This window comes from Notolepis coatsorum (genome assembly GCF_963971535.1).
Source record: "Notolepis coatsorum genome assembly, chromosome: 9".
NCBI classification, from domain to species: domain Eukaryota; kingdom Metazoa; phylum Chordata; class Actinopteri; order Aulopiformes; family Paralepididae; genus Notolepis; species Notolepis coatsorum.
The window spans coordinates 143,918,419-144,206,776 of record NC_140173.1 but is presented as its reverse complement, the minus strand read 5'-3'; the positions used below and the strand labels follow the sequence as shown (position 1 = coordinate 144,206,776).

The 288,358-nt window shown below is 43.0% G+C and overlaps 7 protein-coding genes across 7 annotated transcripts in view; 2 read left to right on the top strand and 5 right to left on the bottom strand.

The window, feature by feature from the left end:
* Nucleotides 1-28,794, bottom strand: part of kcnh1a (potassium voltage-gated channel, subfamily H (eag-related), member 1a) — a gene marked incomplete at both ends in the record, with an annotated part of 161,846 nt that extends 133,052 nt beyond the window's left edge. Inside the window, 3 exon segments of the mRNA XM_084321540.1 lie at nt 28,720-28,750; nt 28,752-28,775; nt 28,777-28,794. Of these exon segments, the coding sequence (XP_084177666.1) occupies nt 28,720-28,750; nt 28,752-28,775; nt 28,777-28,794 (73 nt within the window).
* A 5,192-nt stretch (nt 28,795-33,986) lies between these two features.
* On the bottom strand, nt 33,987-37,958 carry LOC311234314 (E3 ubiquitin-protein ligase TRIM39-like). The gene is made up of 2 exons (XM_084321453.1): nt 37,836-37,958; nt 33,987-36,125 (listed from the first exon to the last, which is right to left on the bottom strand). Exon 2 carries the CDS (start codon nt 36,121-36,123, stop codon nt 34,558-34,560), a length of 1,566 nt encoding a protein of 521 aa, XP_084177579.1. The 5' UTR covers nt 36,124-36,125; nt 37,836-37,958; the 3' UTR covers nt 33,987-34,557.
* A 5,970-nt stretch (nt 37,959-43,928) lies between these two features.
* On the bottom strand, nt 43,929-71,103 carry mrpl57 (mitochondrial ribosomal protein L57). The gene is made up of 2 exons (XM_084321414.1): nt 70,963-71,103; nt 43,929-44,413 (listed from the first exon to the last, which is right to left on the bottom strand). Exon 2 carries the CDS (start codon nt 44,387-44,389, stop codon nt 44,078-44,080), a length of 312 nt encoding a protein of 103 aa, XP_084177540.1. The 5' UTR covers nt 44,390-44,413; nt 70,963-71,103; the 3' UTR covers nt 43,929-44,077.
* A 2,400-nt stretch (nt 71,104-73,503) lies between these two features.
* On the top strand, nt 73,504-99,517 carry LOC311234518 (cytochrome P450 3A30-like). Its single transcript, XM_084321752.1, has 13 exons — nt 73,504-73,641; nt 73,773-73,869; nt 76,079-76,131; nt 77,006-77,105; nt 79,299-79,418; nt 79,934-80,016; nt 81,967-82,109; nt 83,003-83,127; nt 86,248-86,329; nt 89,295-89,455; nt 93,604-93,830; nt 95,210-95,372; nt 99,296-99,517. The coding sequence occupies exons 1-13, from the start codon at nt 73,583-73,585 to the stop codon at nt 99,434-99,436; spliced, it is 1,554 nt and encodes a 517-aa protein (XP_084177878.1). The 5' UTR covers nt 73,504-73,582; the 3' UTR covers nt 99,437-99,517.
* A 6,252-nt stretch (nt 99,518-105,769) lies between these two features.
* On the bottom strand, nt 105,770-137,525 carry LOC311234794 (solute carrier family 22 member 7-like; the record flags this gene model as incomplete). The annotated part of the gene is made up of 10 exons (XM_084322038.1): nt 105,770-105,821; nt 107,863-108,069; nt 108,574-108,682; nt 109,454-109,668; nt 112,280-112,432; nt 117,690-117,858; nt 119,461-119,612; nt 121,056-121,159; nt 136,780-137,183; nt 137,516-137,525. 10 exons carry the CDS (start codon nt 137,523-137,525, stop codon nt 105,770-105,772), a joined length of 1,575 nt encoding a protein of 524 aa, XP_084178164.1.
* Nucleotides 137,526-139,495: 1,970 nt separating this feature from the next.
* On the top strand, nt 139,496-196,651 carry fbxo9 (F-box protein 9). Its single transcript, XM_084321499.1, has 13 exons — nt 139,496-139,651; nt 142,580-142,654; nt 145,327-145,458; nt 147,527-147,584; nt 148,316-148,418; nt 163,599-163,729; nt 170,997-171,111; nt 177,401-177,519; nt 179,636-179,726; nt 183,375-183,470; nt 189,403-189,496; nt 194,477-194,634; nt 195,477-196,651. Exons 1-13 carry the CDS (start codon nt 139,646-139,648, stop codon nt 195,583-195,585), a joined length of 1,287 nt encoding a protein of 428 aa, XP_084177625.1. The 5' UTR covers nt 139,496-139,645; the 3' UTR covers nt 195,586-196,651.
* A 10,991-nt stretch (nt 196,652-207,642) lies between these two features.
* Nucleotides 207,643-273,508, bottom strand: elovl5 (ELOVL fatty acid elongase 5). Its single transcript, XM_084322098.1, has 8 exons — nt 273,354-273,508; nt 265,143-265,207; nt 263,354-263,541; nt 248,954-249,031; nt 240,337-240,508; nt 233,839-233,963; nt 231,824-231,961; nt 207,643-213,746 (listed from the first exon to the last, which is right to left on the bottom strand). Exons 2-8 carry the CDS (start codon nt 265,198-265,200, stop codon nt 213,609-213,611), a joined length of 897 nt encoding a protein of 298 aa, XP_084178224.1. The 5' UTR covers nt 265,201-265,207; nt 273,354-273,508; the 3' UTR covers nt 207,643-213,608.
* Between the last annotated feature and the right edge of the window lie 14,850 nt (nt 273,509-288,358).

Below are 288,358 nucleotides of genomic sequence, written 5' to 3'. Positions count from 1 at the left end.
ATGTCTTCTGACCTACAGCCCACCTCTCATGATGTCTTCTGACCTACAGCCCACCTCTCATGATGTCTTCTGACCTACAGCCCACCTCTCACGATGTCTTCTGACCCACAGCTCACCTCTCATGATGTCTTCTGACCTACAGCCCACCTCTCACGATGTCTTCTGACCCACAGCCCACCTCTCATGATGTCTTCTGACCTACAGCCCACCTCTCACGATGTCTTCTGGCCTACAGCCCACCTCTCACGATGTCTTCTGACCTACAGCCCACCTCTCATGATGTCTTCTGACCTACAGCCCACCTCTCACGATGTCTTCTGACCTACAGCCCACCTCTCATGATGTCTTCTGACCTACAGCCCACCTCTCACGATGTCTTCTGACCCGTCCTTCCATATTGAAAGGTGTGGGCAGGGGCGGACCTTCCTACAGGCGATATAGGCGGTCGCCTAGAGCGCCACCCAGAGGGGGGCGCAAAAAAAAAAAAAAAATTCTCTGTGCAGTTTTGGCGCCCCGCTCTATATCTGCAACCATTATTTTTACATAAAGAAAATTCTAACATAAGGGAAAATGAGCCAAAAATCTAAAACGGTCGGTCGGTCTGAGCCTCAGCTTTAGGTGTTCACAGTCAGAACATGCTAGAGCGCTGTGCATTGATGGGTATCGGTCAAGTGTTTATAGAATTGAGCGTTGAGGAAAGAAAGACTAACGTTAGAGAACTATGAAGAGGCAAAAGCCATAAAAAAAGAAATTACAAAAAAAAGAAAAAAATACAAAAAAAAGAAAAAATTACAAAAAAATTAAAAATCTCGCCTAGGGCGCCAAATGTGCTAGGTCCGCCCCTGGGTGTGGGCAGCCCAGCTTAGATCATTCCTAACCAATCCCATTAGCAAAGCATCTCACGTAGCCTAATCCACGAGCACTGTGTGGGTGTTCATGTTAACACGCAGTATAATTGTCAGTTGATAACGATGATAGCCGATTGCTTTAATTAAAAGTTAATTTCCCATTCTGACTGAAGCCTGCCGGTACCAGTGTTCCATCGTGGTTTACTGTAATATTCTCTTTGAAAATAAAGCTTTTGAACACAACTTAAAAAAATATATAAAACAAAATACTCAAAACTTTATTACCAACTTTATTACCAATTATTGATCAGGATTTGACTGAAGTGAGGTGAGCTACAGTACTGCAGGACCAGACCCATGAAACTCTGAACTTCAAAATGAAAGGTGTAAAGAGTGAGAAAGAGTGAGAAGCGACCCGGAGCACCTTGGAGAGCTGAATCCAGGCCAAACCACCACAAGACACAGCTAGAGGATCTGAACACGTTGGATCATCCTTCCGATCGGAGCTAGGGCTGCCGCGATGATCAAATAATTGCGCGATCACATTGTACTTTAGGTCTGCCAGTACTAGATTGTTACGAGGTAGAGGGGAAAAGTAGAACCCAATATGCGGAATGATAGGAGAGCACCGAAACTGCAGAATGACTGGTGAATGGAGGAAACGGAGACGGCAGAGTTCGTGTAGATAATGACTCTTTACTGAGGTTCACCAAGCACTACACGAAACAGACAATAACAACACAGCCTTGCTGGTACGATAACAAAAAGACTAGAGCACAAACAAACGAAAGTAAAAAAGACTAGAGCACAAACAAACGAAAGTAAATGGCGCAAACAAACTGACATAAGAACAATAAACTGGAGAACGTAAAACAAACAGGCAAAAACAAACACTACACTTACTAGACAACCAAGGGGGAGCAACGACGTGGGCAGGAAACAGGTAACAGGAGGAAATGACGCCACGACGAGGAGAGAGAGAAACACACATATATACCCACACTAATTAACATTGGCAACACCTGGCCAGGCCAGTCTAACACAACATTTAACCAACTAAACACAAGCAAGATTACAACAACACCAGACAGGAGAGAACATCACACCAGGGAAGGGAATGACAACAATGACAGCACACACCACAAAATCACAATAATCATACTATTAATTATATGAATAACATTAGTCAATATGTTTAATGTGCTAGCCTGCACCATCTGCTGGTGACCACTAGAGGGTGGTATGAGACCATTGAAAGGAGGTAGAGAGTGTCCAGTGTTATTGTTCTCCTTAACCCCACAGGACCTGGGATCGTTACACTAGAGATTAAGATCAATCTGTGTGTTAACCCATTCACTACCACACTACAGAAGTTTAACCCTTTCACCGCCACACTACAGAAGTTTAACCCTTTCACTGCCACACTACAGAAGTTTAACCCTTTCACTACCACACTACAGAAGGTTAACCTTTCACTACCACACTACAAAGGGTTAACCGTTCACTACCACACTACAGAAGGTTAACCTTTCACTACCACACTACAGAAGGTTAACCTTTCACTACCACACTACAAAGGGTTAACGCTTTCACTACCACACTACAGAAGGTTAACCCTTTCACTGCCACACTACAGAATGTTAACCCTTTCACTACCACACTACAGAAGGTTAACCTTTCACTACCACACTACAAAGGGTTAACGCTTTCACTACCACACTACAGAAGGTTAACCCTTTCACTGCCACACTACAGAATGTTAACCCTTTCACTACCACACTACAGAAGGTTAACCTTTCACTACCACACTACAGAAGGTTAACCTTTCACTACCACACTACAGATGGTTAACGCTTTCACTACCACACTACAGAAGGTTAACCCTTTCACTGCCACACTACAGAATGTTACCCCTTTTACTACCACACTACAGACGGTTAACCTTTCATTACCACACTACAGACGGTTAACCTTTCACTACCACACTACAGACGGTTAACCTTTCACTACCACACTACAGACGGTTAACCTTTCACTACCACACTACAGACGGTTAACCTTTCACTACCACACTACAGACGGTTAACCTTTCACTACCACACTACAGACGGTTAACCTTCTGTAGTGTAGTGTGGTAGTGAAAGGTTGACCTTCTATAGTGTGTGGTAGTGAAAGGTTAACCTTCTGTAGTGTGGTAGTGAAAGGTTAACCGTCTGTAGTGTGGTAGTGAAAGGTTCTGTATCGTATCGCTCTCGCTCGGCATCGCTCTCTGCACTATCTCGCATACGTGCACGCGCACTGAATAAAGACCACAATGTACCTTTAATCCCAATATTCGTCTGACCACACCCCTATCAGCTTACCCATATAAGCAGGGGTGGGGCCACCCACTCTCCTCCTTCTCGCTTCCACCACAAGGAAGAAGTGCCTCGGTAGATCCCCACACTTGACACCATGATGGAAGAAAGGTTTAGGAGCAGCTTTGGGAAACAAGGATACGTTGACATCATATCTTTATTTTCTCTCTCACTATTTTCGAGAAAATACGGCGATATTGTCTTCGTACTGGAGTGTCTGGAAGATGATGATCATTCTAAAAACCCTCCACCGGTTTTCGTATTGGGAGCACGCCGCTGCATGCTTCTCAACTGCAGTTCCTTGCTGTGTTTGTTGGGGTGAAACCTGTCAGGCCACAGCTGAACTGTCGGACATGCCGCTGTTGTGAGAAGCGGTGCGTTCCAGGTTGGGTGAGTAGTGTTTGCTGGCGGGCTCCACTTGTCTGTTAGTGCTATGGGGGCTACTTGACAAAGTTTATGGAAACCGGCCCCAGGCTAGGGTCCTTTGTTCAGCCACCTAGGCGACAGAAGGCCTTGGTCTGAAGACCATTATAGTTTTAACTAGTGGGCCGCGACCATTGACACTGGTGATCCCTGTGTGTTCTGGACGAGTGGATTCTCTCTGTCACCGTGTTAAGGCCCCATCTTTCATATCCAAATGAGAGTATTCCTTCACGAGGGGATATGTGCATGTAATGTGCGATAGCGGCAGATTCATGTTCAAAGTCAGCTACACAGGCCAGTTGGTACTGTGCTGATTCCGTCGGATGTGGTAAAGTCACCGTTGTGAAGCGGTGTTGACATCTTGTTTTCTCTTTTCTCTTAAAAAGTGAGGAGAGGTTCAGAACGGCGGCCTGTCTGGGTGAGTGTTATGTCATTGTTTACATGTTCATGGCTTACGGTTAGCCAGTCAGCTGTTAACTGCTGCGTTAGCCTGCTGGATCGCTGCATGGCCTGCTTAGGGCCTACTATTAGCCAGTCAGCTGTTAGCTGCGGGGCTAGCATGTCGTGGTCGCTAGGTAACGTTAGCTTGCTGCTATGGCCATGGCCTGGCGCGGGGTAGCTTAGCTTCTCGCGCGCCGCCGTGAGCTCGCTTCTGATCGCGTGCGTCGTTAGATCGGCGTCTCGCGAGCAGAAGCAGTAGCACCCGAACGGTTGGAGCGGCCGTTAGCTTGATGCTAGTCTGTTGAACGTGCTTTGATTTTAACATGTTTTACACTCTTGACCACGACGTCATCCTTGACAGGGGATGTTTTCGTCGACCCTGCCCTGAGCCAGGACGGCGAGGTTGCATCAACAGGGGACTGTAGTGCGGGTTGGGGCGGTGACGCTGCCCAGTTCGGACAACACAGGAGCGGCTGTGTTTCCTACGGTGTCTGTGACTGCACTTCGCTGATCTGCGTTCCGGGTAGGAACGGGGTTGACCAGACCTCATAACACGTCTTCTGGTTTTACTTTGCTAAATGTATTGTGAATAACGGTGTTTTTCCCAAAACGTGTGTTGCTACAATGCATTTAGGATACGTTGCGGGTTATGTGTGAGCTGTTTTTGTCACTGGCAGTTAGCTTCTCCGTGCAAACGGGATGTAATGATCTGGTTGTTGTGTGAGAAACACGGCCGTGTACTCACAACTAAGGTAACTAACCTATGACGCTATGCTTGGTGACAAGTGAGTAAAAGAATGTTCTTTCTCAGACTGTAATGACAATGAACAGTGTGTTCACACATTAACAGGTTTTCCTGTTTTAACTGGCCGTATTGAGGGTAAAATAGGAGGATTGTGTTTCCCCCCCGGTTCCCTGGGGACTTTTTCATCCTCCTATCAGACATGTTGTGCATTAATTGTGTCTTTTGTGTGGTAGGGATACGATGTAACTCTTAGCTTGATTGCTGAGGTTGTGCTAAATCTGCTGGAGAAACTTATTTCCTAAAGGGAAATTGGTTTGGTTGCTGTCATGTGTGCTTAGCAAGGCCTGTGGTCGATACTAATCAAGAATGATGTATTCTCTCATTGTGAAAAAAACGGCGTTCCTCTGTTGAGTGTTTTTGCCATTTTTTGTAGGTGATGATGGGTTGTGTGTGTCATGTGACCTACAACTGGGTTGTACTGGCCACAGAAGCACATGTGTATGTTGGACCGGGGTTCTTAGAGCCCTCTCTATTCTGTGTGTTTCCTTAGTAAAAATCAGATAGCAGGTTAGCTCATGCGCTGTGTGGAGCTGTGAAACGCTTCATAGAGCTGACTATGACTGTGTCATATTCTCTTTTTGTCGTTACATCGTATCATGGGTGTGGGGTCGTAAAGGGGTGAACTGGTAACCTTTCCTCTCCCCATTGTTCTGTCGGTCAGGGGTACACCCCCTGTCCTTCAAGGTTCCCGTCACGTGGCGGTTCGGCACGTTACGGGGGGGGGGGGGGGGGGGGGGGGGGGGGAGTTCCTGGTCCCACGGCCTGGTATATTGGGCGTGTGCACCGCAGGAATTCCCCCGCCATAGAGTACGTCACCGTGCGCGTCTCTGTTGGTAGGACTTCCGTGTGCTGTTCAGGTCCATGTGATGGATCTGTTTTCAGGGGGGGTGGTCAGGGCTCCTCCTCACCAAGCGCCTATTCAGGCCTTCTGTGAGTTCGGACTCCTTCTTCCATGTGAGGAAGCCTCCATCAGAGTACAGAGCCTTCCTCCTCAGATTGTCAAAGTGAGTGGACCCTCTAGAAGGGTCCTTTTCTATTGTATGTATATTCGATTCAATTCGTTTATTGAGTGTGTATGGGTTCAGTGCCTCTTCCCCGGAGGCCCTAAAACCAGTTTTTTACATGGCTCAAGGTGCAATATATTCTTTTCAATCTGTACAGCTCGCGTGGGAAGTCTCTCTGGGGATCCCCGTCTCTTTCCTATGGGAGGGTGGTGGGATGTAAAAATGTGAACATTTTTTACCCCGGCTGTGTAGACTGGGATACATACTGTTGATGCTTCCTTCTTTCTATTCCAGAAGTGTTGGAGTTAGGGAGTGTCACACCCCTCTTGTCGTTCCCCTGGGCGCCTTGGGGATTCAATGACAGGTCTAAATAGCCTGTTCATTGATGGGGGTGTGTCCCGACGCACGTATAGTGCTAGCTCGCTGTAAACAGGCGATTGACTGGCACGCCTTGGTTGCTTGTGGTTGAAACAGCGTTTTTATAAAGCAACTGAGATGGGGGTTTTTCCTCTTCCGACGACCACATCCCATGACCTGGGTGGGTTGTCGACGGATTCTCGTTCATGTCTGGGGGATGATGACGGGATGGATCTGAACATATGTGGTGGGGTCTCACGCCCTTGGGGTGGGCCACCAGGCGCGGTTCGTCCGAACGTCTGGGTGGCGCCTTCTTTTCATGTTAAGATCAACACGCATATCTGCCCTTCTCCTGGAGTAGGCATGTCGGCGTGGTTAGGGCACGGGACTGGTTCTGGTCACGCTGGTCCAGATCAGTTGAACCCGTTGTCCGCCGGGGATGCAGATCTGCTGTTCTGGTACCCTGAGGGACTTGGGCTTTTTTCAGGGGGAAAAATGCCAGGTCGGTCTGGGTGTCACAGGGTTAAGCGCTATGGAGACCCTGGTTGGGTATGTTTTTACTCAGCACTGTCGTCATGGCTTACAGCCATGCCATTCTGTACGCGCTCGATCTCGTCGGATCTCGGCCGCTACACAGGTTGGTCCTGGTTAGTACTTGGTTGGGAGACCGCCGGGGAATACCAGGTACGGTGTGCTTAGGGGCTGGTTCTCCATAATTTTTTCGCTCCTCTCTCACGCATGGCGAAGAGGGGCCTGTGGGGGTGGTTTTTTTGACCTCCTCTGGTGACCCTGTGCTTCCCGTACCGCCAGGCCCGGTCCGAAGTGATGTTTGCGACCCGTAGGCCTGGGTTAACCCTTTTTGGAAACTGAAACACTTGTACTGCGGTATAGCCGGTGTATACCCGCAGGTGTGTTTTGGAGTTTTTTCTTGAGGGGTTATAGGAACAACCACCGCATTGGGTAACACCGAGGTGGTTGATTCCCTGGTGTGTTGGAGCAGTGTCAACTCCCGGGTTCACCGTTTGAGGGTGCCCCTGCACGTTCATGACGTCTGCCAATCGTGTCAGCCTTCTCTGCCTCGACCCCTCTGGGTGGGGGTTTTTAAATGGAGGCTTGGTCATGCAACACCGCCAGCTTACGCTCCTTCCGCCGGGGCGGCTGTGTTCAGCTGTCCCCTCTGGCGCCTGTCTCGTCCGCAGTCTCCAGGCTAGGGTTAACAGCCTGTTGCCTGGTTTTTCCCCGGTGCGCTGCCTGCTTCCGTTGGTTAACCTTTTTTGTGTGCTTACGGCCATGCTGACTGCCTGTTCTGCAGGGTCAGTGTGCCAGGCGGTGTACTATTGGGGGGACAGGGCCCGCTCGGCTTACGGCCATACCAACCTGAACACGCCCGATCTCGTCCGATCTCGGAAGCTAAGCAGGTTCTGGCCTGGTTAGTACTTGGATGGGATTCCGCCTGGGAATACCAGGTGCAGTAACTGAGGGGCCTTTGTCCGAATATGCTGGCGATGTGGGGGGCGGGGCACTACGTGCCCACCTGGTGGGGTCTTGATGCTGGCATCATGGACTTCTCCGGGCCCCCATTCTAGGGAGTCCAGTCCTTTTGGTGGGTCTGGGTCTTCCTTCGTGCTCCGCTGCTACGGCCTTGCCACGGGGTTGGGTTTGCCCTTGACCCCGTGATTCTGGGGGCAGTAACGAGGTTGTTCCTCCGTTCGTTCCCGGGTGGCATGCGGGTTGTGCGTGTGTGTAGTCGTGGGGTCAAGCCACGGTCTGCTCACCCTGTGCGTTGAGTTGCTTGAGTGCCTCTTTGCACGGTCGGGTCCGTCGCCCTCCCGTGAAGCCCCTAATAGGGGGGGTGCCCGCCATTAGGGTGGGTCGGGGGGGCTCGGCCCTCCCTGTTCTGATGGTTTGTGGGGGGCTGTCAGCGGGGTGTATTTGTCGGCCGTTGGCTCTCGCTCGGCCTCCCTTGTGCAGAGAGCGATGCCGAGCGAGAGCGATACGATACAGAACGTTAGGTTATGACTATAACCAAGTTCTGTTAGTATAGCGACGCTCGGCATCCGACGCCGCTGCAGCCTTTGACCTCGCCTTGTGGCGAAAGCTTGGGAAGGAGGAGAGTGGGTGGCCCCACCCCTGCTTATATGGGTAAGCTGATAGGGGTGTGGTCAGACGAATATTGGGATTAAAGGTACATTGTGGTCTTTATTCAGTGCGCGTGCACGTATGCGAGATAGTGCAGAGAGCGATGCCGAGCGTCGCTATACTAACAGAACTTGGTTATAGTCATAACCTAACGTTAACCTTCTGTAGTGTGGTAGTGAAAGGGTTAAATAGCCTAAATCCCTATGCTTGGCAGGTGGCAGAGAGGTTGGATGCTGGGTTTGGTTTGTGTTCAAAGCCTCTGAAGTTTACAAATGCTCGTTCGCATCCCGATGTCGTCAAGTGCAGCACAGTGAGGAACGGGGCAGACTTGAGCCGAATGAGACAATTAAATCGGTGATCGCAATTATTTGTCCGACAATAAGGAATTGTCGCAATCGCAGCAGCCCTAATTGGAGCACAAGAAAACACTGTGACATGATGAGTAAAAGCTTGTGTTGACTATTGACGCAAACACCACAAACACTATGAGCTGTTCCATGCCAACCTGTTGTTTTACACTGGTCAGAATCATGTGATCTGAGCACATGCACCTAAATCAGCCATGTGATTTCTTAATTCACTCTAAAATAAATGCATTTAAAGGTATCCAAAGGAGTTTTTGACCACTAGTTGATGACATTGGTGCTATAGAGCACAGTAGGAGAAGAGGGGCCCCTGAAAATTGTGTATCACAACACAATTCTTCCTGGGTCATCACAACGACATTGCAGTAGAACACAAGCACAGGTTTGCAATAGCTGCTACCTTCTTGTGATAGGCCACTCCCGTTGCCACGCCCTCTTTTTGTCAATTGGCATGAACACACACACACACACACACACACACTAGGGCTGTCAACTAATATTCTATATTCAAATTAATAATTAAATTGTTAAGAAAAAACATACATTTGGTTGTAAAAATTGATATTCAAATTGTGTAAATTGTGTTTTATAAAAGAAATTCAAACAGCCCCGGCGGTCTCCCTCTCGACTTCTCGCGTGTGTCTGAACACGCTGCATGACGGACAGGAGAGATGTGACCAGTGGCGGCCGCCACTGGGGGGCGCTAGGGCGCCGCCCCCCCTTCAGGCCCTGCCTGGTTAGAACAAGAAAAGGTATCTTTTTGTTTTTTGTTTTATAGCCCTATAAATAATATAAACATGTTTAAAATGAATAATATTTACTCATTTTAAGTATGTTTGTATTTCCAATGCACAATATAACGTTATTATCGCAATTAAAAAACACTCGTTTTCCAGAGCAGGAAGTGACATCACGTTTTTTTAATTTTTTTAATTTTTTCGTATTTCTCGGCCCAGGCTATACGCGATAGCGCTCTGAGTGCGCGTCACAGTTTGATCGCTGTATCCGTCACAGCCAATCAGTGCATAACGCGTTGTGCGTTGAAATATGACTATTCTGTTGGAATCCGGGCGCGATTTGAAGCGGTCTAGCCAGTAGCGTCAAGAATATCTGTAGCCGCATTTCGCGGAGACGCTCTCTGATTGGCCGACGCCAGTATTTTTTTCCGTGGCAGAATTTCACAGAGACGATCTCTGATTGGCCGAATCCAATTTCTAATGTTCCAATTCTAGCTTCTAGCTTCCTAGGTTGGTTCCTAGGTTGGTCTAGGTTGTTTGTCTTAGAGCGTGCCGTGACTGCAAGTTCTTTAGACTGTTAAGCTTAGGCACTCTTTCAAAGTTGGTTAAGGTTAGAGTTTGTCTTAGAGCATGGCGATAGAACGCCAGGTAGTTTGTCACGTTTATCAAGCTCTCCTGCCCTGGACGTTTCAACTAAACAGTGAGTCTCTCTCTCTCTCTCTCTCTCTCTCTCTCTCTCTCTCTCTCTCTCTCTCTCTCTCTCTCTCTCTCTCTCTCTCTCTCTCTCTCTCTCTCTCTCTCTCTCTCTCTCTCTCTCTCTCTCTCTCTCTCTCTCTCTCTCTCTGTGCTTAACGTTAACGTTTGTAAATAGTTTTTTTTAGGAGCAGTACTGTTAGGCTACTGCTGGCCATTCATGAAGCGAGACATTGCTGATTGTTTATTTATTTTATAACACAAGACTATGACTACCAACTGCCTAGCCAGCAGTGTATCAATCTTGGATGCAATAATAACGTTACTTACCACACTGACTATGTCGATGGCTCATTGATTTAACTACTGCAGCTCTCTCGGATTGAAAATCCGTGGATTATGGCTTGTTCAATATCGTCTATGTTTGAATGAATGAATGAGAACTTTATTAACAGATTGCAGAATGGGTACAATACAGTACGGCTCAATACACACAATTGTTAAGGGGATGCAGACCAGAGAAAGACGTTTGTCTTGTTTACATCAGGGTCCCAGATTTTCGATTCATATTGATAGTTTAATAGCTAGCCTTGGCTCGTTTAACAATATGCAAAATATGTGTACAGCCCTGTACTCATACTGAAGTTATTCTTGGTATATAATAGGTCTGATTGTGTAACGAATCGATTCCACGTCGCGCTGTGTGTGAGAGAGAGAAGGAGAGAGGGAGAGATCTGCCTGTGTTTGGAGACGGGCAAGGTTTTGTTTCTAACTTTTCTATTTATATTGTGTTTCAAGTTGTGAATTAGAGTCTAGACTATACTTTATTTGACTGGTTGTGTGTTGTTGTAGTAACAGCTGAGCGACTCGTTCATAAGAGCCGATTCATTGCCGTGAGCGTGAGTCGAATCGCTCACGTCTTGCCATGAGTCTTGCGTGGTACAGTACTGTACTGTACATGTTTGCAAAATATTTGGTATAGCGCCCCTAGTGGCGAAGTACCCACCGGCCGCCACTGGATGTGACAGCTATATCATGGGATATCACTACGCCCCACTGTGCACCTTACGTTCACACTAATACAACAAATTGTCTATTGGCTCAGCAACATGGCATTCGTGTGACATCATGTCCGGAATCAACCAGGAAATAGCTCATGGCTAATAGTTGTTGTCGTTGTCGCAAATTGATAATAATCACAAGATACATTCAGTGCTGGGCCCTATTCCCCGTACCTGGTTCAACTAGGTCGATCAAGAGTCCCATTATCCAGATTCAATTAACCCGATGTTTGAAGCCGGGATTTTCCTGTTCCTCGAAGGTGGATTCAGTGTCGTTAACTCGAACCAGACTTGAGACCCAGGATAAGTGCGCGCGGCCGCTTCAGTTGAAAAGCCAGCCAGTATCGATAGCAGAAATCCTGATTTTCTAACGGCATTGATTGATTAATTGATTTAAAACTTTATTAACAGATTGCAGTACGGCTCAATAGCCTCGCCGACAAGTTAAATGCATAATCTATAGGCTAATTTTAAGTCCCTCATTACCCCAATCAATCAGATTATATTTCTTTAAACTTGCCTGCTGGCAGTAGGTTTATGGAATGGATAATCAAATGAGATCTTGCTAGCGAAAATAATTAGTTCAACTGTTATACAGAATAAGGATACGGCTCTCTTACCCATTGATTGATGTATGGTGGATGTTTTACTTATCTGCACTGTGGTGTGACGGTTTGTCGTTTTGACTTTCATGCAGACGACCGGGGTTCGAATCCCACTTCTTCTAGTCTTTTTCTTCTTTTTGCAATGTAGGAATAATTCAATTTGGTGCACGTTGAGAGCTATATAAAGAATGACATCCTCAATGCATGTAGATTTATAATATTTTAACTTAAAACTAGGCTACTTTTGCGTATAATCATTAATATTATATTCCAAAAAAGTTCTATTGGAACCGCGGGGTCTCAAACTCAGGTCGCCCGCTTGCCAGGAGCGAACACTGGCCGTTGCACCACTGTGCCAGACGGGATATATCCATTGTGTATCCATCAATGCACAAGAGACCCGTGTTTCGAATATTTTTCTTTTGAATGAAGTTTTATCTCTTTATTCTCAAATGCATTAATGTGACGTCAACGGCTCATTCAATTTCTCAAATCCGTCAAACAGCGCATCTCATCAGACATTTTAATCCCAGTTACAATATCACAATAACGTGTGAGTGATGATACAATTCAACAATCCTCAGAGTCCTCGTAATTCATAATCCACAAAAACCACAATCCACGCATAGACACTTCAATTTTATGCTTGAATGAAACACAATCCGGGCGCTCCGTTAAGCAAATCTACAGCGGAGAATATATGAAACTAATCAGAGCCAAACGGCCGATAGGTTTCATTCATTAAAAATATCCCCGCGGGATTCACATTTGCAATGCGCCGTTATTAAAATAACCACATGCAGCGTGTATCGCACTCCGAGCGCCGTATATGACGTGCATTATTTTATTTAGGACAAAGTAAATCTATAGGCTGAATATGATTTATTATCAGCATTTAGTTCTATTATTATACATTTCAAAAGCCCCCTCTAGGAAAACGAAGCACAGAAACATAATTCAGAATGGTATAATGCAGATCTAGACTGTGAGAATCATTTCAGGAAGCGAGCTGGCATTCCTTTGCGGGGGCGTGGCCATGGTTCATCCAGCTAACTGAACTTAAGCCTGCTCTCGACCAGGCTCAAACTTTTTGATCTGTTGTCATGGTGATTTAGACAATCGAGCGTCGGGGAACAGAAAGGTCCGGCTTAAGTCAGGCTATGCTGGAAATTATCCGGCTAACTCAGTTAGCCAGGTACGGGGAACGGGGCCCTGGATCTAACTAAATGGATTTATGCAAAGTTCAAGACCGGACCACAAAGCTTCTGGAAGGGTTAAAGAATGACACGCCACGGCGCTTCCAATTCGTACGCCGATGGTCTACCGGCAGCTGAACCAGTTAGCGTTAAGTCAGCTAAGTTACATGTATCTTTTTGTGTGCTAACGCTAGCATTTTGAGAGTTATAGCATCAAGAATTTAAGTACCCTAACTCTTCCGTTTTTAATAGCACTTTATTGTAAATCATCCCTCAGGGCCAAACGACGTTGTTTAGTCCCATTTCTAGGAATTGTGTGCCTTAATTGTATTTAAACAAAACATGAAACAAGTATATACAGTAGGCTACTGTAGGCTTACTGAACAGATATTGAATAAGTAATTGACAGAAGCATCATACGGATCCCCAATGTTTTGATTACTATTTCACGTTTCAAAAAATATATTGTTTGTTTATCACGCCTTTTTCGGAGATGCGCTGCTATGTATAAATGTCCGTTCTCTATACCGTGAACTTTCATTAATTTGATCTTGCTCCGAGATACAGACCCTTCTGAGAGATTGAGATTATACATTATTCTATTTGTTTTTTTGATCCACTTTTTCTCCCATTTTCTATATTTTCTCCCATCCCAATTTCGTATCATCCAATTCAACCCTCCCCTGTCACGGACGCTGTTTCTTGCCTCCCACAAGCCGGCTGCAATGTGGACTAAGTCATACATAGCACAAGTCCCCTCCGGTACTTGAGGTAACAGCAGTCGTATCTTTTCACCTGCGCAGCTCGATCTGTCAGTGGCGAGGAGTAACGCGTGGGAGGCTCACGCTGCCCCCGACACTTCCTGATTCTACTGCGCAGGCGCACCAACCGACCTGTAGGAGTCGCTGTCCACAACGCCCGATCCCCACCCATCAGTTTCCCACCCCCTAATACGGCCAATGTGTATTAGTACGGACGACCAGCTAAACTGAAAGCAAAAGCTCTCCAGCATTTCGTGGCGAGCGCCTTGCCCACTACACCACGTAGCCGCCCTACATTATTCTATTTGTATGCTGGTGTAGGTATGTTGATATTTATTTTGTTTAAAATAAATGAGCTATAGGGCGCTCCAGTAGCACACCACATAGAGCGCTGAGTCGCGAAGCGGTCGTCCCGGGCTCGTTTTCCCAGTCCCGGCGACCATTTGCCGCATGTCTTCCCTACCTCTCCTCCCGTTCTCCCTCTCTCCCTCTATCGGTCCTGCATGGCCAGAAAAAGCTGAACATGCTATAAATAAAAGTAAAAAAAGAAAATGACCTATAGCCTACTAGTTATGTCTCCCGTTGTATTGGTTTGCCCTCCTGTGGACATAATGCGCAACAATAGATATTAGAATGGTTCAAACTAGGGATGTCCGATATTATCGGCCTACCGATATTATCGGCCGATATCGGCATTAAAATGTCAGTATCGTTTTTTCTTTTTTTTTTTTTTTTTTTTTTACATCTATAACCGTTATTTAACCAGGCAAGCAAGTAAGAACAAATTCAGATTTTATTTATTGTCAAAGTATGCATAATGTTGTGTTAATTCCACAACAAGAGATATGTAATGTTAATTACCTGAAATTATGCAATTTGTTGGGGGGAAACCCTGCATATATCGGTATCGGTTGATATCGGTATCGGAAATTAAGAGTTGGACAATATCGGTATATCGGTAAAAAAGCCAATATCGAGCATCCCTAGTTCAAACCTGTGTTTCTTTTTTTGAAGGAATATTCTGATGTCATTTTTGGCCAATTTTGACAGCCCTAACACACACACACACACACACACACACACACACACACACACACACACACACACACACACACACACACACACACACACACACACACACACACACACACACACACACACACACACACACACACACACACACACACACACACACACACACACACACACACACACACACACACACACACACACACACACACACACACACACACACACACACACACACACACACACACACACACACACACACACACACACACACACACACACACACACACACACACACACACACACACACACACACACACACACACACACACACACACACACACACACACACACACACACACACACACACACACACACACACACACACACACACACACACACACACACACACACACACACACACACACACACACACACACACACACACACACACACACACACACACACACACACACACACACACACACACACACACACACACACACACACACACACACACACACACACACACACACACACACACACACACACACACACACACACACACACACACACACACACACACACACACACACACACACACACACACACACACACACACACACACACACACACACACACACACACACACACACACACACACACACACACACACACACACACACACACACACACACACACACACACACACACACACACACACACACACACACACACACACACACACACACACACACACACACACACACACACACACACACACACACACACACACACACACACACACACACACACACACACACACACACACACACACACACACACACACACACACACACACACACACACACACACACACACACACACACACACACACACACACACACACACACACACACACACACACACACACACACACACACACACACACACACACACACACACACACACACACACACACACACACACACACACACACACACACACACACACACACACACACACACACACACACACACACACACACACACACACACACACACACACACACACACACACACACACACACACACACACACACACACACACACACACACACACACACACACACACACACACACACACACACACACACACACACACACACACACACACACACACACACACACACACACACACACACACACACACACACACACAAGCCCACTCAATGCCCAATTTCAGCCTCCTGGGGGCGAAACCTGTGGCCGCTAGAGAGAGGGGGAATCCTCTGTGGATCAACTGGACAACCATCTGACAGAGTGACCTATAGAGCTGCTAGCCACAGCTAAATAGAGTGCACTGGAGGAGGCACGTACTGTATACACTGTCTATTGTATGCTAATTTCATGCTTATTTTATGCCTCATTTTTATGTCTGCACTTCATGCATTGCTCATTTTACGCCTATGTCTTTTTTACAGCTGTGAAGCACTTTGAGCTGCAATTCGTGCATGAAAGGGCTATACAAATAAAGTTGTATTATTATTATTATTATTATTATTATTATTATTATTATTATTATTATTATTATTATTATACATGCCCTTATGCTTCGAATTGATTGGTCTATAATATACAATTGGGGGACCCTGATGGAAACAAGACAAATGTCTTTCTCAGGTCTGCATCCCCTTAACACTTTCAGCGCCACGCCTGGTTTTCCGTTTTACCGCTTGAATGCCACCATCGGGGCCAATGTTAACGTTAATATCGCCTAATCTATGTTTTAAATTATGGCTATGTGTCTAACCTGCCCATCGCATTATCAAAGACTATTTTCCAGTCAGTGCTGTGAAGGCAGATTGTTTTTTTATCGCGTCGTTGCCGTTTCAGAGCAGTTAGAAAAGCCCCCGTTTTGATATAAAAAACAGCTCAGTCTGGAGCATTCTATGAAAATCGTCTTTTAGTGGAATATTCCACAACGTTGATATTCGTCGGCCTTTTTATGAATCGTTTTCAAATAAACGCTAGATGATCAATATTATACGTGCACGCACGCACATTACGGCCGCGCACTGACAATCGCTCCGTTGATTTCCTCACTGACTTTTACAGTGAAACCGAAAGAAGACATTTCACAAAACAGCTTATAACTTCATCAAACTTACTCTGATTATCCTACCACTGATAACATAGAGTCCTTACCTGACATCAGATGGTATCCAACTGGTATATTCCAATTCCTGATCACCATTCGAAAAAATCGATACGTGTATGGATCCAACGCGATACAGTAGAACTCCATGATCCGCGGGGATCTGAGGCTCCAGAATGAACTCTAGTAACCCCGGCTGGATCAGTGAACTGGAAAATGTGGAGTACCGGATTTTTTTCCCCATTCATTTTCATTGAGTCCATTCCAAAATCACTTATGTCATCTGGGAGACGACAGGGGGCGCTTTTTTCCACAGTGATCGCCGGCGCCCCTCGGCTATACTCGGGTAGGCTCGGGTGATGCAATAATTTTTCAGATAAAAAAAAAAAAAAAAAAACATGCATGCAACCACCTATAAAAAAACCAGAGAAATCTCGTGAGTGGCACTCAAAGTGTTAACAATTGTGTGTATTGAGCCGTACTGTATCGTACCCATTCTGCAATCTGTTAAATAAAGTTTTCATTCATTCATTCACAATCTTCCTCGAAATCTAACAAGCTAACTGTCTGTCAATCAAAGGAGGTCAGGCGCGCTAACACGTTCGCTGAAACCGAAAGTGAAACTTAACACAGAGGGGCTATAAACTGTCAACAATAGAAAACGGTCTATTTGGGTGGAAATGTGAATAGAAACAAAAGCGAGCTGTTTACAAGAAAAACTCTGTTGGATACCTTTATAATCTAAAACGTGTCACCTGAGATGTTGCTTTTTAAATCAACAGAATTTGGTATAGAACATGCATCGATACACTATGAAGATGGGAATAATAAACACGGGGGAAAACATAACACTCCAAACTACCGTTGCCGGGTGAAAGCCTCATATCTCCACCAAGTCAACTTGTCATGATGTAAGGAAAACTTTCATGACAACCTTTTGAAATCTAATGGCTTTTGGAGCAGATTTCACGGCCCATAGGCTCACGAAACATCAAAGACCATGTCAACTTTCAATTTGTGTACAAAACATAAAAAAACACAACGAACATGACAAAACACTAAAAGTTACCAGGTTTTCACACGACAACAGCACTGTACTTTATAGTACCTGTCTGTTTATGTGACAACGTCCAAACTGAAAGGTTTCCAAAAACAAGATTTAAAAAAAAGTTAACATATCACATTATATTATCACATTTACCTCGGTAACAGATTACAACAAAGGAAACCATAATTTATCTTTCTAAACACCAGCACACAAATACCACATTCGCCATCATGTCTCTGTCAACATGTTTATGATGTTTGTCCGTCAACATGTTTGTCTTTCAGTTGAAATAAAAACACTGTCTATGCACTGGAAGAATGCATTTATCTAACGATTTGTGTTTACCGATACGCTAAAGGCAAAGTGAGGTCAGCAAGAGATTCATAATGTCAGTATCAGGGGCGGGGCTAGGGGGTGGCTACTTGGGCTCAAGCCCCGAATGTTTTCTGAAAAGCCCTGAATCTATTTTTAAAAAAAAAGAGAGAGTATAAGTATAAGTATAATTTTTTTTTTTTTTTTTTTTTGGACAATTCATCATTGTTACATGAAAATATGTTTGCACCAGATTTAGCAGAAGCTAATTTCCATCTGTAGTCTATCCAGCGGCTAACTGTATTTGAGTGAGTTAAGTCTTGGTGTTATGGTAGACTCAGACCTAAGCTTTAAATCACAATCAACAAGTTGACAAAAACTTAATTCTTCCACCTTAGAAACATAGCTAAAGTACGGCCATTTATAAATCAAAAGGACGCTGAAAACCAGATCCATGCCTTTACCTCAAGCCGACTCGACTACTGTAATGCACTCCTTACCGGCCTCCCGAAAAAATACGATGATAACTATTTTATTGCAATGCACTATTGCATTATTTTATTCTATTTTACTAACTATTTTATTGCACTGCACTATTTTACTTTGTATCAGTGATAATCAAACCGTAAACAAAGACGCATATTAACACTTTCAAGGTGGTGGTATAAGTAAAAAATTGTGGTGTCGAAAGGCACCTATCTGGGCTAAGCCCCGGATCTCCTACAATCCTAAATCCGCCTCTGGTCAGTATCGGTACATTTTCTGTACATCGCCCAGCCCTGGAGACAAATATCATTGAGTTTTATTGAAACAACAAAGTGACACCTGCTGGGGACCGTACTCACTCAGTGTTTTGAACAGCAGACTGAGAGGACAATCGAGTAGTGCTGTCTTTCGTAGGATCACACCAACACGTAACCACCCATCTTTACCAAATGTATGTCTTGATTAGGGCTGACCCCTATTAATCGATTAGTCGACTAATCGGTCGAAAGGGGCCGTAGTCGACTGGCCAACCTCTTAGTCGAATATAATAAAAAAAAAAAAAAAAAGAGGCCTAGAAGCGTGGCTAACGCTAATGGCACACATACCAGAGGCTAACTGCCTACGAAAACAGGCACAGAGGCACTGAAAGAGGATTTCACCCATCTAATGAACACACTAGACTAGACAAATATCAAGATGTATCCATCAGTGGACCAATTGCATGCTTTTGCAGAGGACAAGAAGCCTTCAGTCGACTCCTTCAGACATTAAGCACCCCCACAGCCCAAATGGAATGAAAAAAAATAAAAATAAAAAAATATATATATTTTTCTTTTTCTTTTTTTAAGTCGACCAATAGTCGACTAACGGCAAATTTTGGCCAATCCTAGTCGACCATCCAAATCCTTAGTCGGGGACAGCCCTAGTCTTGATAAATTGGGATCTTATGCCACAAACTATTTCTGTTATTGAGAAAATTTGATTGAGCGTATAAACCAATGACACACCTTATGTATACTAATCTGCACCTTTGATTACACTGCTTACTTTCTCATGTGCTTATATTACGAGTAAATTATATTGTTTACTGATTATTTTAACTTTTTCTACTGTACTATAATTGTATTGCCTATATTTATGTCTTTCTACTATTACCCTGTCCATACCTGTACCTCCCCTCCCCCCTCCCCCATGTTGCTATGATGCCTGAATTTCCCCAAGGGATTCTATAAAGGATATATATTTTTTTTATCCACTTTTTCTCCCCATTTTCAATTTTTCTCCCATCCCAACTTCCCTCCCCTGTCTTGAACGTTGCTAGACACTGGTCGGCTGTAGTGAGGATAGAAGCCTTGCATCACGTGTCCCCTCCGGTACACGAGGAGGCAGCCTGTCGCATCTTTTCACAGCAGCAGCTCGAACTCTCAGTTTGCGAGGAGTAACGCATGGGAGGCTCACGCTGCCCCCGATACTTCCTGTTTCCGCCGCACCGGCGTCACCCAACCGACCTGTAGGAGTCGCTGTCCACAACGTCCAATCCCCACCCACCGGCTTTCCCACCCTCTAACACTGCCAATTGTGTTAGTATGACGGCCGGCCAAGCCGGTAGCAACGCAGAGAGCTGGGCTCGATACCAGCATATCCTGCGTTAGTGGCGAGCGCCTTGCCCACTGCGCCACTCAGCCGCCCTGTCTTATCTTATCTTACATTGAGAGTGTGAACCAATGACACATTGAGAGTGTGACCTAATGACACATTGAGTGTAAACTAATGACACATACAGGGCTAGATCCACAAAGAATGGATTGCACGGTGCTAATTGCACCCTTACTTACAATTCATTATGAATTGAAAATGACGGACCCTGATGTAAACTAGACGAAAGTCTTTCTCTGGTCTGCGTCCCCTTAACAATTGTGTGTATTGAGCCGTACTGTATTGTACCCATTCTGCAATCTGTTAATACAATTTCCATTCAATCAATCACCGCGCAGGTGATTGATTGATTGAATGAAAACGTACCCATTCACTCACACCGACGGCGGAGGCGACCATTTTTATTTTTTATTTATCCTTTATTTATCCAGGAATGTGAATGTGACCATGCAAGGTGCCCACCTGCTTATCGGGAGCAATTAGGGGTTAAGTGTCTTTGCTCAAGGACACTTCGACACGCTGCCCGAGAGGAGCCGGAATCGAACCGGGAACCTTCTGATTACCAGACGACCGCTCTACCTCCTGAGCCACTGTCACCCCCAATGATTAGAGTGTGGCCCGACTGACTTTGCATTCGTTTTGTGTTTAACTAGCCATAGCTGCAGGTATCCGGTATGAAGAACAGAGCAGAGAAAAGACTCTACCCATCAACAAGTAGGAAATAGAGTCAGGGGTCAAAAACCCGTTTTACCCTTAAACACACCACACTCAGGAGGAAGGCGTTGCGGTTAAAGCCGCTCGGGCCGAGAGATCACTGGTTCGAGACCTGGGTGGTGTTCATCCCCAGCCAAAGTGCAGGGCTGTACTCAGACACTCAAACAGGGGATAAGGTAGAAGAGGCTTATAGGCTTGCGGTAGCCAAGCTGAGGAGGCAGGGGTCCTGCTGAGGGGCCGGGTGGGGTGGGGTATATAAGGGTCATTAGGCTGATAGGTGAGTAAACTCTAAACACCCAGACAGAGATGTGGATACTCTGTATAAACCCTTGGCTGCTCTATGGGCCTCTCAGTGTTTTATCCCCAGACAGCACAGTGTAATAGGAGCTCACTGCTTTGCGTATCCCCCCTGAGACACACACACACATAACCGCTACATGTAGGCAATTCACCAGAAGGGCTCAGAGTGCAGGGTCAGCCGTGTGTGACACCGCTAGCACATACACAGTGCTGGGGAAGCATAGTTTTTACAAGCTATCAATTACTTAACATATGGGAAATCATCATCCTCGTTTTACGTCCTTTTTTCCCCACTACAGTGAGGTTGGACGGGGCGCTGACTCCCCGCCACTGGGCACGGTTTTGTGCCATGTCTTCATGTATCTCCAGATCCCTCATATAATTTCCCACACATCCCCTCCATGTCTGTGTCGGTCTCCCTCTCGACCTCTGCCCATCCACAATCATCTCCTCCACCCCTCTCAACATCCCCCCCCCCCTCCTCCGATCTTCTCACATGTCCAAACCACCTGAGACGTCCATTTCTCACCTTGAAATCAATTTCCCTGACCCCACAGATCTCATCCACCTCGGCACTGGTCCTCCCGTCCTGCCATCTGACTCCCGCCACATACCTCAACATCTTCCGATCACAGCTCCTTAACACCACCATCACTCTTTTTTATTTTATTTTTTTCTTATCTTTTTCCCCCTTCTTTTTTCCGTTTTTCTCCCCTCCCAATGTTAGTCCTTATGCCAATTCCCAATCCCCTTCCTGGTCATTGCACACTCTACCCCCTACCGTCGGTCTGGGAGGGCGGAGACTATCACATGCTTCCTCCGACACATGTGTACCCAACCCACCACATCTTTTCACCTGGCAGCATGGACTCTCACTGGGAGAGTGTAACGTGTGGAAGGTCACACTACCTCCCTCCAGATCCTTCCCTCGCTGTGCAGGCGCCCCAACCGAACTGTAGGAGTCGCTGTTTACAACGACCCGGATCCACCCACCGGCTTCCCTCCCGCTGACTCTGCCAATTGAGCCAGTATGACGGCCGGCCAAGCCGGAGGCAACGCTGACAGCCGGATTCGATACCAGTGTCTCTCGCGTTGGTGACGAGCGCTAAGTCCGCTGCGCCACCCAGCCGCCCCTCACCATCACCCTTTTTGTCATTGCCCACGTTTCTGAACCATACAGGAGAACTGATCTCACACATGCTTCATATAGCCTATCCCTCCTATGATATTTTGTCCCGGGAGAGTGGGGTCTTGTATGTTGAGGGGTCGTTGTGCGTGGGGTGCTTGGTGACATGGGAGGTAGCGGGCTTGGCTTGGTGGGGGGGGGGGGGGAGTACCACCCCTCGCTCCTCTACTGAGCCTGGCCCAATTAAATTCAAGGGACCCGTGTCGCTGAGTGCTCGGCCCCGCGTGGGACGGACCTGGGATGTGGGGGAGCCCTGTTTCTAGGGGTGGATGGCGGGAGGGGGAGGGTCCCTCTTATGGGGGTCTGGGGGTCTGAACGCAGCCGTATTACAGTAATTCAAGGGGCCCATGTCTGTATACTGTTGTGTTATTGATGTTATTGTAGGTATTGTCTACGTGTTGTATGTCTGTAAATGTAAATACAAATGTAAGTAAAAAAGAATTAAATAAAAAAAATGGCAACTAAGACATTAAATTGTTTTAAACAGTTGTGAAAACAACGTTATATGGCTTTAATTCATTCAAATATACACTCCGTACACACAGGCCTAAGCTGGAGAGGCCTGAGGGCACACTGGCAGGAGCATCTGATCTGACCAGGGCTCGACAGAGAGAGAGAGAGAGAGAGAGAGAGAGAGAGAGAGAGAGAGAGGTCCCCACACCTCCCTAAAACAAGCCAGAGTCACACCGCTCATAAAAAAAACCAACCCTGAACCCCACCGTCATAGGCAACTATCGTCCTGTCTCTCTTCTCTCCTTCCTTTCTAAAACACTTGAACGTGCTGTATCCAACCAACTCACTGCTTATCTCTTACAGAATGACCTCCTAGACCCGGCTTCCGGACTGGCCACTCCACAGAAACGGCCCTCATTGCGGTCACAGAGGCACTTCACCTAGCAAAAGCGAAAGGCCTCTCCTCTGTCCTGATTCTCCTAGATCTATCTGCAGCCTTCGACACAGTCAACCATCAGATCCTCCTTGCGGCCCTCGCAGGAATTTGGAGTGGCTGGCTCTGCGGTGACATGGCTGACATCATACCTCAATGACCGCTCCTACCAAGTGTCATGGAGAGGGACCCTGTCGGCCACCCGCCCCCTGCGGACGGGGGTCCCCCAGGGCTCGGTCCTAGGACCCCTTCTCTTCTCCCTCTACACTAAATCACTGGGTAACATTATCACGTCGCATGGCTTCTCGTATCATTGTTATGCCGATGATACTCAACTCTTCCTCTCCTTCCCTCCCTCAGATATCCACGTCTCTGAGCGGATCTCGGCCTGTCTGTCTGACATCTCTGCCTGGATGACGACCAACCACCTCAAACTGAACCTAAGCAAAACAGAATTGCTCCACCTGCCGGCCAAATCCTCCCCCCTGACCGACCTTTCCATCACAGTCGAGAATGCAGCTGTGACCGTGTCCCCGACCGCCAAGAACCTTGGTGTTGTCCTCGACGACCAGTTGAACTTCTCTGCTCACATTGCAGTGACAACCAGAACCTGCAGATTCCTCCTGAGCAACGTCAGAAGGATCCGCCCCTTCCTGACAAAAGAAGCCACCCAACTCCTCATCCAATCAACAGTCATCTCCCGCCTCGACTACTGCAACGCACTGCTTGCTGGCCCGGCCACTGCCACCAAGCCTCTTCAACTCATTCAGAACGCAGCGGCTCGCCTGATCTCAAACCTACCGAAGTCGGCCCATGTCACCCCACTTCTTAGGGACCTGCACTGGCTCCCCATTGCTGCACGAATCTGCTTCAAGGCCCTCGACCTGGCATACCGTGCGGCAAAGGGAACCGCTCCTGCCTACATCCGGGCAATGGTCTCTAACTACACACCCTCAAGACCCCTATGCTCTACATCTTCTGGCCGCCTCAGACCTACTCCTATCCGAGCTCCGGGAGGGTCATCAAAGAGAGGTCGCCTATTCTCAGTCCTTGCCCCACAATGGTGGAATGAACTACTGTACCCCACCCCAGTTAGGACAGCCGAAACCCGTCCAATCTTTCGCCGTCGACTAAAGACGCACTTCTTCAACAATTATCTGAAATAATAAAAATAATAATAATAAAATAAAGAAAATAAAGAAAAATTCAAATCTAACCCTAACTAACCTTACTGTCATGCACTTATTATGTTATTTGATACTATCTTGTCTAGCACAGTCTCTGGAGCGTAACAGTAAGAAGCATTTTGTATGAAAGTATTCTGTACTTCTGTATGACAACTATTAAAGAACTTGAACTTGAACTTGAACTTGACTTGTCCTAATAAACTAACCTACACTGTAGCACTCAACACTTTGATGAACATTGTTACTCAGCTGATAGAGTTGTGCCCTTCCTGATGACTTGTCGTACTTTGGATAAAAGCGTCAGCTAAATGACTAAATGTAAATGTAAATGTAAATGTAAATTAAGAGGTAAAGTGCCAGACAGCACAGAAAAACACACCCAAAAAGGTTGATCCCAAGTTGCCCACCTATTATTTCTACCAGCCCACCCTAATAGGGAGGTGTAGTCTGACGTCACTGGTTGTTCCACCCGTATAGGGATTTATCATTGGGAAAATGGATTATCGGCTATTGTAACAATTCTGCCGCATGAACATTGGCAAGCTTTCCATTTTTGCACAAAATTAGTTCCCTTCTACCACTAACATGATTGTTTAAGCATTTTTGGTTGAAACAAAGGTAGTTATAAGGTTTTTAATTTGTCGTAAAAAAAAACTACACTTACCAGTAGGCAGCCTGTTGTTCAGTACACACTACTAGACGCTACTAGACGCTATTGGTCTGTTAGGCTGTTGCCGTTACGGGCAGCTGATAGTACCAAGCTAGCTAGCTAACGTTAACGTTACCCTGCTAACGTTAGCATTATGTCTACTGTCGTGAACCATTTTAAATCCTAGGTCTGTGACTAGTAGGCAGGAGGCTACGCTGTGGTGACGTCAGCCAGCAGCGCCAAAATAGCAGTGTAGTTTCCCAGCGAACGAAAACATAAACGTTGTTATTTTGCTACCTTTATGATTAATTGTGAATATTTTCATGTTGAGCTATAGATTGTGGATAAATACGCACAGAAAGGTACACCATGCCAACGTTAATGCTTTATTTATCTAAAACAAGCGATTTAGAAATGGTCAATGGGGAAATACATTGCATTCCACAGAGGGTGGAACAGGAAAAAACGAAAATGACATAACCACTACACCTCCCTATAGGGAGGTGTAAGTCTGACGTCACTGGTTGTTCCACCCGTATAGGGATTTATCATTGGGAAAAATGGATTATCGGCTATTGTAAACAATTCTGCCGCATGAACATTGGCAAGCTTTCCATTTTTGCACAAAATTTGTTCCCTTCTAACACTAACATTATTGCATTTTTTATTGAAATAAAAATTCAGTGATTTTTTTTTAATGATTAATTGCATATATTTTCATGTTGAGGCTATAGATTGTGGATGAATAAGCACAGAAAGGTACACCATGCCAATGTTAATGCTTGGACCGTTTGGGAACGATTTAGGGCAGAGCTCAATGTGGACAAAATATTATTGTAGAAATGTTTTGCTATGAAAACATATCAATATTACTTGTTATGCCTAGTCTGAAGCTTAGAATCTCTGTTTCCTTTTCAGCTTCAGACTCCTTCGGGAGCGTATTGTGGGAATACATTTACCTGATATGTGTAACACTATGGCGTCACACTGTCTCCTATATTGGATATCACAGTGATTCATAATCTCCTTGTATTATCTGGACCTATAGACGAGTGAAACACATTTGCCCTTCTGAAATCTCACTTTGACATTAATTTTATAAATAAATAAATAGATAAATACATTTTAAAAGTGCCCATATTGCAGTATTTGTCCCACGAGGATGCAGTCTTCATAATAATGGATATTGCATTCTTTCATACTGCAATCGATATGAATTTGACATCATTCGGCCCTGTATTAGTTTCTGTGAACATGATCTAATTGAACAAAAAACTGTAATCTGCACTGTCATCAAGAGGCACAGCCTGAAGCTGGTCCATTTACAAAACAAATTTGAAATAAATGCTTGGGTGTAAAAATGTTAAAGTAAAATAAATTGAAAAACAAAACCTTGTGAATAATGAGTCGTCCTCCCTGTTCATTATCAGAGGCGCAGTTGTAGGCTATGATGATATCAGAGTACAGTCTCAGCTCTCACGTTTCTGCACTTTGACAGAGATTATTTTCCTTGTCACATACCATCCCTGTACTCTTCTCCTCTCTCTCTCTCGTCTCTCTCTCTCTCTTCTCTCGTCTCTCTCTGTCTCTCTCTCTCTCTCTCTCTCTCTCTCTCTCTCTCTCTCTCCTCTCTCTCTCTCTCTCTTCTCGTCTCTCTCGCTCTCTCTCTCGTCTCTCTCTCGTCCTCTCTCTCTCCTCTCTCTCTCTCGTCTCTCTCTCTCTCTCTCTCTCTCTCGTCTCTCTCTCTCTCGCTCTCCTCTGCTCTCTCTCTCTCCTCTCTCTCTCTCTCTCTCTCTCTCTCTCTCTGAGATAGAGAGATACAGCGTTTACAACTTAAATCCCTGCATGGCCTGCGTGTGGTTTGTGGCAACTCTCCCAAAATAAAGTGACATTTACTTCCAGTAGTTCAAAATGCAACACACTGCTGTTCACACATCATCTATTTAAAATACAACACACTGGCTGTCCTGGTAAAACACATCATCTATTTAAAATACAACACACTGCTGTCCAACTAACATATTATCATCTATTAAAATACAAGAATACTGGTGTCCTGCACATCATCTGTTAAAATACAAGACACACCTGTTAAAATACAAGACACTGCTGTCCATATTAAAATACAAGACACCAGCTGTCTTCACTGGAAACCATATAGGCCTACTACAATTTGAATTGAGTATAGCCATGAGAGGCTATAGTCTTTAGAACAAATATTGAATTAATGTTAATGATTTTTTATAATATATAAAGTATAATTAGCGAAGTCATATGACATTTTCATAAAAATCCTGTTCCAGTCTCTGCACAACAAAGGCTATTGCTTGGCTTCAAAAATCAAATCAAGTGAGAAATGTTTAATTTCCAACTGCATCATGCACCCTGCATGCCCTGCAGCATGAGGGACATTGGTTATCCAGACATTATTATTAGCATATGTCTTTGTTGTATACTTTCACATGACCGCAGGGCGCCGTCTTATTATTATAATATGTTTCAAACGATCGTTCCTCCCCCTCCTGATCCCTGTTTAGGCAGACGAACAGAGCTGTGGTTGATTGAAGGCTTCGTTCCCCACGCGAATGCACCACAGTGAGAATGAAAACACACCCGCGGAAATGTTGCTGCTGGTTTAAAAACTTCCACCGCGAAAACACGAGGACGTGGCGCCGCCACTGACTTAGCAGGGAGCGTCCCGTCTGTCTGTCACGGTTTACATCCCATCATCACCTTATTAGACACCGTGCACCCTCAGCTCAGTCCAGCCACAGCCAGCCACTGTGCCCACATTTATTATAAATGCAAAGCATGTATGTATTCCAAATCAAAACATAAATCATCTAAAAGTTTGAAATGTAAATGCAATGTAATATTTTTTTTTTTTGCCATATTTTTTTTTTATTTCATTTTTGGATGAAAGGCACAGGTGATACAGGCATACAAATGCACATACAACATAATTTAAATTATTTGCCCGCAACTACAACTGCAATGTAATATTATAATATGACAAATATTATAATAATATTACAAAGATTATTATTATACAATAATAATATATAACAATGTAATGTTATGATATGATATTAAAGCTGGCGTTCTCGGGGGGGGGGGCTACTGTCTGTAACTACTCTTTGTGACGTGCAAGAATAAGAAATGTCCACATTAATTAATAAATGTTGTTTTGGGGGGGGGGGGGCTATTTTTAACCCCATCATAACTGATTGGGCTGCATAAAAAGGCTGTCGTTTGTTTGCAAGCTGGACGTGCAGAGACTATAGAGGAGTTGTCCAGACTGAGACTCCAGTCCTTACCGTTGGATCGTCTGACAATGTTCTCCAAGAAAGGTGTTCTGAGGGGCCACAAGTCCCTCTGCGTCCCGCGGCCATCCTTGCCTCTTCTTCACTCGGTCCTCCGTAGGGTGGGATGAGGTAAATGTTACCACTAAGTCGGTGATGACCATCATCCACAGGGCTATCATCCCAGACCAGGTCTTCTTCATGGTCCCCCCTCTCTCTCTGAGACGTGCCACCGCTGCTCGGAAAAGGGACTTGCCTGCCCGGACCACCAGGTAGAAGACGACAGTGTGTTGGCGCCCCCTGTGCTGTGCATCTCCCGGGGAGAGGAGGAGAGCGACGCGCCAGCTGACTGGGATGGAGAAGGAGGGGTTGTTGTCGGTCTGGAAGCGTTTGACTGAACTTGAGAAGCGCTCTTGGTTGGAGCTCCATCTGCTGGGAGTGCTGCTGCAACGCTACATAGAGAGTCCTCATTTGGTGCTATCGATATTTTTGCTCTCTCCCCACCGTGTGTATATTTCTCTCCCACCCACCCCCTCCTATAATGTACAGTCCCCCTCCCATCATATGTATATACTCTGTCAGGATCTATGGGTAACAGTGTAGGGGCAGGTACAATACGAGTTTTCTTCTTCCTGTTCCTTTCGGTCATGGAATTTAGTGGATCATATTAAGTGAACTATATGTACTGAAGACACTGTTGGACTGTAACAATTCCATGTATGAATGATAATAATAATAATAATAAAAAAATTGCAATGCTGTTTAAAAAAAAATATATTATGTTCTTGTGAATAAGTGCATGTGTAGCAATGTATGGGTACATGAATGTGGTATGGTAGTGAGTGTATGTGTACACTAATGTATGTATGGTAGTGTGTGTATGGGTACACTAATGTATGTATGTTAGTGTGTGTATGGGCTAGGGCTGACCTTCGATTTTTTTTGGCAATCGAAGCTTCGGGGCCGAGCTTCGATTTTAATTCGAAGCTTCGAATTAAAAAAATTTAATAAATTTTTTTTTATATATAATTTTTTTTTTTTTTTTATCTTATGTTGTGGGACTTGTACAGCACTTTGGTAAACTTTGTTGTTTTTAAATGTGCTCTATAAATAGAGTGGATTGGATTAATGAATTAAGTAGCCCCTTTCGTGACTGTGACGCAGCCAACACGGCTGTGTGATTTAATTCAAGGTGGATCGCTGTTGTCATTTGAACAACTTCAGATTTCATGGGAACTACCAATCCCCCAAATCAAGAATGTTTAAGATGAATGAAGTAAGATTTTGATTATTTGAAATATGGCCTGTGTAGACTATAACTATGCACAGAATTATGTCAGTCTACAAGGTCCGGATTCTACATGGTCCGGCAATGTAGACCTTGTAGACTCCACTACAGACCAATTATCAGTGAATGTTCATGCATTTTTAAGAAGGGCTACTTCCACAAAAAAACAAAGAACTCACCAAAACATCTCAGTAGCACCTTATCTAAATGTTCTATTTCATATATGGAGATTCATATTTATTTATGTATTGCATGCATTTCTACATTTTATTTCCTATTTTGTTTATTCATCCCAGTATCTTTCTTTCTTATGTGTGGAATTCTACAAGGCATTTACATTCACATTTACATTTAGTCATTTAGCTGACACTTTTATCCAAAGCGACTTACAAGTTCTGTACGACAGGTCATCAGGAAGGGCACAACTCTATCAGCTGAGTAACAATATTCATCAAAGTGTTGCGTGTTACAGTGTAGGTTAGTTTATTAGGACAAGTGCATGACAGTAAGGTTAGTTAGGGTTAGATTTATTTTATTTTATTTTATTTTATTTCAGATAATGGTTGAAGAAGTGCGTCTTTAGTCGACGGCAAAAGATTGGATGGGATTCGGCTGTCCTAACTGGGGTGGGTAGTTCATTCCACCATTGTGGGGCAAGGACTGAGAATAGGCGTGTAGGTGGTGTATGTGTTTGAGGATGATATCCTTCAAACAGGCAATAGTGATGATATAATTTGGGCAGTGCTGAGCTGGGTTCCTTTCCTCCAGTGTATTTGTCCCCCGGCCCCACCCAATGGCCCCATGCACACACACACACACAAAGTAAAAATAAAAATAAAAAAATTTGAAAAAAAAAGATATATATATTTTTTTTTAACTTTGATTTTTTTTTAATGTTCGAAGCTTGTGCCATCGAACGAAGCTTCGAAGTATTTAAGACAGCCCTAATGGGTACACTAATGTATGTATGTTAGTGTGTGTATGGGTACACTAATGTATGTATGTTAGTGTGTGTATGGGTACACTAATGTATGTATGGTAGTGAGTGTATGTGTACACTAATGTATGTATGGTAGTGAGTGTATGTGTACACTAATGTATGTATGTTAGTGAGTGTATGTGTACACTAATGTATGTATGTTAGTGTGTGTACGGGTACACTAATGTATGTATGGTAGTGAGTGTATGTGTACACTAATGTATGTATGGTAGTGAGTGTATGTGTACACTAATGTATGTATGGTAGTGAGTGTATGTGTACACTAATGTATGTATGTTAGTGAGTGTATGTGTACACTAATGTATGTATGTTAGTGAGTGTATGTGTACACTAATGTATGTATGTTAGTGTGTGTATGGGTACACTAATGTATGTATGTTAGTGTGTGTATGGGTACACTAATGTATGTATTGTATGGTAGTGTGTGTATGGGTACACTAATGTATGTATGGTAGTGTGTGTATGGGTACACTAATGTATGTATGGTAGTGTGTGTATGGGTACACTAATGTATGTATGGTAGTGTGTGTATGGGTACACTAATGTATGTATGTGTGGTAGTGAGTGTGTATGGGTACACTAATGTATGTATGTTAGTGTGTGTATGGGTACATGGAATGTGTTGTGTGGTAGTGTGTGTATAATTTGTTAGGTGCTGCATAAACACTTTTCGTTGTACTGTGTTACAGTGCAACGACAATAAAGCTTTCTACTTCTACTCTACTACACAGGGAATGGCACCCCTAACCACAGGGAATGGCACCCCTAACCACAGGGAATGGCACCCCTAACCACAGGGAATGGCACGCCTAACCACAGGGAATGGAACCCCTAACCACAGGGAATGGAGGCAGCCATCTTTATGCACTTTGTCCATCAGTAGTTTGAGCTCAGAGCTTCTAGAGAATCAGATTCAGTATCAGTTAGTATAATGAACGTGGTTTGTAAGGTTCTGATTCTGACATATTAGGAGCCATTCTTTAATGTTGCTTTAGAGATGAATTACTTTAATTCTTAAACAATCAAACATCCAACTATCACCAAACATAAGAGAACATGAATAGAAACATTTTAAGAAAAGGGTCACAAAAAAAAGAAGATCACCATATACTGAAAACACAAAATTAGGTATATAAAGATAATTGGTCCTGTTGAATGTGGTGTGGTAGTGAGTGTGGGTACACTGGTACATTAATAATAATGCAGGACCTGTTGCAGAGGTCTTTATTCGGCATGCAACGACACTCAATGTTTTAGTGGTACACACAGCGGTTAGTTTTTTTAGCACACACACCGGAACACACACACATGCATTGTCTCTTTAGAATCGCCGATGCGATTCGTCTCTGCGATTAATCCATCCCGTCGTCCTTCCCCCCCAAGGGCAGCCGGGAGCAGACAGGCGTCAACGTGAGCCGCGCCAGGGGACCAATCCAAGTGCTCCTGTCCGTCTTCGTCAAGGACGCCACAGCGTTAGCGATCTGTTGTTGTGCATGTTTTTCCATTGGGTTTATCTTATCGGGGGGGAAACCCTTGCGAGCACGGGGAGAACATGCAAACTCCACACAGAAAGGCCTGGGAGATACCCCACCTGGGTACCTGGCATCATGGAAACCTGGTCCCAAGCGGGAATCGAACCCTGGACCTTCTTGCTGTGAGGCGACAGTGTTAACCACTACACCACCGTGCCGCAGTATGTATGTAGCACCTCTAGCTCCCTGACCTCCTCCTCCTCCTCCACACCCCTACCTGTCACTTCAGGTCTGCTGACACCAACCCCTTACTTCCCATCAGGACCAAGCTCCAGACCTGGGGCAACAGGGCCTTTGCAGCAGCTGCCCCCTCCCTCTGGAATGCCCTCCCCTCACATCAGCAACACCCTACCGTCCTTTAAATCAGCCTAAAAAACAAACCCTGCCAACACCCTACAGAACAAAATCAGTCTCCCTTCCACTGTCTGTGGAGCAGCTCCAGACTTTATACCTGATGACGTCACAAGTTGAGTCTTACTTCTCTGGTTTCTGGCTTTGGGGGAGAGTAGCACATGTTCACAAATATTGATTGAACTTTCCTAGAAATAACATATTGGAATTCTTGATTTGGGTGACGTTCCCCTATCAATCACCTGTTCCCAAACAATGTGATGTATGTAAATACTTCACCTTCAAAGCCCTCAACAACCTGCCACCTCTACCTCTCTGACCTCCTCCTCCATCACCTCTACCTCTCTGACCTCCTCCTCCACCTCCTCTACCTCTCTGACCTCCTCCTCCATCACCTCTACCTCTCTGACCTCCTGCTCCACCTCCTCTACCTCTCTGACCTCCTCCTCCACCTCTCTGACCTCCTCCTCCACCTCCTCTACCTCTCTGACCTCCTCCTCTACCTCTCTGACCTCCTCCTCCTCTACCTCTCTGACCTCCTCCTCCACCTCCTCTACCTCTCTGACCTCCTCCTACACCTCCTCTACCTCTCTGACCTCCTCCTACACCTCCTCTACCTCTCTGACCTCCTCCACCTCCTCCACCTCTCTGACCTCCTCCTACACCTCCTCTAAGTTAGCAGCCTAAAAAACCAACTGCCAACACCCTACTGTTCTTTCAATCAACCTAAAAACCACCTGCCAACACCCTACTGTTCTTTTTTTTTTATCCACTTTTTCTCCCACTTTTTCTATATTTTTCTCCCATCCCAATTTCGTATCATCCAATTCAACCCTCCCGTGTCACGAACGCCGTTTCTTGCCTCCCACAAGCCGGCTGCAATGTGGACTAAGTCATACATAGCACAAGTCCCCTCCAGTACTTGAGGTAACAGCAGTCGCATCTTTTCACCTGCGCAGCTCGATCTCTCAGTGGCGAGGAGTAACGCGTGGGAGGCTCACGCTGCCCCCGACACTTCCTGATTCTACTGCACAGGCGCACCAACCGACCTGTAGGAGTCACTGTCCACAACGCCCGATCCCCACCCTTCAGTTTCCCTCCCCGTAATACGGCCAATGTGTATTACTGTGGACGACCAGCTAAACTGAAAGCAAATGTGGAGCGCTGGGCTCGAACAGGCGAGCCCAGCGTCTCCAGATTTTGTGGCGAGCGCCTTGCCCACTACGCCACGTAGCCGCCCACCCTACTGTTCTTTAAATCAACCTCAAAACCCACCTGCCAACACCCTACTGTTCTTTAAATCAGCCTCAAATCGACATTTTCACAAATTTTGCTTTTGACCCAGTTGTATTATCCCATTCTGTAAAGCGTCTTTGAGCACTGTGAAAAGCACAAATCGAATGTATTATTAATAATCATATCAATATTATTATTATTAATGCTATTGTTGATGTTATTATTAATATAGATATTATTATTAATAATAATACACACATATTCATAGATTATTAATAATCATAATAATAATAATAATAATCATGTTACCACCCCCTATCTTCACTTCCTCTTTCTCTCCTACTGCTTCCTCCCCTGTCTTTCATTGTCCAGGTCATACAGTCCAACATACACCATACTCCTCTCACTCCGCCGCCAACCATCTGCCTTGTTGTCAAATCACTGCTTCAGTCGGTCTGACTGACTCGGCGGAGGGTCAGCGGCTTCCCGTCTCCCGTCCAGAAGAACGGATACAGTTTCTCATAGAATGGGCAGCGACTGAAGCTGTAGATGTTGGCTCCAGTGTCTGCGTTGTAAAAGGAGACATCTCTGGCCTCATAATCCACAAACACCCCTAGTGTCTGAAGCGTCTCTGTCAGGGAGAGGGTGACATCAGGGTCAGCATGAGCTTTATACACACCTCTGTACAATATCACAGACCAGACCCCATTGTCAGGATTCAACTGGACGGTGCTCTTCTTCCTGTTAATGGACTCTGTGGCGACGCCTATCATCCAGGAGGCGTTTCCCGTCACCTCGACCTCATAGTAAAATCTCCCAGAGACGAACCCTTCCTTCCCCAGGACACACGGCTTGTACTCAAATCTTTTGGGATTACAGGAGAGAGCCTGTTGGGCGTCTCCCCATCTCACTTGTCTGCGGTCCTCAGAGAGAAGGAGTCGAGGATGAGCAGTGTCCGGGTCCAGAGACACGTCCACAGCATACTGTCTCACTGTGATCACTCCCATCTCCTCTAGCGTCTCAGAGAGCGTCTTCTGCATATTTTCCACAGCTCTCCTCACGGCCTCCATGGGGCCTCGGTCAAACTGGAGCTTCCTTCCAGGCAAGGTCTGGGTTGTTGTGGGGAGGGTGCAGAGGGCTGCAGAGCTCTCGAGGAGGTGGAGTTGGTCCTCGGTGTGCGAGAGTATCTTCAGCTCTGAGCTCCTGCTCAGTAACATGTTGATCTCCTCCTCGAGCTCTTTGATGATTTCTTCAGCCTGTTTCTCTAAAGCCTTCTGGGTCTTTTCAGCTGCCTTAATGATTTCAGATGTGCTTCTCTCACCAAGGTCGACAGAGTTCCTGATCTTCTGAACCCTCTGCTGTCGCTCCCGGATCATGTGTTGTACTTGTAACTCTGTGTTTCCCAGTTCTACCTTCCTCTCTTCACACTCGTCCTCAATGGGTACAGTCGTGTGGGTCTTGTGGTCGGATAAAGTGCACAGTAAACACACGCACATCTTGTCGTTCTTACAGAACAGTTCCAGAGGCCTTTTGTGCTTCTTACAGGCCCTGTCCTCCAGGTTCTCCACAGGATCAATCAGGTTGTGTCTCTTGAAGGAAGCCAGGATCTGGTGAGGCTGCAGGTGGCTCTCACAGAAAGAGGCCAGACACACCAGGCAGGACTTCAGAGCCTTGACCCCTTTCTCAGTACAAACATCACAAGGAACATCTCCAGACTCAACAAGATGACTTCGCTCCGGAGGCTTGGTTTCATCTTCAACTGAAGCCAGTTTATTAACCTGAGCGGCCATTTCAGAGATTAAAGTGTTGACTTTGAGATCCGGTCGCCTCTCGAAGGCATTCTTACACATGGGACACAGGCAGCGGTCACTGCTATCCCAGTAGCGCGTGATACAGGTCTTACAGAAGTTGTGTCCACAGGGGATGGTGACCGGGTCAGTGAACACATCTAGACAGATGGAACACTGGAACTGATCCTCTGACAGACTGGAACTGAGACTGGAACTGGCCATAACTGTGAACAAAGAAAAACTAATTATAAATACAGTATAGCTGCCAGCAACCATTCACTGTGTCCAAACACATATGGCTCTATTTTAGTGAAGCGCAAGGCATGCGCTGGCTGTTTGGGCCCAAGGTAACATGGTGGTTCGAAGGGAACAGCTTTTCTGTAAGTGTTATTTGTGAATGTGTGAAGACTGTCTGTATTACACACAGAGGGAACTGTCTGACCACTTTCAAACTAAGTACAGAATAAAAAATACTTCCAAATAAACTTTCATGATTATGAATATGTAGGCTACATGTCAAAAGGGCAATACATTTTGTTAATGTAATCTACTTGCACATATGTATGTTATATAGCCTAGTACTATTCTTACTGGATTAAACATTAAAGTAAATCCTTCAACTGAATGCAGCCTTTTAATCGTATAATCACAACAAGCTATTTCACTTTTACACTTGTGGTTATTGAATCCGTGCATGGATCATCAGCATCGTGAAAACATCATGGAAATCATCATCTATGAGCACAATACACTAGAAGAGAGAGGCACTTGTGAGGACAGTGACTACAATAAATACCTCTCGTTCTAGTGGAAATCTGATTGAGAGTAGTAGGCCTATATTGATTGATTGTTTGAAAACTTTATTAACAGATTGCAGAATGGGTACAATACAAAATAACTGCTAAGAGGATGCAGACCAGAAAAACCATGACACTCCCCTGACTAAAAGTATAATGGGGCTCTATGGAGAAACCATGACACTCCCCTGACTAAAAGTATAATGGGGCTCTATGGAGAAACCATGACACTCCCCTGACTAAAAGTATAATGGGGCTCTATGGAGAAACCATGACACTCCCCTGACTAAAAGTATAATGGGGCTCTATGGAGAAACCATGACACACTCCCCTGACTAAAAGTATAATGGGGCTCTATGGAGAAACCATGACACACTCCCCTGACTAAAAGTATAATGGGGCTCTATGGAGAAACCATGACACTCCCCTGACTAAAAGTATAATGGGGCTCTATGGAGAAACCATGACGCTTTCTGACTAAAAGTTGTTTCAAACGAAAACGGCTGGATGCCATTTTGCCAAACCAGCATGGCTGTGAGAGTCTTTAAGCGTTTACATATCTAGCTTTGGCATGGATTGATTGTTTAGGGATAAACCGGATGAACAAAAATTAGGGATTTCAATAGGTGTAGGGTCTATATGGAACACATACAGGAAAACACATGATCTATTCATTCATAAATGGATGACGTGGCTTAATATTGGATGTCTTTGTCCTCGGTGGAAGTTATTCCTATATACCAGGCACATGTTGTTCTGATTGGCCATAATGACGTCAAGCACCACTCCCTGTAATCATGTCTCCCTCCTGCTCCATAATGACGTCAGGCACCACTCCCTGTAATCATGTCTCCCTCCTGCTCCAGCCCCACAGAGGCGCTTGTCTCACCAAATAGTTACAATAAGTTGGACACAGTGCAAATAAAGTTAAACGTAAACTTATGAGGTCAAAATGAACAAGAATACACTCATTCCTGCTAGTATGGTACCATCAAAGTGTATGCCATTAAATATAATATAATGGACAGAGGTTTGGTTTGGGTGTGTAACGTGTGTTACTGTAAATTCGTGTAAAAACCGATTCTATTCTTATGACATTTTTGTATTTCCTTCTTATTAAAATCAAATCCTACTCACCTTTAAATTGCTCTATTGTTCACACGTGTAAACAGGCCCCTGGACAGTTTGGTGAAACTCTCTTTGTAAAGATTTCTGCTGCGTGTTCCTGGAACTTCCTGCCGTTCAGCTTGTTCGCTTTCATTTCTGCAAAGTGACGTCACTAAGCCCCGCCCTCCCCACAGTTGTTTGCCCAATGATTGGAGTATTCACAGAACCCGCCCCTAAAATAACTTAAAGGTTCAGTTCAATGAAAAGCGTATTTTTCAACCTTGTTGCATATTTTAACAGAAGGTATGTTGATGTAAAATTACCCAAAATGTTAGACCTGCTGTTGTTGTGAAAATGATAACTAAAACCCTTTAATCTCTATCCCCCTGTGCAGTTTAAACAAGAGTTATATTATATATATATATGAATGAATATATATATATATATGCTGTTTAAACAGTTAGAAGTTAAATGCAGTTTAAACAGTTAAATGGTGCTTTTTATATAGCGCTTTTATCTGAAGAACAGTATACTGTATATTTGCATATCGTATATGTCACAAATGTATCAGTACTAAATACCTGTATGTCCCTATGCCATATGTCATGTTGTGTAGGTATGTCATAAATGTCACTATGAATTGAAAATGGGGGACCCTGATGTAAACAAGACAAACGTCTTTCTCTGGTCTGCATCCCCTTAACAATTGTGTGTATTGAGCCGTACTGTATTGTACCCATTCTGCAATCTGTTAATAAAGTTTTCATTCATTCATTCATTCATTCATTCACCATACATCAGGCTACAAACCGATGAGAAATTGGAACTGTAGCCTGCTCCTTGGATTTTGTAATGTAAGCCCCCCCCCCCCAACCCAAAGTGTGTAATCTCAGTACAGTATAGGCTAAAAGTACATGGTAGTAAGCTATGATGGTATCACATACGTATTTTCAGTTTTACCATGGTATCACGGATAACCAAGTTACATAAATAATACCAAGGAAATACCATGACGATAGTAACCAAAAATTGGACTGTGGTGAGACAGGACACTAATGATCAACAACACCATTGCAGCCATTATTGCTTATTTGCATACTTACTAGCAAATAAGGATAGATAGGGATCCAAACATCAGAGCCATACCTTTGAAGGGATGTACATGTAGAATGTATTCTAATCATGTTACTGCGGTTGAGTGGTTCTCATCTTAAGGTACCTCACTAAACAGGACAGAATCCATCTTGCACCATCTCCATGCTTTTTTTTTACCTGCTACAAATACCAAGTACGTTTCCTTGCAATTCTAAAACCAACACATATCTTCAACTAATATTCTTACTTACTTACTTACTTACTTACTTACTTACTTACTTACTTACTTACTTACACCTGCTACCCCTTCTGGGGCACATAGGCCGTCAACAAGTGATCTACGGGCATCTCTGTCTTGAGCCGTTCTCTCCAGTTGGTTCCAGGTCATCTTCATGGTCTTGGTGTCTGCATCCAGGTCTCTGCGCCAGGTGTTTCCTGGGCGACCCCTTTTCTTTTTGTGAATTTTATATTGTATTTTGTATTTGTCTGTTTCTTTATTCTGTAAAGCACTTTTGTGCAACTTTGGTTTATTTTAAATGTGCTATATAAATAAAGGTGACCTTGACCTTGATCCTCCACTCAAATGGTAACCTTGCATTACACCTGCACCAACGAGTGTTGTTATATGTGAACAATTTGGGGTTATTCATAATTCATAATAATCCATAATATTCTTACAGTAATACATATTAAAGTGGATAATTAATCAAGTAACAAGACGTGAAAATTATGAATAACCCCAAATTGTTCACATATAACAATACTCGTTGGTGCAGGTGTAATGCAAGGTTACCATTTGAGTGGAGGATTAAGGTCATAAGGTCAAGGTCACCTTTATTTATATAGCACATTTAAAATAAACCAAAGTTGCACAAAAGTGCTTTACAGTATAAAGAAACAGACAAATACAAAATACAATATAAAATGCACAAATCAATGCAATACAATAAATAGTCACAACAAGACCAGGGATGTATGGCTTAACAAGCCTCAAAAAGCCAATAAAAACAAGCGAGGGTCTGGACAGACCGAATTTGTAGTGGCAGACTATTCCACAACTTGGGGGGCAGCCACCACAAAAGCTTGGTCGCCTTTAGGCTTTAGCATAGACCTTGGGACATCTAAAAGTACCTCATTTGATGATCTCAGTGCTCTAATTAAAGGGGAACTTCGCCCAAAAAAAAAACAATACCGATTTATTTTTGCAGATCCAACAACGCTGAACAGTTTTGCACACTCATTTCGTTTGAGTTATTGAGAGAAAATCTGTTTGAATATGGCCACCAGTGATGGCATCAGGGACACTGAATCCTTGTGGTTAATTATAGCTTAATGAAATGATAAGGTAGCAGTCTCTACAAGACAAGGTGTTGCTATTTATTCCATCTAAATCCTTCCAAGGACCCTGTGTCCCCGATGACATCACTGATAACAATATTGAAACTCGTTTACTCTCAATAACTGTCCAAACTAAATTAACATGTTTTTAGATGCGTATGAGATTGTATGCAAAATAAATCAGCATCGCTTTTGGGTGAAGTGCCCCTTTAATATTGTGTGAATTGAGATAAACATTTAGCTTTTTTTGCGTTTTGTGTCCAACATTGATTGGAAATATACACACATTAATTTTTCACTTTCTCTTGCATCGTTACGCAGTCATTTTCCTGTCTTCCCCCAAGTGGATACTGAGCCTATTTTGGGAAATATTAGCTGGAGAGGGGGGGGGGGGGGGGGGGGGGGGGGTGCTGCAGGGAAGCTAACCGTTAGCGCTAACAAAAGTATCAGAGGAACGCCTCCTAGAAGAGTCTGTCATGGTTGTCGATAGCCATCTGGAAGAGACCCATTGACGGATGCCCCGTCTTCTTAACCGTTTCTTAACATGTTGTGTTTACATGGATGACAATTATTTACTATTTGGTATTCTGTGTCTCAAATTGGTGTAGGGCTGTCCCCGACTAAGGATTTGGATGGTCGACTATGATTGGCCAAAATTTGCCGTTAGTCGACTATTGGTCGACTAAAAAAAGAAAAAGTATAATATATTAAAAAAATATATATCATTCCATTTGGGCTGTGGGGGGTGCTTAATGTCTGAAGGAGTCGACTGAAGGCTTCTTGTCCTCTGCAAAAGCATGCAATTGGTCCACTGATGGATACATCTTGATATTTGTCTAGTCTAGTGTGTTCATTAGATGGGTGAAATCCTCTTTCAGTGCCTCTGTGCCTGTTTTCGTAGGCAGTTAGCCTCTGGTATGCGTGCCATTAGCGTTAGCCACGCTTCTAGGCCTCTTTTCTTTTGGAAAGAATGATAAAAAAATTATAATTTTTTATTTTTTATTATTATATTCGACTAAGAGGTTGGCCAGTCGACTACGGCTCCTTTCGACCGATTAGTCGACTAATCGACTAATAGGGGTCAGCCCTAAATTGGTGTAAAAATCCCATGTTCTAAATGAAACCCGAGTAAGCTACTTTAGGATCTAGCTAATGTACCAATATTAGGATACTAAGGCGTATTATATTATACAACTTACCCCTTTCTATGAAAGCCCAGTGGCTTCTTCATGTAAGCTATAAGCATCCGAGGATCCTGGCATTCGTGACTTCAGTAGTGACTGGAGCTAAGACACTATTATTGTCTCTTCTCGCGAGTCCAGTGGGCCGAGTACTGTAGAATTGCTCGACATGCAGTACACACCTAAACAAACCTGATCAGATACAGCCGGCCCCAGAAGGTCGTCCTCCAGTCAACCAGAACGGGTGAGCCCGTCGGGAGTAGATCCTCTCTGAGGGATGAGTTTACTCCCAAGGCGGGGGTTTGTGTACCATGCAGTCAACTGCAACATGGGGTTTCTTTCTATCCTTGGTTTTCAGTCAACCGTGTTGTTTTTGTTGGATGAATAACAAACATTAAAAGTGATATTTCCGATTTTTTTGGAAACCCCTCATCCTTCTTACTTACGGGTGATAATGGTCGATGTATTTATTTATTTTAATGTTGATGGTGGAGTCCTTTCTCAGCACAATTCATGCCGGTCCTCGTAACTATAGCTCCGGACAGATTAGATGGTTTGTGCCCTCATTTAAGCCGGTATATGAGGAACAGGGCGGCATGGATTGCGCTGAGGAAGGACTCTACCAATCAACATTATTAATTAATTCACCTAAGAAATAGGGTTAGGGTTCCAAAAATCTTAACTATCCCTTTAAAAGATTCATTGCAACAACAAAAATATATTCTAATGTTAGCATTTTCTATTAGAAATTCAGACGCATGATCTGTGAAACTAATCGATCGTCCATTCCTCACTTTTTCAAATTTCGCATCCATCTATTTCCAGGGGGATATATATATATATATTTTTTTTTTCTTTCTCCCATCCCAATGTTAGTCGTTATGCCAATTCCCAATCCCCTTCCTGGTCGTTGCGCACCTACCCCCTACAGTAGTCTGGGAGAGTGGAGGCTATCACATGCTTCCTCCGACACATGTGTACCCAGCAGCGCAGACTCTCACTGAGAGAGTGTAACGTGTGGAAGGATCACACTACCTCTCCTAGATCCTTCCCTCGCTGAGCAGGCGCCCCGACCGAACTGTAGGAGTCGCCGTTTACAACGACCAGGAGTCCAGGACCCACCCACCGGCTTTCCCACCCTCTAACACTGCCAATTGTGTTAGTATGACGGCCGGCCAAGCCGAAAGCAACGCAGAGAGCTGGGCTCGATACCAGTGTCTCCTGTGTTGGTGACGAGCGCCTTGCCCGCTGCGCCACCCAGCCGCCTTCCAGTGTAATGTAATGTAATGTAACACTGTAATGTTAGAACCCCCGATTCAACAAACTTCACTTCAAACAGTAATCATACCGCATATTTAATTTGTTATTACTGCATATATATATATAATATAATACATATTTGTATGAATATACTTGCATATAACTCCTCTATATAACTCAGAATCTACCTACATTTAGTTTAAAAAGAATGAACATGATTCTTATTTTCTGTCTTTGAATTAAAAAAGAAAATGCTATGACCAATGAAATAGATGTAATCTTTTTGTTATTAGGATTATGGATTGCTTCTTGATTATGTATGTTTATGTTTGTGTATGTCTGTCTTGGACCCCAGGAAGACTATAGCTCGACGTCAAGGCATCCAGCTAATGGGGATCCTTTTAATAAACAATATATACTTACTTATACACCTGCATATAACCCATAGCTCTGTATGATAGCATGTACAATCTGATTAGCACTACACTCCATAGTACTCATTTGTATATTTTGTACCCAGTTTAATCACCTGTACATTGTATATTGCTGTAGCACTTTACTGCTACAATTGCACTCTGGTTGGATGCTAAACTTATTTTCGTTGTACTGTACTTGTACTGTATAATGACAATCCATTTAAATCTAATCTAATCTAATTTCCAAAATGTTTGAATTGAACGCTTGTATTGCAAAAGAGAGGGAAGGAACTATGCATCAGGTTAATATCCTATGTCTTGTATTTATTCAAAGCAACTTGGTGTTAGTCTAGAGAACTCTAGATAACTCCATGAAGTCCACTAGTGACGTTGCTTAAAAGTCCTCCTGTTTCTGTTTTGTATCACAGTGGGCATCTTGGTTTACTCTAGCTCATCCAGATAATATAGATGGAACAGGGTAAATCTGTATTTTGCTACGATGCCCCTCTAGCTCATGGAATGAACTCCAACAGTCCTTAAATCTCGATTCTCCCCTCTGTTGCAGAGTTTAAACCCTTGATCTCCAACCTTTGTCAATCAAGTTGTAGATGTTTTAATTGATTCGTTATCCTTACTTATGTCTCGCCTTATTGTTATGATTTCATAAACTGTGATTTTATGCCTTTTTTTTGCTTATTTCTGCATGTACACGTGACATGACTGTAAACGAGGGACACCTCAGTTGCCTTTTGAGTTTAAATAAAGGTTTGAAATGGAAATTAAATGAACCATTTCACCAGATGACAAACAAAAAAAGGCCCAACACGCATCAATCTACCTTCAAAATAACAGTTTGTTTAATACACGTTACATATTCATATAACGACACAGGAATTAAATTGTGCCAAAAAAGGCAGTCGTGTCAAAAAGTCCTTTAAATAAAAGAAAAGAAAAAGAAAAACAGCATTTGACGCCGCCGTCGTTAACTGGACCAGGTCTTGGTGGTGTTGAGGTGGCTCAGGTGTTCCGTGACATACTTGTGTTCGGGGAACTTGACAAACTGGGCCTTCTTGATGTTGACCCAGGCCTGGGCCCGGCGCTCGGCGGCGTGGCCGAACTCCTGGTCTCGCGTCATGTACGGCCGGCTGATCCAGTACTCGTTCTCCGCCTCGCGGTCCAGGCGCTTCAGCGTGTTGCGGTTCATCTGCCAGGTGACGGCCCGCGGCCGGCGGTACTTCCCGATCCACTGCTTCCCCGGGATGCCTTTCCGCAGCAGCACCAGCGTGAGGAACATGACAGCACCCCCTGCTGGTTATCCCTGGAATGTCACACCAAAAACGACACAAGTGAGAAATAGTAATGCTCATCAGTATTGTTCTTTTCACATGCGTGTGTGTGTGTGTGTGTGTGTGTGCGTGTGCTCAGCATATCTTGCCAAGTAAAAGACAGAGGTGGATGAAAATTGGCAGACAGACTGACAGCAGGCCAGGGACCCGACTCCTGGAATATCTTTTAAATCGGTCAATGACAAGTATTTTATTTGAATGAATTCCCATCATCATCCATTCAAATAGATATTCAGTATAAAGTTACACCTTTTGAACACAAGAGGGCGATACCACACAGGCGTATATGTGTTATATCATATTACATTTAATGGTATACTGTCTACGGACCATGGCAGGGGTTCCAAATGTCATTATTTTTGTTTACTTTTTTTTAACTTAACACCCACTGTCCTTTTTAGAACCAAATGTGCCCCTGCTGGCCTGGGATTGAATTCTGCTAGAAGCTTCTCTCCAGTCTAATTTAGTTAATTTGTACAGTAGATACAATAATACACAGTAAAAATAAATAAAAGTGGTGTTAACTGTGCAGCAGAGGAAATAAGCCCAGAGGGCATCATTAACACATTGACTGCCAGACCCGAGATATCTCGGGTTAACTCGCCATGCGTTGGGCGCCAGACCAGAGATATCTCGGGTTTTGGTCGTTTTTTCTTTTATTCAATATTTGTATTATTGTATTATTCATCCACTGACCTCGGTGTTACCATAGGAAATTATTCGGAGATTGCCAAAGTGCAATACCGGCCGCATCCTGCTAGGTGGCAGTGTCGCCCACCCTTTGAAACCTTATATCTCACCACCTCCGGGCGCTGAATTTAGACGGAGCGGAGTAAATCGCTTCATCCGATCCGACCACTTCGAAACGCATCTAGCACACTCGATCCATAAGTTGTGCCAAATTATGTCCGGGACCAGATATCGCGATCAGACAATTGGAATATTCTTTTTGGAATAACCCCGATCAAAGGTAAGGATTATCTGACATCAATTTCAGCTTGATCCAACAATGTTTTCATATCGATCCAGCTGATCAGCGTGTGTGATGTTCAAAACGAATGCCATTACTGGCCATCAAAGCATAAAAAAATGTGATTTGGAAATAGTAGCGTGTCCAGGCAAGAAACGCCAACGCTTATAGCAGAATTCACGTAGTGCCCTATAACTCAGTTTTTCAGGAATTATCCCGGACTACAACCACCCCCAGTGTCTCCCTGACGCCTGAATACTTTAGACAACAAATGTTTGTTTCCGCGTCTCTGATTGGCCAGGTCATTTCTGGTCATGTGACATGTACGCCCAATCGTGGGACCGCAAGTTTCTACACTGGTTAAGCTTAGGCGCTCTTTCGAAGTTGGTTAAGGTTAGAGTTTGTCTTAGAGCAGGGCGATAGAACGCCTGCCCTGATTCCGACGGTTAAGCTTAGGCGATCTTTCGAAGTTGGTTAAGGTTAGAGTTTGTCTTAGAGCGTGGCGATAGAACGCCAGGTAGTTTGCAGGCTGTTAGACCCGGAAATAGGCGCAGAACTTGCTGTCCCACGATTGGTGCACATGTCACATGACCTGGCCAATCAGAGCGCAAAACTTGAACGCGGAAACAAACATTTGTTGTCGAAAGTATTCACGCCTCCCTGACTCCCTCTCATTATGTAATCAGGATCGAGAAATACCGCCGGCCGCGGCCCGTGGTGCTGCATGTCTTCTCATTTGACCGCTGTCGTGTGTCTGCTTGGCTGTTTCGGAGGGTTCACATGCCTTCGAGCAACATTGTACTTATTTTATGCCTATTCTTATGTCTGCAATTTATGCATTGTTTTTTTATTCCGTCAACTATATGCCGATTTTATGCCCATGTTTATTTTATACCAATTGCTGTAGGGCACTCTGGACTGCGGTGTCCATGTATGAAAAGTGCTATATATTTATTATTATTATATCGTAAAAAAATGTATGCATCGACATGCCTGTAAGTCTCGATGACATTGAAAATGTCCTTTGTCCTTTTCGAGAATAAATAAAGGTTTGAATACGCTGCCCATTCTCCTAAAAGATTATAAAGTCCAGGAGCCCTAGATTACAATGATTTGAAAATATTTTGCTACATATAATGTATCAACAATTTTATAAAACTTAAGAGTCTGTGGAACATGGTTGTTAAATTCCTTACCAAGAAAGTAGTCTATATTTAATTGACATTTATTTTCAAGCACCCCTTTTCTTCCTTGTGCAGGACATGCCTGGTTTGGTGGGTGTAGTACACACCAAATATTTTATTAGTAATTTATTTTCCTGCCCGATTACCCCACTAAAAAAAAAAACATTTACAAACTGAGCACTGGCAGTACATATTAATTTGGTAGACTGTGTTCCTGGCTCCTCACTCGAATTGATGAATCAAAAGCTAATTCATCCCATTGTGACATCATTGAGGGGAATCAATTCTGGACAGCCAGAGTACCTATGTAATCTGTCCTCAGCGCCTGAGTGGTTAGGTTACTACTAGTATTCAGACCGTAAAACCATACAAAGACGAGGCAAAACCCGCTGCTGTCATCTTGCATGAAACAGGATGGAAAACGACCTTGATCTTTACGCTTCAGCGACTTTGATCTTTACGCTTCAGCGACCTTGATCTTTACGCTTCAGCTTCAACGACCTTGATCTTTACGCTTCAGTGACCTTGATCTTTACGCTTCAGCTTCAACGACCTTGATCTTTACGCTTCAGCTTCAACGACCTTGATCTTTACGCTTCAGCTTCAGCGACCTTGATCTTTACGCTTCAGCTTCAACGACCTTGATCTTTACGCTTCAGCTTCAGCGACCTTGATCTTTACGTTTCAGCTTCAGCGACCTTGATCTATACGCTTCAGCTTCAGCGACCTTGATCTTCACGCTTCAGCGACTTTGATCTTTACGCTTCAGCTTCAACGACCTTGATCTTTACGCTTCAGCTTCAACGACCTTGATCTTTACGCTTCAGACCACAATGAGGTCCCTCCGCCTTTTCTCCTCCGGAAGCCCCCGGAACTCAGGAGAGAGGGCCACAATCTTCCCTGCCTTCGCCCTCTTCACAGGCAGGGGGGAAACAAGGCCAGGACGCGTGTAGCTTTATGCCAAGCAAGCAGTGCAAAAATTTACCGTAGTGGCATGCAGTAATGCGCCTTTCATTTTCGCGGAAATAGGCTGTCTATTGCCATTCTCTTTGACAAACTCTAACCTTAACCAGCTCCTTAACAGCGCCTAAACTTAACCGTTCTAACCTTAACCAACTCCGAAACAATGCCTAACCTTAACCTTAACCATAGAAATTATATTGCCATTCTCTTTGACAAACTCTAACCTTAACCAGCTCCTTAACAGCGCCTAAACTTAACCGTTCTAACCTTAACCAACTCCGAAACAATGCCTAACCTTAATCGGCGAAAGAATACACGTTAAAAAAAAATCACGTTAAAAAATATTTTCGATGGGATTCGAACTCGCCAGCAAACAAGCCATAGGATCCACAGCCATGTGTCCTTGCCAATTGAGCTATTTGTTGGATACTGAATAAGGGGCGGTGACTTATATATATTGAGCTCCGCTCGTGTCGCATGCGCGGGCACCTCGCGCGAGCACGCCGGCGCACGCACGCACCTGAGCGAGCACGCCGCCGCCGGTGCACGCACGGTAGCATTTGTCTGAAAAGAAGGGCGCTTTACCGCACTAGCGTGCGGTGACGAATGCGGAAGCATTTTTGCACTGCTTGCTTGGCATTAACGTACAGGCGGCCAGGACAGATGATCCCTCTCCCCCCCCCCCCCCCCAGAGCGGGAGTAGTAGGGCCAGGGAGAGAGGTGTACTGTACCCATTCTGCAATATGTTAGTTTTAAATCAATCAATCAATAGCATTTTAGCATTTTTATGAAACTACTGTATATATGTATGTCTCTAAATGTTTTGATGAATTGAAAATGGAGGACCCTTATGTAAAAAAGCCGAAAGTCTTTTTCTGGTCTTCAGCCTCCTGTACTGTATTGTACCCATTCTGCAACCTTTTAATAAAGTTTTCATTCATTCATTCTGACGGAAACATAATCATTTTGATTGACAGTCGAGTCTGCCAATTACGTCACACCGCTTGCCCCCGCCCTGCTGTTCTTAGCACCAATCGGCAAGCGCTATTAGTTTGACTTCCTGAATGTCCTCTGTGCTGAACAACAACAAAGCTACTAACGTTAGCTCCCCGCGGCCATCGAGTAGGAGACCAGTGCTCCACAGGATGACTAAATGAGGCATAATGATTTTACTACAACGAATGTTATAATAAAAGCCTTTCCATACATCTGTCTGATTGAAAACTTTATTAACAGACCGCAGAATGGGCATATCTCAGCACGGGCTGAGATATGAACGAGTAACGTGTGGACAGATTGACGCAACACAATCCTCTTGGTCAAAACATCACGATATCCACGATACGTTGAAAAAGTGTATCGTTAATGAACTGTACCCGATATTTATATAATATCGTGAAATATCGCCCAGCCCTAGGAGAGAGGTCTCCCTCTCGAGAGCGGAGTAGTAGTAGGGCCAGGGAGAGAGGTCTCCCTCTCGAGAGCGGAGTAGTAGGGCCAGGGAGAGAGGTCTCCCTCTCGAGAGCGGGAGTAGTAGTAGGGCCAGGGAGAGAGGTCTCCCTCTCGAGAGCGGGAGTAGTAGTAGGGCCAGGGAGAGAGGTCTCCCTCTCGAGAGCGGGAGTAGTAGTAGGGCCAGGGAGAGAGGTCTCCCTCTCGAGAGCAGAGTAGTAGTAGTAGGGTCAGGGAGAGAGGTCTCCCTCTCGAGAGCAGGAGTAGTAGTAGGGCCAGGGAGAGAGGTCTCCCTCTCGAGAGCGGAGTAGTAGTAGGGCCAGGGAGAGAGGTCTCCCTCTCGAGAGCAGAGTAGTAGTAGTAGGGCCAGGGAGAGAGGTCTCCCTCTCGAGAGCAGAGTAGTAGTAGTAGGGCCAGGGAGAGAGGTCTCCCTCTCGAGAGCAGAGTAGTAGTAGGGCCAGGGAGAGAGGTCTCCCTCTCGAGAGCAGAGTAGTAGTAGGGCCAGGGAGAGAGGTCTCCCTCTCGAGAGCGGGAGTAGTAGTAGGGCCAGGGAGAGAGGTCTCCCTCTCGAGAGTGGAGTAGTAGTAGGGCCAGGGAGAGAGGTCTCCCTCTCGAGAGCGGGAGTAGTAGTAGGGCCAGGGAGAGAGGTCTCCCTCTCGAGAGCGGGAGTAGTAGTAGGGCCAGGGAGAGAGGTCTCCCTCTCAAGAGCGGGAGTAGTAGTAGGGCCAGGGAGAGAGGTCTCCCTCTCGAGAGCGGAGTAGTAGTAGGGCCAGGGAGAGAGGTCTCCCTCTCGAGAGCGGAGTAGTAGTAGGGCCAGGGAGAGAGGTCTCCCTCTCGAGAGCGGGAGTAGTAGTAGGGCCAGGGAGAGAGGTCTCCCTCTCGAGAGTGGAGTAGTAGTAGGGCCAGGGAGAGAGGTCTCCCTCTCGAGAGCAGAGTAGTAGTAGTAGGGCCAGGGAGAGAGGTCTCCCTCTCGAGAGCAGAGTAGTAGTAGGGCCAGGGAGAGAGGTCTCCCTCTCGAGAGCGGGAGTAGTAGTAGGGCCAGGGAGAGAGGTCTCCCTCTCGAGAGCGGGAGTAGTAGTAGGGCCAGGGAGAGAGGTCTCCCTCTCGAGAGCGGGAGTAGTAGTAGGGCCAGGGAGAGCGGTCTCCCTCTCGAGAGTGGAGTAGTAGTAGGGTCAGGGAGAGCGGTCTCCCTCTCGAGAGTGGAGTAGTAGTAGGGCCAGGGAGAGAGTAGGGCTGGGCGATATGGCCTAAATATGATATCACGATATTTTCTGACCTTTCGGCGATACACATCACGATGTTTTTCTTTTTTACCCCAAACAATTCATTATGAGGCTTACCAAGACAGTATTTGAGTTTGCAAGCTAACATTAAAGACAAAATAAAATACCCATGCATTTAGCATTTTTATATTATATATTAGATTTAGATTATTAGATTATATATTGCATATATTTAGCAATGAGATATTATATGATTTAGATATGAAATATGATGAATTGAAAATGGGGGACCCTGATGTAAACAAGACTAAAGTCTTTCTCTGGTCTGCATCCCCTTAACAATTGTATGTATTGAGCTGTACTGTACCCATTCTGCAATATGTTAAAGTTTTAAATCAATCAATCAATAGCATTTTAGCATTTTTATGAAACTACTGTATATATGTATGTCTCTAAATGTTTTGATGAATTGAAAATGGAGGACCCTTATGTAAAAAAGCCGAAAGTCTTTTTCTGGTCTTCAGCCTCCTGTACTGTATTGTACCCATTCTGCAACCTTTTAATAAAGTTTTCATTCATTCATTCTGACGGAAACATAATCATTTTGATTGACAGTCGAGTCTGCCAATTACGTCACACCGCTTGCCCCCGCCCTGCTGTTCTTAGCACCAATCGGCAAGCGCTATTAGTTTGACTTCCTGAATGTCCTCTGTGCTGAACAACAACAAAGCTACTAACGTTAGCTCCCCGCGGCCGTCGAGTAGGAGACCAGTGCTCCACAGGATGACTAAATGAGGCATAATGATTTTACTACAACGAATGTTATAATAAAAGCCTTTCCATACATCTGTCTGATTGAAAACTTTATTAACAGACCGCAGAATGGGCATATCTCAGCACGGGCTGAGATATGAACGAGTAACGTGTGGACAGATTGACGCGACACAATCCTCTTGGGCAAAACATCACGATATCCACGATACGTTGAAAAAGTGTATCGTTAATGAACTGTACCCGATATTTATATAATATCGTCATATCGCCCAGCCCTAGGAGAGAGGTCTCCCTCTCGAGAGCGGGAGTAGTAGGGCCAGGGAGAGAGGTCTCCCTCTCGAGAGCGGGAGTAGTAGTAGGGCCAGGGAGAGAGGTCTCCCTCTCGAGAGCGGAGTAGTAGTAGGGCCAGGGAGAGAGGTCTCCCTCTCGAGAGCGGGAGTAGTAGTAGGGCCAGGGAGAGAGGTCTCCCTCTCGAGAGCGGGAGTAGTAGTAGGGCCAGGGAGAGAGGTCTCCCTCTCGAGAGCGGGAGTAGTAGTAGGGCCAGGGAGAGAGGTCTCCCTCTCGAGAGCGGAGTAGTAGTAGGGCCAGGGAGAGAGGTCTCCCTCTCAAGAGCGGAGTAGTAGTAGGGCCAGGGAGAGAGGTCTCCCTCTCGAGAGCGGGAGTAGTAGTAGTAGGGTCAGGGAGAGAGGTCTCCCTCTCGAGAGCAGAGTAGTAGTAAGGCCAGGGAGAGAGGTCTCCCTCTCGAGAGCGGGAGTAGTAGTAGGGCCAGGGAGAGAGGTCTCCCTCTCGAGAGCGGAGTAGTAGGGTCAGGGAGAGAGGTCTCCCTCTCGAGAGCGGGAGTAGTAGTAGGGTCAGGGAGAGAGGTCTCCCTCTCGAGAGCGGGAGTAGTAGTAGGGTCAGGGAGAGAGGTCTCCCTCTCGAGAGCGGGAGTAGTAGTAGGGCCAGGGAGAGAGGTCTCCCTCTCGAGAGCGGAGTAGTAGTAGGGCCAGGGAGAGAGGTCTCCCTCTCGAGAGCGGAGTAGTAGTAGGGCCAGGGAGAGAGGTCTCCCTCTCGAGAGCGGGAGTAGTAGTAGGGCCAGGGAGAGAGGTCTCCCTCTTGAGAGCGGGAGTAGTAGTAGGGCCAGGGAGAGAGGTCTCCCTCTCGAGAGCGAGAGTAGTAGTAGGGCCAGGGAGAGAGGTCTCCCTCTCGAGAGCGGGAGTAGTAGTAGGGCCAGGGAGAGAGGTCTTCCTCTCGAGAGCGGGAGTAGTAGTAGGGCCAGGGAGAGAGGTCTCCCTCTCGAGAGCGGAGTAGTAGTAGGGCCAGGGAGAGAGGTCTCCCTCTCGAGAGCGGGAGTAGTAGTAAGGCCAGGGAGAGAGGTCTCCCTCTCGAGAGCAGGAGTAGTAGTAGGGCCAGGGAGAGAGGTCTCCCTCTCGAGAGCGAGAGTAGTAGTAGGGCCAGGGAGAGAGGTCTCCCTCTCGAGAGCGAGAGTAGTAGTAAGGCCAGGGAGAGAGGTCTCCCTCTCGAGAGCGGGAGTAGTAGTAGGGCCAGGGAGAGAGGTCTCCCTCTCGAGAGTGGGAGTAGTAGTAGGGCCAGGGAGAGAGGTCTCCCTCTCGAGAGCGGGAGTAGTAGTAGGGCCAGGGAGAGAGGTCTCGCTCTCAAGAGCGGAGTAGTAGTAGGGCCAGGGAGAGAGGTCTCCCTCTCGAGAGCGGGAGTAGTAGTAGGGCCAGGGAGAGAGGTCTCCCTCTCCCCGCCGGGGACATTGATGATCACGTCGAGTAGGTAAGTCGGCCCTTGGTTGCCACATTATTTCCAACTGGACCGTGGCTACAGATTGAAGCACGTCTTGAACGAGCGAGGGATCCCCTTCCCAGCGGGAGACCGGAGGGAGCGACTCTTTAAGTCATATCTGACATCATGATCCAGACAAAAGAGCGTTGCCCCTCGCCCACAGCCAACCGAGTCTCAGGTGGCACAATCTAGCCCCTCATTCCTCTGGTTTCTGTTTAACCTGACGACACAGTGGTGGTGGGCCTGATCTCTGCCAACGACGAGAGGGCCTACCTGGAAGAGGTCAAGGTCCTGGCGGGATGGTGCCAGGAAAACAGCCTCTCCCTGAACGTCAGCAAAACAAAGGAGATGATTGTGGACTTCAGGAGGTCGGGGGTCAAGGACTACAGCCCCCTCAGCATCGACGGGGCACCGGTTGAGAGAGTCAACAGCTTTAAGTACCTCGGAGCCTACATATCCGAGGACTTGACATGGACCACACACATTGACAGTGTTGTGAAGAAGGCACGACAACGCCTCTACTTCCTCAGGCGCCTAAGGAAGTTCCAAGTCAGTCAGAAGATCCTTAAGAACTTCTACTCATGTACAATAGAGAGCATCTTGACCGGCAACATCACCTCCTGGTTTGGGAATAGCACTGCACAAGACCGAAGCAGACTACAAAGAGTGACACGTTCAGCCGAACGCACAATTGGAGGGGGGCTCCCCACCCTCCAGAACATTTACAACAAGTGTTGCAAGGGCAAGGCTAAGAGAATCATTAAAGACTCCAGTCACCCGAACAACTGCCTCTTTGAACTGCTGCGGTCAGGCAAGCGATACCGGAGTCTCAAGGCGAGCACAGAAAGACTCAGAAGAAGCTTCTATCCCCAGGCCATCAGGCTGCTAAACGAACAATGAATGAACACTACACAACAACAACCACCAAACGCACATAGCACACACATCCACACGCACACACTCACTTTAAACAAACACACTGTAGCACCCACTCCACACACTTTATAGCACACACCCACTTTAAACAAACACACTGTAGCACCCACTCCCCACACTTTATATTTATTGATGAAGGATTGCACTACAACTCGTACACCTTACTGTAAATTGTACCTAAATTGTACCTCATCCCATTTCTGCTTTGCACTAGATAGTACTGTACATTAGTACACTGCATAGTATTGTATATTATATGGTAACTCAGAACATTGTACATATGTCTATACCGAACACTGTGACCTCATTTTCTTCTTCTAAATTACATGCTATACTATGTTATTTGATACTATCTTGTCTAGCACAGTCTCTGGAGCGTAACAGTAAGAAGCATTTTGTATGAAAGTATTCTGTACTTCTGTATGACAACTATTAAAGAAACTTGAAACTTGAAAGAAACTTGAAACTTAACCCTCCACTTTTCCTCCTCCCTCTGGTTTGTGTTTAACCCCTCGACTTCCTCCACTTTTCCTCCTCCCTCTGGTTTGCGTTTAACCCCTCAACTTCCTCCACTTTACCTCCTCCCTCTGGTTCCGTGTTTAACCCCTCGACTTCCTCCACTTTTCCTCATCCCTCTGGTTTGTGTTTAACCCCTCGACTTCCTCCACTTTTCCTCCTCCCTCTGGTTCCGCGTTTAACCCCTCGACTTCCTCCACTTTTCATCCTCCCTCTGGTTCCGCGTTTAACCCCTCGACTTCCTCCACTTTTCATCCTCCCTCTGGTTCCGTGTTTAACCCCTCGACTTCCTCCACTTTTCCTCCTGCCTCTGGTTCCGCGTTTAACCCCTCGACTTCCTCCACTTTTCATCCTCCCTCTGGTTCGTGTTTAACCCCTCGACTTCCTCCACTTTTTCTCCCCTCTCTGGTTCCGCGTTTAACCCCTCGACTTCCTCCACTTTTCATCCTCCCTCTGGTTCCGCGGTTAACCCCTCGACTTCCTCCACTTTTCCTCCTCCCTCTGGTTCCATGTTTAACCCCTCGACTTCCTCCACTTTTCCTCCTCCCTCTGGTTCCGTGTTTAACCCCTCGACTTCCTCCACTTTTCATCCTCCCTCTGGTTTGTGTTTAACCCCTCGACTTCCTCCACTTTTTCTCCCCTCTCTGGTTCCGTGTTTAACCCCTCGACTTCCTCCACTTTCCCTCCTCCCTCTGGTTCCGCGGTTAACCCCTCGACTTCCTCCCTCCACTTTTCCTTCTCCCCTTTCACTTTCCTTGAGCCCAAGTGGCTAATGTTCCCCCTCCTCCTCAGCTGTTCCACCTCAAACAGAAACTCCGGTCTTCACGGCTGCTCTCTCTTCTCCACCTCCTTTCTTTCCACTCTTGGCTGCACCAGGTCCAGTGCCCCTAAACGGAGATGAGCCTCGCAGGTGAGGATTTCCACTCATCTCTCCTCCTCTGTCACTATGCTCCTGCTGAGCCGCCATGCCAGAAACACAGCTCCACACACACCCTCCCTCTCTCCTGCCAGAACTCACACCGCTGCATTTTCACATCAAACATCACATGTTCAGTTTCCCCCGCCGGCGCCTCGGAGCTGTACGATTACCCCCCTGTTGTGGCAGGAAGGGCAGTGTGGCACACTTCTATAAATACCACCTGGCATTCTCTGCCCAAAAGCTGCTTCTTGGCTCACGCACTGGAACAGGCTTCTGTACGTGGGGGGGGGGGGGGGGGGGGGGCGGGCGGTGGACGGGTCTCCCTGCTGCACCATCACTCTCGTGTCGTTTTTTCACAAGACTGTCGCCGGCTCCAGGTGGCGTTCAGCGGTGCCAGGTGGACCGGAGAGGGAGACACCGTCGTCTTCAACAGGGGATGGGGAGCGTACTGTAGAGGTGCACGTGTCGTGCACACACGCAAAACAGTCAAAAGGCTTCTCGTCTACCCCTATTATTGTGTCTTCTCTAGAACTCAAACCGGAATCACACCCAGACAGAGTTTCTCAATTACCTCGTAGAAAAATAGGGTTTCAATTCAGATATTGTCATCATGCCAAGCACGGCGTTCGTAGCTGACCTGCTGAGCCAGAAGCGGTTGACTCCCTTCTACAAAAAGAAGATGATCAGACTTTTAACTTACACCCCCCCCAGATGCCTATTTGGTCGCATTTTGCGACCTAATCTTGGAGTCAGTGCGACCCGAAATTATAACTAGGCGCACCAGTGCGCCTTCCAAATAAATCCCTGCTTCTTTTCCCCCGCACCGTTTCTATGTGCAATGCGTCTAACATGCTTTGCATCCTCGTCATTCCTGTATGCCCGCGTTGCGGTAAAAACCTAAACTAACTAACTAAGCTCCCAGGCACAGAGAAAACAGCGGAGTGTAGCGCCGAAGAATGAGAGTCTGAGGTGAAGTGTCGAACGATAATGCTAAGCATTTATTCAACATTCAAGAAACCAAAACAACACCGTTTGCCTACTATCCACCTGGAACTGGTTTGCCGAAAGGGAGGTGACACTCTCAAATGTCCGTGCAGATCCCTTAACCCCAACCCATAGTTCCATGGGTGAATTATTGAACTACGACCTGTGCCAGTGGGTCTTGGACTTCCTGACAGGAAGACCCCAGGTAGGGCTGGGCAATATGGCCTAAATATGATATCACGATATTTTCTGACCTTTCGGCGATACACGATACGCATCACGATGTTTTTCTTTTTTTCCCCCAAACAATTCATTATGAGGCTTACCAAGACAGTATTTGAGTTTGCAAGCTAACATTAAAGACAAAATAAAATACCCATGCATTTAGCATTTTTATATTATATATTAGATTTAGATTATTGGATTATTAGATTATATATTGCATATATTTAGCAATGAGATATATGATTTAGATACGAAATATGATGAATTGAAAATGGGGGACCCTGATGTAAACCAGACGAAAGTCTTTCTCTGGTCTGCATCCTCCAGTCCACTGTTGACTGTTGTTGTATTGAGCTGTACTGTATTGTACCTATGCTGCAATCTGTTAATAACGTTTATATTCATTCAGTCGGCAAACAGAATCATTTTGATTGACAGTCGCGTCTGCCAATTACGTCACATCGCTTGCACCCGCCCTGCTGTTCTTAGCACCAATCGGCAAGCGCGTATTAATTTTTTACTTCCGCTATTGGAGAGCTCAATGAAAACAACAATGGCAGCGGTAGCTCGCCGCGGCCGACTTTTACCTTTTAGCTCTGCAGAATGACTAACGACTGGAGGCATAATGATTTTACTGCAACGGATGTTATAATAAAAGCATTTCCATACATCGGTCTGATTGAAAACGTTATTAACAGACCGCAGAATGGGCACAACGGAGTCAGCACGGGCTGAGATATGAACGGCTAATGCTTGCTATATCTAGGTCGACCTCGGTCGTTGCTATGTAAATACGCTGATGTTATTGAAAGTGTAACTATATAACGTCAATGCCACAAAACGAATGCCTTTGTTATCATAAGTAGTAACTTTTGATGCAGTAGTGTGTGTGTGAGGCGGCGCTGTTCAAAAGTGTCAACGTGTGACGCAACACAAGCCTCTTGGGCAAAACATCACGATATCCACGATACGTTTAAAAAGTGTATCGTTAATGAACTGTACCCGATATTTATATAATATCGTCATATCGCCCAGCCCTAACCCCAGGTGGTGAGAGCAGGCAACTGCACCTCCTCATCCATCACTCTCAACACAGGTGCCCCCCAGGGCTGTGTTCTGAGCCCCCTCCTCTACTCGCTGTACACACATGACTGTGTGGCACAGCGGAACCGCAACACAATCAAGTTTGCTGACGACACAGTTGTGGTGGGCCTGATCTCTGCAAACGACGAGAGGGCCTACCTGGGAGAGGTAGAGAACCTGGCCCTGTGGTGCCGGGAGAACAGCCTCTCCCTGAACATCAGCAAAACGAAAGAGTGGACTTTAGGAGGTCGGGCCAGAGAGAGTGAACAGTTTTAAGTACCTCGGAGTACACATATCCGAGGACTTGACATGGACCACACACATGAAGTGTAGTGAAGAAGGCATGGCAGCGCCTCTACTTCCTTAGGCGCCTAAGGAAGTTCAAAGTGAGTCCGAAGATCCTTAAGAACTTCTACTCATGCACAATTGAGAGCATCCTGACTGGTAACATCACCTCCTGGTTTGGGAATAGCACCGCACACGACCGCAGCAGACTACAGAGAGTGGCCCGTTCAGAACGCACAATTGGAGGTGGGCTTCCCACTAGGGGTGGACGGTATGGTCTAAAATTTATATCACGGTATAATTTGAAGCATAGACGGTAACGGTATATATCACGGTATCAGTGTTTCCGTTAGAATAATTTTTTTTGCCTGATAGGCAGGCTATATAAAGAATGACATCCTCAAGGCATGTAGATTTATAATATTTTAACTTAAAACTAGGCTACTTTTGCGTATAAAGTCATTATATTCCAAATAAAATGAGTCCCGAGTCCGTGCTGCTCCCATTGCAAACAGCGGGGCTGGATGCTGGATTTTGGTAGAAGCATAATGTAGCAAGTTGAACGTGATACAATGCTATGCACCAACCAATGACAGCGATGATGGAAAAAAGGATGATTTCTACAACAGACTACAGAGCATCCTGGAACAACAAAAAGGAAAAGACATCAGCATTCTCATGGGAGACTTCAATGCAAAGATTGGCGGAGACAACACAGGCTTCGAAAAAGTGATGGGAAAGCATGGCCTAGGAGAAATGAATGAGAATGGAGAGAGATTTGTGGACACCTGTGCCCTGAACAACCTGGTTGTCGGAGGAAGCGTCTTCCCACATAAGAGAATCCACAAGGCAACCTGGGTATCACCGGATGGAGTGACCGAGAACCAGATAGACCACTTCTGCATAACCAGCAAGTTCAGGAGATCACTACAAGACCTACGAGTAAGGCGAGGAGCAGACATAGCATCAGACCACCACCTACTAAGCGCTACGCTCAAGTTGAAACTGAAGAAACACTGGATGGAAACAACATCAAAGAAACAGATATTCAATGTCCACCTCTTAAAAGACACACAGATAAGAGAAGTGTTCACACTGAAGCTGAAGAATAGATATCAAGCCTTGCAAGATCTAAGCAGTGACGAAGGAGACCAGCAATACCAATGGGAAAAGATAAGGGAAACTCTCACAACAACATGTAAGGAAGTGATAGGAATAAAGAAGAGACACCATAAAGAGTGGATATCAGCAGAAACACTACGCAACATAGAAGAAAGGAGACAGAAAAAGGCAGAAGTTAACAACAGCAGAACAAGGGCAACCAAGGCAAAAGCGCAAAGAGAGTACACTCAGGCAAACAGAAAGGTCAAAAGAAATGCCAAGAAGGACAAGCGAAACTACATCGACAACCTGGCTAAAGAAGCAGAAGAGGCAGCAGCAAAAGGAAACATGAAGGAACTGTATGACACCACCAAGAAACTGTCCGGAAAGTTCAGCAGACCAGAACGACCAATCAAAAACAAGGAAGGAAAGACCATCACAAGACTGGACCAACAGCAAGAGGGATGGGCAGAGTATTTTGAAGAACTACTGAATAGACCGGCACCACCTAACCCCCCGGACATTCAACCTGCGGAGACTGACAGTCATCAACTGTGAAAAGCCCAGCAAGCAGGAAATCCAACAGGCCATTGCACAACTAAAGAATAGTAAGGCAGCAGGACCAGACAACATCCCTGCAGAGGCACTGAAGGCAGACATAGACACCTCGGTAGAGATGCTACACCCTCTGTTTGAGAAGATCTGGGAGAAAGAGGAAGGGCCAACAGATTGGAAAGAAGGCTACTTGGTCAAAATACCTAAGAAAGGAGACCTCAGCCAATGCCACAACTACAGAGGAATCATGCTTTTATCAGTGCCAGGAAAAATCTTCAACAGAATCCTCCTCGAACGAATAAAGAAAGCGGTGGATCCGCAGCTAAGAGACCAGCAGGCAGGCTTCCGGCCCAATAGATCATGTGTGGACCAGATTGCAACCCTCCGAATCATAGTCGAGCAATCATTGGAATGGAACTCTCCACTATACATCAACTTCGTAGACTATGAGAAGGCATTTGACAGCCTCCACAGAAACACCCTCTGGAAACTGCTTCGACACTACGGCATACCAGAAAAGCTTGTCAACATCATGAGGAACTCCTATGAAGGTATGACCTGCAGAGTCATACACAGCGGACAGCTCACACGAAGCTTCCAAGTGAAGACCGGAGTAAGGCAAGGTGGTATCCTGTCCCCTTTCCTCTTCCTCCTGGCCATCGACTGGATATTGAAGACCACAACAGCACAGAGGAGAAACGGGATCCAGTGGACACTCACAACACAACTGGACGACCTAGACTTCGCAGACGACCTTGCCCTACTATCCCACAGTCGACAACAGATGCAGGAGAAGACTAACATACTGGCAGACACCTCAACACAACTAGGCCTCAACATCCACCAAGGAAAGACCAAAATACTCAAGATCAACACAAACAACAAAGACCCAGTAAACCTGGAGGGAACAGCACTTGAGGAAGTAGAATCCTTCACCTACCTAGGTAGCATCATAGATAAGAAGGGTGGCACGGAGGCAGATGTCAGAGCAAGAATCAGCAAGGCAAGGGCCTCATACATCCAACTAAAGAACATCTGGAGCTCCAAGGTTATCAGTCAGCAGACAAAGATCAGACTATTCAAATCCAACATCAAGCCAGTACTCTTATACGGATCAGAGACGTGGAGGACAACCAAGATCACAATGACTAGAGTGCAGTCATTCATCAACAGATGCCTGAGGCGGATCCTGAACATCCACTGGCCAGATACCATCAGCAACAATGATCTCTGGCAGAGAACGGGCGAACAACCAGTGGAAGAACAAATCAAGAGAATAAAGTGGGGATGGATCGGCCACACACTACGCAAACCAAACACCAGCACCACCAGACAGGCCCTTAGATGGAACCAGGCCTGTACACTGCGATGATATGATCGCGAATTGCCCCTTTAATTGGCCGTTGCGATTGGTAAATATTATCTGGGGGCGGGCTTGCGAGTAGTGCTTTCAAGCCTTGCATTCGCATTTCACTCCTAAATTATCCAAGGCGTGTGATGACGCCACTCACGCGAGCTGTCAGTGCGACACAATGTCGTGGTGCTATGAAAGAATCTGTCGGCAATGAATGAACTTACTGCGATCACCGATAGCCTGAGTGAAAAAAAAGATTTGCGTGTGGAGTGAATCTGGGTCACGCTATATACTTGGTACTTGTAGTCTATCGTGCGATTAAAGACCATGTCCCTATCTGCGTAGTCTATACATCCAACACCAAATCCCATAATTCCTAGCAAAACTAAACTGAATGTGGCCTCTCTTCCTTTCAATATGGACTATTGCATCGCCAAAGAAGCACCTCATTTCAATACATTTAAGATACAAATTTTGCTCTGCAAGAACAACGGAGTGGATATCAGTCCATCTTATGACAACCACGTCCGATGTGGAGAGATGATAAGATGATGATGATTGACGTGATGATGTGATGATTGATTGACGGGGACACGGACACTTCTAACGTTCAGGTTCAGCCATGCATTAGGTGAGTAGTAGTAGTAGCCCACTATTAGGACATGAAATACTGTCTACTTAAATTTATAAAATATCAACCTATCTATCTATCTAATAATGAGACAATATGCAAATAAGATAATACTAATAATTGTCACGGTGTCCCCGTATATGAAATGAAAGTGGCTTGCAACTTTACTGGCTGTCACAAACTGTTTATTTCTCGTTTAGCATATTACATTCCACTTCTATAAACAATCAAAGTCCTACCGTAAGAGCCTCATACGGGTCAATTAAACCTTTTTGATTAGTCTTTCCTTCGAGCTAAGTTGGACTGAACATTTCACTGTCAAAAGCGCAAATGTAAATAAGGTTGCGTCGCAACACGGTTTTCAAAATAAAGGTCACATATACAAATACCTCTCAATTCTTACTAAAAAAAGTCCCGGATATACATAAACATTAATTGGCATAGATCTCTATAAACGGCCCAACACATTGATCACTTTAGGCACACACTGAAACCAGTAACATCACAAATATGAAGCAGGTAATTACCCATACAAATAATAAACCTTTCATGGGGTTATTTACAATAATAATTCATTTGATTTCTAAAGCACTTTTCATTGTGAAACAAATGTATGCAGAGTTTCTTGTCCTCCTGATTAATGCAATGGTGTGTGTGTGTTGTGGTGATCTCATTCAAGGAGCACTACACAAGCGCGCACACACACACACACAGTTTGTTGTTTTTGTTCTATTAGTGATTTACACACTTTCTCGGTTGGTTCATTATAAAAGATACAAACCTGAAAACAAACGCACTTAAATGTTAAATAAAAGGACCACAGTAATGAGGCAGGAGGAACATATTTTTTTAATAATGGTAAAATTGTTATTTAAAAATTTGCCCCTAAAAAATATTTTTGCCCCTAGTGAAAAAGCTTAGCGTACAGCCCTGGATGGAACCCCCAAGGCAAAAGGAAGAGAGGCCGGCCCAAGAACACCTGGCGCAGGGACTTGGAGACAGACATCACACGGAGCGGACTGACATGGAAACAGCTGGAAAGCAAAGCACAGGACAGAGGACCCTGGCGAACTGTTGTCGACGGCCTATGCTCCCCCAAAAGGAGCGATAGGCGTAAGTAAGTAAGTATATGTAGCTGCAGAGCCGCAGAGCCAGTGGCGTTTTCAGGTCTGGTCACAGCTTTCAGCCGTTGGGAGGGGGGGCGCTGTTTAGCGGGCCTGTGACCAGACCTGAAAGCGCCGCTGGCTCTGCGGCTCTGCAGCTGCATGCTATTCGCAAATCCACTGCTGCAGCCGTCCTCCCGCTGCAGCCGTCGTTATCATAACACTACACGCATATCATAATGTTTACAGCAAACTAAACTGTAGTTGATCACCAGGTATGTTTTATTAACGTAGAATAATTCATATAAGAAAAACGATAGGGACATCTCTTACCTTTCTCCACTGGTTAAAAATGCCAGGAACTGACATTGAAACTTGCTGTGCGCCGCAGTGATATGTGTTTATTATGAAATGACAATTGCGTGTTGACACGCCCACTGCGCGAAGCCTCCTAAATAACTTTTTCCAGTTTGCACATATCTATTATCCATGACTAATTCTATCTATTTTTAGGGGCAAATGCGATTGAAATAGTCGCGCTGTGGTTACATGACATCATTGCTATTTTAGAGCTGCTCTACCGGTTACACGGTATAGTCAAAATCCATACCGTAGAGCAAATTAATACCGTTTATACCGTATACCGTTTATACCGTCCACCCCTACTTCCCACTCTCTCCAGGACATTTATAACAAGCGTTGCAGGGCCAAGGCTAAGAGAATAACCAAAGACTCTAGTCACCCAAACAACTGCCTCTTTGAACTGCTGCGGTCAGGCAGGCGCTACCAGAGTCTCATGGCCAGTACAGAGAGACTCAGAAGGGGCTTCTATCCACAGGGCCCAGGAGTTCAACACTTTTAATCCCGTATCTGATCCGATCAGATTTTTTAATCCTTTGTGATCCAGGATCAGACAACTCTGACAGATTTTGTCCGGGTATTTCAAAGCAATCCAGGATAGGATCACCCTGATCCAGATTCAGACTTTTCAAGATTACCAGATCCTGAATATCAGCGCTTTAATCCTACCGATCTCCATCTAGTGGCTATGAAAAAGAATACAAGGACGACAAGAGACCACATTGCAGAGACATCTATAATGTCTAATTGTATTGATAAATACATAAAATCATAATGGAATTGTAATTCAAAAGAATACTCCCACTAGGGTAACAACAAAAAAACATTCATTCAAAGGCAGCTGATCATCCAGGCGTGCTTTGAGGAGCTGAATTCTAAGTGAGGTTCCAGTTTGCTGAAGGTACAACTACAGATGGTGGACTTTTTCTTTTTTGAAGATATTTTTTAAATTACATTTGTGATTGACAATCTTTGTTGTGATACTTTTATGAGCATAAACATTTATGTCATCAACATTTGGTTGAAAACAAAATAGGCCACCACAAATGTGACCAAAAAATAAAAAAATAAATGTATTTACCATGAAGGCAAAATAATTTGTATTATTTCAGTTAACAAACTTTGCCATCTTATTTATATTGAAACATATTTTTTTATAAATTGTATAGTACATTTTGCTCTGGTAATCCACTGGAAATCCACCCCTCTGGTGGGATCAAGATAATCCAGTTTTTTGGGATCAAACTGATCCCAATCCTGTGTAGGGGTGGGACGATACATCGATCCAGATCGATACATCGATGTAATTATCAACGATCGAATCGGATCGATGCAATGTAATAAGATCGATTCATATCGATACTCTTATTTTGAAAATCCTGTGGTGAGTCTCATATCCGCCCAAGAACAACAGCAGTAGCTCCGTGTGTGTAGACGTTACAGCATAGCATTCTCCCTTTCTGTGTGTGTGTGTGTGCGCGCGTCTTTGGAAAGACCAGATGAGGTCAGAGGAGTTTGATGTTTAAATGTTATTTAAACATAAACAATATAATACATAATAAATGTAGGCCTATACATGATCATGCAACATCAACAAATTGTTGTAGGAACGGTTTGGGAGAGGGAGGTAGGGAGGGGTTTTAGGTTGTGAGTTTTGAGTTCCAAAAAATGGAGCTTAAAGTTTAAAGCTCAATATATCAAAACGTGGCACTTTACAGTGAACAGGAGGTCTATTTGTATTAAAAACAATAGATTGATTTTCCTTTAAATGTCTGGAAGAGCTCAAAAATACAAATGTCAAATGATATTTTCGTTAACGTTTTTTAGTTGATCTAAATGTTACTGATTGTGTTAAATGGGCATATGATATCATCTCATATCGATTGCAGGCACCTGAATCTAATCGAATCGTATTGTATCGTGAGAGACTTTGGTGATATCGGCAAATATCGTATCGTTGTCCAAAGAATCGATATCGTATCGTATCATGATGAAACTGGTGATTCCCATCCCTAATCCTGTGTTGTCGGTTTGAACTACCCGTTTTGAAGATTTGATCCAGATTAAAGCTTGGATTTGATTTCCTGATCTGATCGGATATAAAAGTGATCCTAATCCTGTTTTTTGGTTTTCATTCAACTAGCCAAAATCCAAATCTGATCCAATCGGATGGGGATTAAAAGTGTTGAACTCCTGGGCCCAGGCCATCAGGATGCTCAATGACAATGACACTATGTAACAACCCATCATCTACACTCATTGCACACACATCCACATGCACACACTCACTTTTAAACAAACACTCACCTTAGCCAAACGTTACAGTATATTAAAAACAAATAGGATAGTTGATGATAAACATTTAACTTCATTAGCAGAAATATTCTAAAATCATTAACTATAAAGCCAGTCCCCCTTTCTGTGTGCGTGCGTGTGTGTGTGTGTGTGTGTACGCTCACGTCCCATCTCTTTGATATTTGGAAAGACCAAATGAGGTCAGAGGAGTTTGATAGTATTTACTGAGGATGGCCAGATAATGATATTTAATCATAAAAAATACATAATACATACAGGGCTTGACAACATTAACATTTTGGCTCACCAGCCACTGTGGCTAGTGGTTTTCCAAAGTCACTAGCCATTTTCACCAGCCAAAAATCACAGACACACACTCTATCCAAATATCCAGTTTGTTTTTATAGTGTAAAGTTTGGCTACTTGAGACAGACTGTCATTACGCGTGACACAAGTAAGCACGCACTGCATTGAGAGAGAGAGAGACTCTTCACTACGACTCTACCGCCAAAGTGGCAGGTAAAAGTGACGGAGTTACACGCCACTGCCGAATTCTACCCGCATTTGACGGGTGTTAATGTCAAGCCCTGCATGTATACATTGATTGATTGAATTGATTGAAAACTTTATTAACAGATTGCAGAATGGGTACAGTACAGTACAGCTCAATATACACACAATTGTTAAGGGGATGCAGACCAGAGAAAGACTTTCGTCTTGTTTACATCAGGGTCCGGGTCCCCCATTTTCAATTCATGATCATGCAACATAAAGAAAATGGTTGTAGGAACGGTTTGGGAGAGGGGAGGGAGGGGTTTTCGGTTGTGATAACAATGTTGAAATTGAGAAGTTTAGACTCAGTTTAGTTTTACAGAGAGAGCAAAGTACCAGAAAAAGGGTACCATTTTCCAGGCTCCATTTCCCGAGCAGCGCGGCCGGTGGTGATCTAATAAAAATGTTAAAGGAACTGAGACTAATTAAGTGTGGATTTAAAATAATATCCACTCAGATCCACTAAAGGAATATCTCACCCTGTATCGTACTTGGCAGAAAATAACTTGCTGGCCCAACATTCTCCACACGCACCCTTCAAACTAGTGGAATCCATCCGATAGATTACAGTAATTGCCGCTCCATTTGTCTCGCTCTCTCTCTACACTGTCGATTTAAGTGGTGCACCTAACTTTTGTACTGGTGCGCCTAAGATGTTCAGGAGTTCACCAGTGCTCCTAGTGGAAAAGGTTAGTCTGGAGCCCTGCCCCTTTCAGCACCTTCAGAATAAACCCCATAGGGGTGGTGACCGGCAGCGGACCCAGACCCGACCCCAGCACCTCCATATTCTGACCCTGATCTTCCTGTGAACCACCCACTGCACCCTCTCATTTTACAGTCCCACCAGCTCATACTCCAAAGGATTAGTACCCAGTACCCTCCAGTAGTACTGGACAGGGTGGCAGTCATTCAAAAATGACGTCGACCACCGCTCTCTCCCAACATCTTCTAGCCGAGACGCCCTAACAGAATGAGGGCTGGTCGTTTCATGCCCGCAGGTTTGTGTGCATTGCGCGTTGACACGGCCACTAGTACGCAAAACTATTACTCACACACTGTGCTCCTAAATGATTTTTTCCGGTTCGCACAAATCTATTTTTAGGGGGCAAATGCGAGTGAAATGCTTGCACTGTGTAGAGCCCTGGGCAGGGGACTACACAGCAGCTAATAACGGTCTAGCCCCGAATCCATAATCAAACACATAGGAAGATGCCTCATTCGAGGCGTATAAGTTATAACATGTACATACGAACCGATCTGGACCACATCTGCAGCGCCCAAAGCACACGCCATACACCCAAACAGACATCATGGCTCCTAACATAACTCATCAAGCATCACCACCACCCTCAGGGTGCGCCAGCCACGACGGGCTGAAGGGGCTTCTCGGGCAGGTGGCACCGGCAGGGCGGATCAGCCAACCATACCTCGAAGATGTCGGGGCTGATGCCACTCTGCCGTAAACATGACAAACCAGCCTTCATATCATCATCATCCTCGACAGCTTCATTCTTTCAAGACATATCAATACCTGCTCAGATTTCTGTGTATATACAACATGCTGCCAGAGCTAAAGGTGTCAAGTTACCACATACTGGACCATGATAAGTTCCACCTATTAGAGACACATCACACATGTAACTCAGATTTCAGATTATACCTCTTTGTGAAGACAATGCACGGTGGTTTTTGAAGGCTAAAAAACACTGGATTCGAAAGCGTAGCCATTCAGGGAATTATGGCCTGTACTACTATAGGCCTACTAGTAGCCGGGGTGGGCGATATGACGATATTAAATAAATATCGGGGTACAGTAAAGTTCATTAACATATAAACGTATATCGTGGACATCGCGATTATTTTTTTTGCATAAACCCTCACGTCAAGTTTCTAAGCCGCCGCGGCTGAGATGAGACTTACTTTGGCGCAGCTCTCTCGTCTCTTCCTCTCACAGACAGACACACACACACACTCGCCCTTATGTCACGTACATCGTACACGCACGCACGCACACACACACACACCCAGAGAGGCGGTGCCACAAGTTTGCAATTGTTTGGAGGATACGAGAGCGTGAGCGAAGAGAGTTTAGAGAGTTGAAGATGACATCACGACGCCCTCGCTATGACGACCAGCTACACTGATGGGGGGACGGGGGGGACGGGGGTAGATAGTGACAGAGTCGAGTAGATAGTGGGGCACCATGCAGACCGTGGAAAACCGGCATAAGAGAAAATACTTCATAATGTTTCATGAAATTAAAAAGTAAATATATATTTAATAGACAGGATGCACACACACATTTACAGTGTTTTGTTTACCAGTAGGATGTTATAACATTGCTGATAATAAAAATTATTATTTTCTCACAGTAGTGTGTGTGTGTGTGTGTGTTGGCTAAAGTGGATAGAAAACACAGTACTGTGCAAAAGGCTTAGGCACCCAAGAGTTTTTATATAAATTGTCTTAGATGTAAAAAAAAAAAAAAAAAAAAAAAAAATGTATTAGTGTGTCAGTAGACTACTCTTTTAGATTTTTAGAAGCTTTTAATTTAATTATTTTTGAAAGCATCTTTATGGTTTAATGCAGACATATGTTGCAGGGACTATTATAATCATCATGTTGGCGTGACTGTATGCATCAAAGGGTTAAATCAAGCATTGTTAAGTGCTTTAGAGGAAATGTCAAAATATCGTGATATATATTGTGTATCATGACAGGCTGTACCGAATGCTTTATTTTTTTTTGTGTCTATTCAATCTGTTTAAACCAATGGGGGTTTTCTTCACAGTTGCAGTTAAAGATTAGGCTACACTAATATTATAATATAAGACGTCACCATCACTTTCATACCAACCGTGCCCTTATTGGATTATTTATGTTGATGAAACTGATGAGTTATATTCATTAAAGAAAGTTGATTTAATAAGAAAAAGACTAATTTAATCAGATTAATCACGTTATTCAAATTGAGGATTTAGTTAAAAAAAAAAAAAAAAAAAGTTGAAGTAATTTATTTTTTAATAGACATTCAAAGCTTCGTTCGAATACTTCAATCGAAGCTTTGAATGTTAAAAAATGACATTCGGTACAGCCCTAACCAAAAAATATAATTTAGAGGCCATATTGTCCAGCCCTATCTACTAGTCAACTTCATGCCAGCAGACTTACAATGTTTAAATAGGGTCTGTGTTTAAAAATAAAGGTTTGCTTTATAGAAAATAGACCTATCTGTAACATAGGAATCAGAGTATATTCTTCAATTGTTTATACATGGACATCTATAAATATATTTTGTCAGGTACCATTTTTACAGTTGGGTACCATAGGCCAAGATGTAGACCTCAGATTCAGATTATTTTATTGTCACAGCTTTTTTTAAATGTACATAGATTCAGAAAAACGTGAGATGCTTGTTTTACCCGGCTGCTCAACCATAGATTTGTAAACATAATACACAACGTAGCCTATATCTATACAAACTATAAACGAAATAAGATATACATATCTATAAACTAAAGCTGCAACTGGCGTTGGAAACTCTGATTAAGAGACAGAGTTTCTAAAAAAGAGAGTATACATTTGAGGGGGAAGAAACTGTACATTGGAGGGGGTTGGGTAGGTGGGGTGGGTTGGGAAACTGTAGATTGGAGGGGGTTGTGTTTGGACATTTACAGGGGCCAGTTTCGAATTGCAGCCTCACGTAGGTGCTCTTTGAGAGCGGTTTTGAAGGTGGGTAGTGATTCACATTCCTTTACAGCTGTGGGTAGGGCGTTCCACATTGATGTGGCATAATTGCAAACCGTGTTTAGTCCCTTGTTTAAGCCGAATCTGCCGGGTTTAACATGATTTGTGGAGCTCCCTCTGGTGTTGTGATCGTGGTATTCACTGACCTTTGGGAAGTATTTTGACATGTACATGGGTACCTTAGTGGTGTTGTAGTGTATCTTGTAGACCAGGCCCATTGCAAGTTGCTGTACTCTGTCGTCTACTCTAAGCCATCCTAGGTTGTCAACATGGGCAGGGGTGAGTTTTAGGAGTGAGGTTAAGTTAAGCAGTAGTCTGACCAGTTTGTTTTGTGATGTTTGTTTGTAGAGCCTTTGAGGTGCTTTGGTACCATGAGGCAGTCGTAGTACCCTTGATTGATTGATTGATTGATTGATTGATTGAAAAAAAAAATTATTAACAGATTGCAGGTACAATACCAGTACAGCTCAATACACACAATTGTTAAGGGGATGCAGACCAGAGAAAGACTTTAGTCTTGTTTACATCAGGGTCCCCCATTTTCAATTCATCACATATATGACATACATCCATGACATACAGATAGACAGTACTGCTACATCTAGACATTTATGACATACCAGATCTACAAATACAGTACTGTTTGTGATACAAAAAGAGTCTAAAAAAGAGAGTATATACATTTTGACGAAGAAACTGTACATTGGAGGAGGTTGGGTGGTGCTCCTGTTAGAGTTTGATTGATTGATTGAAAACTTTATTAACAGATTGCAGAATGGGTACAATACAGTACAGCTCAATACACACAATTGTTAAGGGGATGCAGACCAGAGAAAGACTTTCGTCTTGTTTACATCAGGGTCCCCCAGTCTTCAGGGTTAGGGTCAGAGTCTTCAGGGTATTCTTGTTTACCGGAGGAGATCTTGTTTGTTGGTTGACTTTTTTTATTACATTGGATGCCATTTTGTCACAGGAAAGATGTGCCTGTGCCTGTAATAAGTGTGCAGTTGTGTGGTGTGAAAGTCACTGTTATGGTGCTTTTGCTTAAGACATTATATACTCATATTATACCTTTGAAAGCACCATTCACAAGCATAGTACTTTGACATTCGATTCGATTTTTCTTAATAGTCATGATCATACCATGTCCAATTCAAATCCTAAGCAGAATGCTAAGTAAATACAGTGCCAGATAAGCCTTTGCAAAGATCATTTCAGTCAGTCGTCTGGTATGTCATACATGTATAGATGTAGCAGTACTGTCTATCTGTATGTCATGTATGTCATATATGTCCTGATGAATTGAAAATGGGGGACCCTGATGTAAACAAGACGAAAGTCTTTCTCTGGTCTGCATCCCCTTAACAATTGTGTGTATTGAGCTGTACTGTACAGCACCCATTCTGAATCTGTTCATAAAGTTTTCAATCAATCAATCAATCAAGTCTTAGCTATGTTAGCTACAATGCAGCTAGCTAGCTGTCCAAGGCGTGTTATTATGGTAGCATTTGGCATGGCGTGGTGATCGACCCTACTGATTCTTACCTCACTAAAATGATAATAAATCGGGTGTTTCTTCTGCCTCGGTCTGAACTCCGTTACAACAATGGGAAGCGCTGGAAAACGTGAGCAAAGTCAAGTCAGGAGGGTCATGTACAAGGCGGAAGAGACCCTTCGGCGCTAAACCAATCAGAGAGCGTCTTCGCAAACATAAGCTACTGAAAACGAGAAGGGTCAAATAGTAAGCGATCTTCTTCTTATTTGGCAGCTTACATCCATAGTGTTGCACTACTGCCACCTTCTGGAGCTTTTCAATTACTGCATCGGCCAGATGTCAGATTCTTCCCAGTATTATGTAGTCCTCAGTGTTGTTCTTACTAGAAAGGCGTTCAGTTCTTTGTTGCTATTTGCTGTATATAATTGCATTTCTATGTTCTTTGCAAACAAACTGAGACTTCTTTTTATAATTTCCCTACAGTTTCACAGTGGCAGGCTGTGCTCCAATCATAAGCAATCTTCAGCTGGAGCCTTGTCAGGGTCTCTCTTGATGGCAGCTGATTGATTGATTGATTGATTGATTGATTGATTGATTGATTGATTGATTGATTGATTGATTGATTGATTGAAAACGTTATTAACAGATTGCAGAATGGGTACAGTACAGTACAGCTCAATACACACAATTGTTAAAGGGATGCAAACCAGAGAAAGACTTTCGTCTTGTCCCCCATTGGGTCCCCCATTTTCAATTCATAATGACATTTATGACATACATACAAATATAATCTAATCTAATCATGACATTTATGACATGTAATGACATACAGATACAGTATCTCTGGTCTGCATCCCCTTAACAATTGTGTGTATTGAGCCGTACTGTATTGTACTCATTCTGCAATCTGTTAATAAAATTGTCAATCAATCAATCAATCAATCAATCAATCAATACAGCTGGATGCGCTTGGACCAGTTGTAACAGTTGTCACTTAACACCTGTACATTGTATATTACTATTGCACTTTACTGTTGCATTTGCACTCTGGTTAGATGCCAAACTTATTTTCGTTGTACTGTATTTGTGCTGTGTAATGACAATACATTTGAATCTAATCTAATCTAATCTACAGAGGAAAATAAATGTAATACCAAATGTTAGCCTCCACGCCCAGTGCCAAACACTACAGTAACCAATGAAAAGCACTGAGGACGTGCGACGTCACGAAAAAGTAGGCCGGTATCATGTAAACCAGACAGCATTGTGGGTATTTGAGCCACGCGACTGTTAGATGTTTGATTGATTAAAAACTGTATTAACAGATTGCAGAATGGGTACAATACAGTACGGCTCAATACACACAACTGCTAAGAGGATGCAGACCAGAGAAATACTTTCGTCTTGTTTACAAATGTGTTCTCCGTGACCCAGGTTCCTAAGCTCGCCGTACTGATAGTGGGCTAAGTTCGTTTCCTCGGCAAGACTATACTTTCAGGGATCATTTCTATAGTTCTCGACTTGTGAAGTGTGTTTCTAAAGTGTGTGTCTCGCTAATCACGATGATGAGACGCGATACTCCTTCCTGAGCGTGAAGCGGGCAGAGAGACGTGAATTTATTCACATGCTCTCTGCCTTTGATGACCGTTCTTTGTCTCCTCTGGGGACTTTGAGGGGAGGAGTATGAACAGAGTGGTTATTCTTAATAATGTAGAAAATAAAACAATAATAAGTAATTAATTGACCTATTATGTGTTAGTGGTGGTGGCCAAATGAAGCACTGTGAACCACTTCACCAAATGTATTGAACATAGATCCATTAGTTCAAAGGTTCGATTCAGTGCCCTCTGGTGGCGAAATAGAAGACTGCAAAACAAACATGTTGATGTAATGTTTTGCAAAGCAATGTTTTGAACATGTGTGTAGTGTGTGTGTGTATATATTGTTATGCGCTAACACTTAATTGATCATAACAATAACAGGTGTTCCCAATGGCAAATCCTTCCCCCTCCCCCTCACAGGTGCCAGCCATCACCCCCACAGAGTAGAATAAAGAGGCTGGCATGCAGCACATCTCTCTCTTATCTACACGTTACATTTTTGTTAAGCAGCCTTTTTTTTCTTTAGTTTCTACTAGGTTTTTACTTCACACATTCATATTTCACAATACGTGCAATCTTTGCGGTAATCTTATTTCTTTATTTCAGATCCCCATTAGTCACTGCCTCAGCACATTACAAACATACAAATTAAACAAGAATAATCAATAAAACAACATAAAAACAAATATCAATAAAACACCAATAAAATATACAAACAATTATAGAACATTAAACCGATCAAAATCAGACATACAAACAAATATGTATGCAAAATCTTCTAATATAGAACAATAACAAATATACAAACATATATACGAACAAATCAAATATCAATAAAACAAATATCAATCATCTATTCGGGCTGTATCGATTGCTGTGAATTGGGGGCGTTTCACTGACCATGTTTGGGCATTATGGAGGTGGGACAAAACGCCCGGCGCTCAAGACCATTCCTTCTCTTATAATAAGTTTCCTTGCATCATTCATGGTCTGAGTGACGTCGAAATAAGTCGCTTGACCTGCTTATTAATGTTCTTGGTGTATAATCCGGTATTTTATTTAAATCAGAATGATTTTCTCGGCAACAACATGGGCTCTCATCGTTCTCCTTTCAACTCTTCTAATATTGTAAGTGGCCTATTTTCTTTCTCCTGTTTTGCCAGGAAGTCTCGTCTCGCAGTCTTGTATTATTGTAGCAACATTACACAACACTTCTTAATAATGGCAATTCCCTCTTTGTGTGTAATAACCTTATACAGGTATAGTGTGTGGCCTCATCGCCTTTTCAAAAAGCTTGGAATACCAGGACCAACACCCCTCCCTTTCGTTGGAACAATACATCGCATGTTTATCCAAGTAAGAGAGATATTAAACAGCATCTTCAGTTTCTCATGACGACGTAATACCTGATTATAAACGAGTGGACTCCAATGTCTTCTTGTTGTTTATTGCGGCTAAACATTACTTATGCAATAAACCGAGTGGACATTGGAGCGCCCTGCAAGTGTTAGAGCTGTTGATCTGTTTATTCTCATGATTTCCTCATCTTTTCAGCACCTAATGATTTATAAGAAGGAAAAATACTCATTTAGGCTATTATTTAAACTTTATTTAAATAGCACTTTCGGAACAGTGTTAGAACGGGCACGTTAATTAAAGTACAACAATAAAGAATAATAAAAAAAAGTTTTAATGACAAAATAAGTTATAAATAAATTATATGTAATGGATGGTATTGTGAAGCGCAGTCACGAAGGGCTGGGGTGAGTCGCGGTGCTATGGGTTAAACTCACTCTCATCCTCAAAAGACGCATAGACAAGCGGCTAGGTGGTGCAGTGGGCAAGGCGCTCACCACCAATGCAGGAGACGCTGGGTTCGAGCCCAGCTCTCCGCATTGCTATCAGCTTGGCTGGTCGTTCATACTAATACAATTGGCAGTATTGGGAAGCTGGGGGAAGTGGGAAGCTGATGGGTGGGGATCGGACGTTGTGGACAGCGACTCCTACAGGTCGGTTGGTGCGCCTGCGCAGCAGAATCAGGAAGTATCGGGGGCAGCGTGAGCCTCCCACGCAGACCCTCGACGCTGAGAGATCGCGCTGTGCAGGTGAAAAGATGCGACGGCTGCTTCCTCGAGTACCGGAGGGGACACGTGATGCAAGGCTTCGTCCACATTGCAGCCGGCTTGTGGGAGGCATGGCCTAACAGCGTTCGAGACAGGGGAGGGTAGAATTGGACGATACGAAATTGGGATGGGAGAAAAATAGAAAATGGGAGAAAAAGTAGATAAAAAAAAAAAGACGCATAGACACGTTACAAAGAAGTGAATTCACCTGTTGGTATAGCGGTCTGTGTTGTTGCACACAGCGTGGGAGACCCGTGTTCGAAACTCCCTCTGGGCATCGGAGTTTGAGGTGACATTGTCATGACCAGGGATGCAGTGCTCATGCCACCCGGTATACCACGCCATTCCACCACTTTTCTGAGCAGAAGCACGCGCGTGCACACAAAAATGCGTTCACAACTTTCACTCGACTCGTTGTGCCGTGCGCCAAGTACCGGTACTCACCTGACTACTTGTCTTTGCATAACAATAGCATAACAAAGAAAAGAGAAGAGCAAAACCAAAATACAAGCCCTGTACCAATTGGTGGGGGGTTGCTTGAGCTGTGGAACCTCTCAGTGTGACAAATGGTCCCGACTGGAAGGATGAGACATTTCTGAAGTTGTGCTTCAGAAGGAAACTGTCCTTCTGTAAACTGTAAGTTACATTTTTAATTTAGTTTGTATTTACTTTTCTAGTTTAAGTTAATTCAATTAAAGAAATTGTAACTACTTACAATTACATTTAAAACATTGTTTGTTTTTCAACCATATCTGTTGAGTCGACAATATTTATATATTGAATGCTATTCCATCCTGCTACCTTTTTCCAGCTTCTCTATTTCAAGGCAATATTAACAAAAACTAAACAAAAACTAGTAATTTCCTATACAAACATGTTTCCTACTATTTAATGCGCACGCGAGGGGACATTTATGGGCATGCGCGTGCGTGCACGTGCTGTCATTAAAACACCGTCCACCACTTATGATATCACCACTGCATCACTGGTCACGACCGTTACGTAACCGAGAGATTTTTGACCTGTGACCTATAGCACAGGCAGCCGCACTAACCAGCTGAGCTAAGGGGTCCGCCCCGTTAGCAGGTGCTGGTTGACTGCGACCGACTAATCCATAGTGTACATATATATATATATATAAGCATGTTTGTAATTATTCATATTGTTATTGTTTTTAAAAAGAGATGGACAAATTGACAGATTTGACCAGGAGTTCCAAGGCATTGCATTCCAAAGGTTGTGGCTCTTGATTTCTCATGATACTCCCACATGTGCTGCATAATAAAGTAAAGTGTCCATGGTTCTTTATTTGCATAAGCAGGTTGCATGGCCCCCGGGCCCATGACACCCATTCAGAACCTAATGTATAGGCAAAGTTGAAAGTTATTATAACTTCTACCTCTAATCTTTGATACTTTTCTCCTCCTGTACAATGTCTCTAGAGTTTCATTGACTTCGATTTGCATTGCTATCGCAAGTATGGCAGTATCTGGGGGTAAGTTGTTGCATCATCATTTAGGTCAACTGTCAACGATGCTCAAAGGAACACACCAACGTGATGGGAAACACACTCACTGTACCGTCTCCTCCAGAGTCCGACAAGAGGACAGATACCAATTTCCTCTCTGTGTTCAGTAGAAAGCTATCCGGCTGCAAGCTATAGGCTAGCATAGCACAAATGAATGGAAGCGGATAGGGACCATTAGCCTATAGCTTAAAATTCAGGGAGAGGTGTTTTTGGTCAAGAGCTACAGTATAGGCTAGCTGGTTCGTATCTGCTCCCATGAATTTATGCTAAGCTAGGCTAGCCCGCAGCCGGATTGCTTTCTACTGAGAGGAAATTGGTATCCATCTTATTATTGTCTGACTGTGGAGAAGTTTACCATTTTACCATAATGTCGGTGTGTCCCTTAAAGTAATTTAAGACTAGATTCCATGGCCTCACAACAAGATCGAGATCATGTCTGTTGTTTTCTTTCATTTACATTTAGCTGACACTTAAAGTTCTGTACAACAGGTCAGCAGGAAGGGTACAACTCTTTCAGCTGAGTAACAATGTTCGTCAGTGTTGAAACTTGGGTGCTACAATCTAGTCATAGTAGTAAAGACATATTAGCATAGTAGGTTGTAATATAGGCAAGGGAGATTATTTAGCGGCAAAGTGCATGATCGTAAAAGACTAAGAAGGTTAGACTTTTACATTTTGAATTTTTTTATTTCAGATATTGACTGAAGAAGTGTGTCCTTTCAGCCACACAACCTTTAATTTGAATGGATTCATAAAATGTATTAACTTTCAATTATGGTTACACACCCCACATCATTTTATAAACAATAATTGATACTATGATATGATTGTGTTTTTTTAGGTTGTATGAGGGACGGAGGCCATTTTTAATGGTGGCAGACCCTGAGATGATCAAAGCCATCCTGGTGAAGGAGTGCTACTCGGTGTTCACCAACCGCAGGGTGAGAGGACGGCCGCTACGTTCACTAGTTGTTATTAGGGATGTCCGATATTATCGGCCGATATCGGCATTAAAATGTTGGAATGTCGTAAAATATCGGTATCGTTTTTTTTTTTTTTTTTTTTTTTTACATTTCTATAACCTTTATTTACCCAGAAAGTAAGAACAAATTCTGATTTTATTTATTGTCAAAAGTATGCATAATGTTGTGTTAATTCCACAACAAGAGATATGTAATGTTAATTACCTGAAATTATTCCATTTTTTGGGGGGGGGGGGGGAACCCTGCATATATCGGTATCGGTTGATATCGGTTGATATCGGTATCGGAAATTAAGAGTTGGACAATATCAGTATATCGTTATCGTTCAAAAAGCCAATATCGAGCATCCCTAGTTGTTATCGATCTGTGCATCACGGGGGGGAGGGGGGGGGGGGCAGAAAAGCGCTATCGTATTTGTAATCCATATTAGATCAGTGGAGCAGTTTCTTTAATAGTTGTCATACAGAAGTACAGAATACTTTTATACAAAATGCTTCTTACTGTTACGCTCCAGAGACTGTGCAAGACAAGATAAGTATGAAATAAAATAACATAGTATAGCATGTAAATTAGAAGTAAAAAATGAGGTCACAGTGTTCAGTATAGACATATGTACAAGTAATGTTACAGTTATACATTTGCTAGCGATCTACACAGCAGCACAGCTTACTATGCAACCGGTGAAACGCTCAATCTCATCCAGACGTTTTTCCTTTGAAATTAAGGTTTTGTCAGATTCTCCACCGCAGGGGTTGTGTATCGGCTCGCCAGTCAAATAGGTCAGATTCACTGCACACTTGTTCACGGCTCCCAATGTGTGATCATCTATGACCGGTACGAAGCAGCAGCGTGTTCCGCACTGTGTTTCTCTATTGGGCCAGTCCGCCTCGGTTTTCAGTACAGTGGTTTGCGGAGACTCTGTACCCTAACTGTAACAGAGAGGGGGAAGGATGGTCAGTCAATAGCACTACTGACTCCAGTAGTTATCACCAAAACAACCAGCCAGCTATGTCAATGTGGACCAGTCTGGAGCAAGCGATACGGTTCCTGGCCGCGTGTATATTTTCCCCAACGGAGTTTCACTTCCGCGTTCGGTTTGCGCAATCTGATTGGCCACTGATGTTTTTTTCAGCGCCAATCGCGTTACTCCTAACAATCGCGCCAGCAGGCTGTTACCCTAACCTTAACCAACTAACCCTAACCCTAACCTTAACCGTAACCCTAACCTTAACCAACTAACCCTAACCCTAACCTTAACCCTCGAAAGAGAGCAACTTCGAAAGAGTTGCCAAGCTTAACCAGTTTGTTAGGAGTAACGCAATTGGGAGAAAAAAAAATTGAGAGAAACGTCAGTGGCCAATCAGATCGCGCAAACCGAACGCGGAAGTGAAACTCCGTTGGGGAAAATATACAGGCTTCCTGGCCGCGTCTGCCAGGTTTAGCATAGATCAACCTTAAAGTTGCTATAGATAACATTCAGCCACTAGATGACTAGATGAACCTTAAATGTGCTATAGATAACATTCAGCCACTAGATGACTAGATGAACCTTAAAGTTGCTATAGATAACATTCAGCCACTAGATGACTAGATGAACCTTAAATGTGCTATAGATAACATTCAGCCACTAGATGACTAGATGAACCTTAAATGTGCTATAGATAACATTCAGCCACTAGATGACTAGATGAACCTTAAATGTGCTATAGATAACATTCAGCCACTAGATGACTAGATGAACCTTAAATGTGCTATAGATAACATTCAGCCACTAGATGACTAGATGAACCTTAAATGTGCTATAGATAACATTCAGCCACTAGATGATGCAGAAGAGCACCAGCATGTCATTTATCCAATCAGGTGCGTTCCACGTGGAAAAATGGAAAGTAGGGAGGGGATACATGCACGCAACATGTAAACGTAACATTCATTTTGGACCTGCAAAGAAATTTAAATGATACATTCATTAATCAAATCTTTGTTGGGGGGGGGGGGGGGGGGCAATACTTCTATTCCTTTGTAACACCTGTATAACGGGATGTATTATTTATTATAAAAACTAAATATATAGCACCTTTAACTGTGTGGGTCCTTACAGGTTGAATACTCCTTTTTGAAACGTTCTTTTAATTGTACTAATGTTCACAGGAGCCTATGGAAGCCATTACAGGGCAGATGGGCGATGCAATCACTAACGTGAAGGATGCAAAGTGGAAAAGGATACGGAGCTCTATATCTCCAAGCTTCACAAGCGGGAAGCTGAAACAGGTACCGTAATTTTCGCACTATAAGCCGCACCTGAATATAAGCCGCAGCAGCTAAATTGAATGATGTGTACATATATAAGCCGCACTGGACTATAAGCCGCAGGTGTTTTAATGTTTATATATGTAATTAGCATTGGGACACAATAACAAATAACAAAAATTAACTCATTTACAAGTTGTATTAAGTTTAGCAAATAAGGGAACAGATAAATAACATTTCAATGCAGTCAAAAAAGCAATATTTCGATTTTTACATTTTCGGGTTTGGTCACGTCGAGTCACATATAAGCTGCACCGTTATATAAGCCGCAGGGTCGAAAAATGGGGGAAAAAGGCGCGGCTTATAGTCCGAAAATTACGGCTTGCCACCCCAGATTGTTTGGTTAACACACATTATGTTTCCTTTGAGGGAATTTGAGAGACGGATTTGTTCTTATTCTTGGAAACCACTGATTTATGTGATTTACTGCTGCTTAAAAAAATAAATATATATATATGTCCTTTTTTCTCTTAAAGATCTTTCCCATTGTAGAGCGCTATGCGGACAGACTCATCAAGACCCTGGATAAAAGAGAGGATGAATCTGTAGACGTTAAACAGTACGTTTTCAATTTTCCACATGACATGTCCGTATGGTTTTACATGGCCAATCGGTTGTGTGATTGTGTGCCAACGTGCAAAAATCAATAGCTTACTGTGGGCCATGACTACTTCTCCTCAGTTTCCAATGAAATTGTGAGATGAACAAATATGGGCAGGGTAATAGTAGAAGACATACATATAGGCAATAGAATTATAGTGGAGTAGAAATGTTAAAATAAGCAGTGTAAACAATATAGTTAACTCTGAATATAAGCAAACAAGTAGGCAGTGTAATCAAAGGTGCAGATGAGGGTGTGTAATATTAGTTATAATTATACGTTACAATGACTATGGTCAATAACACTTAGAAACTGAATATATACTATGATGAGTAAGTAAGGTATACAGTATACACAGTGCAGTAGGGCTGTCCCCGACTAAGGATTTGGATGGTCGACTATGATTGGCCAAAATTTGCCGTTAGTCGACTATTGGCAAAAAAAAGTTTTAATATTTTTTTATTTAAAAAAAATAAGAAATGTATCATTCCATTTGGGCTGTGGGGGGTGCTTAATGTCTGAAGGAGTCGACTGACTGAAGGCTTCTTGTCCTCTGCAAAAGCATGCAATTGGTCCACTGATGGATACATCTTGATATTTGTCTAGTCTAGTGTGTTCATTAGATGGTGAAATCCTCTTTCAGTGCCTCTGTGCCTGTTTTTGTAGGCAGTTAGCCTCTGGTATGTGTGCCATTAGCGTTAGCCACGCTTCTAGGCCTCGTTTCTTTTGGAAAGAATGATACAAAAAAATAAATTATAAATATATATATATATATATATATTTTTTTGTATTGGACTAAGAGGTTGGCAGTCGACTACGGCTCCTTTCGACCGATTAGTCGACTAATCGACTAATAGGGGTCAGCCCTACAGTGCAGTATACATAAGGTACCCTAACTGGCATGATATACGTCATAATAATACGTTATTCGTTGGCGTTCGTACAGTTTAGGCGAGAGTCAGACACACTTAGTGATCAAACATTCCTTGTAGTTCTCGAGTTCTGCCGCCGTTAATTCTACTCTATAAAAGAAGGAAGGGTCGTCACGTCGTCACGTTATAACGCGTGAACGCACATTGGTGCCAAGTGTGGGAACTTTCAGTTTCGGCCGACATTGAATTAAATGGCATCGCCATTGTTTATGACCGTTTATGAACAGGTTATATTTATATTACCTTGGATGTTAGAATCATCAGCAATTTGTTGCATTGTTAACTAGCTAACGTTTGATATATCGGTTGATGTATATTTCCTCAGATAGCTGGTATATTTTGAATTTTAATACAGGCTTCAATAGAACTGACATCAACGTCTGGCACCTGTGGTGGATTATGATTTTATCAATTATGTCGTAGACGGATCTTCTGATCAAAATTGGTTTAATAGTAGTAAAACAATTAATACAAAGTACATGTAGGTTAAATGAGCTTGGCTAAGAGGAGTGCTCTCATCGTCGCCACCTAGGGGACTCACTGAGAAGGAGAAGGAGACAATGAGCTTATAGGGGTGGGGGCCGTGAACTAAGCTATTGTTTGGGGCAACCATAAGGATTCCTCGACATGACCCTTCCTTCTTCTATTGTTTCCTTGTGTGAAATCAGGAAAAAAAAATTACCACCCTGAATTTTTGTCAATAACAAAAGGTATACCACAGGGTTACATTTAGTCTTATGTTAAACGTGAAATTCAAGACAGTCCGAGACGACACAGACAATGGCAAGATACAATATATTTAAAACTTAGGTTCAAATGTGTTTTTAAAGTTAGTTTTTTCTTCTTCTCCTGATCAGAAAGTGGGCGAGCAGAAGTACAAGTTTGTTTGAACGAGAGGGGGGGCGCAGCGGCCGCTTCACTCGCTTCATCACTCGGGACGCACCGGAAAATTCACTTTGTTTTCTCTTTGTTTTAGATTCCTGGCACCCTACAGTTTAGACGTTGTGACCAGCGTGTCTTTCAGTGTCGACACGGACTCCATAAATAATCCGGATGACCCCATTATCGTTCATATGAAGAAGCTTATGAACTTCAAGATATGGCCATTCTTTCTACTGAGTACGTATACTTTCTTCTTCCGTGTGACCGTGTCAACTTAAGGGAACACGCCAGCGATATGGGAAACGCACCGACCGTGTTCTCTAGAGTCAGACAAGAAGAGAGATGCCAATTACCTCTCTGAGTTCAGTATAAAGCTATCCGGCTGCAAGCTAGCCTAGTTTAGCACAAATGAATGGAAGCGGTACTTATCCGCTCCATTAATTTGTGCTAAGCTAGGTTAGCTTGCAGCCGGATAGCTTTCTACTGAACGCACAAAGAGGAAATTGGTGTCTATCTTATTTTTTTTTGGTTTTTTTATCTACTTTTTCTCCCCATTTTAAATTTTTCTCCCATCCCAATTTCGTATTATCCAATTCTACCCTCCCCTGTCTCGAACGTTGTTAGACCATGCCTCCCACTGGTTGGCTGCAATGTGGACAAAGCCTTGCATCACGTGTCCCCTCCGGTACACGAGGAGGCAGCCGTCGCATCTTTTCACCTGCACAGCGCGATCTCTCAGTGGCAAGGAGTAACACGTGGGAGGCTCACGCTGCCCCCGATACTTCCTGATTCTGCTGTACAGGCGCACCAACCGACCTGTAGGAGTCGCTGTCCACAACGTCCGATCCCCACCCACCGGCTTTCCCGCCCCCTAATACTGCCAATTGTATTAGTATGAACGACCAGCCAAGCCGGAAGCAATGCCGAGAGCTGGGCTCGAACCCAGCATCTCCTGCGTTAGTGGCGAGCGCCTTGCCCACTGCGCCACTTAGCCGCCCTGGTGTCTATCTTCTTGTCTGACTCCGGAGAAGACGGTGAAGCACATTTACCATAATGTTGGCGTGTTCCTTTAAAAAAAATATATATATATATATCTTTTCATGTATATTTTTTCTCTTTCTCCCTTTCAGTGGTTTTCCCCATCTGTTCCCGTCTGTTGAAGCTGTTGAAAATTGAATTGATGGATAAAGGCAGTGTGGAGTTCTTCTATGATATCATCAAGAGGTTTAAAGACCAGCACCACACAGAGAAATCTGTAAGCCTTTCACTTTCCATTCATTACAATTGCAGAGCAAAGCAGTTGGTAAACTGCAAAACCTTTGTATCTTTTTCTCCCATCCCCCAATTTGAGTCGTTATGCCAATTCCCTTCTTGGTCGTTGCGCTGCCCTACTGTCGGTCTGGGGAGGGTGTGTAGGTGGTCTCCTCCAATACATGTGCAGTCACCAGCTGCTTCTTTTCACCTGACAGCGAGGACAGGCGCCCCAACCGGCCAGTAGGTGTCGCTATTGCTACAGCCAGGACACATACCCCACCGGTTTCCCACCCGCAAACACTGCCAATTGTGTTCGTAGGGACAACTGACCAAGCCGGAGGTACCGCTGACAGCTGGATTAGAATCCAGAGTATCTGTGGTTGTAGGCGAGTGCTTATGCCGCGTTCACGTTACGTGGGAAGAAGCGGAAGAACCAGAGGACATCTCGTTGCTACAACATAGGAAGCCTTCACGCATTGACTCGATGAAACGCCCACATCCATACTTCCGCAATTCGTGACGCGAAGTGGGAGATATAAGGGTCTATAAAAAAATCCCATATGTCCTAGTAGGAATTACCACTAGGAGGCTGACGTGAATGGTTTTTCCCAGTCGGAAGCTGGTTCTTCCGCTTCTTCCCACGTAACGTGAACGCGGCATTAGACCTCTATGCTACCCAGCCGCACCCAGATCTGTGTTTTTATTGAGATTAGTGATGTGACGTTCACAAACGATCAGATCTTTTTGAACAGCTCTCTGGTACATACTTGATGGGAGCTGTTATAATTGTGTCATTCACTTCACCAGCGCTCTCTCAATTCAAGTGCAAAACACTGAATTTATTTTAATCCAACATTGCAACCATTGCAACAAGCAACGATTCATTTACAATCTCATTTCCCCTTCTGCCTTCTATAACACAATAAGGATATAAGAGGTCCTTTTTTTTTACTGTAAGAACGAATCAAGAACGTTTTCGGGGACAGGGTTTGGTCGAGGACAGATGACCTCAGCGACATCTTGTCACCTTAAAATAGGCCTGTAGTTTTATTCAAACTTTGGTGGAGGCTTATTATCACACTCATGTTGGATAATCATACATTTTAATGATTTGAGGCTTGGCTTCCAGGGGCTTTCAGTATCTAAGTTTGAATCTGAACCATATCTTATCCTATCATTAGATTTTGATTTAAGACTGATAAACAAAGTATTTTTTTTTAGTAGTATATACCCTAAACGGCTCTTTTGGAAGCAATGGAGGGGGGAAAAGTCATTCTCATCACTAATCGAGAGCTGTGTCCAAGCAGCTGTGTCTTTTTGTCTGTCCCAAATATTTCAAAAAGTTTGTTTTGCCACGACACAGTGCTTGATACTAACATGGCATTTGCCACAAAATGATAGCAGCCCATTCTTGCTTAAAATATGTAAATAAAGTACTAATTGACCACAGGAATCTTTTTTACATGATGTACATTATGTTATAAAAGTTATATATTTGGAAAATAAAAACGTAAGTTTAAAAAAAAAAATTATATATTTACATATTGTATCGACAATGTACAACGTGTACGTGTTACAAATAAGTACATAATTCAAATAATGTAAACTGAGCTTTTACCTTGACACTACCACTACACACTTTTTTGACGACTTCACCAAAACCATAACCCTAACCTTAACCACACAGATACCTTAATTAGACTAACCGTTAAGCGAACATTAAAACTAACCACAACCGTTAACCTAACCCTTATTAAAACATAACCTTAACCCTAAACACAACCGTTAAGCTAACCTTAAAACGAACCATAACTGTTAACCTAACCCTTACTATAACATAACTGTAACCATATCCGATAAGCTAACCTTAAAACTAACCCTAACCATAACCGTTAATATAACCCTTTATTAAAACCTAACTTTATACCATAACCGTTAAGCTAACCTTAAAAGCAACCTTAACCCTAACCATAATGATAACAAGGGTATGTGTGGGTAGTGTAGTGGTGATAAATCTCACCTTCTACCACAGTGACTGTTCGATCCCTGGTTGTGGAGTTTCTTTTCTTAGTTTTGGTTAACCGTCCCTGCTGGTACTACACCTTTACCACACCTCATACCTGCGTGTCCTTTCTCCTTTGATACGTACAAAATATATGTATCGCTACAGAAATACGTTATTATTTGACGTGGTCATTGCGTACCCATTGTACTTTTTCTCATGAGAATGTGTTAATGATAGGTATTGGTATCCTGCAGCATCACAGCAAATATTACACCAATTGGCCAGATGGTGGCGCTATTATAACATTAAGACATCATAGCATACACCTTTTCAATAGCCATCATTTTTACACTCTAAGTCCGATTGATACGAGACTTCCTACACATGTCCACCTATCATTATTATACTTTGCCATTGAGACGCCCCATGTAAATACACCATATTGGATTTTCACAGAGAGGATTTAGAACTTTTGGAAAATCACCTTTTCCCCTGCTAAGCCGTATGACTTCCACACCCAAACGTATAAACATAGGAAGCGTCTTGTCACTTGTGAACAGTTTGTCAGATTTGGACCAAACTTAGACACCCTTATTTGGTCCATGATGAGGAAGAGATGTGCAAAGTTTTGTGTCATGTCGGCCACATGGTGACTCTAGACACAAAGATCACACGAATGGAGATGTGTCACACTATTAGTGTACTGTACCAATCCCTCACAACAAATGTCCCACCAATTGGCCAGAAGGTGGTGCTATAATCAAAGGTCAAAATGTACCATTATGCTTTGCCTCTGCTTGTTGTAACATGCATTGATGTTCTTCACAAATCCATCCCTTTAACACCGGACAAACTTCGTTGTCAGCTGACTCGCGGGCCTCTCGTCTGATGTAGGCAAAACCCTTGAATGCCGTTTTTTTAATCCTCTGAAGCCATGGTTCCTTGAAAAACCTTAGCTTTTCTGGAACGTCAACGTCCCGTTTCTCCCCACACTCCATTCCACAGAGCCAACGTATACAACATTTTGGACGGAAATGTTCTATAGAACCTTTATGGGTTGAGGATTATGCACTCTTTGGGGAACTGAGGTTTTGGGCATTCTTTTTTGTTTTCTAGAGTCAAGTGGACTTCCTGCAGCTGATGATGCAGAACCAGATACCAGACACAGACATACAGAACGGCAAAGAGCCAAGTAAAGGTATGGTTTGATCATCTCTTAGCAGTGTTGTCAGTCATTCACCTACTGTAGGCCTGAGTAACTGTAAAGGGTTAATTAATGCTTCTGTTGCCTACCTATCTCAAACCCTGCCCTCTTTTCTTGATCCTCCAATCACAACTGTCGCTTACCTCGGACAAACTTTGGTCACTCGAGAAGGACCCAGCAAAAAAAATTTCACATCAAACTAGTGTACTGGCTGTGTAACAATGACCCAAACGAGTTGACATGCAAGTTTGTTGTTTTATCATTGTTTCAACTTCAGGAGTGAGACAAGATAATAATAATGATGGCTAATCTAATGGGGAAGTTATTTGTCCGAATTTGGGTTGGATGAAAGGCTAATTTTGTGTCAAGTTACAACAGTCGGCCCTGCTCCGGTCGCCCCGATGGTTAGCTCGATGGTCAGCTCGATGGTTAGCCCGATGGTTAGATACTCCACAAACGAAACCAATAAAACAAAGGCGATTTAAAGGGGGAGCTCACTAATCTGTCCAAAAAGACTAACAGAAACCAGAGAGCCTGAACCACAATGCTCCACTCCAGCCTGTTCAGCAGGGAGGGAATCTGGGGGAGAGGGCGTGAAGCTCAGCGCGCATTACACTCTGCCAGTGAAACTCCTTGCTGTCAGGTGGAAATAAAACGGCTGGAGACTCCACATGTATCAGAGGAGGCATGTGGTAGTCTACACCCTCCCCAGAACGACTGTAGGACAGCATGTGGTACTGTAGTCTACACCCTCCCCAGAACGACGGTAGGGCAGCATGTGGTAGTCTACACCCTCCCCAGACTGACAGTAGGGCAGCATGTGGTAGTCGACACCCTCCCCAGAACGACAGTAGGGCAGCATGTGCTGTGGTAGTCTACACCCTCCCCAGACTGACAGTAGGGCAGCATGTGGTAGTCTACACCCTCCCCAGAACGACAGTAGGACAGCATGTGGTAGTCTACACCCTCCCCAGACCGACAGTAGGGCAGCATGTAGTAGTCTACACCCTCCCCAGAACGACAGTAGGGCAGCATGTGGTAGTCTACACACCCTCCCCAGAATGACAGTAGGGCAGCATGTAGTAGTCTACACCCTCCCCAGAATGACAGTAGGGCAGCATGTAGTAGTTTACACCCTCCCCAGAATGACAGTAGGGCAGCATGTGGTAGTCTACACCCTTCCCAGAACGACTGTAGGACAGCATGTGGTACAGGGGCGGAGCTAGGGGGTGGCTACCTGGGCTCAAGCCCCGGATGTATTCTGAAAAGCCCCGAATCTATTTAAAAATAAAATTTTTTTTTTTTTTTTTTTTTACAATTCATCATTGTTACATGAAAATATGTTTGCACCAGATTTAGCAGAAGCTAATTTCCATCTGTGGTCTATCCAGCTGCTAACTGTATTTGAGTGAGTTAAGTCTTGGTGTTATGGTAGACTCAGACCTAAGCTTTAAATCACAATCAACAAGTTGACAAAAACTTAATTCTTCCACCTTAGAAACATAGCTAAAGTACGGCCATTTATAAATCAAAAGGACGCTGAAAACCAGATCTATGCCTTTATCTCAAGCCAACTCGACTACTGTAATGCACTCCTTACCGGCCTCCCGAAAAAATACGATGATAACTATTTTATTGCAATGCACTATTGCATTATTTTATTCTATTTGACTAACTATTTTATTGCACTGCACTATTTTACTTTGTATCAGTGAATCATAGACGCCTGGCCATAAGAGCATTCGGAGCATCTCTGCTCTCCCACTATTGAACTTGGGGGAGCAAAGGTATGATCTTGCTCCACCACTTTTTGATTATATGAAAAATATGATATATCCCCCCCCCAATATATAAATCTAACCATAACTACGTTATGGTTAACTGAGTTTTATAGTGAAAAGAGCAGCTTTATTGGTCAAGATTGAAGGCTCTATATTGCAGGAAATTGCACGTACAGGTTCATTAAATTCAAAAAAAATCTGTTGTGGAGGGGGTTGTGCCGGACCCCCTCCAAACCACCCCTTGCCTGCCCAAAAACTAAAAAAAAAAAAATACAAAAAAATAAAATTTAAAAAAATATTAAAAGAAAAAGAAAAAAAAGGGGGGGGCCCATCTGGGCTAAGCCCCGGATCTCCTACAATCCTAAATCCGCCCCTGATGTGGTAGTCTACACCCTCGCCAGAACGACTGTAGGGAAGCATGTGGTAGTCTACACCCTCTCCGTCTCCATTTTCTATGCCTCTTGATTGGGCTCTGATTGTGCTCACCTGTCCCGTGCGCGTCTGACACAGGTGCGCTGCATTGGGGTTGACGCACTCTGCCCGGCCGGGAGTCTCCTCGGATCTCCTGATATGGGCATATGGCCCAGTACCTTGGCCGATACGTAGCGGCCTTCTATTACCATGCCAGCCGGTCTGCCACAACGTCTAGGGATCCACAATGAGTTTCCAATTTTATTTCCAATAATATTTTTTATATATTTTTTTTTAATCTTTTCCCCCCTCCTTTTTCCTCCGTTTTTCTCCCATCCCAATGTTAGTCGTTATGCCAATTCCCAATCCCCTTCCTGGTCGCTGCGCACCTACCCCCTACGGTCGGTCTGGGAGAGTGGAGGCTATCACGTGCTTCCTCCAACACACGTCTAGCCAATCAACCGCTTCTTTTCACCTGGCAGCGCGGACTCTCACTGAGAGGGTGTAACGTGTGGAAGGGTCACACTATCCCCCTTAGATCCTTTGCACGCTGAGCAGGCGCCCCGACCGAACTGTAGGAGTCGCTGTTTTACAACGACCCGGACCCACCCCGCCAGCTTTCCAACCCCTAACACTGCCAATTGTGTTAGTATGAACGACCAGCCAAGCTGGTAGCAACGAGCGTCTCCTGCGTTGGTGGCGAGCGCATTGCCCACTACTACACCACCTAGCCGCCCCCATTTCACTCTCTTTTCTATGTATTGCAGGTTTGACTGAACATGAGATCCTCTCCCAGGCCTTCATCTTCATCTTCGGAGGCTACGAGACGACCAGCGTCACTCTGACGTACATGCTGTACAACCTGGCCACCAACCCTGACGCGTTGAGCACCTTACAGGAGGAGATCGATGCCGTCCTTCCAAGAGATGTAACAGTTCACTCTAAATGCAATTTCTTTTGCATTTACAAGTGCTTTCAGATCTTTTTCACGTGAAAATACTGATACCGTATGAAACTAGCTTGCCATGCTAGCTTATGGAAGGGGGCTAAATAATGCTCCAAGGCTACATTTTAGCGAGGGAAAAACTGCCATAGCCATTTTCAAAGGGGTCCCTTGGCCTCTCACCTCAAGATATCTGGATGAGGGCGGCTAAGTGGCGCAGTGGGCAAGGCGCTCGCCACTAGTGCAGGAGATGCTGGGTTCGAGCCCAGCTCTCGGCATTGCTACCAGCTTGGCTGGTCGTTCATACTAACACAATCGGCAGTGTTAGGGGGTGGGAAGCTGGTGGGTGGGGATCGGACGTTGTGGACAGCGACTCCTACAGGTCGGTTGGTGCGCCTGCGCAGCAGAATCAGGAAGCGACGGGGACAGCGTGTCCCTCCCACGCAGACCCTCGCCGCTGAGAGATCGCGCTGTGCAGGTGAAAAGATGCGACGGCTGCCTCCTCGTGTACCGGAGGGGACACGTGATGCAAGGCTTCGTCCACATTGCAGCCGGCTTGTGGGAGGCATGGCCTAACAGCGTTCGAGACAGGGGAGGGTAGAATTGGACGATACGAAATTGGGATAGGAGAAAAATAGAAAATGGGAGAAAAAGTAGATACAAAAAAAAGATATCTGGATGAAAACGGGTTCTATGGGTAGCCACGAGTCTCCCCTTTACATACATGCCCACCGTATGGTAATCCTGTGGAATAATCCTGTTATTTTGGCCTATTCTAAAAAATATATTATTTGACCATTTCTGCATACTGGGGTCTGAATTGCATAAATTGGATATTACTGGAAATCGGAGACTCTTTAGTTGTGTGTGATGATGTTAGTCCCCATAGTGATGATGTTAGTCCCCATAGTGATGATGTTAGTCCCCATAGTGATGATGTTAGTCCCCATAGTGATGATGTTAGTCCCCATAGTGATGATGTTAGTCCCCATAGTGATGATGTTATAGTAGCCATTTCAATTGTTTTTTTATATATATATAAAATTACCTATTGTGACCTCTAGGATAACCACAGCCTTATCAAACTTTACAACCACAAACTAGAGACCTAGGTTTGATTGATTGATTGATTGATTGATTGATTGATTGATTGATTGATTGAAAACGTTATTAACAGATTGCAGAATGGGTACAATACAGTACGGCTTGTTGTGGAATATTTAAAATGAGCCATAACAGTAAGCTGTAGGAATTTCAGATCGAGTCAGTTTGTATAAAAATATAGAACATAGTTTATTTCTGCCTCCATAGCCATAGAAGAGGTGATCAGTTTATCATCAGAGACACATGTTGTACACACAAAGCTTCTGACCACAAAGTGACAAAGAGCTCTGGTCAGGACGTACATTAATACATAACTGAAATGACGTACATTAGACACCAGATATGACAGAAATATGCCCTAGTGAGAGAAATGAATAACAAAAGACGGGTCTAGGCTTATGTTATGTCTTTCACACTAGAACAAGAGTAAAGGCCATGTCATATCTCCTCAACCTTGGTCGTTGTTAAAGAGACACTGTCAGGGGGCGGTCAGGTGGCGTAACGGAGATTGCGTTCGTCACCAACCCCGGAGACGCTGGATTCGCCTGTTCGAATCCAGCTCACAGCTCCGGGGTTGTCACCAGCTTGGCTGGCCGTTCACACTAATACAATTGGCTGTATTAGAGGGTGGGAGAAGCTGGCGGGGTGGGTCCGGGTCATTGTAAACAGCGACTCCTACAGTTCGGTCGGGGCGCCTGCTAAGCGCGGATAGGATCTAAGTGGGATAGTGTGATCCTTCCACACGCTACGCCCTCTCAGTGAGAATCCGCGCTGCCAGGTGAAAAGAAGCGGTTGATTGGCTAGACGTGTGTCGGAGGAAGCACGTGATAGCCTCCACTCTCCCAGACCGACTGTGGGGGGTAAGTGCGCAGCGACCAGGAAGGGGATTGGGAATTGGCATAACGACTAACATTGGGATGGGAGAAAATCGGAGGAAAAAGGAGGGGTAAAAAGATAAAAAATAAAATAAAAAAAAAGACACTGTCAGACTGTAGCCTAGTGTCTGGGCTGTAGCTAGTTTACTAGTTGACCTATATTAAACTAGTCAAGCTGTACAGAGATTTAACACTGGATGGATGGTGTTACGAACTGGCTCAAGCTCGCAACAAGAATAGGGAGACCACAGGCACAATTTAAGAAATAACAAAGAATTTATTATCAGTAATTTAAAGGAGCAGCCAGTATATGAGTATCAGTGTGTCAGCAGTGTGTGGATGAGTGTATGTGCAGCATGAGTGTGTCGGTGTAAAAGCAAAGAAAAGCAACCAAAACAAATGAACCAAAAGTAACAGCCAGATGACCAAAGAACCAAATAATCAACAAACAGCAACCAGACAAACAAAGAACCAAAAACAAAATGGGGAGTTCTCCAGAGATCAGAGGCAGCCTCTCTCTGATGCCCAGGTGTGCCCCAATTAGCTGACGAGCCTCGCCCAGCTGGAAGACAACACAGTGTGGGGGAGGGTCGTCACAATGGATTGGACATAGATAACATTTCCCCAACAGGCTCAATACACACAATTGTTAAGGGGATGCAGACCAGAGAAAGACTTTTGTCTTGTTTACATCAGGGTCCCCCATTTTCAATTCCTCATGACATTTATGACATACACGACATACAGATATACAGTACTGTTACATCCAGACATTTATGACATACAAGATATACAAGGTCACTCGGGGTATGCATGGCTTTCCTAGGTTTATCAACCATAAGGGGGTGGGGTTCCTGAGAACAGAAGTGCTCACCATCAAATTGCAGAGAAATTACCAAAATGTCAAAGGTTTTTGATACCAAATCACAGCATGCATTTGTCTATGGTGTTCCTCAATGTCTTGGTGTCTTGATGTGGTATTTTGGAGGGATTTCTGATTCTGACCATGTTTATAAATTCTTGAGTAGTAAGAAATGCTTACATTTCACACCAAATCTGTGTATCAAATGGTATCAACTAAGAAATTGCAACTTATAAGTAAAAATGTTGAATATGAATGAAAATAAACAGTAGACACAAAGGTGCAGATGAGGGTCTGTATATCAATCATAATCATAATAGACACATGGGAATGACCATCATAGACGTTGATCATAATGTTCTAAACAGAATTTATGACGTTACATAGAGTGCTCAAATGCTCATTTCAAATCAATGTTCAAATGAATCCTCAGGTTCCCAGCTTTCAAATGATGTATCCCACTTACTGTTGACCTGCTATCGCCTCCTAAAGACTCCCCCCAAAAAAAAAAAAAAGACAAAACATTTTCTATGAGGTTACTGACCCCTGTCACTCATTCCACTGGCAGTTAGAAAGTCCTGTGTTCCAACCACCACTGAATCTCAAATAAGGAAGAAACGGTGTCTTCTGGGTAGAAAACGGTGGAGTTTCCTCATTTTGCTTCTAATGGCGCGGTAGCGGTGGGAACCTGTTGGCTGTACCTACACTACAGTACTGTGTAGTGCACACTCTTAACGCTAGCTTTAATCTCTTTGGTTGAAACCTGTACTACTGACCCAGGTCCGAACCGCGAGTGCTATGCTTTCCAACATGAAAGATAGGGGATCATCCCTATGTTCCCCGGGGTCCTATGTTCCCCGGGTCCTATGTTCCCCGATTGATTGATTAATTGATTGAAAATTGTATTAATTTTTATTATTTTATTAATTGTTAATGTCCGCCTTGTTTCGAACTGGTTAAGCTTAGGCCCTCTTTCGAAGTTGGTTAAGGTTAGAGTTTGGAATCAGGGCTGGTGGTCTAAAATTTTCAATCAATCAATCAATCAATCAATCGGGGAACATAGGACCCGGGGAACATCGGACCCGGGGAACATAGACATGCTCCCAAAGATAGCAGCAGCAGCACGACTAGTCGAGCTAAACCAAAGGTGTGCACTCGATTTAGGGACTAATTAAGAATGACCCTCTAGTATTCGGTCAGATGTTTTTCTTCCTGCAGGTGTCGGACAGGTCTTTTCTAAAAGCTACTGTATGTTTCGTCTGTGATGTTTTTCCTCGCCTTTTGGATTTTAGGCTCCCATTAAATTTGAGGATTTGATGAGTCTCCAGTACCTGGACCAGGTCATCAACGAGTCCATGCGCTTGATCCCCACCGGGCCTCGGCTCGAGAGGGTCTGCAAGAAGACGGTCGAGCTCAACGGAGTCACTATTCCTGGGGGGGCCTTGGTGGGCATCCCTGTGCACCTGCTGCACAAAGACCCAAAGTACTGGAGCAACCCTGAGCTCTTCAAACCAGAAAGGTATCCAAGGCCACGTGCCATTGGTCATTTTCCCTCCTTACACTTTCCCTCGGCACTTGGTAGTATGTGGCACCGTGCGCACACAACTTCCACACAATGCACACACACTCACTTTAAACATTAACCCCCGTAAACATGTATTCACGTTAGACGCTTTGCAAAAGTTTAACTTGAACTTGAACTCGAACGTGACTCGCGAGTGGCAGAGCAGGAACGAGGGGGGAGCAGGGGGGATTGGAATGGAATGCACTTGCCCTTATGTATAGACAGCAGGGATATCTAAAGTAATTGAGTCATTGATTTTCATCTAGGATTATTATAATTATCTTGATGTTTTTTTTTTTTTTTACTTACACTTGTACAGTATATGGCGGCACGGTGGTGTCGTATAGATGTATTGAGCTGTACTGTACTGTACCCATTCTGCAATCTGTTAATAAACTTTTCAATCAATCAATCAAATTGCAGAATGGGTACAGTACAGTACAGCTCAATACATACAATTGTTAAGGGGATGCAGACCAGAGAAAGACTTTCGTCTTGTTTACATCAGGGTCCCCCATTTTCAATTCATCATAACATATATGACATACATGACATACAGATAGACAGTACTGCTACATCTATACATTTATGACATATCAGATTTGCAAATACAGTACTGTTTGTGATACAAAAGTGTCCAGAAAAGGAGTGTATATACATTTGGCGTAGAAACTGTACATTGGAGGAGGTTGGATGGGTGGGGTGGGGTTGGGTGGGTTGGGTGAGGGCTGTACATTGGAGGTGGGGGGGGGGGGGGGGGTTGGGTAGGGGACACACACACATTTTACACTGTACATTGGAATACTGACAAAGCCTTACTTGGTCATTTACTGTACAACTAGGTTAGGACATTTGTAGGGGCCAGTTTCGAATTGCAGTCTCACGTAGGTGTTTTTTGAGAGTGTTCTCTCTCTCTCTCTCTCTCTCTCTCTCTCTCTCTCTCTCTCTCTCTCTCTCTCTCTCTCTCTCTCTCTCTCTCTCTTTTCTCTTTCTCTTTCTCTCTCTCTCACTCTCAGAACGCAGTGCGCGCTTACTTGCGTTGCGCGTCTCACTCTCTCACTCTCTGTCTCAAGTAGCCAAACTTTACACTATAAAAAACGAACTGGATATTTGGAGTGTGTGTGTGTGTGTGTGTGTGTGTGTGTGTGTGTGTGTGTGTGTGTGTGTGTGGCGTGCGTGTGCTTGCGTGCGTGTGTGTGCGTGCGTGTGTGTAATTTTTGGCTGGTGAAAATGCTGAGTGGCTAGTGACTTTGGAAAACCACTATAGCCACAGTGGCTGGCGAGCCAAAAAGTGAATGGCAAGCCCTGTACGTGTGTCTGTTCTGTCCGTCCAGGTTCAGCAAGGAGAACAGGGACGAGATAAACCCATATGTGTACATGCCGTTCGGACTCGGCCCGCGCAACTGTGTTGGATTGCGCTTCGCTCTGCTGGTGATGAAGATGGTGGTCGTACGTCTGCTGCAGAGCTATGACCTGGAGACCTGCAAGGAGACCATGGTAAGACCAGCAATACACACATATACACACAAACACACACATATACACACACATATATACTCTCTTAGCTGTCCATCGTGTCCGATGATACATAAACACACAAACACAAACACACACAAATATACACACATACACAGAAATACACACACACATATACACACAATTACACACATTATATACACACAAACACAGACATATACACACAAATACACACATATATACACACAAACACACACATATACACACACATAATATATACTCTCTTAGCTGTCCATCGTGTCCGATGATGACGCTTGCTACATAAACACACACACATACACACACACTCAAACACACAAATATACACACATACACAGAAATACACACACACAAATACACACATTATATACACACAAACACACACATATACACACAAATACACACATATATACACACGAACACACACATTTACACATATACACACACATACACACACACATACATACACACAAACACACACGTATGCATACAAATACACACGTTTACATGTAAACACACATACACTCACATACACACATATACTATACAAATACACACATTTACACGTAAACACACACAAACACACACATATACACACACACACAAACACACATATACACACACAGAATGAGATGAGAAACTTAGCCTTGCTTCACTCGCATGAATTTGACCATTTCATTTGAACGATACACTTCTGTGAAAACTTTTGATAAAAAAAAACTGAAGCATAATCGACATTTACAAAAAAGTCGACCATTTCTAAATGTAACCCGTATTTACAGAGCTACTGAATATTCATATAGCAGCATATTTTATATTTGTTATCATGGATGATCAATACGGCAGGTTCATTTCACACTTGAGTTTAAATGTTTTCAACTGGAGCGAAAGCCTCTCTGGCTCAAGTCAGCGTTAAAGGAACACGGCAACATCCGGCTGCAAGCTCGCCTAGCTCTTGGCCAAAAACACCTCCTGGGCCCTCATTCATCAATGTGGACGTAGAACATGTTCTATTTCCACACGTAAGCACGGAATGTAGAACTAGTGTACGCACAGGGAAGTCGGGATTCATCACACGGTGCGTACGCAGGCTCTATGCTCCTCCGTGTTGATGAATACCACTTTGTTCTACCGTCAATGCTCGTGCATGATTATCCATATATGGTGAAAATGAGGAAACACCCCCCATGGGATGTGAAATAATGGACGGACCCGAGCGGAACTCTGAGAAACTCCACGAAGATTGTTCACTGCTGTCGAACCAAGAAGACACTATCGCGTATTATGGGATAAATAAAAGGCGGACTTGTAAACGGTGATGTCAGATATCAGCGGCTCCCTAAGACCATTGCTGCAATTCTGCCTGGACAGCTCAAAATACTAATAAAGACCGTTCGTTGACCACTGTTTGGCGTTGGTTGTGTGTCATTATAACCGTGCTGTAATATGAATGCCTTTATTAGTTGTGTTCGATTGGCTATATGATTTTTAGAGGCATCTATTTTGTTGTCGGCTAATAAAGACCGCGCTGGAATATGACTGCCTTTTCCCGTGTTGTTTGATTAATACCCAGGGATTAAAGTTCTCCTCAATTTTATTCCAAATCGCGATGGATCTCCCGTCAATTTCCTACCTGCTGCATATGATTTCTAGAGGCATACTACAATCTATTTTGATGTCAGTATTGGGTAGCCTATATAAACAATAATAGAGAGCATATACAAGAACAATGAATCTCACTGCATGTATGATGTAGCCTGCCTTTCAATACATGAACTTGAATTCCATCATGTTTGTGTGCGGGACTCACAAGGCTGTTGTCACAATGGGTGGTACCGGTACAGTAATAATTACAGTCCACACAATATCACGATCCATGCCATAGCCTATGTTCTATTAGGACATGATCTGTGACGACAAATGTTCTAGAATGTTTGAAGATATCATACTCTGACAGCATGCCTATGATCAACAAAAACGCGAACTTGAATCCCATCATATACATAGTCTGTCCACTATCTGGTGTCATTGCAATGCGTTTTCTATTCTTTCTTATACAGTAAAAAGGGGGAAGAACACTATATTCATATGACTTGTATTCTGCTTACAGCTTCGAAATTCCACTTGTTTCGTTTAACGTAAAGCCTTTTAAATATAATCAAGACGTTCCCGTGTTTCTGCGGTCTGCGCAAAATAATAACGAGTTGAGCTTTATGATTTATGATGAATTTAAAATGGGGGACCCTGATGTAAACAAGACGAAAGTTGGTCTGCATCCCCAATTAACAATTGTATGTACTGAGCTGTACTGTACTGTACCCATTCTGCAATCTGTTAATAAACTTTCCAATCAATCAATCAATCAAGCTACGCGGAGCGCAGTCAGTCAGTAGCCTACACCCCGTATATTCCGATAACGCTATATAAACCATGCTGCATTCATTCTGAGAGAAAGATCTATTATTCCAAATGCTATTTATAGGGTTTTGACCATAATTACACTACTGTTGCTATTTTACAATGAACTATAATGAACTACGGTTCGTACAGAACATGCCAGTGTTATTATGCACAGAAGTTCATTTCCTTGTTGTAATAATATATTCTACCACTGGGCGCCAGGTACGCCTGGTCTGACCTGTGCGTAGATGTAAGCACGGAGTCAAGTTCAAATCGAAATTGATGAATCCCACTCTTTGCTTAGAAATGATCGTACGCACAGGGTAAGCACAGATCTGTGCGTAGAACACGTTGATGAATGAGGGCCCTGGAGTTTAAGCTAGGCTAGTGGTCTAAATATGGCTCTAAATATGCCTTAAGGTCGGATCATAGACTGAGTCTCTCATTACAAGACGCTGGTATTGAACAAGTGAAGGAGGCCAAATTGTTGGGTGTAACTATTGACGAGGCACTACTTTGGTCTACTCAGATTAATAACATGGTTACCAGGATGAGTAGAAACATCTCCATAATAAGAAGAAATGCTTGCCTCCTAACGAATACAACAATTAAAATGGTAGTACAATCTTTAGTCTTGTCCCATCTTGACTACTTCCCAGCCATTTGGTCTAGCACGTCACAGCAAGAGCTTAGTAAACTCCAGCTCACTCAAAATAGAGCTGCCCGACTCACTCTTCACTGCTCTATAAGGAATAGTGTGAAGGGAATGCATGCTGGACTGTCATGGATGAGGGTGGACGAGAGACTAGCATGCAGTTTGATTCGGTTTTTAAAGAACATTTGTACCTTAGGTAAACCCACTCAATTGTATTCTATGCTTTTATCCACCAATGATAGACATGACCATAATACCAGACATGCTTCAAGTAGTCGCTTCACCCTACCTCTGCCTAGAACCAACGCTCTAAAGAAAACTGCAATGTATAGAGCCATAACATACTGGAATAGGATCCCATTACATATCATACGGACGGAAAACAAGGACAGTTTCAAAAATAAACTTAAAGGAGCCATAATCCGGAAGGAAATCAATATATGACATGCGTGAGTGTAGCTGCAGCCATGTTATCTGAAATTTACACTGAATGTTTCATATTTGTACGTGTATATCTGTGAGGACCGCAGGAAGAATAGTCAACATGTTGACGATGACTAAATGGGGATCCTAATAAACATAAACATAAACATAGTGGTCCGTATTCGCTTCCATTAATTTGTGCTAAGCTAGGCTAGCTTGCAGCCGGATAGATTTCGACTGAAATTTGTATCTTATTTCCTCGTCTGACTCTGGCGAATATACTGTCGGCGTGTTCCTTCAACGCTGCGTCCCTCATACTTCACCTGCCTTGTTCCAGTTCACATTGCATGCCTCTAAGTTTCTCTTGGCATTATGTCTGAATGCACAGTTATACCAGTGGGTTTTGTATTTCCTTTCCATCCTTTAGATTCCCTTGGAGTTTAGTTTTATGTTCGCGCCCACGCAGCCAATCAAACTGAAGTTTGTTCCAAGAAAACAGTTACTGAGGAGCAGTGTTGGAGGAAACCACTCTTCAACTACAGTTGACCAACTATCAACTGTGTCATGAGAGTGGCGCGAGAGGTAGACGGGTTGTGATTGTTGGGATTGAGTAACCGTGAGAGGAGTAATAAAGCGTCTTGTTAAAGAACCAACTGTTCCGTTGTCTGTTAGTATCCACGATATTACAAACTGTACTGTATTTGCCAACTATTAACCCATGTACTGTATTTGCAGTTGTAAAGTCAATCCTAATCACTTGGAGTGTCAATTAGATACATCACCAGAAAGTACTCGACCTCTACTGTCTTTAACTATGAACAAACACAACACTTTAGATAATTAAGTACTTAACCTCTACTGTCTTTAACTATGAATGATTACAACACTCCATAACTTACCATCTTTAGATAATAAAGTACTTAACCTCTACTGTCTTTAACTATGAACGAACACAACACTAACTTACCATCTTTATATAATAAAGTACTTAACCTCTACTGTCTTTAACTATGAACGAACACAGCACCCTAACTTACCATCTTTATATAATAAAGTACTCAACCTCAACTGTCTTTAACTATGAACAAACACAACACTCCTTAACTTTCCATTTGTATTGAATAAAGTACTCAACCTCTACCGTCTTTAACTATGAACGAACATAACACTAACCTACCATCTTCAGATAATAAAGTACTCAACCTCTTCTGTCTTTGTCAGTGCGTGGGACAGAATGTTATCAAACAGGGCTCTGTGGCCTAATGTGGATGTGGTCCTCAATGACATCACAAAGTTTTGGAACCCCTGGTTTTGTCATGAATGACACAATTATTAAATTGAGTGGAACTTTGCTTGAAGTACCTTTCATCAGAAAGTTGTTGGGGCAGTAAATATAGTATGATTAAAGGAAAGCACTGGAGTACAAGTAAATATAGTATGATTAAAGCAACGCATTGGAGTACAAGTAAATATAGATTTAGATATTATTGTCACAGCTTTTTTAAATGTACATACATTCAGAAAAACTTGAGATGCTTGTTTTTCCCGGTACCACAACCTAGTAGATTTGTAAACATAATACACAACGTATATCTATACAAACTATAACTATAAGCTATAGCTATAACTATAAACTAAATAAGCTATAAATATACTATAAAACTATCCTTCAAAGTGTGCAATAGACTGCTGCAGTCGTTCTACCAGTCTGTAGTGGCCAGCATCCTCTTCTGCCAAGCTGGTCAAACTAGAGGTGGTGGCAGAGAGGGGGATGAGAAGGAAGCTGGCTGCGTGTATATTTTCCCCAACGGAGTTGCACTTCCGCGTTCGATTTGCGCGATCTGATTGGCCACTGATGTTTTTTTCAGCGCCAATCGCGTTACTCCTAACAAACTGGTTAAGCTTGGCGACTCTTTCGAAGTTGGTTAAGGTTAGGGTTAGGGTTAGGCTAACAGCCTGCTGGCGCGATTGTTAGGAGTAACGCGATTGGCGCTGGAAAAAAACGTCAGTGGCCAATCAGATCGCGCAAACCGGACGCGGAAGTGCAACTCCGTTAGGGAAAATAGACACGCAAGCTGGCTGCTATCCTGGAGAATCCCTCCCACTCCCTCTACGATGAGCCAGTCAAGATGAGAAGCACGTTCAGTCACTGACTCATACCCCCCCCGGAGTCGGACACTCAACTAACCGCCTCGGCTAGTCCTTCATACCAGCGGCCATCAGGCTCCACAACAGTGGGCAGGGACCGCTGCCAGACATCCAACTACTAGGAACTTCCATCACCGAGACTCACACCTAAATGGACAACGTGTATAACATATGAAGTATATCACGCCATACGTACCTTATGCATACTGCACCTGTGTATACTGTATACTTACTTAATCACAGCATATATTTAGATTATAGCGTCTATTGTAACTATATTTATTGTAATGCAAATAGAACTGAGAGGGCATACATACCCTCATCTGCACAATGACTTATTTACACTGCCTACTTGCGCATAATGCGCATACTCAGTTCATTATATTGTGAAGTATAATAGAATAGCCACGTCTAGGAAGGAGAGGGTAGGGCGTGTTTTATGGGGTTGCTATATGTTTTTATTATGATGCTCTATGTTTTTATTATGATGCTCTGTTTTATTATGATGCTCTATGTTTTATGATGTCTGTCCATGTCCAAAATCAGGGACCATGATGGAAATAAGTGCTTGCACTTTCTCATGTTTTTATCCCTTGGATGCTGTCTTTTACTCCACAATAAAAATCAATCAATCAATATCGTTTACACTGACTATTTTTATATTTATTTTTACTTCCCCACTGTACTATAATTTTATGACCTGTATCATGTATTCTACTATCACCAGGTACCTGTACCTCCCCCATGCTGCTATTTCTCAATGCCTGAAGGGGATCGATAAAGGAATATCTTATCTTATAAACTAAACATAATTCTATACAAACTATACAATAAAAGGTATATGTAAGTGCTTGTGTGGTATGTAAGTCACTTAACCCTTTCACTGCCACACTACCAAACGGTTAACCCTTTCATTGCGACAATACAAAAGGTTAACCCTTTCACTACCACACTACAGAAGGTTAACCCTTTACTATCACACTACAGACGGTTAACCGACGGAAAGTTTGGTAGTGAAATGGTTAAGGTGCTTTATAGTATATAGTATGATTCAAGGGGACATATTATGGAAAATGGGGTTTGGTCTAGTATGTTATGTAGTAGTAGTAATGTTATTTAGTTACTGAGGGATAAATATATATGTACTCCTTGTCGCTTGGCCAGGGTTTGAAGTCGTCATATTACCAAGCCTAAACAAATTGTTCGGAATTATTGCCGTTGGTGACACAAGCAATGAATTGGCTTTGATCGATCAGTGTTTTTTGCAGCCAGGAACACTGCTTACCTAATCATGAACTGCCTAGTTTCTAAAAGCTGATCAAGAACCATTCCAGTGAGCCAGCATGCACAATACCAGGGCCCTAAATAGAACATAAAAGTTATTAATATTATAAAATCAGATAGCTCAAAAAAGCCATGGTATAATGATTACATTCTTGCCTGGAAAAATATTAAAACTATAATAATGGTCCTGTGTTATATGTTAAAACAGCGTTCAGCCTATAGTCGGCATAATATATTATCTGCCCGACTGAAAAAAATAATCCCAGCTAGTTGTTAGTGTGTTTGTTTTGCATTGCAACCACCTTGCAGTGCAGGCAGCCAAGAGGGTCTCTTTCTTTTTTTTTATTGAAGTGTGTCTTACTTTCATATTGCCTACTGGTAACCGTTTTTATAAAAGCAATAGCTCACTTCAGGCTGTGGTATATGGTTATTATATCACAGCTAAGGGGCTGTCAAGCGCAGATATAATGTATTCGGCGACCCCCAAAAGAATTCATGTTTGTGTTTGCTGCATGACTATGTTGCAATGTGTGTTACGAATAAAAACGTCTTCAAGTCCAGTTTAATCGTAATCTAATCTTAAAGATACTTCTGCCTTAAGATCAGTAGCATGACTCAGGGATAGTTTAAATGGTAAATGGCTGCTTTTTTATATAGCGCTTTTATCCAAAGCGCTTTACAATTTGTTACTCACATTTACCCATTCACTCACACATTCACACACCGACGGCGGAGGCAACCATGCTAGGTGCCAACCTGCTCATCGGGAGCAATTAGGGGTTAAGTATCTTGCTCAAGGACACATCGACACGCTGCCCGGGAGGAGCAGGAATAGAACCGAGAACCTCCGGATTGCCAGACGACTGCTCTACCTCCCCACTCTACTCCTCTACTCCTCTACTGTCGCCCCAGAGATTAAGAATTCAGACACTTGTTGACTATGCTCATTTAGAAATGCAAAAATACTTGACTGGACTCGAGATTTACGGACTGCACTGTATGTCTGTTAGTTTAGTATTCAAAGATGGCCTTGAATGGGGACTCCGCTGAATGTGATGTTCATTGGGAATTAACGAGGTGAACATCAGTGATAGAGGAAAAAAACAAACATTAACGGTAAATAGTATGATATTGATAACCTTGGTGTGTACCTAATGCTGTATAATACAGGGGATCTGCTTAAATGCACAGTTATTACAGCTATTCCCACAGCATAGCTTATTGAAGATGTTTCTATCCAAATCATGTAGGCTTAATTAATATAAATATTATTAGGGCCTTAACCCTTTCACTGCCACACTACCAAATGGTTAACCCCTTTCACTGCGACAATACACAGAAGGTTAACCCTTTCACTGTCACACAACAACAAGTTAACCCTTTCACTGCCACACTACAGAAGATTAACCCTTTACTATCACACTACCGACGGTTACCGGTTAGTAAAGGGTTAACCTTCTGTAGTGTGGCAGTGAAAGGGTTAAGTCAGAGGAATGTTATGGCGAGGACCAAGTCTCTTCTCTGTCAGCTGTCTCCAGTTACGTAATCAGCTACGGTAGAACAAAAGTTACAGGCCGAAGGTCGAGTCAAGTTAGGCGCCAAAGGGGAGGTGGGTGTTGAAACAGATGGAACCTTGAGCGGTGATATCGGGACAAAATTGGCACTTTGGTATCCAGCTCGGAGTTGAGAGGATCCACTGCTCAGCTTAAAGGAACACGCCAACTTTTGGGAAATTCGCTTATTTGCCATCTACCCTGGAGTTAGACAAGCAGATACATACCATTTTCTTCTCTGTGCATGCATTAGGCTTAGGGAACAGCCGCTCTGTTAGCCTAGCTTAGTGTCATTCACTGGAAGTAGGTGTGCCAGTGTAGCCTAGTTCACTACAGTCACGAAATACACTCCAAAACATTCCTGTAAACATGTTGTGACCTGTGTATTTACCACGTGGAGAAAAAAAAATCATTTTCGTTTTCTAAGCAGATAATATACTCTGAACTATTTTTTGCCGAATCACTGCTGCCTGGGCGCAGTGATTTCATCACCTCAAAAGCCCAGTTTTTCCAAAAACAACAGGGCTTTGGAGGTGATGAAATCACTGCGCCCAGGCAGCAGTGGTTTGGCAAAAAATAGTTCAGAGTATATAGGCCTATCTGCTTAGAAAACGAAAATGTCAAATATTTTTATTTTATTTCTCCACGTGGTATGCAGGATGGATGACTCAATATCTTTTTTTTTTATTGTTTTCCAGAAAATTACAAACTCTCAAATACCATTAAGAATACCTACACAACTACTTTTTTGTCATTGTTGGGACAGATACTGGCGTATAAGTGACAGTGCTAGACTGTGTTATAAAAGAACATAAACATCTATTTTGATTTCATGGGGCCTTTAAGTATATTGTAACCATTTCCCATCTATGTCAGTAAACCTGAGTTACCAAAGAACACCGGAGCATGTGTGTCGTGTATCGTATCGCTCTCACCAAATCAAAGAATTTTTTTTTGCAAATGTGTTGGTCTCACATTATCCGATGCTGCTTGTGGAACATTGTGTCTAGTTTCAAACCATATTACCATTCCTTAAAGGACCAAAAAAGCTTTTATTTTTAAAGTTATTTTCTACCGATTCACCACACTGCCATTGACTTCCAGTGACAGTGGCTCAGGAGATAGAGCGGTCGTCTGGTAATTAGAAGGTTCCTGGTTCGATTCCCACTCCTCCCGGGCAGCGCGTCGAAGTGTCCTTGAACAAAAAAATACTTAACCCCTAACTGCTCCCGATGAGCAGGTTGGCACCTTGCATGGTCGCCTCCACCATCTGTGTGTGAAGGTGTGAGTGAATGGGGAGAATATGAGGAACAAATTGTAAAGCACTTTAGATAAAAGCGCTATATAAATGCACCATTTACCATTCATGATGATACTGCAGATGTAAATGTAAACCAATTGTTTTTATTAAAAAAATCAAGGATAATGAAATTACATCACAATTAGGGATGTCCGATATTATCGGCCGACCGATATTATCGGCCGATATCGGCAGTAAAATGTGATATCGGAAAATATCGGTATCGGTTTAAAAAATAATTAAAACAATAACAATATTGCATACAGTGAAATTATTAGTTACCTGAAATTATTCCGTTTTTTTGGGGGGGAAACCCTGCATATATCGGTATCGGTTGATATCGGTTGATATCGGTATCGGAAATTAAGAGTTGGACAATATCGGAATATCGGTATCGGTAAAAAAGCCAATATCGAGCATCCCTAATCACAATTAAATGATCTATTCAACATGTTGTTTGGCCTCAACAGAATAAACAAAAGCCCTCAAATGCAATAAATAACAGCTGAGAATTATGTCCAAGATCAAGGTATCTTCTGTCTTTTCCCCCTTTGTCCTGCAGGAGAGGGTCACTTGCGTCCTCCCTCTTTGGTTACTGCGACACTCTGTATCAGATTCACTCTCCTGCCTCCAGCGTGTGCAGAACGCTGCAGCCAGGCTTCTTCTGTCTGGGTTCAACAATATAGGGAACAAGTTACACATGTTACCTGTTACCTGTTACTGCACAATGTTGTTTTCTTCTTTTGATTCTATTATATGTACCACTGTATTGCACATCGTTGTGGGCAAGACCACCCGCATTTCATTGTATACCTGTATGCCGTGACAATTAAAACTCTTGACTTGACTTGACATGTTCTGAAATCTCTCCATTGGCTTCCTGTGCGCTATAGAATTTTATTTAGAGGAAATGTGAAACATGCAAACGTTCAAACGCACACACACTAATAAGCATTGGAGGCTTTTAACCAGGGCCGGATTGGGGAAATTGTTTACCCTTTAATGCCAGTGTTTGTGATGGCATCACAAATTATTGTTAAAAAAAAAACAGGCTAGCATATGTCAATGATTAGCAACAACACTGATTTTGATGGGTTTATTTGTTTTTTTGTAATGTCAGATTGAAAAAAATACTCACACAAAATTGTCCTCTTCAAAAACGCCATACAAATATTATATGTTGAAATAATTGTATCACCTTTTCTTTCATAAATCTTTTATTCAACTTCAGCCCTGATCATAACCACCACATATTAAATTCATTTTATAATTCTAACCCTTTAAATGCCAGTGTGTGTAATGGGAGAGAGAGAGAGAGAGAGAGAGAGAGAGAGAGAGAGAGAGAGAGAGAGAGAGAGAGAGAGAGAGCTCCAACTTAGAGTTTAGACTGCGTTACCGATCTGTTCCAGTGATCTCCTGGTTGTTCCCCACCTAGGTTATCTATCGCGGTGCTGCAACTAGAAACATACATTCTGGAAATCATCTTGCGGCTGTTCGCCACCCCTCTAAGGGTCGCAACCCCCACTTTGGGAGCCACTTGTCTAGTGTACAGGCTCGATGGTACAGGCTCGCTCATTACAGGCACAGAAACAGCCCATTGAGAACAGGACTGAAACAGAGAGGTATAGAGGCTGCTAGAATGAGAACAGGACTGAAACAGAGAGGTATAGAGGCTGCTAGAATGAGAACAGGACTGAAACAGAGAGGTATAGAGGCTGCTAGAATGAGAACAGGACTGAAACAGAGAGGTATAGAGGCTGCTAGAATGAGAACAGGACTGAAACAGAGAGGTATAGAGGCTGCTAGAATGAGAACAGGTCTGAAACAGAGAGGTATAGAGGCTGCTAGAATGAGAACAGGACTGAAACAGAGAGGTATAGAGGCTGCTAGAATGAGAACAGGACTGAAACAAAGAGGTATAGAGGCTGCTAGAATGAGAACAGGACTGAAACAGAGAGGTATAGTGGCTGCTAGAATGAGAACAGGACTGAAACAGAGAGGTATAGAGGCTGCTAGAATGAGAACAGGACTGAAACAGAGAGGTATAGAGGCTGCTATAATGAGAACAGGACTGAAACAGAGAGGTATAGAGGCTGCTAGAATGAGAACAGGTCTGAAACAGAGAGGTATAGAGGCTGCTAGAATGAGAACAGGACTGAAACAGAGAGGTATAGAGGCTGCTAGAATGAGAACAGGACTGAAACAAAGAGGTATAGAGGCTGCTAGAATGAGAACAGGACTGAAACAGAGAGGTATAGTGGCTGCTAGAATGAGAACAGGACTGAAACAGAGAAGTATAGTGGCTGCTAGAATGAGAACAGGTCTGAAACAGAGAGGTATAGAGGCTGCTAGAATGAGAACAGTACTGAAACAGAGAGGTATAGAGGCTGATAGAATGAGAACAGGACTGAAACAGAGAGGTATAGAGGCTGCTAGAATGAGAACAGGACTGAAACAGAGAAGTATAGTGGCTGCTAGAATGAGAACAGGACTGAAACAGAGAGGTATAGAGGCTGATAGAATGAGAACATAGGACTGAAACAGAGGGGTATAGTGGCTGCTAGAATGCATAATCTGCAAAAAAAAACATTAAAAGACATGTACACTGTATTAACTTGGTGAAGAGGACTAAAACGTGCTTTGCATCTATGACACTATAGTGTATGTCTAACCAGGCAAGCCATGTGCTGTTTTTGATTCAATCATTACCTTGGTTTCTCAATGTCCTCAATGGTCTCTCGCAGCGGCGTGTTGAGTGTCTCTGGGAGGAGCAAAGCCACCAGGCCTGACGTAATGGCAACAGAGCAGATGATGATCTCGGGTAGGTGTCTCCACACTTCATCCAAAAGAAGAATTAGCGGTGCTATTGCCACACCAATACGAGCCATGACACTGGCGTAGCCCACACCGTTTTGCCTGATAAGATAGGTGGAGAAAATTAAGTACTTGTGCAGTGAAAAAACCGACATTTAATGAAAAGTTGTTCTGATATTGCATCTATTGGTCATACTCTTTAGCCTAGTCAAAGCTAATATTTAGCATTAGTTTAAATCAACTGCAGTACTACTGTCAGGGTAAATGGTGCATTTATATAACAGCTTTTATCCAAAGCGCTTTACAATTGGTTCCTCACATTTTACACATTCACACACCGATGGCGGAGGCGACCAATGCAAGGTGCCGACCTGCTCATCGGGAGCAGTTAGGGGTTAAGTGTCTTGCTCAAGGACACTTCGATACGATGCCCGGGAGGAGCTGGAATCTAACCGGGTACCTCTGGATTACCAGACAACTGCACTACCTCCCGAGCCAATGTCGCCCCATCAGGGGATCCTTTACTGAGAGCAAAACCTTGATGATAAATGATTGATGACAAACATATAATGTGACATAGAGAAAACACTCCATATTGTGACAGACCTTACAACTGTGGGGAAGAGCTCTGTTGTGTAGAGGAATACAGTCGTGAAGGAGGCCTCCGACAGCCCTTTTCCAAGCACAGCCACAATAGTACGAACGAGCCAGAAGTCTGAGAACAGTTAGAGAATTTCTTTGAGTCAAATTCACAAATAACAATCTGTATAGTCAAAGTCACAAATAACAATAATGTAAGTCACACCTCCAATTGTTAAACATTTAAGAATAAAAACATGTTTTTGAGTGGAGGGGATCTTTAAGAATAGCATTCATATAGAAGATGGTGGGGATGTCATGCATACTAACACATAAATGCACACAATGTGAAGGAGCATCTTTTTTAAATAATTTTTTTTATTTATTTTTGGGCTTTTCTGTATTTTTCACCCATCCCAATTTAGTCGTTATGCCAATTCCCTTCCTGGTCGTTGCGCGCATTTCCCGAATTGTCGGTCTGGGGAGGGTGTAGAACTACCACATGCCTCCTCCGGCTCTGATACATGTGGAGTCGCCAGCCGCTTCTTTTCACCCGACAGCAAGGAGTTTCACTGGGGGAACGTAATGCATGTGGAGGTTCACGCTACTTCCCCCAGATCCCCTCCCTGCTGAACAGGCGCCCCGACCGACCGACCAGTAGGAGTCGCAGTTTACAACGACCAGGATACATACCCCACCGGCGGCTTCCCACCCGCTAACACTGCCAATTGTGTTCGTAGGAACGACTGACCAAGCTGGATTCGACTGGATTCGATCCCAGAGTCTCTGTGGTGGTTGGCGAGAGCTTAGTCCACTGTGCTACCCAGCCGCCCCGTGATGGAGCATCTTATTGAAAGGTGGTAGCAATGGCATATTTAGTATAGAAATACATTTATGTAATAATAACCTTTGGGAACAAAGATGTTTATAAAAACGCAGGTTCCCGTGAGTAGCAGGGTGCCTGCTTGGCACTTTCTCCGTCCAATGATATTGAGCAAGAAATAGATTGTAATCTTAGCCGGCAGTTCGATCACAGCGTAGATGAAGTGGGTGAGGTAGATGTTCAGACCAAACCCAGTTATGTTTAGGCTAATCCCGTAGTATGTAGAGGCAACTCCATACCTGGAAAACAAGGAATTTGTAATTAACACCTTATCATGTGATTGTAGCTTGCATCTCTTTCTTTTGGTTCATAGTTCTCTTGTGACCCAGAGAATTCTAGTCCATAAATAACTCAAGACTATGAGATACATTGTGACATTTCAGTCCTCGTGATGACATGTCTCCCAGTTGAAAAGTGACTGTCAAATATAGATTGTCACTACAGTGCAAGGTAACATTAAAGGAACACGCCAGTAGAAAGCTATCTGGCTGCAAGAGGAAATTGGTATACCTTCTTGTCTGACTCTGGAGAAGATGGTAAGTGCATTTCCCATAATGTTGGTGCCTTCATGCATGAATTATGACAACCTTAGTCAGGATCCCCCCCCCATGTGTTTTCATTAGTCTTGGGGCATGAAAAACAAGATTTTAACTTTAAAAAAAATTCATATTTTTTAATACAATATATATATACCGAATTAAAGCCCTATATGTTCCCTGTCGATTGACGTCTCAGGCCACAAAACCCGTTCAGCGGTTCTCGAGTTACATGCTGATATGTGAGGCGTGCACCGAAGTACACAGCAGACTTTTTATTTGTTCAAATACCACTCCCGACTCCCGACGCTCTAGCTCCGTCAATCATTTGGCGATCTTGAAGATTATTGGATAGGGTTGTAACCAATGAGTGTGGCTTTCCAATGCTACCCCACATGGGGATGAGCGAATCAGAGATCTAGGTAAAAGTCACAAGCGCAAACAGGAAGAGACATTTCTGCCGAATGCATTGGAGTCAATGAGGAAATAGTTTTCTGCAGAGCTTTTTTTTCTCTTTTTACCAAAATCGCTCCTAATCACTCATTTCTGAATGGATTTTTATGAAATCTGGACATGTACTACACAAGACCTCAGGGTGTTTTTTCAGCCATACCAATATTTTGGGAAATATACTTTTGGATATTGCAACTACTACGGAAAAACGTGAGTAACAAGTTTTTCTACATCTCAAGTTCACACCTATGATACTCTATTTCATTCGCACTAAAAGTGAATCTTCTTTATTGTATCAAACACTTCAGAATGTTATCTTTCAGAAGAGACCAGGTTCATGCATGTGCTATAAGTATAAAGTATAGTATTTTGGTTTGCAAGAAAAGTATACAGTCCTCAAGTTCAAGTAAAAAAATTGCCACTTTTGGGGGGCGCCAGTTAAGAGGTTAAAACCAATCAAGAAAATTATATAAAATGAAAGGTCCATTGTGATTCACATATTTACAACAGACAACAGTATACACAGGGGTTGGGGGGGGGAAACACTGTACAACTGTACAAGAAAAACTGTACATTGGAATATTGACAAAACCATACTAGGTAATTTACTGTACATTGGAGGGGGTTGGGTTAGGACATTTACAGGGGCCAGTTTCGAATTGCAGTCTCCCGTAGGTGTTCCTTGAGAGTGGTTTTGAAAGTGGGTAGTGATTCACATTCCTTTACAGCTGTGGGTAGGGTGTTCCACATTGATGTGGCATAATTGCTAAACGTGTTTAGTCCCTTGTTTGAGCCGAATCTGGGTTTAACATGATTTGTGGAGCTCCCTCTGGTGTTGTGATCGTGGTATTCACTGACCTTTGGGAAGTATTTTGACATGTACATGGGTACCTTGGTCGTGTAGTGTATCTTGTAGCTAACGTTAGCTGCTCATGCTAACTAAGCTAAGCTAACCCTGATCAGAGGCAGAGAAAACAGCAGAGTTCCATTAGTGGGAAAGGGGGGGGGGGGGGTTCTGCTACACTGCCACAAGATGTAAATAACATTGCACTAGTGTCTACTGTAGTGGATTATGTGCAGCTATGCCATCAAAACTCATGCATATTCAAGAGATGGCTTTTGAATAACGATCTACTGTAGTATCATCTATGCGTGAAAGGGTTAAAGGAACACTCCAACATTTTGGGAAATTATTATCTTATTTGCCATCTACCCTGGAGTTAGACAAGAAGATACATACCTTTTTCTTCTCTGTGTGCTTGCAGTAGGAGTAGGAAGACGCGCACCGTTAGCCTAGCTTAGCACCAGTCACTGGAAGTAGGTTCCTCCATTAGCCTAGTTCCCAACGTCTTCCTACTCCTACTGCATGCACAGAGAGGAAAAAGGTGTGTATCTTCTTGTCTAACTCCAGGGTTCCCAAAATGTTGGAGTGTTAAGATACATACCTTTTTCTTCTCTGTGCATGCAGTAGGAGTAGGAAGACACGCACCGTTAGCCTAGCTTAGCGTCAGTCACTGGAAGTAATAATGCATTTTATTTATAAGGCGCCTTTCAAGACATTCAAGGTCGCCGTACAACAATTTAAAAAACAGTTCATTAACAATCACAATACATTTAAAAAATAAAATAAAATCAGACATACGCCTGCCTAAACAGGTTCCTCCACATGTAGGTTCCTCCATTAGCCTAGTTCCCAACGTCTTCCTATTCCTACTGCATGCACAGAGAAGAAAAGGGTATGTATCTTCTTGTCTAACTCCAGGGTAGATGACAAATAAGCTAATTTCCCAAAATGTTGGAGTGTTCCTTTAAAGCCCAGCTATTTACTATCATGATAAAAATAAATAGGGGGGCTACTCACCATACAATGCCTGTCAATAGACTTAACCGTCTAATTTTGGGGGTCCTGAATAGGTCAAGGTAAGTGTAGTTCTTCTTCTGGTCTTCAGAGTTCTTCAGATTAGTGAGGGTCTGTAGATTGGTAGAGAAAGCAGGGTTATCTCTGTGGTTGTACCTCAAATGATGGCCAAAACCACAAGAGGCTATAAATTCAATACAGCACATGGCAGAAACAGCTAACAAGGTTGAACCTTACAAACGTTGCATTCAACCTGTCACAATGATCATAGAAAGCTACCATAGACAATATTAACTACTTTGGAGTTTCTTTGGAGGTTTTTGGCAGCTTGCTTGCTAGGTGGACCCCTTCAGATAAAGAACCATAATATGTCTGTTTTTACATTTCTCAGACCACCCACCATGCCTATTAGAAGTTGTCAAGTCGACCCACATCACTTAGAGTGAGAGTGTGATACATGAGTGTGATACATCACTTAGAGTGAGAGTGTGAAACATCACTTAGAGTGAGTGTGATACATGAGTGTGATACATGAGTGTGAGTGTGATACATCACTTAGAGTGAGTGTGATACATGAGTGAGACTATGTTTGACTCAGCACTTCTGGTAAATCATAAAAATACTATAGTCAGGACGGATGGGTGGCGCAGCGGTCTAAGCGCTCGTCACCAACGCGCGAGACACCGGTATCGAATCCGGCTGTCAGCGTTGCCTCCGGCTTGGGCCGGCCGTCATACTGACTCAATTGGCAGAGTCAGCGGGAGGGGAGTCGATGGGTGGTAATCTGGTCGTTGTAAACAGCGACTCCTACAGGTCGGTCAGGGCGCCTACACAGCAAGGACAGGAGATGTCGAGGGTAGTGTGAGCCTCCCACACGTTACACCTTGCCAATGAGAGTCCGTGCTGGCAGGTGAAAAGAAGTGGCTGGCTGACTCTGCATGTATCGGAGGGGACATGCGATAGATTCTTCAACCCTGAATTAAGTTATCTTTCCTCAAACACATCCTGTCCCCGAAAACATCCCTGATTCGTTCTTACAGAAAAGAGAAAAATGCTTATATCCTTATTGCGTTATAGAAGGCAGAAGGGGTCATACGTGACATGTTATTGTACCGGTTATGAATTTACTAGATTCTAGGGCTGTCCCCGACTAAGGATTTGGATGGTCGACTAGGATTGGCCAAAATTTGCTGTTAGTCGACTATTGGTCGACTTAAAAAAAAAGAAAAAAAAAAGTATAATATATATATATATTTATTTTTTATTTTTTTATCATTCCATTTGGGCTGTGGGGGTGCTTAATGTCTGAAGGAGTCGACTGAAGGCTTCTTGTCCTCTGCAAAAGCATGCACAATTGGTCCACTGATGGATACATCTTGATATGTATGACTGCGTGGCACAGCGGAACAACAACACAATCATCAAATTTGCTGATGACACAGTGGTGGGCCTGATCTCTGCCAACGACGAGAGGGCCTACCTGGAAGAGGTAGAGAATCTGTCACAGTGGTGTCAGGAGAACTGCCTCTCCCTGAACGTCAGCAAAACAAAAGAGATGATTGTGGACTTCAGGAGGTCGGGGGTCAAGGACTACAGCCCCCTCAGCATCGACGGGGCACAGTTTCAAGTACCTCGGAGCCCACATATCCGAGGACTTGACATGGACCACACACATTGACAGTGTTGTGAAGAAGGCACGACAACGCCTCTACTTCCTCAGTCGCCTAAGGAAGTTCCAAGTCAGTCAGAAGATCCTTAGGAACTTCTACTCATGTACAATAGAGAGCATCCTGACTGGCAACATCACCTCCTGGTTTGGGAATAGCACTGCACAAGACCGTAGCAGACTACAAAGAGTGACACGTTCAGCCAAACGCACAATTGGAGGGGGGCTTCCCACCCTCCAGAACATTTACAACAAGCGGTGCAGGGGGAAGGCTAAGAGAATTATTAAGGACTCGAGCCACCCGAACAACTGCCTCTTTGAACTGCTGCGGTCAGGCAAGCGATACCGGAGTCTTAAGGCGAGCACAGAAAGACTCAGAAGAAGCTTCTATCCCCAGGCCATCAGGCTGCTAAACGAACAATAAACACTATGCAACAACCATCAAATGCACACAGCACACACACCCACACGCACACACTCACTTAAACCACACAAACACACTTTATATTTATTGATAAAGGATTTGCACTACAACTCGTACACCCACTGTAAATTTTGTATAAAAGTATTCTGTACTTCTGTATGACAACTATTAAAGAAACTTGAACTTGAAACTTGATATTTGTCTAGTATAGTGTGTTCATTAGATGGGTGAAATCCTCTTTCAGTGCCTCTGTGCCTGTTTTCGTAGGCAGTTAGCCTCTGGTATGCGTGCCATTAGCGTTAGCCACGCCTCTATGCCTCTTTTCTTTGGACAAAAATGATAAAAAATAAATAAAATTCTTTTTTTTTATTATATTTGACTAAGAGGTTGGCCAGTCGACTACGGCCCCTTTCGACTGATTAGTCGACTAATCGATTAATAGGGGTCAGCATTACTAGATTCACAACAACTATTGAGTGTGAACGATAAAGTGCATGCAACATTTAGATTCATAACAACAACATAATGTAAAGGGGAATGGATTTAGAGCAGACGATGAAATGAGCACAATGAACGATAAAAAGAATGGCTTCCACCAAGTATGACTCGGTTCTCTTCATTTGTACCAAAGAGCCGTTCAAAAGAATTGGATCATTCGCGAACGTCACATCACTAGTAACTACAAATACTTAGCATTTACATTTAGAAATAACTGACAATATTGTCATAACTTGGATGGTCCACAATTCCCTTTTCTTAACTCAATGGAGGCCAAACCCGAGATAAGTCGGTTTAACTCGCCAGCGGTTGGGCGCCAGACCCGAGATTTCTCGGGTTTTGGCCGTTTATTCCTTTATTCGATATTTTTATTCATTATTCATCCAGGGACCTTGGTGTTACCATAGGGAATGAGTCTGAGATCGAGAAGTGCAATACCGGCCGCATCCAGCTAGACGGCGGTATATCGAGCACCCTTTGTAACCTTGTATCTTGGCCTGTGTAATGGCCAAATGTCTCCGGGCTCACTTTTCTTTGTCGGGCGATTGGAGCGGTTCTCCCGGTTCCATTGAAGCGCGTCAAATATCCCTGATCCATATGTTGTGGTGGGTTATGCCGTCGGATGTACCAGATGGCGATCAAACAATTGGAATATTATTTTTGGAATACTCCTGAGTAAGGACTATCCAACGTCAATTTTAGCTTGATCGTGCAATGCTATTATACCGATCGGGCTGATAAGCGTTTTTAGTGTTCAATACGAATGCCGTTACTGGCAATCAAATAATCAGAAACGACCCCCCCCCCCTTTCATGCATTCATGATGAAACATAATACCTATGACATAGATTTGATTTGGGAATAGTAGCGTGTACAGGCAAGAAACGGCAACGTTTATAGTAGAATTGACGTATAAGGCTATAACTCAGCATTTCGGGAATTACCCCAGACCGCTCTAAAACCATACTTATATTCACCACAGTATAACACGGGTACGTATGGATGGAAAAATGCATTATTTTTCACATATTGAACGATAGATAGGTGATGTCAAATGGGCCATAGTATTGTATCCATAGCTATAATATAGATAGAATATAGTTATAGCTCTACAAACAAGGTGACGCACTCCTATCTTTTAAAGCGTGGCCTTGCTATGACGGGCTCCGTCTAATAGCTGGCGCTGAATGGGTTAATAACCCACAGTAATTTATCCTCACTATAAAACTTACCTCAAATTTCAACGTTGATGCCAATTTTCCTCTCTTGTTGAATTGAGCACATCTATCAAGGTAATATTGTGCCTTTTCCACTTTACCATTGGCAAAAAGCCACCGGGCAGATTCAGGAACCCACCTACAATTACAACCAATTTAATATGTAAAATGAGGACACATACCACAATTAGCCAGCAGTACTGTTCTTTTGAGGAAAAGCTTACACATTTCAATCTGCTACATTGACTGAGTTGCCTATTTCATGAAAAATAACCCGTAATTATATCCTTTTGTCTTAAAGGAACACGGCAACATTATTAGAAATGCGCTCACCATCTGTGATATTTATATAATTTTCTCCAGAGTCAGACAAGAAGATAGATACCAATTTCCTCTCTGTGCGTTCAGTGGAAAGCTATCCGGTTGCATGCTACCTTAGCACAAATTAATGGAAGTGGATATTGTTAGATCCTGATCAATCTGGCCAGTATCACGTCTTCGTCTGTTTGGCTCTCCATCCAATTCCTCTGCGTTGTGTCATTTTAATGGTCCTGACGTCTCCTATACTGGCTGATAAGATCCTTATCTCTCCCCGTTAGTACTATCCGCAAACCATAATAATTCTCCACCTCCGTAAGAATTCTACACTCCGACACAGCGTAATACCTTATGAGGAAAAGCGTTGTTTATTGCTATAAACAGGAACCTCAGCTCAGATGTTAACAGATTGTATTGTCCTTGAAAAGTCTATTCTAATGATCTTTCGGTGTGTTCAGTCTGTTGTCCTTTTGCTATTCAGTCCGATAGTGGTCAGGCCTGGTCGTCAGCCTAACCCTCCTCGCGTTAGCCGAAGCTAATGATGATGTGGCATTCTTTCCCCCCCCCCCCCCCCCCCCCCCTCTCTGTGATGAGAGGAGAGAGTATCTTGGTCTCTTCCCTCCTGTGGGATTAGTTTCTTTGGTCTCCCAGATTTTTAGTCTGCCCTACACCCGGAAAAACCGGTCGACTTATAGATCTTCGTCGTAGCAACGACGGCCCCGCCTTCCCTCTGTCATGCGACGTGCTAATAACTTTTCACACCATTAAACGTTTCCTTAAGATGAACCTCTCTCCCTCCTGCTCTGGGCCTACACTCTTATCTATGTGTTCTTCCAAGGAATTCAAAACATTCTCTCGCTGGCAGTGTGCTGCTCCCAATCACCCTGCTTGCTCTGAACCACTGTTCTATCACCCTCTTCTAAGGCAAACCATGCACATTTCGATCTCTCTGACCCGGCACCGTTTTAGCTGTGGTCATCTCCCCCCAATCTATACATCACATACATTGAATAAACCCCGTTTTCTCTCAATATGGACCAGCTAGCCTAGCTGTTGGCCAAAAACACCTCTCCCGGAGTTTTAAGCTAGGCTATCTGAGCCGTATCCGCTTCCATTCATTTGTGCTAAGCTAGGCTAGCTTGCAGCCAGATAGCTTGCTACCGTTCAGCACAGGAAGGAAATTGGTACTGTATCTATCTTCTTGTCTGACTCTGGAGAAGACGGTGAGCGCATTCCCCATAATGTTGGCGTGTTTCTTAAAAATGGAAATGTGAAATATTCCCCTCTTACCACCAAGTCAACACGGAGAAGCCTAGAGGAGCAGTGATGGCGATGAGCAGCGTCCGCCAGTCGTTCACTAGGTATGCGACACCTGCAAGCATCATGTTGCCTACTGACCAGAATATGCCGCCAATCACGCCAATGAATGCTCTGTGACCAGGGTCCACCCACTCGATACCTTGAGGGAGAGGAGTTGAGAGTTTGTCATGGCACTGTCAACCAAACATATGTATAAGCCGGTATGAGCTACTTCTTGGAATAGTATGGTAAATAACATTTATGGACAAAATTGCAGGCCTTGCCAGACAACAACGATGAAACTGTAACTTTTCAGGTGGCGTTCTATAGCTTTAATCTTCCAAGGACCCAATTAGTTTATTTTAGGCTTAGTCATGAAAATATACATTTAATCAAATAGTCAGCGCCTCTACTTCCTTGGGAAGTTCAAAGTGAGTCCAAAGATCTTAAGGAACTTCTAGTCATGCACAATAGAGAGCATCATGACTGATAACATCAGCATCACCTCCTGGTATAGGAATAGCACCGCACACGACCACAGCAGACTGCAGAGAGTGGCTCGATCAGCCGAACGGTGGGCTTCCCACTCTCCAGGACATTTACACCAGGCGTTGCAGAGAGAATAGTCAAAGACTGTATAGCCACCCAAACAACTGCCTCTTTGCACTGCTGCGGTCAGGCAAGCGCTACCGGAGTCTCGTGGACAAAAGGAGCTTCTATGTAACACTAACTCATCCATTCTACACTCATTGCACACACATGCACAGCACACTCACTTTAAACATTCACCTTTAACATTCACTTTAGACACTTTAAACACTTTTGAAACATTACACCATATTTTATTTATTTATTTCTGAAAGATTTGCACTATACCTCTTCTACCTCATTTCTGCATGTTGCATTATGTTCCTGCATTTTGTACATTTTAGCTTTGTATATTTTGTTTGGTATTTATTTATTTATTTATTTGGTATTTATTCTTTAACTTTTGGCCTGTACTTTTTAACTGTATGAAGCACAATCTCAGGAGGGTCTCAGAAGCAAGCATTTCACTATAATGTACCTTATATGTGACAAATAAAACAAAACTTGAACTTGAATTGTTACATCTCTAACGTTCACATTGGTGAGCAGTGTTGGGCAGTGACATGTTGCTGTAATTGTATTACTTTCCCAGTAACAAGTAAAGTAAGGCTTTACAATTTCCCAAATAGTAATTATAGTACAGTTACTACCAGGGGTGTAGCTCCAGATTCTGGGCCCCATGAAAGAATGTATTTGTGTGTAAGCGCTTTTATTGATGAAAACGCATAATATGGTTTTTACCTATACATTCGGATCAGCAGTTCAGCATCTGCACTGTTGGTGGGTGAGCCTAGTAAAGGATGTCGCATTGCGTTCATCTTCAATGAATGGACCAATGCAATAGTCTACCAAAGCCCCCCTCTCTCTCTATATATCTCACACACACACACACACACTTCAGAAACAAACATAGTATCAATGAGAGCATCAATAATACACCTGCGTGATGTCTAGTAAAAAAAAAAAAAAAAAAATTTTTTTTTGGGCCCCCCCCCCCCCCAGTGCTGGGCCCTTGGAATCATCCTAAGCTACCCCCCCCAGCTACGCCCCTGGTTACTACTAATCCAAGTAACGTGCAGTCTGGCGTTACATCGTTGCCAGACTGCAATGTGTATTTTTTTTTCCATCATTTGAGTTTTACTGTATTTACTGTGGCTTTTTTTTTTGTACTTACTGAGCACAATTGAGAGGGTGATTCCTGTTAATCCAAAGCCAGTGAGGAATCTCAATACTGCAAACATGATGTATGAGTTGGCGAAGGCGCTGGCGACGCCAAATATAATCGCCATGGTGTAAGATAATAAGAGAGTGTCCTTCCTCCCGTACCTGAAAAAGTGTGATGATCAAGTCAAGGTTATAAATCAACGGTCTCATCGGAAAGCCTCAATAAAGTACAAATCGACCACAAGAAAAAAGGTACATAATGTACGTAATGTTATAGCCATAAGTAGTATATTTATGAATTGTATCAGCAACTGAAATGTAACCAACAATCATTGCAGTCACGGGTGGGTGTTCTCACCACTATCTAACTATGATTATAGTCGTTGAGGTTAGTTTTAACATTCAATTAACGGTTATGGTTAAGACATGACGTTAGGGTTAAGGTCAGTTTTAACATTCACTTAACGGTTATGGTTTTCTGAAAACATAAAAAGTAAAAAAGAAAAAAGAGTTTATATGTAATACATGTACTCATTTGTTGTAATACATATTACACAAGTTACACTTTCAAAACAATGTGGAATATATTTATTATGGCTATAACATAACGTACATTATGTACCTTTTCTCCTGTGGTCGATTAGTACTTTATTAAGTGAGATTGGGCTGTAAATACAGAGACACATGAAGATGAGAAGTCATGCCGTACAAGGTTTTATTATTCTTTACTGCACTAAGCCACCAAACCACCAAACATGCTTTTCTTCATGCTTTGTTATACTGAACTCAAAGCAAGAAGTCAGTCATTCTGTAATGATGGGTGTTGACGACATTCCAAGCCCGAACCTCACTCTTACGTATAGGCGCATATACTGTCTGTGATTACACTTTACTGTAGGCCCTCGCTGCTGTGAATCACTTTGGGCTGCAATTAGTGTATGAAAGGCTATTATTATTTGTATTATTATTATTATTATTATTATTATTATTATTATTATTATTATTATTATTATTATTATTATTATTATTATTATTATTATTATTATTATTATTATTATTATTATTATTATTATTATTATTATTATTATTATTATTATTATTATTATTATTATTATTATTATTATTATTATTAATAATAATAATACTAATAATTAGGGATGCTCGATATTGGCTTTTTTACCGATACCGATATACCGATATTGTCCAACTCTTAATTTCCGATACCAATATCAACCGATACCGATATATGCAGGGTCCCCCCCCCCCCCCCCCCCCCCCAAATGGAATAATTTCAGGTAATTAACATTACATATCTCTTGTTGTGGAATTAACACAACATTATGCATACTTTTGACAATAAATAAAATCAGAATTTGTTCTTACTTGCTTGCTTGGGTAAATAAAGGTTATAGAAATGTAAAAAAAATAATAATAATAATAATAATAAGATAAAAAAAATTGAAAACCGATACAGATATTTTCCGATATCACATTTTAATGCAGATATCGGCCGATAATATCGGTAGGCCGATAATATCGGACATCCCTACTAATAATACAACTATACAAATTTATTTTATTTTGTAAGAAGTAATAGAAACATACTTATCACAGAGGGCTCCGAAGGCCATCGCTCCAAACATCACTCCAACAAAGAAGATCGTTCCTGTGGCTTTTTCCATGCCTTTCCTGCCGCAGACGAGATCCCACTATAGGAGAGAACGGTTGCCAAGTGGTGAGTGAACATTTCGTAATTTACTGTCGTAGGCCATGCTGCTGCTCTCAACACACTTTACTGTAGGCCATGCTGCTGCTCTCAACACACTTTACTGTAGGCCATGCTGCTGCTCTCAACACACTTTACTGTAGGCCATGCTGCTGCTCTCAACACACTTTACTGTAGGCCATGCTGCTGCTCTCAACACACTTTACTGTAGGCCATGCTGCTGCTCTCAACACACTTTACTGTAGGCCATGCTGCTGCTCTCAACACACTTTACTGTAGGCCATGCTGCTGCTGCTGCTCTCAACACACTTTACTGTAGGCCATGCTGCTGCTCTCAACACACTTTACTGTAGGCCATGCTGCTGCTCTCAACACACTTTACTGTAGGCCATGCTGCTGCTCTCAACACACTTTACTGTAGGCCATGCTGCTGCTCTCAACACACTTTACTGTAGGCCATGCTGCTGCTCTCAACACACTTTACTGTAGGCCATGCTGCTGCTCTCAACACACTTTACTGTAGGCCATGCTGCTGCTGCTGCTCTCAACACACTTTACTGTAGGCCATGCTGCTGCTCTCAACACACTTTACTGTAGGCCATGCTGCTGCTCTCAACACACTTTACTGTAGGCCATGCTGCTGCTCTCAACACACTTTACTGTAGGCCATGCTGCTGCTCTCAACACACTTTACTGTAGGCCATGCTGCTGCTCTCAACACACTTTACTGTAGGCCATGCTGCTGCTCTCAACACACTTTACTGTAGGCCATGCTGCTGCTGCTCTCAACACACTTTACTGTAGGCCATGCTGCTGCTCTCAACACACTTTACTGTAGGCCATGCTGCTGCTCTCAACACACTTTACTGTAGGCCAGTGCTTCTCAAACTTTTTCTGTCAGGCCCCCCTTTGGCGGACCAAAATATTTTGCCCCCCCCCCCCCCCCCCCCCCCCAACAAAATAGTCATGAAATGGGCCATGTTTAAATTTATTGAAATAACACCAATATTGTGACCTTTCAAATTGGCCCTATATTTTGTTTTCAGAGCTGTCATGGATGAAAAGCCAGCTTCACACAGATACTGTATGTGGTGCTGAATGGTATCAACACCTTAACTGCTGCATCATGAGATACTTGGTGGGCCATGAGATGAGATACTTGGTACTCAGCACCACACTCTGAAACTAGCTCTCTAGGTGGTATCAGATGAGATTTCAAAGAGTTCTTCCAAGAGTTTGGATGGAGATGTGTCAGGAAGCTTTGTCTCAATGTTGTCTGTAAAGGTTTTTTTTTATCCAGAGTAACTTGGTGATCCTTTTCTGTGTTTTATTAAATAATGATTTTCAGATTTTGAGAAATGGTATTTTCATGGAGAACAGTGCAGCTGCAACAGATAGCACTTTAGTGATAATTTTCTGTAATCCATTTTCTTTGTTTTTTTTTATTTATTTTTTAATCTCAAGGCCCCCCCTGTGGGGCGCGCCCCCCACTTTGAGAAACACTGACTTAGAAGCAGGTCATGCCAGTGTTTCTAGTTGCAGCAACGCAATAGTTAGATAACCTAAGTGGGGAACACTGTGACAATCAATCAATCAGAGAGTACAGACAGAGAGTACAGAGAGTAAACAGACAAACAGTAACACAGTCTAAAAACAGTCATACATCTTTTATTCAACTTCCAGTCCTGATCATAACCATTTTTTTTATGTTTGGTTTTTTTGTAATGTCAGATTAAAAATGAAATACTCCCACTTTTCTGAAAAGAGTTGTTGTTAAATCTGACATTATAAAAAACTAAAATCCATCAAAATCAGTGTTGTTGCTAATCATTGACACATGCTAGCCTGTAATAATCCCCCCCAGAAAAATCTATATTGCATTTGATATATTATATTTTTTGTGTGTTTTTTTAACAATAATTTGTGATGCCATCACACAAACTGGCATTTAAAGGGTTAAAATTAGAAAACGTATTGAATATGTGGTGGTTATGATCAGGGCGGAAGTTGAATAAAAGGTTTTTATGGCGTTTTTGAAGAGTGCAATTTAGTTCCTTAATGGTAAGAGTGGGTATTTCTTTTAATTTGACAATACAAAAAAAGAAATCCATTGAAATCAGTGTTGTTGCTAATACTTGACATTATGCTAGCCCACAAAAAAACAAAAAAAAATCCTGGTGGGGGACCCCCTGCTTAAAAAGTGGCCTGACTGGGACTATATTTCGCACTATATTTCCCAGCCTGAATTATTTCCCTATGAGTCCGGCCCTGGCGGTATGTTTTAGCCTAGGCTACTGTAGGCTAGCTGGGATCATCCCTATGTTCCCCGGGTCCTATGTTCCCCGGGTCCTATGTCCTATGTTGATTGAACATTTTATAAATTTTTATTATTTTATTCATTATTAATGTCCGCCTTGTTTCGAACTGGTTAAGCTTAGGCCCTCTTTCGAAGTTGGTTAAGGTTAGAGTTTGGAATCAGGGCTGGTGGTCTAAAATGTTCAATCAATCAATCAATCAATCAATCAGGGAACATAGGACCCGGGGAACATAGACATGCTCCCGGCTAGCTAAGAGCTAAGAGCTTCGTACCATATTCCCTCACTGGCATCTTTTTGTTGTTCGGTTTCCATTATATATTCTCTCGCCACCGTATGTATATTTCTCTCCCACCCCCTCCTAATGTACGGTCTCCTCCCCATCATATGTATATACTCTCTGTCAGGATCTATGGGTAACAGTACTGTATATTTGCATAATTTATCATATATGTCACAAATGTAACAGTACTATATATCTGTATCACTGTATGTCATGTATCTCCCTATGCCATAAATGTCATGATGTCATGTATGTTGTGTGTCATAAACTAGACAAACGTCTTTCATTGGTCTGCATCCCCTTAACAATTGTGTGTATTGAGCTATACTGTATTGTACCCATTGTGCAATCTGTTAAATAAAGTTTTCATTCATTATAAGTGTAGTCTCCTCTGCGTCTCGCCCTACAGCCGCTGCTTAGACTCTCCACTGGCTTCATCACCATGTCGTTTCAAAAACAAGAAACTCAGCTTAGGACACGTCGGGGGATTGAACCCGGGTCACTAACAAGGAGAAGTCCAGGTGCAACCGAGAGGAGGAGGCGCAGAGGAGAAACACACTTGATCTGAGCCAAAAGGCAGAGAAAGCGATGCCCTCGCATTGTCGGGCAGAACGCGGTGGTTCCCAGACAGCTCCCTCTCGGCCGTGGTTTTTATGGAGAGAGACGATGTATAATGTCTCGTGTGTACGAGGGGCCATGCTAATCTTCTCTGTATCGTTCCAATTTTTGTATATGTCTAGCCGAAGCTTCGACCAAGAGACCATGAAGCGCTGAGATATTAGATATATATACCGTCAACCTGGAGAGGAAGTCTGGGAACTATGTAGATGAGGCTGCGTCCCCCTGCTAGGATTGGTGGCGAATGACAAAAGCTTACAGCCCCCTCCCCCTGCATTCTACCCCGAAGTGAATGATGAATGTTGATGAATGAACATTTTATTTAACAGATTGCAGAATGGGTACAATACAGTACGGCTCAATACACACAATTGTTAAGGGGATGCAGACCAGAGAAAGACGTTTGTCTTGTTTACATCAGGGTCGCCCATTTTCAATTCATAGTGAGAAGTACAGTTTCTTCGTCAAATGTATACTATTATTATTATTTTTTTTTTGGTGTAAACAAGACGAAAGTCTTTCTCTGGTCTGCATCCCCTTAACAATTGTGTGTATTGAGCTGTACTGTATTGTACCAATTTTGCAATCTGTTAATAAAATGTTCAATCAATCAATCAATCAATCAAGGATAGTTCACAATGCAGGATATTGTGATCACACAAACATACTATTTTCTTTTTGTATTTTTTTTAAATTATTTTTTAAACAAACATATAAACAAACATGACAACACACGATAAGATATACAAGCATTAATTAACAATGCATATGTAACGGAGGTACCGCAGTATATCCACAGTCACGAGGTACAAGTCGTGAAGTGGCTGTGGACGTTAAGCGGTACTGCAAGTAAAACTCACTCCCCAGAGGCATCCAGACCCGGAAGCAAGAAGTGAATTCACTTCTTGCTTAGTGGTCTGTGATGCCGCCGGCGTCCGGGGTTCAACTCCCACTCAGGGCGATCCCTTAACAGGGGTCGAATCGACTTTAAACACAACGCAGACAAGATCACACCGGCTACACATATCCAATGAAATCACCATTTAGTTAAATGTCTTATACAGGATATACCCCTAATACCTGTTATCTAGTACCCTACACACATATGCTCTAGCTCGTACCCCCCCCTCCTCCCGGACCCCCCATTGGATAATCCATCCATTATAACGTGTTCCTACCAGACACTACCTTTATATGCTAGCTTTTATTCTCTCCACCACTTCTAACCACATTGTCATTTTGGATTAATTGAGACCCAAAATTCTTGCTGTAGATATTTCTTGATAAATCACATCGAGATATGTAAGAATCCAGACCTTCCAGCACATTTTTTCCGGTTGGAACCATTGTGATGCTATCAGCTTTTTAGCCACTGTGATACCAGATAAAACCAATCTCTTTAGCTGTGGATGTACTGCACACTCAAAGACATCATTCAGCAGTAATATAGAGGGGTGTACAGGTATATTCAGAGTTAAGAGATTTGATAATTGTTGGGTCACTTCTTTCCAGAATATCTTAACTGGTGGGCAGTCCCAGTACATGTGCATAAATGTCCCCAAACATACTATTTTTAAAGTAAAAAACATTCAAGTTAATTGATCTTGTGGAATTTAAAACGGCACTGTTAACAGAAATGGCTATGGGGTGACAATAATACAAGAGGCATGGTTTCCATCTGTGGCCTTGCTCTGCTGGCAGCAGTTTATTCATTCACATTGACTCATACCACAGCAGCTCATGTGTTCTCCTCTCCGGGAGAGGCATGTGTGGGAAGAAGAAAAAGTAGGAGGGAACCAAGACTTATATACTCCCAACCTGGCGTAGACAGTAGAAGCTCCGCCTATAGCGCCCTCCAGTGGACACAGATATATATGCAGTCATGGGAGTAGTAGAGGACAGTTAGTTACAACCATACATACACCCTCTAGATTCAACACTCCCACTTATGGTTGCTTAGTACACTGTATGAACTCTTCAAAACAATTTACAAAGAAAATAACACAGTCTTAGAACATCAAAAAGAGTATGGCAGTCAATATTTACACACCAAACATGACCTCTGCAAATCTCCTCAGATTCAATTTTGAAGCAGGCTTCGTCATAGCGTCTGCTACCATGTCATCTGTTGGACAATAAACCAGTGTCATCCTTTCTTCTCTGATGACAGATCTGATGAAATGGTACTTTATATCCATATGCTTACACCTCTGTCGACACACAGGGTTTCTCGCAATGGCAATAGTACCCTGGTTGTCCTCATAAACAACAGTTTTCTTATATACATAGTTATCCATCCCTCCGAGCAGTTGTTCTAGATAAATACACTCCTGTATCATCATGGCCAGGGCCATGTATTCGGCTTCACAAGTTGACAGTGCCACTGTGGGCTGCTTATTTGTTTTCCATGAAACCAGTGAGCTGTTTGTGTTTAAACTAACACAGTATCCAGTAGTACTCCTTCTATCTGTGATGTCAGCAGCCCAGTCTGCATCACTGTAGGCTTTAAGCCAGGGGTAGGCAACCCTAGGCACGCCTGCGCGGGGGCATTTTCATAGGCACAGGGGGCAGCATTAAAAAAAAAATATATATATATATAATATTTTTTTCTTTTCTTTTTTTAAAAATATTATAGTGAAATATTTTGCACTGTTGTCGCATTTATCTTGTTGAAATCCTCCCACAGGTTCTTTTTACTACCACATATTTAATTGAGACCCTTTATTTGTTTATTATTTCAATTTAGCTGGAAATACATTGCTACAGTACATCATTCAGTAACATTTGCAGAGCCTTATAACAAAAACATTATTACGGTCACCATTGTGACCAGTGGGATTAATCAACACATTTTATTATTTATTTTTCTATTTCATTGAACATTGCACATGTTAAAAGCAATTTTTTTTACTCAAAATGTGAGTATTACCAAGTCAACTTGTGTTCTTAAAACAATGACAATAAACATAGTTTTATTAGGTTGAAATAATGTGGTTGTGTACTTATTTTTCTGTTAACTTATTATGGATTGAAAACTGAAAACATTAATGCACAGTAACTGAACTCAATATTTTTTTGTTCTGGTAACTTATTATTATTTATTTTTTACAGTGTAGTCTTGCAATCAATCAAAACTTATTTACACAATATACCTCACATTCACCCTCCATTCACATCCTGGTGTTCTCCATTAGGCCTGTAGGTGGAGCTATGACAGCACACGTACAGTACACACACCGATGGTGTGTGATGTGTCCAAAAATGAATGGGCAAATGTGAGTGAAATGGTCGCACTGTATGCAGCTGTTTGTCTGCATTGCATCCCCCCCCCCCCCCCCCCCAGATTTAGGGTTGATACAACCATCATAATAATATTGTTAATAATAACAATTACAATAATGATGTAATAATGTAAAGATTATCATTAAAAAGACCTGATTATAGGGCGGCTAGGTGGTGTAGTGGGCAAGGCACTCGCCACCAATGTGGAGACGCTGGGTTCGCATGTTCGAATCCAGCTCTCCACATTGTTTTCAGTTTGGCTGGTCGTCCGTACTAATACAATTGGCAGTATTAGAGGGTGGGAAACTGATGGGTGGGGATCGGGCGTTGTGGACAGCGACTCCTACAGGTCGGTTGGTGCGCCTGCGCAGTAGAATCAGGAAGTGTCGGGGGCAGCGTGAGCCTCCCACGCGTTACTCCTCGCCACTGAGAGATCGAGCTGCGCAGGTGAAAAGATGCGACTGCTGTTACCTCAAGTACCGGAGGGGACTTGTGCTATGTATGACTTAGTCCACATTGCAGCCGGCTTGTGGGAGGCAAGAAACAGCGTTCGTGACAGGGGAGGGTTGAATTGGATGATACGAAATTGGGATGGGAGAAAATATAGAAAATGGGAGAAAAAGTGGATAAAAAAAAAAAGACCTGATTATGAGAAAAAAAATGTACGATGCATGGAATATTGTTGAGGTACACTAGTTACAACTATATTTCAAACAGGCACTCCATGTCAAAAAGGTTGCTGACCCCTGCTTTAAGCCCTAAGCCTCCGCTGCTCTTTCTGAAACAAAGTAGTTTATCTACTGTACCTTTGAGATAACGAAAAACATGTTTTACCGTGATCCAGTGTTCCTCTGTGGGATCAGCAAAGTGCTGTGACAACTTACTCACTACAAAACATAGGTCAGGGCGGGTACATGTTGTTAAGTAGATGAGGCTACCCACGGCTTCCCTGTAAATTTTTACATCTGTCAGTTTCTGAGCATCCTCCTGATAATCAAGTTTCTGATCACATGGTGTTTCCCTTGTTCTACATTCCTGCATGTCAAAACGTTTCAGGATCTTTTCCACATATCTCTTCTGGGATACTGTTACACAATTTTCCGACTGCTCAAAGTCCATGCCTATGAAATGCTTCAACATCAACTCGAGGGACTCCAGCAAGCTGAACAAGCTGGTGAAGAAGGCTATAGCTCCGTAGTGGGTGGTGAGCTGGATAACCTAGAGGTGGTGGCTGAGAGGAGGATGATGAAAAAGCTATAGAAGCCATCCTGGAGAACCCCTCTCACCCCCTCTACGAGGAGCTGGCCAGAATGAAGAGCACGGTTCAGCCAAAGACTCATCCCCCTCCGACACAACTGCCTGGGCCGGTCCTTTATACCGGCAGCCATCATCAGGCTCTACAACAAAGGGCTCAGACGGCCGGCTCGGCTGCCAGAACTAGAACTATTGTCACAACTCGGGACTTGAGAACTATATAGACTAGAGACTCACATCACCGTACTGACTATCTTGTATTTTGCACTAGAGACTCATATCACTGGACTCTTATCACTGGACTATCTTGTATTTTGTACTTTTTTATATTATATTGTATTTGTATTTATATTTTATATTGTATTTATAGTGTATATAGATACTGGACTGTATAGGATCGTCTTATCTTATCTTATCTTATCTTATCTTAACTGATCTCAGTTGATTCCGTTGAATAGCCCGGTGCATAGTCACATGTCAACACAAAAGCCATGTGCTTTTTATGGGCAACGACAGAAACTCGAGAAAAAAGGCCGGTGGCTGACGATTATAGCCTACATTCTCACGTAAACGTGACTCTGCCCCCAAACCGAGACTTATTTTTTTAAACAGAGTTTTTTTTTTTTTACTATTTAGAGATACTATAACTGTTAGCTGTTACAGTAAATATGTTCGTAAACATTCAAACTGTGATCATATGGAAAATATATATATATAAATAAATAAATAAACATTTAATAAATTTTCTCGTGATCTGATTTTTCCGACAGGGTCTGGGTCACATTTATTTAATAAATTCGTACTTGCCTTTGATTGTCAGTCTTGCATTGTGAAATATGCAAATCTCCGGGCCTCCCCTGACGAGGGCATGCTATTTGAAAATAAGTTCTGGTTTGATATCACACTTATCATACAGTGCAATGAGATGGACAGCAATTGGATTATTTGTCTTGAACATGAACAGATATCTTGATATATAAAAAAAAAAAAAACGCTAGGTAATTCTGACCACAATGTTGTCAAGCTAATTCCCACATATAAGCCTCTGCTCAAAAGTATAGCAAACAAAAAAGTTAAAGCGGTCCATGTTTGGAACGAAGACAGCATTGGCTGCCTAAGACATTAAAGTCCTGCCATAGACTCAGTTTCTTCCCCTCAGCAGCTCGCCTGGTAAATTAGTCAGGTGTCCCCCTGCTCCCCCCCCCCCCCTATGGCGAGCTGCTAGGGCTGGACCTCATGGTCTTGAACTGTGCTGCACTGTATCCATGTCCCCGTCCCCGACCACTGCACTTTACTGTCTTATTGTTGTCTCACTGTTCTGTCCTGTTTTGCACTTATTTATTTATTATTATGTTTATTCCTATTTGTGAAAAAAAAATCATGCACTGTAATGTCGAATCACGTTCCATTTGTATATACAATATGGTGAATAAAGTCATCTGCATCTGAATCTAAAAGGCTGTTTTTCCTGTACCAACTGGGACCTATATCATGACCTGGACCTTGAAGAGGCCACTGATACTATTACATATTATATAACATTTTGCAGGGATAATGTGTTACCCAAGAAATCAATAACTAACTTATGTACCCAAACAATAAATCATATATTTCAAAGGAAATTAAAGAGTGCATAGTTAAGAAGAGAATTGCATTCAGGAACAAGGATCTTTTGGCCATGAATATCCAGAAATAATCGAATCAGAAGTTAAGGGGGGCCAGGAGGAAACAGAAAGATACATTCGAATCCCATTGCTCTTCTTTTTTTTTTGATCCACTTTTTCTCCCATTTTTCTATTTTTTCTCCCATCCCAATTTCGTATCATCCAATTCAACCCTCCCCTGTCACGAACGCTGTTTCTTGCCTCCCACAAGCCGGCTGCAATGTGGACTAAGTCATACATAGCACAAGTCCCCTCCGGTACTTGAGGTAACAGCAGTCGTATCTTTTCACCTGCACAGCGCGATCTCTCAGTGGCGAGGAGTAACGCGTGGGAGGCTCACGCTGCCCCCGACACTTCCTGATTCTACTGCGCAGGCGCACCAACCTGTAGGAGTCGCTGTCCACAACGCCCGATCCCCACCCATCAGTTTCCCACCCCCTAATACGGCCAATGTGTATTAGTACGGACGACCAGCTAAACTGAAAGCAATGTGGAGCGCTGGGCTCGAACAGGCGAGCCCAGCGTCTCCAGTATTCGTGGCGAGCGCCTTGCCCACTACGCCACGTAGCTGCCCGAATCCCATTGCTCTTCTATGAACACAAAAAAATTGTGGGACTCTATGAAGTTTATGACAAATATGGCCCCAGCTAAAAAGTCTCTTAATGTTCTAAATGAGGGTGAGAAGGCCAACGAACTTAATAACTTTTATGCCAGGTTTGAGACTGCCGACTTCTCACAGGAGCAAGTAACGGCTCTCCAGGCAATACCTGCATCAGAACCAATTCTAATTGATCCACGTGTGGTTCAGAGACTGTTCTCTAACATCTTCCCCGGGAAGGCCTCTGGACCGGATGGCATCTCTGCTGGCCTCATGCTGAAGTCATGCAGTGAGGAGCTGGCAGAGGCCTGGTGCCCAATCTATACCAGAAGTCTCTGGACTCTCACACTGTTCCGTCCACCCGGAAAGACTCAATTATTATTCCTGTTCCTAAGAAGGCAAGCTGCAAGGAAAATAATGACTTTCGACCAGTTGCTTTGACCTCAGTGGTCATGAAGTGTTTAGAGAAAATAATTATCAATCTAGTGAAAACTGATGTCAGCTGTTTTTTGGATCCGTTTCAGTTTGCTTATTAGGTGTTGTTCTGAAGGGCCAGATTAACACTGAGAATCTACGTTTATTATTTTATATAACTTGTATATTATTTATATATATAAGCTATATACCTTTAAGCCTCCGTTTGAATCATAGCATTATTCGCTTTCCTCATTGGACACCGCCCTTGACACTGGCGGCGCCAGCAGTCGCGCCCCCCAGACAAGTTCAAAGACGTGTCCGGGCAAGTTGAGACATGCCCTTGGCCAGCGCATTGATTCCGGACAGGTGATTCGGTTGCGCTCTGGAAATCACTCTGAGTATATATGGTAGAAGGCGCAGCAGCTGTAGTGTGAACCTAATCTAGTGTGCAGCAGTAACGAGAAGCGTGTGAACCTTAGTGCAGTGAAGTACGAACCTAACCTAGCACGCAAGTGTGTGTGAACTTAACGTAACTAGTATCAGAACACGAGGTGAAGTGTGAAGTAACCTAACAGCAGAACGATTGGACATGTGAGCAGTGGAAACCTACCCGCGGTGTATCGTTACGGATAGCTAGTAGCTCCTTAGATACGACCCTAATATTGTAGAACCATTGTTGGTGTATTATAGTGAATTGTGTAAGCGAAGTACCGTGGAGAAGAGCATAGTTAATACCATTGGCGTTTGGATTTAACTACATCTGAAGACCTGCATCGGGCTAGCTTCGAGGACGAAGCTAGCTAGCTATCATCACTGCCGTCGGGCTTTGGATTAAGAGCTATTACCCTGCTATCGAGCACTTGGATTACAAAGACTGGATCCGTACGAGACCCCTTTTTTTCAGTGACCAGCAGGAGTATCCGACTATTCTCCAATTTCCTCCGTGGGGGAAATCACCAGTCTCCAGCTATACCCCTCGCTTGCCCTGTATCGCCATCTCACTCCATGCAGCGTTCTGGTCGAGTATTATTAACCTAGGAATTATTCATTCCCACTGACTTTGATACTCTACTATCATTCTACTATCATTCGCCATAAAAGAGCAACGTACTAATTTCAGTTGTATATTGATATTGCTATTAAAATACTGTAAACGTTATCTCTTTGTCCCCGTGCCGTCTATTGAGTGTCTGCCATATTTAACTAACTGTACTGTCTGGCAAGTAATAATATTTAGTAGTGGTTTAATCAGGGTTTTGTAACCCCTCAGTTACAGGTGTAATACAGGTACTGATGATGCGGCCTCAGCCTTGGTTCATTTTATATCTAAGCACTTAGAGGACCCTACCTCTTATGTCCAACTTTTATTTGTAGATTTTAGTTCAGCATTTAATAGGGTACAGCTGCACCTTTTAATTGAGAAGTTGAATTGGCTTAATGTCCACCCTCTCATTATAAAATGGTATCATTCCTTTTTAACTAACCGTACACAGCGGGTCAGTGTTAATGGCACTCTTTCAGAATCTAGAACCTTGAGCACTGGAGCCCCCCAGGGTATATAGTAAGTTCCCCTGTGTATCTAGAACCCTGAGCACTGGAGCTCCCCAGGGTATAGTAAGTTCCCCTGTGCTTTTGACCTTATATACGAACGAGGGCAGAAGCATCTATCCTAACAACCGCATCATTACATTTTCTGATGACACTGCCATTTAGCTCTAATTAAGAATGACAGTGACCTAGCTGACTATTATTCTGAAATCCAGAGGTTTGTAAATTGGTGCGACAATAAGAAGACTGAGGAGATGGTGTTTGACCCCAGAGGTGTTGGGGACCAAAGGTCTGTGGTCATCCACAAACAGTCCATCTTGCAGGTCTCTTCATATAAGTATCTTGGGATTTTTGTTGATAACTCATTAACCTGGAACACCCATAAACAGTCCATCTCACAGGTCTCTTCATATTATCTTGGGATTTTTGTTGATAACTCATTAACCTGGAACACCCATGTAGACAGCCTGTGTAGCAGACTACAACACTTTCTACGCCGCCTTAGAGTTCACAGTGTAGTTAAGAAAATGTATGTTACTTGTTTACCAGTCTGTATTAGAGAGTCTCATCAGATACGGTATTACTTGTTCCTGTTTGCGGACGACTCAGCCCTGCTGGTCTCTGACAAGTTGCAGGTTGAAAAAACCCTCAGCACGGAACTAGGCAAAATCTGCATATGGCTCGCTGATAACAAACTATCATTACACATGGGCAAAACAGAGTCCATTCTCTTCGGTTCAAATAACAAACTCAGCAAGACCGACGGATTCTCAGTTACAGTGGGTGACAATATTGTCACAAGGAAAGACGAAATTACCTACCTGGGTTCCATCCTAGAGGCAAATCTTTCCTGTGACAAAATGGCATCCAATGTAATAAAAAAAAGTCAACCAACGAACTAGATTCTTGTACCGGATCTCCTCTCTGGTAAACAAGAATACCCTGAAGACTCTGGCAGGAGCACTCATTCAAGGGTACTATGACTATGCGTGCACCTCATGGTACCAAAGCACCTCAAAGGCGCTTAAAACAAAATTACAAACATCACAAAACAAACTGGTCAGACTACTACTTGACCTGAACCCCAGAACCCACCTCACCCCTGCCCACTTTGCCAACCTAGGATGGCTTAGAGTAGACGACAGAGTACAGCAACTTGCAATGGGCCTGGTCTACAAGATACACTATACGACCGGGGTGCCCATGTACATGTCAAAATACTTCCCAAAGGTCAGTGAATACCACAACCACTACACCAGAGGAAGCTCAACAAATCATGTTAAACCCAGATTCGGCTCAAACAAGGGACTAAACACGTTTCGCAATTATGCCACAACAATGTGGAACGCCCTACCCACAGCTGTAAAGGAATGTGAATCCCTGCCCACATTCAAAACCGCTCTTAAAGAGCACCTACGGGAGGCTGCAATTCGAAACTGGCCACGGTAAATGCCCAAAACCCCCACCACCTCCTAATAGACAGTCTCCTCCCCACTGCATGTATATATTCCCTCCCCGCCGTATGTATATTTCCCTCCCACCCACCCACCCCCTCCTAATGTACAGTCCCCTCCCCATCATATGTATATACTCTGTCAGGATCTAGGGGTAACAGTACTGTATATTTGAATACCGCTTATGTCACAAAGGTATCAGTACTAAATACCTATATGTCCCTATGCCATAAATGTCATGTATGTTGTGTATGTCATAAATGTCTATATGAATTGAAAATGGGGGACCCTGATGGAAACAAGACAAATGTCTTTCTCAGGTCTGCATCCCCTTAACAATTGTATGTATTGAGCCGTACTGTATTGTACCCATTCTGCAATCTGTTAAATAAATTCATTCATTCATTCATTCACAGGTTGGTTTGGTAACCTGTCTGTACAACTAAAGTCCAAACTGGTCCATCTGCATGGAAGATCATAGGGGTGAACAGGCTACTCTAAGGCATGCCGAGTATGAGCTACTGCCCTCTGGGAGGATGTTTAGAGTTCCACGCTCTAGACCAGGGGTCGGCAACCTACGGCTCTTTAGCCAATCAGCTGCGGCTCCCTGGCCAAAAAAAAAATATATATATACTTTTTTCCCCCCTCTTATTTTGGAGATCGATGTCATACTACTGTGACACTGAAATGAAAAAATATTTCATCAACTAAAATATTTAGTCAACAAAAATATTTCATCAACTAAAATATACAGTACGTCACACTAATCTTGAGTTTCGGACCCCCCAGTAAGCTAACCGTGGATAAATCCAAAAAAAGGAAAGTCTGAGGAAAATAGAGGGTTTAATTCAGCGTGGACAGATTAATTTGCTTTCACGACTAACGACGCAGGCTTACCTGTATCCAATCCAATCCAACTTTATTTATAAAGCGCTTTAACAGCCACAGGGGCACAACGTGCTGTACAGAGGGAGCATATTAAAAACTATAAGCAGCACTAAAAATAGATTAAAGATTTAAAAAAAATTAAATTAAAACAAGAGTACCAAAAAAAGAGAAGAAAAAAAAGAAGGTAAACTATGGCAGCAATACAAATTTAAATAGATCAGAGTACTTAAAAAAATATTTAAAAGCAAAGGACACAGTAACAAAACGATACAACAACAACACAGTAAGACAATAAAATCAACAAGGAATGTATGCCTGATATGTGGTGAGAAATTTGCGAACAACGTAAATTTTACTTTTTATTTCATAGATTTTCCACAAATAAGGGAAGGACTCAAATATACCTGAATAGTTCAGGGTTTTATTTCAAAGTCGGTCTACAGACACCAGTGTTTTGTCTCCTCTTCTGTGTTTTATTTAAAAATAGGTCTACACAGCCAGTATTTTTCTCCTCTTCATAAGAGTTTGAGGTTTTCCTTTGTTATAACAGGTAAAAACAGCAATAAAAAGTCCTGTCCAACATTTTCTTTTTGTTGCCTTATAATTCCATTAATGCAACAAACTGTGTGCTATAAGTATAAAGTATAATAAATCGGAAATTACTTTGGGAATGCAATTGTCAGGCGTTTTATGCTAAATGTGGCGTATATGCTTATATGGGATATATAAAATGTTATACACTGTGTTATCTTCATTTTAAGGGTAAATAGGTTGTGCGGCTCCCTGAGCATTTTATTTTGTGGGGGGGGGGGGGGGGGGGGGGGGAGTGGCTCTTTTGATAGTAAAGGTTGCTGACCCCTGCTCTAGACTAAATAGGTTTAAAAATTCCTTTATTCCGGTCTCAATCAAACTTAGTGCCAGATAAATGGCTGGCAATTATCGAATAATCGATATTTGGTCGTAATATTATCGATATTCGATAATCGATATTTGGTTATATACTATATGTGGTGTTGCCAAACACTTTTTTGTATCTTTATATTGTTTATCTCCTTTGTTTGGAGTCAGTTGCGTCATGTCGGTATGCATGTGTTTGTGGCTGCAGTGTGGGTGTGTAAGCCCAAGACAAATTCCCCAGCTGAATAAAGTGATTCTTGACCTTGATCTTGATCATGATATGAATTTATTTCACATCACCCAGCCCTACCTTTTTTGTAAATTTTTCTTTCTTTCTTTCTCTTTCTCTTTCTCTTTCTCTTTTTTTTTTTTTTTTTTTTTTTACCTCTGTGGCCAAAGTGGAGGTGAAGGTGCTGTTGTCATAAACCCATCCACTGCGACACTGGACCGTGGGCAAGCCGGTGGCGTTGGAAACATTGGACAGGAGATGAAACTGGGGTTCCGCGAACATTTCACAGGAGTGCAGACTGCCGTCTTCCCACGCCGGAATGCTGACGGCCAGTCTCTTCTCCGGAGGTAGCTCTCCGAGGAGGCCCCCTTCGTCCAGGGGGCCCGGATCGCAGTGGTGAGAGGGCACAGCCGCGATGAAGTTATTCAGCAGGAAGTGACACGGCAGAACCATCCGGGGGATGGCGAGCATCGCAATGACCAGTACCTGAAAGCGTCCGAAGCTGCCCGCTTCCTCCAGGATGCTGTCAAACGTCATCCTCAAAGCTGCAGCGTGGGACTCTGTCGATTTTAGAAACGGAGCACGTTTGTTTTTAGGCTACAAAACCTGATATATGGTCAACTCCCCGACTGCATGAAACCCAGCAACACTCAACAGAGAGGTTTAACACCCTAACCTGAATCAGCAATTCCCTTGGTCACACATTGACACACTGCTCAGTCACTTTTGTGCAAGATGTCTACATGTGCTGCTGCTGTAGGATCAATGATATATTACCGTGACTCGCACTAGCTGACCTCTCGTCTTTACACACGCAACGTGATGGGAGTTGTACAATTTCGCAAGGTTTCCCTTCTGCAAGTATGCTACCCTGTGAAATGGACATAAAGACCTGGATGCATGCCAGACTCTCAAGCTATACTGAAATAAATAATGTGCCCCCGAATCCCTCAAAAACACCATCAGGAAAAGACATTCTTATTCACATACCGTAATCCCTCTAATAGTGACCGGTATTCAATTACAAACCGGGTCTCTATTAATGCCGGGTGCGCTCTTGAGCTAAGCAATTATAAGCCGACCTCCTAATACAAGCCGGGTCACTAATATACTGAGCTGCATACTGAGCTGCTAAGGTAAAGTTACTTGATTTCACTTTGAAAACGTTGAAATGACCAGTGACCACCTGTAATTGCACTGTTTACTATTTCATACAGTACTTGGTTTCAATAAATGAACCCAGTACATTTTACTGGGTTCAAACTGACACAAAATGTTGATTTATTCATTATGATCTACGTGACCTACAACAAGGACCTCACACTTGTTCTTTCCAATAGTGCTCTAGATATTTTCCCCGCATATCTCAAAGATAATGCCACAGTGAAGTTATAGATATCATCTGGCACTAGATATTTGAATATATACCAGTCCTTCCTTGATATTTCGCTCAAAAATGTAACCCTATAAAACCAGCTGAAAGAATTTTAGCTGCAGTGCTCTCCATTCCGAGGCAGTGCAGTTGCCATACCAGACTGTGACGCTAGTGTGTAATAGTGTGCTAGTGTAATAGTGTGCTAGTGTAATAGTGTCATAGTGTAATAGTGTGTTAGTGTAATAGTGTCATAGTGTAATAGTGTGCTAGTGTAATAGTGTCATAGTGTAATAGTGTGCTAGTGTAATAGTGTCATAGTGTAATAGTGTGTTAGTGTAATAGTGTCATAGTGTAATAGTGTGCTAGTGTAATAGTGTCATAGTGTAATAGTGTGCTAGTGTAATAGAAATACTGCGGGGAGATCTGCTTTCTTGGCCTATGTTTGCCCTGTCCCCTACACTCCTAATAAATGTGTGGCTGCTGCCAGATGGAAATGTGTGCTCTACTGAGTGCACCTTTCTAGTTCTTTATGTATTCCAATATAACAAATGGAGTAGGGACCGCACTCGAGGAAAATCGTTGTTTTTATTTTTATATGCACAGGTTGTATAACGCACAAAACGTTTTCAGCCATCCGGCCTTCATCAGTGTGCAATGATAATTGTGACAAACTTAACTAGGCTGTACTTGACAACATACAGGTGGGAACAATCGGCAATCAGCAAACAGGCTAGGTTGACGTCATGATCAGTAGCAGGGCTAGATTGACAGGTAGATATCATCACAGTATCACATGAATGCGTATGATGGCTATATGAAACAACAAATTAATACATATTACAATACAATATTTACAAATCTGTATGGAACAAAAAAACAGTACATTGGGGGTATCAGGTTGTTAGACCGTTCATTAATCAGTGTACTAGTTTTTTGTTTATACAGTAGACAACTTAGGATAGCTTTCACCTAAAGGAATGGAGCCCTACTCCATTAATGTTGGACTACGCACCTGTCTGAGCGCAGTGGTTACCCTTTTTCTACTTCCAATAATATAACAACAAATATTGAACGTTAGTAAAAAAAAGAAAGAAAAAAAAACGTAAAAAAAAAACCAAATGATGCAGCATTATTTCTCCAAGTTGTAAAATCTATTTAGCTAAGTTCTCATATATGTCCTGATGAATTGAAAATGGGGGACCCTGATGTAAACAAGACGAAAGTCTTTCTCTGGTCTGCATCCCCTTAAACAATTGTGTGTATTGAGCTGTACTGTACTACTGTACCATTCTGCAATCTGTTAATAAAAGTTTTCAATCAATCAATCATACTGATAACTGATAACAGTAAGAGCCGCTGCAGTCCGCTAGAGGTCGCTATTGCGCATAGGTGCATGCCACTCTACTTTTACTAATATGCAAAATAGCACCCTCTAGTGGATATTGCTGCATTGGGACTGGGTTACGTTACACTCACTCAGTGCACTGAGCTCCGGACGAGTCACCGAAATGGCTGCGTTCCTGCGAGCTCGTAAATATGTTCGTTGTGTTGTCCGTTTCTCCGACCGTGATTGACCTGTAATAACATCTTATTTTGACCGTTCGTGGGGGAAACTCAAGCAGCGCTCGTCGCAGAGACAACAAAGCCATGATGGTCGGTCGTCGTCGTTATCTTTGCTTTTGATAGTGAGGCTAAAAAAAGAATGTGTCTTTGAGAAGAACTCGCTATAGCCAGCAGCACGCTTAAATAATGTACTGGCGTCAACAACACGCGTGTAAACAGCAGCAGGGGCATCGTGTTGTTTACCCTTTTAACTTCACATTATTAATATATGCAATGCATGTCGCTCCTCTGCTCAGCTTGTATCCTCTTTGCATTCTTGTTGGAGCTATTATGTCATAAATGTCTTAATGTTTACGTTATAGCTGAGCTTGCATGGTCGTGCAGGCCAGGGGCTATTTTAATTCCAACATAATTATCTTGCATGTTGCTTTTATTATAGGGTAACTGTTAGCCATGGGAGTTTTACGAGAATTGGGCTCAACGTGGCTAATAGATCTAACAAGCCCTAGTTTCAGTTTGGAAAGTTTTTTTTTATTTGATAAGCCAAAGGAGGCTGGGGGCGGGGCAACTAGTGTGACGTGTCATTCGAAGTGGGCGGGGCTGCCCATTGGTGACTATTTTTTTGTGCTTGATTGATTGATTGATTGATTGATTGATTGAAAATGTTATTAACATATTGCAGAATGGGCACAATACAGTAACAGCTCAATACATACAATTGTTAAGGGGATGCAGACCAGAGAAAGACTTTCGTCTTGTTTACATCAGGGTCCCCCATTTTCAATTAATCTTAACATATATGACATAGACAGTACTGCTACATCTATACATTAATTATGACATACCAGATTTGCAAATACAGTACTGTTTGTGATACAAAGAGGCCAGAAAAGAGAGTACATTTGATGTAGAAACTGTACATTGTAGGAGGTTGGGTAGGTGGGGGGGGGGGGACTGTACATTGGAGGTGGTTGGGGGGGGGGACACTGTACAACTGTACAAGCAAAACTTGACATTGGAATATTGACAACCATACTTGGTCATTTACTGTACATTGGAGGGGGTTGGGTTTGGACATTTACAGGGGCCAGTTTCGAATTGCAGTCTCCCGTAGGTGTTCTTTGAGAGTGGTTTTGAAAGTGGGTAGTGATTCACATTCCTTTACAGCTTTGGGTAGGGCGTTCCACATTATTGTGGCATAATTGCGAAACGTGTTTAGTCCCCTTGTTTGAGCCGAATCTGGGTTTCACATGATTTGTGGAGCTCCCTCTGGTGTTGTGGTCGTGGTATTCACTGACCTTTGGGAAGTATTTTGACATGTACATGGGTACCTTGGTCGTGTAGTGTATCTTGTAGACCAGGCCCATTGCAAGTTGCTGTACTTTGTCGTCTACTCTAAGCCATCCTAGGTTGTCAAAGTGGGCAGGGGTGAGGTGGGTTCTAGGAGTGAGGTCAAGCAGTAGTCTGACCAGTTTGTTTTGAGATGTTTGTAATTTTGTTTTTAGCGCGGCTTTGAGGTGCTTTGGTACCATGAGGTGCAAGCATAGTCGTAGTACCCTTGATCCTGTACCCCTGTGTATGAAGACATGACTAGGGATGGGTACCTTTCACATTTGAACCGATACCGGTACCTTTTTTCGGTACTTTAGTCTGAAGAAATTTAATTTACCTACCTCAGTCGTAAAAAAAATAAAATCCAAACTTCAAATAACTACAATTTCGACAGTTTTCGGCTTGTCATTGCTCCGACTGCTTTGTTGTTGAATCAAGTCAAATCCTAGGTAAGCATATATTGTGCGTGTGAACGTTGACATGAAAAGAAAAAAGTAAAAAAAAAAAAAAGTAAACATTTTTTTTTTTTTTTTTTTTTGGTTTCTCACTTGATTCGATACTCGGTAGTACCGACGTGTTTCGGTTCGGTACCTCAAAAGTACCGAATTCGGTACCCATCCCTAGACATGACTAATAAAATAATCTGAATCTAAAGTGATTATTAATGCCATATTGTAATTTTGAAATGGAAAAACTACCATCAAATACCGTTTTGAACAAAGCCATTGATTACCAGCACAGACATTGTGAAAGCTGTGCCTTACTGGCCTAAGAACCACAGCTCACAAGAGTAGCTGGAATGATCCCTGTACTCCGCAAGTCATGAACCTGTGTGTGTGGACTTGGCAAAAGTTCAAGTTAATTTTGTTTTATTTGTCACATATAAGGTAGCCTACATGTACATTATAGTGAAATGCTTGTTTCTGTATGACCCTGCTGAGATTCGTACAGTAAAAAAGTAAAAGACCAAACACTACAAAACTAAAATGTGCAAAATACAATTTATTTTGATTTATTTTACGTAATTTTTTACTATGTTATTTTTACTATATCTAGGCTAACGTACCATAGGCCAGAAAATAAATGCTTGCCAATTGGTCGCAATGTAATTTAAAGACACTACCTTGTCACGAAGTTTCAATATTCAGTCGATAGTTTTGTAAAGTGCAATTTTAATAATCTTTTCCTCACACTGAACTATGCAATCTGACACATGATTTTATTTCCAGGTGACCTGCCAGGCCAAAATGAGGGTTCCTATGGGTTTCCCTAAATTGAAGTTACCTGCCAGGTTCATTGTCTGATAAGTGATAACCTTTTCCAGTCACCTGCACACATGCAATAATGTGTCTGATTGCGTGAGGAAATATTGCAACTTCGTGCCATCGGTGCGACCAAGGGAGTGTAATAATAAAGCTAACACAAAGTAATTTCATGTCTTGGGCACATTATGTTTGTCTTCTGGTCTATGGTATTTTCACCCAGTTGACTAAATAGTAGAGGTTGGGTCTGCCAGCTAGGCTAGGATCTAATTTGACCTCTCTTGTCAGTTTCTTTGTTTGTTTTTCTATGGATGCGTTTCCACCTTGTGAAAATCATACAGCCCACCATAATAGTGAAATCATTGTGGCACTACTAGGGCATCAGACTACATGTTAATGATGTTTACCGGTCTATCTGCTTCAGGCTGATGAACGTAACGATAACAGCTGTACTGTGGAGGATGAAGAAGATGAAAGCTCAGATGACCCTCATCTTCAAGTAAGATAAGATCCCTAAGGGATACTGCTGAATTGACTCACCGCATACACTTCACTTCATGTCGTCATAGTTGGAAGGATACATTTCATCATATTTGATACATTTCATCATTTGGGACATGTGTCTATATTATGGGACTGGCCTTTAATTCCTGTTGCGCAAAAGTCTTGCTCAGCAAAGATGGGAAATGCTATCAAATTGTTTATTTAAACCACTATACATATTACCTGTATACAAATGTGGCTATTGAATGTCTCGCTCTGAGAGAGAGAGTATTCACATTGTAACGCCAACTTCACACACTGAGGGAGAGAGAGTAATTTTAAAGTAGGCGGGACTAGGGATTGGTGATTCAGGTTGTGGATCTAGACCAGTGGTTCCCAAAGTCGGGGTCGCGACCCAAAGGTGGGCCGCGAGCAGCCACGGGAGGGCCGTGAGATGATTTAAAAAAAAAAAATTGTCAGGCCACTGAACTTAGAAGCAGGCCAGGACAGTGTTTCTAGTTGTATTCTAAAATGTGACTATATGGTTTTATATTAACTTAATAAATAAACAAAAACGAAAAATCTACTTATTTCAACAAACATTTCAAACTAAATAACAGATTATGCACATAAAACGCTGAAAACAACCGAAGCAACAATAGTATTTTAATGAGGCTATTATTATTATCATTATTATTTTGCAACAAGTTAGCCCTCTCATAAATAGCACATATAAATGAATAACTAACTTGAACTAACTGAATAGGCTTGAAGTGATATTTGGCTTAAAAAATCGGTCACCTGGCAAAAAAAAAAAAAAAAAAAAGAAAGCCTGACGATGTGCATTGGGCCGCGGCTCTCTGACGCCTTATTTTCTGGGTCCCGGCCTGAAAAGTTTGGGAACCCCTGATCTAGACAATCTACGACGCATTAATGAGGCATATTCACAATCGGCCAATAAAAACCCACCACCAAAGCACTCTACTCCACCATGCCACTAAACTACCTTCCTGGGGGAAACCCTTGTAATCGGCTTGGCAATGATCTAAAAACAGAACGCTACCATTCCTAATTTAAACCCAGGGGTGTAACGAGCTGCCAGCTAGTCTTGTGTTGCGATGGCAGCCTGCCCTTTGCACTGAGAAGGGTAGGAGTAGTCTGTGGTTAGCTATCCGTTAGTTGGGAAATGGAATCCTATCAATGCTTTATGTATCTGAGGTACCAGTCTAGAAACGTATTCACTATGATGTCACAAGTACCTAGACAAATAACTTTCCTTTTAAATAGGGATGTCCGATATTATAGGCCTACCGATATTATCGGCCGATATCGGCATTAAAATGTGATATCGGAAAATATCGGTATCTGTTTTCAAATTATTCTTTCAAAATTTTTAATTTTTGTTTTTTTACATTTCTATAACCTTTATTTACCCAGGCAAGTAAGAACAAATTCTGATTTTATTTATTGTCAAAAGTATGCATAATGTTGTGTTAATTCCACAACAAGAGATATGTAATGTTAATTACCTGAAATTATTCCATTTTCTGGGGGGGGGGGGGGGGAACCCTGCATATATCGGTATCGGTTGATATCGGTTGATATCGGTATCGGAAATTAAGAGTTGGACAATATCGGTATATCGGTATCGGTAAAAAAGCCAATATCGAGCATCCCTACTTTTAAACCATCCCAAGGCTGAACTGGCAGCCAGAGCTCATACAAATAGGTCTGATCTGTAAGATCTGACTGCAGGCTTAAGATAAGATTCAAGATTCAAGAGGTTTATTTGTCACATACATTACATACCAGGGCATACAGTGAAATGCGGGTGGCCATGCCCGCTTTGATTATGCAATAATACTAAATAATAAAATAGACATAATAAACAGGTAATAAAAATACACATAAAATATACATGATAAAATAGACATGTTAAAGTCCTGAGATAATGCAATACAATGTTGGCTACGAATTAAGGCACTGGGTCATATGTACACCACAATACAATATACAGTTTTTACTCTATATCATTATTCTATACTTGCTATTTCTAAACTACTATACAAGAACCACAACAGTTCTTTCCTTAAAGTGACCTTTATTTTCCTCGTTCCTTTAAAGTGTCCTTTCCATTGTATTTAAAGTGACCGTTTGTGTGTGAGCTAATACAGAATGTGTGTTGTGTCTGTGTGTATGTGTGTGCTCATGTGTACTTGTGTGTGGAGAGTTCAGTGTTCAGTGTTCTGATGGCCTGAGGGAAGAAGCTGAGCCTTAGTCTCTATGTTCTTGCTGTGTGTGTGCGTAGGCGCTTGCCTGACCGCAAGCAGCTTGAACAGGCTGTTGTTGGGGTGGTGGGGGTCTTTCTTTATTCTGCAGGCTCTATAAGATAAGCTAGTCCTTTATTGATCCCCTTGGGGAAATTCAGGATCATGTAGTAGACTAAAGCACGTAGACTGTCCTTGTGAATATAATGCTATTTTTTTTTTAATGGATGGACTGCATTTATATAGCGTTTTTATCCAAAGCACTTTACGACTTATGCCTCACATTCACTCACACATTCACACACACACCAAAAGTGGAGGCAACCATGCAAGGTGCCAAAATGACTAGTTGATGCTGAAGGATGAGAATCCTGAAGCCATTTGCACTGACCTTTATGCATCCTTTTAACTGTGTTGACAGCTGGAGCTCAATGTGTTCAGAGCTCAATGGATGTCTGAACTGAAGCCCAACTCTGGGGGCAATGCCATGAGTCGCGGGTCGCTGCGAGGTGCCGAACTGAGGAGGACCCAGGACCTGATACGAGAGGAGAAGGTCAGCTGCACACCCCACTCCCTCCCGTGGTCATTTATCCATCAACACTGTCCCCCCCACAACTAAACAAGAATACTTGAAGCTCAGACTCAAGTGTATTGTATTGTAAGATATACCGACAACTAAAGGCATGCTGATCTGTCCAGGGAATGATTACTGTCAAATGTCATTACACTGAGAAAGAAAAAAAAAATAAGAAAATACAAGAGACATATTTAAAAAGTATAAGAAATAAAAAGATAATAAGAAAAATATTGTGATGTGATATTTTGGCCATATCACCCAGTCCTATAGAAGCCTAGTGGAAGGAATAACAATTCTATATTGATATATAAGTTGATATTAGAGCTGCCCCAGAGTAAAGAAAATTCTGATATTGTTATGGAATTTCCATTTCTGTGCCCACTTCTAGTAGAGGCCAAGAAGATTCCTCATCCAGTTTGCAACCCTTGCCTCCAAAACAAAATGGGTGCTTACCAAACAACTGTCCATATATCAGGATATAGCCTAAGTATCCATAAAGGCCGTGTATAAACCACAGCAGTTACTGGAATGGAAACTGGGATTGAGAACCCGGAGTGACCCAGGCCCCAGATCTATAACGAATGGGTCCATTCCCCCCTTCCCCCCTTCCCACTAGATTATAGGGCAGGGGTTCTCAACCCTTTTTATACCACGACCCCATTTTATTTAGGATTTTTTTTTGGGCGACCCCACACTTAATGTATTGTGTAATTTCAACATGGAATTAAGGAATATCAAAATAAAAGCACACGTCGTTGAACTTGATCATGCATATTTATTCGAAAATTGTATTACAGCACTATGTTCTCAATACACATTTATAAAACAAGGCATATTTAGCCCAAATATGTTGCCAGAACATAATATGTAAAAAAAAAAATATATATATTTTCTTTTACTTGCCAATGCGCCTGTCACCTGTCGCGACCAGTGATGCCAGTAACTAGTTACTAAGTAACTAGTTACTCTAATCTCATTACTTTTTTCAGTAAATAGTAATCTAACTTGTTACTTTTTACAAGCCAGTAATCTGATTACAGTTACTTTTCCAAGTGGCTGTGAGTTACTATTTAGTTACTATCTCATAATGCTGATGATAAGAGAGCCAGGGGTACAGTCAGCTAGACCGGAGTATATGGCCGGATGGCTGACGACGTCTCACGATGACCTGTCTGAGCAGCCAATCATGATTTATGACATTTCAATAAAGCATTATTAAAAAAAAATAAAAAACTGTTGTCATTCTTATGTTGTGGCAGCAGCAGGGACGGCGACGACTTCGTAACCTAGTTACTTTCAAAGTAACTAAGTTACTTTGATAATCAAGTAATCAGTAAAGTAACTAGATTACTTTTTAAAGGAGTAATCAGTAATCAGATTATTTTTACAAGTAATCTGTGGCATCACTGGTCGCGACCGCGTAGTTTGAGAACCGCTGTTCTAGGGCAAACACTGCAGTTGTTGTTAGTCATGTCTCCAGGTCCTGCTCTTGCCACGTACACACACAGTGCTGGAACTTGCCCTTCATGCAGGGGCGGACCTAGCACATTTGGCGCCCTAGGCGAGATTCACCACTGCGCCGCCCCCCCCCCCCCCCCCCCCCCCCCCCCCCAAAAGAAAAGATTTTTTTTTTTTTTTTTTTTTTTTTGTAATTTTTTTTTTTTATGGCTTTTGCCTCTTCGTAGTTCTCTAACGTTAGTCTTTCTTTCCTCAACGCTCAATTCTATAAACACTTGACCGATACCCATCAATGCACAGCGCTCTAGCATGTTCTGACTGTGAACACCTAAAGCTGAGGCTCAGACAGACCGACTGTTTTAGATTTTTGGCTCATTTCCCCTTATGTTAGAATTTTTTTTATGTAAAAATAATGGTTGCAGATATAGAGGGGGGCGCCAAAACTGCACACATTTTTTTTTTTTTTTTTTTTTTTTGTGTCCCTCTCTGGGTGGCGCTCTAGGCGACCGCCTATATCGCCTGTAGGAAGGTCCGCCCCTGCCTTCATGTCACCATTAAACGGCTGACCTGAGTCTTGTTATTTTAGGCCAGAGAGCTGTTCTTGAGAGCCGTAGAGGAGGAGGAGAATGGCGCCGTCTATCAAGGTATGTTTGTGGAAATGAGGGGGAAGGAAGGAAGGCCCACGTTGACAGGAAGGGTAGCTGTGGGTCGAATGAAGACTAATTGTTTCAGACAAGGGGTGTAACGATTCAGTCCAAACTGTTTATTTTGATTCTATAATTCCTTAGGCAAAGTTTCAATGGACCATTCTATCTGGGAATTTCAAGTGATTCAGTTAATGTCTCTATACTTTTCAAAAGTTCTAATAGGCCGCATTAGCATTATACAAATGTGACGGGGACTGATTCATTCAGCGATAATTTAATTTATGCAACCTTACACATAAATATGTATTAAAAAAAATATATAGATAAACACACTAAGGGTTTTTGTAATCATGATCACAATTTCAGAGATGGATGCAATTGGATTTCCATATTATTATTTAACACCCACATTTTGTCATTTTTTTGGTTTCAATCAAATGGAGATCATTTGCAGAAAGAGTTATCCAGAGGTCTTTCTCTGCATTCTTTTGCATTATATCGGATGCCATGAACAGAATTTTTAATAAAATATTCAATACTATTTATACTATTTATCAATAATGTAAGTATATTCGTTTTTCTTACAGTTTGAATACCTCGGTGGTCACTATTGAATAATAATTGGTAGTTTGTGGTACTTAGCAATCAAAAGCTACCAAAAACTATTTTATTGCCAGAATTTATTTGGGTTTGTTGTACCACTTATAATTTGTCCATTTTACCTGCAGCAATCAAGTACTATCGGAGGGCAATGCAGCTTGTTCCTGACATTGAGTTTAAAATCAACTACATCCGCCCTCCTGACTCCGACCGAGCTGGTGGTGGAAACTAGTAAGTTCTTTTTCCAACACACTTAACTCCTTTTTTTTGATCCACTTTTTCTCCCATTTTTCTATATTTTCTCCCATCCCAATTTCGTATCATCCAATTCAACCCTCCCCTGTCTTGCCTCCCACAAGCCGGCTGCAATGTGGACTCTAAAGGCCTCTGCATGCTACAGAAACTTCAGAGCAACTGCAACACAACATCGGCGCGATTTCAGCGTGGTTGTTTTAGAGGGTCTTGTAGACTGTGTTGCTTGGACGTTGTGTACATGTCCCCCAAATCTAACCTAAACAACCGCTGCGTTGATATTGCGTAGCAGTGATTGGTTGGTTAGCGAATGGGGGCGGGGCTGTCATAGAATAATATTAGTCCCGCAGAGAATAACATCCTCCATTGTTGTTGCCAGCGTTGATGCTAAATAATTAGCGTCACATAGCTCGCCTTTTTCTGAAAACCCAAGCACATATTGTTCCATAGCATACGCCTTCAGTTGATCATGACAAATCCTCTCTTACCTTGACGATTAAAAAGCCTCCATAATTTAGTAAATAAAGCTGTAGCCAGCCAGCTAGCATTGGGTCTATTCAAAATGCTATCCACATTAGCTACATAGCTAACCAAGTAAATACAATGCCAATGGTATCCGTCCTGAGGTAACGTTAAATACAACGTTTGCTAGTGGAAATGACTGGACACACACAGGGACAAGTTAAACATCAATCAATTAATTGATTCCAATAGGTAGTTTGAGCTGCATGTGAGCCGAGGTCCTCTCCATTGGAAACTAATGATGTTACGGTAACGTTAGCTCCGAAAAGCACAGAAAGTTAAGCTGCTAGCAACAGACACTATAACACTTCCGGTCGGGGGTTTTCAAAATAAAAGAGCGACGTCTAAAATCACCGGAAATACGTTTATTTTGTACATTATCTAAAGTTAACACGAACCTAAACTAACTTTAGTTAAACTAACTTTGCGCGTCGATGTTGCAGAAGCATAAAGGCAGAGTGTCTAAAACACCGTCGCTTTGTCGATGTTGTGTTGCAGTTGCTTTGAAGTTTCTGTAGCATGCAGAGGCCACTGGTGTTTAAAGACATTAGCACGGTGTAGCAACACACGTGTCAGTCCCTGGTGAGACCACATAACTGTACAATAACGTCATGTCATAACATGTAGTACAGGATTCTCGGCACGCTATATACATGTCAATGGGAGTAACGTTGTTGTCTGACCGGCCCAACGACCAACAAAACACATGCAGTGCCCCATTGTACCTGCTTGAATTAAGGCTTGTGAATCCCAGTGTCATTGAGAACCAGCACCTGTGGATGTGCATGTTTATTAGCAGATCATGTGCATAGATCACTAGATTGACAAACTTATTTGGATGACTTTCAAAAGCATTTCCTTGCTGATAATAACAAGATGAGTGTTAAACTGGCCAATAGCAAACGTGAGATACTTAGGCCTAACAAAATTAATAGTTGGTTTCAGGTTGCCGACCGACCCTGCCGATTTAGGTGCGACCCAATATATTTTATGAGTTTTTAGAAAAAATTATATATATTTTTTTTTTTTTTTTTTTTTTTTTTTAATAAAGTTTCATAGAAATCTTAGTCAAACATTTAGTATTATGGATATTAAACATGCTGGCAGAGTACATGCATCCATGTTGTTGTGAACATTTTAATTAAATAAAGAAATTCCCTATCCATAGTCGCCGTGGGAAAGAATAAAATAAAAAAATAAAATAAAATAAATTCCCTACCTACCCATGGCCAAACTGACAACCAACCTGAAACCAACTATTAATTTTGTTAGGCCTTAACCTACAAACATGAAACCATTCTGACGGCACAATAAAAAAGTGCATAGATCGCTAGATCACAAAGGGCAATTTCTTAATATGTGTTTCACTAAACCTTTCCACAATATTATGAGTGTTGGCTGTAAAGTGTTGCCACAGACCTTTACCATGAACACGAGTTCCGTCGGCCACCGTCGGCAGTATCGAATTATAGCACAATAGTACCTACCCACCCCAGTGCAGTGGCTAAATCCGCATGGGTCAGTCGACGGTGGAAAGAGCTAAACGAAGCGGCAGCATGGATTCCGATACAGGACGGCGATGTAGTAGTAATAATAATAATAATACATTTGATTTAGAGAGCGAAGCGCCTTTCTCAGACTCAAGGACACTTTACATAAAAAGAGAGACGCTATATAAAAGATAAGATAAGAATATGAATACCGGTATATTGTATATATATATATATATAGTAACAACAAGAAAATTAAACAAAATGAAAAGGAAGCAAGGTGCAGTGCATTTGCAAGAAACGGTAACACCAAAATAAACAAAAACAAAAGGATCAGTAGCTTAAAAAAATTGTCACAGGGGGAAGGGGGGGGGGGGGTGGGCTACTTCAAGTTCAAGTTCTTTAAGTTCAAGTTCTTTAATAGTTGTCATACAGAAGTACAGAATACTTTCATACAAAATGCTTCTTACTGTTACGCTCCAGAGACTGTGCTAGACAAGATAGTATCAAATAACATAATAACATAATATAGCATGAATTTAGAAGAAGAAAATGAGGTCACAGTGTTCGGTATAGACATATGTACAATGTTCTGAGTTACCATATAATATACAATACACAATACTATGCAGTGTACTAATGTACAGTACTGTACTATCTAGTGCAAAGCAGAAATGCTTGGGAGCAGCGCCGTTTTTTTGCGAGAAGGCAAGTGTGAACAGGTGTGTTTTTAGATGGGTCTTGAAAAGGTTGATGGTGTCGGAGGCTCGGATAAGGGGAGAGAGGGTTCCACAGCCTGGGGGCAGCAGCTACAGAGAAGGCTCCGTCTCACAGTGTGGAATGCCTGGCGCAGGGGTTGGTGAGGAGGTTGTAGTTGGAGGAGCGGGAGGCCACACGCTGGAGGGTAGGGGTGTAGTATAGGTCGGTCAGGTAGGATGGAGCCAACCCCCCGTGCAGTTGTATTGACGGGGAGCCAGTGGAGTTTTTGCAGTGGTGGGGGTGATGTGTTTGATTTGATTTTATTACGGATCCCCATTAGCTGGTGCCATGGCAACCAGCTAGTCTTCCTGGGGTCCACACAAAAAAAACATACAAAAACAATTATTGCAAAACAGAATTATTAAAAGTCAGTACTCAACCTACAATACACAATGAAACTAACAATTAAGATGGCTAAAATCACATGCAAGCAAAGAAACAGAAAACAAAAAAACAAAACAAAATACAAAATACAGTGTTAAATACAATTTAAGATTGAATCTTTTTAAGAATTGCTTTTAGAATGCTCATCAATGTTACTAAAACATCAATTTCACCATACCTTTAAAAAGAAAGAAAAAAAGCACACACAAAGTAATCAGAAGAAGTTTTGGATAACATGGCTGCAGCTACACTCATGCATGACATATATTGATTTCCTTCCGGATTATGGCTCCTTTGAGTTTCTTTTTGAAACTGTCCTTGTTTTCCGTCCGTATAATATGTAATGGGATCCTATTCCAGTATGTTATGGCTCTCTATACATTGCAGTTTTCTTTAGAGCGCGTTGGTTCTAGGCAGATGTGTTGCCAGTAGTGATGCACGATATATCGGCCGCCGATATAATATCGGCCGATATGGCAGTTTTTTTACACATCGGTATCGGTCCGATATCAAGATAGGGCCGATAATATATATATATATTTTTTTTTTATCTTTTTTTTTCTTTTTACATGTTTTGGCCTTAAATAGTTTCAAAATATCAGTCATTTCTGAAAATAAGTTACAAAAGTAAAAAAAATTATGCGTTTTGGAAAATAGCTCTTTATTTTATTATCATAAAAAAGTGTTTTCTATACAGAGATATCGACATCGGTAAATATCGGTATCGGCCAGAACAGCAATATTAATATCGGTTATCGGTATCGGCCACAATTTTCACATTGGTGCATCACTAGTTGCCAGGGTTTGGTGTAGTAGGAATGTGCCACGCCTCCTTGCCCTATAGCAGCGGTCTTGTTTTAGAACCTGCTTGGGCAGCAGCTCAACGGCCCCTCCTGGTATTAGCTTCCCACCTCTTGCCCAATAGCAGCAGTCTTGTTTTTAGAACCTAGATATATTCTTGGGCAGCAGCCCCTCCTGGCTTTTAGGCCAGAGCTTCCCACCTCAAGTTCAAGTTTCAAGTTTGTTTTTATTTGTCACATATGAAGTACATTACAGTGAAATGCTTGGTTATGTATGAGCCCCCTGACAATGTGCTTCATACAGTAAAACAGGGCTATTCAACTAAATTGTTCAGGGGGCCACATTGTCAGAAACCCAAGGGGCCAGGGGCCGGACTGCCACGGCGCCTCCCCGTGCTATGAATATATGTACACTTGACACAACACGCAACCACATTTTCACAACTTTTATTTAACTACGTTGCAAAAGTAGTATACTTTTCAAAAAAAGTGCTTCATTTATGTGCCACATCTGCAACATCTCCTGCAGAAAGTGCTTCATTTATGTGCCACATCTGCAACATCTCCTGCAGAAAGTGCTTCATTTATGACTGTGCAACAACTGCAACATCTCCTCTTCAACATTTCAATATAAAAATAAAATAAAAAACAAACAAGTGCATGATGTGCATCTGAACATTCTAACATCAACACTTGAACAAAAAAACACATTTATAGTGCAGCTGAGCTTATGAAAAAGTGCTTCATGTCTGTGCAACAACAGCAAATCACAGCATCTTATTAGCACTTATTGTCCACTCTTAACTCTCAAACATCAGGGGGGTGGGGGGCAGACAGGCCTAGCCTACATACACACATCTAATGAGAGCGATTACACTTCTTTGACTGGGCAATGGCAGAGAAAGAGGGTTCATAGGAAGTGAGGGCTACCCGCAAACAGTGATGCAAATGCTCATTTGTCAAGGAGGCACGTTGCTTGTTTTAATGGCATTCATGTGAGAGAAACTGGATTCACAGGTGTATGTTGAGCCAAACATTGTTAGCACAGATATTGCCAGCGTTTTTATTTTGGGGAATGTCTTGACATGAATACACTTTATCCAAAATGTTGTGGTGGATTCATTCTCAAGTGCCTGCTTCAGAGCAGATGATGCTTGCATGTCAATTATTTCAAGTTGCAGGAGACCTTCATCAATGTGAAGTGATGCAAGGAACTCTTGTCCTTTTGTGGAAATAGCAGCTACATTGGCAAATGGGTTGCTCACAAAATGCATCAATTCTCTGGACATGTCAAATTCATCAAATCGACTTGCAAAGTTTTCCCTCAATTTATCAATGAAATCTGTCATTAATTGAGTGACTTTTGGCTCAATTGTGCGTGTTAACATTGACATGAAAAGAAAAAAGTAATTTTTTTTTTTTTTTTTAAATATATATTTTTTTAATTTTTTTTAATTTTTTTTTATTATCATGTAATCTTTGGCGGGCCGGTCATAATCATCCCGTGGGCCGCCAGTTGAATAGCCCTGCAGTAAAACATAATAAAGGCCTATACTTTAATGAACACTATACAAAACACTGTAATATACAAAATATACAATATACAAGCTAAAGTACAAAATGCAAACAATGAAGTACAAAATGCAAACTTTTTAAAATGCAAAAATGAGGTATGGATATAGTGCAAATCTTTGTGTAATACATAGATAAAATATGGTGTAGTGTTAAAAGTGTCTAAGTCAGGGGTGGCCAACCTTTTTTGAACCAAGATCTACTTTTTTATTTACCACCTAGCCCGAGAGCTACCAGCCAAAATTGTATATTGTAAGCCGTCATTTGAGGCTTTATAAAAGCAGCATAATGAACACAAATCTGTCAGTGCCGAGTCCGACCTCATCTTAAATAACAAACAGCATTGCTTGTTGTAGTTAACAAGGAGAGGAAGAGTTGATTTAGCAAAAAGTTTTTTTTTTTTTTTTTTTTTTTTTTTTTTTATAATCAAATTTTATTAATCAAGATCTACTTGAAATCAGCCCGCGATCTACCTGTCGATCGCGATCGACTGGTTGGGCACCACTGGTCTAAGTGAATGTTTAAAGTGTGTGTGTGTAATGAATGTAGATTGGTGGTTTGTGATTCATAGTCATTGAGCATCCTGATGGCCTGGGCCCAGGAGTTCAAAACATTGAATCCCTATTGATTGATTGATTGATGGAACATTTTAATTAACAGATTGCAGAATGGGTACAGTACAGTACAGCTCAATACGCACAATTGTCCCATGTCTTATAAATGGCCTTTTCCAGTGTTTAGCATTGTTTTCTAGCAATGTGGGGTTGTATGAATGGGGTCTGTGACGTCTCTAATTCTCATTTAGGCTAATCAGTCCAGTCTCGAGTTCACGAGATCCTCCCTCACTGAACTAAGCCATTCTGATTTGACTGTTTTGCTGACGTGAATAAGGCACTGGTTGTAGTCACCGCCCACAATCAACAATTCGCTCAACAACAGAGCGAGTGAAAATACCGACACTTCCTCAAATGGGTTGACGTAGCGTGGGTGCCGACAGAGAGAGCAGAAATTAATTAGTATCCCCCTCAATCTCTCTGTCTTTCTCTGTCTGCCAGTGCAGACTGTGGGTGACTGTCACTCAAAGCGCTTTGCGAGTATGGGCGGAGCCCAGCCCAAAACAGCTGGAAATCTTGGAAAAATGCTGCTTTAGACTACTTGGTAACATTGCCCCAAATAGTGAAAGGAATAGCAAAACATGGGACCTTTAAAGGGATGCAGACCAGGGCCCTATTCCCCGTACCTGGTTCAACTAAGTCGATCAAAAGTCCCATTAGCCAGATTCAATTAACACAATGAATAAATCCAGGCTTTCCCTGTTCCTCGAACGCTGATTCAGTCTCGTTAATTCGAACCAGACTTGATACTCAGGATAATTGCGCACGGCCGCCTCACCTGAAACACAGCAGGTGTCGATAGCAGAAATCCTGATTTTCTAACGGCATTGATTGATTGATTGATTGAAAACTTTATAACAGATTGCAGAATGGGTACAATACAGTATGGCTCAATAGCCTCGCAGACAAGTTAAATGAATCAAATCAAATCAAATTTATTTGTAAGGCCCGACAACACACGTTAATGTCCCCATGGGCCGTACACGTCTTCTTTAAACAAGTCAAGAAGAAACATAACAATAAGAACAAGAACACCATAAGGTCCAACAAATTTAAAATAAATGAAGGAATGCAAGCACTCCCAGACATACCCCATGTGAAGGTAAGGAAAAACTCACTAAAACCTAACAATAGGGAAAAAAGCTCCACAGGCAGTGTGGAGGAGAGAAACCTTAGAAGGGCCATTCAAGGGGGGATCTCCCTTCTTAGATGTCTAGTAGTGTTGCAGACTAACAGTTGGTAAGAATGCACTCAAGTGTGTAGTGAAACACAGATGAGTGCATGCAATAGCAACTGAACATTTTGAAAGATTAAAGATAGAGCTGATAGCGATAGCAACTGAACATTTTGAAAGATTAAAGATAGAGCTGATAGCGAATCTATTTGGCACAGGGGCGGCGCAAAGAAGGTCGCGTCCTCCCCGTCTTAATCACGGGACATGCAACACTCCGGTCATTGCTCCGAGACAGCCGGAGACAGGGAGATAGGGTGCGGCGCAGAGAGGGTCGCAACCTCCCCGACATCATCGCGGGACGTCCAGCACTCCGGTCACCACTACAAGACCGCCGGAGACAGGGAGACAGGAGGGCACGCAGAGAGGGTCGCATCCTCCCGGCCTTCATCACGGGACGTCCGAGACTCAGGGTCAGCACTCCAGGACAGCTACTCACAGGGAGACAGGGAGACGGGACAGGCGTTAGACAGCTTGCGTGATTGTAGTGGGCGGACATAGCAATAGATACAAGTGGTAAGCATATATGTGAATAGAGTAGATATATGAAGTAAGCATATTATGTGAATAGAATAGAAGTACTTAACCCAGCAATGAAACCGCGTTGACAGGCCAGTTGACCTGGATGGCAACCAAATTACTCAAACTCAACAGCAAAAAGACAGAGCTCATGGTTGTGGCCCCCATGGCACTGCTCGGGAAGGTTGGAGATCTCCTCCTCCACGTTGACGGCTGTTCCATCTCCCCGTCTCTCGAAGTCCGTAACCTGGGCGTCACCCTTGACTCCACACTTTCATTTCACTCCCACATCAAATCTGTCACCAAGTCTGCCTTCTACCACCTCAGGAACATCTCCCGTCTCCGACCCTCACTCTCAGACTCTGTGGCTGAGACCCTGATCCACTCATTTGTCACCTCCCGGTTGGACTACTGTAATGGAGTCCTGTTCGGGGTACCCAGCAAAGCCCTGGACAGGCTCCAGTATGTCCAGAACTCAGCTGCCAGGGTTCTCACTCACACCAAGCCCTGGCAGCACATCACCCCCACCCTCATCCATCTCCACTGGCTTCCAGTCAGGTTCCGCATCACCTTCAAACTCCTGCTCCTCACCTACAAATCCCTCCATGCCCTCGCCCCCCGGTACCTGTCTGATCTCCTCCACCAGTACACTCCATCCCGGAACCTACGATCCTCTGATCTAGGTCTCCTCTCCATCCCTCGCACCAGGTTACGGACTTTTGGGGACAGAGCCTTCAGCGTGGCATCCCCTACCCTCTGGAACTCTCTCCCCCCCCAAATCCGCAACGCCCCAACCCTGGACACCTTCAAATCCGCTCTAAAAACACACCTCTTCACCAAGGCTTTCCCCATCAGTTAGTTTTAGATTAAATTAGGTCCATTATCCCCTACTTTCCCTCATCCCCTTTTCCCCCTCCCCCCCTACTTTCCTTGCCCTATTTTTTGTCCTGATTGTAAAGCGACCTTGGGTTCTATGAAAGGCGCTATATAAATTTGATCTATTATTATTATTATTATTAGTTGACAAGACCACGGACAGACGACGGTAAGTAGCTGATCCATGGCCTCGGTGGTGCATGTAGAGCAGTCACTGCAATCTTGGCCAAGACCCCGAGGCATCCATCACCTTAGTCAGCACTAGGAGACAGGCACTCAGAGAGGCTAATGGGCTAAGGCTAATTTTAAGTCCCTCATTACCCCAATCAATCAGATTATATTTCTTTAAATGTGCCTGCTGGCAGTAGGCTTAATGGAATGAATAATCGAATGAGATCTTGCTAGCGAAAATAATTAGTTCAACTCTTTCAGAATAAGTAGATAAAAACAAGCCCAAAGAGTATCTAATTGATACGAATGAATAGATACTTATGAGGATATCTGTACTGTATGCGCTTGGCTTAGGTATCATGTACTATATAAATACATGGTTCCCAAAGTTTTCAAGGCACGACCCCCGAAATAACATGTCAGAGAGGCTTGGAGGGAGGCTATACAGTTTCACTATTAATCAGGTTTTAATCTGTTTCGGACATCATCCATACATGGATTGAATTGATTAACCTTTGGTTTATACCAGTGACACCTCATGTTCATCACCCTCTTGTTCATCATCAGATAACAGTGCTTGAACAGATAAATGCATTTTCTCAAATTCATTCATCAAAACATCAAAGGCTCATTCGATTTCTCAAGTCACGTCCACGTCATCAAATCCATCAAACAGCGCATCACCAAAAATATTTTAATCCCAGTTACAATATCACTATAACGTGTGAGTGACAGTGATACAATTCAACAATCCACAGATTCAGATTCCTCGTAATTCATATCCACAATCCACGCATAAAGACGCTTCAATTTATGCTTGAATGAAACACAATTCGGGCGCTCCGTTAAGCAAATACATCCACAGCGAAGAATATGAAACGAATCAGAGCCAAACGCTCGATAGGTTTCATTTATTAAAAATATCCCCGCGGGATTCACATTTGCAATGCTCCGTTATTAAAATAACCACATAGTGTGTGTTGCGACTCGCGAGCGCCGTATCCGTATACCTATGACGTGCGTTATTTAGGACAAAGTAAATCCATAGGCTGAATATGATTTATTATCAGAATTTTAGGTCTATTATCCTGAAAATGATCCGGCTAACTCAGTTAGCCAGGTACGAGGAACAGGGCCCAGAGAAAGACTTTCGTCTTGTTTACATCAGGGTCCCCCATTTTCAATTCATAATGAGTTGAAATGAATGAATGAATACAAATCTGATCCAATCAGATAGGGATTACACGTTTTTGCAGCAGTGCAAAGAGGCAGTTGTTTGGGTGGCTAGAGTCTGACTATTCGCTTAGCCTTGGCCTTGCAACGCCTGGTGTAAATGTCCTGGAGAGTGGGAAGCCCGCCTCCAATTGTGCGTTTGGCTGATCGAGCCACTCTCTGCAGTCTGCTGCGGTCGTGTGCGGTGCTATTCCTATACCAGTCAGGATGCTCTCTATTGTGCACTGTATAGAAGTTTTTTAAGATCTTCTGATTCACTTTGAACTTCCTTAGGTGCCTTCTTCACTACACTGTCTTTGTGTGTGGTCCATGTCAAGTCCTCGCATATGTGGACTCTCTCGACCGGTGCCCCGTAGATACTGAGGGGGCTGTAGTCCCGAGCCCCCGGCCTCCTAAAGTCCACAATCAGTTCTTTCGTTTTGCTGACGTTCAGGGAGAGGCAGTTCTCCCACCACAGCACCAGGTTCTCTACCTCTCCCAGGTAGGCCCTCTCGTCATTTGCAGAGATCAGGCCCTGTTGTGTCGTCAGCAAACTTGACGTTTGTTTCGCTTTGCCACACATTCGTGCGTGTAAAGCGAGTAGAGGAGGGGGCTCAGAACACAGCCCTGGGGGGGCACCTGTGTTGAGAGTGATGGATGAAGAGGTGCAGTCGCCTGCTCTCACCACTTGGGGTCTTCCTACCGTGAACTTGGAGGGGACATGCTGGGACATGCTGAGCTGTCAATAAATAGCATTCTCACGTAGTTCAGAGGAATAAGCAGGGGCCTCTTGTCCAGGTATGATGCTGCCGTGGGCTATTGCGTTCTCCGTGGACCTGTTGGGGCGGTATGCAAATGGCAGGGGGTCCAGGGTGTTGGGGAGGGAGGAACAGATGTAGCCCTTCACTAGCTTCTCAATGCACTTGATGGATAGCCAGTTCCATAGGGAAGTTAGAGCTATGGGGCGATAGTCATTGAGGCAAGTGGGTGTGGGTTTTTTGGGTACAGGGACAATAGTGGACTTTTTCAAACAGGTGCGGATGACGGACACAAAAAAGAGGTGAGCTAGCAAGCATGGGTTAACAATGTTAGCATGGGCTAACAAAGCTCTTTACTAGTGTCTAGTGCAGGAAGATGTAATAAGCTCTGAGGGAAGTTATCATGAGCAGGACAGAGGCTGACTTATTATTACTGAAATTCATGACGTTCACAAGGGCTCGCTCACAGCCAGTGAATCATGCTCATATTGTTACGCAAAGGGAGCAACCGTTTCATCTTACAAGTATCTTGGGCTATGGTTGGATGAAAAGCTATCTTTTAAAGTGCATATTGGAAACCTCACAAAGAAACTTAACTAAAACTTGTTTTTTTTCCTTTCGCAACAAACACTGCTTTCCTTTTGAGGCCAGAAAGAAACTTGTTCAAGCCACATTCCTGTCTAATTGACTATGTGATTGATTGGTGACATATGCATGCTGCCTCTTCACTGCTAAAAATGCTACTCTGCGCTTCATCACTAGTGCCAGTGTGTGCTTTATCAAATGGTGGGATGGACCTCTCTGTACGTACGGGGGAAATCACACATGTTTAACTTTTTATATATAAGGCAGTCCGACTCCTAGGGAAGCTTCCCCTATATCTTTCTAGTCTCATTTGCTTTGCCTCTAGCGGCTACCAAACCAGGTCAAGTTTGTTTATCTTTCTAGTCTCATTTGCTTTGCCTCTAGCACAGGTGTCTCAAACTCAATTTACCTGGGGGCCGCTGGAGGTAGAGTCTGGGTGAGGCTGGGCCGCATCAAATATTCCACAAAAAAAGGGTTTCAAGTATTTCAAAAAAAAAGTACAACTGATCCAATCTTCTCAATCTTTAGCAATAACATTTCAGAACATGAACGGTTCTTCAGAACATAGGCTTCTTAGTGGTGTCAGTGGACTCATCCACATGCAGCTATGGAAATGCACTGTGCATTTTTTTTATTCTATCGCAAAGCTGCCGCTCTGATCCCCCTGAGAGAAACCCCGCCCTCCTCCCCGAGAAACAGAACACCCCCATATCCTGGTCCACCATGCGCGGAGCCGAGCACCCAGAGCTCCCACCCGCCCGACCGCGTGAATATTAAAGGCAACCAACTTGTGTTCAGCTTTTCTCTGATTGGCCACGACCCCACGCCGCTAGCCCGCCCCCTTTTGCCGCAAGTGCGGCAGGAACCTTCAAGTTCCCTGGTGCAAAATAAATCTGGTAGTTCGTTTATGACGTTAATTAATAATAAACACTGTTAGGACTCTTAATAATAAACACTGTTAGGACTATCTGACTCTTAATAATAAACACTGTTAGGACTATCTGACTCTTAATAATAAACACTGTTACAGTGTTAGGACTATCTCGATTCACGCGTCACTACTGTAACTAGAAACTCTGGGTGTCACTGTACATCAGTGTGGAACTGTAAGCTGTAACGTTATGCGTTATTTCACGTTTTTAACGTCATAAACCAACGCACTACCAGATTCACTCGTCACTGTACATCAGTGGAGGCTGCTTGCTGAAGCGCCAGCGGGGCGATGCGGTGGTTTGTCCCCGGCTTCCGTGCACCGCGGCCGGCTTGACTCAGTCCAGCTCCAGCAGCAGCAGCGACCGTGCTCCGTTGTACTAGAAGCCCTTCAATGACAGAGCTCTCATATTTTGCGAATGCATAAACTATATCTTAAATTATGGCTATGTGTCTAATATGGCTGTCGCTTATCAATGACTTTGCGACAGCCATATTAGACACATAGCCATAATTTAAGATATAGTTTATGCATTCGCAAATATGAGAGCTCTGTCATTGAAGTGGGTGGTGGCAGTGTAACAGCGTTCACCCTGATGTAAAGTAGCGATTTTTATTGTTTTGTCATGACAAACCAATTACATAAGCTGGCTCTCATATTTGCGAATACAACAGCGTTCACCCTGATGTAAACAAAACAAGTCATTGGGAAGCGGTGCAACTCTCTGCCGCGCGGCAGCGCGGTCACGCGGCCGTGTGGCCAATCAGAGAAACGCTGAACGAAAGGCTGAACACAAGTTGGTTGCCTTTAATATTCACGCGTCCCGACCGCCAGGCCCACGAGAACCCCAAGCCCAGGCCAAAGCAGGCCAAAGCAGTGCACCACGCCTCAATGATCCCCCGACCCCCCGCGACCCCAAGCCCGGTGCCCCCCCGGCCCGGTGACCAGCCCGCCCAGGCCACGGTGTCCGAGGGCCCCAGGACCCCCCCCCCCCCCCACACACACACACCAATCCCATAACACGCAAGGCCCCCCCTCCCCCGGGTCGAACCCCCAGAGACGAAGATACCCCCCAATTTGTATCTTTCATATGTTAGTACATTTCCAGAGCTCCCTGTCCGGTCTCCGAATGTGATTCCCCATGTTCCCTGTCATAGTCTAGTACGTGTTATTTGTATTATATGTCCCGAATCAAGTCCCAATTTCCCCATCTAATGTGTTTACCCTGTCTCTATTCCCAGTGGTCTGTGTGTTGTCTGCAGTGTGTCTCGAATCATAACCTCCATTCACTATCTCATTATATGCATATGTGGTATTGAATCTTGGTCGGTGATGTGTATGACCTCAGTGTTCGAGTCCTGCTTGGTGTGTGAAACCTCGTTATTCACGTTCTGTCTGGTCCGGTTGATCTCTGTGCTCGGATCTCGGTTGGTGTGTGTGGCCTCCGTGTTCGTATCTTGGCCGGCCCAGGTCTCTGAGCTTGACTATGAGCTTGGAGGGGACTATGGTATTGAATGCTGAGCTGTAGTCAATAAATAGCATTCTCACATAGTTCCCCTGCCTCTTGTCCAGGTGCGATGCTGCTGTGTGCAGCACATGGGCTATGGCGTCCTCCGTGGACCTGTTGGGGCGATATGCAAATTGCAGGGGGTCCAGGGTGTTGGGGAGGGAGGAACAGATGTAGCCCTTCACTAGCTTCTCAAAGCACTTCATGGCTATGGAGGTGAGAGCTACAGGGCGATAGTCGTTGAGGCAAGCGGGCGTGGATTTTTTTTGGGTACAGGGATAATGGTGGACTTCTTCAGACAGGTGGGGATGACAGACTGTTCTAAGGACAGTGACAGACTGTTCAAGGTCCACAAGATGGCTACTTTTGAAAACTCCCAGAATACACACTGAACGAGGAAGGACAGCTTTTTCTCGCTTCGCACCGTGGTCATGGAATGGGCTACAGGACCATATCCTCTTAGATACCCTGGTCTCTCTTGCCGAATTTAAATCTCTGTTACATAACTTCTTACAAGAAGAATGTCGCTGCTTTCTGTAGTCGGGTCCCCGCTGCAAAATGACTGTATTACCCTGTATTATACTGTTTTGTGTTTTATGTGATGTATTGTATATTGTATGAATGAATGAATGAATGAATGAAAAGTTTATTTTTGAACATGTACTTCTCCATATTTCTCCAAACAAATCACGGTATCTTGTTCCGTCAAACCAAACAATCATAACAACAAATTGAAAAAAAAACATTAAAAAAAATAAAAAATAAAATAAAAGGAATTATAAACAAAAGGTCAAGAGCAATGTGTTTGGTTAGCAGACATGTCCAAAAAAGGAGTAGAGGGAAGCTAAGCTTATTGATCCCTACCCCCTTACATTTATGTTTGTTCTTCCATTAATTTGACTAGATATAACATAATTTAGTATATTACAATATAGAATATACTTTTACTTATATTAAAAAAAAAAGTTAAAAAAAAAAAAAACTTGATTCACTAAAAAAAACTTGATATACATGTATGTACATGTACATGTATACATGCACTTTTATTGTGTTCTTGTGTGATGTATCACACATTTTATTGCTGTTATCTTGGCCAGGTCTCCCTTGCAAAAAAAGATCTTGTATCGCAATGGGACTTCCTGGTTAAATAAAGGTTAAATAAAATAAAAAAAACGTATTATTATTACTATTAAGGATCTTATTATTACTTATCTATGTATCTTTGTAGCTTGGCAGAGAACGATGCGGACGGTGAGATCGAGGATCTACTCGCCTACTTCCAGCAGCAGCTGACGCTGGAAGACTCCTCTCCAAAGATATGTATTCCTGAGTTGGAAATGACTCGGATGCACATTTCAGGTAGAGTATATTTAACCACTTTTACTGGATCTTCAGTAGAGCCGGGAAAAATACCGGTATTCATAATCATTAGGGATGGGTCATAAAAAAACTTTTAAGCGGGTTTGTCAAATCTCAACAGACTCAAACCTCCTTTAGAATACAGACAATCATGATGCTATATATTCAACACTTTGATCACACACTTTTTCTTCAGCTGCTTTTTAAAGTCACACACCTTTTCTTCAGCTGCTTTTTAAAGTCTAATTATTTTTCTATTTAATCGGCTGTCTTTGACAAAAAGGTTTGGTAAGCAGCTGCTTCTATGGGGATAGGATTTCAACAGTGCTACAATTAATCGTTGTTTCTGGTTATATATTTATTTATATATATATATATTTTTTTATTATTATCTTTTTCCTCCTTCTTTTTATGATTTTTCTCCCATCCCAATGTTAGTCGTTATGCCAATTCCCAATCCCCTTCCTGGTCGTTGCGCACTCTACCCCCTACCGTCGGTCCGGGAGGGCGGAGACTATCACATGCTTCCTCCGACACATGTGTACCCAGCCCACTGCTTCTTTTCACCTGGCAGCGCGGACTCTCACTGGGAGAGTGTAACGTGTGGAAGGTCACACTACCTCCCTCCAGATCCTTCCCTTGCTGTGCAGGCGCCCCGACCGAACTGTAGTAGTCGCTGTTTACAACGACCAGGACCCACCCTCGCCGGGTTTCCCACCCGCTAACACTGCCAATCGTGTTAGTATGGACGGTCGGCCAACCCGGAAGCACCACAGCTGGATTCGATCCCACTGTCTCTGTGGTGGTAGACAGACACTTAGTCCGCTGCGCTACCCGGCCGCCCTACTTCTGGTTATATTTGTTTGTTTAGGTTCTTTCTTTGAAAACGGTCTGAATGTGTCCGCACAGTGAAAGCAATTAGCTATTTGGAGAAACAATGGTCTCAACTTTAAAAGAACACACCAACATTCGGCTTATCGTCTTCTCCAGAGAGAGACATGAAGATAAATACCAGTTTCCTCTCTGTGTGTTCAGTAGAAGGCTATCTGGCTGCATGTTAGCCTAGCTTAGCACAATGAATGGAAGCGGGCATGACCGGTTAGCCTTCGGGAGAGGTGTTAGTTCAGGGGTTCTCAAACTTTTTCATGCCGCGACCCCATTTTATTTTGGAATATTTTTTGGCGACCCCACACACGTGTATCGCGTAATTTCAATATCAAAATAAAAGCACACGTTGTTGGAACTTGATCATGCATATTTATTAGCAAATAAAATTACAGCACAATGTCATTAATGAAATTAATGAATATTATTATTACTGTCTTTTGGAGTCTTAATTTTTGTTAAGAATATAGGACAGGCATATATAAGCATTATGCTTCAGTCTGTACCTTTTCAGTCACTGTAAAATCAAATATTGTTAAATGATGGTGTATATTGTATTGTGTGAGATGATGACTGAATAAACTACTACTACTACTACTACTAATGAATATGATCAAATGGAATTGTTTCTGTATACACATTTATAAAACGATCAAGGAATATTTTGCCAAAATATGTTGGCAGAACCTTTTTAATTTTTTTATGCGTTCACATGCGCTTTTCAAAAATAAACAAAAACGAGACTTAATGGGAAGGGTGTGCTTGTACATTTGAACATAGTTCCATGATACGTGGCTGCGTTGTGCTGAGAAAGAGGCGCAGATCCGCTTCTACTCTGAGGCGAGGTCTGTATTTATTTTTTATTATCGTCAGAGCCCAGAATCCCGCTTCACAGAGGTATGTTGATGCAAACGGGACAAGCTTCCTCAGCGCAGCATTACACAGCACTGGGGTAGTCGTTCCGGACTGATATCCAAAACTTTGCGAGGGCCGCTGTGTCCAGTGAACTTGACTTTCAGTAGCTCGTCACACGAAAGATCGATCAACGCCTCCGGGCTCAGACAGAGGGAGGCCTGTTGCGAGCGCCGTGCGCAATGAACGGATCTTGGATCCAGTTGTTCAAATTGTCCGTGCTCTTTCTTTCGGGGGAAATAATTCCGAAATGGATCAATGAGCCCTTCTGTGTGGCTACAGATGATGGGCTTCAAATCACCGTTTTAAATTCAGGATGCTTAGTTTCCAAGTGCCGCTGTAATTTACTTGGTTTAAAAAGCTCTCGTTAGAAAGGATCTCGTAAACACAAAACGCACTGTGGTCTCGGGTAGGGCTGCACGATTTTGGGAAATAATCTAATTGCGATTATTCTGACAGATATTGCGATTGCAATTTGCGATGCGATTATAACATTTAAAAAAAAAATTACAAGAAGAATGTTGCTGCTTTCTGTAGTCGGGTCCCAACTGCAAAATTACTGTATTACCCTGTATTATACACTTTTACTATCATGTAGACTATTCTGCTTTGTGTTTACATGTGATGTATTGTATACATGCACATTTATTATGTTCTTGTGTGATGTATCGCACATTTTATTGCTTTGTGATGTATTGCAAATGTTATTGCTGTCATCTTGGCCAGGTCGCGTGTAGCTTTATGCCAAGCAAGCAGTGCAAAAATTTACCGTAGTGGCATGCAGTAATGCGCCTTTCATTTTCCGCCGCCCAGCGCCCAGGTCGCGCGGAAATAGGCTGTCTATTGCCATTCTCTTTGACAAACTCTAACCTTAACCAGCTCCTTAACAGCGCCTAAACTTAACCGTTCTAACCTTAACCAACTCCGAAACAATGCCTAACCTTAACCTTAACCTTAACCATGCCTAACCTTAACCGGCGAAATAACCTTAACCGGCGAAATAATACACGTTAAAAAAAAATCACGTTAAAAAATATTTTCGATGGGATTCGAACTCGCCAGCAAACAAGCCATAGGATCCACAGCCATGTGTCCTTGCCAATTGAGCTATTGGTAGATACTGAATAAGGGGCGGTGACTTATATATATTGAGCTCCGCTCAAGGCGGGATCTCATGCGCATGCGCGGGCACCTCGCGCGAGCACGCCGGCGCACGCACGCACCTGAGCGAGCACGCCGCCGCCGGTGCACGCACGGTAGCATTTGTCTGAAAAGAAGGGCGCTTTACCGCACTAGCGTGCGGTGACGAATGCGGAAGCATTTTTGCACTGCTTGCTTGGCATTAACGTACAGGCGGCCAGGTCTACCTTGCAAAGGAGATCTTGTATCTCAATGGGACTTCCTGGTTAAAAAAAAAAAAAATAAAAAATGTAATTGCAGGCTTGGCGATTTGATAATTGCATCATTCCAAATCGCGATTTCGATTAAAAAACGATTAATCGTGCAGCCCTAGTCTCGGGTCATCTTCTTGGCCAGTCCAAGTAAATCCATATGCCAAAGTATTTAGGATCATAACTTCTTTTACTCCGTTTCATAGTAGTTCTGGTATCGCTACTTACTAAATTCTGCCTTTCTCTCGCCAGCATTTGGAACAAACGCAACGCGCCGCGCCGCTTCTGACAACAGACCTATCCATTGCGAGTGTCCAGGTTAAATTAATCAACTTTATCATCATCAGCTTTATATGCTTGGCCTGGAAATATCCGAGTACACATTGACTCACAAAAGACCAGACGATATACCATACCTGCGCAGGGCCGTCACGCACGCTCGCTCGCGGCATGCACGTCGCGGCACTTTGCGCTCCTCTGACTCACAAAAGACCAGACGTGGCCTCAGTGATTATACCTGCGCAGGATGTATGATGTGTGTTGGAATACTGTGCCTCCGTTGACGCAGGGTCGAGACAGGGCCTAACAAAAATAATAGTTGGTTTCAGGTTGGTTGTCAGTTTGGCCATGGGTAGGTAGGGAATTTATTTTTTTTTTTTTTTTTTTTTTTATATTCTTTCCCACGGCGACTATGGATAGGGAATTTCTTTATTTAATTAACCCTTTCACTGCCACACGACAGAAGGTTAGCCCTTTACTATCACACAACCGACGGCGATGCTCCATCATTAGCATCATTAGCTCCGCATCCGCGGAGCTAATGATGCTAATGATGGAGCATCGCCGTCGGTTGTGTGATAGTAAAGGGCTAACCTTCTGTATTGTCACAGTGAAAGGGTTAACCGGCTGTCGTGTGGCAGTGAAAGGGTTAAAATGTTCACAACAACATGGATGCATGTACTCTGCCAGCATGTTTAATATCCATAATACTAAATGTTTGACTAAGATTTCTATGAAACTTTATTCTAAAAAAAAAAAAAAAAAAAAAAACTGATTTTTTTTTTTTTTTATATATATAATTTTTTTTTTAAACTCATAAAATATATTGGGTCGCACCTAAATCGGCAGGGTCGGTCGGCAACCTGAAACCAACCATTATTTTTGTTAGGCCCAGGGCAAATACACACAGCGGCCACCAGGTGGAGAACTCCATCGGAGTTGGGCTCGCGGATTTTCCCTTGGTCTTTTTTTTTCTTTTTTTGCCAATGCGCGACCCCACTGTCACCTACCCGCGACCCCAATTTGGGTCGCGACCCGTAGTTTGAGAACCACTGTGTTAGTTGGACAATTTCTAGATATATAATATATATGATTCACTTTTGTACAGTGACCTTAATCTTCATGGTTTTTAAGTCTATATTGTTTCGTCAAAGTAAGGAATCGGATCAATCGATACAATATCATTGCATCCTTATTCCATTTGGGTCAACCCTTTCATCATCTAGTACGTATTATGGCTAGTTTTTTATCCCTTTGGTCAACCCTTTCATCATCTAGTTCGTATTATGGCTAGTCTCTGTTCCCTTCGGTCAACCCTTTCATCATCTAGTTCGTATTATGGCTAGTCTCTGTTCCCTTCGGTCAACCCTTTCATCATCTAGTACGTATTATGACTAGTCTCTGTTCCCTTCGGTCAACCCTTTCATCATCTAGTACGTATTATGGCTAGTGTCTGTTCCCTTCGGGCAACCCTTTCATCATCTAGTACGTATTATGGCTAGTCTCTGTTCCCTTCGGTCAACCCTTTCATCATCTAGTTCGTATTATGGCTAGTGTCTGTTCCCTTCGGTCAACCCTTTCATCATCTAGTTTGTATTATGGCTAGTGTCTGTTCCCTTCGGTCAACCCTTTCATCATCTAGTTCGTAATATGACTAGTCTCTGTTCCCTTCGGTCAACCCTTTCATCATCTAGTACGTATTATGGCTAGTCTCTGTTCCCTTCGGTCAACCCTTTCATCATCTAGTACGTATTATGGCTAGTCTCTGTTCCCTTCGGTCAACCCTTTCATCATCTAGTTCGTATTATGGCAAGTGTCTGTTCCCTTCGGTCAACCCTTTCATCATCTAGTACGTATTATGACTAGTCTCTGTTCCCTTCGGTCAACCCTTTCATCATCTAGTACGTATTATGGCTAGTCTCTGTTCCCTTCGGTCAACCCTTTCATCATCTAGTTCGTATTATGGCTAGTGTCTGTCCCCTTCGGTCAACCCTTTCATCATCTAGTTCGTATTATGGCTAGTCTCTGTTCCCTTCGGTCAACCCTTTCATCATCTAGTACGTATTATGGCTAGTCTCTGTTCCCTTCGGTCAACCCTTTCATCATCTAGTACGTATTATGGCTAGTCTCTGTTCCCTTCGGTCAACCCTTTCATCATCTAGTTCGTATTATGGCTAGTCTCTGTTCCCTTCGGTCAACCCTTTCATCATCTAGTACGTATTATGGCTAGTGTCTGTTCCCTTCGGTCAACCCTTTCTTCACCTAGTACGTATTATGGCAAGTGTCTGTTCCCTTCGGTCAACCCTTTCATCATCTAGTTCGTATTATGACTAGTCTCTGTTCCCTTCGGTCAACCCTTTCATCATCTAGTACGTATTATGGCTAGTCTCTGTTCCCTTTGGTCAACCCTTTCATCATCTAGTTCGTATTATGACTAGTCTCTGTTCCCTTCGGTCAACCCTTTCATCATCTAGTACGTATTATGGCTAGTCTCTGTTCCCTTCGGTCAACCCTTTTATCATCTAGTTCGTATTATGGCTAGTCTCTGTTCCCTTCGGTCAACCCTTTCATCATCTAGTACGTATTATGGCTAGTGTCTGTTCCCTTCGGTCAACCCTTTCATCATCTAGTACGTATTATGGCTAGTCTCTGTTCCCTTCGGTCAACCCTTTCATCATCTAGTACGTATTATGGCTAGTCTCTGTTTCCTTCGGGCAACCCTTTCATCATCTAGTACGTATTATGGCTAGTGTCTGTTCCCTTCGGTCAACCCTTTCATCATCTAGTACGTATTATGGCTAGTCTCTGTTCCCTTCGGTAAACCCTTTCATCATCTAGTACGTATTATGACTAGTCTCTGTTCCCTTCGGTCAACCCTTTCATCATCTAGTTCGTATTATGGCTAGTGTCTGTTCCCTTCGGTCAACCCTTTCATCATCTAGTTCGTAATATGACTAGTCTCTGTTCCCTTCGGTCAACCCTTTCATCATCTAGTACGTATTATGGCTAGTCTCTGTTCCCTTCGGTAAACCCTTTCATCATCTAGTATGTATTATGGCTACTTTTTGTTCCCTTCGGTCAACCCTTTCATCATCTAGTACGTATTATGGCAAGTGTCTGTTCCCTTCGGTCAACCCTTTCATCATCTAGTTCGTATTATGACTAGTCTCTGTTCCCTTCGGTCAACCCTTTCATCATCTAGTACGTATTATGGCTAGTGTCTGTTGCCTTCGGTCAACCCTTTCATCATCTAGTACGTATTATAATAATAATAATAATAATAATATCTTACATTTATATAGCGCCTTTCAGGAGACCCAAGGTGCTTAACAGCTAACGGAGGGGGACAGGGAACAACGTAACAACAAAATATTAATCAAAGGAAAGAAAGATAGAAAACGAAAGAAAAAAAGGGGAAATCAGGCAGAGTCATTCACAAATTTGGTGAAAAGGTGGGTTTTGAGTTGGGATTTGAAAGAGTGCAGGTGACGTAGCACTACGGATGTTTGGAGGGAGTGAGTTCCAGAGGGTGGGTGTGCGGCCACAGAGAAGGCTCTGGGACCGACAGTCTGCATGTTGGTGGTGGGGATGGAGAGGAGACCGGAGTCAAGAGGACCGCAGCCTCCGGGGGCGGGATGTAGGGATCATGGAGGAGGTCCGCTAGTAGGTACCGGGGGGGAAGGGAGTGAAGGGCTTTGTAGGTGATGGGGAGGATCTTGGAATTGATGCGGGGCAAGTTTCCGTTCCCTTTGGTCAACCCTTTCATCATCTTCAGTATCTTTCCTCTGGTTTCACTGCAGCCCTGCCTCCAGAGGTGCTGATGCACATGTTCCGTTGGGTCGTGTCCAGTGACCTGGACATGCGCGCCCTGGAGCAGCTGTCCCTGGTGTGTCGCGGCTTTTACATCTGTGCAAGGTCAGTCAGCCGCCCCGTCATCAGACCAGATAACACTCCTGCTTCCCCTCGTGCTCTTCTACCGCTCGCTTTGAGTCGCTCTCCTCAGGCTTTTGGTCTTATCACACCCCCCCCCCCCCCTCTGTTATAGGCCCTTTCCCACTTTATCCAATCAGGGGAAAGAACTCCACACTGCAAAAATGGTCTAAAAAAAATGTGTGAGACATTAATCTTTTCTGCAAAAATAAAGTTTTCATATCGGCCAACATACTGCCAATACCGATATGTCTGTGATGGGCCAATATCGGCCAATTAAATCACCCAACCGATGAATGGGTGGGGCTCTAGTGTCCACTGATGAATGACAGAATGGCAGCTGAATAACGCTACTGTCAATCTAATATTCAACATTTTCAGAATTGTTTGGAATCTTACTGAGCGCATCTTGCATAATGCTTTCCAGCCTTGCAGGGAGGGCGAAAGAGGTACAGTAAAAGTCGAAAAAGTCACGTTCAGATTCAATTGACTGTAATAATATCCGATTGATGTGTTTTTCTATGTGGCAGGGCTGCACATTATATAGTTTCAGCATCGATATCGTAATGTGCGCAGTCGCAATAGTGACATTGTGAAGGGCGCATTGTTTTTTATGTGTGTGAAGTAGGGATTTTGAGGTACCGAACCAAAACACGTCGGTACTACAGAGTATCGATTCAAGTGAGACCTTTTTTTTCTTTTCATGTCAACGTTCACACGCACAATATATGCTTACCTAGGATTTTACTTGATTCAACAACAAAGCAGTCGGAGCAATGACAAGCCGAAAACGGTCGAAATTGTAGTTATTTGAAGTTTGGTTTTTTTTTCTCCACGACTGAGGTAGGTCAATTAAATTTCTTGAGACTAAAGTACCGGAAAAAAGGTACCGTTGGGTACCGGTATCGATTCACAGGTACCGGTACCGTATCGGTTCAAATGTGAAAGGTACCCATCCCTAGTGTGAAGTACATTAAAGGACGATAAACAACGTTAAAGAACGTTAATTCTAAGTTGAATTGTCTTATTTAAAGTGTAGAACAGCGGTAAACAGCCCGTGATCTCCTGGATCTCCTTTAGACACCGCAATACTTCCACCCATTGTGCATTGTGCTGAATGTCCATTTAAGTGATGCTGACTTTTGGGAAGAATCTTGTGCTGGTGCTCCTACAATCGTCAGTAGGCCAGTAGGTAGCACCAGTGCTGCTAGTTAGTCTGGAACCCTGGCCTTGCATGGCAGCCTTTGTCGTCGGTGTGTGAGTGAATGGGTGAATGTGAGGTAGGGCTGGGCGATATAACGATAACGATAAATATCGCGATATATTTGAATAATCGATATCGAATATCGAAATTAAAAAAAAATCGAAAAATCGTGTTTTTTTTTTTTTTTTTTTTTACCTGCAACAGGGCAGTTTTAAAAACAGAGACAGTGGACAGACTTGTCTTTCTTGCCTGCAACTTAAAGTAATGGCTTTGCTTGTCCAAATGACAATACTGACCAAATTCAGATTTATTTTTCTCTTGTCCATTTATTTTGTTTGCTTTCTAATTTAAAATACATTTTGAAACCGTCTGTACACAGTAGGCTATGTGTGCTAGCAGAACTAGACTCCAGTCACGAGTCACAGTGCACATGTGCGGTGGTTTGTCCACCAAAAAAGCGCCAAAAGATCGAAAATAAACGAGCAGAGCCAGAACTGTTCAACTCCCCTGGTTCCACAGCCAGCAGAGAAGCCGGTTTACTTTAGCTTTTAAACCAGCTGCAGCCTGAGAAATGGAGTGTGAGGGGATGTAACACTAAAGATGGCGGCAATGACAAAGAATTGCTGCAAAATAATTTTTTTATACTTATAACAATTCGATAATTATCGATATCGAGAAATAAAATAAAATTATCATATCGTTATCGCGATATGATTTTTTTCCATATCGCCCAGCCCTAGGTGAATGTGAGGCATAAGTCGCTGACACGCTTCGTAAAATGTGCTATATAAATGCATCCGCTTGCATACATTCCCCCTCCAGAATCACTCTAATCATTGCTAGAGCGATCCATTCTTCCCGAATGGAGCTATTGGAAGTGAAAACCTGCACAATACCTGGTGAAATTATGGCGCTCGTGTATTTTATTTATATTGCAAAAAAAGTTGCATTGTTAACTCATTGGCTGCCAGCTATTAGCCTTGTCCTGTGGTAGCTACTGCCACACTGTAAACAATGTGAGTTAGTCACCTTGTTTGTAGAGCTAAATCTATATTCTATATTATAGCCATGGATCAGAGCATGTGAGCGGATCGGCGCGGGCGAGAAATCCGCTCTTCGCTCTAGACGGCTTGTTCTAATCGCTCATGTTGACCCCGCCCCCAAGTCGCTCTCCGCTCGCTCACCGCTCACCTTCATTTACGAATTAAGCGCTCCCCGCTCCACAGCTCGCTCGGCAGAATTTTTTATTTTTTTGGAGCATGATGTAAATGAGCTTGATTTGACCAAACTACAACAGTCTGGGCCCCTTAACAATTGTTTGTATTGAGCCGTATTGTAATTGTACCCATTCTGCAATGTTAAATAACGTAATATCCATTCAACTAGCTCTACTAAGCGATGGTAGCTAGCCTAGCCACAATGCTATGGTCGCTGCCATTCACGTTAGCATGTAAGCTAACAACAACAACAATGGTGGAATATACTTTGGTCTAGCAGGATGTGAGTGATGGTTCACCCTTCTCATTGGTTGAAAATGGCCTCCATGTTTGTACATCGCCACCTGTTGCTTTGGCATTGTACTACATGTATATTACATCAGTGTTAAACCACTGTGAGCGGCCCGGAGCGGATTGGAGCGGAGGAGAACTCTCGCTCCGGAAGTCGCGCCGACCCATTTTAAAACCCACTCCGCCGCTCACTTCAAAACGACCCGCTCCGCTCCCCGCGCTGCTCACATGCTCTGCCATGGATACAATACTATAGTCATTTGACATTGAGTTTCTTCCGGTCAAGATGCAAAAAAGAGAAAAATTTTCCATTATACGTTCCTGTGTTATACCGTGGTGAATATAAGTATGGTTTTAGAGCGGTCTAGGGTAATTCATGAAATGCTTAGTTATGGCAGTATACATCGATTGTAGACTTTGCCGTTTCTTGCCTGAACCCGCTATTGTTCCGAAATCAAATCTAGATCATAGCTATTATGTTCCATCATGAATGCATGAAAGGGGGCGGGGGGGTCGTTTCTGATTATTTGATTGTCAGTAATGGCATTCGCATTGAACGAGGGCTGTCTTAAATACTTTGAAGCTTTGAAGCTTCGTTCAATGGCACAAGCTTCGAACATAAAAAAAAAATCGAAGTTTAAAAAAAATAAAAATAAAATAAAATAAAAAATATATAAATTTTTTTATTAATTTTTTTGCCTCCAAAATCTTGCGCCTCCATTCCAATGAAACGAAAGTAAGCGGCGCCTCGACTCCACCTCTCTACAACAAGCACGTGGAGATTATCTGTGTTGAAAACAACAAGGACATGTGCAGCAGACATGTCGACGAAGAAGTCATCAGACGTGTGGTTAAACTTTAAAATATGCAAAGACAATGCCCAAAAAGCAGAGTGCCAGATATGCTAGAAGAAAATGGCATATCACAACTCTACAAAAACTTTGTCAAATCACCTAAAAAACGTAAGTATCGTTGTACACGACGGCGACGCCACACAAAACATTAATGAGGCCATGCCTATGCTGCTATGACTAATGTGTTACCAAGTTGGCTAATTTAATTGTAATCATCTGCTTTTGTAGGTGCATTGTCTGATATAATTATAAATTATAAATTAAATATAATATAATTGTTTGCTTGATAGACGAAGGTTGCAACATAATTATGTAATGTCATGTCGTTGGCTGTGAGAGCAGCCCCACTGCACCCAGGCAGCGCAGCCGAGTGAAACCTTGTTGGCTGCGTCACAGTCACGAAAGGCGCTACTTAATTAATTAATCCAATCCACTTTATTTATAGAGCACATTTAAAAACAACAAAGTTTACCAAAGTGCTGTACAAGTCCCACAACATAAGATAAAAAAAAATAAAAAATATTATAATATTTTTTTTTTAAAGCTTCGAATTAAAATCGAATCTCGGCCCCGAAGCTTCGATTGCCAAAAAAAGCTTTGAAGGTCAGCCCTACATTGAACACAAAACGGTTATCAGCCCGATCGGTGTGAAAGCATTGCAGGATCAAGCAAAAATGTATGTCAAATCGCCCTTACCTGTGGCCGGGAGTAATCCAAAAAGAATATCTGCTATATGCAATGTCCATTTGCTCGACGGCATAATTCACCACAACATATGGATCAGAGATATTTGACGAGCTTCGATGGAACCGGGACAACCGCTCGCCTCGCCCAACAAGGGAAAATGAAACCCGAGACCTGGGGCCGTCCCACAGAGAAAGATACATGGGTAGAAAGGGTGCTCGACACCGCCGTCTAGCGTGATGCGGCCGGTATTGCACTTTTACATTGGCATGAGGATTCCCCATGTTAACCCTGAGTCAGTGGGCCTGTAATGAATAGAAATATCGAATAAAAGAAATAACCATCAAATAACGAGTATACTCGTTGTTGGCGTTCAACGATTGGCGGCCAATAACGAGTATAATCGTCATTGGCAGTGAATGAGTTAACTAGTTACGGTTTCATATATTGGTTGCTGTACTGTATATTTCCTCAGGTGGTTTGTATATTTAGAATTTAATATTTTATTGGTGTGCTTCTCCATGCATCTATAGGTCTCGCACCAAGCAGAGCATAGAACGCTGGTATTCTGACGAGACGACCCGTCCTCCTTTTATAGTTTCCTTGCTTTCAACGAGTGAATTTGTAACTGCTGTGGATAAATGTATGCATAAAAAAAACATTTTAAATTAATTAAAACCTTTTATTATAACTTAGTTTTAATACACTGTGCTGGTGAAGCAATTTTGTGTTCATGACATATTTATAAAGTTTAGTATAAATGCAAATTCTAATTAAAATACCCCTAACACTCCCTTCCTCTGCACCAGCTGCGTGTTAAAAAGTTTGTCGGTGCTAATAGAATGTCTTAACATTATGTTCACTATTTAGGCTGCACATAATTGTATCGTGTAACAATACAACTACGTGCAGCCTAGGTAATCATGCATGCATTGAAGGGAACCTGTTAATGTCAGAAGGAATGCATTGAAGTGCACCTTTTTTATTTTATTTTTTCTTTTTTCGATTTTTCTCCCATCCCACTGTTAGTCGTTATGCCAATTCCCAACCCCCTTCCTGGTTGTTGCGCACTTTCCCCTACTGTTGGTCCGAGAGGCCGGAGACTGTCACATGCTTTCCTCCGACGCATGTGCAGCCAGCCGGCGGCCAGCCTGGCCGCGCAGATTCTCACCGGGAGAGTGTAACGTGTGGGAGGTCGCACTACCTCTCACCAGATCCTACCTTCGCTGAGCAGGCGCCCCGACCGAACTGTAGGGGTCGCTGTCCACAACGCCCAGGACCCACCCACGGCTCCCCTCCCCCCTAACTCAGCCAAACGAGTTAGTATAGCGATCAGCCCGGGCCAAGGCAATGCTGACTCTCCGGGAGTCGAGACCGCAGCCTCTTGCATTGGTGACGAGCACAATCTCCGCTACGCCACCTGACCGCCCCGAAGTGCACCTCTTAATGTCCGAATTAATGCATTGAAGTGAACCTCTTAATGTCCGAATTAATGCATTGAAGTGAACCTCTTAATGTCCGAATTAATGCATTGAAGTGAACCTCTTAATGTCCGAATTAATGCATTGAAGTGAACCTCTTAATGTCCGAATTAATGCATTGAAGTGAACCTCTTAATGTTCGAATTAATGCATTGAAGTGAACCTCTTAATGTCCGAATTAATGCATTGAAGTGAACCTCTTAATGTCCGAATTAATGCATTGACGTGCACCTCTTAATGTCCGAATTAATGCATTGAAGTGAACCTCTTAATGTCCGAATTAATGCATTGAAGTGAACCTCTTAATGCCAGAATTAATGCATTGAAGTGAACCTCTTAATGTCCGAATGAATGCATTGAAGTGAACCTTTTAATGCCAGAATGAATGCATTGAAGTGAACCTTTAATGCCAGAATGAATACTTTGCATCTATGACACTCTTATGTCCTTGTTTTCCCACATCCACCAGCCACCAACTCGGGTTATGATTTCAGGTCCACTTGATGTTAAAAGTTCTTTGCCTTGTTGTTTATTTCTCTGAAGGGACCCAGAGATTTGGCGCCTGGCCTGTTTCAGAGTGTGGGGAAGGAACTCTACCAAACTGCTCCACTTCAACTCCTGGAGGGACATGTTTCTGGAGAGGCCACGCGTGCATTTTGATGGTAATGACGACGCGTTGTAAGAAATCTGAAGTCGGTAACACCGCTTTCTTTTAGGGATGCTCGATATTGGCTTTTTTACCGATACCGATATTCCGATATTGTCCAACTCTTAATTTCCGATACCGATATCAACCGATATCAACCGATACCGATATATGCAGGGTTTCCCATCCCAAAAAACGGAATAATTTCAGGTAACTAATAATTTCACTGGATATATATATAAAAAATATTGTTATTGTTTTTAATTTTTTTTAAACCGATACAGATATTTTCCGATATCACATTTTACTGCCGATATCGGCCGATAATATCGGTCGGCCGATAATATCGGACATCCCTACTTTCTTTTGTAGTAAGCATACAGTAGATGCATTTGATAATTTCCTTGTTTTGAAAGGTCTGGTAAGTGCATTAAAACAGCTGGAAAATAGTGGTAAATGATTGCTGTTCAGCCCTGATCCACATACTGTAGGAATATTTGATATAGTTGTTGTATGCACTGTCATGTCACACATTGTGATGTTCGCACCTGCGAGCCCGTCGCCCGTCAGTGGAATTAGCCGCTTTGTGATTGGTGCAGATCCCGATGATTAGTCTCTACAACTCTTGAGCAGAGGGGAAATACGCCTCCTGAGTAGATCACGTTACAGTTGACGTCGCGACCAACAAGAGTGACACTTTCGGCCCACATGAGGTGTGGATGTTTGCTGCGAGAGTAATGGTTATATACGTCCGCGTTTAGCTTGTGACATCATGGAATGCGGTGACACTGAATGCGGTGTGTGTGTGGCCTTGAGGCGTGTCATACCCGAGCATGTCTTGCAATCTCTTTGCGTTTTTTTTCTTCTAGTGTGACAAACGCATAGTGCGCCCCCTGTCTGTCGGGGGCACAAACGCATAGTGCCTGTCCCCTGTCTCCCGGCCGACACACGGCTAGAGTTATGATGCTATGATAACTATGGATGCACCGAATATTCGGCAACCGAATATTTTCGGCCGAAAATGGTTAAAAAGGCATTTTCGGCTTTTGGGGTTTTAGCACCGAAAATGCACGTGTCATATAACGATGACAATCTTTTAATAATAATAATAATAATAACTTTATTTGTATAGCACTTTTCATACAGAGGTTGCAGTTCAAAGTGCTTCACAACAGTAAAAAATACAGGCATAAGCGAGCATAAAAAGATAGACAGGTAGAATCACAGTGTTTCACATTAGGATCTAGCATCCCAATAGGCTCTCCGCTTACAGTTTTCAGTAACACAAATAGTAAAAATAGTTTAAAATGATTCAGTTTAAAAATAGTAAAATAAAAATAAAATAAAATAAAATAAAAATTATAAAATAGAACGGACATAAAAAATACAGGCATGAGCGAGCATAGCAAGATATGGCAAGTGACAACAATGCATAAAGTTTACAGACAATCCATGCTGATTGATCTGCCATAAGCAAGTGAAAGTTTACAGACAATCCATGCTGATTGATCTGCCATAAGCAAGTGAAAGTTTACAGACAATCCATGCTGATTGATCTGCCATAAGCAAGTGAAGATTACAGTCTGTTCTAACAAACCAAACTGCCATGTATTAAAGTTTACAGACAATCCATGCTGATTGATCTGCCATAAGCATAAGATTACAGTCTGTTCTAACAAACCAAACTGCCATGTATTAAAGTTTACAGACAATCCATGCTGATTGATCTGCCATAAGCATAGTGTTTCACATTAGGATCTAGCATCCTAATAGGCTCTCTATTCAGTAATTAAAAAGTGCAATAACCGACGGACATAAAAAATACAGGCATGAGCGAGCATAGCAAATAATAAGAATAGTTTAAAATGATTCAGTTTAAAAATAGTCATCAGTAAGAGGTAAAAAGTGCAATAACCGACACATGAATTTGATAGGCAGTGTAAAAGAGTAGGCAGGGTAAGAATAAATACAAGTTGTGTCAGGATATCCCTGATGTTTCCTCTTGCCACTAGGTGGTAGCAGATATCTATCAGTGAAATGCCTGAGCAAAGAGATAGGTTTTAAGCTGTCTTTTAAAGATGTCTAGCGAGTTGGCTTCCCTGATGTTTTGGCACCTTCTTGTTTTTTTGCAGGTGTCTACGTCAGCAAGATGTCATACAATCGCCAGGGAGAGGAATCCCTGGACGGATTCTACAGGGCTTGGCACCAGGTTGAATATTACAGGTAGATGGTTTGACTGTTGTTCTCCGTGTGATATGTGGAGAGCAGGGTGGGGGAGGGGGCTTGGGCCAAAACCGCCCCTTAATTTAACGGAACGCAGTATAATAACTACAGCTCAGTGAAATTATGCAAATGTTCATATATTTTTATCAATGTCTTTGCATTATGCCTTTCTAGAAACTGTCGATCACTCACTAAGGCGTTTATGTGTATCATTTTCATCAATTCACTGATCGTATTTATTACTTCCTGGAATCATAATGACATCACACATCTTAACTGCTGCTCGCATGCTCACCTCCACCCGCCGCTCCGACCACATCACCCCCATCCTCCACGATCTCCACTGGCTCTCCATCATATACAGGATTCAGTTCAAAATTCTACTCATCACCTTCAAAGCCCTCAACAACCTGGCCCCCTCCTACCTCTCTGACCTCCTTCCCCACCACACACCTACCCTCAACAACCTGGCCCCCTCCTGCCTCTCTGACCTCCTTCCCCACCACACACCTACCCGCTGCCTCAGGTCCGCAGATGCTAACCTTTAACCCATCAGGACTAAACTCCGGGCCTGGGGCGACAGGGCCTTCGCTGCATATTTCATCAACCGAGTCTACCGTTGGAAATTCAGCCACTCCAGGCGCTCAGAAAAAGAAAAGAAAAAAGCGCCCCCTATCGTCTCCCAGATGGTAATTCACCCTTTTGGATTGAACTCAATGAAAATGAATGAGAAAAAAAAATCCCTGACTCCACATTTTACTTCTCACTCACGCAGCCGGGGTCGGTGAATCAATAAAAGGATTGATTTTTTCGAATGGCGATCAGGAATTGGAATAATCCATTTGTATACCATCTGATCTCCGGTAAGGAATCTGTGTTACCAGTCTTAGGATAATCAGACTCGTTTTCACGGAGATATAAGCTTTTATGTGATTATGTGATATGGCTGATTGACTGTGCGAGCGGTCAGGAAATAGGAGAATCGATTTTCAGCTCGCGGCCAGAGCGTGCATGCGTACACATATACTATCGATAATCTAGCGTTTATTTGAAAACGATTCATAAATAGGCTGAAAAATGGCAACATTCTAGAATATTCCAGTAAAGGGCGATTATCATAGAATGTCTTCATTTTTCCATGAAAACAAGTGCTTTTCAAAATGCTAGAAAACGGAAATGAAGCGATAAAAAAACAATGCTACGACAATGTTGACTGGAAAATGAGTCTTTGATAAGCGACGGGCAGATTAGACACATAGCCATAATTTAAAACATAGATTAGGCGATATTAACGTTAACATTGAAGTGGTGCTGGGCATTCAAGGAGGTAAAAAGGAATTAAGCTTGGGCAGTGAAAGTGTTAACACTCCAACCAACACTCATAATGACATCACACATCTTAACTCGTTAACACTCCAACCAACACTCATAATTAGGGATGTCCGATATTATCGGCCGACCGATATTATCGGCCGATATCGGCAGTAAAATGTGATATCGGAAAATATCGGTATCTGTTTAAAAAAAAAAAAAAAAAACAATAACGATATTTGTTATATATATCCAGTGAAATTATTAGTTACCTGACATTTTTTTTTTTTTTTTTTTTGGACGGGGAAACCCTGCATATATCGGTATCGGTTAATATCGGTATCGGAAATTAAGAGTTGGACAATATCGGAATATCGGTATCGGTAAAAAAGCCAATATCGAGCATCCCTACTCATAATGACATCACACATCTTAACTCGTTAACACTCCAACCAACACTCATAATGACATCACACATCTTAACTCGTTAACACTCCAACCAACACTCATAATGACATCACACATCTTAACTCGTTAACACTCCAACCAACACTCATAATGACATCACACATCTTAACTCGTTAACACTCCAACCAACACTCATAATGACATCACACATCTTAACTCGTTAACACTCCAACCAACACTCATAATGACATCACATATCTTAACTCGTTAACACTCCAACCAACACTCATAATGACATCACACATCTTAACTCGTTAACACTCCAACCAACACTCATAATGACATCACACATCTTAACTCGTTAACACTCCAACCAACACTCATAATGACATCACACATCTTAACTCGTTAACACTCCAACCAACACTCATAATGACATCACATATCTTAACTCGTTAACACTCCAACCAACACTCATAATGACATCACATATCTTAACTCGTTAACACTCCAACCAACACTCATAATGACATCACACATCTTAACTCGTTAACACTCCAACCAACACTCATAATGACATCACACATCTTAACTCATTAACCCTTTTTTAGGTGGAGTGTTCAGATTCAGAATCAGATTATTATATTTTCACAGCTTTTAAAAATGTACATACATTCAGAAAAACGTGAGATGCTTGTTTTTTCCAGCTCCTCAACCGTAGTAGATTTGTAAACATATATTCTATCTATACAAACTATACAATACGAGGTATATATATATAAAAACAGCAGGTTTCTTTTGGTAAAAAACAGCCGATAAATAATAATATACCGTAATTCCTCTAATAGTAACCGGGTCTCAAATACAAGCCGGGTCTCTATTAATGGCCGGGTGCGCTCTTGAGCTAAGCAATTATAAGCCGGCCTCCTAATACAAGCCGCCAAGCCGGGTTACTAATATACTGAGCTGCATACTGAGCTAGTTACTTGATTTCACTTTGAAAACGTTGAAATGACCAGTGACCACCTGTAATTGCACTGTTTACTATTTCATACAGTACTTGGTTTCAATAAATGAACCCAGTACATTTTACTGGGTTCAAACTGACACAAAATGTTGATTTATTCATTATGATCCGTTTGAAAATTTGAAATATAGGCCTCCCTCTTATACAGGCCTCCTCCTAATACAAGCCTGGTACCCGCTACAGTTGAAACAAATACAAGCCGGGGTTACTATTAGAGGAATTACGGTATATATTTTTTTATTATTTTACAGTACAAGTAGCAGCAGAGTCTGTGCACTTAAGGTGCTTGTGTGTGTTTGCTCATGTGATGATTCAGAGTCTTATCTGTAAAATCAGGTTTCAGGTCAGTGATCATTGAGTCTCTAACGCTCAGCAGTGTCTCTGTCGTAGCTAAGCATAACTGTCAAACAAAAAAATACCAAGTGCGCACAAAACAGTACAAATAGCAAAAAGGACTACCGTAGGTCTAATGAGGAGTTAGAGAAATGTGCAACCTTCTCTTCTGGCACTCACTCTCAATGTTCCCATTTCAAAGTTTGCCAAATGCCCCTAAAATTGGGATTACAGATACAACATGCCCCCCCCCCCCCCCCCCCCCCCAAAAGGAATAATCAACAGCAAAGTTGTGAATCTTATTTGACATCAACAGAGTTTCATAATGTTCCCGTTGTGTTTAGTGTCAGAATGCCCCTGTCCCAGTTTCCTACGCCAGTAAAGTGCAGATGAGGAGTACATGTTATTTTTAGAAAATGAGAATCTCCACTCACTGGATTAAAGCCCCAACTTTTATCTATATACAGCATGCGGTGTGCTGACGTCCTTCTTCTCCACTGTCCCCTGAGATGTTTCTATTGGGAGGTTGACCTAACCAGCTTGCGTGTTGTGTCTCGTCCTCGTCTCAGGTACCTCCGGTTCTTCCCTGATGGCCAAGCCATGATGCTGACCACGCCCGAGACTCCCCTGGTGGTCGTCAACCGTCTACGCAGCAAGAACACCAGGTGTGCTTTTTGAACATTCGCTGCTACGCGGAAACCTCTCCGCCGGGATTTACAACGTCCCCTGGATTTATAGGCAATGAGAACTCGGAAAGATTAACAGGGCTGCTGTGCTCGACTAAAAGGAACGAATGCAATCTCTTAGAATCTATAGTGCTTATTAACGAAGTGGTGAACGTTGTTCTTATGCCAGCGGTGTGCTCATCGTTTCCCAGGAAATAACTTATTCGGCAGAGAGAAAAAAAACGTGTAATTGACAAAAATGCCCCTGAAACGAGTAAATTAATGAAATGCAAGGAGCAAGCTGCCCTGAGCGCCTGGCCTGAATGTGAACTTCTGCATATTAAATAAATCAACTAAAACTGGAGTTCTGGAGTACAAACAAAGATGCTCCAGTAAATGAAGGGGGGATGGAGCAGTGTCTGTCTCCTACGTGGGGGGGACTTTTACACAGGCACCATCGTTGACACAGAGATTGCAGAACAACAACTCTCAAACAAACAACAATAAAAAGACATCAATCTAGTGTCAGAATGTTTAGAACACCTTCAACATGTAAGATATGCTCTAATATTAACTTGGTTTCTATGGTAAACGGAAAGAAAAACCCTACATGTCATTGGGGTTAGGGTTGGCCTATCGCAAAGAGTAGGGGGTTCCCCAACGTTCCTGGCCAAATTCCCAATCAGGTCTCTGACATCAAGGCCACCTAATCATCCCTTCCCCTTAATTGGCTGCTATCAATCCCTGTCTCCTGAGCCGTTCAGCCATTGTGTAGCCCACCCCTCCTCCCTCTACCACCACCGGTCCCAGCCAAGCAAAGTCCCTTCACCCTAGCAGCTAGGAAGGATGACAGATGATAGGGTGAACGAGTGTAACAGGGCTGTGACCCAGTTTGTTGTCAAAGACCTGCACCCCTTCTCCACAGTGGAGTCCAAGGGCTTTAGGTAACAACTAATCATTCAGTGTATATAGTTTTTTTTTTATCTTACATTTGTTGTTTATTATAAAAAGTCTATAATTCAGACACATTTAAAACATTGTTGCTGAAGAAATAATATTTATTTATTATATTTATTTATAATTTATTTATAAAGTTATATAAAAGAACATTGCTGCTGCTGTTGCTGAAGAAATAATATTTATTTATAAAGTTATAAATAATAAAGCAATGTCGATAAAGTACCGAACCGTTAAGCAGTATCGATAAGAGTAGTAGTATCGATAAAATCCTAACGATGCCCATCCCTAGGTAGAACACACATATTTTGAATGCCTTCGGCAGACTTCAAATGAGCCATTTTAATCTAGATTAACTCCAGGATTGCAGATAGATTAATCTAGATAAAAAATTATTATCTATGCCCACCTCTAGTTTAAAGTGAGTGTGTGCAAGTGGATGTGTGTGCAATGAATATAGAATGGGTGAGTTATAGGGGTGGAACGGTTCACAAAATCTACGGTTCGGTTCGTATCACGGTTTTGGTATCACGGTTTTCGGTTCTGTTCGATATACAGTACGTTGTTTTTAATTTTTTTTTAAATGTAACACTCCAAAAATACCATACATCAGCATAAGATATATAGCCTAAAAATAATCCAACTTTTCAGTTATTCTCAAGGACGTAGTCATGCAAAAACTGAAAGAATGAGGCAGTTTGACATCAGGCATATTATTTTGACAGTGACGGTTAGAGCTAGGAGAGAGAGGGGAGGCATTGCTGATTTAAACATACTTCTCATTTATTTGGTAAAAAAAAAGTTTACCTTTAATAATGTTTGGCACACAAAGACCGAACTGACTGAAAAATATAGGCAACATTTGTCAAAGTATTAACTTAGTGCAAACAAACAAAATAATTAAACCTTTTCTATTTTTGTGGCCACATTATAGACAGAGGCAACATAAAGTATGCATATGCTCAACCAGCATTAGACTTTCAAAAAGGAAAAGTCACTGTTATTTAAAATAAATAAATCATGTGTACTAAATATATATTTACTTTTTAATTGCATGAAACTAGGGGTGCACGATATAGATTTTTTGACCCCGATAACTTTCTGCTCCTCAAGGCCGATACCGATAACCGATATTTATTGTATTATAATTTTTTTTTTTTATGTATATTCCTGTAGTTTTGACCTAACCAGATGTATCATGACATGAGCGTTACTACTATGAACAAAACAAAGCCAAGACAACAGTTTTGACTGATAAAGTGACCATATTTATTTTTCCAAATAAATATAATTTGAATCAGAAAATTCACAATCCGTCAATAACTTATAATACATCCAACCTAACAAGTCACATGCAACATCACCACCGCTACGATGGTGTGTTAAAAGCCTACGACGACCCTCGAGCAGCTAAAGCTGCTGTGAATCCAAAGCCAGCTACAAAGGAACCCACAGCGCTTGTACCTATTGACGAGGCGTTTGCTAGATTAAAGAAGTTTGACAGAAATGACCCAAGGGCTCAAGCCGCTAGCTTTTAAGCAGTGCTTGGTGGTGCAAATTAACCTGGCTACTACGGAGCAAAAAGTGACTGCGTATTCAACCGAGGGTTGCATCACAGTCATGAAAGGGGCTAGATTTGCAGCAGCTTTAGCTGCTCGCGCGTCGTCGTAGGCTTTTAACACACCATCGTAGCGGTGGTGATGTTGCAGGTGACTTGTTAGGTTGGATGTATTATAAGTTGTTGCCCTTTTCCCTCCTCGTGGAACTTCTGCATTTGTTACAAATAGCAAGCGAACTTTTTTCCTCTGAAACTATTCCCACACTACTGACGCCATCTTTGTTTACATCCGCGCTGCTTGAAACTTACGTGGCTACGTCACAGCCAAGAAAGGGAGTGCTGGATTTGTGTAAAACGCCCTCTTCCTAAACCACACGCTATCAGTCGTACCACAGTACTGGCAAAACGGGAGGAGCCTACAGTAAAAACAAACGCCCTTCATCCCAATTCACCCACACCGCATTATTTTTTTACCAAAAAATATATTATATTATCGGAGCTATCAATAACGTTATCGGGTTTATCAGGATGACGTCATAATTGCTGATATCGGCCCGATAATTAACGGCCCGATAATTATCGTGCATCCCTACATGAAACATTATGAAGTATTCTCTTATCCCGCTTTTCACTGCATGGTACCTAATCGACTCGACTCGCTTTTGCTTTTTGAGTGTCTTATGCCGTATCTGAAGTGACGTCACACGAGGAAGTAAATAGTCAACACTGCGTTGGAAGGAGAAGCCCTGATGATATAATATAAAAACCAACAGCCAATAAATGTGAAGTTATCTTTGAACCTCTGTTGTCAAGCCTTGTCAATATACCCCCCCTTCCCCACAATGGAACTGGTGTCGTGGAGTCACTTCGCTGTGCGCTTTTCCACGGTTAACTTGTGGCTAACGCTAGTTAGCTTGTGGCTAGCGCTAGTTAGCTTGCGGCTAAAGTAACGTTAGCCTAGCTTGCGGCTAACGTTATAACCGAACAATACACACATGCCCAGAACCGTGGAGGTCGTATCGAACGGTGTACGGTTCGAATGCGTACCGTTCCACCCCTAGTGAGTTAGTGTTGCATAGAGTCATTGTCGAGCATCCTGATGGCCTGGCGATAGAAGCTCCTTCTGAGTCTCTCTGTACTGGCCATGAGACTCCGGTAGCGCTTGCCTGACCACAGCAGTGCAAAGAGGTAGTTTTTTGGGTGGCTACTGGTTAGAGTCTTTGATTATTCTCTCACTATGTGGCTCTTTTTTCCTCTCACTCCGGTGTAGAGCAGTGACTTTGTTGCATCCAGTGTGGATGTGTTGGATAATTATTTGGCAATTATGTTAATGATGTTTCTGTTCAACATTGGGAATTTCCTTGTTGCTGACGTGACTACGAGACGAGAGTAAATATTATCGTCATATCTAGATGTTATGCACTGAAATGACAAACTAGCTTTGGTTATGGATTTTACCCTATCTGAATATGAGTACAGAGGTTGTTTAGCTTAAATACTTAAGGGTGAAGGTCACTGAAGGAGTTGCTTTTGCCTACGGTAACTGACTGGGGCGATTCATTAATGTATTGATGCTGCTCGCATACGCTTTGAGGGGTGCAATTCTCGCACGTCAATGTCTAATCCATCTATCATAGACAAAACTAAATCTGTAATGCGCAGTTTAAACGATGCTGTGCGAATATTCATTGATTTAGCTCGTCCACTGATCAGTAATAGCCGTTCCCCACACAGACTACTGACCTCTGCACTCCCAACCCGCCTGGTCAAACTGAAAGGTCCCTCATTTTGGATTTAAATGCAGTATGCGATTATTACTGCTACTACTACAATTACTACTGCTACGCTACTACTACAATTACTACTGCTACTACTACAATTACTACTGCTACTACTACAATTACTACTGCTACTACTACAATCAATCCGGCTAAATCCGGCTGCCCTTGGGGGGAAGGACGACGGGATGGGTCAAGTGCAGAGACTCAATCGCATCGGCGACTCAACAATTGCATGTGTGTGTGTTCCTGTGTGTGTGCCGCCCATTGCATGTGTGTCACTGCATGCCAAATAAAGACTTCTCCAAAGTCCTGCATTATTATATTATTATTATTATTATTATTATTATTACTACTTCAACTACTACTGCTTGGCAGAGGAATACAACTGCGAAGCAGTATTTCTGTTTTGTTTTTTACCAACATGGGGAAAATTACTTAGTTAACACATTCTGCGCCATGCAGTATGCCCATCGTGTACCACTCTCTGCCACCGCTGTAAGCCTATGGAGTCGCTCACCTTCTTTGCAGGGCTATAACTTTTTAAATATTATAGCTATATCGACATTACTATGGCCCATTCGACATCGGGTATCTATCGTTCAGGATGTGGGAACGTTATATTTTTCCATTCATACATTGGCGTGTTAGTACCGTCGTGAATATAAGTATGTTTTTGGAGTGTATAGCAGTAATTCCTAGAACGAGTTTACTCGTTGTTGGCGCTATTCGATTGGCGGGCAATAACTCGTCTTTGGCACAAGATGTGTTAATGACTGTCTGCACACTTTGTGCGATATGTGTGAACTCCTTCTGTGTGTACTCTTTCCTTACTGTATCAATCAAGTTCTCAGTCACCCTACCAGAGTCTCTTCTGATTTATTTAGGACTACTCTTAAGTCAGCTCACCGTTTGTTAACAAGGTCCATGTCTTTGGAATGACTTGCCTGACCACCTGAAAAAATACACATTTATACATTTGACTAAAAAAAATTATAAAAAAAAAAATATTTAGTCAGTATGAAAATCAAATGTGATCTGAATAGTGAGATATTTTCATTTTTTTCTCTCTTTCTTTTATTCTTTATTCTTTATTATTATTATTATTATTATTATTATTATTATTATTATTATTATTATTATTATTATTATTATTATTATTATTATTATTATTATTATTATTATAAAAGAATTGTCTTGTATAATGGTATAAATGATTATTTGTGTAAATTAGGTTGTACGCCGACCATTAAGTAAATACTTGTTTAGGTAACTATAAGATTTATTCTTCTTCCTGCTCCTTTTGTCCATGGAATGATATTTATGATAGTGTAATGAAGAAACTCTGATTGTATGATTCCATGTGGCAAATAAATACTCTGAACTCTGAACTACATAAACAAAAAGGACTAAAAAAAGCAAAGCCTATGTAACCAACTTCTAACTCTTTTTATTAAATATTTTTTGTTATATCTATATTTTCTTCTATTATTGTTATTGTAAAGGGGAGGTTCTCTACACATGTCCAGTCACTGTCTTAACTATTTTAATTGTAAATATATATTGTGTGTGTGTGCAAAGGAATACACAAAAGTTTATTATTTAGTAAACTAACGTGTGAATTTGTTTCCCCTCACAGGTTGGATTCTCTCTTGCTCGGCCACTACCGTCTGTCTCAGGACACGGACAATCAAACCAAAGTTTTTGTTGTCGTCTGCAAGAGAAAGGAAGAGGTGAGTTATGACTATGAGTTTGAAGAAAAGCACGGGATGTCATTTTAATAACGAGGTTTTCACACTTTTTGTAAGTTAAATTGTAGCTTTGTTTCAAGTGACATGGTATATAGTACCGTCACCAGACAAAGTCCTCCTGGATGTCTGATGGTGGCTTTTAACCCTTGCAGTGTCAATCACGTGTTAACACGTTTCTGGGTCGTTTTTTCCTTTTTTTTCTTCTCTATTTGAATACCCTATTCAATGTCAGGGAGCTCTATGTTGCCTGTAAAATGCATACTGGGGCTCCATACTGGCCGCATCCTACCAGGCGGCGGTATCGAGCACCCTTTGAAACATTGTGTCTTGGGCTGTGCATCGATTATATGGGTGCGGGGGCGGACTTTTTCTTTGTCGGGCAAGTGAAGTGGTTGTCCCGATCGGATTGAGAAGAATTGAGTACTCCCCGATCCGTGTTTTGTGATGGATTATGTTGGCGACACGATGGGACATAATTACGAGGAATGGCGATCCGATAATTGGAATATTCTTTTTGGGGCACATCCTAGTCGAGGTAAGGGCTATATGATAGCAATCTTGCGTTGATCCGAGCATGCCTTCATTGTGATCCGAAAGTGTTACTGTAACGGTACTCCACAACGTATGCCATTGGCATCAAAAAACGACCCCCCCCCCCCACCCTTTCATGCATGCATGATGGAACATAATACCTATCATATGCATTTGATTTTTTTTATTATTGTAGCGTGTGTAGGGACGAAATGCCAATGCATTTAGTATAATACATGTTGCGTGCTATTACCAGCCTCCCAGGAATGACCCCAGACCGCTCTAAAACCATACTTATATTCACCACGGTATAAAACGGGAACATATGGATGGAAAAATTATTTCTTTTTTGCATCTTGACCGGAAGAAACTCTGTGTCAAATGACCATAGTATTGTATCCATAGCTATACTATAGAATATAGTTATAGCTCTACAAACAAGGTGAAGGACTCCATTCGTTTTAATGCTGGCACTGAATAGATGGGCCCCGGAAACAACGTGGCACCCAAAGTGTTAAGTAACGGCCACTTTCCCACAAGGTCAGGAGGTCTGGTGCGATACATCTATCTGATAATAACCAATCGTATCGAAGTTCTGTCCGCTCTGGTGTCCCGCCCACCACTCAGCAAGTCGACAGTATGAGTGAAGTATCTGCAGACCAATCGATCACTTTGCTCAGATTTACAGTGCAAAGCCATAGGGTCAAATGGGTCTAAAAATCCATTTGTGCTAGATTGACGTTCTATTGCTTGGTTGTATGGAAGGAAGTTGAAGTTTGCAAGACTAAAATTAAAAAAAAAAATCTAGACAGCATCACCACTGTAATATTCTCCACAAATACAAATGACTAAGCTTTTTATAATTTAATTATCTTCTCATACATTCGTCTAGTTCATAAAATAATTAATAATACTGCCCCTCCTCCATTGAAACATTTTGTCCTATCGTGTTGTGAGCTGAGAACAAGGGCTTCAAGGTCTACATCGAGAGGTGACTGCAAGGTCCCTCTAAGAAACTCTGCTTCTGCCCAATCTGCCTTCTCTTTCAAGGCCATCAAAGAGTGGAACAGGCTTCCTAGTGACATAAAAAATAATATAAACTATGATAACTTTTGCTCTGTCACGAAAAAATGGCTATTGAGTCACCAATGTTGCCAACACTAGGTGGTGCTGTCTGACTTCCTTGTGTATATGATTACACAAGAGACTCAGTCACTTTTACTTTGCACTTTTGAACTTGTCTTGTATCTTAAGTGTCAAGAATAGATCATTATGTTTGGCACTGTGCTGTGTGTATGTGCATGTTATGTTGCTTTTCCATGTGTATGTATTTTGCACTCTTTATGCTGTGTGTCCTGTGTATGTTGTCTGGCATTTTACGTGTATATATATTTATAGTTTGTATTTCATGTGTTTTGCATAGACTACAGATGGAAATTAGCTTCTGCTAAATCTGGTGCAAACATATTTTCATGTAACAATGATTAATGTAAATGCTGATTGTCTATAAATAAAGAAAAAAAAATTGGGGTTGTACCAACACTGACTAGGTGTGACGTTCTCATTCAGGCGCATTCCTCCAGTTCAGTTGTGACAAGATCCTCCCCCCCAGTGAACTAAGCCATTCAGAATTTAGCGTATCTGTGACGTGTAAGAATTCTGATCTGCATATACCTCAGCTCCTTCTGTGGTTGTAGCCACCGCTCACAATCAACAATGACCAAAACGGAGCGAGTGGAAATAATGCGGAAGCGGTTTCCCTGTCAGACACTTGCACTTCCCCAAAAGAGAGAAAAAGAGATAGAGAGGCTCATACGGAGCGATTTCTCCTCTGTCTCTCCTCCTGCATTTGACACACACTCGCGACTCGAAGCGCGCACACGTGTGCTCTCGGAGCGATCTCTCCTCTCTCTCCCTCTCCATCTCTCCTCTCTCTCTCCCTCTATCTCTGTCTCTCTCTCTATCTCTCTCTCTCTCTCTCCCCCCCCCCCCCAAAGTTATCTGCCAGTGCAGGTGGGTGTCACTCAAAGCGCATTGCGAGTATGGGGGCGGAGCCCAGCCAAAAAACAGCTTGGAATCTTGAAGTGCAGAAAGTGGTGCTCTCTACAGTACTCGATTAGAAATACAAAACAATGAATACAATTTTTTTTACTTACAGATGTGTTCCATAGACTCACAGGAATTGTGTAAAATGTCCCAAATAGTGAAAGAAATAGAAAAATAGTTCCCCCTTTTAATTTAAACAATTTTAAATTAAACAAACACACATTCCAGTTATTATTATGGCTTGTTTTTCTTTTAATTCTACTAAATATAAATCCAAAACGTGTAGTCTGTATAGATTCCCCGGCATCCCTCTCCTCCCATTTTGAAGCCACTTCCCCATTCCATTTCTATTCACACTCAACTCTTGTCATAATTCATTCTCTCGACCGACCGGTCGGTCACCTTTTACCTCTACTTTTTCATTCATGTGCGATATGTGTGAACTCCTTCTGTGTGTACTCTTTCCTTACTGTATCAATCAAGTTCTCAGTCACCCTACCAGAGTCTCTTCTGATTTATTTAGGACTACTCTTAAGTCAGCTCACCGTTTGTTAACAAGGTCCATGTCTTTGGAATAACTTGCCTGACCACCTGAAAAAATACACATATACATTTGACTAAAAAAAAATTATAAAAAAAAAAAAATTTAGTCAGTATGAAAATCAAATGTGATCTGAATAGTGGGATATTTTTATTTTTTTCTCTCTTTTATTCTTTATTCTTTATTATTATTATTATTATTATTATTATTATTATTATTATTATTATTATTATTATTATTATTATTATTATTATTATTATTATTATTATTATAATAAAAAAATTGTCTTGTTTAACTGTGGATTGTGTGTTTCTTGTATAATGGTATAAATGATTATTTGTGTAAATTAGGTTGTACGCCGACCATTAAGTAAATACTTGTTTAGTTTAGGTAACTATAAGATGTATTCTTCTTCCTGCTCCTTTTGTCCATGGAATGATATTTATGATAGTGTAATGAAGAAACTCTGATTGTATGATTCCATGTGGCAAATAAATACTCTGAACTCTGAACTACATAAACAAAAAGGACTAAAAAAGCAAAGCCTATGTAACCAACTTCTAACTCTTTTTATTAAATATTTTTTGTTATATCTATATTTTCTTCTATTATTGTTATTGTAAAGGGGAGGTTCTCTACACATGTCCAGTCACTGTCCCTCTACTTTCATCCACCCTTCAAACACACTCCTACCTGTCTTTGGCTCTACCCTCACCTACTGCCCTCTGCCCCTGCCCACACATTAACGTCACTTCAACGCAAGACTAAAACTCATCTACTCCACGACTCAAACTCTATAGTCCAAGAAACGTGTTTGTCTGTTGAAATAGTGAAAGAGGGTGTTAACTTTTATATTTTTACATTATCTGTGGTCAGTGGTTAACTCATTCAGCGCCAGCTATTAGACGGGGCCCGTCATAGCAAGGCCACGCTTTAAAAGATAGGCGTGCATCACCTTGTTTGTAGAGCTATAACTATATATTCTATATTATAGCTATGGATACAATACTATGGCCCATTTGACATCACCTATCTATCGTTCAATATGTGAAAAGGAATGGATTTTTCCATCCACACGTTCCCGTGTTATACCGTGGTGAATATGGAAGTATGGTTTTAGAGCGGTCTCGGGTAATTCCCAAAATGCTGAGGTATAGCCTTATACGTCAATTCTACTATAAACGTTGCCGTTTCTTGCCTGTACACGCTATTATTCCCAAATCACATCTATGTCATAGCAGGTATTATGTTTCATCATTAATGCATGAAAGGGGGGGGGGGGTTGTTTCTGATTATTTGATTGCCAGTAACGGCATTAGTATTGAACACTAAAATAAAAACGCTTATCAGCCCGATCGTTATAAAAGCATTGCACGATCAAGCAAAAATGTACGTCAGATAGTCCTTACCTGTGATCGGGAGTATTCCAAAAATAATATTCCAATTGTTTGATCTCTATCTGGTACATCCGATGTCCATTTGGTCCACGGCATAACCCACCACAACATATGGATCGGGGATATTTGACGCGCTTCAATGGAACCGGGAGAACCGCTCCACTCCCCCGACAAGGAAAAGTGAGCCCGGAGACATTTGGCCGCTACACAGGCCAAGATACAAGGTTACAAAGGGTGCTCGATACCGCCGTCTAGCTGGATCCGGCCGGTATTGCACTTTGGCGATCTCAGACTCATTCCCTATGGTAACACCAAGGTCCCTGGATGAATAATGAATACAAATATCGAATAAAGGTATAAACGGTTTGGCCTGAATTGAATTAAGGGAAGAGATTTTTTTTTATTTATATATTCTACCCTGAAACCAGCAATTTTTTTTGTGAACAGAAGGTGGCAGAGTTTCAGAGGAACCGGTTCTGCAAGCGGAACCCGGTGGCACAGGAGGCTGAGCACAGCTTCCATGTGGGCCTGCAGCTGTCCTCTAGGGGGCACCAGCACTTTAACAAGCTGGTCTGGATCCACCACTCCTGCCACATCACATACAGGTAGCTACTGGACTCAACTCTGTACCAACTAATAACACATTTAAATATTTCACCGCATTTAATTGCATGATTGTCCATAGTCAACTGATTAATTGCATATTAATCACACATTTTGTATCTGTTCAAAATGTACCTTAACTCATTGAGCGCCATGATTGTCCATAGTTAACTGATTAATCGCATATTAATCACACATTTTGTATCTGTTCAAAATGTACCTTAACTCATTGAGCGCCAAAAATGAGATATCTCGTTTTTAAAAGCCAGCGGTCGAGTGTCTATTTTTTTTATTTTCTTTTAATTTTATTATTATTATTATTATTATTATTATTATTATTATTATTATTATTATTATTATTATTATTATTATTATTATTATTATTATTATTATTATTATTATTATTATTCTAAACACTCACACAGACCTTAGTGTGTGTTCTAGGGACCCCTGTGTTAGTTAGAATTGAAATGACACAAGGATATGAACCGATTAAAAAAAACAATCCGTTTCGACAATGTTGACTGCAAACAAGTCATTGAAAAGCGACGGGCAAATTAGACACATAGTCATAATTTAAAACATAGATTATGCGTTAAAAACATAATACATGATCATTTATTATGCAATTTATTTTGTGTGGTGTGTTACAACAATAAATAACAAAATGTTCTAATTAAATAATGTTGAAATTTGGACTTATTTTTTTACAACTGAATATTTTCTTTTTGTTATTAGAGTACAGAAAAAAGGTACTAATGATATTGTTGTACAGAACAGCCCAGGAAGGTACCCCCCCTCCAACTCCAAGGTGTTTCTAACTACTTGTATTTTTTCCTCTTAGACCAACCGGTGAAACCGAGGTGACGGCGTTCGACTTGGACAAGATGTACTCGCCTTTTTTCTTTGCACGTGTGAAGAGCTACACGGCTTTCTCAGAGCGCCCCCTGTAGGCCAGTCCAGAAGCAGCATGCTACACCACAATACTACACGATCTCACGTGGAGGTTTACACGACAGCCCACGCAAAACAGTCATACTCGCTCTTTGCCTGTTAGATTTGTGCTGCAGCTGAATTCTAGTAGTACGTTCATGACATGAATCAACCGTCTCCTACGTTTAGTGGTGTTTTTACACACACACACACACACACACACCTACACACACGCACACACACATACAGGTGCAGCTCAATAAATTTGAATATCGTGGAAAAGTATATATTTAGCTGTATTGATGCAGTCATTTGTGCAAAAAGGAGCCCCAACCAAGTACTGAGTGAACATACGTGAACATACTTTTCAGAAGGCCGACATTTCTATATACCGTACAAAAGAAAAAGACATCTATTTAAAAAAATTTATTGGTGATACAGAATTTTGGGCTTTCATGAGCTGTAAGACATAATCATCAAAATTAAAACAAATAAAGGCTTGAAATATTTCACTTTGTGTGTAATTAATCTATAATCTACGAGAGTGTCGCTTTTTGAATTGAATTACTGAAATAAAACAACTTCTCCACGATATTCTAATTTATATATCGTGCTGCACCTGTATATGCATGTTATGTGTCAGTCTTACAACATTAAAGGTGCACTCATTACGTTTTTTTGATCGTTGGAAAGGAGGGCCGTGTAGACTCAACCCGTATACAATTACGTGTAATAACTACTGTACATAATTGAATGGTTGAGTCACTGAATGATCAATGGGTCTGCAATGAGGACCGCGCAGACGCAACCCTTATGTTATGTGCATATGACATACAGTAATAGTATGTGGGTTGATCTGACTATGGAATATCTTACTGACTGCACCTTTAAGCTACTACTACAATTATCCTACTACTAGAACTACTTGTTTTTCTGATCTCGGAAACGGTAATGTGTAGATAATAATGTTCAGATAATTAGGGTCTGTTTTCACTCATTTTCACTATGAATGTCCTCAACCTGTTCTATTGTTTTGTGGCACTTGGCCCTAATTGAAGTCCTTAAATAAACAAAGTGGTGAACACAGCGTGTTTTTACTACTCTAAGAAGAGTTGCTTCTTTTATGGATAGGAATTATCATTTATCAAATATTAGTCATGATTAATTATACATTTATGCAACTGAACAAATGTAATTTTATACTTCTACACACGGCATCTCTTACCAAAAAAAGAAAAAAATTGTAAATCACTTCACATGCACATGCGTTTGTACACACTCTTTCTCGCACTCACTCTTTCTCACACTCTTGTACACACTTTATCACACTCACTTTTGTACACTTATCTCACTCTTTCTCACACTCTTGTACACTCTTTCTCACACTTGTACACACCTCACTCTTTCTCACTCGTGTACACACACACACTATTTCTCACTATTGTACGTACACACTCACTATCTCACTCTTGTACAGAAACGTTCTCACACGCTTTCTCACTCTTGTACACACGCTCGTTCTCACACTCTTTCTCACGTTCTTTCTCACTCACTTTTTCTCACACTCTTATACACACTTTCTCACCACACGATCGAGGGTAAAGGTCAATCAACCCATGATATACAGAGACATTAACCTTGACACTGACTCACCATCATTATTATTACCCTGATGATTCACCACGTATTGGAGATCTTATCTCTCTCTTAAATAACACACAGTGAATCATCTGGGTAATCAAATAACCACACAATCCAAGGGTAAAGGTCAAACTGTCCCAAATTAGTGAAATATCTCTGTGTAGGTTAGTGGTGTATTGAAGTGAAGGGTGCAGTAGATTCTATTGCAATATCACCTGATCTGGAGTATGAATTATAAAAAAAAAAATAAAAAAAAATGCACAACCTCTGTCAAAACACAACACAGATATGATTTTATAATTCTAAATAATTGTTCTCACTGAGGGCATGTAAGGGTATAATCCAGGTTATTACATGTTCCAGGTGCAGGTGGTGCCGGACCGATCAAACAGGATTTGGGGTGAAAGGGTTAATACGTATGTCTCTCTAATGTGAACGTTTTGTCAGATTAAGCTACTAAATGATTTGATTATCTCTGGCCTGCTGACTTCATAGTGTAGATGCTCTCTTGTAATATCTATCTAAATGAAATGCATGAATTACAGTCGCCATCACTGTTGACTAATAGTCATCACTCCAACTGACAAATCAGTACAATTGGTATTCCCACATTTTAGTCCTTTAAATTAACATGGGCACAAGTGCTGACTGCTAGTGCTTATTAAAGACCAAAGCACAAATACTAACTGATGGTGCTTATTATTAAAGGCCAAAGCATATTTGTCACAAACAGATGTGCTTCTCTTATGGAAAAACCAACAAAACTATAAATGGATGACTAGGACCCCAACAATTAATTTGTAATTGGTTGACTAATCCACTATGGTCCATAGTCCCTGGTGTAAACGGGACGTCCACACGCAGCCACTACTGTAAGATATGAAGGTCGTGATTATGTGCATTTCCACGTGAATTCTAATGGCATCTCCCCCCCCCCCCCCCCCCGTCTGTCCTAATTTTTTTTCATAACCGCCCTTTTTCCTAATCCTTTTGAATTTTCATCTTTGACAGATTTAGGATTATCAACTGTGGAAAACTGCAAAGCTGGTATGTAAAACCTGTGTGCCGCATAGCGTGACCTATATAGTGTCCTGTGACCAAATGTAGACATGTAGACTATAGCTATGGATGTAGCCGTGCTGGTGGGAGGTCTGATACCAGGCTGAAACAGGGTATCGGTCTGATACCAGGCTGAAACAGGGTATCTGTCTGATACCAGGCTGAAACAGGGTGTCTCTGATACCAGGCTGAAACAGGGTATCGGTCTGATACCAGGCTGAAACAGGGTATCGGTGTCTTGAGGATTCCAAGAAAACAACGTTTTGATACCAAAAGCCACGTGTAACATGTCAGTCAGTAATCAAAGCGGAGGGCTTCATTGTCTGCATTGTTGTCACATAGAAGCAGCAGGTTAGATCTAATCCCATGTTTGTCCAATGACCCGCCTGTCATTCTATTCAGTAAAAGTAAAGGAGCGGTTGGTCCTGATCTGCTACTACTTTTGGCAGTGAAAGGTGTTATTGGGTGCACGATACATTTATTTATTTACATCTAGTCATTTTGTCTACATTTATCTGACGCTTTTATCCAAAGCGACTTACATGTTCTGTCCCAACAGGTCAGCAGGAAGGGAACAACTCATTCAGCTAAGTAACGATGTTCGTCAAACAGTGATGAAACTTGAGTGCGTAGTAGTACAGACATATTAGCATACTAGGTAGTAATATAGTCAAGGAAGACTATTTAGTAGGAAAGTGCATAATAGTAAAAGATTCGTTTTTTTTTTTTCATTTCTGATATTGTTTGAAGAAGTGTGTTTTTAGTCCACGACAGAAGATTGGGCGGGTTTCAGCTCAGCCGTCCTGACTGTGGTGGGAAGGAAGTTCCTTCCACAGGTTGTGGATCGAGGACCGAGAATAGCCTGCTTCTTCTCTTTGATGACCCCAGCAGGAGCTCGGATGGGAGTGGGTCTGAGGCGGCCAGAAGATGTAGAGCGGAGGCGTCTTGAGGGTGTGTAGTTAGAGACCATTGACCAGTCAAGTAGCAGGAACATAGATGACCTCTTCATGTGGTTATACACTAGACAAGAGAACAAAGCGGGGCTCGCAACGCACTTGTAGTTCCAAGGTGTTTTAATAGACAAAAAAAAGGCAGTAGATGCTTGAGGAAGACCGGTAAGGTCGAAACGTCGCATCTACTGCCTTTTATTGTCTATTAAAACACCTTGGCACTACAAGTGAGTTGCGAGCCCCGCTTTGTTCTTATGTACCGTACTTTTCGGACTATAAGCCGCGGCTTTTTTCCCCATTTTTCGACTCTGCGGCTTATATAACGGTGCGGCTTATATGTGGACCAAACCCGAAAATGTAAAAATCGAAATATTGCTTTTTTTACTGCATTGAAATGTTATTTATCTGTTCCCTTATTAAATATGCAACTTGTTTGTTGAAATGTTAATAAATGGGAGCTTCCTCAAACAGCCATCTCTTTCCCGACAATCCCCTCTGTGCACGAACCCTTACATATGGTAATTAAACATTAAAACACCTGCGGCTTATAGTCCAGTGCGGCTTATATATGTACACATCATTCAATTTAGCTGCTGCGGTTTATAGTCGGGTGCGGCTTATAGTGCGAAAAGTACGGTATTACTGTTTTTACAGTTTGGCTGACAGCACCAACAAACGGAGGATGTGCGTTATTTATTTTTTTCTGAATGTTATACACTACACACCACATAGACGGCCAGACTGAAAACGTTCTTTTTAGCTAAACGTTCATGTTTCATGAACTGCAGCCACTTTGACTCGTCTTAGATGGGGAAATAAAGCTGTAACCGTAGATATAGATGAATACAAATAATACACCCATAGAGTAAAACTTTGTTAACACATCTACAGTATAATGACCAGTAAAGAATGGCTACTGTGAAAAGGGCTCATTCCGTGTGACAGGAAATCATCTTAGACATGCGCTCTATTATTATTATTATAACTATTATTACTGTATAGCCTCAGACTATAACACATAGGCATTGCCTTCTTTAAAGGGGTATTCCACTCTATTTAAGAAGCCAATAATAAAAGCATTTGCGCTAGTGTTTTGGTTTTTAACATAATTGGAATGAAAAATACGAAACTAATAACTGCGCTGGCACCACCACTGTGCCCCGCTGTACCAGAGTTACTTGGCAGGTCGTTCACCTGGTCCTTGAACTGTATAGGCCCGGATCAGTGCTAGAGAGGGTCTGGAAGGGAAGAGAAACAGCTGACATTTCAAGTTTCAAGTTTCAAGTTTCAAGTTTCTTTAATAGTTGTCATACAGAAGTACAGAATACTTTTGTACAAAATGCTTCTTACTGTTGCGCTCCAGAGACTGTGCAAGACAAGATAAGTATGAAATAAAAACATAGTAAAATTAGAAGTAAAAAAAAGAGGTCACAGTGTTCAGTTTAGACATATGTACAATGTTCGATGCAGAATAGACGTAGTTACCATACAATATACAATACTGTGCAGTGTACTAATATACAATACTATATAGTGCAAGGCAGAAATGGAGAAATGGGACGAGGTGCAATTTAGGTACAATTCACAGTAGGTGTACGAGTTGTAGTGCAAACCCTTTATCAATAAATATAAAGTGTAAGTGTGTTTGTGTGATCTAAAGTGTGGAGAGTGGGTGCTGCAGTGTGTTGTTTGTTTGAGTGGGTGTGTGTGCTGTGTGCATTTGATGGTTGTTGCATAGTGATTATTGTTCGTTTAGCAGCCTGATGGCCTGGGGATAGAAGGTACACTAGCACAGGGGTTCCCAAACTTTTCAGGCCGGGGCCCAGAAAATAAGGCGTCAGAGAGCCGCGGCCCAATGCACATCGTCTGGCTTTTTTTTCTTTTTTTTTTTGCCATGCGACCGATTTTTTAAGCCAAATATCAATCCTATTAAGTTAGTTCAAGTTAGTTATTCATTTATATGTGCTATTTATGAGAGGGCTAACTTGTTGCAAAATAATAATGATAATAATAATAATAGCCTCATTAAAATACTATTGTTGCTTCGGTTGTTTTCAGCGTTTTATGTGCATAATCTGTTATTTAGTTTGAAATGTTCGTTGAAATAAGTAGATTTTTCGTTTTTGTTTATTTATTAAGTTAATAATAAAACCATATAGTCACATTTTAGAATACAATAGAATAGAATTTTAGAATACAACTAGAAACACTGTCCTGGCCTGCTTCTAAGTTCAGTGGCCTGACAAAAAAAAATTAAATGATTTTTTTTTTTTTTAGATCATCTCGCGGCCCATCCGTGGCTGCTCACGGCCCACCTTTGGGTCGCGACCCCGACTTTGGGAACCACTGCACTAGCACACTAGCCAGAGAGCGTAGAATGGGGATGAATGGACATGATGCTGACCATGATATCACTGTACTGCCCACACAGTGGCCCCTCCCCCTCCCTCGTGGTCTCTGATGAGAGGGCGAGAAGGGGGCGCTGTTTGGATAGCGGGCTGCCAGCAGACGTGCCTCCAAAACACACAGTTGATCCGTCTCCCCGGGGCCTAGCTGTCCCAGCATTCCAGCGTGCTGCGCACAGACAGTCCAGTTATCTCCCCTCCTCTCTGGTGAGAATGGCCGGGGAGATGATTATACCTTAAGGTTGCTATTATTTACTTGTATTAAGTGTAGTGAGGAAAGGGGGACACTGTTCCACTGCATATGGGAATGTGTGAAAGTGAAAACCTTCTGGCAAGATGTTATTGATCTGATCGATCAAATCTTATCAAAGAAGTTGCCATTGAATCCCAAGCTTTTTATTCTTGGTTTATATCCTACCACCCCACATCTACAACGCAAAGAGTTTAGATTTATAGATATGTGCATATTACAAGCAAAACGTGTAATAGCTCTTAATTGGAAAAATGTTGATGGACCAAGAATTGGTATGTGGATTAAAGAAATGGCTTCAAATATGTCAATGGAAAAGATGGTGTATATTGTTAGACGTAAACAAAACATTTTTGATAATGCCTGGGGACCATTTGTGTACTTCTTAAAGCATAATACGAATGTTGGGAACTTGCTTCAACAAGAACAGGATTAGGGGGAGTACTGTGGGACAACTCTTATTATTGTGTAAAAACGACAAGAAACACCCTTTACTTAATGTGTAAAACATTTTGGTTGTATTATTATTTATTTATGTTTATTTTTTATTTAAATCTGTATCCTTCTTATGTGAACCTGTTTTTGAAGTTAATTATTATTTTGTGTGGGGTGGGGTTAGGGGAGGGAGAACGGGTGAAAATGTTTGCTGAATACTGCTCTGCTGATATACATGTTGTAATTTGCAAACTAAAACCCAATAAATATATTGTTTAAAAAAAAAAAAAAAAAAAAAATGCTATTATTACTGACAAGCAACAAGGGTGAGGACAGAGAGCGCCACGGAACAAAAGCTATGGAGGTGTCATGGCGAGCACTACAGGTCTGTCTGTACTTCTTCTGGACTCAACAACTAAATGAGTCATAGAAACACAAGTGAACTTGAATAGAAACATATAGTGGGTAGGCGGCTAAGTGGCGCAGTGGGCAAGGCGCGAGTCGCCACTAACGCAGGATATGCTGGGTTTCGCGCGTTGCTTCCGGCTTGGCTGGTCGTTCATACTAATACAATTGGCGGTATTAGGGGGTGGGAAAGCCGGTGGGTGGGGATCGGACGTTGTGGACAGCGGCTCCTACAGGTCGGTTGGTGCGCCTGTACAGCAGAATCAGGAAGTAACGGGGGCAGCGTGAGCCTCCCACGGCGCGTTACTCCTCGCCACTGAGAGATCGCGCGGCTGTACAGGTGAAAAGATGCGACGGCTGCCTCCTCGTGTACCGGAGGGGACACGTGATGCAAGGCTTCGTCCACATTGCAGCCGACCAGTGGGAGGCATGGTCTAGCAACGTTCGAGACAGGGGAGGGAAGAATTGGATAATATGAAATTGGGATGGGAGAAAAATGGGGAGAAACATATAGTGGGCTAACCAGCCCTCTCAGGAACATCCCATAAGCCGGCGGCGTCACATTCCCAGACATCTGAAAACCACAACAGTCCCTGTAGGGGAGTGGAAATAAAGCTGAGGCTTTACAAAGCATCTCAAAGAACAATATTCAGATCTCGTGGTGTGAAGGGGCTCTTTGTGGTCTTTTAGTTTTTTTTCTAGGAGAGTGCGAGTGTGATTCCTTACTGTTTTCTCTTTACTGGGCCAGTAGGGAAGGCTAGCAGATAGAGCAGGGGAGACACAGGGGGTATTAGCTCCTAGAGGGGTAGAGCCGTCTACACCGTGTCTCTTTTAGAGTCAAATTGATATTGGAAATAATTTTTTTTTTTATTTATTTACTGTTTACAAATAAATTTATCAAATTTTCTCAATTTCTTTAAATTTCCTTTTTGCTGTAGCAATGTTATGCAAAAACAAAAAATCTAGGGGCACACAGCTCATTTTGATTCGATCAACACATATCTTCCATACTGTACGTAGGCTATTTTTGAAGATTAGGCAGAGACAGTCGAGGCAAAGCTGAGTCCATGGGATGTCAGTCTGACGTCTATGGGATGTCTCTATCTTGAACTATCACAGCTGATAGCAGCACAAGTCTACAATGAGAACAGAGCCGTATTGTCTTTCTTGACATTTTCTGATGACACAAGTAGATACTGTGTCCTCGATTGTAAAAAGTTGTTTGCATTGTTTTTACACAATGAGGGGACTTGTCCCGACACTGAGGAAATGTCAAATATGTGCTTAGTGCAGCGTCCGCTGTGACAAGAACCCTCCTATTGAAACAACTAGCCATTCACAATTGCAGCCAACATCGATATAATGACCAATCACTGTTAAGCTCATTTGCATATCCCGCCCACCCACAATCAACCATTTAGTACAAGTACAACTACATAACTGCACACACTCAATTTAAACATTCACCTTAAACACTTTTTAAACATTACACCATATTTTATCAATTTTTTCTTACCAATTTGCACCATCTCTTCTACCTCATTTTGTACATTTTAGATTTAGATATTGTATATGTATACCGTTTGGTATTTTACTCTTATGAAGCACAATCTCAGGAGGGTCATACAGAACCAAGCATTTCACTATAATGTACATGTACCTTATATGTGACAAATAACACATAACTTGAACACAACCAATCTATCATTGTAGTGAGTATCTAACGTTGGCGTGAACAAAATGGCAGCTTCGGTTGAGGCTAAATAAAGCCTTGTGTCACGTCATGTACGTTCACTTATCATCACAGAAGTGTAGCGCATTTCTGACATTAGCTAACGCTACATTGACTCAGCATCGTCGTAGACTTGGAGGAATGCTATCAGTGTCTTGAGCTGGATATCAATTCATTGTAGCTTTCGTTGCTTCGTTTCCTTCTGCGTCTATACTTTGTCGATGATGTTGCACTCTCATGGTGACTTCGGGGAACCTGACCTGCATCTTTAATGGTTCCAAGATATTCTTGGTGGGTGACTTTTCCCTTCTTTTAAAATACCTTGTTCAGGGCAAAGGCTTTCACTACCACAGACAACGCTAGGAGCGATCTATTAATAGTCCATACATTTTTCTATAGCTACAGCCTCAGGATGTTCCAGAGAGAGACGTGAGCAGGCAGAAATACGACTGGAGATGTTGCTCCGCCGGATTCCTGAACATGTGAAACGGTCTCCGTAAGTGGCCAAAATCTTCGCAGCTGGGTTCCCATAAATGAAAAACGTCACTCGTTCTTAAACTGCAAAGCACGTACACCTGCATTTGCATACAGCCACGCCCCACCACCAGCTCCATATAAGGCGAAGGAGGCGTGTGCAAAACAGCAGAGGGTCGACATTGCATCTGCACCATGCTGACCCATTCGACAGGTAGCGCGGAAGCGATTTGCGACCGATCTCAAAATGAGATTAGATTCAAATGTATTGTCATTATACAGCACAACGAGTACAATACAACATCCAACCAGAGTGCAAATGTAACATACAATGCACAGGTGATTAAACTGGGTATAAAATATATAAATACCACTTTTAATTGTGCGTTTTTTTGGGGGGCCTGAGTGGCCTGTGAGTGTAATTTCAGAGTCTTAATCCAGCCCCACAACGGGGTTGATCGTTAAATCCATGAAGTCATGTTTATCCTTCTCTCAAAAACTGTTAAAACACTATATCCATGGGCGGTTAGGTGGCCGAGCGGAGATTGCGTTCGTCACCAACCCCGGAGCTGTGAGCTGGATTCGCCTGTTCGAATCCAGCTCACAGCTCCGGGGTTGTCACCAGCTTGGCTGGCCGTTCACACTAATACAATTGGCTGTATTAGAGGGTGGGAGAAGCTGGCGGGGTGGGTCCGGGTCGTTGTAAACAGCGACTCCTACGGTTCGGTCGGGGCGCCTGCTAAGCACGGATAGGACTTGAGGGGGATAGTGTGGTCCTCCCACACGCTACGCCCTCTCAGTGAGAATCCGCGCTGCCAGGTGAAAAGAAGCGGTGATTGGCTGGACGTGTGTCGGAGGAAGCACGTGGTAGCCTCCACTCTCCCAGATGATCTGACTGTGGGGGGTAAGTGCGCAGCGACCAGGAAGGGACTGGGAATTGGCATAACGACTAACATTGAGATGGGAGAAAATCGGAGGAAAATGGAGGAAAAAAAAAAAAAAAAAAAAAAAAAAAACACTATATCCATTAATTATATTCAGAGCAGGCCGATAACGTTTGTATCCAAGGCCGCAGCGAGCCCTCTTTTGCACCCCCTCAAGAGCCCATCCCTTCCGACTCCCAAAATGACCATATAAAGCCAACCCAATCAGAGACGATCGAGGCGTCTCTATTTCACTGTGTTATAACACATTACACTTTTGCTTTGTGTCACTTTTACTCAATTATATGCACTCTGCCAGACTAAAGGTCCCTCCGTACGGACGTACTGTATATTTTCTTCTCCAATAAACCTGTGTTCATTTAACGCGAGTATTCCGACCGTCTTTTAACTCCTTGCTTCATTTGATGACCTGATTCTTGCATGACCATGTTACTGTTTGCTTTAAAGGGGAACTATTTTACTATTTCTTTCACTATTTGGGCACTTTTACACAATTCCTGTGAGTCTATGGAACACCTCTGTAATATATATATTTTTTTTATTCATTGTTTTGTATTTCTAATCAAGTCCTCAAAAACAGCATTTTTCTACCTCAAGATTTCGAGCTGTTTTGAGCCTGGGCTCCTAAACCACTGCGCCGGGCCTGCTGAGCGTCGTGTACAGTTCGCCTGAACATTAACATGCAGCGGTGTCTTTATGACATCACATATAGGCACATTTTCAAACGACTCAGTTCAGTGAGGGTGAATATTGTGAGAGGAGAATTGGAAGAATGCGCCAATATGAGAATTTTGAGACATAGATCATATTAATATAAGTTCACATAGCTAGGAAACAATGCTAAACACTCAAAAAGGCCATTTATAAGATAGTTCCCCTTTAATGCCGGGCGAGAACCTGTTGTGGTCTGTAAACCAATGATGACTAGTCAAAATCCACGACAGGGCCGCAAGCACTTCCATCACCACCGCCGTTCTCTCCTGGCTGTTGGATGGGGGGGCAGCGCTGGTGGACAAGGGGCAGCGCTGGTGGACGAGGGGCAGCCCCGGTGGTGGTGATGGAAGCGCTTGTTGGAATAAAACCAACAATAAATTATATCATGGAGAACAAGATGATATATGGAATATTAATAGTCTAGGCCACTATAGCCACATCCAGTTCTTATTAGGGATGTCCGATATTATCGGCCGACCGATATTATCGGCCGATATCGGCAGTAAAATGTGATATCGGAAAATATCGGTATCAAAAAAAAAAAAAAAAATTTTACATTTATTTAACCTTTATTTACCCAGGCAAGCAAGTAAGAACCAATTCTTATTTTATTTATTGTCAAAAGTATGCATGTTGGTTTAATTCAACAACAAGAGATATGTAATGTTAATTTTTACTTTTTTAATTATCATATTTTGCACAGATAATGCTTACATTTAGAAAGCCTTTTGAATGCATCCAGTGAAATTATTAATTACCTGAAATTATTCAGTTTTTTTGGGGGGAAACCCTGCATATATCGGTATCGGTTGATATCGGTATCGGTATCGGTATCGAAATTAAGAGTTGGACAATATCGGAATATCGGTATCGGTAAAAAAAGCCAATATCGAGCATCCCTAGTTCTTATTTATTTATTTTCGGACATGGTTCACTGAGTCATGACTATATATGTAAAACGTGAATGATACAAAAACCTCTACACTCTACCAAGCTGCACATGAGTAAACAAAAAGTAATCATCAACTGTATGAGTAAACAACAAAAAAACAACAACAACACAAGAGACAGAAATATTAGTGCTTTTATTCATACCATTTCCCGTGACAGTACAAATGCAGATGCAACAGGCTTCTGTCATTGGTATTAAAAAGGTGAAGATGACACATGATGAGGATGTTTTTATTTACTGCTCTTATGTCCAAACATTCAGCAAATATCTCACTTGCGTATGATAGATCATTATATAGTCTGTCCGGCAACGAGAAGCACGTCGTCCACCAACAATAGTGAACGAAGACACCGCTCTGAGAGTCCACAGCTCTTTGGCCGAGACACACATTATTAGCGCCTAAAGATCCGCGCTTATGGGGGTTTTTGAAAACGTTTTTCTTTGAATCACAGAGAGAGGCTTCGGAAACCACTGAAAAGCTTCATCAGGGGGGGGGTGGGGGGGGGGGGGGGGGGTGCACAGGGAACAGCACAGTCGAAACGGTGTCGTCTATGACATCATGCAGGCTTGCGCTTGTCTCCGAGAACAACATTGGTTTCATTTGATATCAAATCACTCCGTTACATTACAAGGAATGTGCGCCGTCAACAAGTGTTGGGAACTTGAATCGGTGAGTTGTCTTGATACTGTAGCACTTCTGTGCCCTACTGTACCCCTCCTCACCTGAGTGTTTCTCTCAGTGTTTCTCTGGCACTGTATATATTGTGTTATATGGCTTTTCCATGCCCGTGTGATCTTAACTGCGTTGTGTTTTGTTGATTCGACCCCTGTTAAGGGATCGCCCTGAGTGGGAGTTGAACCCCGATCTCCCGCGTCGCAGGCGGCATCACAGACCACTGTACCACAAGAGGTGAATTCACTTCTTGCTACTGGGTCTGGATGCCTCTGGGGAGTGAGTTTACTTGCAGTACCGCTTAACGTCCACAGCCACTTCACTTACTGTACCTCGTGACTGTGGATAGACTGCGGTACCTCCGTTACACCAGGTGATTGTGTACACAGACCCTCCCAGTTAGTTTTAATTTTGAAAACCACTACACTATGTTTCCAAAACAAAACCCTTAAAAATCTGCAAGTGTGTATACTGAGCCTTTTTGTGGCAATGATCTGATCTCGCCATTACCGTGTAAACGGGGAGAAGCGACGCAGGATCTGAATTCTTCCCGTGTAGGCAGTCAGCGGGGATGCAACGACACCGGTGATACAGGCGCTTAAGTCCTAATAAACGTTCGATGGCGTCCTACAGCGACTATTCTGATCCGTTCAGCGGAGACGACGTTGTCCCCGTAAGTTTTGGATCATTGGACATATATGATTTAGATCATATCAATCACTTCTTTCTCCATTGGAGAGATCTAATGTGAGACAGTAGTAGGATGAGCCAGAAATGCACGTGGGGTCACATTGCTTGGGTTTTTCTGACACGTTACGTGTGATTCTTGCTTTAATACCAGGAAACTAGTTTTTCCCGAGAAACATAATAAGAATATATTTATAATATATATTTATACATGACTACCGGTATGTGCGATTTACTTTAGTTGAAACATATGCACAACAGCTGTGTGCGTGCGTGTGCCCGCTGAACACGACAACACACGCGGCACACACGTCAGAAAACAGCTGAATTCAATTTCTGGCAAGCGAAGAAAAGGCTGTTTTATATCAATAGGCCGATACTGTTGTAGGTGGACTTTCAGTGAGGGACAGGGGTTATATATATATATACGTCCAGGGACGCTGGGATTTAACAGTTGCTCACATGAAGAAGCTCCACAGGCTATAATTATTCAGGTGACGCTATACACTATAGCTACGTTCACCTGCCAAAGACAATAATGCAACTTGTGTTCATCCTTGTGAGAATGACTTGATTACACTGCTATATTATACATAGAAAGGACTTATCAAGCACGTCAACTCCAGCCACATTTCTTCTGTGTGCTGCCCCTGGGTCAACTCTCAGGGAAGTTCTCCAGTATCCTGTCCCAGTTGTGCCCTGCAGGGGTTTAATTGCGGTATTATGTTTAAAAAAATTATTTTAAATGTAAAAGTCTTAAAAAAGCAAGTTGATGTTCCCAGGATCACATGCTTCTATTCCCGGGCACAGAAAAGGTACTGTATTATTTTCAGGGAAATATGAATCCCTAATCCCCGTTTGAACCTGGTACTGGCTAGATAGGGGCTACCAGTACCAGTAGGCCTACAGGTCCATCCCTATAGTCACAAAATGATCAGATCTGTCCCCAAAACAAGCAAAACCTTTTATTAGATTTTCTCTTCCTGCGTAAATTCATCCAAAATGATGGACGGCTCTAACAGAAGTGGAAGGTTTGGCCCCCCTGCATTTTGTCATTATTAAGGCGTATGGGCTGCTAACACGATAGCTGTAGATAGGATTTACAACGACGAGTGATAAATGCAAACATATGAATACCTTTACATTCTATATACATCGATTTAAGTAGCAACACATGTAAGGCAAAGCTTTGCCGTTTTTTCAGAAATCATCGATTATAAAGGAGTATTCTGTGCAGAGGCTTGATTGAACATCTGACAACAAACTATAGGAATTTTTCAGAAAGCTATAGCCTTTTCCAAAACCGAGAGCTGGGCTTAAAGAGTACGGGATTGGAAATTGATACATCCATGTACAAGTAAAACGTTTAATTTCCACCGTTAAAATTAAGCAAAAATGAGGAATACCGATTTGAAATCAGAGATTATGCAATCCTCACAATTTAATGGTCTGTGGCTTCAATGGTTTGACTTTCTGTACTGAGATAGCGGTCTGCTGATATCACTCAGCAGTCCCTGGTCAAGTTATGTAGTTGCATAAGAAGGAACAACAAAAGTTCTTTAGTTTTTTTTAGGGATGTCCGATATTATCGGCCGATATCGGCATTAAAATGTGATATCGGAAAATATCGGTATCGGTTTTCAAATTTTTTTTTTTTTTTTTTTTTAACGTTTCTATAACCTTTATTTACCCAGGCAAGCAAGTAAGAACAAATTCTGATTTAATTTATTGTCAAAAGTATGCATAATGTTGTGTTAATTCCACAACAAGAGATATGTAATGTTAATTACCTGACATTTTTTTATTTTTTGGGGGGGAAACCCTGCATATATCGGTATCGGTTGATATCGGTATCGGAAATTAAGAGTTGGACAATATCGGTATATCGGTATCGGTAAAAAAGCCAATATCGAGCATCCCTAGTTTTTTTCTCTCTCGCTGCAAATCCCAACACCTGAAAAATCGGACCTTCAAAATGCGCCGTCTTCCCCGAAATCGAAAAATTATTGCTTCACTAACTATCTTAAGACCTATATTCTAGTTTTGGTATTTCTCTCTTTCAACCGGCGGCCCTTAATTAAGGGAAGCGCTCGGAAGTGCCGGTCATGGCTGCTGCTGTCGTCGTCGCTATAGGTGACTATTTAAAACAAAAGAAAAATGTGCTAGAAGTTGAAATATTTCCAACTGTGACCCGTGTGAGCGATAAGAAGAACACACTCGGCTCTCAGCGCTGAGGAGAAGAGCATGGTGCTGAGAAACACTGGGTCCCCCGAGGGCACAGATCACCACCCTGAGAAACACTGGGTCCCCCGAGGGCACAGATCACCACCCTGAGAGAACAACCACGGATGTAGGATGATGTCGGAACGTGGGAACAGACACAACATGCAACGCAATCCTATCGGGTGGAAAGTTCAAGAGGTTGTTTTTTTTACAAATCTATTGTCTTTTCTTTTTCCAGACTCAAGTCGGTACCATCATTCAGACGGTACCCGTTTTACTCGAGGTTTCTCAAGCTGCGATAGACCTCTCGCCGCGGTCACGTCGTCATGACAACAAGCCCCGGTGCGTTTTCTACCCGCCTATATAGGGGAAATTAGCGGTCTTTTCCTTTACCAGTTCACCAGTCACTTACTACAATGTGGGGGTTAATGGGAACCTTGCGTTTCACCAAAGGATCTTGCGGTTTTGTTAATGTTCCAATTTTGAAAAGCCAAATTGCCCAACTAACCCTAAATGACCGGATGTTACAGAGAATGAACTGATGCCGGTGACGTCAGGTGACTTGATCTGTCTGCAATGCTAAGCTAGCTTTGGCTAGTGATTTTTCCTTTTTTTAAACTGCCACTTAAAATAAAAAAAAATCCACTGCCTTATCAGTGAGAGAAAGGCATCTCAGGAGGCTGCATGAACCACAGACAAAGCTAGGAGCGATCTATTAAACAGTCCATTTATTTTCCTAGCGCCGCAGCAAAGACTGGAGACTTGGGGGAGCAGCCGGAATATACTGTAAGTCACCTGTGAGCGAGTCTATAAAGTCATACGCAAAATATGAACCAAAGTCGCAGAGACACTATCGACTATTCATAGTCCTTTATGCGTATAATATCCATCTACAATTTCCACATTGTTGACAATAATGCTAAGCTACAATATAAAAAAAAAGCTTACAGTACTTACAGTACTATTATTTACCACATTTGAATATCGGCCGCCACGCATTGGATATGAAGCTCTATCGCTCTATTGGATTCTATAGCTCATGAGCCACGCGTTCCAATGCAGTGGGTTTGTATACTTCTCTAAGCTATTTAGACCTGTGTTGTTACCTAACTGGTGTCACGCTGGCACATCGGGCCTGGTATTATTCAACCAGTAATGAATGTGGATTTAGGGCACCCGCCCAGCAGCTGTCAGTACAGCTGTCAATGCCGTACCTCACATCTCTAGCCCCAGGTCAGACTGTGGCTGGTGGGGATTGCTTGGCAATTCCCCCGGACCTGAAAATGGAATACACACACAGGCTACAGAGCAAGTAATATTCAGATGTATATGAATAAATCTCTTTGAGTTAGGGTTGTATTATAGTAAGTTTGCTTCAAATACCGCATCGCTAAGACGGGGCGATTCTTCTAAAACGTGGGGGCGATTTAAGATTATTGAACCGGCGGTAGCGCACTCTTCGTAAAGCTTCTTTGCGATCGCTTAGTGGTGATATTGGAGACGGTGGAATGGAACAAGTGATCAATGGAATTGTGCAACGCGATCCGTCACAGAATGTGTGACGGCACCGTTTGCGCGACCTGGGTACGTATGAGAGGTGAGGTGTGGATCCTGAGCCTGGCACAGGCGTGGGCACACCACGGGACAGCGGGTGCAGGCTGTGGTTACTGATTGGACACTAAAGCCTACTGTACGTCATTCTTTTTAAATTGCTCCCTTTGCTGTCGAAGCTGCGGCATTAGCCCCCCCCCCCCCGCCACCTTTGGTTTGGTGTTTCCACACTCTCCGAAAAAGACGTGTCATTTATTCAAACACAGCTGCGTAGACGACATACTGTATCTTGTGAAACCGTGCGTCTGCTTGTATGAACAAATCACACAAAATCAACACAAGATGCATTTGGTCTCCTGACAAGAGTTCACGAGGCATCCCGTCCCAGTTTTGGTCTTTGGACCTTTCTGCACATAAAACGTACAATTCATGACCTGTTCTCCGAGCAGCCAATGAAAATTTAGCTCGTTAGCAACCAAGTGAGAAGTGCATTTCCTCCAAGGGGGCAAAGGCTGCATTTACACAGGACTAACCACGCTACCCTCACTATTCATAGTATCCTCTTTAATGCGCCACACCTACCAATATGGCGCAATGCCACAGCTCGTTGACCATAGCTGTCATTTATACTGATTGATAATCACGTGTTGTTTTGCCTACCAAAATGTCTGCCATGGAATACTATGAATCTTTTTTTTTAATTTTTTTTTTTTTTTTTTTTTTTTTTTTTTTTTTTTTTTTTTTACTATAACCAATTTGGTTCAATATAATGTGTGCAAAATATTGGGAGTCTGTATATACAGTATGTGGCTATGGCTTTTTCTCTTTTAGTCTTTAAGTGAATATACTAGCCTATTCTAAAACATCTCTCGTAAGACGATACACACGTCACTCCTAGCAGCATTAGCTAATATACTACAGTGAGGAATGGGCCGAGGTTTTCATACGTCAGTCCACTCTCTGCTTCCGATGTGTAAGGTTTTCCATGGATGATGATGACGACGTCGTCCCATTCACGTGGCCGTTTATCGATGCTACGGAGCCATTCTGGTGCTCCTTCTTAACTTCACTGCGCTTCTTGTACGTCTGTGTGTGAGAGAGAGAGAGAGAGAGAGAGAGAGAGAGAGAGAGAGAGAGAGAGAGAGAGATGTTATCTCAATGGTTGACCTGAACTAACTCATCCATTCTACACTCATTGCGCACACTTCATCCACATGCACACACTCACTTTAAACATTCAACTTTAACATTTAAACACTGCACCATACTTTATCTATGTATTACTATAATATTTGCACTACCTCTTATTTTATTTTTATTATTATATTATCTTTTCCCCCTTCTCTTTCCGTTTTTCTCCCCTCCCAATGTTAGTCGTTATGCCAATTCCCAATCCCCTTCCTGGTCGTTGCGCACTCTACCCCCTACCGTCGATCCGGGAGGGCGGAGACTATCACATGCTTCCTCCGACACATGTGTAGCCAGCCCACCGTTTCTTTTCACCTGGCAGCGCGGACTCTCACTGGGAGAGTGTAACGTGTGGAAGGGTCACACTACCTCTCTTAGATCCTTCCCTCGCTGTGCAGGCGCCCCGACCGAACTGTAGGAGTCGCTGTCCACAACGACCCGGACCCACCCACCGGCTTCCCTCCCCGCTGACTCTGCCAATCGAGCCAGTATGATGGCCGGCCAAGCCGGAAGCAACGCTGACAGCTGGATTCGATACCAGTGTCTCTTGCGTTGGTGACGAGTGCCTTGTCCGCTGCGCCACCCAGCCGCCCCCTTGCACTACCTCTTCTACCAAATTTGAGCATTTTGCATTTAGTTGCATTTCGATGTACATTATATATAAAATATATTATATATTTTGTATAGTGTTTGGTCTTTTACTCTTTACTGTGTGAAGCACAATCTCAGGAGGGTCATACAGAACCAAGCATGTGACAAAACTTGAAACTTATCTATCCACAAACCACCATGTAAGTCATGACTGGTGACTATTTTCTATTGCCATATAGACTCAATGGAGAGCTAGCTTGTGTGTGTCAGGCTGAAGCATCACCTTTTAAGTTATATAATTGTATTATTTTAATGTATATGTGACGAATAAAACAAAACTTTAAACTTGAACAGTGCTGTTGTTGACAACTTGGTTAATAACCTTCACCACCAGGGTACATATATTTAGAAGGGAGGTAACAGCGTGTAATAGATGATAAATTAGTTTATAATAGTAATACTGTGGGAAGCAGATCGACTAGACACTTCCCTCTTGGATTCCTCCTGCCTGATATTCAGTGTGAATTTAATTTAGTTTCACTTCATTACTCAGACAGAGAGTATTACCAATCACGCTACGGGATTTCAGAGAATCGCACATCCCCTAGGTCTGACATCATCGACAAGCAACACTGGTCACAGCTGTGCATCGTTAGAAATCAGGCCAGCCTGCTAAATATATATTAATAATGCAGGACTTAACTCATAAGTCTTTATGCTATGGTAGTAATGTTACATTTTGTGTTAGAATTCCGATTCAGGGCAAAATTCAGGGGCTGATTATACCAGGAAAATCAAATCCACTAGCTGTTGACTGAACTGAACTAATATCAGGTAGATTTGAGCTGTGTGTGTGTGTGTGTGTGTGTGTGTGTGTGTGTGTGTGTGTGTGTGTGTGTGTGTGTGTGTGTATATGTACAGTATACATATGTGTGTATATGTGTGTGTGTGTGTGTGTGTGTGTGTGTGTGTGTGTGTGTGTGTGTGTGTGTGTGTGTGTGTGTGTGTGTACGTATCAACGTATCACATCAACCTCAGCACAGAAAAGTTATAGATAATTATGAGCACAAAAGCACCTTGAAACAGGTGTATATTTGTCTGACCTAAATAGTTGGATAATTCCATGTTTTATACAGCTACTGTATTGTAAGGGATGCAGAACCACAAAAATACAGTTTTCAAAACATTACATGGATTCTGATAGGCGGGGCTTACGAGACCCCATGTGTCACTCCGAGTTGCATGTTTTTACAAAGACGAGGGGTTGACTGAGCAATCTGTGTTTCAATCTTGTCGCGTGCATTTTGTGGTTAGAGGTTTTGAAGCTTTGCAAAAGCTGTGCGCTGCACAGAACATTAAATGTCACGTCTGTCTGTCGCCTTATGGAGGAAAGGTTTTTATAGCACAGGTCAGGCATTTCACACGTGCCTGTATCCAAACTTTCTGCGCAAAGCTAACTTTCATGAATGTTCCGAGTGATCAATAAATGCTCCTGCGAATTATAAAAGCGGCTATTCGCGTTATGGATGTGGCGTAATAGATGCTACATAAATGTTTTAATTTCCTTGCTATTAGAATAAAGTACTGTAACTAGTGTACCGATGCAATTTAGTGGGATATGATTAGCTGCATGTGTGTGTGTACAAGCCAGACCTGGAGGTGAAGCACTTAGTGGCACTTAGTGAGTCTGTCGGTCTTAATGCCACATGAAGGAATATAATCCATATTACATTGAATAGGAAAAAAACATGTTGCAGAATGAATAGGCCTATGAATTAATAATTTACAAACTACAGAAAATATTTATACCCTTCTTCCCTTTGTGCTCCTGTTTAGCAATTTCCCCCATTAACTCTTTAAATGCCATGCCTGGTTTTCCATTTTACCGCTTGAATGCCACCATCCGCGCCAATGTTAACGTTAATATCGCCTAATCTATGTTTTAAATTATGGCTATGTGTCTAATCTGCCCATCGCATTATCAAAGACTATGTTCCAGACAGTGCTGTGAAGGCAGATTGTTTTTTTATCGCGTCGTTGCCGTTTCAGAGCAGTTAGAAAAGCCCCCGTTTTGATATAAAAAACAACTCATTCTGGAGCATTCTATGAAAATCGTCTTTTAGTGGAATATTCCACAACGTTGATATTCGTCTGCCTTTTTATGAATCGTTTTCAAATAAACGCTAGATGATCAATATTATACGTGCACGCACGCACATTACGGCCGCGCGCGGACAATCGCCTTGTTGATTTCCTCTCGGACTTTTACAGTGAAAACGAAAGAAGAGATTTCACAAAACAGCTTATAACTTCATCAAAATTACTCTGATTATCCTACCACTGATAACATAGAGTCCTTACCTGACATCAGATGGTATCCAACTGGTATATTCCAATTCCTGATCACCATTCGAAAAAATCGATACGTGTATGGATCCAACGCGACACAGTGGTTCTCCATGATCCGCGGAGATCTGAGGCTCCAGAATGAACTCTAGTAACCCCGGCTGGATCAGTGAACTGGAAAATGTGGAGTACCGGATTTTTTTCCCCATTCATTTTCATTGAGTCCATTCCAAAATCACTTATGTCATCTGGGAGACGACAGGGGGCGCTTTTTTCCACAGTGATCACCGGCGCAGCTCGGCAATACTCGGGTAGGCTCGGGTGATGCAATAATTTTTCAGATCGCAAAAAAAAAAAAAAAAAAAAAATTCCGAGAAATCTCGTGAGTGGCTAGCAACCACCTATAAAAAAACACGAGAAATCTCGTGAGTGGCACTGAAAGAGTTAATAAAAAAAATTGTATCCACTTTTTCTCACCATAAATATTTTTTTCTCCCATCCCAATTTCGTATTATCCAATTCTCCCCTCCCCTGTCTTGAACGTTGCTAGACTATGCCTCCCACAGGTCGGTTGTAGTGAGGACAGAAGCCTTGCATCACGTGTCCCCTCCGGTACACGAGGAGGCAGCCTGTCGCATCTTTTCACCGCAGCAGCTCGAACTCTCAGTGGCGAGGAGTAACGAGTGGGAGGCTCACGCTGCCCCCGTCACTTCCTGCTTCCGTCGCACCGGCGTCACCACACCGACCTGTAGGAGTCGCTGTCCACAACGTCAAATCCCCACCCACCGGCTTTTCCCACCCTCTAACAATTGCCAATTGTGTTAGTATGAACGACCGGCCAGCCGGTAGCAACGCCGAGAGCTGGGCTCGAACCCAGCGTCTCCTGCGTTAGAGGCGAGCGCCTTGCCCACTGCGCCAATCAGCCGCCCTTCCCCCATTCATCTTGTGTATTTCAGAGCAATTCTGCTCATTAATAACAGTTTGTGTTGCTGCACTCGTCACTTGAACTGGTGAGTCACATGGTGCACACCACCCTTTCCTATTAATAAAAGACATGCGAGGAATGTGGACTAAAAGAATATGTACGAAATATTGCTGTGTAAATAACTGTCCAACTCCATTCATATTTGGCATTATGACACGCTGTAAAAACGTGCGCAGATCATCACGATCCAATCTGCAAGAGGAAGTTGACTATTTTGATTTATTGTGACAACAGATGTAGGTTAAATTGGATAATAAATGAGATATTGTGCACATGCGTGATTATGTGGGGTATGGCTGTATGTGTGTTTTGGGGGGTTATGGCTGTATACACAATACAGTGCAGCAATACACAGTACACTCCTCCATCACATGGACAGGTGGCTGCCAGCATCCAGTCTACTGTATATAATGAGACAGATCACTGTGGTAGTTTAACCAGAGACAGTCTATATAATGAGCAGACAGATCACAGTGGTAGTTTAACCAGAGACAGTCTATTTAATGAGCAGACAGATCACTGTGGTAGTTTAACCAGAGACAGTCTATATAATGAGACAGATCACTGTGGTAGTTTAACCAGAGACAGTCTATATAATGAGCAGACAGATCACTGTGGTAGTTTAACCAGAGACAGTCTATATAATGAGCAGACAGATCACTGTGGTAGTTTAACCAGAGACAGTCTATTTAATGAGCAGACAGATCACTGTGGTAGTTTTAACCAGAGACAGTCTATATAATGAGACAGATCACTGTGGTAGTTTAACCAGAGACAGTCTATATAATGAGCAGACAGATCACTGTGGTAGTTTAACCAGAGACAGTCTATTTAATGAGCAGACAGATCACTGTGGTAGTTTTAACCAGAGACAGTCTATATAATGAGACAGATCACTGTGGTAGTTTAACCAGAGACAGTCTATATAATGAGCAGACAGATCACTGTGGTAGTTTAACCAGAGACAGTCTATATAATGAACAGACAGATCACTGTGGTAGTTTAACCAGAGACAGTCTATATAATGAACAGACAGATCACTGTGGTAGTTTAACCAGAGACAGTCTATATAATGAACAGACAGATCACTGTGGTAGTTTAACCAGAGACAGTCTATATAATGAGAAGACAGATCACTGTGGTAGTTTAACCAGAGACAGTCTATATAATGAGCAGATAGATCCCTGTGGTAGTTTAACCAGAGACAGTCTATATAATGAGACAGATCCCTGTGGTAGTTTAACCAGAGACAGTCTATATAATGAGCAGATAGATCCCTGTGGTAGTTTAACCAGAGAGTCTAGTATAATGAGCAGACAGACCACTGTGGTAGTTTAACCAGAGACAGTCTATATAATGAGCAGACTACTGTTTAACCAGAGACAGAAAACTACTAGCTGCAAAATAAACATATTCAGAAAATAACTAAATGTGATCATGTGATTCCATGTTTAGTGAAATTATAATTGTACTGCATGTTGAGATGCAATGTGAGTTTTAAAGATGGTTAAAATGAATAGCGATGTCTGCCAAAAGGCTGGGAATAGCACAGTGAGTGGTTGCCATGGTAACTAAGGACTACCGGATGGCTGAAGTGAAATATGTTTACTTGTGTTTCTTAGACGTCTCTTGCAGTGGAAAATCACTGAGTTCATGCAAAAGCTCAAAATATCGTCTTTCTGGACTTCTGTTTACGAGATTATCCCTGTATTTCTTATTTTACACTTCTTATCTTACACTTATCATAATGTCAGGCTATTATCTATTGAAACTGTCAACGTAGATCCTTTTTTTCAAGATCTGTGAAAAATACCTCTCTGAGAATGTTCTGCAACACATAGCCTGCTGCGTGTGTGTGTGCGTGTGTGTGTGTGTGTGCGTGTGTGTGCGTGTGCGTGTGTGTGTGTGTGCGTGTGTGTGTGCGTGTGCGTGTGTGTGCGTGTGCGTGCGTGTGTGTGTGTGTGTGTGCGTGCGTGTGTGTGTGTGTGTGTGTGCGTGCGTGTGTGTGTGCGTGTGCGTGCGTGTGTGTGTGTGTGTGCATGCGTGCGTGCGTGTGTGCGTGTGTGTGTGTGTGTGTGTGGCGTGAACAATTAGGATACGTTTACTGTCTCCAGGCAAAACGTCCGCCAGTGTCAAACTGTGGTCGTTATTGGGCAGAGCCCATGTGTGAACGTAGGTAACTGTGTGAGTGTGTGAAGCAGGGCGGAGCTGACAAAGAGGATTTGTGCTCAGCGAACCTACCCTGGGTTACCACCCAAGGTGTAAATGAAGTCTACACTTATTAGGGTTGGGCATACAGGAATGGGGAGGATGCAACGCATGTTTTCACTGCACATAGAAACAGCAGTCGTCACAGGGCTGTCGAACGCAGAGCTAGCTGTCATAGCTTCTTTCGAAGGTCCTCCCTGCTCTGTGTCTATTATGAAATTACAATGGACCTGTCTCAAACCCTGCCCTCTTTTCTTGATCCTCCAATCACAACTGTCGCTTACCTCGGACAAACCAAGTTTGTCCGAGGTAAGCGACAGTTGTGATTGGAGGATCAAGAAAAGGGGCAGGGTTTGAGACAGGTCCATTGTGCGTCATTGGAATTCAGATTATTCTCTACCTGGGCGGGTCATAAATCTACCTGCTCTCAAGGTACTGAAATGCAGCACCAATTATTAACGTGAATCGGTACTCAGTAGTACTGACGTCATTTGGTCGGTACCCTTAAAAGTACAAGTTCAGTAGCTAACCCCAACACTTATATTTCAAACCAATGATAGTGCCTTAAGGCAGTGGTTCCCAAAGTCGGGGTCGCGACCCAAAGGTGGGCCGCGAGCAGCCACGGGAGGGCCGCGAGATGATTTCCAAAAAAGAAAAAAAAATTCAGGTCACTGAACTTAGAAGCAGGCCAGGACAGTGTTTCTAGTTGTATTCTAAAATTATATTCTATTGTATTCTAAAATGTGACTATATGGTTTTATATTAACTTAATAAATAAACAAAAACGAAAAATCTACTTATTTCAACGAACATTTCAAACTAAATAACAGATTATGCACATAAAACGCTGAAAACAACCGAAGCAACAATAGTATTTTAATGAGGCTATTATTATTATCATTATTATTTTGCAACAAGTTAGCCCTCTCATAAATAGCACATATAAATGAATAACTAACTTGAACTAACTTAATAGGATTGAAGTGATATTGGGGGGCGGAGCTGAGCGATCATGGAGTAGACGTGTTTTCACATGAGCTCCCTTCTACCGTGCTGAATATACGTTTCTCCCCATTAGTCTTTATTTTATTTTTATTTGTTTTTTATCTGTTTGCTAGGTCGTCGTGTTTAGTATACATTCATCAACTTTTTTCGACTTTCTACGATGGCGGGGGTGGAAACCAGAGCCATGAAAGAGTTAGGCACGACACCGACACCGCCGAGCATGGCCGTACCGTCTCCCGCTGTCGGGGAGTTAAGCGAAGCTGTGCTCTTGGTCATGACCAAGCTACACGCAGAATCTGAGACACGCATCGCTGAAGCACAGAAGAAAGTACACGCAGACTCTGAGGCACGCATCGCTGAAGCACAGAAGCAAGTGCTGGCGGATTTCTGTATCAGCCTCCGTCGTGAGATATCAGAAGAAATACGGCTGGCGGTAGTCCCGCTGACAGAAAAGATGGAGACGATTCACGCTGCCTCATCGGCTAATGCTAACGAACTAGCCATGCTAACGACGGAGGTATCATCACAATGTGAGAAGATGGCGGGTCTTGAATCCGCCCTGCTGGCTAGGCAGGCTGAAGTCAACAAACTACAGTCGGCGATGGAGGAGATGCAGTCCCGGGATAGACGCCACAACGTCAGGATTGTTGGAGTACCGGAGACCAGCGGTGAAGGCCGTCTCTCTGAGACCATGCCCGAACTGCTGCAGAAGATACTAGGGACGGACGTCCTCCCCTCGCCTCCTATCTGTGAGTCGGCTTACAGAGCGGGCAGGTTTTCTCCCGGCGTGAACAAAGAACCGAGGCCCATCATAGTCAAGCTGAACAGACTCCAACAGAGAGAAATCATCATGCGGTCGGCTCGTACCAGAAGGGGTACTCTGAGGTTTGGCGATCACAAAGTGGCCATTTTCGAGGACTTTACACCGGAGGTTCAAGCTCAGAGAGCCGAGTACAAGGTGGTCCTGACTAAGCTATGGAGACTAGGCCTGAGGCCCACGTTATTCGCTCCCGCGAAACTATCTGTGTTGGAGAAGGTCGGTGGTCAGCGTTTGTTTTGGTCGTTGGCTAAAGCGAAGGAATATCTCGCGAAGACACCCGAGTCTGTTGCTTGATATCTATGGAGGGTGAGTGACTTGGCGGTTTGGGCCTATATACATTGATTAGGTCGACTATTCACAAACACTTGCTGTCATGCCCAGACATGCTAACTGTCCTCTGCCCATCCAACTAGCGGGGCTTCCCAATGACTTCTGTTACTTGCTAAAGCTGACCTCATGGTCGTACTTGTGTATCGCCTCTTTGGAAGCTAACGAGCTAGCTGAACAATGTACATAGTAGGCTAACGTGCTATCCGGATTCGTCACTAGCTTACGCGCTAGCCTCGGGCTAGCCAGCGGGCTTCGACTATGGTCTGCGCTGAGACATTCGTTAATGGTTACGTATTTTGGTTGCTGTTGCTGTTCAAAGGGACATTGGTTTGCACAGTTCAAGAGTGACCGAGTCCCTAACTAACTTCTGGTATGCTTTTTATTTTTATATCCAGGTTGTTTTGAGCTTTGGTGATCCAAAGTAGATACCAAGGTCGGTTGAATATGCATAAACAATATTTGATAACAGGTTGGGTCGGGTATGGCTTGCACTTAATGGCTATATGGTTATATGGCTTGCACTCGAGCCATTACCCTCTCTTCCTTTCTTTTTTCTTTCCTACTGTCGCTGTTTTTATGTCATCTATATGCGTGATTTAAATGTGATCCGGTTCTACCTTGGACTAACTACTGACAAGCCTTAATTTTGTTTTGAATTTTCCGTGAGGCACTTATGCTATAACGTTGATACATTAATATGCAGACTCCAGGGTAGATGGTTACAGGTTGATGCTGAGTAATTATATAATAATTAGTGTCGCTGTTTTAAGGGCAATTGAATGAGCAATTAACCTGTGACCCGAACCTGCCTTGGACTATCGGCTGGGATGCTTTAATTTAATTTTGTATTGAATTTTCCTATATGTTTTAATGGCATTTGAATGAGCAATTTAAATGTGATTCGATCCTATCTTGGACTAACTGCTCCGACCGATATCTTTATTGAAACAATGTATGATGACAGGTGGTGTCAGGTGTTGCCTATTACCATCCCCGGATTGATTAATGAATGATTGTGTTTAATTCTAATCTTACATAGGTTGGGTCATTTCAGCCGTTGTGCCTGATCAGAGGGACGGCTAAAGGGGTGCACTTTGACCATAACCCCCTTTTTTTTTCCCTTCCTCCTTTTTTTTGTCATTGTTTAATTGACACTGTTCACACAATTTTGCACAATTAACCTGTGACCCGAACCTGCCTTAGACTATCGGCTGGGATGCTTTAATTTAATTTTGTATTGAATTTTCCTATACCTTTTTGGGCTATAACAATGTGATGTTGAAGCGCAGATCCCGAAATAGAGGGCTGCAGGTTGATGCGGAGTTATTATTTAATGATGGCTATTTTTACCATTATGGTTTTCTCATGTTGGGGCCAGGGCTCAGGTGGTTTTCGACCGATATCTTTATTGAATTTTATTTTATTATTATTTGTGTTTATTGGACTAGTGGGGGTTTACTCAGGGGTTTATCTAGAGGGGGGTGGGAGTGGGAAGCGTCTTATTGATCCATGTCTCTAGTGGGAAGTGATAGGAAGATGACCATCCTCAGTGGGTGGGGCATAGGGTGGGGATTGGAGAGTGGGTATAGAGGAACTTATAGTAGGACGGGTGGGTTAGGGTTTAGAGTAGAAGGAGGGGGGGTTGTAGCTGGGGTGGTATTTTTATGTGTTCTATGTACTGTTGTCTTATATATGTGTAAGTGTTCCTCCTCTGAACTCCTGGGATTGACCGTCCGGGCCCGCCGGGATCGGCACCTCTGTACTCAGCCTGGCTGCACGGGTATGTTCTCTACGCACTTATACAAGCTCGACCATGGCTAAATTGAATATTTTAATTTGGAACGCAGGAGGGCTTAACGCCCCACACAAGCGTGCCAGTGTCCTTTGGCTATTGAAGAGGAGAAATATTGACCTTGCTCTCCTTAGTGAGACGCATTTAATGGTAGGTGACGTGTCAAGACTGGCAAATCGGCAATATCACGTTATCTCCGCATCCTCAGCCGATGATAAGACGAAAGGAGTAGTCATAGTTACAAGACGTAACCTTGATATCAAAATCTTGGATGTATGGTCGGACACGGAGGGAAGGATTACTATAGCAAAAGTTGAATTTTTGCATAGGAAGATGGCTATAATAGCATTGTATGCTCCTAACACATTTGATTCAGCGTTCTATAATACAATCACGAAGAATATGTTGGAACTTAATGGATACGCTCTCATTGTGGGTGGCGATTTTAATGCGTGCTGGGATGCGGAGATGGATAGGTCTGGGCCCTCTGAAACGAGCGACCAGAAACGGGCCTCTAAGGCCCTCAGGATGTGGGCCAAAGACACGGGGCTCTCAGACCTCTGGCGCTTATGCAACCCCACCCTCAGAGATTACTCTCACCTGTCAGCCAGACACAAAAGCTTCTCTCGAATTGACTATGCATTCGCGTCCCCTAATATGTTTGATAGTTTCGATGTCTCATTGGTTCCCTTGGCTCTCTCAGACCACAAGGGGATTTTCCTTACGGCAACCTTTGGCAGGCTCTCCGCAAGAGCTCCCAGATGGCGTTTTAATTCGACCTTGCTAAAGAACGATGACTTCTGTTCTGAGTTCAGGAGTAAACTAGCTGAATTTTTGCAGATCAACGTTGGCACAGTAGAAGACCCTAGGGTCCTGTGGAACGCATTGAAAGGATTCATCAGGGGTCATGTCACACTATTTGCCTCCAATTTGCGAAAATCCCGGTCAAAAAAGCTAGAAGGACTGGAATCATTATATGCGGACCTATACGCATCCTTGCAAACTGACTATAATGAACGACTAAACACACAACGTAAGATAGTCAAAAAAGAAATAAACTCCATACTTAAACAACAGTCTGAGTTTTTGATACACAGGACAAGACAAAATTACTATTTTCACGGCTCCAGACCTAGCCATCTATTGGCAATGAAAATACGATCAAATGATCATTTCTCAGATATCCCCTCGATTAGGACGAGCCAGGGTGCAGTCACTACTGATTCGAAAAAGATCAATGACACTTTTAAAGAGTTTTACTCACAGTTATATAGCTCAGAGGGTAATCTGGATGACTCTAGATTTGAATCGTTCATTGGCGGGCTTGAGATACCCCACATTTCTGAGGAAGAGGCCAAGGAACTGGGGAGACCGATTACTCTCGCAGAATTGAGGGAGACTATTGTTGAAATGCAGAGGGGTAAGGCGCCAGGCTGGGATGGTATTCCACCCGAAGTGTATTTAGCTTTCTGGGACCAACTGGGTCCATTGATGCTCGATATGATCAATTACGCTATCGAACAAGGGGAGTTCTCAAGAGATGTCAATATGGCGTTGATTTCTTTACTTCTCAAAAAGGACAAAGATCCCAATGATTGTGGTAGCTATAGACCCTTGAGTCTTCTCGGGGCCGATTTAAAGGTGTTTGCCAAGGTGCTGGCCCGTCGCCTGCAGAGATTTATGTCTGTATTGGTACACTGCGATCAAACTGGTTTTATCCCGGGGCGTCTGGCTGCAGATAATCTTAGGAGGCTGTTGCATGTAATCGATAACAGTAAAGACAATACAACTCCATCCACAGTTCTGTCTTTGGATGCCATGAAGGCGTTTGACAGACTTGAGTGGTCATATCTGTGGAAGGTACTTGAGGTCATGGGTCTTGGAAAGAGTTTTATTCATATGATTAAAGTCCTGTATGCCTCGCCGTCTGCGATGATACTGACAGGCAAAAACTGTTCCACACTCTTTCCAGTCTCCAGATCTTCTAGACAGGGTTGCCCTCTGAGCCCGGGACTGTTCGCGCTTTCCCTCGAACCTTTGGCCCAATTTATTAGGCAATCGGAGGACATCGTCCCCATAATGGTCAACAATACTCCACACAAAATTGCTCTCTATGCGGATGACCTGCTGATTTTCATGGACGACCCCTCCCGGTCGGCCACAAAATTATTGAGGATAATCGACGACTTTGGTAAATTGTCAGGTTTTAAGATTAACTGGAACAAATCAGCCTGCCTACCTCTTAATGAACTGGCCAAGGCGGTACGACTACCAGCTGATATCCCCATAGTAGAACATTTCAAATACCTGGGCATAGAGATATTCCCCACGCTGAACCAAACTACTAAGTACAACTTCACGGGTACTTATGATAAAATACGCCAGGATCTAGACAGGTGGTCGTCCCTTCCTAACTCCTTACAAGCCCGGGCTTCCATAATCAAAATGAACATCCTGCCTAGGATAAATTTTATTAGCTCAATGCTCCCCCTGCCCCCTCCAATAGACCACTGGCGCAAGGTACAATCGATGGTATCTAAGTTTGTCTGGAATAACAAACGCCCGAGAATCAAAAGGGCTACTACTCAACGTAGGAAACAAGATGGGGGCCTCGCAATCCCTGATTTTAAACTGTATTTCTGGTCCTTTTCACTGAGACCTTTGATGTGCTGGCTAGACCCTGTAGAGGCTGTATCGTGGCGCTCCTTAGAAGCGGCGGCGGTGTCTCCGCTAAGATTACAGGATGTAGTGTACTCCACTGTCTCTATTGCGAAATGCCGGCTGAGGTATGGACCGATCATAACTCACGTGATCCAAACGTGGCGTAATGTACAGAGGTCGTGTGGGGTTAAATGCCCTTGGCACCTGGACTCTCCAATTTTTAATAACCAGCAATTACTTGTTGGACACAAGCCGGTTAATATTCCTCAATGGCAAAGGAGGGGAGTGCATACTCTGGAGGATATTTATGATAAGAACGGCCTCCGTGCGTTTCAGGACTTAAGAGAATTTTATGATCTACCCGGCGAGTCCTTCTTTCTTTACCTTCAACTAAGGTCAGCACTGAGGGCGCATGGCGTACCGTGGGCTCAAGCCTTGCACCCACACCCCTTCCTCAGGCTCATAGTGGACAGGACGACATCCAGAGGGTTTGTCTCCGACTTTTATACGCTCTTAATTCAATCCACGTATAAAAATTTATCATTGGATACAATCTGGCGTGTGGATATACCGGAGTTGGACCCCGAGTTTGACTGGGATGATGTTTGGGCAAATGTGGCATTATCTTCCCGCAACCCCAATCACCAGCAAATTAATTTTAATTATATTCATAGGACCTATCTTACACCTAGGAAGCTATTTGCTATGGGACTGATAACCGACTCTCGGTGCACTTTGTGCTCTCAAAAGGCCACTGGCACTTATATGCATATGTATTGGGATTGCCCACCAGTGGCCCGCTTCTGGAGGTCAATAACGGACAAACTTTCAGATCTGTGTGGCTTAACTATCCCATTCACAGCTGTTACGCTACTCCTGAACGATATAACGACACTACCCGCGTCCGTACAACTGAAAAGGGTTGTCCTAGCGGGCGTCACAGCAGCGAAGAAGCTAATAGCAATGAGATGGAAGGAGCCTGAGAAGCTTACAATGATTAACTGGTCCCTAACTCTATTGGATGTGATTTATCTTGAGATATCCACGGCCCGGGTGATCGGGGTAGGGCAGGCTGGAATTGACCTGTGGTTCGCAGCAGCTGAGAAGGTAAAGACCGCAGTGTGCGGCTGAGCGGGGTTGGGGCGCTTGATCGGGGGGGTCCGGCGGTCTCTGGGGAGGGGGAGGAGGAAATGTCTTGTCTGTCTTGGTTTTTGTCTTGTCCTTCTTAACTTTGACTGGGGGGATTTTAGGGGGGGTTGGTATTTAGCTATTCTGCGCTATATGTCAACTCACATGCCATCTCCCCAAGAGACTAATATTGACAGACTGATTGACCTGTCAACCAACTTGGAGGAAGAATTTCTTTCTTCTTACACTTTACCTTCTGCAAGTTTGGCAGTCTTGAACATGTGTAAGGGACCTAGGCTATCTACAGTAAATCTGCGGCAACACTCTCATAAACAATCTTTTAAGTCACTCCACTTTGTAAAGGTGGGGAAAGGTTGCCATGTTTTGAAGACCCTTTTTGTTATTGAAGTAGCCATCTATATTTGATAGGTTGGACGCTGTTTCTTTTTCTTTTTGTCTTTATAATTTATTATTCTGTATTATTATTGTTTGTTATTCTCCTGTGAAAGTTATGTTTTTTGTTACTGTGGTTATTGTGTTGTCCTGTTTCATGTAATTAATAATAAAAAAAATTTGATCAAAAAAAAAAGGATTGAAGTGATATTTGGCTAAAAAAAACGGTCACCTGGCAAAAAAAAAAATAGAAGAAAAGCCTGACGATGTGCATTGGGCCGCGGCTCTCTGACGCCTTATTTTCTGGGTCCCGGCCTGAAAAGTTTGGGAACCCCTGCCTTAAGGCATGTGTAGAAGCTGTTCTAAATGGAAGAACGGCATTTTTCAATCACAAAATTGTGCTTTTTGACCAATCTATCTTTTGACTTCATGCTGTGTTGTAATTTAATAAATTTACCAGTGACTTCAAATATGCAAGAAAAACGATCATAATGTATGACAGATTATTGGATACAGATAACCACATTGAGAGAGATAGGGATCTGTTCTTGTCGGTCCCCCGTTATCAAGATGACGGCAGAGTGAACTCTTTAGAGACAGACTTTGCAGCATTCCATCGAATGGGAATTCAGCAGGATTACAACACTCTGCACGCACAGTGCATTCTCCCATCACATGTGTAGAGCACTCCAATATATAGAATACAAGAGGCAACTAATTTAATTAACGTTCAAGTGTTAACTAAATTGTTGATTTTCTTTATTTCTATTTGAAGGGTTTGCAATTATACCTGCTTATTATATGGTGGTTTGTTGTCTATCTGTGTCTGAGGTGGGGTGGGGTGATTGTGCTGATTTTAACCCTTTCACTGCCACACGACAGAAGGTTAACCCTTTACTATCACACAACCGACGGCGATGCTCCATCATTAGCATCATTAGCTCCGCATTCGCTGTGTGATAGTAAAGGGCTAACCTTCTGTATTGTCACAGTGAACGGGTTAACCGGCTGTCGTGTGGCAGTGAAAGGGTTAAAACCCTCTGCTGTCATGTGACAATTAATTATTCCTTTAATGTTTCTCACAGGATTTCTATGATGACTACTAGGGGTGTAACAATGCATCGAAATGCATCGATCCTAATGTGACAATTCAACTGCATCGATTTGAAAATGTTAGAATCGATTCGAATCGATTATAATCTAAATGTAAAAAATAAAAAAATATTATTATTATTATGTTGTTTTTTTGTATTGTTTTTATTGACCTATAGTCCATTCATGCTGAGTGAATCAGTTCCCCCAGCCACATTTGTGTATTCAAATTTTTTGGGGGAATTAACTGATCGAAAATTTATCGAATCAAATAGAATTGTGGTCAAATGAAGAGATTTCATGATGCATTGAATAGTTGCCTGAAGAATCGTAATCGAATTTAATCGTTGTGAGGTCGCATCGTTACACCCCTAATGACTACTAAGATGTAAATGCTTATTTCAGACGTGTAACACATCCATAAAACCAGGATGTCACATCCATAACGCCAGTTTTCCCTCAGCTGCATGGAAATGGAACATTTTCATCGTTATACTTTTTATATTAAGCCGTGCCTCCTTAATATGACAGACAGCAGTTATTTCTTTTATTCACAGAGTTTGCAAGTATGTAGGCTGTCACAAAAGCCTAGTTATTTCATGTCACATCCAGAACGCAGATCGTTTGTCATGTTGCCGTATGATGAACATGTATTTAAAACATTAACGAATTGTCCACTCTCTAGGAAGTCCCATGAATATATGTCGATTATTTCATTTATGTTTTAATCAGCGCATTTTCTGAGGCATTTTAGTTTTTTTGTTTCCACGAGTCATAACGCTGGAACTGACCATGTATGTGAAGTGAACACAAGGAGGCCTTACTGTATGTCACCACAAAGTATTCAGTTAAAACTTGTGTGAAAGATGAGCCTGTCAGTAGCAATAGAACGTCTTAGTTGGCGGAGTGTTGAGAAAATACTTTCTGCCAACCTTTTAATTTGTTTTCATAAAGTCATCACAACCCACAGTCCTAAATATATCACGGATAAAATAATTTACAGCTCAAATGTGCACATGCATTTTACCAGAGGGGCAAGTCGAGGGCAGATTATTCTACCCCATGCAAATACTAACAGTATGCAAAGAACAGTTTTATATAGGGCTATCAGGGCATGGAATTATCTTCCAAGTGACATACGTGACATAAGAGGTGTAGCAAGCTTCAAAAATAAATTAAAATCTTACATGTAGCCAATATTGACAATGCTGAGTTATGCAATATGTTACCGTTGATGTACATATTTAGATATAATTTGTTTGTGTGTTAATGTTGTTGTGTTTCCTTGGTTGGTATGTCTTGCTATGTTTTAATTGTATTATGTTTTAATTGCAATGTATATGTTGTAGTGTTTTAATGTTGTCTCGGACCCCAGGAAGACTAGTTGACGTCAGCTAATGGGGATCCTTTGCTAATAAACAAATAAACAAAACATAACCAGCTGTGTTAACTTCGAAAATGGGAGCTAATAATCTTAATCTTAAATCTTACATCTCTAACATCAATTGATAAAACACAGATAACGGGGCTCGGGAAGCTGATTTCTGAGGCAAGCCGTTATTTATCGAGGATCACCATCTATGGGGCGATAGTGGCTCAGGAGGTTCCCAGTTCAATTCACTTAACCCCTAACTGCTCCCAACTGCTTGCATGGTCGCCTCCGCCGTCGGTGTGTGAATGTGTGAGTGAATGTGCGGAACAAAATTGTAAAGCGTGTATACGTCCCGGCGTGCCCGTGGGCGGAACGCAAAAAGTCACGGCACTTTGCGAGTGTCTAGCGGCTCGCGGCTGCATTTCTCGCCAAACATATAGATGACCGAATTAAAGATCTATTTGTTGCTGTTCGAACGCCACCAGACTTCACCAAATCCATGCCTCGGTTCTCGAGTTACATGATGATACGTCAGGCGAGCGACTTTTTTTTACGTGCACGCGTCAGATGACCACCCTGGACTCCCGACGTTCCAGAACTGCCAATCATCCGCTGATGGTGAAAATGATTGGTCAGCGTTGTAGCCAATGAGTGTAGCTTTCCAATGATACCCCACGTGGGGGGGGGGTGCGAATACGGGATCTACTGTAGGTGAAAGTTGACGAGCGAAAACCAGAAGTGAAAAACATTTAGAATTAATGGCCGTGGACGAGGAAATGGAATTCTCGAGAGCTTTTCTTTTGACGCACGGTTTACCCGGATCTCTCCCAAAGACCCATTTTCTGAACGGATTTTTAAAAAATTTGGATCCGTACTACATAAGACTTCCGGCATTTTCCAGCTTATACCTATTTTTGGCGGGATATTGCAACCACTACAGAAAAATGTGAGTACACAAGTTCAAGTTCAACACAAGTTCAGACCTCTGTTACTCTATTCATTAGCACTAAAAGTGATTTTCATTTTTTTTAGCATTAGTAACTCCAGAATGTTATCTTTCAAAGGAGACCAGGCTCACGCATGTGCTATAAGTATAAAGTATAAAGATAAGCTTTTCAAGAAAAGTATGCAGTTGCTCAAGTTGAAGTAAAATAAATTGCCACTAATCTGGGTGCCTGTTAAGAGGTTAAATGCCACAGTAACCGGACGTTACAAAAAAATAAACGACTAGTCGACGTCACACAAAACTCACCTGAATATAGAAGTTTGCGAAGAGAGTGATGAGCGTGACCAGGTAGCCTATCTGGAAGTACAGCCACCCTCGCGGGAAATCACATATCGGCCACACGACCGCACACACCGTCTGGGTCCCGGTCATGAAGAACTGGATCTGTGGAGCGCGCCGACACGGCAGGCAAGAAGGGGAGGGGAGGGGGGGGAGAGAGAGAGAGAGAGAGAGGAGGGTGCATTCAGGAACAAGGACCATTGATCTAGTGCCTGAAATACTTTTTAATGGATGCCGAAAATGGTTTGCTTTCCTTCCTTCACTCTCGCGTTCCGAAGCTACAGAGAGTAATAAATTAAAAAAAATAGGCCAAGAGCGCTGGAACATCAAAATATAGTAACATGGTGTTACTGTCCCATACGGAGAAACACAGAGGGCAGAGGAAAAACCCTGACACTTTCATCCCTTGGCTGATCGCAACACACAGTTTAAAAAAAGGTTGCACTCGGTAAAAAACCTCCGATGGTTTGGAAGTGAGGAGCGCGTTGTAGACTCGACCACGACGTACGCTTGTGTGGGATAACCTTGTGGTTTAAAGGTCGAGTCTACACGGTCCTCATCGCTGGCATGTGAGGACCGTGTAGACTCAACCGCGCTGTGCTTATTCCATGTATCTGTTATGAGGTCGTGTAAGAACCTTGTAACTCCAATTTTGTGTTTCTTTTTTCAATTTTTTTTTTTTTTTTTTTTTACATAATCTACAGTACACAGTAAATTATGTCCCAACGAGGTTTCCCGATGGCCCATGAAACCCAATCAAAACCCATTTAGCTAATATGGCTGTTTTTTTTTAAAGGGGAATGCCACCCAACTTTAAGAATTCCACATATTATGTTCTTCCTGTGCCACAGGACAGTTCAGTTTATATTTGAGAACACGCACCACTCTCTCCTGAATAATAAAATCAGAGCGAGAACCCTGCAATTAGTGATGTCACTGGGATGTACAATCTGGGGGGGGCTGCTCACTGTATGAGGCCATCACATATTTGTGTGAGCTCTTGTACCCAAATGAGGGTTATATTCTGGTTCAGACCTTCTAGCAATGCTAGAATATAAACCTGAAGATATAAACACCAAGATGTTATGGCCTCATTCATTGTCTACGGAGAAGCTCCAGATTTTACATCCCAGGGTTTTCTCTCTGATTTCTAAGTTTTAAGAGAGAGAGAGAGTGGTGCGTGTTCACAAATACTGACTGAACTGTCCTGGGGGCACAGGAAGAACATTGTGTGAATTTTGAAAAATCTGTGGTATTCCCCCTTTTTTTTTTTTATCCACTTTTTCTCCTATTTTCTATATTTTTCTCCCGTCCCAATTTCGTATCATCCAATTCAACCCTCCCCTGTCACGGACGCTGTTTCTTGCCTCCCACAAGCCGGCTGCAATGTGGACTAAGTCATACATAGCACAAGTCCCCTCCGATACTTGAGGTAACAGCAGTCGCATCTTTTCACCTGCGCAGCTCGATCTCTCAGTGGCGAGGAGTAACGTGTGGGAGGCTCACGCTGCCCCCGACACTTCCTGATTCTACTGCGCAGGCGCACCAACCGACCTGTAGGAGTCGCTGTCCACAACGCTCCGATCCCCACCCATCAGTTTCCCACCCCCTAATACGGCCAATGTGTATTAGTACGAACGACCAGCTAAACTGAAAGCAAATGTGGAGCGCTGGGCTCGAACAGGCGAGCCCAGCGTCTCCAGATTTTGTGGCGAGCGCCTTGCCCACTACGCCACGTAGCCGCCTGGTATTCCCCTTTAAAGATGCAGTAGATTATCTTTACACCACTAGGTTAAACTTAAACCAAAAACGAGATAACTAAACGATTTGTCTATTAACTGTCTACTTGAGGGGGGGGGGGGGGGGGGGGGGGTTGAAATAAAGGCTCTCGCTTCACTTTCACTCTGCCCTGGTCTGACCACTGACCTATATATATATAATTGGATACAATATGAAATTGGATTAGTAAACGGAGTGCTCACCAGCTGCCCCTGTGTGATGTACTTCTTCCACCAGAGGTAGGGTCGCATGGCGGGGATGGCTGACAGTCCGTAGTAGGAATACATCAGGACGTGGATGAAGCTGTTGAGGCCGGCACCAAAATACGCTGACGAAGACACAAAGAGAAATGGTGACCTTGGGTTCTTTATTTGGATCCCCATTAGCTGCCACTGAGGTAGCAGCTACTCTCGCTGGGGTCCTCCTCACACAACAAGAACATATATAACTGAAGAGTGTGCTCAATAGGGGGGGGGGGGGGGGTCCTTGGCCCACTGTCAGCCTAAGTTGCAAAGTTTGTCCAAATCCGCCCTGTAGTTTGTGAGACTCGCTGCGGACAGAGTCACACACAGGCATGCAAGCATGCACGCACGCGCGCGCACACACACACACACACACACACACACACACGCGCGCGCGCGTAACAAGACACATAACACGTGCAACAAGTCTCAATAGAAACATGCCAAGACAAGACAAATTAAAAAAGGAAACATCACAACACAAATGTCTTCTTGGTTGTCCAGGTTGGCTAATTGATCTTAGGGTTATTGTTAATGTGTTCTTTTTTGTAGTGTTTCAAAACATGCCTTGCCAAGTGCTTCAATGATCACAGTGAATGAATTAATGAATGATCATTACATTTATATAGCAGCGCTTTTCTAGACACTCAAAGCGCTCCCCACAATGTAGGGTGGAAATTGCCTCCTACAGCACCACTGGTAGCACCCAACCTTGGGCTACGCAGGCTCAATGGCTGCCGTACACACTGGCACCCGGCACACATCACTACTACACAATGGCTGAACGGCTCAGGAGACAGGGATTGATAAGAGGAGAGGGATGATTAGGTGGCCTTGATGTCAGAGACCTGATTGGACAGGAACGTCGGGGGAACTCCCTACTCTTTGCGATATTGACCAAATTCAGTCAGGACCTTGGCTTAGTGTCTCATCCGAAGGACAGCACTCGCAGTTGTACCTCTCCTCTACTCTGACCCATGAAAGACTGGCATGTGTTCTCGCCTCTACTCTGACCCATGAAAGACTGGCATGTGTTCTCGCCTCTACTCTGACCCATGAAAGACTGGCATGTGTTCTCTCCTCTACTCTGACCCATGAAAGACTGGCATGTGTTCTCGCCTCTACTCTGACCCATGAAAGACTGGCATGTGTTCTCTCCTCTACTCTGACCCATGAAAGACTGGCATGTGTTCTCTCCTCTACTCTGACCCATGAAAGACTGGCATGTGTTCTCGCCTCTACTCTGACCCATGAAAGACTGGCATGTGTTCTCGCCTCTACTCTGACCCATGAAAGACTGGCATGTGTTCTCTCCTCTACTCTGACCCATGAAAGACTGGCATGTGTTCTCGCCTCTACTCTGACCCATGAAAGACTGGCATGTGTTCTCTCCTCTACTCTGACCCATGAAAGACTGGCATGTGTTCTCGCCTCTACTCTGAGTCTGACCCATGAAAGACTGGCATGTGTTCTCGCCTCTACTCTGACCCATGAAAGACTGGCATGTGTTCTCGCCTCTACTCTGACCCATGAAAGACTGGCATGTGTTCTCTCCTCTACTCTGACCCATGAAAGACTGGCATGTGTTCTCGCCTCTACTCTGAGTCTGACCCATGAAAGACTGGCATGTGTTCTCTCCTCTACTCTGACCCATGAAAGACTGGTATATGTTCTCGCCTCTACTCTGACCCATGAAAGACTGGCATGTGTTCTCGCCTCTACTCTGACCCATGAAAGACTGGCATGTGTTCTCGCCTCTACTCTGACCCATGAAAGACTGGTATATGTTCTCGCCTCTACTCTGACCCATGAAAGACTGGCATGTGTTCTCGCCTCTACTCTGACCCATGAAAGACTGGCATGTGTTCTCGCCTCTACTCTGACCCATGAAAGACTGGCATGTGTTCTCGCCTCTACTCTGACCCATGAAAGACTGGTATATGTTCTCGCCTCTACTCTGACCCATGAAAGACTGGCATGTGTTCTCGCCTCTACTCTGACCCATGAAAGACTGGCATGTGTTCTCTCTGTACTCTGCCTCACACCCAAAGGACAGGGCAGTGCGAGCTTTGTGGCTTTATTCTGAGCTACTTGGAGCTTATAGACATATATTTTTTTGGCTGCACCTGAGCAGACTGCTGACTGAGCAGTAATCAAGGTGTGTCACTAGCCCTCTGGAGGCAGGGGTAAGAAAGAGGAATATTTTCTTATTCCTCTACCCATTTTCTTAACAATATTTTCAATATGTTTATCCCATGATAAGCTGCCCGTCAACACCAAGCAAATTTGCCTCTCGAACCTGTTCGATATCCAAGCCTTTGATTGAGAGGCACAGTTGATTATCATTATTATGCCTGAATTTCCCCAAGGATATCAATAAAGGGATATATATATATATTTTTTTTTTAATCTTATATCTTATCTTATCTTATCCTAGTAGAGTGTTTGGCCCTGAACGTCATACCTTTGGTTTTTGCTACATTCAAAACAAGTATATTCTCATATATCCAATCAAGTAATAGTTGCAGTTCAGATTGAAGTGCGTTCCTTAACTCAGTTATTTGATGCAACGTATATAGTTGTATCATCTGCAAATAGAGTAGCACTGCACTTACGCAAAACTTAAGGCATGTCATTGGTAAAATATTGCAAAGAGTAGCGACCCAAGGCAACTCCCTTGGGGCACGCCACACTGTAAGCCTTTAGGGGAGGAATAACTACCAACACAGACTACATCCTATTGGATAAGTAGCTATTCATCCAATTGGAATAAACACATATTATGCAGTTTGTTTCATTGATAATACCCTACACAGTATGGCCTACAATATCAAATGCTGCACTAAAATCAAGTAATACAGTGACAACCATAATTTTCTTGTCAGTGTTGCTGTGCACGTGGAGTGATCTGCCTTATAGGCATGCTGGAAATCATTAATCATTAATTCATTAAGTGGAAAATAGTGTAGTATCTAAAGAACAACTTTTTCCATTAGCTTATTTCTGGCATTTGATTCAGAAAATGAGCTATTCATATATAATGTACTTCTACATTACAGGTCTTATTGTGAGTATAAGTAAGATCATTTGTAGGTTCAATTTCTTTTAATAATAAACAACATGTTTATATTGAGAAAACATTAAAGCTCATTATTACATGGCGTTTTCACATTCGCCGAAATGCTTGCTTGTGATTGGTCAATAGCGCTCGTCAGAGGTCCGATATTACTCGATAACGGACCTCTGTGGAACAATAATGACCGCTGTGCGCAGCTGTTCGCAATCAAGGCCACTGACACACTGCATCAGTGCAGCCAATCAGACACACCTGCTGGCTGCACTGACAGCGGAGTGTGTGTGACGATGACAGCGGAGCCAGAACAGAACTGCGTCTGCATTTGATCTCGTCTTGTCGATGTAAAATGAATTAGGTATATTGTTAGTAAGTTAGCCATGTAATAAGCGGGATAATGTATAGCTATACTCGATCATTGTCGCAAAATAATTGTTATCCCTTACATATCTCAAAACTACTTTGAATGCAGATCGAACCGGCGACCTTCCGGTCACAAACCCGCTTCTCTAACCTTTAGGCCACCGCCGCCTAAATCAGTTTTAAATAGACAATAATAAAAAGAGTAAGATAAAAATAGACAGAGTAAAATAGACTAGTGCACTAGTGCAGTGCAATAAAATAGTAGAATAGAATAGAAATAAAATGAGCACATAAAGTGCAGACATATAAAAAAAAATATTTACAGTGCAATAAAATAGTTCTGGATTACTGTTCAACAGTTAAAAGTCGTCTTTGCCTTCTCTGTTTGGTATCCACAGTTTAAAACTTGACAGTCTTCCCTCCTGTTTGATGACCCAAATGACTAATGACTAATTTATCTCAGTTGGCTACCTAAAACATAGTTTTGCAATGGGTCGATAATAAACAAACAAGATAACAAAGATATCGGACGACAGCTGCAATAAGTTCAGTAGGATCAGGTGATGACCATGTACGGTAAATAATCATACTCTTCTAAGTCAATAGACATTTCAAGCAGGGCTCTGCAATGACATCGTCTTCTGTCACCCGTTCTACTAAACTAAAAGATCTTTATGAACATGACGACCCGAGCACAGATCCAAACGGATGATTTAAAACCTGTCCTCATGCTGGACCGTGTTGCACGTGTGGTTCTTCTTCCGTTTTTTTTAACCTCTTAAACCCTAGAAAATGTAATTTGCCTAAAAGTACCTAATGGCAGATTGCTCCATTTCTACAAGGCTATTTACATGTTCTTGGTATATCTAGGGACCACTATGGACCTCAGGACATGTATTCCAAGTGTCAGAAATAGTGTGTCTGTTACTATGCTTGAGTAGATTGTAATGAACCAAAGGAGAATATAAATTATTATTATCTCCCCACCCTCCAGAACATTTACAACAAGCGTTGCAGGGGCAAGGCTAAGAGAATCATTAAAGACTCCAGTCACCCGAACAACTGCCTCTTTGAACTGCTGCGGTCAGGCAAGCGATACCGGAGTCTCAAGGCGAGCACAGAGAGACTCAGAAGAAGCTTCTATCCCCAGGCCATCAGGCTGCTAAACGAACAATGAACACTACACAACAACAACCATCAAACGCACATAGCACACACATCCACACGCACACACTCACTTTAAACAAACACACTGTAGCACCCACTCCACACACTTTATAGCACACACCCACTTTAAACAAACACACTGTAGCACCCACTCCCCACACTTTATATTTATTGATGAAGGATTGCACTACAACTCGTACACCTTACTGTAAATTGTACCTAAATTGTACCTCATCCCATTTCTGCTTTGCACTATATAGTACTGTACATTAGTACACTGCATAGTATTGTATATTATATGGTAACTCAGTTACGTCTATTCTGCATCGAACATTGTACATATGTCTATACTGAACACTGTGACCTCATTTTCTACTTCTAAATTACATGCTATACTATGTTATTTGATACTATCTTGTCTAGCACAGTCTCTGGAGCGTAACAGTAAGAAGCATTTTGTATGAAAGTATTCTGTACTTCTGTATGACAACTATTAAAGAAACTTGAAACTTGAAAACTATCTTTGACGGTGAATAACACCATGCTAACATTGACCAAAAAGGTCAGCACCTTCTTGAGATCAAGTGTACAAAGAATGTAAGCAAATGCACAAAGGGCAGATGATTTACATGGTTTTTCTGTAGATACAGTTTAGAATTTTGCCATCCGGACACATGCAATTTGAAATATGAATATAGAATATCAGGCCTATAATTAAATGACCTTATTATGGCCACGTCACACATCTATGGATCGACCCGAATGGTCGGACTGTGAATGAAATCTACTGTAAGTACAGTTACTCTTGTATAATGTCCATAGCTCCGCCATTTTTACCGGATTGCGACGTGTTTTTTTCCACAGAAAGATAAAGAAACAATATACGTTGTATTTTATTGCAATAACGTTGAGGTTTGTTCGATATATAAAACTGATTTTTCACGCCAATATATTTTTTTCCACGTCAAGTGGGTGCGGCTTCGTCTGCGGCTGCAGTGTGAGCTGGCAGCTGGGTAGTGTAGTTTTAGGAAATGCCGACGTGCATCGAAAGCCCTGGGTCTCAACAACGATTTCACAATGGCGTCATTTCCTCGCGTCTAAATCATCCGGTTTTCCGATGCAATGCATGGAGTTTTTATAAGCTCATATTTCACACACACACTATGTTCTACTATGAACTATGAATCACTAAAGACACTTTTAACTGCTGCTATGACCCACTGTCACCTCCATGGAACGTGCAATTGTAACTCACTGTGCCTTGTTGTATTGTATATATATATTGTATCTATTTTTATTATATCTTATTTTCTAGCACTCACTTGTATTTAAATATGTTTAAGTTAAGTACTGTGTGATTTTCTTTGTGAAGGGTGGACTAGCAAAGTAAGATTTTCATTGTATGGCAAACTGTCGTTTTAACTGTGCATATGACAATAAACAATCTTGAATCTTGAATCTTGAATCTAATAACACTTAAAATCATTGCTAAACAAACGTAGTGCTGAAAATATAAACTTTGACTGCTGTTTTTATAGGGTTAGGGTCTTTACTCTTGGCTGCATTTGAAAAAAGAAACGCAATATAATATAGCAGTGGCCCTAATGAAACCATTGAGGCAGTTTCAACGGAAGAACACTAGTGGAGAAAAACAACAAAAACGACAACAACACCAGTTTACTAACCCTGTTGTTATTCAGTACAACACCAGTCGGTCCCAGTAGACATTTTAGAGGAAAGATTTTCCCGAAGCCTGAATTATTTAGCCTGCTGTAAAGGCTGTGAACGGCGGGATAACTCGAGTGTTCCGAGTCGCTGGAGGAGAGAGGGCGACGGGGGGTTAAAACTGCACTCACAGTGACCACAGGGCACCCAGTTCATGACGAACCACCAGATGTTGGGCATGCTGGCGTGGTGGTAGATGTGCAGGAAGGTGATCTGGTGGTTGTTCTTCCGCAGGATGAAGAAGAAGGTGTCCATGAACTCGATGAGCTTGGAGAAGTAGTACCACCACAGGACATCAATGATCTGAACCCCGGAGAGAGGGAGAGGGAGAGAGGGAGAGAGAGAGAGAGGGAGAGAGAGAGAGAGAGAGAGAGAGAGAGAGAGAGAGAGAGGAGAGAGAGGGGGGGGGGGGAGAGAGAGAGGGAGAGAGAGAGAGAGAGAGAGAGAGAGAGAGAGAGAGAGAGAGGGGGATAAGAGAAAGACACAAACAGATGTGGTGGAGCCGGACTCAACAATTATGTCGTAGATGGATCTTCATGATCAATAGTGAAACACAAGGTACAGTACATGTGTAACGGATGGTATCGTGAAGCGCAGTCAAGAAGGGCTGGGGTGAGTAGCGGTGCTATGGGTTAAACTCACTCTCACATCCTCAAAATATACAATTTGACTGCTGTTTTGATTTGGTTTAGAGTCTTTACTCTTGGCTACGTTTGAAAAAGAAACACAACATTAATTAATATGGCCCATATCCCAGTAGAATCACCATGGTTACTTTCATAGTGTCCTGTGAGTTAAATCACCATGGTTACTTTCATAGTGTCCTGTGAGTTAAATCACCATGGTTACTGTCGTAGTGTCCTAGGAGTTAAATCACCATGGTTACTGTCATAGTGTCCTAGGAGTTAAATCACCATGGTTACTGTCATAGTGTCCTAGGAGTTAAATCACCATGGTTACTGTCATAGTGTCCTAGGAGTTAAATCACCATGGTTACTGTCATAGTGTCCTAGGAGTTAAATCACCATGGTTACTGTCATAGTGTCCTGGGAGTTAAATCACCATGGTTACTATCATAGTGTCCTAGGAGTTAAATCACCACGGTTACTGTCATAGTGTCCTAGGAGTTAAATCACCATGGTTACTGTCATAGTGTCCTAGGAGTTAAATCACCATGGTTACTGTCATAGTGTCCTAGGAGTTAAATCACCATGGTTACTGTCATAGTGTCCTAGGAGTTAAATCACCATGGTTACTGTCATAGTGTCCTAGGAGTTAAATCACCATGGTTACTGTCATACTTAGTGTCCTAGGAGTTAAATCACCATGGTTACTGTCATAGTGTCCTAGGAGTTAAATCACTATGGTTACTGTCATAGTGTCCTAGGAGTTAAATCACCATGGTTACTGTCATAGTGTCCTAGGAGTTAAATCACCATGGTTACTGTCATAGTGTCCTATAGGAGTTAAATCACCATGGTTACTGTCATAGTGACCTAGGAGTTAAATCACCATGGTTACTGTCATAGTGTCCTAGGAGTTAAATCACCATGGTTACTATCATAGTGTCCTAGGAGTTAAATCACCATGGTTACTGTCATAGTGTCCTAGGAGTTAAATCACCATGGTTACTGTCATAGTGTCCTAGGAGTTAAATCACCATGGTTACTGTCATAGTGTCCTAGGAGTTAAATCACCATGGTTACTGTCATAGTGTCCTAGGAGTTAAATCACCATGGTTACTGTCATAGTGTCCTAGGAGTTAAATCACTATGGTTACTGTCATAGTGTCCTAGGAGTTAAATCACCATGGTTACTGTCATAGTGTCCTAGGAGTTAAATCACCATGGTTACTGTCATAGTGTCCTAGGAGTTAAATCACCATGGTTACTGTCATAGTGTCCTAGGAGTTAAATCACCATGGTTACTGTCATAGTGTCCTAGGAGTTAAATCACCATGGTTACTGTCGTAGTGTCCTAGGAGTTAAATCACCATGGTTACTGTCGTAGTGTCCTAGGAGTTAAATCACCATGGTTACTGTCATAGTGTCCTAGGAGTTAAATCACCATGGTTACTGTCATAGTGTCCTAGGAGTTAAATCACCATGGTTACTGTCATAGTGTCCTGTGAGTTAAATCACCATGGTTACTGTCATAGTGACCTAGGAGTTAAATCACCATGGTTACTGTCATAGTGTCCCAGGAGTTAGATCACCATGGTTACTGTCATAGTGTCCTAGGAGTTAAATCACCATGGTTACTGTCATAGTGTCCTATGAGTTAAATCACCATGGTTACTGTCATAGTGTCCTAGGAGTTAAATCACCATGGTTACTGTCATAGTGTCCTAGGAGTTAAATCACCATGGTTACTGTCATAGTGTCCTAGGAGTTAAATCACCATGGTTACTGTCATAGTGTCCTATAGGAGTTAAATCACCATGGTTACTGTCGTAGTGTCCTAGGAGTTAAATCACCATGGTTACTGTCATAGTGTCCTAGGAGTTAAATCACCATGGTTACTGTCGTAGTGTCCTAGGAGTTAAATCACCATGGTTACTGTCATAGTGTCCTAGGAGTTAAATCACCATGGTTACTGTCATAGTGTCCTAGGAGTTAAATCACCATGGTTACTGTCATAGTGACCTAGGAGTTAAATCACCATGGTTACTGTCATAGTGTCCTAGGAGTTAAATCACCATGGTTACTGTCATAGTGTCCTAGGAGTTAAATCACCATGGTTACTGTCATAGTGTCCTAGGAGTTAAATCACCATGGTTACTGTCATAGTGACCTAGGAGTTAAATCACCATGGTTACTGTCATAGTGTCCCAGGAGTTAAATCACCATGGTTACTGTCATAGTGTCCTATGAGTTAAATCACCATGGTTACTGTCATAGTGTCCTAGGAGTTAAATCACCATGGTTACTGTCATAGTGACCTAGGAGTTAAATCACCATGGTTACTGTCATAGTGTCCCAGGAGTTAAATCACCATGGTTACTGTCATAGTGTCCTATGAGTTAAATCACCATGGTTACTGTCATAGTGTCCTAGGAGTTAAATCACCATGGTTACTGTCATAGTGACCTAGGAGTTAAATCACCATGGTTACTGTCATAGTGTCCTATGAGTTAAATCACCATGGTTACTGTCATAGTGACCTAGGAGTTAAATCACCATGGTTACTGTCATAGTGTCCTATAGGAGTTAAATCACCATGGTTACTGTCATAGTGCCCTAGGAGTTAAATCACCATGGTTACTGTCATAGTGTCCTAGGAGTTAAATCACCATGGTTACTGTCATAGTGTCCTAGGAGTTAAATCACCATGGTTACTGTCATAGTGTCCTAGGAGTTAAATCACCATGGTTACTGTCATAGTGTCCTAGGAGTTAAATCACCATGGTTACTATCATAGTGACCTAGGAGTTAAATCACCATGGTTACTGTCATAGTGTCCTAGGAGTTAAATCACCATGGTTACTGTCATAGTGCCCTAGGAGTTAAATCACCATGGTTACTGTCATAGTGTCCTAGGAGTTAAATCACCATGGTTACTGTCATAGTGTCCTAGGAGTTAAATCACCATGGTTACTGTCATAGTGTCCTAGGAGTTAAATCACCATGGTTACTGTCATAGTGTCCTATGAGTTAAATCACCATGGTTACTGTCATAGTGACCTAGGAGTTAAATCACCATGGTTACTGTCATAGTGTCCTAGGAGTTAAATCACCATGGTTACTGTCATAGTGTCCTAGGAGTTAAATCACCATGGTTACTGTCATAGTGACCTAGGAGTTAAATCACCATGGTTACTGTCATAGTGACCTAGGAGTTAAATCACCATGGTTACTGTCATAGTGACCTAGGAGTTAAATCACCATGGTTACTGTCATAGTGTCCTGTGAGTTAAATCACCATGGTTACTGTCATAGTGACCTAGGAGTTAAATCACCATGGTTACTGTCATAGTGTCCTAGGAGTTAAATCACCATGGTTACTGTCATAGTGTCCTAGGAGTTAAATCACCATGGTTACTATCATAGTGACCTAGGAGTTAAATCACCATGGTTACTGTCATAGTGTCCTAGGAGTTAAATCACCATGGTTACTGTCATAGTGTCCTAGGAGTTAAATCACCATGGTTACTGTCATAGTGACCTAGGAGTTAAATCACCATGGTTACTGTCATAGTGTCCTAGGAGTTAAATCACCATGGTTACTGTCATAGTGTCCTAGGAGTTAAATCACCATGGTTACTGTCATAGTGTCCTAGGAGTTAAATCACCATGGTTACTGTCGTAGTGTCCTAGGAGTTAAATCACCATGGTTACTGTCATAGTGTCCTAGGAGTTAAATCACCATGGTTACTGTCATAGTGTCCTAGGAGTTAAATCACCATGGTTACTGTCATAGTGACCTAGAAGTTAAATCACCATGGTTACTGTCGTAGTGTCCTAGGAGTTAAATCACCATGGTTACTGTCATAGTGTCCTAGGAGTTAAATCACCATGGTTACTGTCATAGTGTCCTAGGAGTTAAATCACCATGGTTACTGTCATAGTGTCCTAGGAGTTAAATCACCATGGTTACTGTCATAGTGTCCTAGGAGTTAAATCACCATGGTTACTGTCATAGTGTCCTATAGGAGTTAAATCACCATGGTTACTGTCATAGTGTCCTAGGAGTTAAATCACCATGGTTACTGTCGTAGTGTCCTAGGAGTTAAATCACCATGGTTACTGTCATAGTGTCCTAGGAGTTAAATCACCATGGTTACTGTCATAGTGTCCTAGGAGTTAAATCACCATGGTTACTGTCATAGTGTCCTAGGAGTTAAATCACCATGGTTACTGTCATAGTGTCCTAGGAGTTAAATCACCATGGTTACTGTCATAGTGTCCTAGGAGTTAAATCACCATGGTTACTGTCATAGTGACCTAGGAGTTAAATCACCATGGTTACTGTCATAGTGTCCTAGGAGTTAAATCACCATGGTTACTGTCATAGTGACCTAGGAGTTAAATCACCATGGTTACTGTCATAGTGTCCTAGGAGTTAAATCACCATGGTTACTGTCATAGTGACCTAGGAGTTAAATCACCATGGTTACTGTCATAGTGTCCTAGGAGTTAAATCACCATGGTTACTGTCATAGTGACCTAGGAGTTAAATCACCATGGTTACTGTCATAGTGTCCTAGGAGTTAAATCACCATGGTTACTGTCATAGTGTCCTAGGAGTTAAATCACCATGGTTACTGTCATAGTGTCCTAGGAGTTAAATCACCATGGTTACTGTCATAGTGTCCTAGGAGTTAAATCACCATGGTTACTGTCATAGTGTCCTAGGAGTTAAATCACCATGGTTACTGTCATAGTGTCCCAGGAGTTAAATCACTATGGTTACTGTCATAGTGTCCTAGGAGTTAAATCACCATGGTTACTGTCATAGTGACCTAGGAGTTAAATCACCATGGTTACTGTCATAGTGTCCTGTGAGTTAAATCACCATGGTTACTGTCATAGTGTCCTGTGAGTTAAATCACCATGGTTACTGTCATAGTGTCCTGTGAGTTAAATCACCATGGTTACTGTCATAGTGTCCTAGGAGTTAAATCACCATGGTTACTGTCATAGTGTCCTAGGAGTTAAATCACCATGGTTACTGTCATAGTGACCTAGGAGTTAAATCACCATGGTTACTGTCATAGTGTCCTAGGAGTTAAATCACCATGGTTACTGTCATAGTGTCCTAGGAGTTAAATCACCATGGTTACTGTCATAGTGTCCTAGGAGTTAAATCACCATGGTTACTGTCATACTTAGTGTCCTAGGAGTTAAATCACCATGGTTACTGTCATAGTGTCCTAGGAGTTAAATCACCATGGTTACTGTCATAGTGTCCTAGGAGTTAAATCACCACGGGGACTGTCATAGTGTCCTAGGAGTTAAATCACCATGGTTACTGTCATAGTGTCCTAGGAGTTAAATCACCATGGTTACTGTCATAGTGTCCTATAGGAGTTAAATCACCATGGTTACTGTCATAGTGTCCTAGGAGTTAAATCACCATGGTTACTGTCATAGTGTCCTAGGAGTTAAATCACCATGGTTACTGTCATAGTGTCCTAGGAGTTAAATCACCATGGTTACTGTCATAGTGTCCTAGGAGTTAAATCACCATGGTTACTGTCATAGTGTCCTATAGGAGTTAAATCACCATGGTTACTGTCATAGTGTCCTGTGAGTTAAATCACCATGGTTACTGTCATAGTGTCCTGTGAGTTAAATCACCATGGTTACTGTCATAGTGTCCTAGGAGTTAAATCACCATGGTTACTGTCATAGTGTCCTAGGAGTTAAATCACCATGGTTACTGTCATAGTGACCTAGGAGTTAAATCACCATGGTTACTGTCATAGTGTCCTAGGAGTTAAATCACCATGGTTACTGTCATAGTGTCCTGTGAGTTAAATCACCATGGTTACTGTCATAGTGTCCTATAGGAGTTAAATCACCATGGTTACTGTCATAGTGCCCTAGGAGTTAAATCACCATGGTTACTGTCATAGTGTCCTAGGAGTTAAATCACCATGGTTACTGTCATAGTGTCCTAGGAGTTAAATCACCATGGTTACTGTCATAGTGTCCTAGGAGTTAAATCACCATGGTTACTGTCATAGTGACCTAGTAGTTAAATCACCATGGTTACTATCATAGTGTCCTAAGAGTTGTTCCACTATTCACCGTCTATGGTGCAGCTCCAGGATTCGTCTCTTGACGACATCATCACTGGATTCTCATCCGATTGGTGTTCAGTTTAAGGAGATTATTTTTCATATTCCCAAATCGAAAGCTGAGCTGTACAATATTACACGTAGTGCCTTGCAGCGTGGATGTATTACAACAACTGAATAGCTTTGGTAAAGTGAGAGACTGAGAAGTATTTACACAAATGTCCTCTTTGCTGATATGGAATATGTTGTTCTGTATGGGGAGCTGCTCTGCTCTGCGCCTGGAACACTATCTCCCCCCCAGTCTATCAGAAATCCCCAGGGTGATTATTATTACTTCCTCTCAATATATAACCACATTTCAACCACAAAGTCACGTCTCAAATGAATGGTTTATGATCCTCCGGATGGATCATACAAATCTATGTCATCATAGGAAGATGTTGATAAAAAGAAAGGTTGAATCGTTGCAGAACTCAGCGCTGGCTGGCGTGCGTGTGTCCTCCTGGGTCATCAGCTCCACGGGAGCCAGCTGTGGGACACGTCACACGGAGCAGATTAAATTGACTGCCTGTCGTCGCAGATTATCTGCTGGGATTTGTAGGTACAGTACCGGCTGATGGAAATGAGACCGGTAGGATTTTAAAAACACTGAGACGACGAGGGTTACGCAACGGCTGCGTATACAAATGCCCACGGATCATCTACGATAGGTCATCTCTACGATACGGTGTAGGTAGGGATGCTCGATATTGGCTTTTTTACCGATACCGATAATATACCGATATTGTCCAACTCTTAATCTCCGATACTGATATCAACCGATACCGATATATGCAGGGTTCCCCCCCCCCCCCCCCCCCAAAATGGAATAATTTCAGGTAATTAACATTACATATCTCTTGTTGTGGAATTAACACAACATTATGCATACTTTTTTTTTTTTTTTTTTTTTTTTTTTAAGTATGCATTTTTTTTTTTTTGCAAAATCAACTCTGCCTCTATTTTTTTTTTTTTTTTTTTTTTTTATATATTTTTATTTCATTTTTTGGAAGAAAAGGCAGGATATATAATGCACATACAATGCACATATAATGCACATAAAAACATACATTTAAATTATTTGCCAATTACATGCATTGGCTTGCCCCTTGCCTCATTTAAAAATAAATAACTCCTACCCCCTAACCCCTGCACCAACCACCGTTGACAAAAAATTAATAAAAAAATAATAATAATAATAATAATAATAATAATAATAATAATAATAATAATAATAATAATAATAATAATAATAATAATAATAATAATAATAATAATAATAATAATAATAATAATAATAATAATAATAATAATAATAATAATAATAATAATAATAATAATAATAGTAACCCCCCCCCAACCCACCCCGTCATAGGCCTGAGAAGAAAATTAATTGAACAAAAATTTCAACAATTATGCATACTTTTGACAATAAATCAAATCTGAATTTGTTCTTACTTGCTTGCCTGGGTAAATAAAGGTTATAGAAATGTAAAAAAAAATTGAAAACCGATACCGATATTTTCCCGATATCACATTTTAATGCCGATATCGGCCGATAATATCGGACATCCCTAAGTGTAAGTAATCTACGCTAAACGCCGTCTGTGTGTGACACTAGGGAGGGGAATACATTATCCTGTGTGTGATTCAATGTATATCGATGACATTCCAATAAATGTACATGAAAGATGTATGAACAAGAAAACTATAGCCTGTTATATCACCAGACACATCAACTGGGGGGGTGGGGGGTGGGGGGGGTGGGTCTGTAATTGTCCTTCAGCCATCCTAAAAACAAGCTCGTCAACACCAGCACCCACTGGTTTAAATTAGGGATTAAAACATGCCGTTTGTCAAAGTACCTTTATTTTTTTCTCACATTGTGACAAATACCCCGTCGTGAAGGGAGAATTAAATTGAATAAAACATTTATAAAGGTTTCGCTTTTAAAGAGCTGGTCTTACCCTGTCATCTGCCTCTCGTGCGCTGTGCGTATCCTGGCAGTAGACGTTGTAACCACCTTCCCACATAGCAGATGCAAGCTGCAAAGATGAATGGATATAAGCTGTATATCTCTGAGCAATTTCATGCACCAAAATATTCAATAAATAAATTATAAACAGAATACAGAAACAGTTGGGAGACATGAAACAAAAAAAGTGACTTTTTGCACTCCTCCAGTTCATAGTGAACAAGTAAATACAGACAGACAAACAAAAAGACAGACAGCCAGACAGCCAGACAATAATAATACTAAGCTCTGTTATTGTGATCCTTCCCTGGTTTATCGCTATGGAGCAGAACATTTCATTATGAGCAGCACAGCTGCATTTAGTCAAAATACAAGCCTTTGTTCATATTATGGACTGTGCTGACATCAACAATAACACGATGGATTTAATACAGTAGCAATGTGTTGCCGTGCAAAGTGAAAGACTACAAGTGGACCAATAGTGGGAATATAAAGATTGACATCATAGTGAATTAATAGCAGTGAAGCACTTTGAACTGACTGTTCTGTTATATATATATACCATGTGACCTGCTCTGTGATATATATATATACCATGTGACCTGCTCTGTGATATATATATATACCATGTGACCTGCTCTGTGATATATATATATATACCATGTGACCTGCTCTGTGATATATATATACCATGTGACCTGCTCTGTGATATATATACCATGTGACCTGCTCTGTGATATATATATACCATGTGACCTGCTCTGTTATATATATATACCATGTGACCTGCTCTGTGATATATATATACCATGTGACCTGCTCTGTGATACATATACCATGTGACCTGCTCTGTGTTATATATATACCATGTGACCTGCTCTGTTATATATATATATACCATGTGACCTGCTCTGTGATATATATACCATGTGACCTGCTCTGTGATATATATACCATGTGACCTGCTCTGTGATATATATACCATGTGACCTGCTCTGTGATATATATACCATGTGACCTGCTCTGTTATATATATATACCATGTGACCTGTTCTGTGATATATATACCATGTGACCTGCTCTGTGATATATATACCATGTGACCTGCTCTGTGATATATATATACCATGTGACCTGCTCTGTGATATATATATACCATGTGACCTGCTCTGTGATATATATATACCATGTGACCTGCTCTGTGATATATATACCATGTGACCTGCTCTGTGATATATATATATATACCATGTGACCTGCTCTGTTATATATATATATACCATGTGACCTGCTCTGTGATATATATATACCATGTGACCTGCTCTGTGATATATATATACCATGTGACCTGCTCTGTGATATATATATACCGTGTGACCTGCTCTGTTATATATATATATACCATGTGACCTGCTCTGTGATATATATACCATGTGACCTGCTCTGTTATATATATATACCATGTAAGCTGCTCTGTGATATAATATATACCATGTGACCTGCTCTGATATATATATACCATGTGACCTGCTCTGTGATATATATATACCATGTGACCTGCTCTGTGATATATATATACCATGTGACCTGCTCTGTGATATATATATACCATGTGACCTGCTCTGTTATATATATATACCATGTGACCTGCTCTGTTATATATATACCATGTGACCTGCTCTGTGATATATATATACCATGTGACCTGCTCTGTTATATATATATACCATGTGACCTGCTCTGTGATATATATATATATACCATGTGACCTGCTCTGTGATATATATATACCATGTGACCTGCTCTGTGATATATATACCATGTGACCTGCTCTGTGATATATATATACCATGTGACCTGCTCTGTGATATATATATACCATGTGACCTGCTCTGTGATATATATATATACCATGTGACCTGCTCTGTGATATATATATACCATGTGACCTGCTCTGTGATATATATACACCATGTGACCTGCTCTGTGATATAATATATACCATGTGACCTGCTCTGTGATATATATATATATACCATGTGACCTGCTCTGTGATATAATATATACCATGTGACCTGCTCTGTGATATAATATATACCATGTGACCTGCTCTGTGATATATATACCATGTGACCTGCTCTGTGTTATATATATACCATGTGACCTGCTCTGTGATATATATACCATGTGACCTGCTCTGTGATATATATACCATGTGACCTGCTCTGTGATATATATACCATGTGACCTGCTCTGTGATATATATACCATGTGACCTGCTCTGTGATATATATACCATGTGACCTGCTCTGTGATATATATATACCATGTGACCTGCTCTGTGATATATATACCATGTGACCTGCTCTGTGATATATATCATATACCATATCGCTGCTGGCGGGACAAAACCTCCTAACTCAATTTTTTTTTTATTTATTTTTTTATCAACTCAGTAGATCATCCTCCATGTGTGTGTGGTTTTACAAAGTCTACACAATGGGAAAGCATTAAACCAATCATCTGTCTAAACCTCGTAACTCTATTCGCCCTCAAATCTGTGTTCGTTTTTTTCATCTGCTGAAAAGTTGTTTTTTTGGAGTTATGAGGTTTTGTCCCGCCAGCAGCGATATCACCTTAAGCCAATATGCTACTCACTACCATTGCTATGTTTATTATTATGTCCCTGGCATGTTGTTCACCCAAAAGAGTTGGGTATGTTTGGCCACAGGACAGGCTGTGAAACTTGGGCATATTCAGAGGAGGAAATTAAATCATGGTCGCGTGCGGAAAACGAATGATGATTCAGATTACTTCCTATCCTATTCCTAGACACATATCATGATGTGATTGGGACACCAATATACGCTATGAGCTCAGGACTGAGGACAGTGGGACAGGGTAGGAGCCATGCAGAGGACATGTCTAATGTCTCTAAAAAGAAGTCTCATTATGTCAGTAACCACATTGCTATGACTGTCGATGCACTGACTTCATAGTACAGTGTCCCCTTTTGGGGGTTTGGGGGGGAAATACACGCATTTGCCATCTTCCCCAGAGTCAGTAGAGAAGATTGATATCAATTGAATCTCTCTGTGAGTCCGTTTTTGGAGTTGTTGGAAGGTTTGACAGAGTTATAGGCTAGCTGCTAAGCTAGGCTAGCATGCACCTGGACCTCTCTCTCTCTCTGGGGCTGCAGGACACACTGAGATGAAACTGATATCGATCTTCATGTCTGACTCCGGGGAAGAAGATGGAGCTTGGCAAAAGCTACATCAGGAAGACTATCTTGCATCGCACCCAACTTTACACTCTACTTCCAAACGGTTTACACTTTTGAGAGAAGACTTAAATGCATTGGATTTTGCAATCTCATATTATCCAATTAACCAATCAGTGTAGGCAAAGCATTGCCACGCCTTCATGCCTGGTCCTTTCAGCGCCCCCCCCCCCCCCCCCCCCCGAGAAGTGTGTCCTTGCACATTCTTTCGTTCATGCATGCACTTTCCCCGCGGTTAAGGTAGGCTACTGAGATCCCACCCCCATTGGTACGTGAACCTGGATACAGATTCACAGGGCAGTGAGATCCCACTGCTGTCACCAATGTAACCCAGTGGATTTGAACCTGGGTCCATAGGATCCACAGGCGGCTGCACTAACCAGCTGAGCTAAAGGGTCAGACCTGTTAGCAGGTGCTGGTTGACTGCGACCGACTCGTTAGTAGTTTACACTAGCTTAGCACAAAGGAATGGAAGTGGATACGGATCAAATAGCCTAGCTTAAAACTCAGAGAGAAAGATGTTTTGGCCAACAGCTACAGTAGGCTAGCTGATCTGTATCTGGTTCCATTCATTTGTGCTAAGCTAGCTAGCTTGCAGCCAGAGAGCCGTCTACTGAATGCTACTGAACGATGCTATCTTTCCAGACAAGTCAGGTTGAACTCTACACAGCAGGGTCGGCTGGCCTGTATCTGATGACATTGTCTTGTTTAGAGTTAAACTGCATCTGTTCAGGTCATGATGAATGATATCGGACTGAAATGGGGGTGTAGCAGACCGTAAATGGGCACTGAGTCGTACATTAGTACACGACGTACGGAAATCGGGGCGTCTCCACGCTGACTCATGGACTTACTATAGACTCCCGCGTGTCCTGTCGGCCTTCTTCCAGTAGAAGAAAAAACCTTCTAATTAGTTTAAGAGCAGGGCATCGTCGTCAATATTGACCCGGACAAAGATTGAAGAGAGGATTGGTTCCTAAACCTAAACCACAACGTCAGTCTGCGCACGCACACAAAAACCAACCCTACACATGCATTCCTTCCTGTTCTGCTTTCATCGCATATCCTCTGCCAAACTCGATATGTAATATCACAAATTGAATCATAACCATCATGGGATTATTATCAAAAGCACTGTGCCCTGGAAGGCTGACAAGAACAAAACACGTACTATGTACTCTGACATCAGGTGGCATTGATTTGATTTGAGAAGAGGCCAAAGGTTCATCTCAGGGGCGACGGCAAAGTCACAGCAGAGGATTTAATGAATGACGCAGTGAGAGGCCAGGCCTGCCTCTCTGGAGGACTTATGTAACGCTGACGACAGATAGACAGACAGACAGACAGAGAGAGAGACAGAGAGAGAGAGAGACAGACAGACAGACAGACAGACAGACAGACAGACAGACAGACAGACAGACAGACAGACAGACAGACAGACAGAGAGAGAGACAGAGAGAGAGACAGACAGACAGACAGACAGACAGACAGACAGACAGAGGAGACAGACAGACAGACAGACAGACAGACAGACAGACAGACAGACAGACAGACAGAGAGACAGACAGACAGACAGACAGACAGACAGACAGACAGACAGACAGACAGACAGACAGACAGACAGAGAGAGACAGAGAGAGAGACAGACAGACAGACAGACAGACAGACAGACAGACAGACAGACAGACAGACAGACAGACAGAGAGACAGAGAGAGAGACAGACAGACAGACAGACAGACAGACAGACAGAGAGAGAGCCAGAGAGAGAGACAGACAGACAGACAGACAGACAGACAGACAGACAGACAGACAGACAGACAGACAGACAGACAGACAGACAGACAGACAGACAGACAGAGAGACAGACAGACAGACAGACAGACAGGACAGAGATAGAGAGAGAGAGGAGAGAGAGAAGAGCGACAGAGAGAGAGAGACCGACAGAGAGAGACCAACAGAGAGAGAGAGAGAGAGAGAGAGAAGAGAGAGAGAGAGAGAGAGAGAGAGAGAGAGAGAGAGAGAGAGGAGAGAGAGAGAGAGAGAGAGAGGAGAGAGAGAGAGAGAGAGAGAGAGAGAGAGAGAGAGAGAGAGAGAGAGAGAGAGAGAGAGAGAGAGAGAGAGAGAGAGAGAGAGAGAGAGAGAGAGGGAGGAAACTCTGGAGAACGTATGCAATGCAATGCAGACAGAAACCTTCCCAGTTGGACGGGGACCAGATTTTCAGGTGCTTCAAGACACCCAAGTCTGACTGGTAATTCATATAAAATCCTGTGGAATTCTATACTTGTTTGTAGGACTGAGCAACATGCTATCTGTCTAGGTGAGTCAGTTTGAACCGTACAGCGCGGCCGGCTGGCCTGCTATCTGATGACATTGTCTTGTTTGATTCAATAGTTTTATTTCAAACCACAGTGTTAGTTTGGAGTAAAGGTGTTTCAGACACGATCACGAATGATCTCTGACTAGAACTTTCTTTATCCACACAGCATCTTAGCATCTCATCTATACTGTACGTGTGCCATCAGAAAAATGTCAAGAATGACAAGAAGGCTCTGTTTTCATGCGGTGCGTTCCTATCAGCTATGATGACCGTGATCAAGATAAAGACGTCAGACTTGTTCTATAACCCGGCGTCTCGTTGTGACTGACCTGCCTACCCTTCGACTGACACGGTACCTATTGTGTTACGGTTGTGACTTCCTGCCCCTCCCCCCAGTGTTTCCCTCCCGCTCTGCCCCGGTTCAGCAGATGTCCCCTGTGTTTCCCCACGTGAAGTACTGTATCCTCCCGGCTGTTGTCTGTTAGTCTCGATTCCCCCCTGTGTATTTAAAGGGAGGGTGTAGACGACCACATGCTGCCCTACTGTCGGTCTGGGGAGGGTGTAGACGACCACATGCTGCCCTACTGTCGGTCTGGGGAGGGTGTAGAGACTACCACATGCTGCCCTACTGTCGGTCTGGGGAGGGTGTAGACGACCACATGCTGCCCTACTGTCGGTCTGGGGAGGGTGTAGACGACCACATGCTGCCCTACTGTCGGTCTGGGGAGGGTGTAGACGACCACATGCTGCCCTACTGTCGGTCTGGGGAGGGTGTAGACCAGTGGTTCCCAAAGTCGGGGTCGCGACCCAAATGTGGGCCGCGAGCAGCCATGGGTGGGCCGCGAGATGATAAAAAAAAAAAAAAAAAAAAATCATTATTATTATTATTATTATTATTATTATTATTATTATTATTATTATTATTATTATTATTATTATTATTATTATTATTATTATTATTATTATTATTATTATTATTATTATTATTATTATTATTATTTTTTATTTAATTTTTAATTTTTTTGTCAGGCCACTGAACTTAGAAGCAGGCCAGGACAGTGTTTCTAGTTGTATTCTAAAATTCTATTCTATTGTATTCTAAAATGTGACTATATGGTTTTATATTAACTTAATAAATAAACAAAAACGAAAAATCTACTTATTTCAACGAACATTTCAAACTAAATAACAGATTATGCACATAAAACGCTGAAAACAACCGAAGCATCAATAGTATTTTAATGAGACTATTATTATTATCATTATTATTTTGCAACAAGTTAGCCCTCTCATAAATAGCACATATAAATGAATAACTAACTTGAACTAACTTAATAGGATTGAAGTGATATTTGGCTTAAAAAATCGGTCGCCTGGCAAAAAAAAAAAAAAAAAAAAAGCCTGACGATGTGCATTGGGCCGCGGCTCTCTGACGCCTTATTTTCTGGGTCCTGGCCTGAAAAGTTTGGGAACCCCTGGTGTAGACTACCAAATGCTGCCCTACTGTCGGTCTGGGGAGGGTGTAGACGACCACATGCTGCCCTACTGTCAGTCTGGGGAGGGTGTCTGTAGACTACCACATGCTGCCCTACTGTCAGTCTGGGGAGGGTGTCGACTACCACATGCTGCCCTACTGTCGGTCTGGGGAGGGTGTAGACTACCACATGCTGCCCTACTGTCGGTTTGGGGAGGGTGTAGACTACCACATGCTGCCCTACTGTCAGTCTGGGGAGGGTGTAGACTACCACATGCTGCCCTACTGCCGGTCTGGGGAGGGTGTAGACGACCACATGCTGCCCTACTGCCGGTCTGGGGAGGGTGTAGACGACCACATGCTGCCCTACTGTTAGTCGGGGGAGGGTGTAGACTACCACATGCTGCCCTACTGTCGGTCTGGGGAGGGTGTAGACTACCACATGCTGCCCTACTGTCGGTCTGGGGAGGGTGTAGACTACCACATGCTGCCCTACTGCCGGTCTGGGGAGGGTGTAGACGACCACATGCTGCCCTACTGTCGGTCTGGGGAGGGTGTAGAGTTCGGGTCCCAAGCAAAACCCTGGACAGGCTCCAGTATGTTCAAAATTCAGCTGCCAGGGTTCTAACCTGCACCAAATCCTGGCAGCACATCACCCCCACCCTCATCCACCTCCACTGGCTCCCCATCAAATCCCGCATCACCTACAAAACCCTCCTGCTCACCTACAAATCCCTTCACGCTCTGGCACCTCAGTACCTCACTGACCTCCTCCACCCCTACACTCAGTCACGGTCCCTGCGATCCACGGACACTGGTCAGCTCTCCATCCCCCGAACCAGACTGCGGACGTTCGGGGACAGAGCTTTCAGTGTGGCAGCTCCCACCCTCTGGAACTCCCTCCCCGCAGAACTCCGCACCGCCCCAACTCTGGACTCATTTAAAAAACTGCTCAAAACCCACCTCTTCAACTTGGCCTTTAACCCCTAATTTCTCACTTTATATGTATATGTTGTGTCTGTTCACTATGTTTGTTAATTTGTCATCCCCCCCCCCCCCCCCCTTTGTAAAGCGACCTTGGGTCTTCTGAAAGGCGCTACCTGTATATAAAGTTATTATACACTACCCAGCCTCTCCAGTGTTTAGACCTCTACACTACCCAGCCGCTCCAGTGTTTAGACCTCTACACTACCCAGCTGCTCCAGTGTTTAGACCTCTACACTACCCAGCCTCTCCAGTGTTTAGACCTCTACACTACCCAGCCTCTCTAGTGTTTAGACCTCTACACTACCCAGCCGCTCCAGTGTTTAGACCTCTACACTACCCAGCCTCTCCAGTGTTTAGACCTCTACACTACCCAGTTGCACCAGTGTTTAGACCTCTACACTACCCAGTTGCACCAGTGTTTAGACCTCTACACTACCCAGCTGCTCCAGTGTTTAGACCTCTACACTACCCAGCTGCTCCAGTGTTTAGACCTCTACACTACCCAGTTGCACCAGTGTTTAGACCTCTACACTACCCAGCCTCTCCAGTGTTTAGACCTCTACACTACCCAGCCTCTCCAGTGTTTAGACCTCTACACTACCCAGCCGCTCCAGTGTTTAGACCTCTACACTACCCAGCCTCTCCAGTGTTTAGACCTCTACACTACCCAGCTGCACCAGTGTTTAGACCTCTACACTACCCAGCCTCTCCAGTGTTTAGACCTCTACACTACCCAGCCGCTCCAGTGTTTAGACCTCTACACTACCCAGCCTCTCCAGTGTTTAGACCTCTACACTACCCAGCCTCTCCAGTGTTTAGACCTCTACACTACCCAGCTGCTCCAGTGTTTAGACCTCTACACTACCCAGCCTCTCCAGTGTTTAGACCTCTACACTACCCAGCCTCTCCAGTGTTTAGACCTCTACACTACCCAGTTGCACTAGTGTTTAGACCTCTACACTACCCAGCCTCTCCAGTGTTTAGACCTCTACACTACCCAGCCACTCCAGTGTTTAGACCTCTACACTACCCAGCTGCACCAGTGTTTAGACCTCTACACTACCCAGCTGCTCCAGTGTTTAGACCTCTACACTACCCAGCTGCTCCAGTGTTTAGACCTCTACACTACCCAGCTGCTCCAGTGTTTAGACCTCTACACTACCCAGCTGCACCAGTGTTTAGACCTCTACACTACCCAGCTGCTCCAGTGTTTAGACCTCTACACTACCCAGCTGCTCCAGTGTTTAGACCTCTACACTACCCAGCTGCTCCAGTGTTTAGACCTCTACACTACCCAGTTGCACCAGTGTTTAGACCTCTACACTACCCAGTTGCACCAGTGTTTAGACCTCTACACTACCTAGTTGCACCAGTGTTTAGACCTCTACACTACCCAGCTGCTCCAGTGTTTAGACCTCTACACTACCCAGTTGCACCAGTGTTTAGACCTCTACACTACCCAGCCACTCCAGTGTTTAGACTTCTACACTACCCAGCCTCTCCAGTGTTTAGACCTCTACACTACCCAGTTGCACCAGTGTTTAGACCTCTACACTACCCAGCCTCTCCAGTGTTTAGACCTCTACACTACCCAGTTGCACCAGTGTTTAGACCTCTACACTACCCAGCCTCTCCAGTGTTTAGACCTCTACACTACCCAGTTGCACCAGTGTTTAGACCTCTACACTACCCAGCTGCTCCAGTGTTTAGACCTCTACACTACCCAGCTGCTCCAGTGTTTAGACCTCTACACTACCCAGTTGCACCAGTGTTTAGACCTCTACACTACCCAGCTGCACCAGTGTTTAGACCTCTACACTACCCAGCCGCTCCAGTGTTTAGACCTCTACACTACCAAGCCTCTCTAGTGTTTAGACCTCTACACTACCCAGCTGCTCCAGTGTTTAGACCTCTACACTACCCAGCCGCTCCAGTGTTTAGACCTCTACACTACCCAGTTGCACCAGTGTTTAGACCTCTACACTACCCAGCTGCTCCAGTGTTTAGACCTCTACACTACCCAGTTGCACCAGTGTTTAGATTTAGACCTCTACACTACCCAGTTGCACCAGTTAGTGACTTTTCTGTTACCAGTTTAGTTTGGTCAGTTAGTCTCCTGTGTTGTCTTCCTGCCTGTCTGCAATAAATAAGGCCTCCTGCCTTTGTCCAGCACTTGGGTCCTCCAAACCACGAAACCCTTCCAACCTGGAAACCCTTACATATCGCGTTTTTCAACTGTTTCCTGAGGCTTTTACACTGACCGGGCTTCCCTCCGCAAAACAAGAACCCCATCAGTTCATCATTCAGATCGACATGCTTATTCTACTAAATGTCAATAGAACCTTTATGGAACGTGTACAAAGTTGATGGTATATGTTGGAGCCAAAATGCCCTTCTGTTTATTTAGTTTTATTTTAACTCACGGTGCAGAGGTGTGGCATTATCAGTCACCATGGCAACCACCACAGGGGGTGGTTACCCATAATATACTGATCAGTGGGTGACGAGCCCCAGGTGCGCAAGGGGAATATAGCCAAACGGTTTTTGACCGTGTCTTGTCGTGTTCGTGTTGATGTGCCGTATAGGTCGGCGTTCAGTGTAATTAGTTAAAGAGTTTTTTGTATTATATTACTTGGTGGGAAAAAAGGTCAATAAATGGAAAATGATACGAGCACTCTGGACATTGAATTCTTCAAGCACGCGTCTAACTCAAGCCAGCCCACTTGCCCCTCGCAGTAGGCTTATAGGTAAAGGCTCTACAGTATATATATACAGTTACATACAGCTGGCACCAGTGTGAGTGCAGCCAATGGGACTATAATTACCATTCATTCACCGTAAAAGAACAACACAATTCCACTGGGCTTACGCCACACCTCTCAAACTGTCAAATAAGCACAAGAGATGTCACCGTCAGGTGGAGCCGGCAAAGGAACAAAGAAACCCCCGTCGATTTCAGGAATCGAGTCGACTTTTCTTTTCTAAAATAGTGCGTCGTCGTCTCAAAGGGGTGGAAACAATGTCCGGGCTGTGCTGCTGCGGCTCGCCTGCGAGGAGGAAGTATGAGGGATTTGATTGTTGGAAACAATGATTCTGTCAGAGGCCAGCTGTGTGCCGGCCGGTCCACCCGTTCCCTTTTTTCCGCCCCGTCTCCCGTGGCGTCCAGTGCAAGACGCCGCCGCCGCTCTCTGTGTCTAATCTGTGTCCGGTGGCTCGACTTAAACAGATGTGTCCTTCAGTTATTGGTGTAAAGTTATGGAATTCTCTCCATAGCGAGCTTAAGGGATGTAACAGTGTTTATCAATTCAAAAAAATGTATAAAAAAAAAATATTTAGTCAGTATGAAAATCTAAATGTTATCTGAATAGTGAGATCTTTTTTTTTCTTTTTTTTCTTCTCTTTCTTTTCTTTTTTATTCTTTATCATTATTATTATTATTTAAATTTTTCTTGTTTAACTGTGGATTGTGTTTCTTTTATAATGGTATAAATGATTATTTGTGTAAATAAGGTTGTACGCCGACCATTAAGAAAATACATGTTAGTTTAGGAATAAGGGGCAGGTAATTATAAGATGTATTCTTCTTCCTGCTCCTTTTGTCCATGGAATGGCTATTTATGATTTTTTAATGAAGAAACTATGATTGTATTATTCCATGTGGCAAATAAATAACTCTGAACTGAACTGAACTGAACTGAACTGAAAGAGAAAAGGATCCTCACAAGATCAAGACGCAAATCATCATATGACGCCCCGCGTCTGATCCGAGACAGAACGGCAGAGACAAGCGACGGAGGATAAGCACCGCCGACGACTCCTTATTCTGCTGCCCGGTCACTTGGGTCATCCTCCTCACAACAGCTCCTCTCAGTCCTCATCAACTCACGTCTCGTAGCCAAAGGAGACAGGGCTTTCTTTTTCTGTCGCTGCCGCCCAGACTTTGGAACAGTCTCCCGTCCCACATTAAGTCCTCCTGTCCCACTGTTGAGACTTTTAAATCACATCTAAATACCTTTTTTCTCTCTTGCTTTTAGTGCAGTTTGACGTCGCATTGTTTCATTCCTATCTTGTCTTACTTTATTATTTCATTGTACATCTTTACTGTATTCTATTGTCTTTGTGCCGTTTTATCGGCACATGTTATATACTGCAGTTTTGTTTTGTTCTTTGTTATTGCTATGTCTTTTATTGTAATGACTGGAAAAGCACTCGCAACTATTTCAATAAAAGTGACTTGCCTTGATTTAAAAAATAAGAAAATGGCAATGTTATCTTTACAGAATCATTCGGCGAGAGTACAAACACCAACATATCAGCACGGATCTGTCTACAGTCACAAATTATGTACACAACGTGCCGTCATGTGATGGATGCACCGGTGGCCTCAGACATTTGCAATATGTCCGTTTGCACCAATATATTTGTTTAGTTTCATTTTTTTTTGGCACTCTAATATACCCTTTGTTAAGTCGCCAACCCTGGGTCCGCGGGAGTGCCGGCCTCTCGACCGCGTGGGTCGACTAGAAGCCCTTTTACACAATGCTGACCGCAGCCCTGCTCTCGCCTGATCTGGGTCAATCAACAACCCAATCAGCCCGTTCAACCAGTTCGAAGTTCCCGGGTTAACTGGGTTTGTGTAACAGAAACACCACAGTTCACGCGTGCCGCCCCCCCCCCCCCCCCCCCCCCCATCAGAGAAAACAAGACAAACTGACGAGTTCAAACTCCACAATTACATCCGCAAGGATGAGTGGTGGATCCTCGATGTGAAGAGACCCAGGAGCGGCACTCCAGTTCAACCTTTTTTAATCACATGTTGCCACCACACACCAAGACACCCTTCCTCTGTGTGCATGCCGGTGATTCGATGATCAAAAGACCCAGGTGGGGTCAATTATAGATGCCGGCAACCTGCACAACAGGCTCCTGCCAACAGGGGGAGCCTCAACAATACCAGCGACTTCGGGGTTACTGAGAAGCGCTCTATAAATTAAATGAATTATTATTATTATAATTATTACCAGGCACACAGAGTCTTATGATGGAGGTTATAACAACATTAAGAAATTTATCCAACACGCCTCCCTTTGGAAAAGCATTCTGTTCCCACCTCTCTGTAGCTATCCAACACGCCTCCCTTTGGAGAAGCATTCTGTTCCCACCTCTCTGTAGCTATCCAACACGCCTCCCTTTGGAGAAGCATTCTGTTCCCACCTCTCGTGGCATCTTCACTGTCTCAGTGCTCGTGTAATGGAATTCACTCGAGCTGTGGTTATCACTGTTAAAGTTCCCCCAGCTAACATTCCTCTGGATGCTTTCTTCTTGTACGGGATGACCGGGTGAATTTGTTATGTATTTCGTCATGTCGTGACAAATCACGTTACGGACAAAATGTGATTCAGAGCCTGTTCTTCTTTACTGTAAACCCTGTCATCCTTGTGGGGCAATAAGGACTTGGATCAACCTCAACACAAAACAGAGTTTTCCTCACTCTGTGAAGCACAATGCAATGCCTCATCTGCAGTGATGTTGTGTCAAATGAAAAAGGTGGCTAAACTATGAACTACTGTAACTAACCAACCAACCAACTGCACAAACAGAAAACAATTTACCAATCAATATAGATAGATAGATACTGTGGCTGGACAGACAGACAGACAGACAGACAGACAGACAGACAGACAGACAGACAGACAGACAGACAGACAGACAGACAGACAGACAGACAGACAGACAGACAGACAGACAGACAGACAGACAGACAGACAGACAGACAGACAGACAGACAGACAGACAGACAGACAGACAGACAGACAGACAGACAGACAGACAGACAGACAGACAGACAGACAGACAGACAGACAGACAGACAGACAGACAGACAGACAGACAGACAGACAGACAGACAGACAGACAGACAGACAGACAGACAGATAGATAGATAGATAGATAGATAGATAGATAGATAGATAGATAGATAGATAGATAGATAGATAGATAGATAGATAGATCAATAGATAGCAGTAAAATAGATCAATAGATTAAGGTAAATGAGCACCATTGCACAGTAAACACAAATGAAAAGTGGACAGTGCACAGTAAATTTCGCAGAGTAAATTTTACTCAAACAGTACATTTGACTCAAACAGTACATTTTACTCTTATTGTACTCAGTTTGAGTCAAATTGAAATTATTTTTTTTTCAAATTGAAATGTACTGTGTGAGTTCACCCTCCACTACAGCCCCATCCTCCTCCTTTGTCGTCACCGAACTCACACAGTAAATGTACAACCGAAACGCCCCCCCGGTGGCGCAGCGCGGCGCGGCCTCACCTCATAAAACATGTAGAAGGACAGCACGGTGAGACCCAGGTTGTAGAAGACCAGGAGCCCGCGGCAGGAGTACGGCTGCCTCTGGCTCATGTACTTGGGCCCCAGCCACACGATCAGGAGGTAGATGAGCGTCAGCGCCAGCGTCGGCGGGTAGTGGTCCAACAGCAGCCATCCTCGCACACGCTGATCTGGGACCAGCATGCAGGACAGACATAAGAGACCGTTTGAAGCGCAGTGTGGTGTGTGTGTGTGTATGTGTGTGTACGTGTGCGTGTGTGTGTGTGTGTGTACGTGTGCGTGTGTGTGAGTGCGTGTGTGTGTGTGTGTGTGTGTGTGTGTGTGTGTGTGTGTGTGTGTGTGTGTGTGTGTGTGTGTACGTGTAGGGGGTTGATAGCTTCAAAAATGGCCTACAACTCATTTTGGAATAGTATTTCCCCCAAGGGGGGGCTATTGTTTTAGATTGTCACTATGATCAGATGAAAGATAGTGATATATTGCAGTATCGATCGAAACATTAAGAATTGTGGCGCGGAGCGACACCACAGTATATACAGGCAGCTCTCCGGTGATTCCCAGCCTTGCTTGGAAACTCTCCGTGAACAGTTGTTAAGATAGCAGCCTGACACTGCACACTGCACACTGCATACTGTATAGTGTATACTGAGCAGCCCTACTGGTTATGGGGCAGATGAGTTGTAGGGTGAGGAGGTGGAAGATGGCATCAGACATGGAGGTATGTTTGCTTAATAATGCCTGGAAAAGCTTCTCCTGTGGCAACAAGGAGGTGCAAAAAAGGCCGGCAGCATTCCAGCAGTATGACATCACACACTATCATGTGACGATAATAACAGGCGTGAATGAAAGCTCTGTGATCATGAGCCGTTGTTGTTGTTTTTCCCTCAAAAAATGCACAGTACGGTTACTGTATTTAACGCTATTGATATCTGAATAAAGACAGATGAATAAATGGTGCATTTTATATAGTGCTTTTATCCAAACAATTTGTTCCTCACATTTGACCCATTCCCTCACACATTCACACACTGATGGCAGGGGCAACCATAAGTGTCTTGCTCAAGGACACTTCGACACGCTGCCCGGGAGGATCAGGAATCGAACCGGGAACCTCCGGATTACCAGACGACTGCTCTACCTCCTGAGCCACTGTCGCCCCGCCCCGGATACGTAAATATTATCATTTGAAATAAGGTATGATGATCAATTAAATAATTATAATGTTTCTCTTAATTACCACATCCTCCATCGTGTTGGACCTCTGTCAACGTGTTTGTTGTGTTTGTCATAATGCAGTGGAGGAACGTATCTACTGTACCTGACATACAGACACGGGCAGAATCAGGTTGATAAGAGATGATGTCTGTATATCTGTACATCTTCAATCAGTACACCAGCCAGCACTAATATGCAGTAAGTATATAGACAGTCTCAAAGTGACAACGATAATATTCTAAAAGGACCCTAGTTTGAAATTTTCCTGTTGGATTGTTTGCTAATGCTAATAGTTGACAGGAAATACACTTGGGTCCAACATAATTCCAGCAGTGAAACCGTCTATATAACAAACTATTCTGCGTGCTTGGAATATTCCACGAGGGACTATAACAGGACAGAGCACAACAAGTTTCCAAATTGACTACTGCTTGAGTGAGAGAGAAAATCAGGCCCTTATTCCACAGGTCAAAGGGCACAAAGGAAGATGAAGGGACATACCACATGAAGAAGATGAAGCAGACAGTATCATGTTTAAACTAAAATGCCAAAGACTTACCTCTGGGACCCATCCATGACTCTATGTGGACGTTTAGTTTATCAGTGGACGTCTCCATTTATCACCTGAAAAGTTAAGGGAAGGTTGATGAACAATCACGTGCATGATGCAAAACTTGTGTCTTACACATTAACAGCATTGTCACATGTAGACGGAAAAACGTAGACGTAATTCACATGCTGCATGGTACATTATTACTCACGGTTTGAGCAGAGCTAGGCTGGTAAAGATATGCCTCCTAAAGTGTGTAAACGGAAGTACAGGAAGTACCGGCTACAGGCTTTCCGGTTTCGACAAAACAATTATAGAAACGTGTGAAGTGCACAATATTTCCTCGTTTAAAAGCCACTGCAACGGCTTTTTGCCTGAAGAATTTACTACATGACCGGGACGTTCTATAGCTTGTTTGCCGACAGGATTCGGGAAAAGTTTGGTCCGTTCGGAGGCAGCTTCTAGGGAAAGTACAATACACTGGAAATTCTACCCCATACACACTTTCGGCCGTAGTTCTTTACCAGGCGTTATCTCACGGAGGAGATACAACTGGGAACGGGGTTAGAGCAGAGCTGACTCACTAGGTCAGGGGTCGGCAACCTGCGGCCTCGAGGCCGCATGCGGCTCTTTAGCCAATCAGCTGCGGCTCCCTGGCCCAAAAAAAAATTTAAATTAAAAAATTTAACTTTTTTATTAATTTTTTTTTCTTATTTTGGAGATCGATGTCATACTGTGACACTGAAATGAAAAAATATTTCATCAACTAAGATATTTAGTCAACAAAAGGCTTACCTGTATGCCTGATATGTGGTGCGAAATTTGCGAACAATGAAAAATAAATTTTTATTTGATAGATTTTCCACAAATAAGGGAAGGACTCTAATAGAGCTGCATAGTTCAGGGTTTTATTTCAAAGTAGGTCTACAGATGCCAGTGTTTTTTCTCCTTTTCTGTGTTTCATTTCAAAGTAGGTCTACACATGGTATTCTTTTTTCAAAGTGGACTACTTTCTATTTTATAAATGTTCCACAAATAAGGGAAGGACTCAAATATACCTGAATAGTTCAGGGTTTTATTTCAAAGTCGGTCTACAGACACCAGTGTTTTGTCTCCTCTTCTGTGTTTTATTAAAAAATAGGTCTACACAGCCAGTATTTTTTCTCCTCTTCATAAGAGTTTGAGGTTTCCCTTTGTTATAACAGGTAAAAACAGCAATTAAAAAGTCAAATCTTTTCTTTTTGTTGCTTTATAATCCCATTAATGCAACAAACTGTGTGCTATAAGTATAAAGTATAATAAATCGCAAATTACTTTGGGTATGCTATGCAATTGTCAGGTGTTTTATGCTAAATGTGGGGTATGCTTGGGGATATATAAAACGTTATACACTGTGTTATCTTCATTTTAAGGGTAAATAGGTTGTGCGGCTCCCTGAGCATTTTATTTTGTGGGACGGGGGAAAAGTGGCTCTTTTGATAGTAAAGGTTGCTGACCCCTGCACTAGGTGAACTGCAGAAGAAGAGCAATTACATTGAACATGAATTGCACATCATCACACTACTGTCTGGAAAAGGTGTTGGAAGCAGCAAGTGTACAACTGCAGACGTCACGTGGTCCGTATATATTGTACACAGAGGCATAGAAAGTAACTAAGTAAGTAAGTAACTGAAAGAAACTGAATTGATAACAAATTCAACTCAATACATTATAGGATTATTATGTATTTAGCCTTCAAGGATAGACACGTGACGATAGGCTTATAAGTAGATCAAACTTAACTTGAGTTTAAGCAGTTTATATGCCTGCAGATTAGAATACTATTAAAACATACTTAATACAATATGAAAAGGCTTAGTAGTGACTATGAAGTGTACCCCAATACTCTTCCTAATCCTATGACTGATTAGCCTGTGTAAACACTATACTTGTAGCCTAATCACACGAGTAAAGCATGTAAAGTATAGATTACATTAGACAAGTGATGAAGTATAGGCTACATACATCATTCGACCAGCACTGCTTTGACACAAATGTCTGATAGTTGGCTTTCAGCTATCGATAGTTCAATGCTGGTGGGTGCTATTATGTTAGACTTCAGTGCCGCATTTGATGTGATCGATCACAATCTTTTAATACAAAAACTCATCTGCTATGGTTTTAATAACTCAGCAATTTTATTTTTCAGGAGTTATTTGTCCTCGAGGTCTCAGAGGGTCTATTTTAATGGTGCTTTGTCAGGCAGTAGAATGCGGTGTCCCACAGGGGAGTTGCCTGGGGCCCTTCTTATTCTCTATTTTTACTAATGATATGCCTTTTTCTATACATCAGGCTAGTCTGACTTCATATGCTGATGATTCAACCCTTTATTATGCTGCAGCTACAAACTCTGAGCTCAATCAGGTTTTGGCTGGTGAATTGGACATTTTATATGACTGGATAAAAACAAATAATGCTTAACATATCAAAAACTGTTTGTATGCTTTTTGGGACCAATCAAAGATTGGCACGTAAACCTACATTGGTTCTACAAATTGCAGGTCAACCTATACAGCAGGTTGAAAAAACTAAGCTTCTAGGCCTTTGGCTTGATAGTACTTTATCATGGTCTGATCACATAAACAAAACTGTTTTTAAAATGGGTAGAGCTGTTGCTACTGCCAGGAAATGTGCACCATTCCTTCCATTTGCACTGTTTAATCAGATTGTTTGTGCTTTGGTTTTGTGCCACTTGGATTACTGTTCTGCAGTGTGGGCTTCTGCTTCAAAACAGTTGCTAAATAGGTTACAAGTGGTACAAAATAAGGCAGCAAGACTCGTTCTTGGTTTTTCATATAGGACTAGTGTTGTTCAAATGCATGAACGTCTTAGTTGGCGGAGTGTTGAGAAAAGACTTTCTGCCAACCTTTTAATTTGTTTTCATAAAGTGATCACAACCCACAGTCCTAAATATATCACGGATAAAATAATTTACAGCTCAAATGTGCACATGCATTTTACCAGAGCGGCAAGTCGAGGGCAGATTATTCTACCCCATGCAAATACTAACAGTATGCAAAGAACAGTTTTATATAGGGCTATCAGGGCATGGAATTATCTTCCAAGTGACATACGTGACATAAGGGGTGTAGCAAGCTTCAAAAATAAATTTAAATCTTACATGTAGCCAATATTGACAATGCTGAGTTATGCAATATGTTACCGTTGATGTACATATTTTGATATAATTTGTTTGTGTGTTAATGTTGTTGTGTTTCCTTGGTTGGTATGTCTTGCTATGTTTTAATTGTATTATGTTTTAATTGTATATGTTGTAGTGTTTTAATGTTGTCTCGGACCCCAGGAAGACTAGTTGACCTCTTGGCGTCAGCTAATGGGGATCCTTTGCTAATAAACAAATAAACAAACACTGGGTAAAAACACATCAGATAAATTATGACTAAGTCATTTAAAAATATGTTCGGGTTAATCGCATGCAGCAAGCATAGTTTTAACCATGAATGAATGAGAACTTTATTTAACAGATTGCAGAATGGGTACAATACAGTACGGCTCAATACACACAATTGTTAAGGGGATGCAGACCTGAGAAAGACGTTTGTCTTGTTTATACATCAGGGTCCCCCATTTTCAATTCATAGTGAACGCACAAAATGCCTGTTATTGGCCACATGTTGCATGAGTGGCCCCTAAGCAGCGTGACGTCTCTGTTAACACTTTGAGTGCCAACGACGAAAATCTCGTTGTTGGCCGCCATGCATTGAGTGCCAACAACGAGAAATCTCGTTATTTAATCATTATTGCTTTTATTAGCGATATCCATACATTTTTCATCAATCCAGCCTCACGTTATAATTGAGACTGGCTCTGACCTCGAAAAGGGCAAATACCGCCCCCTATCGTCTCCCGGATGGTATTGCACCCATTGGATTGGACTCAATGGAAATGCATGGGGGAGGGGGAAAAAACGGATTCCACATTTTACTTCTCAGGCAATGTACCCCGAGAATACTGCATTCATTGGGGACCCTCAGAGCAGCGTGGAATATGTGTTTCGAGTACATAACGTTGGATCAATAAACGCGATCGATATTTGGAATGGCGATTAGGAATTGGAATAATCTTTTTGCAGAACATCTGATGTGAGGTAAGGAATCTATTTTACCAGTCTTGGGGTAATCAGATGTTTTTTTTCACATATTATCGATAATCTAGCATTTATTTGAAAACGATTCATAAATCAGCCGGAAAATGACAACGTGTTGTGTGTATTACACTAAAGGAGATTCCTGCGGAATATATGTTTTTCTCTAGAAATGTCCCCAAACTTCCGTTTTTTGAAACGGTATAAAACGGAAATGTACTGATGAAAAAACAATCCGTTTCGTACATGTTGACTGCAAGCAAGTCATTGATAAGCGACGGGCGTATTAGACGCATATAGAATATAGAAATAGCTCCATGAAAATCATGAAATATCGGAAAATCAGTCGCAAAAGGCTGCCATTCAAGCGATAAATCGTGCGCCCCCTGCTGGCACTCAATGATTAATATACATCTGCACATGGTGTGATCAGTGTTGCGATGCTTATATCAACACTGGTTGCACGCACGCTAATGACGCCACGTGCACGCGCGCTCCCAGGCGCGTGCGCGCGCTCCTGCGCATGCGCATACATGTTCCCTCACATAAGGACAGACTAATTGCCTCTACGAATGGAATGTAACACCTGACGACCGGCGCTATTGTTATGCAAAGTAGCCAGGTGGGTACTGCGAGTTGACGCATCAGTCGAGTGCAGCGCATTCCTGTGTGCACGCACGTGCACATCCGTGCGTGTGCGTGCATGCGCTTCTGCTCACAAAACTTTGGTTCCTCGTCCCATGAGCAACGCATCACTGGGTGTGATATCCTGGGTATCAAAGTAGCATGTTGTCAAAAACACTCTCAAAAAACACCTACGTGAGACTGCAATTCGAAACTGGCCCCTACAAATGTCCTAACCTAGTTGTACAGTAAATGACCAAGTAAGGCTTTGTCAATATTCAAATGTACAGTGTAAAATGTGTGTGTGTGCCCCCCCCCCCCCCCCCCACCTCCAATGTACAGCCCTCACCCAACCCACCCAACCCCACCCCACCCAACCAACCTCCTCCAATGTACAGTTTCTATGCCAAATGTATATACACTCCTTTTCTGGACACTTTTGTATCACAAACAGTACTGTATTTACAAATCTGATATGTCATAAATGTATAGATGTAGCAGTACTGTCTATCTGTATGTCATGTATGTCATATATGTTATGATGAATTGAAAATGGGGGACCCTGATGTAAACAAGTCGAAAGTCTTTCTCTGGTCTGCATCCCCTTAACAATTGTATGTATTGAGCTGTACTGTACTGTACCCATTCTGCAATCTGTTAATAAACTTTTCAATCAATCAATCAATCACCATAATCGGAGGCAAACCACTTTGGTTGCCTTGGGTTAAATTAATGATATACCATAGGTTGCCGGCTCTATTTGTCTATGGAGAAGTACCCCTTCTTTGCATGGCTATAACTTTTTAAATTCTATTGCTACATTGCCATTATTAGGGCCCATTCAAAGTCCTATATGTATTGTTCATTGTGTAGCAACGTTAAACTTTTTCATTCACATATTCATAGTAAAGTATGGTCTAATGTATAAGTATGTTTTCATCTCTTTCTGCAGCTTTCTCCAGAACGTGATCTATAGCCCCAAATGCATTATATTGATGATGCAATACAGTTTTATGGCAATCAGCGCGATATAAAAAATTCCAACTAGACGTACTTCTAGAAGTTACTACACGTCATCTGATGTTGACCGGATGGGCTAGGGGGCGTTTATAATTCCGTGGGCAGCGTTATACCAATCATCTAATGTGGGTCAAATGTTGATAATAGCAGTTAGTATCGAAGACGGTAACGTTACACGCTGAAACTCACCCCAGTCTCTCTCCGCGCGCCGTTGGGCGATCATCGTCGAGTTGAAATCTTATCATTATGGGATGTAAATTTACCCGGTCCATCTCCAGCTTGTATAATGGTATATACGTCCAAATCATGTTGTTTATCGAGTTATTGGCAATCGATCACTGTGTAGTGTGACGAGCCAGAGTCGCGGGACCTATAGCGAGTGCCGGAAGTACTACGGTCGTCTAGGACAACCTCTATTCAACATCCTGTTTGGCGATTGCGCCGATCGGCCACCAGATGGCGCTCCTGAACCGCCAGAGAGCTCAGTGGGTCCTGCTGGTGGATCTCAGGCCAGCGGAGGGGACATATGAATCCGATCGCAGATTTTTGAAATATTGATATAAGGACGCTGTACAGCGTCCCCCGGCAACTTGAGCATGGCCAGCAATGACGTGAAAAGACGTTTCATGGCAGTCAAAGTGTTAATCAGAGATGAGCCACATGCGGAGAGCATGCATGTAAACAGTCCGAGGCTACAGTGCTGTCCCGGCTGTGGCCTGTAGCTACTGTATGTACTGTAATGTGTCTGTGGTGGGTAAGGGTTTATATTATTTCTCCAAAAGATACAACTTTGGACGTAACACAGACTGTACTAATTTTGAATGGCACATAAACAGCGGCAATGTGTACTTATCGCTGTAGATGTCAGTGAACGTGAATTCTTAATCATTATAAACAGTTATAGTAGTAACACAATCTGGGATTTGAAACGTACAACACTGACTGTAGCAGGGATTAGTTGGTTGTAGTTGCGCTACACCGCGGGGCAGAGCATACAAATGTCCTAACCCAGTTGTACAGTAAATGACCAAGTATGGCTTTGTCAGTATTCCAATGTACAGTGTACAGTGTGTGTGTGTCCCCCCCCCCTACCCAACACCCCCCACCTCCAATGTACAGCCCCCCCCCACCCCCCCCCACCCACCCAACCCCACCCACCTACCCAACCTCCTCCAATGTACAGTTTCTACGTCAAATGTATATACACTCTTTTTCTGGACTCTTCTTGTATCACAAACAGTACTGTATTTGCAAATCTGGTATGTCATAAATGTATAGATGTAGCAGTACTGACTATCTGTATGTCATATATGTTATGATGAATTGAAAATGGGGGACCCTGATGTAAACAAGACGAAAGTCTTTCTCTGGTCTGCATCCCCTTAACAATTGTATGTATTGAGCTGTACTGTACTGTACCCATTCTGCAATCTGTTAATAAACTTTTCAATCAATCAATCAATCAATCAATCAATCAATCAATCAGACAAGATACCATAGCAAAGCTATCTTGGAATGACTTTGTCAAAAATCTTAAACTCCCCAATCATCATCACCACCACCACCACAACACTCAAAAGTTTTCACCTGGGAAAAAAACAAGTGCGTTTGGGTTAAATAATGACTATATACAACGACAATAACCTAATAATAGACACAGGATTGCAGTCTAGTCTGGTTAATACAGGATATAGCACGTAGTGGGTGGCGCAGATGGATATTATGATAAAACAACATTTTCCTAACTTGAACAATAGGAGGAACATTGGTGTCATTATTTACATCCGATAGACGCGCCTGGCTACAGCAGAGGTCACCGACACCGAGCATCACCCCCCCCCCCCCCCCCCCTCCCTGGACTTTGATTGATTGATTGATTGATTGATTGATTGATTGATTGATTGATTGATTGATTGAAAACGTTATTTAACAGATTGCAGAATGGGTACAATACAGTATGGCTCAATACACACAATTGTTAAGGGGATGCAGACCAGAGAAAGACTTTCGTCTTGTTTACATCAGGGTCCCCCATTTTCAATTCATCAAGACATAACATAACACGACATACAGATAGACAGTACTGTGCTACATCTATGTATGTATGACATACCAGATTTACAAATACAGTACAGTACAAATACAGTACATGTATGACATACCAGATTTGCAAATACAGTACTGTTTGTGATACAAAAAAAGAGTCCAGCACAACTATTCGCATCCGCGTCTTTCTATAGTAGAACAACAGCGCGGCACAAATCTGACCAGTGCTCAAAGTGAACCATTCGCCCCCTGAGACGCGTCGACCGACGAGACACATTCGTTTTTCCCCAGCAGAACAACAACAAGGTATCCAGATTGAACCGTATATCCACATAGAAGAACCGTATGATATCCAGATTGAACCGATGTATCCCACAGCTACATACCTTTAGGAGGAGAACACTGCTGTCACACCTCGGCTGGCCGCTCTGCTCTTCTGCACAACGTACTGTACCGCCTCGTCGCTCCTCCTCAGTGGAACCAGGAGGGAGGAGGGAGGGAGGAGGGAGGGACACGTACCGCTGGCCGGCTGCCCGAGAGAGCGTTCAAACTCCGGCGTGAGGACGGAGTGACCCACCCACCCACCCCGCCGTACACTACAGTAGGCTACAGTACAGCTGCTGCAAGGATGATGGGCTGCTGATGATCGGATGTGATCTCTGGATTTACACTCCTATCAAATCTTAATTACCCGCCGCCCATAAAGCCAAATTCGATCATGAGATGAGATACTGCCTACCAGTATACTGACTGTGTGTGTGTGTGTGTGTGTGTGTGTGTACCAGACCCAGTGTGTGTCTCTCCTGTCTGTCTGTCTGTCTGTCTGTCTGTCTGTCTGTCTGTCTGTCTGTCTGTCTGTATGTCTGTCTGTCTGTCTCTCTCTCTCTCTCCCTCCCTCCCTCCCTCCCTCTCTCTCTCTCTCTGTAATGTGTGTCTCTCTGCATTAGAAAAAAAAAAGTATTCTCATATTTTGAGTGTAAGATCAAGCAGATAAACAATGACACTTTTCTTTTACATTTATCTAGGATGAATCATCTCCCCCCCCCCCCCCGGGGGTAGTGTGTGATACTGGCTACACTAGACAGGCCTGTGTATAAAATAACGGGCCACCAGGATGTCCGAAAATCTATACCTTATATGGAAGAGTCTTTGAACACACTATCTATAGGTTCTTGAATAATGAATATTATTTATTATACTAAAGTTCATATTATTATATTATATCATTATACTTGTAAAATTAAATAAATAAAAAAAACTATTTTCTTGTGTGACATTATTCGAGAACCTACTGTATAGATTCAGTTTACTATCCTTTGACAACAAAGTGAGGTAATGTTCCATTACGGATACAATTCAGCACATAATTACATAAAATGCTAGTCATTAGCGTCATCTAGTGGTAGAAATGGCATAATTCAGTTTAAAGGGAAATGCCACCCCTTTTAATGATTCATCCTAGATAAATTTAAAAAAAAAAAATGCATTGTTTATCTGCTTGATCTTACACAAAAAATATGAGAATACACAGTGGGTGACAATATTGTCACAAGGAAAGATGAAATTACATACCTGGGTTCCATCATAGAGGCAAATCTTTCCTGTGACAAAATGGCAACCAATGTAATAAAAAAAGTCAACCAACGAACACGATTCTTGTACCGGATCTCCTCTCTGGTAAACAAGAATACCCTGAAGACTCTAACAGGAGCACTCATTCAAGGGTATACTACGACTATTGTTGTGAAGGGCCAGATTAAACTGAGAATCTACCTTTATCGTTTGATATACTTTGTATATTATTTATATATATATACACGGAATATCCCTTTACCTGCGTTCAAACCAGAGTAATATTCGCTCTCCTATTGGACAGCGCCCCCAGGCGCCAGCGCGCAAGCCCCCAACGGCAGGTTCAAAGACAAGTTCAGGCATGTCAGAACATGCCCGGAGTCAGCGTATTGATACCAGACAAAGACTGCGGTTTGGGACTAGATATTCACTTAAGTATAAATACAGCGCAAGGTGCGCACACCAGTAGTTCAGCCTCGTTCAGTACCTTACCCACCTTCACCACGAGTCAACGTGCAGTGAAGTGAGCAACCTTGCGTCTAACAGAGCATTGAGGACCACGTGCGAATAGAATAGTAAAAGTGTCAGAGTTTAATGCAGTAACGTCGAGTTCGACCTAATCTAATGTGAAGTAAATAGTCGTTCAGTTATTGTATATTGTGCGGCCACAATTCGTTCGTGTGTAGCATTACCCAGCGGTTCGTCGTGTCTTTAGCTAGTGCACTTAGCCAGGGTGTGTGGCCTAAATACGTCGCCCACACCCGAGGAGGCCTAGTCGGAGAACCGTTGGACATGTACACAGGAGAATCGGCGTCGGCGATTGCAGAACCATTACTGGTTGGATTATATTGATTTGGAACGTGGTACCCGGAGAAGAGCATCGTTGATTTCCACTGTCGTTTGGGATTCAACCTTGTGAGGATTACAACTCGGGCCGGCCTCGTGGACGGGGGCTGGCTAGCTGTCATCAATGCTATCTAGCATTTGGATTACAATTATTACTTTGCTGCTGATCAAGGGAGTTTACAAGGACCGACTCTTGTACCTGGAGTCTCTTTATTCCTCATTGAATCAGACGGAGTACCCGAACATTCCTCTACCCTCCAGGCCTTACACCCCCGGAGGGAACCCATTGTCTCCAGGCGGTACCAGTGTTGCCCTATCTAGTTGCTACTATACGACAGGTGGTGTCAACTTAGACCCATCGTAGGATTCCTGCTATTCTTAGTGACTCATGCTATTGACTGACTTTACGCATATTCTTCGCCATACAAGCGCGACCCTAATTCTCATTCTGTACCTAATGTTGCCTAATAATAATAAATTACCCTCAAATACTATTTCTTTGTCAATGCCGTGTTCTTGTGGGTGTTCACCATCTATATTTTATGTACTGTCTGGCCAGTAATTAAAGTACATAACTAGCAGTGGTTTAATCTATCACAATCTTTAATACAGTCAGGGTTTTGTAACCCCTCAGTTACAATTGGTCCTTCGAGCCGGAGGGTATCAGTGTAATATTTAATATAATATTAATATTGACATGGCCAGCGGTGAACACTCTCCAAGCGGCTCCCCTAAGCTAGAACGCCCGCAGCGCAAACGTCAGCTACCTCCATATCTGGAGGAATTCGCTTTCGTTCTACCCCCTAGCTTATCTAAACAGACGTTAAATACGGATAGATCGGATAGTTTAAGCATGTCCAATCCTATCGACTTGGCGACCCTGCCAGTAGAGACCCCAGTGGGTTCAAACGAAACTGACTCAGCTCACGGGGGGGACCAAGTGAGACATGACGTGACTATACCTCCAGACAGCGTCACCGGGATAGACCCCGGAGCGCTCCAGGATAAAGAAAGCGCTCCAGGGATAGAACCCGACACACAACCAAGAGAAGAGAACCGCGCCCAGGAGATAGACCTCGGAGCGCGCCAGGAGAACAGATCTCCAACAAGCCCTGTCAGCACCCGATCACCTCCGTCAGTGTCATCCCCCAGCGAGGCGGACCAGAGACTGGCGCAAGCCTTGATCGCCACGCTGACAGCCTCAACCGAAAGAGACCGACTCCAGGGTGAGCGCGACCGGCTTCAAGCAAAGACGCTTAGTGAGCGCGAACACTCTGCCACGGAAAGAGAGCGCCTCCACGCGCAACTCCAAGCACAAGCCCTTAGTGAGCGCGAACACTCTGCAGCGGAACGAGAGCGCCTCCGGGCGCAACAATTAAGTGAGCGCGAACACTCTGCCGTGGAACGAGAGCGCCTCCAGGCTCAACAGATGAGCGAGCGCGAACAACGAGAGCGCCTCCAGGCGCAAGCCCTTAGTGAGCGCGAACACTCTGCAACTGAACGAGAGCGCCTCCAGGCGCAACAAAGGAGTGAGGACGACCGCATAAGACTGGAGGAGAGGCGCCTTCAGACGGAAGAGAACATCGCACGAGACCGCGCCAATGCACAGCGCGACGCCGCCAATGCACAGCGCGAAGCAGAGCGCGACGCCGACAATGCGAAGCGCGAAGCAGAGCGCGACCGGCTGCAGGCGCAGATGATAGAACAATTGATCGCCAGGGCGACACCCCCTATCTCCGCACGGAGCTCCCGGAGATCATCACGACAAGGGTCTAGGGCACCTTCCCCTACCCGACAAAGCTACCCGGGACCCGGCCAACAGGAGGAACCTGTCTACGTCTCCGAGCCCCCTCCCCGACCGGTCCATACGAGACCCAGCCAACGGGAAGAACCGGCCTACGTCGCCGAGAGACTAACTAGAAGACTCCAGGACCTAGAAGAGGAAGAGGAGGAATATCAAGCCCACCAGCACGAACATACTTTGGACCAGGAGGCCCAGTACAGCCCCGACTTCAGCCCCGAGTCACTGCACTACAAACCCCCTACCCAACTCACGGGTGAGTTTGACGTACAGTCAGCACCGAGGAACAGCACCTGGGGACCCGGCCTCTGGTACCCACCAAGTACTAACCCACGACCACACGTATGGGGAGACTCGCCCAGGAGGCCTCTTCCCCTACGCTCACCAATGTACCAGCCATCCATGGCATCGTACCTTGGCACACCGACGTTCCCAGACTTTACGCGCGAGGACAGAGCACAGTACACGGAATTACGCATGTGTTTGGAGACTATGATGTCCGATGTCCCCGACGAGTCGTACAAATATGCCATCATCCTCAAGCATCTCAAGGTGCCCAGAGCGCATAACATAGCGCTGGCATATTCCAACTCAAGCACCCCATACTCCGCGGCTCTGGTGGCCCTCGACCAGCGTTATGGACGCATATGGGATTACGTGATCCAAGAAATACGGGATATCGACCGCCTCCCCCCAGCCAAAGACAATAGAGCACTGGATGACCTCTCTATCAAGGTACAATCCCTCGTGGGGATGCTGGGGTCCCAAAAGGAGAAGGGGATGCAAATTCTAATGTGGAGCGAATACTGGAGAAGCTCCCTCCAGCCCGCCAAGAGCGTTTTCGGCGGCAGAGAGACCACCGTGATCCCAACGGCCCAGAGCCATCCCTCCTAGACCTGGCCGCTTTCCTCGCAAGGGAAGTTAGCAGCCTACGACTGGACACATTTGTGTGGAGTGGATCTAGCCCAAGAGATGGACCTCGGAGGTCCAACGATAACCGCCGGTCAGTGACAGTTATGCACCAGGCTGAATCAGTGCCGCAGCACAAGAACCACAGCACCCCCCAGACCAAGGGGAAGTGGAAGATTGTATGCCAGTACTGTGAAAATGAACATTGGCTGTCTCAATGTGACACCTTCAAGAAGCTGACCGCTGACGAGGTGAGTCAGTGGATCAAAGCCAACCGCCGCTGCTTCCGCTGCGCGCGCAGCCATATGGCAGCTGAGTGCCGCCTAAAGAAAAGATGCAGCAAGTGCGACGGCGCCCACTTGGAGGTCCTACACGACAGCAACAAGAAGAAACCCGTACCCCCAAGCAGCTCGAGAGTGAACGTCATGTACATAGACCCTGCGAAGAGCGGGAGCTCCCGAGTGCTCTTGAAGGTGGTCCGAGTGCTCTTAAGCTACGAGGACAAGGTCATGGACATTTACGCCGTCCTAGACGATGGGTCAGAAAAGACTCTCCTCCTCGCATCCGCCGCAGCCCGGCTGGGTCTGCGGGGGAGCGAAGAAACAATGACAATCCGAACCATTAGAAGAGACCTGAAGACCATAAAGGGTGAAAATGTCTCCTTCACGATAGCAGCGGTCGGGCAGCCCGAGAAGCAGTATAGCATCACTAACGCCTTCACCAGCCACGACATAGGCCTGTCACAGTACACCTACCCCATCCCAAAGCTGATGGAGAAATATGTGCACCTACGTCAACTACCTATACCGCTCATCGACGACGCCACCCCGACCCTGCTCATAGGATCCGACCACGCACACCTCATCGTCCCAACGGACCGGGTCCACATCGGCCCAGAGGCTGTCCAGCAGCGGTCGAGACCCGCCTGGGTTGGACACTACAAGGCCCCCTCTCCGGGTCTTCCAACCGACCGACAGCCACTCGCTGTCTCTACACGAGGATAAACGAAGAAGACACCACCCTCTTGCAGCACGTCGAGAGGCTATGGACATTAGACGCGATGCCCTTTAAGAATGAAAAGAAACTTGTTCGCTCAAAGGAAGACACTTATGCCATAGCCCTCCTCGAGCAGAAGACAAAGAGAGTCGAGGTCAACGGAGTGATGAGATACGCAACTCCACTCTTGAGGCGAGAGGGTATGCCTACCCTCCACGCCTCAAAAGAAGCGACAGAGCGATATCTACTGAACACCGAGCGGCGTCTAGCCAAAGACCCCACTCAAGCCACTGTGTACCGCGCTGAGATTGACAAGCTAATCACAGCGGGACACATAAAGAAAATTGACATTCAAGAGGCCGACCAGACGATTGAATCCTGGTACGTGCCCCACCACAAGATCCACCACAACGGCAAGGATCGCATTGTATTCAACTGCAGCTACCAGATCGGACTACAGAATCTGAATAAAGAACTCTTGCCCGGCCCGACACTCGGCCCCTCTCTCCTCGGCGTACTACTACGTTTCCGCCAAGACAAGGTGGCCATCAGCGGCGACATCAAAGGGATGTTCCTGCAGGTGCAACTAGTGGAGGAGGACAAGCCCTTGCTGCGGTTCCTATGGAGAGAGAGGATCAAAGATGAGCAACCATCCATCTACCAATGGGAGGTCCTCCCCTTCGGAACCACATGCAGCCCATGCTGTGCTACGTTCGCACTGCAAAAACATGTGACAGAAGACCCTGAAGCTGACGAGGAGGTCAGACAAAGTGTAGAGAGGAGTTTCTACGTGGACAACTGTCTGCAAAGCATCTCGACGCCAGAAGAAGCCGAAGCCCTCCTGCTCAAGCTCCGCGCCTCACTGATCAAAGGCGGCTTTGATCTCCGGCAGTGGGCCAGCAGTGACCCTCAAGTACTTCGCAGCCTCTCCCCAGAGACAAAGGCAGCAAGCAGCGAGACCTGGATGGCGACCACCCCAGGTGAAGCACAGGAAATGACATTGGGCCTAGTCTGGCGCTTCAAAACAGACTCGCTCCATTACAAATACACACCCCTGAACCCGGAGCAGGGAAGGTCGACCCCTCTACCGACCACCAGACGGAGCGTATACAGAACACTCGCAAGTCAATACGACCCGCTGGGGTGTATCCTACCTTACACCACTCGGGCGAAAATGATTGTACGAGAGCTGTGGGACAAGGAACAGGGCTGGGACGACCCCATACCCGACCACCTAGCTTCCACCTGGAGAGAGTGGGAGAGAGAACTCAGCTCGCTCCAAAATGTGAACATACGCCGGAGCTACTTCCCACCCACAGTGCGGCTGGAGACGTGCCAGATGGACCTGCACGTCTTCAGTGACGCCTCGGAAGTAGCCTACGGTTCGGTGGCTTACTTGCGGGCCCGAGAGGAGGGAGGAGAAATACACACAGCCTTCATCCTGGCCAACTCAAGGATAGCCCCCCGCAAGCAACAATCGATCCCGCGTCTAGAGCTCTGCGCAGCTCTGGTAGGCGCGCAACTCGCCACGTTAATCCAACGTGAATTCACCATCCCGGTGCAAAGAACAATCTTGTGGTCAGACTCCATGACCGTACTCACATGGATCCAGTCCGATTCTTGTAGATACAAGGTCTTCGTGGGAGTCAGAATCACAGAGATTCAAGACCTGGTAGGATCAGCGTGCTGGAGGTACGTGGACACGAAACAGAACCCAGCCGATGTCATCACACGGGGGATGTCCCTAGATGACCTCACACGTCACAATATCTACAGTGACGGTCCTGAGTTCCTCAAGCTCCCGGAGGAAGAGTGGCCTACCCCCACCCCTCGGGAGGCTAGTCAAGAGGAGGCAGAGATCAAGAAATCTATGTTCTGTGGGTTGACGCACACCCCAGTCCCCACTGACCCTAACATAGACGACTGCCTCACCTTTGAGAGTGCGCAGCTAAAGACATTCCTGTGGCACCACCCTGAGGTTCCCCCCACTACCGACATTGACGCATCGAACTACGCAGAGGCAGAACTCCTTCTGCTACAGCGAGCCCAAAGAGACTTGTTCCCCGATGAGCTAGACTGCCTGCAGGGAACAAAGCCAATCCCGTCAGACAGCAGACTGCTCCACTTGGCCCCCGAGCGCGACACCCATGGCCTCATCAGGGTGGGTGGTCGTCTGAGACGGGCCCCGGACTTAACGGATGACGTCAAGTTTCCTATAGTCCTCAACAGCCGACACAAGGTCACTGAGCTCATCATAAAGAAATACGACGAGGATGTGCACCACGCTGGGGCAGAGAGAGTCTTCGCTGAGATCCGACGTCGCTATTGGATACTGAACGGAAGAGAAGCAGTACGTCGCTTCCAGCGGACTCGTCTAGACTGTCGCAAGTGGCGAGCACAACGCCCTCGAGTATGTCTCAAGTGATGTAGCAGATGTCGACCCAGTCACCCCCAACACTCTCTTGATGGGGCGGCTGGACCCCGCGCTTCCACAGACGGTGTACAGACCCGAAGAAGCAAACGGCCGAAGAATGTGGAGGTACAGTCAAATATTGGCTGACAAGTTTTGGAACAGTTTCCTCCTCCACTACCTACCGTCTCTCCAAACCCGCCAGAAATGGGTAAAGGATAGAGACAACTTACAAGTGGACACAGTCGTTATGATCATAGACCAGTCACTACCCCGATCTATGTGGCCGGCCGGCCGCGTAAGCAAAGTGATCACTGGTGCCGACGGAAAGGTCAGAGCGGCAGAAGTTATTGTCCAGGGGCGGACCTACACCCGACCCGTGGCGAGGCTGATAGAGTTGCCGAGGCTCCCTGACTCCCCTGATGACGATCATGACCCACTGACTTTGTAGATAGCCCTACTCCCCACAACAGACATTGAGCAGTTGACTGGACTATTAATCTGTCTCCTTTAACTAATTAGGTGCGGACTAATTAGGAGGCGGCTGTTGTGAAGGGCCAGATTAAACTGAGAATCTACCTTTATCGTTTGATATACTTTGTATATTATTTATATATATACACGGAATATCCCTTTACCTGCGTTCAAACCAGAGTAATATTCGCTCTCCTATTGGACAACGCCCCCAGGCGCCAGCACGCAAGCCCCCAACGGCAGGTTCAAAGACAAGTTCAGGCATGTCAGAACATGCCCGGAGTCAGCGTATTGATACCAGACAAAGACTGCGGTTTGGGACTAGATATTCACTTAAGTATAAATACAGCGCAAGGTGCGCACACCAGTAGTTCAGCCTCGTTCAGTACCTTACCCACCTTCACCACGAGTCAACGTGCAGTGAAGTGAGCAACCTTGCGTCTAACAGAGCATTGAGGACCACGTGCGAATAGAATAGTAAAAGTGTCAGAGTTTAATGCAGTAACGTCGAGTTCGACCTAATCTAATGTGAAGTAAATAGTCGTTCAGTTATTGTATATCGTGCGGCCACAATTCGTTCGTGTGTAGCATTACCCAACGGTTCGTCGTGTCTTTAGCTAGTGCACTTAGCCAGGGTGTGTGGCCTAAATACGTCGCCCACACCCGAGGAGGCCTAGTCGGAGAACCGTTGGACATGTACACAGGAGAATCGGCGTCGGCGATTGCAGAACCATTACTGGTTGGATTATATTGATTTGGAACGTGGTACCCGGAGAAGAGCATCGTTGATTTCCACTGTCGTTTGGGATTCAACCTCGTGAGGATTACAACTCGGGCCGGCCTCGTGGACGGGGGCTGGCTAGCTGTCATCAATGCTATCTATCTAGTGTACGGCCCATGGGGACATTAACGTGTGTTGTCGGGCCCTATAAATAAATTTGATTTGATTTGATTTGATCTAGCATTTGGATTACAATTATTACTTTGCTGCTGATCAAGGGAGTTTACAAGGACCGACTCCTGTACCTGGAGTCTCTTTATTCCTCATTGAATCAGACGGAGTACCCGAACATTCCTCTACCCTCCAGGCCTTACACCCCCGGAGGGAACCCATTGTCTCCAGGCGGTACCAGTGTTGCCCTATCTAGTTGCTACTATACGACAGGTGGTGTCAACTTAGACCCATCGTAGGATTCCTGCTATTCTTAGTGACTCATGCTATTGACTGACTTTACGCATATTCTTCGCCATACAAGCGCGACCCTAATTCTCATTCTGTACCTAATGTTGCCTAATAATAATAAATTACCCTCAAATACTATTTTTTTGTCAATGCCGTGTTCTTGTGGGTGTTCACCATCTATATTTGATGTACTGTCTGGCCAGTAATTAAAGTACATAACTAGCAGTGGTTTAATCTATCACAATCTTTAATACAGTCAGGGTTTTGTAACCCCTCAGTTACAACTATGCTTGCACCTCATGGTACCAAAGCACCTCAAAAGGCACTAAAAACAACAAAACATTACAAACATCACAAAATAACTGGTCAGACTACTGCTTGACCTTACTCCTAAAACCCACCTCACCCCTGCCCACTTTGACAACCTAGGATGGCTTAGAGTAGACGACAGAGTACAGCAACTTGCAATGGGCCTGGTCTACAAGATACACTAGTCTACACCACTAAGGTACAGGGTCGTGCACAGGACTTTAGAGGGGCAGGTGCTCAAAGGCTGAAAAGGGCACTGGGCCTGTGCTATTTTTGGGGGCCCTTTTTGGGCGGGGAGGGGCCTTTTTATGCTTTTTGGGGGGTTTTGGTGATCAAATATTGAATATTGAACTATAATAATCAGTGCAGGAGCTCACTTATCCTTGAAAGACACTTTTATCACTGACTTAAAAGGCCCATACATCTCCATAAATGTTCAGGGGGGAGGGAATAAGTGCATACCCTACAGACCCCAAGTCTGTTAGGACAGCAGACTCGGTTGGCACTGCTCAAAACTTACCTTTTTAAAATAGCTTTTAAATGAATTATTATCTTTATTTCATTGTCTTTTCTTTATTTCTATACATTTTACTTAAATATTTTATTATAATTTGTATCATTGCTTTATGTAGTTTTTTCTATCATTTTATTTGTTCTTTTTTAATGTCAACATATTATTTATATTATTCAACTCAAACATGTTCCGGTGTGATGTCACAGTATGATGTCATAATGGCACATTCTAGAACATTTGTGATGTCACAGTATGTTGTCATAATCAAACATTCTAGAACATTTGTGATGTCACAGTATGATGTCATAATCAAACATTCTAGAACATTTGTGATGTCACAGTATGATGTCATAATCAAACATTCTAAAACATTTGTGATGTCACAGTATGATGTCATAATAGAACATTCTAGAACATTTGTGTACAGTATATATTCAACAATTCTCTCCGAAGATCTTATATAGGGGAGAGGGGAGTGGGGAAAGTAGGTAGGCTCGAGTTGCCCAAACTCATTGCCGAGCAATTAGGTGAGGTAAAGTACGCAAGAGTTTTGTGGGATGGGAATCTGGCCATAGGGTGTGGTAGTGAGGGGCAGGTGGAGAGGGCTAGGAAGATGGGGAGCATTGGTGGGGTGGGTATAAGTAGGGTGGCGAGAGTAGGGGAGGGGAGATGTAAGGGGGTGATAGCTGGGGTACCGGTCGAGGTTAGCGTAGAGCAGCTGGTGGAAGAGTTAAAGGAGAACGGGCGTAATGGCATAGTTAAGAGTGCAGAAAGGATGAAGAGGGGAGCAGGGAGGGCAGTGACGGAGACGGTAGTGATTAAGTTTGAGGGTGGGGTTGTTCCTAGTGAGGTGTTTGTAGGGCGTAGAATGTATAGGGTTAGGGAATTTGTTCAGAATCCTCTTAGGTGCTATAGGTGCCAGGAGTTTGGCCATATAGCTACCACGTGTAGGAAGGGGCTGAGGTGCGCTAGGTGTGGCGGGGAACATGACTATGGGAAGTGTGGAGAGGGAGTGAAGCCGATGTGCTGTAGTTGTGGTGGGGAGCATAGTGTAGCGTTTAGGGGGTGTGAGGTGATGAAGAAGGAGGTCGCGGATTGGAGAGAGAGAAGGGAGGGTAAGTTGTCGTATGCTGAGGCGGTTAGCAGGGTAGGACAGGGCAGCCAAGAAAGGGTGCAGGGGGTTGAAGGAGGGCATTTGGCAGAGAGGGTAGAGCAGGAGGATAGAGAGAGGGGAAGGGAGGAGAAATTGGGTATTGTGGCCTTCGTGGCAGGGGTAGTTACTGGTATGGCAGAGGCTAAGGGTAAAACAGCGATGGTGAAGATGATTGTTAGGATAGCGGTTCAACATCTGGGAATGGAAGGTCTGGACTGGGAGGAGGTGGTTAGGGAATTGAGTGAGGGGGCTGAGAGGGACAAAGCAGCCCAGAATAAGATCGCAGGGGGCAAGGAGGGTCCCGCGGAGGGGGGCCCAGACAGGAAGTAGCAGCATTAGCTGCACTCCAATGGACAATGTAGTTGATGACGGGGTCCAGTAGAAGAAGAAGAAGAAGAAGAGCCCATAAAAAGAATTGCGGAGGGCAGTTATACGCCACGATGCGTCTACACTGCCGGAAATTCAAATAAGAAGAAGAAGAAGATCTTATATCTCAGAAGACCAAGTGAAGATATCACTTGTTGTTTCCGGCTACTTGTCTGTAAGCTTGAATATATTCTGTAGATACAGTTTAAAATCCCCACATGGAAAAGGAAACAATGTCCTGTACAATCCTTAATGAGCTGTGTCTGGAGGGAAGGATCTGTGATGTGGTTATTAAAGTCAACAGCACTGAGTTGAATGCCCACAAGGCCCTCCTGTGTGACTGCAGTGACTATTTCGGGTAAGTTTATCTTGGTTCAGGTTAGCTTGGTTAGTAAACAGATACCATACTGTACTTTTACTGTAAACAGATACTGTACTGTACTTCTACTGTAAACAGATACTATACGTCTACTGTAAAATATACTATACTTCTACTGTAAACAGATACTATACTTCTAATGTAAACAGATACTATACTGTACTTCTACTGTAAACATATATTATACTGTACTTCTACTGTAAACAGATACTATACTGTACTTCGAATGTAAAAATATACTATACTGTACTCTCTCTCTCAATTCAATTCAAAGGTGCTTTATTTGCATGCATGTCAAACAATTAACAGTATTTTTACAATGTAAGATTGTTATGTTTTTTATATATTTATTTTTTAGTCAATGTGTTTTTCAAGTTTTAGACGTCACAGTAGACATTACAGACGTATCAAACATAAGCACACACAAAACAAAACCAAGAAAACATAAAAACAGTTCACAGAGCACTTCAATACAAAACTGTTACAATACAATACAGAGTCATTATCTCAGGAGATGAGAGACATAGTCAACCGTTCCACCTGAGAAATAAAGGGCTGCCGCACCACATCAAACTTTCCACTTGATCCTCGCAATGTGTATTTGATCTTTTCCACTTTTAAACAATACATAACATCACAAATCCACCTGAGGGAGGACGATCATTTTTCCAGTTCAGAAGAATGAGACGCCTTGCTAGAAGGGAGGAGTAAGCAAATGGCAATACAGTTCAGCTGTGCTTCTGGTAGATCAGAATCCCCCGAGAGAGAACACCAACAAGTCCCAGAAAATGACATGGTTAACCCTTTCACTGCCACACGACACCTAATGATGGAGCATCGCTGTCGGTTGTGTGATAGTAAAGGGCTAACCTTCTGTATTGTAACAGTGAAAGGGTTAACCGGCTGTCGTGTGGCAGTGAAAGGGTTCAAGTATCCAACCTGCAAGCTAGCTCCTCTGAGTAGAGCTCAAATATGGAGGACCAGAAAGCTGCTAGGCTAGCACACGACCAAAATGTGTGATACAGATGTCAAAATTTTTATATCTTTTTTGATCCACTTATTCTTCTTATTTTCTATTTTTCCCACATCCCAATTTCGTGTTTCCAATTCTTCCCTCCCCTGTCTTGAACGTTGCTCGACTATGCCCCCCACTGGTCGGTTGTAGGGAGGATAGAAGCCTTGCATCACGTGTCCCCTCCGATACACAAGGAGGCAGCCTGTCGCATCTTTTCACCTGCCAGCGCGGACTCTCAGTGACGAGGTGTAACGTGTGGGAGGCTCACGCTGCCCCCGCCACTTCCTTCTCTGCTGTGCAGGCGTCCCCCAACCGACCTGTAGGAGTCGCTGTCCACAACGTCCAAATCCCCACCCATCGACTTCCACCCGCTACCTCTGCCAATGAGTTAGTAAGGTACCCATGTACATGTCGAAATACTTCCCAAAGGTCAGTGAATACCACGACCACAACACCAGAGGGAACTCCACAAATCATGTTAAACCCAGATTCGGCTCAAACAAAAGACTAAACACGTTTCGTAATTATGCCACAACAATGTGGAACGCCCTACCCACAGCCGTAACATAATGTGAATCCCCCTACCCACCTTCAAAGCCGCTCTAAAAAAGCACATACAGGAGGCCGCAATTCGAAACTAGCCCCGGTAAATGTCCAAACCCACCCAACCCCCTCCGATGTAGTTTCTTCCCCTTCGAATGTATATATATATTTTTTAATGAACTTTCCTGTATATTTGTATGTCTTATGTCATAAATGTCTTGATGAAACAGTACTGTATATCTGTGTCATAAATGTCTTGATGAAACAGTACTGTATATCAGTATGTCATAAATGTCTTGATGAAACAGTACTGTATGTCATATGTCTTGATGAATTGAAAATGGGGGACGCTGTAACAAGACTAAAGTATTTTTCTGGTCTGCATCCTCTTAACAATTGTTGTATTGAGCCGTATTGTGCCCATTCTGCAATGTTTAATACAGTTTTAAATCAATCAATCACTAATTATAACATGTAGTAGGTAATACACTGTTATAACATCTAGTAACCTATACACTAGTTATAACATCTAGCAGCTCATAAACTACTGTTATAGCATCTAGTACCTCATACACAACTGCTATAACACATAGCTTACACTAGTTATATCTACAGTAGTAGCTCATACACTACTGTTATACCATCTAGTAGCTCATACACTAGTTACTGTATATCTAGTAGCTCACACTACTGTTAAAATAACATTTAGTAGCTCATACTGTTATAGCATCTAGTAGCTCACACTAGTTAAAATAACATTTAGTAGCTCATATACTGTTATAGCATCTAGTAGCTCACACTACTGTTAAAATAACATCTAGTAGCTCATAAACTACTGTTATAATATCTATAATAAACATCTCATAACACATTATAATTAGGGATGCTCGATATTGGCTTTTTTACCGATACCGATATACC

Coding starts and splice junctions, on each gene's coding strand:
- LOC311234314 (XM_084321453.1), bottom strand. CDS start 36,123: ATGGCCAGTTCCAGTCTCAGTTCCAGTCTGTCAGAGGATCAGTTCCAG.
- fbxo9 (XM_084321499.1), top strand. Junction 147,585..148,315: donor GAATGGCGCCGTCTATCAAG/GTATGTTTGTGG, acceptor TTTTACCTGCAG/CAATCAAGTACTATCGGAGG. Junction 148,419..163,598: donor CGAGCTGGTGGTGGAAACTA/GTAAGTTCTTTT, acceptor GTATCTTTGTAG/CTTGGCAGAGAACGATGCGG.
- elovl5 (XM_084322098.1), bottom strand. CDS start 265,200: ATGGAGACGTCCACTGATAAACTAAACGTCCACATAGAGTCATGGATG. Junction 263,542..265,142: donor GTCATGGATGGGTCCCAGAG/GTAAGTCTTTGG, acceptor TGCTGGTCCCAG/ATCAGCGTGTGCGAGGATGG. Junction 249,032..263,353: donor CCTTCTACATGTTTTATGAG/GTGAGGCCGCGC, acceptor TCATCTTTGCAG/CTTGCATCTGCTATGTGGGA.
- mrpl57 (XM_084321414.1), bottom strand. CDS start 44,389: ATGTTCCTCACGCTGGTGCTGCTGCGGAAAGGCATCCCGGGGAAGCAG.
- LOC311234518 (XM_084321752.1), top strand. CDS start 73,583: ATGATTTTCTCGGCAACAACATGGGCTCTCATCGTTCTCCTTTCAACT. Junction 76,132..77,005: donor AAGTATGGCAGTATCTGGGG/GTAAGTTGTTGC, acceptor GTGTTTTTTTAG/GTTGTATGAGGGACGGAGGC. Junction 83,128..86,247: donor AGCACCACACAGAGAAATCT/GTAAGCCTTTCA, acceptor TTTGTTTTCTAG/AGTCAAGTGGACTTCCTGCA.